This window comes from Helicoverpa zea, chromosome 25, assembly GCF_022581195.2.
Source record: "Helicoverpa zea isolate HzStark_Cry1AcR chromosome 25, ilHelZeax1.1, whole genome shotgun sequence".
Taxonomy (NCBI): Eukaryota; Metazoa; Arthropoda; class Insecta; order Lepidoptera; family Noctuidae; genus Helicoverpa; species Helicoverpa zea.
In genome coordinates, this window is record NC_061476.1 from 6,010,813 (window position 1) to 6,290,649 (window position 279,837).

Consider the following 279,837-nt stretch of genomic DNA (forward strand, 5'->3'; position numbering starts at 1 on the left):
GGCTACCCTTTTTCCATAGTTTCTAAAGTCCGTTATTCTAATCCATATTTCGAACGTCTTTCATATTCGAACAGTTTCTAAATTCAAAAGAACTAAATCCCTGTTCGGAGCGTCGCGTTCTAAATATAAAAAAGTTCTTTTTTGTCAAATATGGAAGGGTTAAGTTTAAAAACGTTCTATTTTCGATTTGTTAAAAAGTCCACATTGTATGGAATACGTCAAAACTTCATACACCGTGACTGTAGTATATGTAATACTTTCAGATAAAGATTTGTTATTCCAATAAGAATAGTAACATTCTTAAGGCATACGTTACGAGTGTCTATTTTACTTAGTTTATCGAGGGTCTATTTTACTTAGTTAAATCTTAACTAGAGTATCAAGAATTCAAACTTAGTTTAGTACGTTCTTATCGACATGTATGTATGTGTCTGGTGCTCCAAAATTCTATCTCTCTATTTCCAATACCCTGTTACACTTTGACATTTACCTGCTCTGGATAAATAACTCTTTACTCCAACTAGACGAATAAGAGCAGGATTTAAAGGATACCATTCAGTTGATCAAGGTGAATGGTATCCTTTAAATCCTGCTCTTATTCAAAAACTACTAGGTAACTTTCTCCACCATGATATCCTTCACAACATTTATATTGACAAAGTCAAAATTATTTCAATTTTAACACAATAACTACGCTGTCCGTACGTACTTCCATCTGCTGCTGCAGACCCCGTCATCACTTTTCTATTTACTTTTATTTAATTCCTATTCACTCAATTACTATTACGTAAAACTTTTGATTACATAAATGGTTCTGATATCCTGTTTCTTACGGTCATAGACTTATTTATTTACTTTATGACACTCTTTCAAAGTACTATTTTACATTTACATATTTAAATACACTACATTATATCTGCCATCCTTAAATATACTACACCAACAATATTCCTTTTTCAAATGATACGAAAGACACAGGAAGCATGAGTTTTTTGTCACTTCCACATCTCGTCTGAACCGATTCATTAGTTCCGTCCCTTTCTGGTTTAAAAGCTTTTTGATTGTGCGACAAAGACGGGGATACCGGCGTGTTTCTCAGGTGTGTTGACAATAACCATGAAGAACAAAATGACAAGCGGAGATGTTATAACGAGAAATCTAAGAATGTGGCGCGCCAAAAAGTCACGCCAAAGTTCAAAGTTTAAGTCAAATGTTTTTATTATTTCAAATGGGGCTTTGCAGGCTCTTGTGAAACGTCACACTAGTTGCACAGTACCAAAAAATTGGTCTCATGGAGAAGAGCCGGCAAGTAACTCCATGAGTTCAAGGGACGAGGAACGCAACTGTTTCCGCAATTACACGCCTTCTTTGGCCATTTTTTTTGTACCAAAAATGGTTATCTCAAAGAACCAAAAACCTCGTTAGTTCACTCGTAACTAATAGTTTTGATCATGCAACTTACGTATTTGACCTAGAACAAGGCGTGACCTACGTGCCTTATAGCACCTCCGCTCTTTCCTACCTCCGTGACAATAACAGATGTTCAGTATATGGCGGGGCGAGCATATTACACAATTATGATTCTATTTAATTATTTTTTCTCGCGCCGTTTGTTAAGATTTGGTCGTGGGCGATGTTACTCAGCCTAGTAGAAGAACAATCGTTGCTTTTTCGAAATGTCATGACGCCCGTTCCGTTACTCGCCGAAATAGTATTTGAATTGTTAATTTTTATTTGTAGGTGGTTTTTATTAATTTTGTATTAAGTTCTTAGTTAAATGGCTCGTGTAACTGTGTCATTGCACTTTAGGTGCTACCGAAATTGCGACATGAATGAGAAATATTGTTTTAACACGGTACATATTTTTATGTTGCGTTTGAAACGCTTTTTAACCGACTTCCACAAAAGAAGTTTCTCAGTTTTACGTGTAGGTATGTAATGTATGCCCTACACATGTACGTTTGCGTGCGATTATCTCGCGTTTGGCTGAACCCATTTGATGCGGTTTTCATCGTGGTATTTGTTAGACTTAGGAGAAGGTCAACTCAAAACCTAAGCTAAGCTAAGTCCCACTTTACCTACCTTATTATTGAAGTCAGTTTCATTTGTTCCTAAAAAAAAAGTTTTTCGCATACCAAAACACACTGCATAGTGTTGTACCTTCAACTTAGTAAGCCCTCTCAGTAGACCAATGACTGTATGATGAAATAGTGATGTCCTAGGAATGACTAATACCTACCTAGTTGCCTAGATACATAATTCACACGTTAGACGTCAAGTCTAACGAGTGACATTTTTTTCTAAGTAAGGTCTGCACAAGTAGCTTGTAGCCAATATATTATAAGATATTATTTTTAAAGTGTAACCAGTTTTTTTATTGTCATGTAATTGTTGATACCTAAAGCTTATGGTTCGCATTTAATGAACTTTTTAAAAGCTGTCTTTTCATTTTATACTTAGAGTATTTTTTTAATATGTTTTTTTTTAATATGTAAAAAAAGAGAGATATTTATGGACTCTTTCAGAAAGAGAATACTTATTTATAAAATCACTATAAAAATCTTGATTTTTTTTAATTATTGCAACAGCAACTTTAATTCAACAGTGCTTAAAAGTTTCATTTAGTTTAGGGGTCATTTTTAATAAACAAACAATATAAGATTAAAGTCCCCTACGAACCAAGTTTCTTTTCTTTCCCAAATTAAACTGAACACCACAAAATATCCCAGCAAGTTATAAAACCGCAGCTTGCTATAAACCATAAAACTCAAAAATAAAAATCAGACCACGCTCCGAATTTTAAAACTTTAACAAAAGACCCCGAAACACAATATCTCATTATATCAAAAAAAATATAAAATCAATGGGAAAATACCAGATTTGACCCAAAAAAATGCACCCTCCATCAAAGGGTTAACGAGCGAGACAGCGAACATTTGTACGTAGAAAGAAAGGGATAGAGATACTTTTTAACCCTTTAACTGCACCTGGATAGTTTTTATACAGCGTGTTTTTGTGTTGAAATTTAAAAAAGTGCAAAATTTCCTTTTGTTGGGGGTCAATATTGATTTTTGGGGTTCAAATAAACTGTGCTTATAATAGTTCGTTATCTGGTACGGTTAAATTGAGGCCATTACTTTCTCATCTCTATAGTAAAGTTCATGACATTTGACATTATCTATCGAGGGTAGTAACATCTAAAAAAATCTAGTGACAATCGCTAATAACTAACATCGTTTTTTTTCAGTCGAATATATCATAGTGTCAGTTTTTTTTGTAAGCAATTGCTTCTATGTATAAACTTTTTTAGTTACTAGCTTAGTTCACCATTGACTTACCTGTGTGTAGGTAATTAAAGTTAATTAGGTAACGTTAACAAGAAAGGTGTAGCGTAGGTACTGTAACGTAGTTAGAAACTTTTTCGTTTGTAAGGTTTTATTCGTGAGATATTTTTGATACTGACCGGGCAATCATTTCAAATGTATTCGATTGGTTCCATAGAATAAGTTTTTTATATTGAAGTGTGTGACTTCACCTCTCGAGCCCAAGCAATAAACGTCGTGATATCGAATCAGTTTTTCATTTTGAGCAAGATAATTATTCCCGGCACGACAGTACCTATCTAAAAGGCAGTATAACTAAAAATAATTATTATAAGTTCTAGGAAATAGGATTAAAATAAACACCGAGATTCAATAAATGAAACTTCTCTTACCAGAAAAAAATATAGCCTGTGTTACTCAGGGATAGTATAGCTTTTCAACATTAACATTTTTTACAGTTTTTTTTTTCTTTTTTATAATGTCGGGACACCTTTTCACGCACGGTCGGTCAGCCCCATGGTAAGTTATTAATTAACTTGTGTTATGGGTGCTAATACAACTGATAAACTACATATAGCTACACATTACAGATTTATAAATACATATTGTAACACCCAGACCACGGCCAACAAGCATGCTTATCACACAAATGTCGACCAGACCGGGAATCGAACCCGGGACCTCAGGTTCGGCAGTCCGGCATGGTGACCATTGCGCCATCGAGGTCGTCAAAAGATAGATTTGATTCGTAGAAAGATTAGTTCAGTAGTTTCGGAGCCTTTTGGACAAACACACAGAGTAAGTTTCGTCTTTACTAGATGTATTACCTAAGTATGGACCATTTACCCAAACTGAGAATCAAACACCACCCTTGCCTCATATTTAAAAAAAATGCTAGACATACTTTAAGAGACTTTAAATTGAGCTTACTTACAGCATTAATATCACAGTACAAGCAGACCTAGCTTGAAAAGATAGCATCTTTGAAATTAACCAGCTTTACGTCTCAAATCTACAGATGGCAAAGATACATATTATTATGGGCTATGGCCGGTTGGACCCATGGAGGAAGGATAAATAGCGGAGATGCCATTAGGAAGGTAGGTCATGCACCTTCTTGTAGGCCAAGCGACATACGCTAGGCATGTTCAGTCACTAGAACTAACGTATAGTTATCGGCACGAATCTGGAGCTCTGACCTTCACCTGCGCAGAAGTAATTTATTGGGCCCCTTTTGTGGTATGAAGTGAGGCGCGGGGGCGGGTTAAAGCGGTGATTGGCCCGCAGTGCATCGCCGTCATAGCCGTCACTCGGGATTGGTTCTTTGCTAATAAATCACTTCTGCGCAGATGTAGGTCAGAGCTCAAGATTCGTGCCGATAACTATAACATTCGGGTTCCTTATCAAAGCGAACCCTATCAATTGGTATTGATCTATAGGTGATTTTATTTTGAAAATAATCGTCGAGTTCCATGAAAAGCGTGTAAGGGTGGATCTAGTAACGATCCTCGTCCCTCGAACACCCGCATGTTGTCGCGCTACTTTCTTAGAAGATTTTGCGTTATGACATCTCCGCTAGTCATTTTGTTCTCCGTGGTTGGAACATAAATATTGCAATAGGCAGACCCCAACAATACCTGGGTTTTATAATATGAGTAGACTGACAAGTTATAGGTTTTTTGTGTTACTTTTATGATTATAATTAATCAGTGTCTCAACTAGTTATTGGATAGTTGATATGATGTTGACAAGCGAGTTCATTTGTCACGTTATGGAAAAGTCGTGGTGCCCTAGTGGGTAAAGAACCAACCTCTCGTGTATGAGGGCGTCGGTTCGATTCCAGGTCAGGCAAGTACAAATGCAACTTTTCTAAGTTTGTATGAGCTTTTTAAGTATATCTTGGACACCAATGGCTGATAAAAAGGTGAAGGAAAACATCTTGAGGAAACCTGGGCTATATAGTCTGAAATCACCAACCCGCATTGAGCAAGCGTGGTGATTAATGCTCAATCCTTCTCCGTGTGAGAGGAGGCCTGAGCCCAGCAGTGAGACGATAAAAAGGCTGTTACAGTAACAGTATGACGACAAAACGGCTGAATAGAAATGAATTCACAAATGCCTGCTTTAGACAGGGTTCTAGTGGTACATAATTAATAAAAGCTGAATTTTTATTAGCTGTTGTAGTATTTACTCAAACAAAGCCGAATTAGTTACAGAGAATTTAAACATTTTGTCATGCTGTACTTATTCCAGTCTTGTAAAAGAAAAGGCTTTCGAGAGGAGCTATTTGGGCGCCTGATGAATGCTTTTAATTAAGGTTCTTTACATATCGTAATGTCGGGGCAAAAATAAACATTCAACTGTAGTTTTTGTTCAATATTTAATCCTGGCCCACAATTATAAACTATCTCATACGCAATTAAAATCTAAAAGAATCGCGAAAGGCGAGCGAACTACAAATTCATTACCGATGTAATATTATAAAGAAACGTGCGCAAACGCAGCGCGGGTCCCACACCACTCGGCCGACGATAAAAATATAAATTAAAACGTCTCAATGCAATACGGAGCAAGACGAACGGGTAGATAGTCAGGTTAATACAAAAACGCGGGCCGTTTAAGGAGGCAAACTTATACAAAAAAAAAGTCAAAAAAGCTACACAATCAAATGAGGGATGCTCGAAAACGGGAATAAAACGAGAGACAAAAACGAATATGGCGGATTGTTTTTAATTATCGAGTATCGGCATAAATCGATGCACGTCGCCGCGGGCCCGCCGCCGAGCCGCGCCGAGTCGCGCGCGCATCCCTCGAGTCGCCCACCGCTAACTTTTGCATTGTTGCGCATAGTGGAATTTATGCTGTTCAAATTTTTGTTGTAAAAATTGGTTTCATTTGTCATTTTCTTCGGTTTTAGGTGATGGTTTAGTACTTTTTTTATTGGGAATTTGTGAAATAACCCCTGCCGCTGTGGGTGCGTGAGGGGGTGTCAGACTCTTACTGACTAAAACCCATCATCTTCCTTCTTCAGCTCTTTATGTACCAAGGCCGCAGTAACTCTTTCGAACTTTCGCCTTGGCCCTGGAGATAGATTCTCTCTCTGAATGTTAGGAAAAATATTTAGAGCCTAGTCCGCCAGAATTAACACAAACTAGTATTCCTAGCATTTAATGTTATGGATTAGCTCAAAACCTCCTCCTAAATAAAAAAAATATTTCATAATTTAAACGAAAAAACCGAAAAAAATATATTGTAACCAAGCAGGAGAATAATCTAATCCAAAAATCATTTACTAATTTATTAAACCAAAGTTGATATTCAAAGGTAACGCCATCTGTCTTCCTTAAAATAAACAACACACGCTCGCAGATGATAGATTCATTGCATAGTTACGTCTATTAATTATTCTGTAACACTGAAAGTATTTGTGCTGTCTACTAACTACAGAAATAAACTTTATTCACTACTCATCTGGAATACTATGAGATCACTACAGTTACTCTAGTTTTAAACCTCTAAGAAAAACTAGCAGCATCCTCCAAGCCCTTTTCCCAACTATGTTGGGGTCGGCTTCCAGTCTAACTGGATGAAGCTGAGTACCAGTGTTTTACAAGGAGCGACTGCCTATCTGATCTCCTCAATCCAGTTAAACTTTAGGCTGGGCAAGCCAATATCCCTAGATAAGGTTGGTTGCCAGACTTACTGGCTTCAGACTACCCGTAACAACTGCCAAAGTTCAAAAGTAAGGTCTCTAAGAAGATGATCAAAAATGCGAAATACTTCATAAGTCCAAGTTTCTTTCAAAAATTACGTTCTTTGGTAGCTGTCTTTTGTTAATTTTGACGTTCTAAAAGTGCCGTTTTACAGCAAAGTTTGAGGAAATTATTTTGTGCTTGCTAAGTTAGCCAAAAAAATTACACAAAAACGCAAGTCCACAGTTTTCCCTGTCCTGGATTCATAAAATTCATATGTATGGGTGAAGGCACCGATCGCGCGGTTGTACATACATTCTATAACTACGTGAACATTGTTGCTCGTCCGTCCGTCCGTACGCTTTGTCATTGTCCCGATTATTTTTAGACCGCTTTCGTCTTAGTTCTAATTTTGTACGCTAATAACACATTCGTTTAATTAACTATGAGCGAATTTGATGAGTTTGGTAAACTAGATTTTTTATAGGCTACTGAGGGTGTATTGTGAGATGACGTCATAGGTATAGAATAGCATGGATGACTGAGAAGCTGCACCGAACCCTAAAAAAAATAGGAAATGGGCAGGACGACAATGACGATGATTACCTAATATGATATAACCAAATATTAAAGATCATTAAGACAACTACTTAATTTCCCATATGGTGCTGGGACTGTAGGAGTCTTCAAAAGAGTAACTGCAGACTAGGTACATGAAGGCAGAAGGGATATGGTGAGCTTCAGATAGTGTACCCACAGCGGAAGGGTCTGTCACAATCTTCTGATGTTCTTCAAGCTTAGTTGGAATAGTTCAGTTATTCATAGGATTGAGACACTGCTATAGCTTTCAAATTTTTTTTTTCGCAACTTACAATGTCCATATTTCCGAAATTGGCGTTATTCACATCCTAGTTTTCATCCTGCTAAGTTTTGCATAAATTGTGGAAGCGGCTTTTAATTGAAAGGCAACGAGAACCAGTGAGTTTAGATCCTATTTCGACTGAAAAAAATCTTAGTTCTGCTACAATGTACACATCATTATCTAAAAAGTAGCTTATACATATTGATACTTTCCTTTTTTCAGAACAAAGAAAATAGCTAAATAGTCACTTTTTAGACCTTCTTACACACATCACATTCTAGACAAGGAAATCAAGATGACTATTCAAAACCTATGACCTCACAAAACGTAGGGATATAATTGGAAACCCACAATCTTCCACACAAAATTAGTGATCACCCGTGAATTGGGAGTTCCTCAAAACCTCTATACAACCAAAAATCTTTATCTTCGAAAATCCCACGGAACCATAACCTTACTTTCTCAAAAAAGTAAAAACACGACTTCTTATTTTATACCCTTTTCAAACCAAACTCAATTTAGTACAGGAATTTGTGGGTTTTTTGAAAAATGATCAATGACAGCCTCACAATGACGGAATATTGTTTTTTTTTTAATTCGGTACCTTTTTCGAAACGCCCCCTTTGTGGTAGAGACAATAGCAGAGGTCAAGGAACTTGGATTATAAAATTTTGAAAGACCCCTCGGGTATCGGTGGCTTATTGTGAACTAGTGTTGCGCCCTGGTGGTTCTTGTCTTTAATTGTTATGATTTAATAATTATAGGTTTCAATTATTGTTGTAATTGTTCATTTTGGGGTAAATGTTATAAATTAACTGATCTGGCGAACTTCGTATTGTTACTATAACTTACTAATGCAATTTAGTTCCCTTATTGCGATAGTCGTCGTTGAGTGAAACCTTTTAGTAAATGTGCTTTTTTTAAGCGTTTGAAATTGGTAATTCTGCATACCCATCATATCTTAGTGACCTTATGAAAAGTTTGATTTATAAACGAACAGACAAACCCAAAATGTTCAATGTTAATAATTAGTACGTTTGCCGCGGGATCGGTATTAGCGATTTATGATAATAGCCGTGTCGATATTCCCTTTAAAGAAATGCGATTCAAACCGATTTGCTTCAGGATGCACCATGGTCGCAAATCTAGGTACTACTCAATAGCAGTCATCATCATCATATGCCTAGCCTTTGCCCAACTATGTTGGGGTCGGCTTCCAGTCTAACCGGATGCAGCTGAGTACCTACTAGTGTCTTACAAGAAGCGACTGCCTATCTGACCTTCTCAACCCAGTTATCCGGGCAACCAATAGCTACCCCTTGCAAGTCACTCGACAAGAATTATATTCGGCCTTTTTAATGACGGGAAATCATCTAAAGTCTCCCGCTGTGGGTGCAGCGTGAGTGAGTGTCAGCCTCTTACTGACCCATCATGTTCCTTCTTAAGCCCGGGTAACTGGGTTGAGGAGGTCATAAGTGAGACTGGAAGCCGACCCTAACATAGTTGAGAAAAGGCTCGGGAGATGATGATTCCTTCTTAAGCCTTTTATGTACCAGGGCCGCGGTAACTCATTCGAACAATCCCGCAGCCCCGGCAGGACCTTGCAATGACTGATAGTGACATATAGCTATTAAAAACCAAATCATTAGGGCATATGACATCGCTAGCTATAAGATAAGGTGCGATTGCGCAATTCATGAGGATTCATTGCGATCACGGCTCGTTCGTTTCGGTTAATTTGCGCCTGAGTCGGTCTTGAATCGTTTTTTATCCGGAGGGCGTGCGCGAAATGATATAGGTTTCGGATAACACCTTAGGCTAGACCGGTACGATTAAACAGTCGACATTTTACGATTGGTATTAATTATAAATTGTATTGTTTTTGCGATTAACTTGCATGTGTTCGATAGGTAAGGAAATTAATCGGGTGCGTGGTTTGTAATATGATTGTGATTGTAACATAAATAATTTGAAGTTGTGGTTTTTGGTGTTATCTGTTTTCAGGGTTCATAATTTTGTGTTAATAATTAACATTATCGTCATTTGCCTAGCCTTTTCCCAGCTATCTTGGGGTCGGCTTCCAATCTAAACAGATGCAGCTAAGTTCCAGTGTTTAACGTAGAGCAACCCAGAACCACGGCAACCCGATACCTCTTAGTAAGACTGGTTGTCAGACTTTTTGGAATAATTAAAATGTGAGCTACCATCAGTATGAACTTAATTAACTGGAATGACCCTAACCGTAACTCAATGTTTGGAGTAATAAGTACTTCGTGCAAGCAGAAATTCTTTGCTTGGAACTAACTACAGTTACTTTTTAGCATAACAAACAAACACGTATTAGATTTGAACTTAAATAGCTTTGACTTTTAAGAAATCTGGTTTCAAACTCGTTACGGTTTTATTCTGCAATTATTTTTAGATCTAGTCTAAAAACAGACACAAAAGTCTAATTCTAGATTCCCAGAAATGATTTACAGCAATTTAAATTCCAAATATATCAATAACTTTTATCTACTGATGTTGCTATAAAAACAAACTTATTAAATGCAGTCCGTAAACTAATATCCCGTTTAATTTCTTCGGGTATTGTGCAAAATGAGCTGCAAAATTAAAGTTGTGTAAGTTAAATTGTTGCAATGAGTACAATTTTTTTTGTTGAATTTTTGTATTGAATATTGAAACTTATTGCGTTGTTGATAAGGTTCATTTGAATGGTACGAGATAAAGTGGTAAGTGGTAGATGGCTAGCAGTGAATAAGAATCTTGAAACGAATTCGATAGTGAGTTTATTGTGTAACTAGAGGTATAGCGATCGGTTGCATATTGCTACTGGTTGCTTGAATTTATCGAAAAGTAATAGTCACACACAAGGCTAGAATGTGAATAATCAATGAGAGCATCACGAAGAAATTAAAAAAAATAGACTTTAAGAAACATTATTTGCTTTTTATATGTATAATAATTGGAACTCTAAATAAAAATAGAAATACATGGTGGTTTTAGTCCCAATTTTGCATTCATTAGGTAATATTTGCTATTTATGAAGCTGAAGAGTTTGAACGCGCTAACCTCAGGAACTACTGGATTGATCTGAAAAACGATTTCAGTGTAAAATAGCCCATTTATCGAGGAAGATGATATTATAATCTACTAGTAAGTGCAAGTAGTGGCAGGCAACCTTTTTAGATAAATACTTCTGCATTCCATACATTCAATTTCACTGTTTTGTTTTACTTCATACAGCTTCTAAAGCCGGCTTAATTTATCTCTTGTTGTTTTTAATGACATTCAGCATCGTTGCTTTTAAAGCTTATTAAGTTCACATACTTATGAATGTTGTAACCTTTTCCTTATGAATCTTCATCATCATCATCTCAGCCATAGGACGTCCACTGCTGAACATAGGTCTCCCCCTTAGATCTCCACAGATACTTGTTGGAGGCGACCTGCGTCCAGCGTCTTCCGGCGACCTTTATAAGGTCGTCTGTTATGAATGTTAGACTAATTTTAAAATCAGGAAACAACCTTCCTAAAATATGGACCGAGAAGATCAAATTACGGGTGTAGTTAAGTGTTATACAAGGCATAAGCTGAGATTTTATGTTTAGCATAGATTGATTGCATAATATTTTCATTTAAATTGTCTTAAAAATCCTTACGTAATTCTGTACACCAGAATCATCTTAACCTTAAAAAAAAATCACAATTTCGAAGCAACAGTCACACAACGGTCGCTGTTCCCAGTTGTATGATCACGGCCGGGGAATCGAACCGAAGACACATGCGTTTTAAATCAGTACGAGCCGATCGCGCAAATAAACGACGCGCCGACGACGTAATAAACTATTGTAAGTGCAACCACACGGAAAACTATGGAGTGGTTAAGGACTAAAGATTTTTGAGGTCTTTTTCTTTTGTTTGTGTGAATTTGTACATTGGCATTTCAGAAATACATGTAGATTACATTGAAGTTAGAATACACGGCAGCTACTATAGCACGATGTATGTTATTTCTAAAAATCGTATTATTTCAAAACATACATAAATCGATTAAACTGTCGTGCTGAATGATAAGCACGATAACGCAATTTATTCAAAAACAAATCAAATTGTTATTTTTTTTTTCACGTTAAATGAAACAATACTCCGAAGCTATACACTAAAAACAAAAATCTCGTCAAAAATAAATTAAAAATCAAAAAATGAAAAAGCACTCGTCTCTACATATTCTTTATTCTCAGTCCGAGAATCAAATAAGATATGGAAAACCGCGGGCGTGCGCGTGCGCCGTGCCCGCCGCGACGGTTCCGTATCTAATTGATTTTTATAACCATTAAGGCTATTAGTGTCACACTATTTTGTTACTGTTTTAGTAATGACACTCGGGATCATCTATACTATGTGAAATAATAAAGAGAAAACATTTTTTTGTTTGTCTGTTTGTTTGTACCTGAAAGACTCCGAAACTACTGAACGGACGTGGAAAATTCTTTCACTGTTATAAAGCTACACTCTTCCCGAGTAACATAGGCTATATTTTATCCCGGTACAATCAGTAGTTTCTACATGTCGCAGGTGAAACCGCGGGAAAACGGCTAGTAAGTAATATAGTTCGTAGCTACCGTAACGGAGCAATGTATGGCAAAGTGTTGGTAATTAATTGAATATACGTACGTTATTGGTTTGCATGTGATGTTTGTGTGAAATAAATAAGTTGGGGTGTTATTTTCAATTTTTAATTGCTTGCTATAAGTTTGATTAGGCGGCTGGTTAAAGTTTATATGATTCTTGCGAAGGTAAAAGTATAACTACTATAAAATTGACTGGTAAATATTTTACTTTCACTTTATGTAATAGGTAGCTATGTATTTTGAATTATATTATTTTTCTATTAATGATAGCGAACTAAAATGTATCAATGAAGTAATTAATTATTTAAATTCACTAAAACTATAGTAATAAATCAAAAGCAACAAACAATATTTTTTCGCACAATTAACTCTAAGGAACCCTAAAACCAAGAAATGATTTGAACTTACAAAAATGAGTTAAAACTCACAAAGAAGATACCACGGCTCGGACTTTTTGTTGCATGGCACCGGGTTCGATTACCGGACGAAGTAAGTAATAAAATATGTCGTGGCCATTATATTAATTACCCGTGTACTGAGATCGTAAATAATATTTGTATAATATTTTTGTAAATGATACAAAGTTTTTTTGTAATTACCTACGGTTTTGGTTGAAAGATTTGAGTTTATAGATAAAATTTTAACTTAACAGACTTTCTGTCTTAACTTTGGTGTCGGTAATAGTAAATAACATTAATTACTAGAATAGAAACATTATTTTACATAGCTCTCTACATATCTACATTAGTATCTACGATAGTTAACTATAATAATTACTTGAAAATCGTATTGCAGTTAGGTAATATCTATTATTCGTAGATCACATTCAATAATTATTAAGTTAGCCATCTGTAATAGTTGCTAATTAAATTTTTACATAGGTAGGTACTTTGTCACCTACCTAAGTACCTACAATCAAACAAGTCACCTACTTTATTTATATCTAAGATCAAAAATATATAAATTTGTGTACGTAATAAAGGACCTTTTTCCTAAGGTAAAGCAGTTCCCACTAATACATTAAATAAAATGCAAATAATTAATAAATTCCAATTTGGAATAGCAATTCCATTCCTCAGATCCAATCCAGCGATCAACCGCGTAAGACATTCAGAAATGTTCAGATTTCAAGCTGCACCGGTCATTTATAATAACAGTCTAAAGCAAAAAAGCGTTCACAAAAGCATACCCTTTTCGAATTTTGTTCGAAAACGAACGATCCAGTGATAAATATTGAAATATGGTATAGAGATATGATATTCTTTGTTCACATGGAGAATATAATGATGAGCGGAGATGTCATGACGCAAAATCTCTTAAGAAAGTAGCGTGCCAAAATGCGGGTGCTGAACGTTACCAGCTTCCGCCTTCATACGCCTTCTTTGGAACCCGCCTATTTTTTCTAAGTCCAAAAATGTTCGACACATGTCTCAAGGAACCTGGACGCTTCGTTGGGTCAGTCGTAACTGAGCATTTTGGTCACGTATTTGACCTACAAGAAGGCGCACTGACCTACCTGCCTTACGCCATCTCCGTTACCTTTCCTTATTCCGTGGTTGTTCCTCATTCCTTTTTCATCGTCCATGTTGTTTTTTTTTGGTTCGTTTTTTATAATTCTTTACGTGTTCTAATGGCGTTGATCACGGTTTAATGGTGGTGTCCTGTAGCTTGGGCTACCGTTTTATCGACTATTAATTTTTACTGGCGCTCCGATAGAAAAGTTTAAGTGAACGCATCTAGTTAAGAGGAAACGTAACCAATTTTTAATTGCTGTATTTATGAATGTTTTCACGTGTTTTATAGAAATGGCTGCCTTGTACAGGTAGGTACTATATTGAATTTGAATAAAGACTATAAATTTGTAGGAGTAGCGTTGCTCTTTTTTGATGAATGCCTAAATTGTTATTGCTTTATTTAAGAAAAAACTATTTTATTAAATATTTCAGCATGGATATAATTTATTGTTTTCATTTAACTTTATGCTATCTGTTGCTATTATATTGGATTGTAGATACCTAACTCCGCAGGCTTTTTCCTATTGTTTTCCAAGTCTTAGGTATTTTATAGAACAAAGGATTATACTTGGCTATTACTATACCTATTTACTTTATTCTCTACGCCAATGAGATTGTACACCTACTTTTATAAATGGGTAATTGGGAACGCCCATCACTTTATTTATATATCTTTACCTAGAGTGCTAGAATTAGTCATAATTAATAGTGATTAACGCTCATTCCTTCTATGTATGAGAAGAGGCCTGTGCCTAACAGTGGGACAGTAAAAAGGTTCCTATTGTTATTACTCTTCTGTTGATCCTAACATTACCTACGATTCCAGTAAGTCTTTATGCCATTGAGGATTTCTGAACTGTCTTAATAATTTTTGTTGTGGTTTAATTATATGAATTCAAGTATTGATAAGTTGTGCCAACTTTGTATAATTATGTACTTAACTCTTTATTTTGTGAATTCAGACACATAGGTAATGCGTGTTCTTGAATAATAACTTAAGCCTATGAAAATTAGCTTCGTTTAATCATTGTCATTAAAAAATACGAAACCAATCATCAGAATCCCGAGAATATAAAAACAATAACAGAGAAACGAAATAAAGGATTCATATAAACTTACTGCCTCGTCACTCCCTCGATCTGATTCCAACAAAAATAAAAACTTTAACTTTTGTAACTCGTTCCCGAGCACGGAGAATAAAATTACTAGCAGAGATGTTATAACGGAAAATCTAATAAGAAAGTAGCGCACCAAAATGCGCCTTTACTTCTTCTTCTTTCTCCTGCCCTGTTCCCAATTTTATATGGGGTTGGCGCAATTTGTCTTTCGTTTCCATTTTTTCCTGTCACTCGTCATACTGAACTCACTCCTTTCCTATTCATGTCATCTTTCAGGCTATCCATCTTCATCCAAGGTCTTCCTCTTCCTCTGCATCGAGCTACATTCATACTTAGCATACACTTTGTTGCATGCGTATCATCCCCCCTCATTACATGCCCATTATTGCCCATGCCATGACACCCTTCTACTTCTCATCTTACATTCCTTCAAAATAAAGTCAATAATCAGTCTAGACCAATCTTTGCCAGATTTGATTAGTCACTGAACATGCCTACCGTACGTTTCCATGACCTACATGAAGGCGTTTGACCTACCTTCCTTATGGTATCTCCGCTATCTTTCCTTCCTCCGTGTTCCCGAGTATTTCATATTTTAATACATTTTGTTTTGAATACGTCGACTTTGTGCTACGTCACGTTTGACGGCCCGTAAGATTGGAATTACTATTTTATTTAGATGTGTGGAAGAAAAAATGGTGGATAGCTATAAAATGTTGGATAGTGAGCGCGAGGTTCTTAGTATTTTTGTAATTCATTATGGTTGAGATTTAGTGCTCATGTTGGCAAGTATTGTCAGATTACGATATAACCACGATATAAGGGTGCGTCCACATCTGGCGAATGCGCCGCGAATGCGCAGCACGCGAGCCGATCGCGAGCTGTCCGCGAGCTGCGCGCGTGCAGTCACTGCAATAGTTCGGTGCTTGTCTTTAGCGCAACTCACGCAAGGCTCGTATAGAGCGCGCGAGCGGCGCGCGATCTGCGCGCAATCAGTTCTCGCCCTTACAGTTCCGTATATTGGCTCAGTACTATCGAAGATGGCAGACGTCGCGCGCCGCCTGCGCGCCGCTCGCGTGCGGCGCTTAGGTCGCGCGCGAGCAAGCGCGGGCCAAGCAGAAGCGCCGCACGAACAACAATGCACGCGCGCAGCTCGCGGACAGCTCGCGATCGGCTCGCGTGCTGCGCATTCGCGGCGCATTCGCCAGATGTGGACGCACCCTTACCCAGTTGCACCTTTTAATTATAATAGTAACCAAAACAAAAAGGCATTTACTTGTCGCCTGTTGGTCAAATCGGCAAATTGGTGCAGCTTTCCGTAAGTTTACTGATTTCTGATTTCAGTTACCTTTCTTTGACTTGAAAAAAAAAAAGGAAGATGTAGGTACACGGTTGTGGCCATTTCGAAGTCCATAAATAAAAGAACAAAAATTATTTTTAAGTATACATATTTATTCATAAATTACGCGGTCACATGATATAAATTAAATTATGTACAATTAAATAATACAGTTAAATTTATATAAAAATAATTATAGAGATTTTGATGAGCGAGGGAGGCAGGTCACGCCGAGGTGGCGGCGGCATGGCCCACGACCCTGGCTTACAATCTATGCCAACATTTATTAAACTCAAGCTTTTTTTAAATAAGCTGCATATCTGTTAGATCAGGACGATAAATAAACAAAAAAATAACAACGGATAATAGTTGACAAATAAATAAATAACATTTAAAAGTTAACAGTGACTAGAGAGCGTACGAGGATTCGATCGTCCAGGCGTCTTCTCATAGGCATTCGACAGGGTGTAACACTTAACATAACTGTTTAATTAATAAATAATTTATTATAATTATAAAAAAAACTGCTTTACACACTTAGACTCCGAATTGTATAAAAAATCGTTACTCATACTCAATATATCGTTTCATCCAGTTTGAGAGTGTTTGATATTGCGTGGGTGTTCCACAGGGGTTTGTTTTGGGTCCGCTGTGGTTTCCCGGTCAGTCCTTAGTTTAGTGGTCGATGACGTTAAGATAGAAGGCTGCGAGGGCGTCGCCCTTGGAGCCGACGGCGCGGGCCTGGTACTGGCCGGCGTCGTCGGGGCTGCCCTTGACGATCTCCAGTCGGTACCTCGAGGTACCCTCCATCATGAACTTATATCTGGCGGAGGTTTCGTCGATGGGTTTGCCGTCCTTCAGCCACTGAAGCTGGAGTGGTGGCTGTGGAATACAATTGATATTATTAGGATAAGTAAATATTACACAAATCCTCTTCGTCAAGATATAATTATGACATTTAAGAGGATAGAGATTATTTTTGGGGTGGATAATGCATTGTATAGAAGAAGCCAAAAAGATTTGGATAAACACTTAGCACTTAAATGTAATGTATTTAAAACTGATGTTGAAGTAAATACAAAGAAAGACGCAGACATCAATCTCTATTAATTTGTAATCAGCAGTGATTGTGAATTCGTAGAAATGTACGAAATATGCATAATGTTTATTAAGGGTAATGATGATTATAAATTAAGAGTGGACACTCAATCTGATGTCATTAGTTCTGAGAATGATGCTGCTCATTTGTTCACAGTTACAATGTAAGCACGTTTTGACCTACTGTAGCTTATTAACACATTCTATACGATTGCTTACACAGTTGTAAAGGTTTTTGTAATACTAGGAAACGGAATCCTAGTTAGGTAAAACCCTTACAATTCTTAAAAAAAAAAATACGATAAAGATGACAATTTTTTCGAAATAATTACATTTTTATGGAAGATAGTGCGTATGATATAATTTGCTGTGAGTCTTTTTAAATCTACATCTATATTCTATAATAATGTAAAAAAAAAACAAGTAAAGTTTGAATTGTTCATAAAATTCATTGCTGAAGCCAAGAGTAATCTTTTGAATCCACATGACCGATTTTGAAAACTATTTGACTAATAGAGACTTATTTTTTTACAGTGCCAATGAATATAACTGATTCAATACCTACGGAAAATTCCTTTGGGCCATGGGAAACACCTACCACCTTATTATAAAACGTGGTTTTAAGAAGTACCCACTACTAATTTTGTTCGTGACAGTGGTTTAAAGGTGGTACAATATTTAAATTAGCGATTAATGAACCCAGATGAAGAAGAAGTTAAGAAGTATACCTTATCCAGCTCAGCATGGAAGACAGCAGGTTCACCGTTGACCACGGTGGCAGAGGCAGGGTAGGCGGTGTACTGAGGCACGGTGGCTGCCTCGCCCGGCACTTGCACCACGAGGCTGCACGACGAGAACGACTCGCCGGCGTCGTTGAACGCCTCGCATGTGTATACGCCTTTATATGGAAATAAATGAGGTTTGTACATACAATAATATTTGAGAAAATATAAGTATAAACAAGTGAGTCTCTTAGATAGGCACAGGTATTTGGCCTATTTTATTTTCGAATTATTTAATTCGGGCATTTATTAACGGTCGTAGAATTTATCAATTGATTATGTATTATCATCTTTGTTACAGTATATGGGAATAAGTATACAAACAAAGGAAACGTACTTTTCTCTCAAAGAAACCAGAATAAAAACACCTCTAAACGTTAAAAGCATGTAATATACTACAAACAGCGCCATCTACAGTTTATATGCTAAACTAAGTAGAAGTACAACGCCCTCTATCAATAAGTCTTTGTATCATTTAGGGCACTGCTAAGCTTGTGAGTGAAGGTAACTAATAGTTCTCGTTAATTCCGTTCAGTCTTTTGCAGTACTTACTATCTGATACAGATGGCGCTGACTTAAATTGAAAAATGATCAAGAATTCTCAAGATATTCCAGAATGGAATACACATACACAAATAATTTTGAAAGAATAATAGGTATTTTGATAAAATTATGTTACTTATTTGTTTCTGCTAATCTAATCCTCCGTAATATTATAGTAACTGCGAAAGTAACATCTGTCCTGCTTCAAAACTGAAATTAAATTTTGTTCACAGATACTTCAGAGCCTGAAAATGCACGTAGGACAGTTCATACCGGGTCATGGAAGTACTTAGTTCTTTTAGAAACTACAGGTAACAGTAAGATTTTTTTTTTATTTTAAAAGTTTTTACTTACCAGCGTCCTCAGGGAATATTTCAGCGATGTGCAGTTTGTGAATGTTGGCCTCGCTGGAGTACTGGAAGTCCTTCGAGGGCTTGATCTCCTTGTTGTTGTGCAGCCAGATCACATCGAAGCGTTCCGCGTTTGTGATTCTAGCAAAGTTAGAGGGTATTTATTTTTCATTTGTTTCTCTTTAAGTATTACCTAACTATTCACACAATATAAATTACTTACGCAAGTTTTACAGAAGCAACTTATGTATAGTCGGGGCAACAAACTTTTATTTGTTTAAATATTAAACAATAACCATATTCTAGTTGGAGGAATACAGAGGTTCTCAACTTTAACCTCTTAAAATCAAAATCATTAAAAGAAAAAACAATGTCATCACAGTATTGGGAAGGCGAAAGTTTGTGCTTATGTTTGTAACTTCTCGCGCAAAATACTTGTCTAATTTTGATGAAACTTGGCAGAAACACACACCAAAAAACCATATGGATGCGGAAAGCAGTTCCTCCAGAATCGCAATTTTGATGACAAGTTATGTTAAGGACTTATTTTTTTTATGGGGCCCCTCAAAGAACAATGTCAGACGTCCATAGTAACTTAGGCTCAATAAAAATATTTCATGTACAGTGAAAATTCTTACAGTTTTTTGTGTAGTTTAATGTCAGAAGCTTTTCTATGTTTTCCACTTTTGCATTGAACTTCTCAAAACCAAATTATTCAAACGAAAAACCTGAACTCGATAAACAAAATAATTACTTATTAACATGATATTTTTTTTTGGAAAAGTTCTAGATAACAATTAAATATTTTATAAGTTAGTATTTTATATGTAAATTGTTGTAGTAAAGATTTTTGTGTCCGTGAGAATTCAGTTTTAAAAGTTGATTGGGTGGGCCGAAACCTGACATTGTTCTTTATTAATAATATGTACGTTACCTGCAGGACAGCGTGACAGCGTCTCCGTCGGTGACGGTCTGCGACTGTGCATGGTCCACTATTCTAGGCGGCTTGTCGCCCAACTTCACGGCGGCCGCGCTAACGGCGCTTTCCATTGCTGGAAAAATAAATTGGTATTAGTTTTACAATAGAGTATCTTATAGCTGTGTATTTTCAATTCAATTCAATATTTTATTGCTCTCCATAAGTTTCAAGAAGGTGTTACATGTTATTTTGGTACATTTTTAACCCCATTTTATGTTCATAACACAGCTAACTTCTAGGCTTTGGGCTGCTTTGTAAAAGTTTCTGAAACTCTAAAAGTGATTTTGGCCCGACCGAGATATTGAAGCAATTCTGTAGTTTTGTACATCATTTTTTAAGCGGTCATGATTCCTATTTGATGTTTTCAAAGATTTTAATGTCAAAGATTCAGGACAATTTCTACAGGACAGCGCTGTTTTTTGTGAATAATCGAACGCTATAGAAGATTATAATTCGGAAGAAAGCAACATGAAAGAAGATATTGGATATTAAGAAGATATAAGTATAGGATTTACATGGGAGATAATAGGATTATATAGACGATTTACAAGATTATATAGGAGATATATAGGATTATATCGAATAAAAGTTTGTTTTAATAATAATACATACGTTTAACAGTAACTTTGCACTTGGTTTCCACCTCGCCCTGGCTGTTGATGGCCTTCAGCGAGTAGACGCCCTCGTCTTCAGGGAACACCTCGTTGATGGCCAGCGATGCTACTCCGTTCTTGTACTTGAGGTCTACAACCTGGATCATAATAATATAGGTCAGTAATTTGTCTGAATATATTTAGATAGGAATGTTTTTCCGACTTGAGGGAGTTCTCCTTGAAGTGTCGACCGACGTAGTCAGAAAGTTGCATTTTTTTTCTTAAAAGGTTTTTTTTTTTTAAAGTTATAGAACATAAACTAAAGCTTGTAGAGACTATCGTATGATAAGAAAGGCAGCATTATAAGGATAAAAAGCTTTAGAAAGAACTTTGGTAGTAAGTAATTTTTCATTTGGTAGTATTTTTTTTTTTAATATTAGATATGTTTAGTTTTCGTATAGGTATGTAAGGTAACTAATTTTGTCGTATTAGGCTAAGTACCTGTAAGGATAAAATTAGCTGTGTTTTTGATATAAATAAATAAATAAGAAATAAAGTGCTAAAGCAACCACATTTCAAGTCTGATTTTTTCAGAGGAATTTGAACCATACAACTACACAATAAGGTGCACAATACCTCAGAGGAGTGCAGCGGCTTGCCGTCCTTGTACCACTGCACGCGCGGGTCGGGGTCGCCGCGCACGGCCGCCGACAGCAGCAGCGGGGCGCCGTCCTTGGCGGCCAGTGCGTCGGGCAGCGAGCGGGCGAATGATGGTCCGCACATTGTTGAGTCTGATGCTGGTACTGAAGGAAAAGAAGAAATGGTAAAGAAAAGTTTTGTCAAACTTCGAAGTAAGCAGCCCTGACAAAAGTTAATTTCGAAATCAGCAGGTACGCAACGTAGTCTTGAGCCTGAGACAGGAGATCGGCTACTTTTATCCGAATACACAAAGTAGTTCTCTCAGGCCGCGAGTGGACAGCGGGGAACAGCAAATAGTTACGCTTATTGCATAATTGGATAAGTAAGGATCCCATAAGTGTATAAGAAAGAAGGCTTTTACATAATTACACTACAAACACAAAAAAATCTTGATACCTACAGTTATAAATCAAAAATTTATTTAGATTACAACGATCGAAAATATCGGTAAAAGTTCCATCGGACTATGAGAGTGAAGTAACTGTTAGTGCATCCTTGTCTGCGCTAGTGCTTGTGCTCTATATTATGTCCTACGCAGTTTACTGATCTCCTTACATGAGAACATCCGTGTTCAAAATTGACCTCGGACGCCATAAATTATCCAAAATATCTACCCCATACAACAAATAAGAACATACAAAATCCAATAAACTTACATATAAGCTCTTTAGTAGCACTTCTGGACCTCGACGAGGTATCAGAGTCCAGTCTCGCAAGTCCGCCATATTTCTTCTTACTGGCGTCCACAGAACTCTGAGGGGAATACTTTGGTCTGGGCGCGGATTTGGCGGGCGGGTCGATTGTCACCTAGAGAGAGGACAATTGGATTAATTATGGGATATTTTAGCGTTTCTTGGGGTTTTTTTTATATGGTGGTGTGTTGAGAGAATTTGTGGTGTGGTGTGATTGCATGCTATGTTATGTAAGTTTTGCGTTTGATGTTTTGGCTTTGTTGATAAGATTTTTTTCTTTCTTATATTTTATTCAGTGTTACTCGTCTTGTAAATTAGATTAATCGATCAATATGTAGTAGGGAACAATCTTATGTCACACTTCTCATAAAATAGGTTTTGTAAATCTTTATGTTTGAAACCAAAATCATTGCGATGTCGATGTTTTAAAAATGGAGCAAATGTGAATATGTCATGTGTTTGTGTATTGCTGAAAAACAAAACTAAAAAAACATCAAAAAACCGTTGAAACAGTGAATTCAGTGTTTTGTCGACAATTATGCGAAAATTTCACAAATCATGCTTGTATTTTTCATGAAGACAATTCAATATTCTAATCTTATGCAGATGCATTTTAGATAAATTCTTTGACATTTGTGATGAAATATTATCGAAATAATCAATGAATATTCTCGTTCATTCAGTGAAACATATGGTTTTGATACTTGAAATGTTTTATGGTCTTTTTGCAATTTTTGTTTACCTCCTCTACTTCTTGTTCACTTTTTACATTTTGTGGCCTTCGACGCTAAAAATAGTAATATAGAATGTATTAGTAGAAGCTTTTGAGATTATGTGATAGATGATGTAGCATTGAGTGAGTGCTATATTGTAAATATTATCAGTAAAAGCTGAAAATTATCTATATTTACAAATTATAAGCGTTATTGTTAACCATTCTGTTGGTTTTTAATGCCAGGTTAATACTGTATCAAAAATACATCTTTAAATACATCCTCCACATAAACTTGCTTTGGCGCATTCTTTGAAAATTACAGATTTATATTCTATCGGAACGAAAATGTCTGAGTAATTGCCAATTTTTTCTACGGCAATACCTCGACCAAATTTCTTCACCGGGACAAAAACAATCTCAGACATTGTATAGCCTTATTTACCCTTGACATTACTTTGATTGAATTCTGACTATATTACACAGCACCTATACGATATCATACAATGGTTATACAATATAATATAGTAATCTTACCTTAGTCTTAGTAATAATCGGTGGTGGCGCCGGTTTGAGAGGCTTCTCAATATAGCGGCGGTCTCCCGAGTGCAGGAAGTTGTGGATCATCTGCGCTTGCTCAGGTGACGTTACCTCGCCTGGTGGTAGAACATTGTCTTAGATATTGATCACTTGATCATGTGGTCATATTATGATGAGTAATTAATTTAAAACGGATAAACCGATTTGATTACACATGTCTAAAAACCATGCATCGCTAAAATTTCATAATTTCATGCTGCTAAAACAGCGGTCCCAGCTGCGCGTTTATAAGATTTTACAAAAATACTCGTAAAAAATATCAGTAGCAAATTCTGAACACATTACTATTTGTTCTTCCGCTGTCATATTATTAATTTACCTAAGTTTACTCTATTTTTTTCTGAACTAAGTTTTGCATTGATTTAAGCTCTTAATTGACTTATAACAGGCCTCCGAACGAACTTCCTACAGATAGGAGGTGCATAATATATTTTCATATCACCCTGTAAGTATAAAAATAAGGTAATAAAAGTATATTTTATACCACTTTATATATAAATTTGTACATACCTTCAACAATAACAACGCACGAAGTCTCATCGGTGCCGTGCACATTGGTTGCGATACAAGTGTACTTCCCACTGTCTTCCGGCCGACAATCTATGATCTCCATGGTGACCACTCCATCTGAGTGAGTCATCGCGTAGTCGTACTTTGATAACTCGCGTTTGTCTTTGTACCTGATGAGGAAAATGGTGGTTTAGATGTGGATAAATCAGAAACACACTGATACACAGCTGCATAAGGTTAGACTGGACGCTGACCTCAACATAGTTGGGAAAAAGGCTCGAAAGAGGATGATGATGTGGGACGTGGCTAAGTTATAGTTGCACACTGTAGGTCTTAAAAGCTAAGCAAACTTTTGTATGGGAGATTTTATTGTAATAACAAGTTGTTTCGGAAGGCCCATTTGGTTGTGGGTCCCGTAATTTGGCATTCCTTTACGATAGTCAGAAATCGAAAAGTTTGACAGCCAGTTTTATCAATGGTTGCCCGAATTGAGAAGTTCAGACAAAACTGGCTTTCTGAACTCCTCAATTCGGGCAATGTGAAACACTGGTACTCAGCTGCATTCAGTTAAGACTGGACAAGTCTCGATAAGATTTGAGCATTGAAACCTTACAATTTCTTGACTTTGTTGGTGCCAAAATTGACCTTGTCAGAAACTGTTGACACAAAATCTAGGTAGGTACTACGCATATCAGTGACCATTAGACAGTTGTTCCGTGTCTCGCTCGACTGCTGCAGGAGGTGTACGACACTCACCACTTGACAGTCGGCGTGGGCTTGCCGCTGAGGCAGCACAGCAGCTTGCAGGTGTCCCGCGCCTGCATGACGCGAGGCCGCAGCTGCAGGTGTACGACACTCACCACTTGACAGTCGGCGTGGGCTTGCCGCTGAGGCAGCACAGCAGCTTGCAGGTGTCCCGCGCCTGCATGACGCGAGGCCGCAGCTGCAGGTGTACGACACTCACCACTTGACAGTCGGCGTGGGCTTGCCGCTGAGGCAGCACAGCAGCTTGCAGGTGTCCCGCGCCTGCATGACGCGAGGCCGCAGCTGCAGGTGTACGACACTCACCACTTGACAGTCGGCGTGGGCTTGCCGCTGAGGCAGCACAGCAGCTTGCAGGTGTCCCGCGCCTGCATGACGCGAGGCCGCAGCTGCAGGTGTACGACACTCACCACTTGACAGTCGGCGTGGGCTTGCCGCTGAGGCAGCACAGCAGCTTGCAGGTGTCCCGCGCCTGCATGACGCGAGGCCGCAGCTGGAAGGTGAAGGCGGGCGCCGTCTCGCTCGACTCCTGCCAGAATGTGTATGGAAGGGCTTCGCGTCTGCGCGGGGCTTCGGGCAGATGCTGGCGTTGGACCTTCGGTACCGCTGGAAGAGGGAGAAGAAGTTCAAATCTGATTCGAGCAGTATACGAGAGATAAGACTAGAGGAACCTTGTGAAGTTTGCAAAATCAAATTGCCGGAAACTCTGTCAAAGAAGCTGCCACTGAACGCATAAGATCTGATGAACTACTAAAAATGTTCAAAATATTACGAAGTCACTAAACTCCAAAGTTTTCACTAATAGCGCTTTTTCTCTCTTCTTATTTCAAAATTAAATAAAACAAAGTTCACGATCAAACTTACACGTCAACAAAAATCACTTTACAAAAAAAAGCCCTCGAAAAATCAAAGCACCGTATTGCAACTAAATCGGGGCAGCCGACCCAATATTTTGAATCAATCGTTACTCCCCAGTAGTCAGGAAGCCAATGGTTAATTTAGTCGTAGCCGACTGACTAAAGGTGTTGCACTATATTTAGCTCAGAATGTACTCTGACACTATTGTCTGACAAACAATTAAATTGTAATTGCGTCGGTATGACGGTTTAATTGGCCGCGAATGTAAAATGTTTGTGAAGGATGGTAGGACGAAAATACTCGCTGATATTGGAACAGGTATTTTGTTGTACCTGGATGTTATTTTGTAATTGTTTGTCGATTTATTTTGGTATCTTGGCCTATTTATTTGCCATTTTAGAATTTGCTAGATTGACCAAGGCAGTTTTGCAAATAGAGACATATTGTCAAAGCACACACACTCTCAATTAACCTGATAAACCCCCTTATTAATAAATGTGAAGTTAATCCAAGTTTAAACCGATTATTCCTGTCTTAAATTATTTCCTGGTGAAACTTTTATCCTAATTTATTAATAAGAGGGTAAAAGAAAACAGTTACCTTTTATTTTTTTATGTCTTTTTAGTGACCTTTAGACTGTGTTAAGTCTAAAATGTAAATAGTCGTGTTTTGCATTTAGACATACCGAGACACAGAAAATATACTTGTCCCAGCTGTTACATTAAAAGGCTAGGCATTTAGTTAATGGATGCAGGTCGCTTCCAACCGGTATCTAAGGGGAAATCTAAGGGGGAGGCCTATGTTCAGCAGTGGACGTCCTATGGCTGATATGATGATGCTGATGATGATTTAGTTAAAATACTCACGTTGTACATTCAGGAAGACGACCTCTTCCCTGAAGCCGTAATGGTTCTCAGCCCTGATGATGTACTCGCCGCGGTCTTCTAACTTCGCGCGGTTTATTATGAAGTAGTAGTCGTCGCCCGCGTACCTATAGAATAGACAAGTTATTAGATTTCTTGACGTTTTTATTAACTTCCTAAGAAAAAAGTCGTCAATATAGATTTTTTGTGAAGCAATTTTTTGACGATAGATTTGCATGGGAATCTATATGTTAAGTCCCTTCGAATCGTAGCCAAAACATCTGGTATCTGATAAAAATTGTGCCTGTTTATTTTTAACACTCAGCCCCTGAAAGATAAGTACATGTTTTGCTAGATATTTTGTATTTTTTTGAGAAACAGTGTTATAAAATATACCTGCAATGTTAAAAAAAAAAAAAACAATAGAAACACAATAGAAGATAAAGTCACAGACTTTCGTTTAGTGAAGAACCAAAGCACCGTTTAATGACGAACCAAGACACGGTTTGATGACGATTTACCTCTTCATGAACTTGACAGACTGTCGCAGCTCGTGGTTGTTCCTGGACCAGGTGACTGTGGGCGTGGCGCAGGCGATGATGCGGCAGTACAGCTTCACCGACTGCCCTACGTAGCAGAACGCCGATTGTGGTTTGATGACGAACCCAAGGCTACTTGATGACGAACCCAAGGCTACTTGATGACGAACCCAAGGCTACTTGATGACGAATCCAAGGCTACTTGATGACGAACCCGTTGCTGTTTAGTGACGAACTGAACCATTTTAGTGACGAACTGAACATTTACCTCTTCATGAACTTGACGGACTGTCGCAGCTCGTGGTTGTTCCTGGACCAGGTGACTGTGGGCGTGGCGCAGGCGATGATGCGGCAGTACAGCTTCACCGACTGTCCTTCGTAGCAGAACGCCGATTGTGGTTTGATGACGAACCGAGGTGCTGCTTGGCGACGGTCTAAATGATGGAAGTAATTTACGAAATATAGTTTTGTTTCAAATATAGAAAAAATCAGATCACTTGCGGAATACTTGGGGACAAGACTTCTTAAAAAAAATATTCCTATCTTTATTTTATATACATTATATTATAAGAATAGATTGAAGGACTGATATGTTATTTTATGGGGTGTGATCACCTGTTTTTTTTTATAAATATTTAGCATCTCCCTGAATACAGGCACGGTATTAGGTGATCTGAGACCCCATTACTCGTTAATATTCGTACGTGAATAACTAAAATCATGTATACCAGAATGTACACAGATAAATGTATATCTTACCGAACTGTCCATCGTAGATCTTCCACTTCTCGATGAGAAGTTTTCGCAGAGAGCTGTACTCGCTCAGCCTGCCGATCGGCAGTTTGAATGATGACCAGTTCTGTGACAAGAAATATAAGTTTTATTTTTGTAGAGGTATCATAGTTATGTACAGTATAGTATATCAACAAGGTGGTCAGATCAGGTTCGCTCCGCTCTAGACACCCAACTACACAGCGCTCTGCATGATGCGAAGAACAGACATAGATGGCGGGACACCGTCAGAGAGAATTGAGGAATACGTAGCAAGGAGGAGGGGGGATCATAGTATATAAGTAATTGTAGGGGTATCGGTAAATAGATATGTTTTGATGCAGATAACCTTGGGGAATGTGATTTAAAAGTTGCTATATAATAAAATAAATATTTTCACATTTGGATTGCTTTTGACGTTAAAATATTTTTTTACAAAAATTGCCACAATTAGTTCAGCTATTTTTTTAAATAAGGTTCCAGGTTTTTAATACAGTCTTCTACGGAATAACAAAACACAAATTAAACAAATAGAAGGATAAGAAGGATTCCAAATCTTCGCTCAATATAGGTTTCTGCTAACCGAGAGAATATTGATGTCGTCAGAGTGTAAGATGACTTTTTTCACACATAATGTGTAGACGGATATACACGTGTGTTTGTCTGCGTGCAAATAGGTCGCCTCCTACAGGTATCTGTGGAGATCTAAGGGGGAGGCCTATGTCCAGCAGTGGACGTCCTATGGCTGAGATGATGCTGATGATGATGATGACATACCTCGTACTGGTTGCGCAGGCGGTCGCGCAGCGCCTCGTAGCGGCGCGCGTCGATGTGCGCGGTGCGCGCGGCCGCCGCGTCGCCCGCCAGCCACTTGTGCATCAGGCACTCGTGAGCCGTCATACGCTTCCTGTGTAAACATATTGCTGTATCAGTATAAGTTTCCTACTGTCTTGGTGGCTTAGTAGGTAAAGGACCAACCTCTCAAGTATGAGGGCGCGGGTTCGATCCCAGGTCAGGGAAGTACCAATGCAAGTTTGTATGTACTTTCTAAGTATATCTTAGACACCATTGGCTGTGTTTCGGATGGCACGTTAAACTGTAGGTCCCGGCTGTCATTGAACATCCTTGGCAGTCGTTACGGGTAGTCAAAGCCAGTAAGTCTGGCACCAGTCTAACCAAGGGGTATCGGGTTTCTCGGGTAACTGGGTTGAGGAGGTTAGATAAGCAGTCGCTTCTTGTAAAGCACAGGTACTCAGCTGAATCCGGTTAGACTGGAAGCCGACCCCAACATGATTGGGACAAAAGGCTCGGAGGATGAGTATAGGTTTCGACAAAGAACTGAACGGAAGAATTGGACGGATCCACCAGTATACGGTGGGGATCGGAATAACAGATGTAGCTGTCTTAGAACTCAGTCACGTTGAGTCGTAAGCGCGGAGGCGGGCGCGGTTACAAAATGTCAAACATACGGCATCATATAGAAGTGTGTTTTTGTGGGAAATCGTCAAATGACCCCTTTCTTTCCCACTGCAGGTGCAGCGAGATGGGAGTATCAGACTCTTACTGACTAAAACCCAACCATGTTCCTTCTTAAGCCCCCTTATGTGCTAGGGCCGCGGTAACTCTTTCGAACAATCCCAAGGCCCATATACAAGTGTTCACGTAGGAATCGCGCGTGCGTTACTCTTACACACAACACTAATAAAACAGATTTTGGCGGAACTTGGCAGAAATATAACTCATATAATTAATATGATCAAAGTAACATATGAGCTTCTATTTGAACCCATCTTCGTTCTTTGTGGCGCCTTTTGGGTACCAAGACTGCAGTAACTCTTTCTAACAATCCCGCAGCCCTGGATGAATTAGTTCCCTAGAGACACCAGGGCAGTCAAGACACCTTTATATACCATGGCCGCGGTAACTCTTTCGAACAATCCCGCAGCCCCGGCAGGCTTTGGCCCTGTTGGGACCACTGGAGTTTGCTGACATTCTTTGAACAGCACGTTGAACAACCCACGCCGTCGATACGAGATTGTTTTCTCCTAATGCCCATTTTCACCAACAAATACCTAAATTTAGGGATCCCCTAAGAGCATTTAGGGCACACTTAATACGAATTTCGTTTTCACCAAAGTTTAAGTGTCCCTTATAACCTTTATTTATCGGGGAAGCCCTTATTCTAAGTGACACTTAGTAATGGAAACGTTAAGAGATTGTTGGTGAAAACGGGCATAAGAGACTAAAAGACAATCGTCTCCTAATCTTACATAAATAACTTAGGTTAACAAAATCTCTACTTACTCCTTGTTCTTAACGAGCAGCCTCCTGATGAAGTCCTTGGCATCATCAGAGACGTGCTGGAAGGCTTCCTCGTCGAATTCCCAGTCGCAAGCCTTCACGTTTTTCAAGGTTTCAATGTCGTTGTTACCCGCGAACGGTGATAGGCCGGAGAGGCTGTTGGGAGAAAATATTATTTTAGATTTGCATAAAAAATATATATTTTTATTAAATAACAAAAAAAATGGCTACACTTCAACGCAATGAAATCATCAATTTGTAAATGGAAACTGACTATAATGCTATCGTAATTAAGGTCTGTTATTTCAGCTTTGACAAGTTTTTGATACAAGTTATGTTATTATTTCCACCCGTTGCGTTTTCACTCAATTTATTGCAGTAGATAAATTATGGAAAATAGAGCTTTGCCTACAACCAAATAAAAGCTTGTTTGCCTTAGACGTTGATATTATATAATTTGAACGTGTCATTAATAAATAATGCCATTATTGTAATTAATATATAAATGAGCCCCACGACACAGGGCATCATAGTGTGGGGTTCAGTGTCATTTATATAAATGGATGTACTTGTTTAGAAAAATTAAGATGTTTTATTTTTCTTTCTTTATAATAACTTCTTATTGCTTTATTAGTTCATCTCGAATGGAGGCCAAGAACAGGGGCCTATCGCCTAAAATTGCAAATATCGATATGTTAAAAAATATCTATTACTTAAATATAAATACTTACAGCACATAAGACAGCACTCCCACGGCCCACATGTCAGTGTAGAAGCCGACAGGTTCGCGTTCGACTATCTCAGGCGCCGCGAACTCGGCCGTGCCGGTCGAGATCTTGACCACTTCGTTCGGGTCTAGTTTAGTTGCTAGGCCGAAGTCGATGATCTGTTGGGGAAGATAGATGTGTAAGTTTTGAAGTAAAGAATTAACAGGTACATCATGTTTTTAGAGTGCAAAAGTTTGCAATATTAGGGCGAATAACCAAAGGTACATCGATTAATTTTGTGATTTCTGGGTAAATAGTGACCTTACTGCGCCCCTTAGGGTCCATAATTGGTGCTACAAATTTATTTTGACAAGGGTTAGACTAAGGCTGTTATATGAATTACAATATATGAAAATACTTTTCGGTGAGCATATTAGACCCTTCGATAACATCTTTTAGCTAGAAGTGAGACTGTGTGTCGAATGCGACTTTAAAAACGCATTTTTTTTTCTGTGTTATATACATGAATTTGTCAATCAATCCTTCAGATTTGAAGCTGAAAGTTTCATTAAGTAAAATTAATTTCAGAAATTCTGTTGAGAAACTAAACTATCCCCGAGTAACATAGGCTACATTATGCCCGGGTACATGAAGTAGTTCCTACGGGACACGGATGAAACCGCAGGAAATATCTAGAGGGGAATAAAAACATCTAGGATAGAATATATTTCTAGAATATTCCTTACCTTAACATCAGTACCAGTCCTAGTCTGGCACATAACGTTCTCCGGCTTCAGGTCGAGATGTATAATGTTCTGTTCGTGCATATGTCTGACTCCTTCGCAGATCTGTCGCATGTAGTGAGCGGCTTCGGCTTCTGACATGTTGTAGCCGGGTTCTGTGATGCGCTCGAATAACTCGCCGCCGGATAGGCTAGGAGAAAAAGGTATCGATTAATAATCGATTATTGTAATTCGATTTAAAGTTTGAAGAATAGTTAAGTCTTCTCATAATTTAGGTTAGGTTATGTTTTTTAGAAACCAAATATTGAAAACTAAATCCCACCAAAAACATTAAATGTAAAAAAAAGCCAATCCTCTACGCAATCCCTCCACCGTAAAAAGTTTTGAGATCGCATAGAAGCCAAGTCCTGTTCAACTTTATTTGTAATAATAAATCAATATTTTGTGACTATATCAATAGTTTCGTTCACTTTACAATAATATTGACTTGGCCATGAGCACAATAAACTACAAATATAATACAGCATATCTTGGAGAGGTGAAAGTCAAACATGAAGTTTAATATCACAGAATTAAATACTTTTAGTTTATTCAATTGTTACTAAATGACTGACAGTCAGTATCATCCAACATCAATGAACTGCACATGTACTATGGCGCATGTTTAGTCCATGGTGATCTCAAATTCCAATCAGTCCAATCGTAAAATCATGTCCATATAGAATTTATCAATTCAATGGTATTTACACATTATTTCAAGGAGCGGCTTTTAACTTGTGCTCATGGCCAAGACAATATTATTGTAATGTGAACAAAACTATTGATATAGTCACAAAATATTGATTTATTATTACAAATAAAGTTGAACAGGACTTGGCTTCTATGCGATCTCAAAACTTTTTACGGTGGAGGGATTGCGTAGAGGATTGGCTTTTTTTTACATTTAATGTTTTTGGTGGGATCTAATTTATTTTTTGTAGGTCTCTTTCTTCTCTAAGTATTTAACAAATTAAATTAACTTACATGCAACTAACTAAATATGTACACCGAAAGTAGCACGTAAACAACATTTTTTTAAAATAAACTAAAAAATTTCGAAATTGTCGAATTTTTGAATCGAATATCTTTTAGAATAAAAGAGATTTATTTCAGAGGTAGATGACGCTATCACATGATTTTTTTTTTAAGTACTACTTATACTATGCTATGTAACGAAACCATAGCGCGATTTAGACCAGGACAACGCCATCTATCGAGCGAGCATGCAGTATTTATCGCACTGCATTAATATGAAAGATTTTATCATTATTCATTTCATTTTAACCTAGCTTTTTTATTCATATGTATGTATATTTAATACATAATAACAATATACCACACTACGTAACAATAAAACAAATACATTTTGTACATAAATAAATAACAAAGTTATCAATGCAGTCAAAATTCATACACAATGTTCTTGAAAAACCGCAAATATAAATTTGTTTCCGATTTTTTGATTAAGTTTTAAGGTTTTTATAATTTTCCCTTTATATGTAGCTGATAACCTGTGTTGGTGCCAAATTTGAAGGTTCTCAGTTTGCTAGAAGTACCTTAGACTTTTGATGATCGGTCAGTGAGTCAGTGACAAAATCGTGTAACTTCGATCGCTCATAACTCGTAAACTATTTATTCAAATGTCTTGTAATTTTGAGACTGAGCTTGTTCTAATAGTTACTCTTGGTCATCGAAAACCTAAACTCCTAGCTTTGTTCACATGGAAGATACAGGGGGCTGAAATAGCCGCGAAACGCTTCGAGAAAAGATGGTACGGCCGTGCCCGCTTTGCTCGAGTCTTGGCTGGGGCACTGCCGTGCCCTCAGATTTAGAAAAGAGGTGTTGCTAAAGAGAAATAAAGAGATATAAAAATACTGTCCGACCGATTTTTGGTGCAGTTGACAGTTTAAAGTCAGTACAAACAATCGTTGCTTTAAATCTGACAGCTGTCAATTGTACATAAAACGCGAAGGGACTATAGATTTGCTGTTTTTGCAAACTTTTACAACAAATATCAACTGAATGCAATAACTTTTCATAGGTACCTAAGTATATCGAAAACAATTAAGCACTTAACTTCAATCCAATGATCTTTTCAGAAGTCATTATCAATATGTAAAACTGACCTATTTAGTATAAAAAAACCGTGACAAAAAAATACTCACAACTCGAAAATAAGGACCATCTCATCATCATCTTCAAAGGCATCATGCAAATTAATCAATTTCCTATGATGCAGTTGATTCATGATATCAATCTCCTTCTTGATCAGCTCCTTCTCCATGGCCCCTGCGACGGGTATGAACTTGGCTGCGAAGTAGTTGCCTGTGGCCCTCTCGCGGCAACGGTGGACAACTCCGAAAGCGCCTGTACCTACAACATTGGGGGATACCTCATGCCTCTGTTGGTTTGTTGGTTGGACAACTTCGTAAAGTAGCAAAAATTACTAAAAGTACCTTTTTGTGTAGTTTAGATATTTTATCTCATGAAAGTGGATGAGCCGTGCACTTCTGTCTTTGTATGAGTATGTGTAACTTCAAAGTGCTCAGCATTTCGTTATTTCAAACATCTTTTAGAGAAACGCCACATTGCTTTGGACTTGAATTGCTTTTTACGAAATTGTCTCACATATTATGGTCAGCATACTGCTCAGTAGTATAAAAAGTGTTTTTAAAAGCTTGCTCATTTTTAAGAGATAAGAAAATATGAGTGTTCTTGCCAGCTTTTAAAAACCGAATACTTAAAATTACTAATTTGAGTTCTAATTTAAAATTTAGGACTTTACGTGCGGCTGATTATTTCACTTCAAGTTTATTTCGAAAACTTGTAAGAACAGTTAATTAGGTAAGAAAATAATCAGACATACGTAAAAGTGTGTGATTTCTAAATAAATAATCTACCAATCTGTGCCAATATTATACGCCAATTTCTACTTGGTGTAATAACGCTTAAAAAATATTTTGTACTGTGTAATTTTTGTAAAATAAATAAATATTAAATTAAAATATCTTATAAAGCGAAAACCGTGCATCCGATCTACGAAAGATAATAAAAGAAAAAAAAGATAATAAACTGTATAAAAAATAAAACTTAAAAAATAAATATTGTAAAAAATTAGGGTTACTGGAAATATTACGGGTGTACTATGCCAAATCGAATAACAAATAATCGAATATCAATTGATCGACCACTATAAATCGAAATTCTAAATACTCGAACATTCATAATATCGAATGGTTATTAAATCGAACATTCAATACATCGCGCAGTCTATACATCGAGTGTTCAAAATATCGAATGTTCGTTTGATCGAGCGTTAAATGCAAAACATATTCATCCTATCGAAAAATCCTTATTTTTTATGAATACAAGAAAAACTCAAAATTTACTAATAAATCACATTTTAATCTTTAATTCTTTTCTTTTAAAGGTACATTTTAAAATTTTGTGTGAATTGAAAAGGCAAACGCGGAATTGGGAAGACCTACTTTACAAAAAAGAGGCAAAAGGGATGATAATGCGATAGAAAAAATGTTAAATAATAATAAAAACTACATTAAAATATGATTTATTCATAAATTTTGAGTTTTTCTTGTATTCATAAAAAATATAGATTTTTCGATAGGATGAATATACGATGCATTTAACGCTCGATCAAACGAACATTCGATATTTTGAACACTCGATGTATAGGCTGCGCGATGTATTGAATGTTCGATTTAATAACCATTCGATATTATGAATGTTCGAGAATTTAGAATTTCGATTTATAGTGGTCGATCAATTGATATTCGATTAGTTGTTATTCGATTTGGCATAGTACACCCAAATATTACGGCCTAGAAGACGAAATGAAATAATTTCAATTTTTTTTTCATTTTTCCAATCACCCTACAAAATTTTCATGCGATTTTTTCCTAAGGAAAAATGTCAATAAATTCTATTTTTTATAATAAAATAAGTAATGCGTGAGAGATAGAGAGATGCAGATAAAGAGATGCACTACATCGATCCATTCTCACACAGACCTCGGGCCCGCGATCTGCGAGACGGAGCGCTCACGAAGTCACCTGTGAATCATCACCACTTTGTCAAAGTCGAAGTCATATTTTTTTATTTCAAAAATAGGTTATGAAAGAACTGTCGAAACGTTCAAATAGTTGCAACCAAAGAGTTGGTCTCATGGAAAAGAACCGGCGAAAACTCCATGGATACTGTTTTCAAAGATTGTATTTTAGATAATCACCACTTTGCTTTGGGGATTAAGATATTATTATTACCATTATAACTTCCAGAAAACTTGCAAGGTTTTTAAGGTCTTGGAGAGGGCTTACAAGGTTCATTAAATTTTAAGGGGTATTTTTTACTAAAATCCATGTTTCAAAAGGGAAAAACTAAAGGAATAATTTTGTAAGAGACTCACCGCCAGTAACTTAACGCTAATAAAGAACTTTACTCTGGTGATTTAGGTTTGAATCACCACTTTACCCTGGTTATTAAGGTTAAGTTTTCAGAAAATAAGTTGTATTTCTACGGCACGGTTAGTTATTCTATGTTAATGTTTTAATACTATTCAAATTCGGTGTGACGTCACAAACAACTTCGTAAATGTTTTAGTTTTTTTATAGTTTATTTTTACTATCATGCGCAATTTTTTTTTAATCATTTATATTTTTGAATTTCAACTTTGAACTTATTTAAATAGGTAGAAACTAAAAAAAATAAAAACTTAAAGAAATGTTAGTTGGTCGTTTTTATTTTATTTTTTAATTATAGTTTTGAAAATAAAATATCTTTCTAGATCTGATGCAAAGGAAATTAATATGTAATCGTGTGTGTGTAAGTGTAATAGTCGGAAATATTAAAATAGTGTAATCTCTTAACTAATTCAGTAACCAATACATGAAGAAGTTCGCTTTATTGGGCAAACGCATGCAAAATCATTTTCCTAACAATCAGGTTACAATAAAATTTTTGAATGTATTTCTAAGGCTACTTAAAATCTACTTAAACGTAATCATAAATGGCACATTCCCATGACATTTGAAAGCCATATTTATCACCACTATCATTCAAACTACCATTTCTTTACCCATGCAAAAAAAAACTACCAAATTCTACCATAACTACTAATTCTACCAAATTCTACTGTAACTACTAATTCTACCAAATTCTACCATAACTACTAATTCTACCAATTTCTACCATAACAACAAAATTCTACCGATACCTAACCAGCTTGTTCAACTTACCAATCTCCTCAAGAATATCATACTTGTCGTATACAGAGCAAGTATTGATATCGACTGGTTGCGGCACGTATTTGCTGTAGATATCGAACACGTAGCTGTCGTAGTCTTTCACTGGACCGTGGTCTGCGTTCGTGCGGATACGTTTGCCGGTTTCGTCAACTGTAATAGAGGTGGTTTTTTGTAAGTTTTGTTTGATAATTATTTTGGAATATGATGATGAAAAAAATTGAGTATTTTGGTCTAATTCCTAAGCAAAATGTGTAAACAAAGACCTATACCTTGAAAGATTGATGATTTACTTATGATAAGAAAATTCAATTGTACCAGAATTTATAGAGTTAAAGTAGAGGCTCATAGGGTACTAATATAAAAAGATTTTGAAGATTGATAGGGGTGGAATATCGAGAGATCAATGAGTTACAACAGTCGATAAACATTCACACTTGAAGAAGTAGTATAAAGATATAGTAAGAGAGCCAAGAATGTCTAGTATGTGAACTACAAAATTCCGATCATTGTGTCGACAATTAAGACTTAATTTTCAGTATATATTTTAAACCTTTTTTTTGGCATTATCTCTTGTTTCATAACTTGCAATAATTAAAAAAAACCCTTACCAGGATACTCCTTCTTCTTGAACTCCTTCTTGATAATCGCCTTGGTCTGCACCAGCGTAGTGGGCTCGCTAGGCTCCGACCTGCCGTAGATGTTCTCAGCGTATACGCGGAACTCGTACTGCTTGCCGGGGACTAGGCCTGTGATCGCCATTGTTGTGAATCTGGTGGGAAAAGAGGTTTGTGAACTTTAATATAGTTTGTAAGGCTTGGAAATGTGGTCGTGGCTAAGCGACACTTAGAAACAACGGTCGATCGAATATTAAATCAAGCATTGCTTGGTGCGCTCGGTCTGTACCATCTTGTCATGAAGAGTTCTTCAGTGGTTCGGAAGGCAAGTTAAATTGGTCATCTGAATGAATAGCTTTAGAAGTAGGTAATGGGTATTCAGAAACTGAAGACATCTGACAACCAGTCTTACCAATAAGTATTAAGTTGGCCAGGAACTGGGTTAAGCATGTCAGATAGGCGGCAGCTTCATAAAAATCCCTGGTAATCAGCGCAACGGGAACATTGACACAAGTGTAAAACTGGAAGCCTACCCCAGTACAGTTGGGTTAAGGTTAGGCAGAAGATGATGATAACATGAATATAGATCATAGATGCCCTACCTGGTGTTGCCAACCCTTATCCAACTGGACATGGGATGTTCTCGTTTCTCCACCAGATAGTTGGTGATGTCTGAGCCTCCGTCCCACACTGGCGCCTTCCAGCTGAGTGCAAGAGAGTCCACGCCGATGTTGTCCACGGCTGGGAAGCGGGGCGGGTCCGGACGGTCTGAGAAATTGTTGGTGTTTTAATTTAATGTTGGTTTATTTACTTGAGTAGTAAATGCTTATTTATACTTTTTTATCGCATAAAAAATAAATGATCACTAAAAGAATCCAATTCAATATTATATGAAAGAACAAAGTCCACCAGTTGGGAGATTGTAAAAGAAGAAACTTTAAAGAATTATATTTTAAAGGAATTATTTTTATAACCGAATTCCCCAGCGAATATTATAACAATTTGTGAAATCTTTCCACCTATTACTGGTCTAGGGTACTGTTTTATTTGCTGTGAATTATTGCTCCTTCTAGAGAAATCTAAATCTGTGGAGATTTTGCTGTGAATTTCGCAGTAATAATAATATTACTGTTTCTTTAGATTCGATATCCTAACCTTACTCACTATTTTAAAGACTACATCTAACTCCAATATACACTTACCGCTAATCTCAACGTTGATGGTAGCGGAGTCCTGTCCCAGCTCGTTCTCAGCGGTGATCCTGTACGGGCCGGAGTCGAGCTTGCTGGCGTCGCGGATAGTTAGAATCGCGTGACGTTCTGGAATATTGCATAGAGTATGTTAATATTTGTTAGGGTATAAAATAAGTCTTAATCGAGTTATAACGAGTTATATATAAAAACCGGCTTTAGTGCTACTTAGGTTTAACTGTTGAAGGATACTCCTTGTGGCCCTTACTGGCCACATACAATAATAATCTGCCACATGTATTGGCTTGTTCGAATTACTGTCTTTGATGTCAAATGTCTGTGACATTGTGTTTGTGCTATATTTTAATATATACGTTATTATCGGCACCCTGCAACTCTGTTTCATTTTCCAATTTTAACTCAAACCAAGATTCAAGATGTCCTAAACCCATGAATAAAACCGGTGTTTTCAAGACAAAGTTTTATGATAAAATAGGTTATGTGAAGGCAAAATAATTTTCAAATGTACAGACATTTTTTTTATTGTTTTACTTAATTATGCAATAATTCAAATTAGAATTGATGGTGAACAAAATCAGTAGTTTTGGAGAGCAAAAACCAATATTGATTGTTATTGAACGGATACCCTTTTAGAAAGACATTACAGAAATTATACGCACAACATACATCTAAACCATTATAAACAACTTCATTCAGAACTTAAAAACAAAACCACATCGTACCTTTCCTCTCCACATGATAATGATGTCCAGACTCAATAGTTTCTCCCTCCCTCACCCACGTGATCTTGGGCACCGGGTGTCCAGTGAAGGGAATCTTGATGACAACGTTCTCGCCCTTGTCGAAGTATGCCGTGACCCGGAAACGAGGCGGCACGTTCAGTTTTGGTGCGGCTGTGAAAATGGGTAAATTGTGAGTATTTTTGGGGTTTAGGAATATAATTTAGAGGTTAATAGTGTGATCAAGAATAAATAATGTAAGGAAAGTATCAAGACTATGTTTAGACGAAAGTTATCAAAATATTTTTGGGGTGTACCAAAACTCTGTTTTAATTTACCATTTAACAATGGTAAATTAAATATTGGATCCCGACAGTTATTCGAACATAGAGTTTTCATTATAGATACACATATCTCATTTTATAGTCGTATCAGGTGAAAACCATAAAGTTTGACAACCGGTTTTACGGGTACAACGTTGCCCAAGTAACTAAAAATTAAGGAGATCAGATAAAGCAGTCGTTCTATGTAACACACTAATACGGTAAGACTGGTAGACGACCCGAACAGAATTACCAGAGTAGGCAGACAGTTAATCAGAAGACAATCAGTCTTATTTCACTCAGTTCACTGACTTAACAAGCTCATATTACCAGTCATCTATGTAAAAAATCTGAGACCTGTCCAAAAAAAAATACTCGTAACACTTAAAAACTCACTCATAATCAACAGTTCAGCCCTAGTACTCTTGACACCGGCCCTATTAACAGCCCGGCAGACGTACTCGTCGGCGTCTTCGCCGAACACGTCCATGACGGTGAGGAAGTGGTTGTCACCCTCGCTCCAGATGCGGTGGCGAGGTCCGTTCGTTATTTCGCGTGCTCCTGTAGAAATAACAGAATGTATTATAGTAAAATATATATGTATTATAATTAAAAATATATGTAATATATATATGTTTTTTCTGGATGAAGAAAAAGCCAGAAAAATGGCCAGGTAAGCGGGACGGTTGCTACGTGCTATTGTGGCTGTAGAATACAAAGGGGTTGTAAAACGAGCAAGATGTAATGACGATCAGTAAAAGTCTGACATTCCATTCCACTTCACATAGTGGCTCATTCAAGACATTGAAAGTCATTTGACAATTCGCATGTTTCAAAAAATATTACATTTAGAAGGAGTCATTTAAGATGAGATTGAATTTCCGTTAGTGTATAACGAAAAAATACAGATACCTTTCAATTTACAAAGTTACTTGACTTGACTATGAGAAATGGAAGTCTTTTATATTTTACTAAATTAGGAAGTTGACCATCACCACAACATAACCATATTATATATAGAATAGGTTAAATTCTACTCACCCTTATACCACGTGATGGTAGGCTTCGGCAGTCCAGTGATGGTGCACGTGAACTTGGCGTTGTGGTACTGTATACAGTTGGCGTTCTTCAGCGGCTTCACGATCTCTGGCGGGGTGGCCGCTGTGGGAGAACGGGGTGGTTACTTATTTGTATGGAAGATACGTATAAAATTTGCTTGTAGAGAACTCAAAGCATCATAAAAGTAGTAAATAGAAATATATAATGTACTTATGATCGATTTATACAGAAACATATTTTACGGCTGTAAAAGAGGCTATCTACAAGGTTAAATTATGACGCTACAATGATCTCGCATTTCTTATGTCATCTAATATTAAATAATAGTTGGTATAATACACATAATGTTTTTTTTTAAATCTAGTTATTTCATCCATATTTTTCATTTAACAAATACAATTTCATTCTTCCTTTTTTATACAATAGGGGCAAACTTCTTCACAATCGCTTTCCCAAAAATGACAACAGACCGCATTTCTAATTTCCATTTTTTTAATGTTTACTGGGTCTTTTCTTTTTTCCAAACTTTTTCCAATAGAATACATTTCTCTGGCAACCGTTTTGAATTGACGCTGTGTTTCTCTTCCTCCAATAAGCCTATAAAGAGTTATCAAGTTACTGACCTTTAGGATCGACGACCTTGACCTGCTGACTGGCAGTGCTAGGCGGCGAGACTCCGGCCTCGTTCTGTGCCGTCACCCGGAACTCGTACTGCCGGCCCTCGATGAGGTTGGAGCAGTTCCACTGGTTGGGTAGGCAGAGCGTCGGGTTTACGCGCTGCCAGGTGTTCGTGCCAACTTCGCGTTTGTCGATCCAGTAGCCTGAGGAAGGGGTTAAGTTATGAGTTTCTGTTATAGCAGTGTTGTTGATTGGTGAGGAGTGTTTCACTGTGACTTCCCAAAAAGGGGGAAGTTTTCACTTCGTCAGTTTTGTTTCATAGTAAGTATCAAGATTTCCGTGGTTACTATCACGATTTTCACACAAAGATTAAAACCAATATTCTACTTGAAAAGCTTACGATGTTCACTGATGCATTTAGCTAATATGGGTGACAAAAAATTCATATCGGATGCCAAAACTCGTGTCTCAAAAAGTCGCTTCATCATCAGTAAAAGAAGACATTAAAATATGACGACATAAATTAAAAAATCTGTGATTTTCTATTGCTCGAACAGTTCTACACATCCACATATTCTACATATCCACACAATTCTCCTTACAAAAATCTTGATACTTGATCGCTCCTTTGTAAATATACCATCTAAGTAATTTACCTTGAATCCTAGATCCGCCATCACTCTCTGGTTTGTCCCATTCCAGGTGAACGAAGTCTCCTCCGATCTCCAGGATCTTGGGAATGCCAGGAGCTGATGGTGGGTCATATGGTGCCTTAGCCTAGAAAGTAGACCAAATGATGAGTAAATTCTGTCAATTTTATAAAGAATTTTCCCTAAGAAATAATCCAGAAATAGGAAAACTTGGAAACTGTAACTTAACCGAATTAAAAAATAGGAGGTTCTAATTTCAACAGATTTTCTTTTGTACAAAGTAGATCAGAGTTATCATCATTTTTTTTTCCAAAACAGTAGTTAAGTTTCTTAGAGATAACGTCCACTGACTTTAAACCAACTGTTTTAAGAATCAACACCTTTTAAGAATCAAAAACTGCCAAAAACCTCACCTTAATCGGGTTAGCGCCTTCCAAAGCCGGTCCAACACCATTATCATTAGCCGCATGTACTCTAAAGTTATATTCCTGTCCTTCCGTCAAGCCTTGAACCGTAAACTTGGTATCCCTCACAGATGACGCAATGGTAATCCAAGCGGTTCCCGAGATGTCACAACGTTCAATGACGTAGTGAGTAACAGGTAGACCTCCGTCGTAAGTGGGAGGCTTCCAAGCCAGAGTGCAGGAGTGACGGGAGATGTCTGACGTCTCCAGAGGTCCTTGAGGAGGTCCGGGGAGACCGGTGACTGTGACTGTGAACGTGTCTGATGTTTCGCCTGATTTGTTGGTGATTTGGAGCTTGTAGATGCCTAGGGAGAAAAGAGTTTGTATTAGAACTTAACGTTTGAATGAAAGGATTTTAAATCGATTCCAGGTGGGTTCGATTCCAGGTCAGGCAAGTACCAATGCAACTTTTCTAAGTTTGTGTACACGGTAATGACCGTGTTTCGAATGGCACGTTAAACTGTAGGTCCCGAGTCCCGGCTGTCAGTGAACATCTCCGGCAGTCTTTACGGGAAGTCAGAAGCCAGTAAGTCTAACAACCATTCTACCAAGGGGTATTGGGTTGCCCGGGTTAACTGGGTTGAGGATGTTACTCAGCTGCATCTATTTAAACTGGAAGCCGACCCCAACATAGTTGGGAAATTGTTCTGAAAATGATGAGACCACTTACCCATATCATCCTTGGAGATGTCCTTGATAAAGATGAGGATGTAATCATCGAACACGGTGAACTTGAAGTGTGGGGACTCGGATAGCTTGTGTCCGTCTCTGGTGAGGACCACGTCGGCTGGCTGGTCTCCGGTGTAGAGGATCTTGATCTTCGTGTTGTCGTGTTCGGGTAAGTGTAGGTCTCCGGGCATGCGGACGATGCGTGGTGGGTCTGAGAAAAAGAGTTAATATTAGTTTCAAGTTTTTTTGGCAGTAGATTAAAGAGGCATTTCAAATGATTTAAACAATTCCATTATGGAATTACTAGCTTAAGTATATTTTTGTGCAAGACTAAAGATGGCAAAAATCAAATTTACTTAGAATTGTTTAAAAATCAATAATAATAGTGTATGAAATAGTTCAGACATGAAACCGTCTACATGTCTTATACATTTTTATCGATATTTTCTATGACACAAAATCTGGCGGAAATAGGTTTTGAGAAATTCTTTGAATGCAGACTTCATTTAATAAGGATTGAATTCTTTGTTTTTGAGTTTTTAAAAAGAATATATTAGATTCATTTACTCGCATTCATATTTCATACTGTGTAGAAAATTCTGAAGTTACGTTCAAAAAAGCTTTACAAACTGTTATCATTTATGGACTTCATTATTTGTGGGCAAAATTTATCAATTCTTTATGATGATTGATGGACGAACACTTACTTCCAATCTTCAGATGACCAGTGCAGTAAATAAAGCCGATATTATTAACGGCTTCGCAAGTGTAGTCACCCTCGTCGGCGTCGGTGGCTGCCATGATGTTTAGACGGAGTGTACCCTCGCGAGATTCTGCTATGAACCTGCGGGTGGAAGATAAAGGAACAAGGGTTCTAAAAATTGTAACAATCGTAGTGGTAAAAACAAAATTATTGGTTTAGGACAGAGTTATGTCTTCTGGTTTATGCAACAACCGACACTGATTCGTGTAGAGGTCGATAGAAAGAAGTGTAGATAGAATGTGTCAGTGTAGAAGAAGTGTAGATAGAATGTGTGAGTTTCGGTTGAAAATGAACTCCGAAAATACGTCATAAGTGTCGATCTTAGTCCTACTCGTCTAGTTTTAATTCATTTTTTTTTTTACAGACAACCAATTCTGTCAACAGTTTCAATCACTACTGTTAAGAATAAATCAATAAAATAAAATTCGTACAGTTTTATACTACTACTAAGTTTCGGCTTCACAAATTCCCGAGGAATCACACTTCCTGTTCCCAAATCCCAAATGATGAAAAGTAAGCCCAACATCTTTCACCACATCCATCACCATTCATCCTCATAGCCAAAACCAATGACGTTATTTCCTCACCTGGTGCCAAGCACAACTTCTCTGCCGTTCTTCAACCACCTGCCAGTAGGTACCGGGTTGCCGGTGGCAATACACTCCAAGGTGAAGGGTTTGCCGAGAGGAGCGCATGAAGTAGCTGGTAACTGCTTCATCCATTCCGGCTTCGTGCCTCCCAACTCCTCGCCGGTGCGAACTGGTGTGGTGCAGCTTGAGGGTTCTGATTTGCCTGTTGGTAGAAGTGGTGGGGTTTAGATTATAGTTTGTAAAATATGCCATTTACTTTGTCGTTAAAGTCTATAGTTATTAATTGTAGCTTCATCAACTTCGACCATCAGGTCCCTCCTAAGTATCAACTTAGGGAATAAGTAATGTCGTAAACATAGGTCGTAAAGAGGGACGGCATTATTTATTTTGTGGAGCCTTATACCTTTTTTAATCCACTTTTGACGCATAAACTAATAAAGTTCTTTGAAAAGTCATCCTTGTATCATATTTTCTAATGTTCCATCATTACTTTTTTAAATCGTTACCTTGAATCCTTGTGTTACAGGAGCCTTAATTAAGACCCTTAGAAGCTGCCGTTGTAGCAAAAATTATTAAGAACTTATCTTGTCCCATTGTCCTATAGGGTACAGTGACAAATATCCTACTTTCTTGTAATAATTTTACTTGGGTTCGTCGCAATACGTCAAGAAAAATCTCTAGGAATTCAGTGAAAACTTACCAGCAGAATTGACAGCGACAATACGGAACTCGTAGTCTGCCTTCTCGTTGAGGTTCATGGCGGTGAACGTGGTGTCCTGTACGTTGTAGTCGTTGCACTTCACCCAGACTGAGCTGCCGACGTCGCGACGCTCGATGATGTAGCCAGTTACGCGAGCACCTGGGTTTTAGGGAATAACGGATTAGTAGTTTTCTATAGATCTTGATGAATTTATAATATTCCGAGACTTTGTATGTCCGCCCCAATGGGAGCACATATTAGTATCTGTTTGCCAATAAATACCTCCAAATCAAGTTTAACTGATTGAATTGAAAGAAGAAAGAAAGAAATGTGTTTTTAAATTTATTTTTAACCTATAATGTCCCACTGCTGGGCAAAGGCCTCCCCATATTGTTTGTTATTAGCCCCGAATTAAATAAATGCAAAAAATCTAATTGTGTAACCCAATTCATTTACCACATCTTAACAACATACTCATTTTAAAACTACTACAGGAAAACTGAAATCCAAAAATAATACTGGCGAAAACATCGATATATATCCCATCCTTTACGACCTACAAACTACCTAGAGCATTAAATCCACCTTTACACATATTTCACGTTACATATGTAAACTAACCTCCATCATGCGCAGGCGGGTCCCAAGACAGATCCACATAGTTCCTTCCGACCCTCACCACGCGAGGAGCACGCGGCGGCGCCGGGGGGTGCGCCTTACCCCGCACCTTGTACGGCTGCGAGCTGGCCGAATACTTGCTCCAACCCGCTGCGTTCTTAGCACGGACACGGAACTCGTACTCGTGACCGGGCTCTAAGTTATAAGCCTGGAGAGGTAATTGGAGATAGTTAAAATTAGTCTGAAAGAGGAAGGTTTTTAAGTGGGGAAATTAGGAAAGTAATGGTCAAGTAAACGGTCAAGTATTTATGACGTAACAGCGCTTAAATGCTAGCGGATTTTAGCGGACATTCCTCGTGACATGTCATCGATATACATCCCATCGTTGTGAAATTGTTCCAAACGACTGTTTATCCTAACTAATATTATAAATGTGAAAGTAACTCTGTCTGTCTGTCTGTCTGTCTGTCTGTCTTTTCTTCACGCCTAAACTACTGAACCGATTTGTGTAAAATTTGGTACAGACATAGTTTGGAACTTGAGAAAGGACATAGGATAGTTTTTATTTCAAAAAATATATATAAAAATAAAAAATAAAATTTATTCCGGACATATAGCGCCATCTATTGGTCAAACCAAAAATATGCCGGAAGTCACTATTCCATGCGAACGAAGTCGCGGGCAAAAGCTCTACTATACTCCGTTTGAGTGGACACTTTAAACAAGGTTAACAATCATAATATAAAAAACTCACTTTAAAAATAAAATGTGACTAAAATTCAATAATGATTGCCACTTCATCAATGGAATTATTGTTTCAAGCAGTAGTAATAAAAATTATGTATTTGTGTAAAAAGTTCTATCAAGATTGTTTACCTTTTTTTAACTTCCTAAACCAATGGAGTATAATTCTTAGTCCTTATATCCATAGAGAACTTACCTGGTAATTACAGTCCTTAACGAGATAATCAGCGCTGTTCCAGACGCCATCTTGTACGTCTCTGTACTCGAGCTTGTAGCCTTGTATCCTGGCTCCACCGTCGGAGCGAGGTCGGTCCCAGATGACGGTGGCGGCTGAGCCGTCCCAGTCGGTGACGCGGGGTACGCCCGGCGGGTCGGGGATCGTGAATGGGAACTGTGGGAGAAATTGGAGTATATAGTTTAAGTACAGCTGAAGTTTTTTGTTCGCTTGAACTTTTGATCTGATTTGAAAAAATCTATCGGTGTTAGTGAACCCACTTTTCAAGAAAGGCTTTTTGGCTTTTTGTACGTGTATGTGAAGTACTTCCTTGATGATACAAATGAAACCTTAAAGTGTTTTGCTCTTGATAAGTTTTAAAGATACTTTTCGGCCTCATGTAATAGCTACTGTTAATAGTACCGGTTTACCTTACAGAAAGTAAAGCCGACCCCAACATAGTTTGGGAAAAAGGCTCGGAGGAGGACCTTACAGAAAGTCTACGGTAGTATGTGGTAAATAACAAAATACTATTTGATCCCAAGGTTCTTTGAAAACTCGACCGAAGCAATAAAAGTCCACATTTTACTTGCAAAATTTTCTTGCATCAATTTTTTTTACCATGAATTATTTCCATAATTATAGCTCAAAGTTAAGTTTAGACTCATTTTTTTCTAAATATTTCAATATACAAACCTTGGCAGTAATCGGGTCCTCCATGGCCAAAGGCTCGGAGACTCCGTACTGGTTTTCAGCGCGGACGCGGAACCAGTACTTGCGGTTCGGTTCCAGGCCCATGACATTGTAGTGACAGTTGCGGACAAACGATGAGATCTTTGACCATACCTGTAGAATGGGTATGAGGTTAGTAAATAAATAAAAGATCCCGACGAATTGAGAACCTCCTCCTTTTTGGGAAGTCGGTTAACAAATATAAAATAAATAGCAATATAATGAATATGCGAAAAGTTCTCAAAAATGGCTCATAAAATTGGTCAATTTTGTAATAACTAGTGAATGTGAAAGTCATTTCCGTCACTCTTTTGAATCTATTTCAGTAAGGAACAAATTTTTTTTCAAAGTTCCATAAGTTTTAGTAACTCAATATTGGCTTCTCAAAGGTGTTACACAAAAAATATTTATTGTTTTTTAGGCTGACGAATTATTGATTTTCGCGAAGAAATATGACCAATCAAATGGCAAAGGGCAAGTATTCTGCATCTTATATCTCTCCTCATCTCATATTAAGGTCCATGTAGCCTTGTGCCACTAAAATACTTACTCCACTGTTATCCATCTTCTCCACCACATAGTTGGTGATGGGCGAGCCACCATCATCTAGCGGCGGTTTCCATGACAACGTGCAAGTGTCGGGAGTAATATCCGTCACGTCCAAAGGTCCTTGTGGCGGCGTTGGTCTGTCTACTACTAACACCTGGGTGTGGAAAAAATATAATATGTATGTGTAACATTTACAAGAAAAATATATATAAACTGGGAAGTAAAGATATGGAAAATAATACAGTTTTAATATACAAAATCTGTCTTGGAACAAAAAACTTCGCCGTCCATGGTCTGCTTTATTTTATTAGATCCGAGTAAAAACTTTGGAAAACTTAAATCCCTTTCCTGTTATCAAAAATCGCAAAACCAAGGAAGACGAATTATTTAAAAACCAAAATTATGTAAGGTTGTGCAAATACATAGCTCAATCAAAATTACAAGAGGGCCTGTATCTAAATAGTGCTTTTGAAGTTTTAATTTCTTAGTTTGTACATTTATTTTAGGTTGCCCAGGTCAGATAGGCAGTCGCTCCTTGTATAACACTGGTACTCAGCTTCATCCGGATAGACTGGGAGCCGACACCAACATAGTTGGGGAAAAAGGTTCGGAGGATGATGATGATGAGTTTGTATATTTATTTTTGGTAACTTACCCTGCAAGTAGCACTGTCAGATCCTTCGCTGTTAACCAGCTGAATGGTATAGGATCCAGTGTCGGACCTCTTCGCAGGAGTGTTGTGGAATACAGTGTCGACATCTGACGTCACGAACCGGATGCGGGCGTCAGGGAACACTTCCTTGTCGTTGATTATCCATGATACCTGGGGAAGGAGGAGATATTTAATTTTATGAATAGTAATAATCAATACATAGTATAAAACAAAGTCGCTTTTTTCTGTCCCCGTGTCCTTTTGTAATCTTCAAAACTACGCAACCGATTTTCGTGTTTTTTTTTTAATATATAGAGTGACTAAAGAGGAAGGTTTATATGTATAATTACATACATTAAATAGTAGGGGAATACTGTTATCCCGTGCGAAGCCGCAGCGGGTCGCTTGTAGAATATATGATACATAAATAGAAATAAATAATAGTAAAAATCATATGCGACGAGATTTGAAAAAAAAAAAAAAGATATTTTATGAGATTGGAAATACGAAACCTAAACTAGAAAGAAGTAGTTACTTCTATTTTCACGGAAAATAAAATACATTCAAATGAAGAAACTCACCTTCGGCCTCGGGTTGCCAGTGAAAGGCACAGTAATCTTGATCTCCTCTCCAGCAATAACAGTAATATCCCTGAGGCTGAGATCACTGGTGATCTTCGGCGAGTTGGGTGGTGCACAGGCCCTGATGGCATCAGAGCTTGCAGAGTAAGGTCCCTGGCCAGCAGCGTTAACCGCAGACACACGGAACTCATACTCATGGTTCTCAATCAGACCAGTGACCTTGTAAGTTGTATCAGGAATGTGTGCGTGAGATGCCTTCGTCCATTTGTCTTCAGTAATGAGTCGCTTTTCGACGATGTAGCCAGTAATAGGTGATCCACCGTCGTGACGGGGCTTGGTCCAGGTAATGGTGATAGAAGACTCCGTAGTCTCCACAGAGCGAGGCGCTCCGGGAGCACCCGGCGGGTCGAATGGATGTCTAGCCTTAATCGGCTCTGTGGTCTGAGCTGGGTCAGATTGACCGTACTGGTTCTCAGCCATAACCCTGAATTCGTAGTCCCTTCCAACGGTCAAGTTCTTCACGCGTAAGAACGGAGTGGTAACGTAGCCAGACACCTTGGTCCAGTTGGCGGTTCTGCCTTCGCGTTTCTCGACGACGTAGTTGGTGATTTCACCGCCTCCGTTGTCCTTGGGTGGGTTCCAGTATAAGGTGAGAGCTTCACCCTCGAATTCATCAGCCCGCAGGTTCTCTGGTTTTCCAGGCCTGTCGAGTACACGTACATTGACGGTAGCAGTGTCGTATCCTGACGGGTTGCGCAGTTGCAGACGGTATTGTCCACCGTCTGACCTCTTCGCATTCTTGACGACAAGAGACGCGGACTCTGGTGTGATCTTCTGGAATATTCTAGAGTCTCCGTCGACGTCAAGCAGGTTGTCGTCGGCGAACCATTGAGCAGTGGGTTGTGGGAAGCCAGTGTATGGCACGTGAATGGAGAAGTCTTCTCCAGCACGCACAGTAATGTCCCTGACTCCTCCGAGGTCCATGCATGGTTTGTTGGGCTGTTCAGCGATGGTGATGTCGCTGGTCGGCTTGCTCGGGTCTGATCGGCCAACTTCGTTGACGGCGATAACCCTGAACTGGTATTCAGCTCCTTCCTTAAGGTTAGGTACAGTATGTATAAGGTTGGGAACAGGAACGTCGTTAACGTCCTTCCAGTCTTTGTCTCCCTTGCCTTTCTGTTGTACGATGTAGCCCTTGATCTTGGCTCCACCATCGCTCTTCGGCGGCCTCCAAGACAACGTGACGGAATCTTTGGTAACTCTGTCAGGTTTAGGTGCTTCTGGCGGGCTTGGCTTAAGACGCTGTGTCTGCGCCGTGATAGGTTCGGTCGGCTTGCTAGGTTTGCCGGGTCCGGCCTCATTAACAGCAATGACACGGAACTCATAACGGTTACCCTCTCGTAAGTCGGGCACTGTGTAGCAAGTGTTAGGTGTAGGGTAGTTGTTAACCCTGACCCAGTCACCTCCCCGTTCTCTCTTCTCAACATAGTATCCAGTGACTGGTTTGCCTCCACAGTCCTTCGGTGGCTCCCATTCGAGGGAACAACTGTTGGAGCTGTATCCAGTAATCTTGGGTGTTTCTGGTGCATCTGGTGGGTCGAACGGCGACTTGGCGAGGATAGGCTTGCTCTCCAACGGATCGGAGACGCCGTATAGGTTCTCAGCGCGTACCCTGAACACGTATTTCTTGCCTTCTGTCAAGTTCTTCACAGTGAACGAGCACTTGGGACAGAAGCCAGCGACTGTACGCCAGTCGTTGACTCCGAACTCAGCGACTTCGACAACGTAGCCAGTGATTTCACTGCCACCGTCGTCAGTAGGTGGTTGCCATGATAGGCTGACAGCATCATGAGTGACGGGCTGGCATAGCAGAGGTCCTTTAGGCACTCCTGGTTTGTCAACAACGATGACTTCAATGTCAGCAGAGTCTTTGCCATGTGCGTTAGTTGCTGTGATGGTGTATTTACCAGCATCATCGCGAACGGACTTCTCAATGCTGAGCTTAGTTTCATCAGGCTTGGTTTCTGCTGTAATCCTGTGGGAATGCAGCAGAGGAACTGATCCCTTGGTCCAGGAGATGGTGGGTGTGGGAGCACCGCTGATTGGAATGTTGATATTGATAGGTTCGCCTGCGCGGACCTTGATCTTCCTGCCGATGAGGTGGTCTAACCTCAGTTTCGGGCTTTCCTTCATAGGTTTGGCGATGAAGACGTTGGACTCGTCGGAAGGTTGTCCAGGTCCGGCGGCGTTGACTGCCGAGACTCTGTACTCGTAGGAGTGACCTTCCTGTACCCTCTCATCATTGTATTCGTTCAGTCTCACTGGTTCCTTGTTCATCTTAATCCAGCGGCCAGTAGCCTTGTCCATCCTCTCAACGTCGTAACCAATGATATTGGATCCTCCGTTGGAGATAGGTGAAGACCATCTAATGTTGATGTGGTCCTTGTCTGCAGACACGAGTTCTGGCTTGCCAGGCTTGCCGGGCACTGTGTACTGGTTCTTGGCAATGATAGCCTTGTCTGTGACCAGAGGTTCAGAGCGACCTTGCAAGTTTTCAGCGAACACTCTGAACTCGTACTTCGTGCCTTCTGACAAACGAGGTACAGTAGCATGGTTGAATTTCGGGTTGATGTAGGTAACAGCGGGTACCCATCCACCGCCGTGGGTGAGGTCACGCTTCTCAATGACGTAAGCAGTAAGTTCGCTGCCGCCATTGTCTTTGGGTGGTTTCCATGACAACGTGACGGATTGTGCCGTAATCTCTTCGTATACGAACGGCGGCTGTGGTGCTCCGGGTACATCGAGTACGATGACTTCGAAGCTGCCTTCGTCAGTGCCAGAATCGTTCTTCAGTTTCAAGGTGTACTTGCCAGCGTCTGATCGCTTGCAGTTCACAGTATGAACAATAGTATGGTGTCCAACAATAGTGACTGTTGTCCTCTCGTTGGCAACCACTGGTTTGCCGTCACAAGTCCATGTGACCTCAGGAGTAGGCTCTCCAATGAAGTCGACATCCATGTGGAAGATAAGTCCAGCCTTGATGCGGATCTCTCTTAGTGGTGTAAGGATCTTAGGAGCCACGAATCTGTCCTTGGCAGTGATGATGTCTGAGGGTTCGCTAGGCTCTGATTGTCCAGCCTGGTTCACGGCGATGACGCGGAACTCATAGTCTTGGCCTTCAGTAAGATCAGGTACGGTAGCCTTAGTCTGGCCAGGTGGTACATGGACAGCATTCACCCAGTAGGGGCTGCCCTTCTCCTTCTTCTGAATGATGTAGCCAGTGATAGGTGCTCCACCATCAGACTTGGGCTTCTCCCATTCAAGGTCGACGTGGCTCTTGCTCCAGTCAGTAGCTTTAGGCTTGCCAGGAGCGGAAGGCTCATCGAACTCATTCTTAGCCACAATAGCGCGGTCTAACTCCAAAGGTTCGGACTGACCAATAGCGTTCACAGCGCTAACTCTAAACAAGTATTCCTTCATGTGAATTAACCTGGTAACTTGGTGTGACAGGAAGGTGCTCATACCAGCATCAGACCAGGTACCACGAGACAGATCCATCTTCTCAATGACGTAGTGGAGGATCGGTGATCCACCATCGTCCAAAGGCACCTTCCATGTAAGCGAGCATGATTCCTTTGTAACGTCAGAAACGACCAAAGGTTTCTCAGGCCTCGAAGGTCTGTCGAGGACGGTGACTTGAGCTGCAGCAGAGCAGACGCCAAGGTCATTCTTCAAGGTCAGTTTGTAAACGCCTCCATCAGCGCGGACGGAGAATGGAATGTCTAGAATGACCCTGTTGTGTAGAATTTGGACGTCAATCCTGTCAGTAGGATGGACCAGCTTGCCGTTGATGTGCCATTCTACTGTTGGTTTAGGCGACGCTTCTATCGGGATCTCGTACTGGATCCTCTGGCCAGCCTTGACAGTCTTGTCTGCCAAGAGCATTTTGTCGAAGTGTGGTGCACAGAACCTGGCCTTAGCCACTTGTGGTGTGGAGGCATCGCTGGGTTCTCCATTACCAGCCTTGTTGACGGCAATGATCCTGAACTCGTACTCCTCACCTTCTTGAAGGTTAGGCACAGTGGCGGTAGTTTGGTTTCCTGGCACAGTTGCGGCGACTTCCCATGGTCCGTACTTCTTCTTAGCCTCGACGATGTAGCCGGTAATGGGTGATCCGCCATCCTTCTTCGGCGGGACCCATTCGAGGTCCATGTGGTCCTTGTCCCAGTCCTTGACGACTGGGGTGCCAGGTTTGTCTGGTGTACCGTAGGGGTCCTTAGCAGTGATTGGCTCGTGTCCAACGAGGGGCTGTGATTCACCAAGTTTGTTAACAGCGCGGACACGGAAGTTGTAGTCGTGACCTTCGATGAGGTGGTCGATCCTGATGCTGCAGGACTGGACCTCACCGGCTGGGATCCAGCGCATGTTTTCTTGGTCCATCTTTTCGACGACGTAGTGGGTAATTTCAGCACCGCCATCGTCCTTGGGCGGCCTCCAGCGAAGAGTGCAGCCAGACCTGGTAATGTCATCAGCACGGAGTGGACCTTCAGGTGGTGTGGGCACATCCATGACTGTGATCTTTACAGTAGCTGAGTCAGTACCGTTAATGTTCCTAGCCTTAAGAGTATAAGTGCCAGAATCAGCCCTCTTACCATCAATGACACGAATCTTAGTGCTGTGTGTGTCATTGATGACCTTGACTCTGTCAGAGTTCATGATAAGGTTATCACCATTGAACCATTCCTTTGTAGGTGTGGGTTCACCAGCGACTGGCACGTCAAGATCGAAGTTCTGTCCGACCTTGATCTTGATATCGAACATGAAGTTCCTATCAATTTTAGGAGGCAAGTTCTTGGGTCTTGCAAGATGTGGTGCAGTTCCATCACTGGGTTCTCCCTTTCCGGCCTTGTTGACGGCTCGGACACGGAACTCGTAGGTGTTACCTTCGATAAGGTCTGGGACCTTACCAGTAGTGACATCACCCTCGATCTGGGCACATTCTTCCCAGTCGGGGGCGAAGCGGTCCTTCTTTTCGATGACGTAGCCCGTGATGGGGGCTCCGCCGTCGGTCTGGGGTCTGGTCCATTCGAGTTCGACAAAGTCTCTGTCGAAGTCCTTGATTTTGGGTGTACCGGGTTTGCCGGCGACGTCGAACGGATTCTTGGCTTCGGTCGCGTGAGGAGTGGTGAGAGGCTCGGATTTGCCTTGTCTGTAAAGAGAAAAAGAAGTACTTTAGTATTTTTTTTAAGAAAAGTAATCTTTATTGTGTTGATTGAGTAGGTAAAAGGTGGTATGTATTATAATACACAGTACAACAATCAGCCCGTTTGGGCATACAATAATTATTACTCATTTAATATTTATTTACATTAGATAAATTACATAAAGTCTAATTTCAGGGTAATAACCAAACAATTAAAGTTGACTTCGAGTACGATTCTACGCAACATTCACATCATACCACTTTTCTGTTGGGGTCATTTAGCTCTGTTTCCATTTACATTATTTACCAAGGAAAAACGTAAAAACATTAAATACATAGAAATGGAAATTATAAAAATGCATATATTCAACTGACCTGTTAACAGCCCTGACTCTAAACTTGTACTTATGTCCTGGAGTCAATCCTTCAACAGCAAGACTGGTCTTCGGTCCGTCAGTTTCTCCAGCAGTCACCCATCTGCCCGTGGCCTCGTCCATGCGTTCCACCACGTACTTCTCAATGGGCTGTCCACCGTCATCTGAGGGCGGGTTCCAGGAGAGTTTCGCGCCGTTCGCGTGTACGTCTGATACCTGAAGAAGGAAGGGGGATTAGTGTTATATATATTTTTATTTAAATATTGTCCTATACTTAAATCATGATATAAAACGCTTTTTCTGTCTTCTCTGTTATCTTTCTTCCTAGTGAATAGGATTTGGGTATATGGTATTTGTAATATGTCTGTGTGATAATTATTTATTTCATTACTTTGAGTTAACATGACAGTGGTTTAAAAGGTACCATCTTATGTAATGAACAGCTAATCATTACATCATCCTTTAAATTGATATGATAGCTCAAAATCGGCCATATTGAACATGAAATAAGAATTCCAATGAAATAAGAGTTAATTCTCAATTCAAAGACACAAATCCCAGAGAAGAAAATTATCCGACTTTTTTATGTTAAATATTGTTTTTACTAAACCCTCATTTACACTATATTTGACACAGCTCTACAATAAAGTAACCAACTTATATAATAATAATAACAAACAAATTACCTTAAGAGGTCCTCCCGGCGGGCTCGGTACATCGAGCACAATAACTTCAACTTCAGCCACATCTTTGCCATTCGAGTTCTCAGCAGTAATAGTGTACCTTCCACTATCACCACGCTTAGCCGACTTGCAGTTAATCTTAGTATTGTAGTCAGAATGCTGCACTTTGACATCGCCGCTGGATTTAACTTCCTTCTTGGCGAGGAACCATTTCGTTTCGGGCATTGGTTCTCCAGATACCTGTGAAAAAAGGTGGAGTTAGAATTTTGTGTGGTTGGGGGGAGGGGGAGGGGGGGGTTGTGTGTCTTACCGGTGTGGCTTTCCTTGGAAGCGTGGACAGATTTTTTTTAAATTAGTGATGAATTAAGATTAAAGTTATATTCTTATCAAAACTTCTCTATTGTGATAAACTGTACAATAGTCTAGATTTTTAAACAAAGATGACGCCAAAACTAAATTTCTGCGTCGTTGAGAAGTCTGTATAATTTACATTTTCTCTCTTAAACAAATCTTTGAACTATTTCTTCTCGATTATTATGTGTGAGCATCTACTTTCAAATGTATATACAACCATTTACTTTCAAATCGCTTCCATCTTTTTTACAGCAGTAGTAGGGAATGTCAGACTTCTACTAACCAATACCCATCTTTGTTCCTTTTGGAACCTTTTAAGTACCAAGGCCAAGGTAACTATTTCGAACAGCCCCTGCAAGAACCCAACCTATTTAGTACAAAATAATGCAACTAACTGACCTTGACGTCGAATCCGAACTTCTGTCCGACCTTGATCTTGATATCGATAAGGTTGGTCCTGTCGATCTTGGGCGCCAGGTTGCGCGGCTTGGCCACTATCGGGTGAGTGCTGTCGCTGGGCTCGCCCGGGCCTGCCTTGTTCACTGCACGGACTCTGTACAAACAAATTGGAGATGTGAGAAGAAGAAGAGTGTTTCTTTGTTTTAAGTGATTTTCATAGAGATCTGGAATTAAATAGGTATCAAAAGGATCACCATTTTCGATTTTATTAACAACTGAGAGTGTTGATAGTCGTTTGGTAAGGTCTTTATATAGTCTTATAGACGTAATAATTGTTTTACCTGTAGCGGAATGCGAAAAAGGATCAAATCAAAAATAAATAAATTACATGTTTCTAAATTTATAATCGCTCTGCAAATACGATATCATCCACAAGTAGACAACTTTGCTGTATTTGACGACTTATGCAATATATCCCAAAATATCATCCGCTCTGCTACGAAATTCTTCCTCCGTTCTCCGTTCTCTTTTCTCCGTTCCACCCACAAAAGGAGAAAGCAGTAAATAAGTATTCAAGTTTGCCAAAAACGGTTATTTATAAGCATTGATATACAAAAACCGAAGATGCACAGTCTCGAATTAAAGTTACGCTCAAGTGTCCCCGAACACTAATTCTGTCTCTTTCTATAAGTACTTTATTGCAAGTTCAACTTTACGCGAATCGTTTAAAGTCGTTATTACAACGCACTGTAGTTAATGCAATAAAATTTTACGACCGAAGTGGTTGGCCAGGACAAAGAAAATGAGCGCACAATTCTGAATGTTGCGCGCTCATTTGGTGAGGACGTTTTTGAGACGTTGAGTGTGCATCTTGGGTTTTTTGTATAGCAATGTTTATCAGGTACATATTTTTGTCTATCTATGACTCTACTAACCTGAACTCATAAGTCTGTCCCTCAATAAGATCGGGCACAGTACACGTGGTCTTATCCGCGGGCACTTCCAGGGCCTTCTCCCAGTTGCCGAACTTGTCCTTCTTCTCCACGATGTAACCCTCGATGGGGGCGCCTCCGTCTTCCCTGGGTGGAGTCCACTTGAGGTCCACGTGGTCCTTGTCCCAGTCGGTGACTGAGGGTGTGCCTGGTGCACCTGGTGGTGAGAAGAGGATGATGATATTAAAGTTATGTTCTTACCCAAGTGCACTGGTTACTGATAATCTATCAGGAACTCGTCTGACTGATAAACTATTACTTTGGTTTCATAGGTGGTGGATAGCAATATGTCAAAAGTTATAAGCAGCCTTTATCTGGCAGATAGCATTAACCATCACATAACTAACTGAAACTTTGTCGATAACAATATAAGGCCAACAGTCGATTAAGGAGTCGGTTTATTAAAAGATAACTTTTTAATATTTTCGAGAAACCTAAGTACCTATTGTTGTCCAACGTCAATAGAGACAGAAGTCTCAAATAAAATGTTTTCCTTCCTAATTTCTCATTAACAGCTGTTTTCAATATTTAGATGTTTATCTTGTTCGTCGAAATAGACTATTCAATATTGAAAAAAAAAAACTCAAAATCTCTTAACTTACCAGGCTCGTCGAAGGGATTCTTGGCGACGATGGACTCCTCAGAAGTGAGGGGTTCCGACTCGCCTTCCGAGTTCACGGCCGACACGCGGAACTTGTACTCCTTGCCAGGAGTCAGCCCGGTCACGTCACATTCTGTTGAGATAGTGAAATAAGCAGTGAGTTGGTGATTTAAGAAACGATAAGTGTGAATGAAAGGAAAATATGTTTTCAGTTTATGTGACAAACAAGCATACTGGTAGTAAGCGCGATTATGATACCTGTAGAGCAGAACGGGAGTTAAATGGCTCCCTATAAATGGCCAATTAACAGTACTTTAAATCGTAAAATCTGTATATGATTTACCGCTAAGTTAATAAAAAACCTTATTTTGTTATATTGATGTGCAAGCATTGTTCAGTATAATCATAACGTGTTTTTCACATCCATACTTTTGCCTTATAAGAACTGAATGCGGCAGGGCCAAATTCCATAATAACCAAATGTACATAATTCTCTTAGATATTACAAAGGGCTTATAAGTAAGCTACGTAGTATGAACAACTTATGTAAGTATACTTACTAGGCTCATCGGAGCGGGCACAAGGCACCCAGCATCCGGTCTCAGTATCCAGCTTGTCGATCTGGTAGTACTCGATGGGGGCGCCGCCGTCGTCCTTCGGCCTCTTCCACTTGAGGGTTGCGCCTTCCTTGTGGACGTCGGAGATCTACAATATAACATTACAATATAATATGTGTGTGTTTATTACGTTTTAGCGCTCAACAAATACGCGTTTTATAATACTTTGCAGTAACATAGCTCAGCTTACACATCAGAATAATTTTTTTTTATCCAGGTGCGGTAAGTAGTTAATTTAGGAAACCCTGTTAAATGTAAAACTGGCCTGCACATAACATAGGCATATGTATGTAATGAGAACAGTATGTTTATGGATGCGAAGTTACATTGAATGTACTGTACATGATGTTATGGGAGTCAGCCTCTGTTTAGACTACAAAACAGTTTTTTTGTATCCCTACAGTATTCTAAAATTATTGGACTAATTTGAAAAAAATATTTAAATGTTGGGGTTACAATATCCCCGGGTCACATAGGCTAAATTTTATCAAGGTACAGTTAATAAATTCCCGCGGGGCGCTGGTGAAACAGCAAGAAACAATTAATAAAACAGTGTCCCCAAGTACGAGTCTACATGACTATTACTATAAAATTTACATTAAGCCCTATAACCTCACCTGCAGCGGTCCTTCAGGCTTCATCGGCTTATCAGTGACCACCACATTAATAGTGACTTGATCCTTGCCGCTGGAGTTGACAGCAGTCACAGTGTATTCTCCCGAGTCATCGCGACGAACTGGTCGGATGACCAGCTTCGTGAAGTATTCGGGGCTGTCGATCATGACCGCCTTCGATGGTCGGAGAGGCATGTTTTGGTATCTGTTGGGGAATAACATTTATTTATAAGTATGGAAAAAGGGTAGATTATGTCAATTCTTTGGAAAGGTGATGATGAAATAAAAAAAACTATTTGCAAAAGGGTACAACTAAAAGAGATTTTCTTCTTCTTAAAAAATGGATATATTATTTTTGCATTTTATAAAAGAGAGAGCAGTTTTTAGACACTCGAGTCACACATGCCATTTATAAAATTCAAAGGCACGTTACAATAAAATACTCCACAGTATATTGATCAGAAATATGTAAAGGCGAAGTACTGTCCATCATAAAACCACACTTATGATCATCTCTAACCCCGTATTTCAATAACTTATCCATCTGTTGCTTTCCATACCACAGATTAAATTTTGACATTGACCCTACAAGTAATGTCAAATCCCAATCTCAAGAACGCAAATCAACAGAAAGACAGATTATTGAAATCTTTAAGCATTTTAACTATCTCCCTTTCTTCTTACCTCCATTCAACAGCAGGAGCGGGTTCACCAGTAATCGCAGCCTCCAACTTCAGCGTAGAGCCAGCAGAAATAGTCACATCTCTGAGGTGACGCCTGTCGATCTTCGGAGCTAAGAACCTGGGTTTAGCCACGAAGTTCTTGCTGGCTTCCGAGGGTTTGCTCTGACCGGCCTTGTTGATGGCGATCACGCGGAACTGGTATTCGTTGCCTTCGATTAAGCTGGAGAAGGAAGGTTGTGGTTAGTTGAGCGTGAGAAAGGACGTAGGCTACTTTTTATACAGATGCAGAAAGTAGTTCCAACGGGACGCAGGTGGACCTGCGGGGTACGACTAGATAGTAATAATATACTTAGGAGATATTTTTAAAACAGCGCAGTATATTGTGTTAGCATACACATTTATGTTGGTGATGGAGCTATTTGAGACAAATTGTGTTGAAAATAAAATTTTACTACAGCTTCCTACTTCATGTCCCCTTATGCTATAATAAATTAAGCTAATTCGCAGCTTACACTTGTTAACTTTGTGATGAATATTTTAGCAGTTCGCTTGTTATAAGGAGGTTTCATTTTCATGATCTTTTTTCTATACTATCCTACGTGGTAGACAGATAACGGTCTGACAATGACAATGACAAAAACTGTAACTATAACTGGGTGTACTTACCCAGTGACAGTGCCGGAAGGTGTAGGCGTATGTGTTTCCACAGCCTTCTCCCATATGGGGCTGTATTTATCCTTCTTCTCAATAATGTATCCAATGATGGGAGATCCTCCGTCTGATAGAGGAGGCTCCCACTTGAGGTCCACGTGGCTGGCTGACCAGTCATCTGGTACTGGGGTACCGGGTGCGTCTGGGATTGCTGTTGGGAAGAAATGGTGTTTTGTTAGAAGTTGTAGGATTGTTCAGTGTCAATAGTTGGTTTAAATAAATGGATGAGAATCTTATTTTGACAATAGTAAGTTTTGACAACGCAATTAGAACAAACAATCTCATATAAATGATTATAATATTTTCGATGTTTTCAAGTAAATGAATACTCTATGCTTATGAGAATAAAGTTACTTATATTAAACTTCAGCGGTAATTTTAGAGCCTACAATTTTATTTTAAAACTGACAAAAGTGAACCTTAGTGATTGACAGACTCTGAGAAAGAAGCAGAAATTTTGAGTTACGATTGAAATGCAACTCACTGGTGCCCTAACACATAAGTATTTTTTTATCCTGGTTCCATTAGTAATCCTTCAAAAAACCATGGTAATTTGCTAGTACAATAAGTACGTAAGTAAGTAATATAAACTCACTGAATGGATCCTTAGCGATGATAGATCCGAATGTTTCAAGCGGCTCTGACTCGCCTTCCTTGTTCAGCGCCTTCACGCGGAACTTGTATTCGTGGCCAGGAATTAAGCCATCGACCTGAAAATATAGAAAATGTTTAAATTACCTATATCGATAATAAAAAAGGCAGAAAAATAGAGGTTTAAATATTCTAAGTGTCCATGTATGATTTGTTTCTGGAAACATAGGTGAAGTTCAAATACTTTGGTTTGTTTTATCATTAGATACTCCTCTCATAAACTCCCTTGTGTGTCTATATATTTACTTATGTTCTCCTTTATGTACTGTCTTTTCTACTTCATGTACTCTCTTGTACTTCATCATGTACTCTCTCAATTAATACTTATGTATCCTCCCTCTAAGGTACTGAATTTATAAAATTTTTGTGAACCAAACCATGTCAACCATGTCGGATGGATGAACCCAATATTCCCGCTCCTAGATTCGCCCCTGAATAGGTGGCATTAAAATCACAGGGTTATGCCGTTAGCTACTTTCAATTTAAATACCCTATAACTTAGGACCCCTTACCTCCATCTCAGGCACATTTCCATGGGTCTTGCCAACAGGCACCCAGGATCCAGTCTCCGTGTCGTACTTCTCAACCAGGTACGCTTCGATAGGTTCACCACCATCATCCTTGGGCCGCTTCCATTTGAGGGTACATCCGTCTTTGTGGATGTCTGACACTTCTAGCGGTCCCTCGGGTTTGTCGGGTTTGGCTGTAACGAGATTTTGCGGTTAAAATTATTGTTAAAAGATGAATAAAGTGATCCAAAATTTTGTGACTAATTAAATGTTTTTTTTTTTGGACATAAATTGCTTTTCAGTACGGTAACAATTTACTTGAAATCAGTAAAACATTTATGACTTACTTTCGGCACATTAAAGGAGATGGCCAAAAAAACACCCAGAGTCGACAGGAACTTCATATGTATGATTGGATTCAGTATAATTTGTGGATTTTAAAAAGTATTTCAAATCATCTAAAAACCATGGGGTTCTCTTTTTATAACGTTTTTTCGATCAAGATTTTAGTTCACAAAAAAGTTTACTTTTACTGTTTGATGTTCGTTAGAAGTTGAATGCAGACTCGTGATTGGACCGTTTTACATTGCTAAGTCATTTGTTATATTTGACAATGTCACATGGCGCGATTTTCAAAGACAATTTCTCCAAAAACATTTCATAGCCAGTTGTGAAGGTTGCATGGAACTGCGAAACCTCTCGAAGTAGGTAAGGTCGGTGCTTAATCGTATCTGGAGTGGTTAAATACAAGACCTTTTAATCACCAGGCCAACTCTGAAACTATGGGGTTGTTACTAGTGGCTTGTATAATGTTAGTTTACTTTGCTTTTTTATGTCCCTTGATGTTAATAATCTTTAAAATCAACATATATTCAACATAATCTATTTTTGCGATAATATGAAATAGCTCCTATACCCCATGGATTTCAGTCTGGATTTTTTGGCACCATCAAAGGTCTATCATAAAGAATCTATTGGTAACCATTTCATTGCTGTCGATTCTGGGTTTTTTTTCTATGAAAATTTGGCCACCTCCTTTATGGGTCACCTGTCATTTAAAAATTTTGGTAGTCGTTACGGGTAATGAGACACCAGAAAGTCACGAAGGGTTACCCGGGTAACTATGTTGAGTAGGTCAGATAGCCATATATGAAACATCGATATAAAACACTAATAGTCAGCTGCATACGATTAGTCTGGAAGCCGACCCCCACATAATTGGACAAATGATGAAAAGCTGATAAGTCGATCCCAAAATAGTGAGGGAAAGACTAGGCCGATGATGGAAAGCCAAATCTTCAAAGCTAATAATAATACTTACAAGTAACAATAATCTCCAATTCAGCGGTATCCTGTCCATACTTGTTGACGGCCTGAATCTTGTAGGTGCCCGAGTCCTTGCGGCGCGGGCTCGAATGTTGGTACTTGCTCAAGTACGGTACATTCACCACTGAGGAATAAACAAGAAAATATTATTTTATTAAGTATGTAACTGCTATAATAATAATATTTTTAAGGCGAAAGTTTTTTGTGTGTTTATTTGTTGTTTATTAAATCTCCATGTGCCCTCTTTCTTAGCCCTTTTGACTAATGTGGATAAAACTTGGCAGTAATATACCTTTAATTTCAGAATAATATGCATATGTTTCGAGGCCACTTCTTATCCGGGAACAAGTTTTTTCATCAGGATATCGGTGAAACCGCTAGTGGAATCTAGTAGGTACTATTTATGAGTGTGTATATTTGTTAATTCTTCACTTGTAACGGATGAACGGATTTTGATGAAACTTGGCAGCTATAATTATAATAAAGAATACATATTAAGTTACTTTCAAGTCAAGTGCAAGAAGTAGTTCCCTCAGGAAGCGACTTCTATCTACAATATTGTATTACTAATATACTTACATTTCAATCCATTGCCGCTGCTAACGGACTTGCCGTTGAGTGTCCAAGTGACATCAGGCGCGGGTTCGCCCGACACCTTGACGTCCAGAGAGATCGGCTCGCCTTCACGCACCTTGATGATGCGGAGGTTGCGACGGTCGATCTTAGGTGCCACTGGAAGAGAAGGTGGGGATGTTTAATTAATTCATTCATTATAAAAAAAATAAGTCTATATCTTTACAATTTTGGTTCGTAAGAAAATCTATGAGAAGTTACTATTCCATTCCTAAAAAAAATACTTGTATGTAAAAAATGTGTAAGTACATATATTTAAGTACATAACTCATAGTTGCTTCTGAAAATTATGCACCCAATGACGGTGGGTGCCATATAACAAAGTGAATCAATATCCAATCTGTAGGACGAAAATATCTGAGCTTTATGGAAATTATTGCACATTAAATTCTTGAAACTTTGAAAACGCGGCCGATGTTTGTACCCTGGCTTTGAAACTAGTGAACTGATTTGAAAAAATATTTCCCTGTTGAGAAGCTACACTATCCCCGGATGACACGGGCTAATTTTATCCTGGTTACTGAAAGAAGTTTCTTCAGAAGGCGGGTAAAATCGTGGGAAATCGGCTAGATTAAAAATAATAAACAAAGTACTCACGTCTCCTAGGCTTGCAAACAACAGACTTGCTGGCATCGGAAGGTTCACCAGGTCCGGCCTCGTTGACGGCTTTCACGCGGAACTCGTACTCCGTACCCTCGTCCAGGTTCGGAACTGTGGCCTTCTCGTTGTCGTTGGGACCGACCTGAAAACGGAATAAAATTTGTTAAAAATGTTCAATTAATCAAAGTTAAAGATGAAACTTTACCAGAACTTTTTTGAACATATCTTTATGTACCTAATAGTAATAGTTTAAGGGTGAGTAAACTATAACCAGAATGCATTGTTCAAATTGGCTATCTGACAGCTGGATATAGTTCTGGTTATCGTCATAGTTACACGGGGCAACTTACTGGTTAATGTTTCAGATTTTTATTTCAGAGAAATAGGCATATTACCAGCTGGAGTTTGGTCTATTTTATGACTTTTACGAGAAACTTATTTAACTATCTGGCAGACTATATATCTCCCACAAAGTCTACTCTACAAAAGAAATAGGCAAGAAATTCCACCATTCAAAATTTTTTATTATATTAAACTTTTATATACTTTTGTTATAATGTTGAAGGAACTTATACTGTACATATGTACTGTTAGTAAAAACAAATAGTTTTGCCCCTCACCTCGCAAGCCTTCACCCACTTAGGCGATCCGACCTCCCTCTTCTCAATAATGTATCCAGTGATGGGAGCCCCGCCATCCTTCAGCGGCTTCTCCCACTTGAGGTCCACGTGGTCCTTGTCCCAGTCCACCACCTCTGGAGTACCGGGCTTGCCGGGCTCGTCTGGAAAATAATAGTTAATTAATTTATTTGGGATACCAATTACAATATGTATAGGAAAAATCGATACATGCAACAAAGTTACAAGTTAAAATAAATAAATAAATAATGTGGTAATTGGGCAGATTTTATATTAAAGTTATTTTCAAAAATCTGCTCTTAGTAGGTATGTATTGTTTCCAGACTGTATGTGTTTTTGTGTATCTGGCTATGCGAGGCATTAAACCTAAAGTTTGGTATGGTCTTTTCACTAGATGAATTCTCTCAGATTGTAAATTAAATCACAGTCAATCAAGTTATTGCAACGACTTATCGAGAAGAAAATATTGAATACACTTTTCTAATTTCGGAAATCATTATCTGGACAGCCAAGAAAATCCCAAAAATAAACTGCTTCAAAAACACTCACCGAACGGATTCTTCGCAATAATCGAGTGTTCAGCCTCCAAAGGCTCCGAAACCCCCTCATTATTCACCGCAGACACCCTGAACTTGTACTCATGCCCCGGCACCAGGTTCTCCACCTCAGCCTTCGGGTCCTTGGTCTTGAGGGCGGGCATCCAGCGGCCTGTCTCCGTGTCTAGCTTCTCAACCAGGTAGTGGTCGATGGGTGCTCCGCCGTCGTCTAGCGGCGGGTTCCATTTGAGGGTGCAGCCTTCTTTGTGGACGTCTGAGATCTGGAAAAGGTAGAAAATTGATGAATATGGTTCGTTTATACAGTAACATGATACTTGGTTTAAAGTATACACGGGTGGTTTATAACTAGCTAGTATCATGGAAAAGGGTTGCCCAGATACAGGATTGAAGTCAGATAGGCAGTCAGTAAGTATAAAACACTGTCACTCAGCTGCATATGGGAAGACTGAAAGTCGACTGGGCAGATGGTGGTTAACATAACAACTATTTATCACGATTTTGGCGTGAAAGACAAAATTAGTTGACCAATTTAAATGACATTTGGTACACAGATATTCTAGAGCCTGAGAAAGGACATACGATACTTTTCATCTACCTGCATCAAATATTCCCTACAGGACCCGGAATGGAACCCCGATAACCATATAATTCCCTACAAAAGTTGACACATAACTTACCTTCAAAGGACCCTCAGGTTTAGCCGGCACATCCAGCACATTGATCTGGATGGTAGCCTCATCCTTGCCACTGCTGTTCTCAGCCTTCAGCACATAGGTGCCGCTGTGTTTGCGGGTGGCTATCACCATGGACAACTTGGTCCTGTAGTCTTCTACGTCCACTGTCAGGTCATCGCGAGTGGACAGGCGTTCCTTGTTGTGGAACCTGGGGAAATGGATTGGTTCATGTAGCTTATGTTTTTAAAAATGTTTAAAGTAATCCGAAGTAGAGAGAAAATATTTATATAACTTCTACACTAAGTTTATAAGACTAAAATATTTGTCATCATAAGTTTTTTTATTTCATATAGCTAGACCAATCTATCGCATTTATTTTCGCGTCGCGGTTATTATGGAGAAGAACAGCAAGAAACGCTGTAAATATTATCCTGGCTATTTAAATATCCAGTAAAGGGAACTTCCTGCTAATATTATAAATGTGAAAGTTTGTGAGAATGTGTGTTTGTTATTCTTTCACGCAAAAAACGGCTGGGCCAATTTGGTTGAAATTTTGTATGTAGATAGATGATACCCTGGTTTCTTAATAGGCTACTTTGTATCAACACACCATGCGGGTGAAGCCGCGGGCGGAACCTATTTTTCATATATTAAATCACCATAAACATTTAGGTATAAAACAAAAACTTACCAAGTCTTGGTCGGTGGCGGTTCGCCGCTGACCTTGACGTCGAGGCGGATGTTCTGTCCCGCCTTCAGCGTGATGTCGCGCATGTTCGTGCGGTCGATCTTAGGCGGCGCTGTTTAGGCAAAAATAGATAGATTAATGTGTGCTTTTGTTGACTTAGAAAAGTATAAAATGTTGCCCAATTTGGTCCTAGGCAAAACAGTAATATTAATGTGTGCTTTTGTTGGTAACTTTTGGTTAGAAAATATTTTAATTTTGCTCTATAGGAACCATTTCCATTTCTTTGATATGTAATGTAGCAGCATAACAGAGGCATTCCATAAAATTATAAACCTTATAAGTGTCTCTAGAAAATATTACCAAATAAAATTTATTTTGACTAATCACGTAATCAAGTCGGAAAGAATCCTACTTATATTATAAATGTGAAAGTTTGTGAGAATGTATGGATGTATGTTTGTTATTCAATCACACAAAAACGGCTGGACCGATTTAATTGAAAGGTATGAAGACAGGTGATACCCTGGATTAACACATAGGCTACTTTTTATCAACATACCACGCGGGCGAAGCCGCTGGCGGAAGCTAGTAGTATTTAAATTCCGATGACATCGCGGATTAAATTGAATTGAAGCCTTCGACTAAAATATGACCAGGAAAATTGGTCCTTAGAACTTTTTTAGTCATTAAGCTTGATTGTCGACTATAGTTTTTTATATGTAAATCAAATAAATCAAGCAAACTTACCGAATCTATCCTTAGCCAGCAGATTCTCGGAAGGCGCGGACGCCTTACCGGGTCCGGCCTTGTTGACCGCCTTCACACGGAACTGATAAGTTTTGCCTTCGATGAGGTCCGGTACACGGGCCTCTGTCTTGTTGCCGGGTACCTGATAGATAGAGGTTGGTTAGATAAGTGTTGAAGAATGTAGTGGAATTGACATTAATTGGACTTTCTGAAGACTATATATAAGTATTTTGATTAAAAGCATAGAAATATATGAATTAATACAAAAAAAAAACTGAAAAGATATAGTATTTGGTATTTATCTATAAAGACTAGTATTTATATATAAAGACTATCACTATCACACCTTACTTTAAAATATCATTTGAAAGAAAACCTGAGCATCTACGCAAGAATACGACCATTTTATTGCGTTTTACCTACCAGTAAACTCAACCCCAAAAATTAGAGTTATCAATATCGATGTTTTCTTAAACTTGTTTAAAGCTGTGCAAAAAAATTATAGGTCATCTATATCGACATTTTCTTTCTTTTAAATTCTAGGTTAGTGCTGTAGTCAGTCTTTTTTTCGTCCCACTGCTGGGCACTGGCCTCCTCTCACATGGAGAAGGATTAAGCAATCACCACGCTTGCTCAATACGGGTTGGTGATTTCAGACTAGGTATATAGTCCAGGTTTCCTCGAGATGTTTTCCTTCACCTTTTTATCAGCCATTGGTGTCAAAGATATACTTAGAAAGTACATCATACAAACTTAGAGAAGTTGCATTGGTACTTGCTTGAACTGGAATCGAACCCACTTCCTCATGCTCGAGAGGTTGGTTTTTTACCCACTAGATCACCACGACTTCTAGTTTAGTGCTGTGATTAAAAAAATATATTTGAAATAGTTGTACATACCTCAGCAGCCTTCACCCACTTGCCGGTATCCCTGTCCTTCTTCTCCACAATGTACGAGGTGATGGGAGCCCCGCCGTCGTGCTTGGGCGCGTCCCACTTGAGGTCGGCGTGGTCCGCGCTCCAGTCCTTGAACTCGGGCTTGCCGGGGGCGTCGGGCTCGGCTGGAAGACGGAGATAGTATTTTATAAAAGTCTGTTAATTTGTAGAGGACAGAAGAATAAACACTAATTTTATTTAAGTGAGGGGTTTGTCTATTTTCGTGAACTCGATGTTCTCAGGAACTTGTAGAATGTGTCTACATTCTATTTGAAAACATTTACAGTAGATACACATTGAGCGTTGTGTACCCTCTCTTATCATCATTTTGAATTTTTGTGGTGGATAGTTTGGTGGGGAATAGTTATAGAACTTATAACGTCATCACACAATTATTAAAAAATCTGCTCTTAAAAAATACTATTATCTATTCTTAGTTTCAATTCAAGTTCTCGAGGTGATCTTATTTCATAGCTTAAGCTAACAGGATCATTCAAACATTTTTTACAAAAATATTTTCTATAGACCTATGCCAAATACAAATAAAAAAGACCTTACAAAACTCACCATAAGGATTCTTAGCCGTAGTAGCAGTATCAGTAGTAAGAGCCTCACTTTCACCCTCAGGGTTAACAGCCTTAACCCTGAACAGGTAGTCCTTGCCCTCATTCAACCCTGTAACGTCTGCTTCCGGGGTCTTAGTGGTACAGACTGGTACCCATCGTCCGGACTCCGTGTCCATACGTTCGACCACGTAGTTCTCGATGGGTTCGCCTCCGTCGTCTTCTGGAGGCTCCCATTTCAGCTTGCAGCCGTCGGCTTTCACGTCTGATACCTGGTGGTGGAAGGTTGCAAGTTTAGTGGGGTTTAGAAGTCACCTGGATTCAATACAGGCGGAGCTTAGAATACGATTTATCTCAAAATTAAGAAGATGATTTATACATTTATAGAAGACGTTTGAGTATAGGTGGTATTACTGGCGTCATAAATGAATATAACACCATTATGCCATTCTTACATGTGTATAATTCTGGTCTTAGTATTAGACTTCCAATGTTAAGGATTCTCCAATCATAATGGCAGCAGAAGTCAAACTAAGTAAATATTTTTTTGGACCATCAATTTCCCCCATAAACTCGAAGGGTAAGAGACAAACATAAACTACAAAAAATTTACTAATACAAACCTTAAGAGGTCCTTTAGGCTTCGAAGGCCTGCTGACGACTTCAACATCAATTTCCACAGTATCAGTACCGGAGTCATTCTTCGCCGTCACCACATACTTTCCAGCATCAGCTCTCGTCATCTTCTCCATGGCGAAGGAAGTATGGTAGTCCTTATTCTCGATCTTCAGCCTTTCTTGGGGCTTCAGGGCTTCGCCCTTGAAGGTCCAAGTGATCTTAGGTTCCGGTTCACCCTTGACGTCGGCTTCCATCTTGAGAGGGGAGCCAACCTTGATCTTCTTCTTTTGTAAGTCTTTGCGGTCGATCTTTGGTGCCACTGTTGAGAAAAATATAGTTATTTTTAAGTTATAGTCTGTACTGCAAATGTGATTTTCAATTGATTTCCGAAAACTACTACGATGTAGATATTTTTATATCAGAATAGGTTGTGCTGCTCAGGAAGAAAATGGTCAAATACACATCCAAACAGCTATTGTATCAGTATTTTGACCAGTTTCTCTACATCATTGTAATGTGTGGATATTTATTTCTCCTTCACGCAAAAACTGTTGGATGAATTTAATTTGTGGATGTGGATGTTTGTTCCTCTTTCACACAAAAACTACTGAGTGGAATTTGACAAAACTTGGCAGTATCAAAACAGCATAATATAGGTTACTTTTTATCCAGGCTCAAGAAGTAATTTCCTAAGGTTACCTCTGGTAGAAGCTCATGAATAAATACTCACAGAATCTAGGCTTAGCAATAACACTCTTGCTAGGATCGGAAGGTTCTCCCGGCCCAGCCTTGTTGACCGCGATGACACGGAACTCATACTCGTGTCCCTCTTCTACGTCCGTCACGCGGCCCGTAGGCCTGTCGCCTGTTGTCTTCAGGCAGTCTGTCCAGGACCTGGAAATAGGAAGTTGGTATATGGAGTTTAAAGGAGAGTTGATTTTGGGAATTTGATAAAATGTGAAGATTCTATATTGATGATTTTACACAACTTGCAAAAAAATGGCATCTTGGAGGCGTGGCAGACCACATATAAAAAATAAGTAACATTTCAGAACTTAATTTGAAAAAACAATATGTTTTCAAATTAAAGATGAAGTGCTACTGGGTCATTGAAAAATAACTTCGAATTGTCCCATATTGTTTTTATTTATTGCGTATTCCGACAGCTCTTACCAACTTCACAAACTCATGTTCCAAGTTATTTGCCTATGGTTATACAAAGATTGTCCCATTTTTTCAAAACTAGTATCTAGCTTGTTCTCAAACCCATACCAACTTATCATTGAATTTTACTAACAAAATCAATAATGTACATACCTGCCACCCTTCTCCCTCTTCTGCACGATGTACCCAGTGATGGGAGCCCCGCCGTCGCTCTTGGGCGCGGACCACTCCAGCTCCACGAAGTCCTTGTCCCAGTTGCGCGGCTCCGGCCTGCCCGGCTTGCCAGGCTCGTCTACAAAGTGTTGTGAGGTTAATATCTTGAATGTTATATGTACCACATAGGGGTATGTGTATGGTCAGATTTAGATTGTGTTGCCAGTGTAAATAAATGTAAAGTATAAAGGAACTATAACGACCGTTAACGTTGACGGCTGTTATGCAATTATGATCTATATGACTTCAGTGTTATTGTGACATATTTACCGTCTGTGAGAATTGGTGTCCAAGCTAACTAAATACTGCTACCAGTGATATCTGGCTATGTGATCCATGTACCCAAATACCCAGGCAATACCTTACAACACGTTTAATACGTTTAATAACCTACAACCCAGATATCCAAACAAAAACATTTAACATATCTCTTGGACCCAGGAGAAACTTATTTTAGCATAGACAATTCACCCATCCACGTACGTGAGACTGTTACCTAGCCACAAACATTTCGTATGCTCCCAAAATATCTTCACAAGTATTATCATCTTAACTTAAGTTACTTACCGAAGGGATTCTTAGCAATAATAGGCTTCTCAGTCTCCAGCTCTTCAGACTCTCCCTCCTTGTTGACGGCCTTCACGCGGAACTTGTAAGGCTTGCCCTCTGAGAGGCCGGTGATGTTGGCCTTCGTGTCTTTGGCTGTTCCACATGGGATCCAAGTGCCTGGAGAGGAGAATGAGGATTGATAAAATATATTATTTAGGATAAAATTTGAAAAAAAAAATCTTGTTATAGACTCTTTACAGAAAATAATTTAGTCCATTGACAAAGTGGAAAAAAACAGGACTAAAGAAGTCGATCACGTCTATTGATTATTTCCTCAGAAAATAAATGTGATATCTCTCTCTCTGTTTAATTTTTTTGCTGCTTGACATACCTGTCGATAAACCAATAAAAAAATCCTCATATTTTATGTTTTGACTCTCTTTACATCTTTGCAAAATTACTAATCAGGGCTTTGAGACCCCCCTGATAAACTGTTCTACAGTAACTTATTAGGGTTCCAATTAAATATGTTATCTTACCAGTAAGCGGATCAAGTTTCTCAATCTCGTAGTATTCGATGGGTGAGCCGCCATCGTCTTCTGGTTTCTTCCAGGAGAGTGTGCAGCCGTTCTTGGTCACGTCAGCCACTTCCAGAGGACCTTGAGGCTTGGATGGCTTGCCTGGAGAGGAAAATAATGTTTTATTAAGTTAATTACAAGCAAATTTATTACTAAGTTATCTATGTGATATAGCTTGCTAAGTTCTTTGAATTTCATGATTGAAGCCTTTACTGCTTTTGTTTTTTACATGGCCGTTCCCTATAGGAGAATCTAATCTGACATTACTTGTATGGGGTTAATGTCAAAATTCTATTTCGAGTAAGGAAATCGACAGATAGAGATAGAATATTGTGAAGAGCCTTTAATTGTTAGCCTCAAAAGTGTGATTCATAAACTTATCAAATTAACCCTTCCCCTAAAATATCACACTTTAGCGTCAAAACACAAAAAGTTTTGAACCAAACATCAAGCACCTTTAACAAAATGTTAAAGTTATTCAATAAATATCAAATATATTTTTTCTTACTCACCAAGAATAGTAATTTCCACCTCAGCTTCATCTTCACCAACCTCATTCTTGGCTTTAATCACATATTTGCCAGACTGTGCCCTCTTACTCTTGGTCATCAAGAACTTGGTGTTATAGTCCACATTGATGATCTCCAGATTCTCTCTGTTCTGCAACTCCTCACCCTTGAAGTACCAGGTGACCTTGGCTGGGGGTTCTCCGAAGACTTTCACGTCTAGGGAGACTGGCAGACCAGCTTTGACGGTAATCGGGTTCAAGTTTGTGCGGTCGATTCTTGGTTTCACTGTTGGGGGAAAATGTAAATAAATACTTTACTCTGAAAGCTTTATTTTTTGATGTAGTGAAAGAAGGTTAAATCTTCACTGAATGTTACTTTTATTTTTACCCACGACGGAACGGAGCAGGTATATGCATTTAGTTATCTATTTATTTATACTTTTGCACAATGTATAGCGCTGGACTTAACGCCGTTCTCTGCCAGTCTACCTTATACTAGAAACCATGTCTCTACGACAGAAAATGAATTCCTTTTGAAAACAAATATTGTATATTCTGTAAATATTCCATTTTCAAATTAGAAAACTTTATTAGAGCATAAAAACGCATGTATATGATAGATTTCCATATAAAATTATAAAATTAATACATACATTCCAGTAAAATTGTATAACATTGTTTTTGTCATTTTGAAAATTTGAAACATTATTCCCACTTCCAAAGACATCCTAAAATACAATTTTAAAACATTTTCCAATATACTCACAGAATCGTGGCTTAGCAGTATGCCAGTTGGTGTTCTCCGAAGGTTCGGACTGTCCAGCCTTGTTCAGCGCTCTGATGCGGAACTGGTACTGGTTGCCTTCCTCCAGCTTAGGAACTGTACCCTGGCAGATGTTGCCTTGGATCTCAACAGCCTGGGGGTGGAAAATGAGACAATTAAATTAGGAAAATATAAAAAAGACAGTGGAAATTACAATAATTCTAAATAATAGTGCCTTAGAGAGGTGTAAAATGAACGCAAGAAAAGGGAAAATTATATCAAATATACCGACTGAGCCAGCTTTCCCGTTGGCAAAAATAGAAACTAAAGTTTGACAGAAAAGGTCAGTGATACCAGATAAGGGAAATTCAATTACTTGCAAACAATTATACAGTCGAAGTGTTTTGTCATCAAAATTAACAAATTAGATAATTTAGGAAATATTTAAGGTTCATGCTGAAAGTCAGTCCCTTGACCTTTATCTCCCGTTTTTCTTGGTTAATTTTTTAAAATGGCAACATCAGTTACATACTTTATCATTAGCTTTCAGTACATACCTTAACAAACTCTCCTCTATCTCTATCCATGACTTCAATAATATATCCAGTGATAGGAGCTCCATTATCCCTAATGGGGGGTTCCCACTTGAGTTTAGCGGACTTCTCATCCCAGTCCACAATATCCGGAAGACCAGGTGGTGCAGGAACATCGTATGGGTTCTTGGCGAGAATACCATGGTCTGTGTCGAGGGGTTCTGACTCCCCTTCCTCGTTTAAGGCTTTTACTCGGAACTGGTAAGTGTGACCCGCTTCGAGACCTGTTGGAGAATTTTTTTGTGAGGTTATTTGGACTTCTTATATATTTTTTAGGAGTTAAAGAAGCTTCAAAATTTGCTACGTGATTTTTATATGACTACATTATCATCTGGTTAGCTACCAAGTTTGATTGAATTTCAAAATCCCGAAACTCCAAACTTGCTTAAAATGTAAGATTTGTTCGATTCCCAGAAGAATTGATAATTTTAACCTAAATATATTTTATTGTTGCAAGTATGTGCACACAATATATACAAGCTTAAACTACTTAACTTTTTATATAAAAAATAATAGTATTTTTATGCACATTTTATGCTTGTCAATAAAAACGCTCAATATTTAATCTAAATATTTTTTTGGGATTTTCGAAAATATTTTTTATAGTAAAATATTTGTAGGTACCTAGCTCTACTTTACATAATTTTTTTCTATACTTCTATTCTAATAACACCTCATACTGACCAGTAACAGTAGCCTCCGTGGTATCAGGGTCAACAGTACCAGCCGGCACCCACTTCCCGGTCAGGGTGTCCATCTTCTCCACCACATAGGCACTGAGGGGCAGACCTCCCGTGTGCTTGGGCTTGTTCCACTTCAGCTTCACGTGGTCTGCGTGAACGTCGGAGACCTCTAGTGGACCTTCGGGCTTGCCGGGTTTGTCTGTGAAAGGAAAAGGTTAGATGTTACTACTGCTGATAGAAATAGTAGGAGTGATAGTTGAAGGTTTGATGTAGATTTTTTAAATAAAACGCGCGTGGATGTTCTCGTCAAACTTTTTGTCATCACCGTCGTCGTTAAAAAGGGTTTTCTATTTGTTATATTTTCATGTACTTCTCACAATTAATGTTTCTTGCATCGGGATGTTGGTTTGATTGATTATTTTAGTTATGTAGGTATAGCTATAGTGCAAGCGAAAACCGACTTTAAGGTGACGAGGCTATTCATTCCACCACTGCGCCTTGCCTCTCAAAAAAGCAAGAAGAATTGAACACATTTTTATATTTTTTTCAGGGGCAATAATAGGTTTACTTCTACATACGACTTTTTTAGAGTATATAAAACAGTATATAAAAATCAAAACAAAAAGAATACATACCCAGCACAGTAATTTCAACTGTAGCTTCATCGACACCTGAGTCGTTTTCAGCCTTCAGCGTGTAAATACCGGTGTTCTGCCAGGTCGAGTCGAAGATCTGCATCTTGGTGTTGTAGTCTTCGTTCTCGATCTTAAGCCCTGGACCTGTTTCCAGGACCTGGGTGAGGAGATAGGGTGTTATATGTCTGATGTGATTGAGGTGATGCCTTTATTTTGCTTGGTATAGGAAGGAGCAAACTTATGCTGAATTTGAAATAAACACGAAAACCAACCAACATCTTTAGACTAGTATCTGAAAATTTAGTTATTTTTTAAATATATATGTATCTAATATTTATTCAGTGTTTCAGAAGGCAGGATAACTTGGTGGTTCACGGCTGTCATTTGTATATTTTTGACATTTGTTCCAGGTAGTCAGAATTGAGAAAATCCAGCCATCAGTCTTACCAAGAAGTATTTAGTTACTCTGGTAACTAGTTTGAGGAAGTCAGATAGGCACTCACTCCGTATAAAACACAGGTACTCCGAAAACCCAACACAAATTTAGGTTCTTCTGGCGCAACCAGTGCTTATTATTAACCAACGATGATAATTAAGACATATCTTAAGACCGGTATATCTTGAGAGAGCTATCCTTACCTTCTTGGCGAAGGTCCAGGTCTTGGATGGTGGGGGTTCACCCTTGATGTCGACATCCAACTTGATGGTGGTGCCCGCGCGGACGCGGATAGCATGCATCTTGTCGCGGTTGATGTGCGGTTTCACTGTAGGAAAATAATATTATTTTAGATAAATATAAAGGTATGGGAGAATTAGACATGCTATGCCGATCGAAAATGTTCAGTTTGTAGAATAAGGGCTAAATGATGATGATGGAATAACTAGGTTTTACATTTTCATGACAGCTATACCAAGATTAAGATTTTTATCTGGGATGCTTTTAAATTGACAATGTGTCATATCCATTTCGTATATCACACTCCCCCGCGATAATATACCCGGCATGTGCGTGGAGAAATACAGTGTCTCAAAAATTTAAGCTCGACTGCCATCATCTCGCAAAGAAGTCCCATTAGCAAAGAGTAGGAAAAAAATAAGCAGCAAGTAAAGAGTCATTCTCTCTCAAAACCGAAAATCAATTCGTTTTCTTGATCGTTAAAGTTATTTTTTTAGCAGTGACCATATTACAAGTTTATAGAGACAAATAGTAGGTATATTAGTACTCACAGAACCGTGCTTTAGCCGTGTGCGGTTGCGTGGCGTCTCCCGGTTCACCGGGGCCGGCCTTGTTCACGGCCTTCACACGGAACTGGTATACGTTGCCTTCTTTCAGATCCGGTACACGGGCCTTGCATTCTGGCGTCTGAGATGAAGAATAAAAAAGGTTGATAAATACAGAAAGTCTATACAAAAACACTAATCAACTCCGAAGTACACCTTGATTTCTCCCCTGAACTTGTGTATTTACAATTAGCTCATACAAATAAACAAACATAACCCTCTTTCTAGTGTAGTTGGTTAAAAACCCTGGCCACCACAGAAGGCCCACGTTGTATTTATAACCGCTCAATATCAAAAAGAGTTATGACGTCATAAAGTGGTGTCATGCCATTTGCCGCCTCGGTAGATCTTTTCAAGTACCATCTAGTTCATCATTGAAATATGGTAAAAACTACCAGTTTACATCCTACCAACTTTTGTGTCAGACTACCTACAAATCTTACTATTCTTGAACATACAAAATGTTAACTTACATTAGTAACAAGAGCTTCAGTCCAAGATCCATATTTCTCCTTCTTCTCAATAATGTATCCTGTGATGGGAGCTCCGCCGTTGTTCTTGGGAGCTTCCCACTTGAGGTCCACGCGGTCCACATCCCAGTCCTCGATGGTCGGCACTGATGGCTTGCCGGGGATGTCTGGAAGATAGGATATATATATATATAGAACTATTTAGGATTTATATTCCTAAAAACTATCTGAGACCGATTTCACAGATAGAGCGAAGTGGAGAAAAAAAAACTTGGAACCATGTGGGATACATAGCAAGAAATAGAGAGAGATTCCTAAAAACGATTTATTCATAAGACAAGAAGTAGGTTTACTAAAATTATCACAACTTTAGTATAACTAATTCTTGTCAACACCCAAAAGTTCACCGTATTACTTTGTTCTGGGTTAAAATGAGTCCAAGGAAAAAAAAAATCTTCGTTTAACCCACTGACTACGGAAATTACAGTGAGTGAAATTCTACCTAGGTTGACCTAGCAACTAATTAACATCTTTGGGTTAACACATTCATCCATAAAAAAAAACTCACCATAAGGATTCTTCGCAATAATCGAATGATCAGTCTTCAAAGGTTCAGATTCCCCTTCATCATTGACAGCCTTGACCCTGAACTCGTACTCCTCGCCTTCCTGCAGACCCTTGATCTCCATCTCCGTGTCATCAGTCTTGCCGACAGGCACCCAGCGACCGGTAGCCTTGTTCAGTTTCTCTACTACGTAGCCTGTAACTGGCTTGCCTGAAAGTGGGAAGATTTTTTGAGATTCGAGTCATTTTTGGAGGAAAAAATATGTGAAAGAATATAGTTTTTTTGGTAAGATTTGGATACAAAGTATATTTGATATAATATATTATAAATGACGCTTGATAAAAGATTTTTTTTTTAGTTAGGACTTTATAAGATTTTTTCAGGCCTGAATAGTTGATTTGGCGCTGCTCTCGTATACCAGTATAATATAAAGTAACAAATGTGATTTATAGCATAAATGAGGCAATTTCTTACTTGCTTATGATTTGCCTAATTGATATTCCAGTATTTACAAATAATGTTATAAGCGCCTACAAATGCCGATGTCTTTTGTATTATCAGTATACTAAAAAGAGGGTAAGTAATAAAAATCACTACTATTTCTGACGAAAAAAAAAAACGTACATATTCCCTCAACTTACCACCATCATCTTCAGGCTTCTTCCAAGCCAGTTTGCATCCATTCTTCGTGACATCAGCAACCTTGAGTGGACCACCAGGTTTGCCCGGAGCCGAGAGGACAGTGATCTCCACCTCAGCTTCATCAGAGCCATGCTCGTTGGTTGCTAGGATACGGTAGGTGCCTGTCATGGCGCGAACCGCTTCCTTGATATCGAGTTTGGTGTTGTAGTCTACGTTTATTACGTTTTCTGTTACCTGTGGTTTGGAAATGGATAAATTAGTAATGAATGTAGTTTTTTTACGAGTTTTATAGAACGTGTAGGTTTTTTACATGTCTGAACTTAAAAAAATGACTGAAACTGCTAAAATCTGGTAATTTTTGAATAATTCTAGCAATACCGCTTCTTAGGGAAAGATTTGGTATCATCTAGCATTGTTAATCTAAAATGGATTTACCTCTATAGTTATCTTTTTTTTGAGGGGTCCAAATTAAGGAGTGCTTATGTCAGTTGTCACATTTCAGTCAGTTTAAAGAAATTTTCGAAACATCATAATCTATTCCAAAGTCGTTATATCTGCAATCTAGAATAATACCTGTCTGTTTACACGAAAAAAACTTCATTTTCCTTAAATGCCTGAGTCTTTTTATGAGATCCTACTTTTTCCCTAAAAACATCCATCTTCCAATACCCAACCTACCTCTTTCTCATCACCCTTCCATTTGCAGAACCACTGCACCTTCGGCGCCGGTTCACCCTTCACATTGACGTCGAAGAAAATAGGCTTGCCAGCGCGGACCGCCAAAGCCTTGAGGTTTGTACGGTCGATACGCGGCTTCACTGTGGGTTTAGGACAATATTGTTGGAGTAAATAGAGGTAAAATGTAGGTAAATAAAAGGTTATTGTAGATTTGCACATAAAAGTTAAATTGAAAATATGCAAAAGAACTTTATTGGTGTAAGTACAAAAGACTCAAACAGACGTTCGTCACGTGTTTTAGAAAATATTGTATATGTATAGAGTTTTCCTAAAAAACATGACTAAGTTCTTGATCTTATTTTTGTTTTATATTATAGTAAGACGAGAAGTTTCTAAAAATATGTTTGAATAGCTGCAAAGATATATGACGAATTCATCACATGGATAAGAAATAGGCAAACTCATGTGCCAAATAGCTTTGAATACATAAGCATTTCCCACGGAAAATGTAAGTCACTCCTTCTTCGTAGCAAAAACACATAAGAAGTGAAATTCAAAAATACAGTTTTAAAGCCTTTTTTTTAATAAATGCATTTTGATTTCAAAACAAATTGCCATTACACAGCAGTATACTTACAAGCCTTATGTCTGATAGTAGTCATCTTGGTAGGGTCAGAAGGCTCTGACGGTCCAGCCTTGTTGACTGCGACCACGCGGAACTGGTACTCGCTGCCTTCTGGCAGACCATCAACCTTGGCTGAGGTTTGGCTTCCAGGTACCTGAAGAGTAAGGGGGAATTTAGTAGGAACTTCTTGAAAAGGGATAATCTTTTTATGGGTTGGTTTTCAAAGATAAGTCATAAATAAATAAATTTAACATACCTATCGAGAGATAGCCCAAGAACTATTTCTATATTGCTGAAAATGAAAAAGCATGCCAAATGCTGGGGAAGACCAGCAATGTAATTAAAATCTGTTTAATTATTTTGTGCTTTTCGAAGAATTATATACTAAATGAAAATATTTTTTTTTTACTCTTGGAATGCAGAATTATTTTAAAAAGTTACTGCATTACGGAAAACAAAAGACTACAGAAAGAACATAGTGGAGCGGATTTATCTAGCTACTCCTAATCACTCCACATTTGACAAACTCCCACCACCCACAAAAACGGGTAAATCTCCCACTCACCTCAGCAGCATTCTCCCAGTCCCCACCCTTGGGCTTCTTCTGTATAATGTACTTGAGCACGGGGGCTCCGCCGTCGTCCTTGGGCGGGTCCCACTTGATCTCCGCGCTCTGGTTGTCGTGGTCAGCAACCTCGACGTTGCCAGGCTTGTCGGAGACGTCTGAAATGTTTGGTGTGGTTAGAAGTTGTTGGTGGAAGAGTTTAGGAGGTTCTGTATATTTGTTAGATGATGTAATAGGTTATCTATTCTAGGACCTTAAGATATAGAGTTTTTGGCCGATTCATCCCCATAAGAACAACTCCTCTGAACAGTAGATGTATATGAACTCAAAACCTTTGAATTCGACATTGAACCTTAAGGGTTTCATAACCATAGTCATTGGCTAAGTTTAATCTAGAATCCATCGTAAACTAATCACAAAAAGTCCACAAACGACGTAAAATTAATCTAACTTTTAATTTATATTTTAAGCAAACTCGAATTCCAGTGCTAAATATCAGCATCAACTAAACATTTTTTCTTCCAGAGACCTTCATACAAATTCCCAAGTTTTTTAAATCCTCAGAGCATCACCAAGCAAAAAAAATCCTTCTTAGCAGTCGGTCAATTATATTCAAAATATTATAATCAACTTACCGAAGGGATTCTTAGCAAGAATAGCGCGTTCAGCCTCCAAAGGTTCGGAGTCACCCTCATCGTTGACAGCTGTCACCCTGAACTTGTACTGGTGACCTGGCTCCAGGCCTGTCACCTCCATCTCTAGAGGCTTCTTGTCACCCGCCACTCTGTGGAAAGTTTATATGGGTTACGAAAAGTTTTAAGGGTTTTTTTTTTTGAAGGGATCGAGTTTCTTGATAAAAAGGAATATCATAGAGTTTAGATAAATCCCTATATACTCCCTATGCACTCTTAGAGCCACTGATGTTTTTTTATTTAATTTCCAATAAAATAAGCAAAGTACCTATGCTATGCATCAGATTAGTACCTACTTTAACGTTAAGCTTAAGGTTCATATATTAAGCTCCTAGAAAGTATCTGAATGAGAGATAAATTCGAAAAAGAACCTATTGCTATCTATTATAAAGTTGTTTCTTGTTCAGCACCTTACTTTAGTTACTTATGCCCAAGAATTCTTGCTTTTCAATTTTTTTAGGATTTGGCCATCTTATGGCTAGAACTAAAAACTACGTTACGTTTTCTCTTATTGTCATGTTTTTCCTGTTATGTAAGAGGTCATTATTTATATATTACAATAGGTAAGTTTTACCATACAAAATACAATCTCTACTGACCTGCCAACCCTGACCCATTTGCCAGTGGCGACATCCATCTTCTCCAGCTCGTACTCCTTGACGGGAGAGCCACCGTCGTCTTCCGGCTTCTCCCATTTGACCTTGCAGCCTTCTGCGTGGATGTCTGTCACTTCCAATGGGCCTGGGAACAGTTTCGTGTGTTAGATTTGATTTTGTAAAAGGATATTTGGCAAGTATGTATGTGATCATATTTTGGAGGTTTAATATGAGCTATATCCGTGTAATTGCTTATTTATTATTTTTTGAATAATAGTCATAGCTACTTCATTAGAATTTCGACTTATACTGGATCTCTATTCGGAAAGTACAGCCTTGGATGAAGAAATAATAATGGCGTCCACGGCCGATTTCGCCCCCCACCGGCTGTTTTCATTTAAGGAGATCAGCCAGCTGCGCAGGACATATTATAGTGCACGAGCATTTGCGCTGACACAGGTGCACTCCCTATTCCTTCACTCTCATAACCCGATTGGACGCCAACCCGACACCACCGGAAAGAGATCAGGCGCAGGACCGACATTAACGTGCTCTCCGATGCATGGGTGAATCAATCACCAACTTCCAGAACTATGGGCTGCTTTGTGAAAGTTTAAGAAAACCCACAAAGCGATTTCGGCCCGGATCCGGGAATCGAACCCGAGACCTCGAGCACAGCGGCCGCGCTTGCGACCACTAGAACAACGAGGCAGTCGAGGCAGATGAAGAAATATGATTGACCCAACCATGATATAAGTTGAAACTTGAACGATTATTTCCAAAGTTAGCTTGCATCTTCCTTGAGTCAGTATCATCAAAATAGTGATCATTTTCTGGCCCTCATCCCAATTTCCATACTACTGGCACAGTGACTTCTAACTATCCGACATTCTTTCACAAGTAAATATACAAAACAATAATAAGAAGTATGTAATTTTGGAAAACTCACCTTTAGGCGCACTAGGCTTGCTCAACACCGTCAACTCAACGGTCTCTTCATCGAAACCATTGCAGTTTTCAGCTCTCAACTTATATTTGCCAGTGTCACGACGCACGGCGTTCACAATAGTGAAGTCTGTGTGATATTCTTTGTTCTCAATCTTAATGCGTTCCGTGTTCACTAGCTTAATGTTGTCGCGCCATGACCTGGAGAAGAATATAGAAAAAAATGAAGAATGAGCAAATAATATAAAAGTGCAGAAGCCGGCAAAAAGTACTACAATCTGGACAGATTTTTTTATTTTTTCTTGAATGGATTTTCAACTTTATTTCTAAAAGTATAAGGTTCAATGTTGATTGAGAAAATTTTAAAGTAGCTTGTGCTTGCATTTGTACATACTTACTGATTGAATGGAAAAAAATACTGTAAGGTAAAAGTTATATATTTGTCTTTAAGATTTAATTTTATGATGGGATAAAGTATAAATAGAAATGATTGCTTCCTTTCTGTCCACAGTGGATAGTAAGACTCCCAGTAGAAGTGTTGAACCCCAACAAACATTTGAAATTTGAATGGTAAGAGAGAATGGACTGCTACTAGAATAGATTTGTCTCTAACAAACTTTCACTGGGTACCTAACTTTTAGATTTTTTTATGAACTTTCCAAAAAGGAACTGGTTTACACTTCGCTATTCATATCTGCTTAATCTATACAAAATAATATACTCTTGTTACTTACCAAGTCATCTCCGGTGGAGGTTCACCGATGACATCCACAGACCACTTGTGAGTGCGGCCAGCCTTGATGATGACAGACTTGAAGGTGCTGCGCTCGATGCGTGGCTTCACTGTTTATAACAAGGCATGTATGTTTTAATTGTAGGTAATTATATGGGTAGTTCATATTTTGCAGATGAAGTTCTAATTAATATAAATTAATAAAACAGAATCTATTTAATAGTAGGTAGTTTCGGCTGTCAAAATGTCTGTTTGAAATGCAAGCTGAACAAGTTTATTTTTTTTTAATTTTTGAATTTCATCAATAGAGTAATAAAAACAAAAAGATTTTAATAGAGCGACCATGAGTTTTCAATTATGCTGGTAACTGTATTTTTTTCAACTGGCTTAGAATAAAATTGTATGTTCATACTCTCTAAAATAGGTATTTCCACCTTTGAAATATTTCTGTCTTTTGAATAGGGTAACTGTGAAACTTAAGTAACACTTACAGTTCCTATGCTTGCAGAGATGGTTGTCAGTGGGCTGTGATGCCTCACCGACTCCAGCCTTGTTGTAGGCCTTCACACGGAACTGGTACACCATCTTCTCTTTAAGGCCTTCCACCTTGTACTCCGTCTTGGTGTCATTTGTTTTTACAACCTGTGGATGAATTATACATCTAGTTTGTAAGACATGACAGGATGAGAGATGTATTTTATAGTCAGTAATGTAAGCTTTAGGTAGCTATTGCTAAATAAAATATAATATATTACTTAGTGCAGGTTTAAAATGGTTGAAAATAAAACTTCTGAGACCTATGGTGTCTTCTAATTAAGGAATATATTAAAAAATGTCTAAATTTTGTACTGAAGTGCAGAATAGTCATGTTACACAAAGGACAGCTTTCAGTCAGTGGGTAGTCTTAGATAGTTATAAATATGTTTTGTGGGTAGCTAAGTTAAATAATCTTAGTTTGATTTTAGTCAAACATCTTTCTGGATATTCGTGTTTTTATCAAGTAGAACACCTAAATACTGTAAATCCCACAAGAATTTTATTCTTAAAGACAAATTAGCAAGTCCACAGTAAAATATCTTGTCTTGTATCACAAAATAACAAGCCTATTTCAAAAACTCACCTCAATCCAGTCAGGAGAGAATTTGTCCTTCATCTCCACAACATATCCAAGGATTGGTCTTCCACCGTTGTCTGACGGTGGCTCCCAGTTAAGGGTCACCGACATATTGTCGTAGTCCACAATTGTGGGCTTTCCAGGCGCCTTTGGTGGGTCTGGACGACAAAAACAATACAAAATTCAGCATTTTGAATAGGTATTCAAAATTTGAACTTCGAAAAACTTTTGTAGTAAGTAGTTAGAGATGTATTTCTCAATGTACTTGATCGTATTATATGTTTCATACAGTGTTAAATAAGAATTGTATAACCAAATTAACTAAACATTGAAGATAACAAACAGTTGTTTTTGTAAATAAACACAAAGATGTCAAAATTTGAAAAAAAAGCGGGAAGATTATGACATTTCAATGATGTAACGTTCCTATTTGCATTGAATAAAGTTTATTACATACATGTAGAGAATTTTCGTATTATAATTTTTAAAATAACTGCAAAGATTTATTTAAACTTAAAAATATAACGTTTTTATTTCAATGTAACTTACCGTAAGGATTCTTAGCGACAATGAAGCCGTCAGTCTCCAACGGCTCGGACTCGCCCTCCTTGTTGACGGCGCGTACCCTGAACTTGTACTTGTGGTTCGGAGTGAGACCCTTGACGGTGAACTCTGTAGGGTCTGGGCCGGTTTCACCACACGGCACCCAGTTGCCAGTATCCTGAATGGTGGAAAAGTAAAGGGTATATCAGTATACAATAGGCATGCTAATCATCATCCTCCGAGCCTTTTCCCAATCATGTTGGGGTCGGCTTCCAGTCTAACCGGATTCAGCTGAGTACCAGTGCTTTATAAGAAGCGACTGCCTATCTGACCTCCTCAACCCAGTTACCCGGGCAACCCGATACCCCTTGGTTAGACTGGTGTCAGACTTACTGGCTTCTGACTGCCAAGGATGTTCAATGACAGCCGGGACCTACAGTTTAACGTGCCATCCGAAACACAGTCAATGGTGTCTAAGATATACTTAGAAAGTACATATAAATTTAGAAAAGTTGCATTGGTACTTGCCTGACCTGGGATCGAACCCGCGCGCTCATACTTGAGGGGTTGGTCCTTTACCCACTAGGCCACCACGACTTAATAGGCATGCTAATGTTCCTGTTATTTTATAATCCAATAGTAATTATCCTTACCATATCCATTTTCTCGAGAGTGTATCCAGTAATGTCGGATCCCTGCCAGTCGTCTGGCTTCTGCCATTTGACAGTGGCCTTCTCGGCGCGGATGTCCACGACTTCGATTGGGCCGTTCGGGCGGTTTGGTTTGTCTGAAATACGATTGTAATTTTACATATATTCTAGGTAGATGTACTGAAGTGGTACCTACTTTATTTTGGTACGACCTTGGAAACTTTAGCCAAAGATCAAAAAGGCCATTAACTTACCCAAGACAACCACATCGCCAACACTCTCGCAGGTACCCGAAGAGTTGGTCAGCACCAGCTTGTATTTTCCACTGTCAGCCCTAGCGGTCCTCCTGACCGTCAGAACAGTGTTCCTCTCGTACTTGTCAATGGTGATGCGATCACCATCATCGGTGATCTCCTGTGATGGCAAGGGTGCATGAGTATGGTGATTAAGAAGGGATCGCGTCTGAATATTGTGCGTTTTGATGGCGTTATTGTAGTGTGGTGACAGTGAGACATTCCCTGCATTCTGGTGATGTCATGTTTTTGACGAAAAATTAAATAAGTAGTTCTGTGATAGGTTATTTACTTTAGACAGTATGGTTAGTGTGTGTAGAGTAGGTGATTTTTTTGTGTAATATTTTTCAAGTTAGTGATGCCTTTTAGGTGCTCTGCCATCTTTCGCAGTAGATGCTAGCAGATACGTTACTCTTCAATGACCACTTGGTCGTTAGAGTTGGAACTGGTCCTTGATAACCAAAAGACCAGATTCTTCCCTATGTATTAGGTGGTACATACGTACTCGAACTGCTGGCAGCTTGAAGACCACTTTACTCTAGTATTATCAGATTTAGTATGATCAGAGCTTTACCATAAGTAGGTAGGCACTCTAATGCAGTTAGTGATGTTCGATCAATGTGTTCATTTGTTTGTTTATTTGGGTAATGTCTTTGCAGTAATGCCGATGATTGTGTCTCGAATGCAAAAATGGTGATGGTGATGTTCCAAAAAATATGAAGACAAAAGTGGCTTCAGACGCAATCCCATAGAAATAAATCTAAAAAACACGGTGCGACCAGTAATAAGTGTTAGAATGTTATGTGTTGGCAGTATTCGATAAAATCGCAACACTGCCGAGTGTTACCACAGTAAAAATATAAAAAGTGTTTGTGAGTAAATTGTGAAAAGTCTGTTTTGTTGTTTTTTTCATTCAACTTATATAAGTGCATCTATATAAGTTTGGTGCTTTTGAACCAATCTAAGTCATTTTCAGTTAATACATAGTAACTTTTAGTTACAACATCGAAAGCGCAATTTTGCAAACCAATTACATTGTGTGTGTTCTACGAAAACAATGTAATGTGTTGCTTTGTGCTGTGATGTTAAATCGAAAGAAAAACTTGGAAGTAAAACGTAGCGATACAATTTAGATTTTCGTTCGATTTAACACCACAAAATACAGTTTATTGCAAGTAGGTATATTGTATAGTTGTGTTAGCACATTTGTAGAATAAAATAATAGAGAAAAGTGTATGAGCTTTTGTGTTTAGAACATATAAATGCGGTACAACATCTAGATCCAACCATCTAACCTTCTCCGTGTACGGCTTGCCACGTTTCTTTTTTGGGAGAAAAAGAACAAATTTTTGATTAAAATCGTGTTTCCACAAATTACTTGATGAAATGATGTTTTTCAAGTATCGAAAATGCGAAAATATTCGATATAAAAAACTATTAAGAAATGGCAAAAATTTCCTTAGGTACTTCTAGAATAGAAAAAATATAAAAAAATCTATCCTAGAAGAAAATATTTTTTTTGAGTTCTACGGTGTCAATATAAATATTTGCTTGGTGGACAAGACAATAGTAGAACGACGATTAGAAACAGTGGAACGACTGTTTTTTTGTAATGATATTTTTTATCCACCATCGTAATTATGAAATCTAATAAAATAAACTATATTTACCTCTTCTCCCCTCATCCATTTGACTGTCGGTTCAGGCTCACCACCGTACTTAATGTCGAAGGTGATAACCTGGCCCTTCTTGATGATCATGCTCTGAAGACCCTCGCCAACGATGTAAGGCTTGACTGGAAATTAAATAAATTCATCTGTTAGGAACTTCTTGACGCAAGGTTTTTGAGGCCACTTTTGTCATACGGACCAGCTCCTTCCAGTCAAAAACAAATCCGGGGCTATCCCTCCACTTACCGAATCTGCACTTAGCGACAATAGGCTTGGTAGCATCGCTAGGTTCACCAGGTCCAGCCTTGTTGATGGCGCGGACCCTGAATTCGTAAGTGCAGCCTTCTTTGAGGCCATCCTGAGTGGCTGCCAGGCAGTCCCCAGGAACCTCCTTGCCGGTCACCCAGTCCTTGCCGAACTTCTCCTGCAAGGGCATTATAGTATGAGCATCAAGAAATGTTCATGTTTCTGCAGAAATTGCTAAAGTTAAGTTGCTCTTGTATCTTTACCTTGTATTCGATGACGTAACCAGTGATTGGTGCACCGCCATCGTTGTCAGGCTTCTGCCATTTGAGATCAGCGTGGTCTTTGTTCCAGTCAGTAAGTTCAACGTTCTTGGGCTTCGATGGTTCATCTAAAAACAAAAGAATGAATTAACACCCAAGTTCTAAAGTATCAAAGATAGATTTCTCAAGTTCCCGTTAATAATTTAGGAATGGTCTCTTACCCCATGGGTCCTTAGCCAGTACAGGCTTGCCAAAGAGACCAGGTTCACTGGAACCAATCTTGTTGACAGCCCGAATCCTGAACTTGTAAGTTTTCTTCGGGATGAGATCTTCGACCTTGTATTTCAGCGGCTGACCGACTGCCACTTCAGCGACATTGTCCCATCCTGCTTTAAGAGACATATCCTGTCTCTCAATAACATATTTGGCGATTGGAGTGCCACCGTCGTCCTGAGGTATCTTCCAGGCGACCACACAAGATGTCTGGAATACTTCCGTGACCTGTACATCTTGAGGAGCTGATGGGACGCTCTGCATGATAATCGTGACATCCTTCGTGTCCTCGCCCTGGGCGTTGGCTAGTTTAATCGTGTATTTGCCAGAGGCTTCTCTGCTCGGCTTCTTGATCTTGAATAGAACCTTTTCTTGCTCAACCACTGCCTCGACTTCTTTGGCGGGCAGGGCTTTACCATCCTTCCATAGTTTAGCTTCGATTGGTGTTTGACGGGTGCCATCAACTGCAAAATCGGATACACATTTCTTAAAACTCTGATTTCTAAAAACAAAATACATAATGGCTAAAGAAGCTGTGTCATGACTTACTTTTATAAGGCACCTCAATGACGAATGGTCGGTCATGGGGTCCGTTGAATTCATCCGGACATTCAATGGAGGGCTTGGATTCGCCCTTCTTGACAGTCAGTTTACAAGACGAGGTCAACTTGCCGGACTCGCAGAGAATCTCACCATCGTCTTCCATCTCCAATTTGTTGAAAATGAGTTGGTGTTTACCACCGCCCAGGTTCTTGATTTCAATTCTGATAAAATTGAAGATATATACAATGTTAGCATCTTTATTTACCACACTAAATGCAAGAATAGAATTAATTTTACGAGTACATTTGACACGACTACATACTTAAAAAATAACTCACCTTTCATTAGGCACAATAGGCTGTCCATTGAAAGACCAAACGGCTTCAGCGGTCTGGTCCTGCAATTCTACTTCCAGGACAACCTTGTCCCTCTCAATTGCTTCTGTATCCTTCAACTTCTTGTTGAAGCGATTCGAGTCTGCAAGAAAAAACACAATTTTAGATATTTCAAATCCAATATTGGTTTGCTCGTCAACATACCGGCCGTCTCTATCAAGCATTATTTTTGGACTAGATACCTAGACACCGATTTTCCTGAGGAAGTTTTAGTCTATTGGTCCCAAACAATGGACTATTAGAAACAAGCCCGTTTCTTGTATTAGGTAATCATCGTTTAAGATGTGTCACTCATTATTGTATACTAATGGTCTATAGACGCTTCAAACATCATATATTGTCATGGTCATGTAAAACTTTTCCTAGAGTAAAAAAGTGGAGTACCATGGGTATGGGGACTTTTTATAATAATCTAGTTGAGGGTGATTCAAATAACTTACAATTGACAATCAATTCGCAAGCAGTCTCATCGGCGTTACTGACACACTTGAAGTTGCCAGCGTCAGTGACCTTGGCGTCCTTGATGATGACCTTGCGTTTGCGACCCTCCTTCACGATCGAGATACGCTTGTCAACCTTCAGAGGCTCGTTGTTCTTGAACCTGTTGATAATAATGAAGAATATGTTGATGATTATGATACTGACTACGAAAACAAAGAAAAAGAAGACCTCATAGCTATAATTTTATAGTCAACTAGATTATGAGCAAACATCGAAATAGGACTTAGCTATTGGATCTCTCAGTTCTAAGAAAGAAGAGGAATTCAAACAAAAACTTACCATTTGACATCTCCAGAAGCATCGTCCAGTTCACAAAGAAGCGTGATAGTATCTTTCTCAATAGCTTGTTGAGATTTAAGTACCTTTGTGAACTTGTATGGGTATTCTGAAATAAAAACGGTCACAGTGATTAATATGCACGACCAAATTTTTCAAATTAATACCTGTTATAATATTATTAGGGCTTAATCTAGCTCTGAGGCCATGAGATACTTACCCACAATTTTAACATCAGTCTCAGTCTTGTCAGGTTGCTTCTCAATCTTACACGTGTATTTGCCAGCATCTTCGAACTTACAGTTCTTGATGACTAGCCTGCAGACACCAGACAAGTCCTTGGAGATCTGGAATATGTCACCATCTTCCAATTTCTCCTCGCCCTTCCACCAGGAGACTATGGCGAGGCTGTTGGAGACGGCACATTCCAAGACGCACTCGTGCTTCGTGTATCCACTGGTGTTCTTCTTCAGTGGCTTGGTGAACGTGTAGGTAGGGTCAGGCTCATCGACTTGCAAGAACGCGGTACAAGTGATGCCGCCGATCTCAATTGTAATTTTACCGGTGTCTTCGACCTTGGGTCCCATGATGATCAGTTTGTAGGAATCTTGTTCGTTTGTCATCTTGTATTTAGACCCGGGGAATAGCTCCTGTGAATTGATGAAAGAAAATTATGTAATCAACTCAAGCGGATATTATTATAAATAGTTGGACCACATTTTCAAATAATTTTACTTACATCTTTACGGAAGAACCACTTCGGCTTCGCATTTGGTTTAGTAAAGATGGCTTCGAATGTAACCTTCTTATCCTTGCCTTCTTTCGCGAATTGATCTACGAGGGGCTTCAAGAACGACTCTTGTTTCTGAAAACAACGTCCGTGGGACATAAATATACCTGTTCCACCATGAGATGAGAAAGTGCATAACACAAAAATGTGCTCTTCATACAAAAGCATTGAGTGCTGACCATCAAGAAACCTGTCTCACTCCCCGCTGTCAACGTCTTCAGCGAACAGTAACTCAAGTGCAAAAATCAACGAAAACAATAGAACTCTTATGTAGTATCCGAGGCGTTAGAATCATCAGCCATTCTGTCATCATCGACACCCAGACAATCATGTGAACTCCATGCTATTGTACAGAAATTGGAATTTCCATAGTTCTCTTTTAAAGTATGTGCAAAAGTGGGCGTGATTTTATTTAACGTTTATCTTAATTAATATACATTTGACCGAACAAAAATGATGAATTTTCTGGAAGAGTACAATTTTTATGCAAACAATATCGAATTGTATTCATCATTTTTGAAGGGATTTTATTTAATACTGGAACATTGAAGTCACTGTGCATAGAATATTGAACCGGTGCGCTGTGCTGCTAGTAAAATATCGACGAAGATGGTGCACAGAAGAATTGCTCAAGAGGAGAATAGAAGAATAGAGTACCAAAGATGTGCTGGACTGACTAGTCGGTGACCACGACGCTGTTGATCAAATAATCTGAAAAAATCATTGAAACATTCCTGCACGAATATCTGCTAAGTTTAATGTTGAAGTATTTAATAGAACAGGTAGAAGTCGATATGAAAATTTTAAGAAGAATTTTATACGAAGATAGAGTATATTTACACCATCAACAAAAGTCGGGCCTGGAAGAAGACTGAGAATCTGGTTGGCATTTTAAGAAATGAAGAAGATTATCATTCAGCTTTAGTTTTGTGTTTAAATGCAGATATTATAGCAGACATTAATGCAAGATTTTCTAAAACAATTCAACCAGATTATGCGATCATACAGATATCCGTGGGACACATTGCTGTGCGACAAATAATTTGCATTTTGTGATATTACACTTCAAGATGCATTGTGTCTATTGACGTTGCTGTCAAACCTCGTCTCTTTTGAACGAGTGTAGCACCGGCCAATCCGGGATCAGTTCAGCCAGTGACGGTCTTCTATTATGGGATCTCTACAAAATATCCATTCATTCTTAGTGATTTGAAATTACTACGTCGCGTTAAGGAAAGGTAATCTACATAATTTATATACAAGGATTTTTTTATTTGATCAACAAATAGCAAAGGTAATGAAAATAGGTACATCTATATATATGAATGCTGATTACAATACAGCCATATGCCTTAATAATCATAATCAACATAATTCATGAAAAAATTCCAACATCTGCGTAACACCGGATGCATCAGCTGAAATTAATGAAGTAAATAATGAGGAATATAATTATTTTGATAATAATGACGTGACAGAAGCTCTTCAATCCGAAGTCAATATAGACCTGCAATTTGACATAGTGGACACCAATTCAAAAGTAACAATAGTCATCAAATTCATTCCACTTACATTGCCTGAAAGTCATGTTCAAGTTATAGAAACGTGAAGTGGTGATACAAAACCCTTTGTTAATTTAAAATTCAATTTAATGCATTTGTTTATTTAGAACGCTTTGGAATTACCGGCTTCAACTTCTGTATCTTTTTCTAATTTGAATTGTTACACTTTATATGTCTTTCTTGTTTATTGTGCCTTTGGAGTGTTACCTATATTGTTGAAGCCAATAATTTCAAAGGTCTTAATTTTAGTTTAGTTATTTTATCATTCGTGGTTTTAAATTCATTCATTATTTAGGAGTTCATTTCTGTCCATTTGAAATTCAAGTTAGGGAACATCCTTACTTTGACTAATATTATTGGAAAATTGTTTATTGTCAAAATTGCAAGTTGTGGAAGATTTCAAATGACCAGAAAATCCCTTTTTTATTTTAGCGTTTGTTTATCTTTCCTTTTTATCGAACCTTTATTTTGACAGCCTCCATCAATTCGGGCCAATCAGGTATTATTTCAGGCAGAGACATTCGTCTCCTTATTTCATAGATACCCTAGAATTTTAATAGTTTTGTTATAACAGCTGAATCCAGAATTAATTTATTCCAAGCTACATTATTAGGAAGCCATATGGAACATGGATAGGAGTAAATTACGTGAGATGGGTTTTAGGTAAGTATTTGGTTTAATGTTTAATACGAGTAATAACTGCTTTGCTTACATAATTGGATGAAGAGCGAACACTGAACCAGGGAAAAAGCTTGTTAAAGTACCAGCCAGCCATTGCTTTTGAATCATCAGCAAAATTCACCAGCTTTCATTATGTAAACAAGTCATATGTAACATTGACGTAATTTTGACATGGCGATAGGTTTTTTTTAGAAGAAGAATTACTATTAGAACCTTTTTTAAGTGCATGCAGGATTGATTGCTTTATTTTGTTACAAACATCAATTTTCGTCGATATTATGAAAACTTAAAGTTAATCGTGTGGGCCGTGATACCGCTTTTTGGTATTTTTGAGCGCCTCATTTGTATTTTGAAAATAATAAAATTCCAAAACTTTATTAATCACTTAATGAGAACTCTCCTCATAAATTAACGTCCTGTTAGTATTTCGTAATAAAAGAAGATAAACTGGAAATGTAAGATGGAATGAACAATGATACTATATTTTAAAATACTGATGACCTTGACCCAGGACCAGTTTAAGGATTGCCTTCTCTTAGCTGGGAATCTACCCATCTCGACACCTTCAGAAACGACGACTATGAAGCCATCATCTTCGAAATATCCAGTTTCTAAGCCCTAAGAATCAAATGGCATGATGCATAATGATTATAGATTATATAAAAATATTAGAACAAATTAACATACTAAACAAATCTTGGCCTGTTAACAATATTAAATAACTCAAAACAGAGTTATACAATGTTTTATATAAAGAAGCAAATATAGGAGTTCTTGATGCTACTGATGATTGAGAGATTTGGCTGATACTCGTGGTATGCATACCAGACTATGACTATGACAATAATTTAGCATCATTTGTAGCTTTAAAAATGGCTTTACCAAGGAAAATAAAATACATAATCCATCAACCAATCCAATAGCATCAAGATGCTCCAAGTTTGAATAAATTGTTAAAATCTACCAAAGGAAGCTAACTAAATCTTTACTTGTTTCGTCATTTATGCATGCTTTTTACTTCAAGAAAGCTTTGATTTTAAAGCGTAGAATATACAGTTGTGTATAATTTGTTGTATCCACAATTTTTGGCAGTTCCTTGAACTTCATTTATTTATGTATTATTAGCCCGATGGAGCCGTCTACTAGTTTAAAAATAGATTTAAATCAACTACAAGACAATATAGAAAATAGAGTGCTTATTTTAATCTTGATACATGTGTTGATACATATCTTTGATAGGTATGTCTATATTTAGACTAGTCTAAAGATCTAATTCCGATCTACGTTGTCTTGTGTCGTTTATTTTTAAATTCATATTTATGATGTTTATTTTAAGTAGTGTTTATATCACCATCTTCTACCTTAGAATTATTATTGTCGATTGGAATGTCAGCTGTACCAGTAATAGTTGTTGAGATTTTGTTATGAAGATACACCTTACCTTTTCCACTTTCTTGAGGGGTGGAATTGGCTTTTCTGTCTCTTTGAGGTCTCCCCAGTCGGGGTCCTCTTTCTTTTCCCCCCATTTGGCGTACTTCCTCTTCTTGAGCATGGCACGGAAGTCCATACCACTGGCGTCTGCGTAAACATTTTGATTAGTTACATTTTAGATGTCTTTTAAAGACTTTTTAACTATCATCCTTTGCCTATATTTTAAAACGTGATGTTCTTGCCATACACGATTTCCTAATTTTATTTTTGGAGATATTTCAAGAGACAGCTTAAGTGTTTTTTAAATAAACTTACCAGATACGTAAAGCTGCATTTCAGCCGAATCTTCACCATGGATGTTGCTGACCACAACTTTGTATTTGCCTTCATCGTTGGGCTTGACCTTCCTCATACACAGGGTGATGAGACCAGTTTCACCATCGGTGATGAACTTGAAACGGCCTCCTTCAATAATCTCACTGACACCCTTGTAGAACTTGAATGTAGGTGCTGGGCTACCCTCCACTTGTACCGTGAGGTAACCAGTTTGATCTGGTTATGGAATAGAAATAGAAAAATTACAAATGATGACTGAATTCAGTCAGTATTGATACTAAGACAGTCGGAATATAAATCTGACCTTCAACAGCAGAGTAGCTTTCTTGCACATCAACAATGACCGGTGGGCCTTCATTTCCGATAGGCTTAAGAGGCACTGAAGGTTTGTTGATGAGGTCTTCAAGATCCTGCACGGACGGCCTCCTGGCGTCGCCAGATTTTCGTCTCTATATCATCATAAACATGTGAGTCACTTTTGTCTGATAAAAGTTTTACAAGTAGGTTAATCACTTTGAAATCGACAAATAGAAGTCAAGCAAATGATTCTGGGAAATAATTTAATAACAATATATCTGTAACTACTAAAATCAAGAAAGTAATTCTATGATTGTGTGCATCATTTAATGTATGGCCCATTTGCTTGACTTTACTGAAGAAAAATTGAAAAAGTTAAAAACAAAAATACATTGATAAGTTAACTCGATGATAAACATGTAAAGGTTAAACCGTAATTTCTGTAATAACATTGAAACAGTTTAAGAGATTTATTTACGTCACCTGTTGTATCAAATAAAGATCAGATTATTTCTGAAGGAATTGATATAAATATTGATATAAGATCTCATATTCTAAATGCTGATGATAAAACAAATGACGTACATATCTGCATCAAAGGTCATCAAAACATTACCAAAACGATGTACTACCTCGATATAGATTGAAAAATTACTAGCTTGGTAACTGCTCAGTAAATGGATGATACATTAGAATGTTATGACAGTTGTATCGCATTATGAGCATTCGCCAAATGACCTGACAAAGCTCCGGACTTCCTGATGAATGTGGCACAAGTGTACTCTTACATGCTTTTACGCTTTCTTGAATAACCACTGTTACTATCAACTGTACTTTCTTTAATTTATAACATTTGCGTTCTTGTAAAAGTTAACAGTATGCTTTTGAAATAGTATTAGGTTTTCCAGACGATATCGTTTCCTCTTTAGTGCCAAAACTCATTGCATTAAATTTTGAAGTGACTAATAAGTTCATAGATATAAAAATATATTTATACTTTAAAGCAAGAACAATAGATTAACTAGACAAAAAAGATATTGCAGTAGTTGCATTGATCAAAGAATTGATCATGATTTTGAAATTACTACGAAAGACTCTAAAAGTATTCTAAATTAGTCTTTGAAAATCAATGCTAATCAGAAAGATATATTGCCTACGCAACATAGTATTAGTTTCAGCTGAAATTGACGCAAGTAGGCGTTAAATTATGAATTTCTTGGAATGCATTTGATTTAAATGAAATAATTAACAGGTGTATCGTAATAACTGATTTACGGCCACATTACGTGAGCTTCATAACTCAGAATTGTGTTAAAATAATCCACGGTGGATTATCTGAAGGGCATTGCGTGGTGTTCTGAAAGAGTGGGTAAAGTTTTTGCAAAATGTCTCTATGTCGAAACGTGAACGTCGAATTTTTAGTTTCAGATTTAAGTAATGAATCATTTACTTTAGCATTGTCAGCAGCAAGTAAAATTTTAATGACCTCTGATTCAATGGGGACATGTAATACATAGAACGGAAGCAGGTTAATACTTACCGGGTCACCCGCAGGTTTGGGTTTAGGTAAGGCAGCTGCCGGTTTTTTAGCAACCGCCGCCATGGTTAATCACGCTTAATCACTTTGATGCCACAAAACAATCGTATTTCTCGTACAATAAGTATAAAAATTAAAAGTTTATAACTGCATCGCACTTTATCACAGTCTCATATTATCTTAGTCTACACATTTTTTATAATACTTAAAACTATTTTCAAAAGAATCAAAACTTCAAAAAGTACTCTCCTCTCAGGCGGCTCATCCATATTTATCAAAAAAAGCTTACAATTAAATGCTATAAAATTATTATTACTGCTAAGTGTCACACGTCGATTTTTCTAGTTTTTGTTGTTTTTATTTTGGAGTCGTTTAGTGTTTTTTCGATTTGGGGCAGTTCGTATGTCGTTCCATGTAAAAATGGGCGCGAACGTCAAAAGACTGAAGAAGGGGTCGTGCGGACATGGTCGCCTGGCAATGGTGGGGCGCGGGGGCGGTGGGCGGCTATTTGTGCACAGCACAAATCAGCAGACCAATACAATTAATTATCAGATTAAGGTGAGCCATCCGCGCAGCATGTTCTTGAACGTGCCTACTAATAATATGCGTAAAGTTGTCGCCGCTGGAGATGTTCGCACCGAAGTTTGGCTTTGAACCTAGGAAGCTCTCAGTTTCGGTTCAATGATTAATGATCGGCATTTTTCTTTAATTGACATCTGCAATTAAGGTCAATGGATTTCCGATGGCCTACTGCGGATGAGTCGAACTTTTGCCTTGGCTATTATAGGTGTACAGTTTGCATTGTATGACGTCGGTCAATATTAAAACAATCAGTTGGGTGTCACAGCCAAAGAACAGTTGTCTCGAGGAGACAAAGTGTGTGCGCGTGTTTGTCTAGATTAATAAATAATACAAGATTGAGGGGTTGCGCAAGAAGATCGAAAGATTGATTGGCACCCTGGTATTAATGCATTCTATTCACATGATTGCCATAGTTGGCACGTTAGTCCGTGCCGAGAGCGCCTGCATTGCTGCCGAGCCGACAAATTTTAAAAACATTTGTTTGTAACTTGTTAATTTTTACTGTTTTTCCGCGTTCTTTAGTCTTCGTGAGTGTTTTTTTTGCAGTTTTCTTTCGGGTATGACTTTATAGGTAAGCTTTTTCATAACTTTTAAATATATGTTTGTATAATATAAGCATGATCCGTTTTGCTTAGCGGGACATGTTTTGATTCAGAATGTAGGTACCTATACTAAGTATGAAGAAAGAGCTTCTAGCTTGGAAATCTCTGCTTGCTCAGTTAGATACACTTGTCTATGTCGAGATTAATTTGAGGAACTAACTGCCAAACATATTGGTATCACGGCTCTTGCCAAATTTTTCTGATGCAGCACTTCTGCCCACCTTTGCGCCGCCCGTGGTCTGCCCACGCGCATTTAAGGTATTTCCTATTCGACCATTATGTCAATCAAAGATCCGTTTTATTTCTATTTGAGGACCGTCCTTGTTATTATTTATATCCGCCTTAACAATGTTTGATGTCATAACGTTTGTTTTCTTATCAACACGTTTTTCACTACCTACGACATTCTTGTCTTTATTTAGAAAGTATTTCCGTTCCGTATTGAGTCAAGTTATGTTCAAACATTGCTTTGCTTTTACTGCAAGTTTGATATTAATAGATTTTCCTGTGCCACTGTTGAATAAGTTATAATTCAATTTTTGTCCGCCCAACAGTGCCTAGATTCGTCTGACTAGCTCGACAGCTTATTTTTAAATGTTTTCAATAATGCAAATCGTCATTACATTGCCACTTATAATTTACGGTTCAATTAAGGCAATCAATCTTTTTCAATCTATTTTAGGTGTCAACAATAGTCCAACCGATCAATATATCGAGACGTATATCTTTTTAACAATATGCGACGGACATAACTCAGGCGCGCTGGCAACTTGAGGCAGTTAGGGGTGAGAACGTTTCAAGAGCAGTGGGCTCTTGGCCTGATTTCTGCACTCATATTAATACAAATATCGATCAATCATAACAGCGACAAGCGCTCCTGGCGCGGATCATATTGTGCTCACTTTGCTTCATTAAACGCACGCGCGCCATCTGCCTTCACGTTATCAACTGTAACAGGTGTGTTTTCTTTATTTATTACTAGTGTTTCTCTTTCTTTTAAAGCCTCATTTACTACTTCATTAACGTAGGCTTGACTAACGTTATTAACTTTAATTAGTTTAGCTGTCGCTTCTCAAAGTTTGTCATTGTCAACACGATTTCTTTGTTATTTATTGTCTTGTCGAAATCGTATGAAGTGTTTATAGGAACTTATTTAATTAACTTCAAGTAAAATCTAGAAAGAATATCTTCCCTTACGTATGCGGTCTTCAACTAACTTGTTTATGAGTCATCAAGTTGACAAAATTATTGCCTTATTTGCGTCATAGATACAGAAAATGTTGGCTCCAAACGAAATTCATTAGTAATTATAGAATCTTTGTTTAGCTTCCGTTGCTAAAATAATATTGTTTAGGCATGATTTGTTTAAATTATTACTTTGTGCACTTAGATACTGTGTTTTGCGATACAAATTGTTGACTCTTAAGTTTATTGACATTTTGTGGCATCTTTATAATGATTAAAAGTAACATCTATGATAGTGTTTATTGAGGTAGCAGATATAACTGTAGGATATTAGACCAGTACTTTATTAAGGCCATCATAGACATTACTTTTATTAGGTACTTATGACACATATTTTAAATGTTATTGGGTGCTGCAGCAATAAATTGAATACCTTCATGCTTTGTCACAATAACGCAATAAATAACCTTGCTCCAAGCTATTAATGTTGGCAATTATTGTTGCGTTAAATTAAATAAATTTAATAATTTGTTTGTTATTTACTTGTGCGTGCGCAAACGCGTCGTTATTGTTATTACAATATTAGTTGTTATAAACATAGTTTTATTAATCGGTACTGATAAATAAATGGAGTTAAAAGCTACATTTTATATTAACGTCAACCATTTATTGACACAGTCCGATAAATTGTTTTCGTTTTAAAGTTGGATTTTAATAGGATACATGCATACATTTAAAATGATGTCTTAAAGTTATGTTTTATTAATTAAATGTATAATAACATGTTAGAATGACAAGGTATTAGTAGCACTATTCTATTTTAATTACAAAACATATAAACGATTTCCGGATCAAAATATAACATATAGGTAATGACAAGTTTCTATGCCAAATCTGTGCATAGGGTTTTTATTTACGACGGATGAAATTATTCACTGTAAAAAATTAATCACTTTGAAAAGGTCTATGTTAGCCACGATTCTATTTTTTTCTATGATATGTAAATAATCTAAACAGATAGTTTTCCACACATTATATACCTCGTCGGAGAGTTCACCCGGCCTGGCGCGTTTCTTTTTTGGAAAAAAAGTATCAGTTTTAGTAAAACATTCCTGTTAAATTGTGCTCTTTTATATATAAAATTCTGTACAATAGATATTGAGTGCTTATAAGTTAATAGATGTGTTTTTGTCTGTGTGAGATGTAGTAGTGTCAAATGTAAAAATGTTAATGTATAGTGTGAATTTGTTTGTGAATGATTAAGTAGAAATTATTTCTTAATATAATTAGTTTTTTCCACTATTTGGGAAACAATATTTCCCAAGCATTTACAAGTTCCGCGTACATTCGTTAATATTATGCGAGTCAGTAAAGTATTGTTTTATTGCATTTGTAGCTCGTCAAAGTGGTAGTAAATCAAATGTATAGTGCATTTAGAAAATGATTAGTGGAAAACTAAAAATTGGAAACTGAAAAAGCCATACTAAAAGTAAAACTAAAAAGCTTGGTTTATGGGGGAAACAAACTTTTGATAAAGTGAGAATAAATCGTAAGTTTACTCAAGAAAATTGATTAACATATAGTTATGCCATATATAGTAAAAGATTCTGTTCGAAGATCACCTTAATACTCAGAGCTCTAGTAACTGATTCAAATATTAAAGTAGTTAGTTTGTTTCCCCCAAAAACATAAAAGTCAAACCCAGCGACGGACTGTCACATCGTAAACCCGCTGGTCGGCAAAGCGGTCACTAGATCTAATTCTATAAAGAACATCTAAAAAGAAAAAAACTAAAAAGTAAAAAAGAGCTCGGACTTTGTAAAGATTGCAACTAGGGGTCTAAAGAAACTACTGAAGACGCAGCTTTTGAAAAAGGAATGCTATGACAGAAAGGAGTGGAAGATAGTGTGTCTGAATTTTGAATGTCTTTTTTAAAACCATGGATCGCTCCGACTTTTTGTCGTGTCAAGCGATATGTGGGGATAGGGGTATGAATCGACTCTTAAACTACTTTGTGGTAAAAAACTAATTATCACATATCTTCCCTGTAAAAAACTTAAGTCTAAAATCTTAAGAGTAAGTCGTCCGTGTCATGTGTGCAACAATAGAAGAAAAAAAATTAAAGACAAAAATGCTTTGCAAAAGCGAGCAGCGTCCACCTAAAACTGACCAGATCCAATCGATCTCACCTTTTTCTCGTCTAATACTTCGCCGGGACGTAATTTCGTGACCTGTTGTTTAAAAAACATTGATAATCCCATATGTAACATTTACCCTACCTAAATCTCCGCTGCCGAACCTGGGCTACCTGCCTAACCTAACTTTAGTTCATTATTTGGTGCAGTGTCCTAGCCAGCGAGTGCAAAAGTTATTTCGTTACAAATTGCGTCACCTTCATGTTAATCGTTCATGTTAGTGTCCGTTTCATTATCGTGATGTGTAAGAAAAGCCTCCTTAGGCACACCATTCCTGTAAAAGATTTCGCCTCGCCACGACCAATCTCTGACCATTATTTCGTGTGCGTTACGTGCTGACAAGCTGTGCAGTTTATCTGTGTGTGCGTACTTCACAAAGTTGTGCAATTTAGCTCTGTGCTGTCGACGACAAAACGTTTCTTAGACAGATATAACCTGGATAATTACATTTACCAACTCATGTGATGTATCGTAAGTAAAAGTTCTCAAAGGTTCATGTGATTATCCAGTATTACGTGTGAAACAGTGTTTTAAACCGCGATGCAAATGCATTAATATAATACCGTATACAGAAATAGTTAAGAATTTGTCACGGCAATAATAACATTCATTTAGGATTCTTAGCGTTTGATCTTTTACCTTCTTCTCTTCGATCACCTCACCGGGTCTTAGTTTTCTATTCTCCTGTGGATTACGTTTTGCACGGTCTTAATATCGCTACATACACGAGTCAATATCAGTGTTTTCAAAAGTATCTGCTGTGATATTGCTAAACTCTGTTTAATCTAGAAGCAAGGAATTAAGGGTCTAAGCTCAACTCCACTGTAAACCAAGTCATTCTCTAAAATCGTCTGCTAAAGCGTTCGTGGTCAAAGCATCATCTTTCTAGACGATTATGAATATGTCTCTTTGAAGGGTCTATGCATTCGTGTTATGGGTTCGGCTTGAGAGAATAGGGTCTAAACTACGAGGGGCTAAAATTACTTTGTGGTAAGACGCCAACATCGGTGTAAATCACTCGTTGATTGCAGAATTTCATCAGATTAGTTCAAAAGTATCATGCTTCAAAATTGCAGATGTTGAAAACAAATGCAGCAAAAATGTGTGAAACAGTTCAGAACGCTAATCAAAAGTTGGCAATCTGGTTTCATTTAGAACACAATTTAATCAACTTTCAAAACTGTTTTTTAACGATACATAATCTGGAGCAGAACTTAATAAATAACCAGAATACCATTATTGTTTAGAAAGTGCAAATGCTGATTCCATGACTCAAACGCAGAGTGCTTTCAGCTGTGAAGCTTGCGATTCAAAGAGTGATTCTGATGCCAGCGCTTTACTGAACGATGTATAGTTTCTAGGACTAAGACGGCACAATTGTACATAAAAGTCTACAAAACAAATCATACCTTCACTGAAATGGAGACAATTGGTATCCAAGTACAAAATACATTACAAGATAAATCTAGAAAAATCTTAGATCTAAAAAATGATTTTGTTCTACATACCTCGTCGCTGATGATAAGGGAAGGACGTCTTCCCATTTCCTCTGGTGGAGGAATAAGGGAACCACGTCTTCCGACAGGAGCACCAGGTACAAGGGAAGGTTTCCTTGGCATTTCTGGCTTTGGAGACTTCTCACGTATGACCTCGATCTTTGGTGCTACTGGTTTCTCTTCAGGCGCTTTGATTTCAGGTACCTTTGGTATTGGCTGTTTGGAATCACATGATTTAGTTAGTACCTTTTAACAAACAGGTTTATTTGGTCTAGTACGATAAATATGGGATTGTTAAGTACCTTCTCTGGTTTTTCCTTTGTTGTTTGAGTGAACTCCGGCTTTTCGAATTTCTCGAGCTCGGGTCTCTCGTAGTCAGCGATTTCTGGTAGATCCTCAGCCTTCTTCTTGACTGAGGTAACCTTGGCCTTCTTGGCTTCTTCTTTGACTTCTTCTTCTTTAACTGCCACTTTCTGTAAGTCGAAAAATTGTTTAACATGTTGTCTTAATGATTTAAATTGATGTTGAAGTAACAATGTTAGGTACCTAGAATGGAAAAGGTAAAGTTGACTCTTAGATACAAAACTTTGATAGATTAATTTGTAATGTTTGGTGTCTGGTTTTAAAAAAACTAAAATAAAAATTTTATACTTACATCATACTTACCATTATACTGAAAACTTTTAAATTACACATTTTATACAATAAAAATTGTGGAGAGATTATAAAGCATAAGCAGAAGCAGGAAATGTTAGACTAGGAACTATTTTATAAAAACAGTCTAGTTAAAACAAGTGAATTATTAATACTCGCAAACATTGCATTATTGTTAACCTAAATACTAAACCACTAAAGTGCATATTTACATATTTACAATCAAACCGCTAGTAGATCTTGTAGGTAGAAATAGAGCTATCGACTACAAGGGAGCTACAATAAGTGCATCTACTTCTAAATAATAGATTCTAGAAGATAAAAGTGCAGTATACGATGACTAGGTGCTGTGCAAGTGTTGGTGCTCTACCAAAGTCCTGTAAGAAATAGTGCATAGTGCAAATATCCTGTGCAATAGACTGGGTGCTCAATTGTACCTCGTCAGGCGTTTGAGGTTTGCTGCTCAAAGCGGGCTGTGGTAATTCTAACGTGGCTGGTTTACTTTCATCTTTGCCTTCAGTCGTTTCAGCCTATACAGTAAATTTTATAATTGGCGACCGTACGAAGTGTGGGAATTTTGCAAGCATTTAAATGACGTATTTTGTAACAACCATCAAATTCAATTCTTGATTCTTAATATTGTTACAAAAACCCGTCATTTATTTTTGAACTCATTTGGCCAATCAGAGAATGCAAAATCCAGGTGCTCTTGTATGAATGTGTGTGCGTGTGTGTGTTTAAGCGATGAATGTATGTCGATGAGTGTGTGTCTACCTGAGGGGATTTAGCTCTGCGCCACGGGGCAGTTGGCTCTGGTGTTTCGAGTAATGTTGGTTTGTATTTATCTTCTAACTCGGGTGTTTGTTCAGCCTGATCATTGAAATAGTTTTTGTTACTACCTACACTTGTATTTTTGTCATATTTATAATTCGATTTGCGTGAGTTATAATCTCTACCTGTGGTATTTCAGGAATGACCTGCCAAGAGAATGGAACTACTGGTGGTTCGGCCTTCTTTTCGTGTTCAGGAGCCTCGACTGTCGGTACCTGATGATGTATTTCATATTTTACGGAATGCAGAACGTAAGTATTATATTACGTTTTTTATAGTGTGTGAGTATAGTGCAGTATTGTTGTGTGTGTGTGTGAATGTATGTATTTTGTGTGTTACCTCTGTGTGTGGTTTTCTCCATGGATATTGTGTTTGTGTTGGTTGTTCAAGTGGTGGTTTTATTTTAGGTTTCTCATCCTAATAAATTAATTGATATTGAAGTAACATATTCTTTGTGACAGAAAATATATAATCTAGGTTATTAAAGTAACTCTCTATTAATAGAAAAGAGTATAATTAATAGAAATATTACAGGAAAACAGATAGGATTTAAATTGGTGCCTAAGTAGGATAACAGAAAATATACAGTGTATAGTAATTTTATATTTGAAACTACCTTGGTAGCAACCTTTTCTTTCCCAATAGTAGATTCAGTAGGTTTAGTCTCTGGTTCTGTTATATTTTCCTTTGTAGGTTCTACAATTGAATCTGTACGTTTCTTCAAGAATTCGGGTGGTTCCTATTAAACGTAATTGAGACTGTATTATTTAGTTCTTATACAATTTTACTACTTTCACCACCATCACCACCTGTGGTGTGTCTGTATTTGTTGTGTGTCTGTATTTGTGTGTCTGTGTGTATGTGTAATATAGTGTAGTGAATACCTACCTCTAAACTAGACTTCTTCCTCATGAAGAATGGTGTTTGTGTAGGTTTCAATTGTTTGTCTGTTTGTGTTTTCTGTGTGTCGTCGGGTTCCTAATAATGTGAAGTAAGTAATTTAAGTATGTACCATTTTTTGAGTGTAATAAATTAATTATGAATATTTTATTGTGAGCTACCTTAGGCTTTTGCATTTCGGGTTCTGGTTCCGGCTTTTTCGCGGGTTCCTATTAAAATATTTACCATAAGTATCTTTTTCTAAACGATATGTAAAAATAGGTGCCAAAGAAATGTTATAAAGTTTATCTACCTCAGTTTTACTCTGTCTACGCCAAGGATACTCAGGTTCCTTAGGTTTGTCAGCCAATAAATTGTCTTTAGGCTTTTCAGGCTCTTTGACATCTTTTTTATCCTGATAAATGAAATTAAACAAGGGTTCTTAGCATGAAATAACATTACGTATCTCAATATGAAAATTTTATTGTAAATTAAAAAATGTATACCTCTGCAACATTATTAGTTTTACGCCAAGGATATGATGGCTCTTTAGGTTGTTCTACTGAAGGTTGTTTTGTTTCTTCCTTAGTATCAGGAGCAACCGTTTCCTGTTTAACACATTTATTATTTATACCAATAGGACTACTGAAAGAAGTAATATCAACATTAGACATAGTAAAATCATCTACCTCTTCAGCAATGCTAGGTTTACGCCACGGGTAAGTAGGTTCGGTTGGTCTATCAACGGATACCCTTCGTTTAGGTACAAATGGCTCATCATCTATGGCCATTTTCTCGTCCTGTTTACAACGATAATCAATGTCAATAAAAAGAATAATTTACTAAGTTTACAAATAATAAAACTGTTTAAGATTATTTAGAATGTTAACTACCTCGTCAACCTGGCTTGGACGCCTCCAAGGATAAGTAGGTTCAGTTGGTCTGTCTATCGAAACCTTTCTCTTAACTTCAGTTTTTTGTACTTCTACCTGATCCTGTTCAAAAATAGCATTATTAAGCTTTGAACCTATAATTATTTGAATTGCAACAAAATATTATTATTTATTACTAAAATTTTATACCTCATCTACCTCACTCGGTCGTCGCCACGGGTATGTCGGTTCAGTGGGGCGATCAATTGAGGCTTTCCTCTTTGTTTTAGTTTCAATAATCTCAGTGTCAATATTTTCTTTGTCCTGTTCAAAAGTTTTTACATTAATGGATATCCTACTTTGCTTTAATATTGAATCAATTTGAAAATTATCATTTACCTCATCAGCACTCGGTTTTCGCCAAGGTTCAGTAGGTTTATCAATAGATGTTTTTCGTTTGGTTTCAGTTTTTTCAACCGTTTCAGTTTTCTTTTTGGTTTCTTTAACCTGTTCATAATTGTGATTTAAGTTATATGTATGTAAAAATTGCCTGAACAACTTATGCTACCTACGTGTAACACCATGTTGTGTAAAATAATTTTTTGTTTGAAATATAACACCAGTATTGAAAATAAAGACTACCTCATCAGGTTTGCTGGGTCGGCGTCTGGGTTCTTTAGGTTTATCAACAGATGCCTTACGTTTAACCTCTGTCTTTTCCTCAATTTCCTCAACATCTTCGGTTTCCTAATAAACGTTATCATCATTAGCATTTATTTTTAATTGAACGTTGATTTGATGATTACTAAATGTAATATTAAAATTAATACCTCAGTATCGTTTTCACGACGTTTTGGAACTGTAGTGTCCGTTGGCTTTTTCAAGCTTTCCTTACGTTTTGGTTCAACTTTTTCAGTTGGTTCCTAATACACGCAAATAAATAAGTAATTCGGATAATTAAATGTGAGTGTGTATGTGTGTGAGTGTGTGTATATACCTGTGTGTCTGTTTTCGTAGGTCGCCACGGATATGTTTTATCTGAAGGCTTATCAGTCGTTACCGTATCTTCTACGTTCTCTTTGTCATCCTATTCATAAAAATAAATCGTTCAGTATCTTGCACTTGTATGTCGACGTTCATTCGTTGTACTTACAATATATTCTTTTCAATAAATGTTATGTACCACATAGTTATTTACTGACACACAAATAATAATAAGACAATCGTCTGTGGATTGTTCGAAGTTTGAGAATAGAATTGTATATACAAAAGAAAAGTCAGCGACATTTATATTTTCCATAGTTTCGCAATTTATATTTTTCCTATGGACATGCATGGTGTAGAACATGAAACTTACCTTAAGTTTAACTTGTTCCATTTCTGTTGCTTCTGCTGCCTTTATCGTACTCTAAAATAATAAGTTAATGGGGAATATGAATAAGCGTGAATCGGGGCTGCCATCAAAATCTAATGTTTTCTGAGTATCATTTAAGCAAATGCCTTGATGATTATTTGGTCCAAAGGCTAAGATGTTGAATTCTGTACAAAATTAAGGCTTACTCTACTTTTACTGGAAGGGTGTTCTGTAGGTAATCTAAAAAACCTCCATTCGCCTCAACTAACTACTAAAGCTTTGGGTCTTGCTCAATGCTAATATCTTCTTATACTAAAAGCATTGGAGAATCAGCCTCAAAATTTTAAATTCTATGACACTCGGGGTCTATAGTGTCTACTTCAAAATCTCTAAAAAATGTACTTTGGAAATTGCAAGATTGCAAGGGTTTTGCTTTTCTACGGTTGCAATATGAATTCTAAGAAGACTACCACTACTACTACTACTTTTGCTTCAGTTATTTCTTTATCAGATCCTTTTTTGTTTTGATCTTGAGCTGATGTTTAGAAAGATATGGTGGTCTTCATAGTATTCATATTAAAATTATTATATTAATGTAATTGCATACCTTTTGTGCCGTCTTTTTCAAAGCAGTAGCAACTTGTTGTTCTTCAGCCATTGAAGCTGTTAGTGAAGACTTTCTGCTTTCAGCAGTTTCCTTTGTAAGCTATAGAAAAGATATCTCAATGAATTGATTGATTCGTTCATCATTAGTGTTTTTATGTTAGCTTACTGTGATACTTCCTATTGTATTAATGCCCAATTCAAAGACTGTATTTTGAGTTTTGATAATTATTTTATTCTGCTTTAAGTGTCTAGCATCATTATTATGGATTTGTTTGGATATACAGTAGCTGAAGTCAGGTTATACATATATCTTACCTTAACAGCCTTGTTTTCCATGATGGAGCTCCTACGGCTCTCTGATTTCATTTCTTCCTTGACCTACAGAATAAGGAGATCTTTTAGTATCAATCGTATTTTACATTTGTGCTACTGAAGCAGAGACAGCAAAAATATATTTAGACAGTTTTTTTAAGGCACATGATGCTTTTGAAGATAAAGTAAAAGCTGAAAGTAATTCGTTAAGTAATACAAACCTCGCTTTGGAACGATGTCCTTCGGCTTTCGGTCTAAGGGAAACAAAACAACATATCATATTAGCACAGAAATTACCCTTAAAGTATTTTTAGCAAACGACACTTTATATACAGACGATACAATAACGGGACAAATGGAAACAGGGCTTTAGAACAATATTTACAATAACAAATGAGGATCGACAAATCTGGATACAAAGGGCCAATCAATGGTTTTGTTACAAATATTTTGTTCTGTAAAATATGTAACAAAAGGATTCATGTATAACAAAACATGTAGAGATAAACCACCGTGTGTGTGATTCAGTATTTTATGTATGTAACTATCGAGACAGATTTTCTTAATCATAGTCGCCAAAATTTTATTTACTTGATTTGATAGGTACTACTTATTTCAATTAAAAAAATAACAATACTGAGTTCAGAGTGACTGCTCAGTTCTAGATTTTTTTCCATTTTCAAGTTATCTGAGACGCTAAAATTAATCTAATTATTGTCGTTTTATAGTGTTTGGTTTTTGTCTGTAATGTATGCATGTGGTGGTACAAATATTCATCGACATCAACAGGGACACGCATCACATTTTCTTTTATACCTTCACTTCAAGATGCTGTTGTTGTTGGGCGATCATCGTCACCTGTTTTATTTAAATACACCTTTTAATTACCCTCTCCTTCTTATTTTACGTGATAGATATAATAGGTATGACGAATAAAAAAAAATAGTCCGTCTTTTAGATAATCTTAAAATAATGGACACGTATTTTTTCTTTTCTCTCACAGACCAATAACAATTATAACACATAATTTTGTGTTACCTTTTAGGTAGTCATACATAACGTCACGGGCTACTGTAAATCTTTGTTGCGTTATATCTTAGTAAATATTCAATATTGTCCAACATTTTTCGCCAATCTAAAATGCGGACTAATTAGAATCACTACTTTTTTTAACCCTGCCGTCATGTCTATTATTTCTCTTTACTCTGTTCTTTTTTATATTTGTTTTGTTAAGTTTATTATATTTTCTTACCTTAGCTGTTTCCTTTTCTTTCTTCTCCCGAACAGTGGGAGTTGGCGTGATTTTCTCGTACTTTTCGAGTACTGGCCTTTCGTAATCATCGACAAAGTCGAGTTCAATCTGTAATTGTTTACGGATTATGTACTAGTTTCTTGTCTTGATTTACATTGTTCATTAAAATTTCATTAATATGCCCTTGAATTTTAATGTCAAAAATTTTTTTTTTACTTACAGTCCCCAACAAAGAACATAAAATATTAAAACATGTAACAAAGAAAAAGTTGATACGTTTGCTACTTTACTGAATTAGGTGCAATCCAAAAATGATATAAAATAACATTGTCCAAAGAAATTTTATAAGCAGCAAACGTATTGATGAAAAAAAAAAAACCTGTGAAAAGAAACTACATGAAAAAGCATAATACAAGCGGCATGCGACTTGCAACCAAACCTGTGACAAACGACGCAGGACCCATAGAACTCTTCAGAGTAAAATAAATAGGGTGTAGTGAGGTGTGTGCCAACAAGACTGTGGAGTTGTGATTAGTTGTGGACGTTACAAAAGGTTCTGTGCTTGAAACTGGACAAAACAAGAAGTGTAATAGACATACATTCCATAAGAGTAAGATTGCAGATAGACAGAAAGAGAAGAAAGTGGACGTCACTAAGGATATCGTTTGAAACAGTTTTTACCCCGTCTTCGTCAATCTCTCTGTCCTCAAACACAGCTTTTTTAGGCTGTTCTGTTGTCTTCTTAACAGTTTTCTTGAGCTGGGGTTTTTCAAATCTACCACCTTTTACTATGATTGGGTCCTAGAGAATTAATCAAGTTTTAATTGATGTTCTACATTACAAGCGCAGCTTTAGGTGCTGAACTATTGTATTAGTTTGTTTGTAGAAAACCGTGAAATTGCATGCTACAGTGGACTTCCTCTTCATCGATCTCACTTTGTCGCTAAAGTACATAATAACTTAGCTTGATTAATTTTGTTGAAAAGAATGATAGTAGTTAAGTTAGAAAAGAAGAATTATGTGGCACCACATTCATTGTCCCATAGATTGCGTGACACGTAGATAGACCAAGAGTATCCATTGTATTAGACTAACTACAAAACATTAGTGTTTGTTTTTTAACTATCTCAGTATGTAGGTCTAGTACTACGACAACGGCTACAAAATCAGTTTCAGTAGCCTAACTACATTGCGGCACTTAAGCGTTATCTTCTCTACCTGATCCTCGTCTTCCTTATCCTTTTTAACGACAGCGGGCTTTTTGACTTTCAACTGTGCTGCCTCAGTACCCTCCTATGGATATTTATATTATTGCATTTTAAAATTTGGACGCATTTCGCCAATTAGATACATTTTTACAAAATCTTTGGTAAAAAACATTAAGATTAAGTAGAATAATAAGAATATTGAATGTAAAAGAACTGAGATAATTAAAAAGAGTACTAAAAGAGACTGTACCGTTAACTTTTTCTTAGCGGGTGTCTTTTGTGTGAGTTGTGCCTCTTCAGGAGCAGTTGTGCTTGTCTTAGTGCGAGGCTTGGTTAGGCTGACAGCCTCCTCAGTGTCCTCTCCCTAGCCCCCAAACACATTTGTATTACACACCACATCATTGAGTTAGTGGAAAATAAAATTGTGTTGCACGCTGATCCTATCACTATTAAGAAGACAAGACTTTAACTTTAATAATATCTTCTTTCATTTCAAAATTATTGGTCTGTTTAAGTAAAGATGCAGTGATAGAATCAGCTTATTTGATTGAAACATTTCTTACACTTGTTTCTCTAAGTCTAAGTATTAATAGAAAAATAAAAATGAGTTCTGTGGAATCGTGTTGTGTGCATATTCAATTACACTCCAAATTCGTGTATTTAATTCAACCGTGCCTTTGCTTTTTGAAAAATTTACATTGTTTTCAACTCAGGTACCTTATCTAGAATTAATATTCGTTTTAAAACAGTAGGAGCACCATTATCAGCAGATAATGGTGGAATGTTAGTGTTGATTGGCCTCAATCCGGTCTGTGAATTATTTGAAATCAAAAATGTTCAGCTGTTTCATCTTTTGATACAATTATGTATACTTTTGATATAAGAATGTAATGCACAATATATAAGGAATTTAAGCTTAAATCTTTGACGTGTTTAAATATTGTTTTGCTTAGAATTTTTGAAAACCATACCTTCTTTTCCTGATCTTTAGGTGAAGGTCTCTTAATTGTCTTTTCCTCAACAATTTCTGGTTTCTTAACACTGAGTTTAGCTTCAGCCTCGCCTTCCTAAATATCATTGAAATGAAATTGCTGTTAATATCTATTGATATCATTCTTAGAATATTGAATTTGTAATTATGTAAGTGTACGAACCGTAGGCTTAATTTCAGCAGGTGTTTTGTGTGTAAGTGAAACGTCTTCAGGTTCCTTGCCGGGTTTAGCCGGAGCCTTAGGTTTGGATAGGCTGACGCTTTCGTCAACGTCCATTGGCTAAACAAATATTTAATTTTAGTCCATTGAATCTTTCAGTGTAATTAATTTACGATTTACTTATGTGTGTGTGATTCCTACCTCTGGTTTGTCTTTGTCTTTAACAGATCGTCGTCTAGCAGTTGCTGTGGCTGAGGGTACTTCCTCCTCAGGCTTTTTCTCTTCCTAAACAATTTTATGTGATCAGTAAGAATATGTTTTTTTTTTCAGCTATAGCAAGTGAGTGTAAGCGTAGTAAGCGTTTGTCAAAGTGTACCTTTTTCTTTTTCTCAAGAGGTGTGGGCGTGATTTTCTCGTATTTCTCGAGAACTGGTCTCTCGTAATCGTCGACAAACTCCTCAACAGCAACCTTTAAATTGTTGATAATGTATCAGTATTGTGTATAAAGTGTTACTTCATTAGTACAAGTCAGAAGTACAGAAAAGAAAATAAGATAAATGGTTTTTGTTTTCAGTGTCATCTGTACTTTTGAGTAGCCTTCCAAATTGACCTAGTAAAAATTAAAAAATGACAGTTTTACCATCATTTCCACGTAGCAGCGCTGTAATTTTTCAAAAAAATATTACATTTAAAACATAGAGAAGCAAAGCTTTAGATACAGTTTTTGCCATGCATGCGATCAAAGCTACTTACTGTTACTTCAGTTTAAAAGAACTGCTGAAAATATTTCCGCGATAGAGGATTATTGCATTGTGATATCATAAGACCCTTGCATTGTTTGAAACTTAGTGTGTTGTTATGTTTTAGAATGTTCGCGTTCAAACTCGTTATCTTGAGCTACCAAACTGTTAAGTGTAAAGTGATTGTGTTAAGTGTATACCTCTTTCTCTTTAAGAGAAGGACGCTTTTTAGCTTCAGGCTCATCCTTTTTCTTAGGTTTAGCCTTAGGCTTGTCTTCTGGTTGTTTTTCCTCCTCCTATATAAAAATGCGTGATTATTTTGTTGCCCTCACTTCGCAAACAGTTTTTAAATAAAATTGTTATAAAAGTTATGTATTTACCTTGTCCTTTTGGACAGGTCGTTTGCGGAGTGTAGGCACTTCAGGTTCGGGTTCTTTTTCCTTTGGTTTGATTTTACCCTTCATCATGTCTACGTCATCCTATTAAAATATATTAGATTTTTTAATTATACGCTCAAAATCGATAAACAAAGTGTCAATTTGATAATGTTTTACCTGAGATTCGCTAGGACGCTTGTCCTTAGGCGTAGGTGTGTATTTTTCGTATTTCTCGAGTTCAGGTTTCTCATAATCATCAACAAACTCGTGATCGGCCTATAAAATATTATATTTAGAATCTGATATTTCGTATTTTTATAATAAATAAAAGAAAACCAAAATAATGTATTATTGCAACTAAATAAATTAATAATAGTTGTACCTGATCAACCCCATTTTGTTTTTTGGACTTTTCGTAAGGAGTTGGTGTGAATTTGTCGTATTTCTCGAGGTCTGGCCTTTCATAATCGTCAACGAACTCGTCTGGTTCACCCGGCTTTACAAAAACATCGTATTTATTATTTTTAAAGGTTACAAAATTTTCAACATATTGATTTTTTAAAGTGTATCTATGTAGTGCGAATTTACCTTCTTAACCGGTTTTTTGGTTTTAGCAACCTGAGGTTCCTCAAGCTTAGTTTCTTCAGCTTTTGTTGGAGCTTTACCAAGTTTAACTTTAGAAAGCTCGTCAACAGGCTCCTCTGGTTTGGGCAATCCCTTTTTGATACTAGGCCGCTTTGGTTCAGTCTTTTCTTCTTCAACCTAAGTCACCCGATTTTTATTAGAATTTACACGTGATTTTATTTTACATTGAATAAATAAATTATCCGATTTAGCTAAATTAGGTAGATAAAAATATACCTTCTTAGGTTCAACTTTAGGCTTCTTTTCTGGTGCAGGTGCAGCCACTGAGGGTTCTTCCTCACTGTCTTGTTCACTTTTAACGCTATCAGCGATAGATGCGCGTTTAGCCTAAACGTTTGAATGTTTATTAATTTTTAATTCATCAAAAACTTTTTGCCTATTAAATGTGTGTGTAAGTGTGTAGTGTAATGTGTTTACCTTAGGTGTGTGATCCTCTTTAGGTTTTTTATCAAGCGGCGTCGGTGTAATCCTTTCATATTTCTCCAATACTGGTCTCTCGTAATCGTCGACGAACTCGATAACGTCCTATATCCAAATAAATTTGAGCACATCTAGTTAACACAACACACACGACAGATAAATAAGTTATCACAATCTAAACAGCTATATTAATGAGAATAACATTATTTACCAATTTTGACTAGAATGTTGAAACCCAACCAAATTAAAGTTTGAAAAAGTCTTTACTGCAAGGCAAGATGTTGGTTTTTACTTATACCTTCAATAAGGTTGGGGTAAAGGGATGAAATTTTGATTTAGTCACATGTTTACTATTTTTTCAACTACTTATATCTTCTGTGTCTATCTTTGAAAGTTGTTATATACATTTTTCTATAATCATAAAAGCTTTTTACATAGCTCAATAAACAATGGAACACTCCACTTACCTCGTCCTTTTTAGAAACAACCTTCTTCTTGACCACCTTCTTCTTTTCCTCTGTTTTCTTCTTAATGTCTTCTTTCTTTTCCTCAACGGGTTCTTCCTTAGGCTTGACAGACCTAAGTTTTGGAATGCCTTCAATTTTCTTTTCTGGTTCAGGTTCAGGTTTCTTCTTTTCAAGTTTTTCCAGAAGAGCTTTCTTCTCTTCTTCAGATTTCGAAAGCCTCTTCTCGAATATCTTTTTGGTTTCCTCGGCTTCAAGTTCGGCCTTCTTGGTCTCTTGTACCTTAGATTCGACCTTCTTGGCCTCGACCTTAGATTCAGTTTTCTTTGCCTCAATGCTGACCTCTTCTTTCTTTTCTTCGACTTTAACTTCCTCCTTCTTTGTTGACATTTTTCTCATTGATTTCTTTTCTTCCTCCTTTTATAAATAATATACAATTTTATAAACTATGAAACTACCATTTAGTACATATTTTGAATCTTAAGTAATACAGAAATCTATCACATATTACACAGACCTAGCATTTTCATACACTCGTCAATAAGCAACTACGTATCATCTTATCTTACCTTCTTTTTCTCTTCGACATGGTTTTCCTCGATGATGGATTTCTCTTCCACTATCGACATCTCCTCCTCAGATTCCTCGATAACGGTGGTCTCTTCTTCTTCCTCCTCCTTCTTCTTTTTCTGAAATTATTTAGCAGGATAGTCAGTATAATGCCACTAGAATATCACTGAAAACCATAAATTATTATTAATAGTAACTTCGTTCACCATCAATAATTTTTTTTTATCGTTTTTCAGCTAGTTGTTTTGGTACTTAGAAATGGTATTTTTTACTTAAACTAAGTCGAATTTATAAATAGTAATCTAATCTTAGAGTCTCACTATTGTCCCTTTACCTTTTCTTCGACGATAGTCAAGTCAGCACTAGACTCGTCTTCACCGAATTCGTTCTTAATCACCACTCTGTAGTTGGCGACATATTTAGAAGAAACCTTCCTGATGATCAGCCTGGCGTTGGTGCCATCAAATGAAGTGTTGATTTCTGAGGAATCTCTGATGACAGTCGAATTCTTGTACCACGTGCATCTGCACGACTGGTCTGAGGTCTTGAGAACTGCCACGAACTCGGCTTCCTCGTTTTCTTTGCGGGCCTGAAATTATTATTGAAAGGTTTTTTGAGATCATTTTGAACTTATATTTTGACGTCATTGAACTGGCTTTCATTGAACATCCTTGGGAGTCATTACGGGTAGTCATAAGCCAGTAAGTCTGACACCAATCTAACCATTGAGGAGGTCAGACAGGGCGGTTGCTTCTTGTATAACACTGGTATACAGCTGCATTCGGTTAGACTGGAAGCCGACCCCGACATGGCTGGGAAAAAGCTCGGAAGATGATGTTGATGATTTTAAAGGGACTATCACTTAAACTTACCACACTCCTAAGATGTTTGATGATCTGTGGTTTGTCGCCCTTCTCTTCAGGTATGTCCGTGATCTCGACAATCTGTGACGTCGCCTCACCCTTCTCGTTCTTGGCGACCAGCTTGTACGAGCCTTTGTCTACTTGAGATACATTTGAGATTTCCAACTTGACTGTGAATTCACCCTGGAGTAAGAGAAACATAAGTTTATTAAGTCATTCTTGCATGGTCACATCAACTATTATATTTTCAATTTTCACTTCTCATAGAAAGAGCTAATATTATTATTTTAATATTGTAATTGTAATACTTACTTCTCTACTGGGCTCAATAAGCACAGTATGCCTAGAGCCCTCTTTAACAGCTGTACTCTCTTTGAACCATGTGCATGCAGGTGCAAATTTACTTAATACTTTACATTCAACAATAACAGTCTTCTTCTTAACTATCTTAATGATCTTTGGTTTCTCTTTGATAACTGGAATGACTGTGGACACAAAATATTAGTTAGTAAAATATCAATGTAGTTTGAATACGTTTGTGTTTGAAATGAAAATAATGCTTACTTTCAATATTGAGCGTAAGATTCGCATTGAGCTCTCCAAGTTCATTTTTAATGTTGCATTTATACAATCCGGAGTCTTCAATACCAGGATCGATAAGTTCCAATATGATTGTGTATACGTCTTCGTGGACCTCGACCCTGGTCTTTATTTTCGACGAGTCCCTGATTTCTTTACCCTCGTGGTACCACACGATCGTCGGTCTCGGGCTAGCTTTGACCTTGCATCCCATTATAACTAATTTGCCATTATCCTTTGATTGAATTGTTGGCTTTTCAACGAATGTTGGGCCTTCACCTTCTGGTTCTGGTTCAGCCTCAATATTCAAGTTGAGGTTAGCGTTGCTTTCGCCATATTCATTTTTGACGTGACAGCGGTAAGAGCCACCATCCGCTGCCGTCGGATTTGTCAAAAGCAACAATAACTCATAAACGTCTTCACCCATTTCAGATGATCTGATTTCGATTTTACTACTAGCCTTGATGACGGTCGTGCCTCGGTACCACGTGACTTCGGCCGCCGGCTTTGCTTTGCAGACACAACGCATAGTGATGAGTGTGCCGTCCTCGTTGGGAATGATTCGGGGTTTCTCCACGAAAGATGGTGGGAAACCATTTTCGTCATCCCCACCTGAGAAATGTGAATATTTTATTATAACACAGAGCACCGATCACAATTTCATGCTGCTCTAAAGCATAAAGCTTTACATGCTGTTGCTACTGTATGCGTACATAAGAAAATAAAAAAAAATGATGCCACATTATTATCCTGTTTTACCTTGGAAATTGAGAGCAATATTGGCATTGCTCTCGCCAAACAAGTTGAAGGCGTTACACCTATAGTTGCCCCCATCTTCCCGCGTGGGGCCTAAAATTTCTAACGTCAAATTAAATGTATCTTTTCCAGTGGCTTTCCTGGACATCTTCATTTTAGCACCATCCCTAATTTCTTTATCTCCGTGGAACCACGTGATGTCTGGAACTGGGTATGCTTCTAATATACATTCCATAATAAGTACCTCGCCTTCCTGTCTAATGGTTGGCTTTTTAGGGAATCTCGGTGCTTTACCGTCGGGTATTCTGTTTAAAACATAAAATATTTAAATGGTTGCCCTAACATTTACGCATACAAGATCTTATGTATTAATTTTGTGTGTATTTCCTTACTTAGGTTTATCTCCGCCTTCGAAGTTTAGGTTAATTTTTGCTACGCCTTCACCATGTTTGTTCTTCGCTACAGCCCTGTATTCTCCTCTGTCCGCATTCTCAACGCCTAAGATTTCGAGTCGCGCCATGTGGTATAATGTTTGGTCCTCTTCTAACGTTATTTTATATCTACTACTTTCTTTTATCATCTTTTTTCCATGGTACCTGAATCATTCAGTGCTAGTGTTAGAACCGTTTTTATGTTTTGAATCACATTAAATATGTGTTGTGTATCGTCTTACCATGTGACGGTTGGTTTCGGTTTGCCAACACATCGACATTCGAATGAGATTTTGGTACCATCATCCGATTGCCTGATGACTGGTCTCTCCGTAAACGTCGGTTTGATAAAGTCCTCAGGCACGGGCGCTTCGTCGCCTATTGCATCAATGCACACATTATTAGATTGTTCACCAATGTTTATTTGACGAAGATTTGCAGCTGCCTTTACACGCGTGTTATCAGATTTAAGATGTTTTCTTTTCTAGTGTATTAAGATACGCAACGCAGGCTCATTCAGAGTTAATCGAGGGATGTATAAGAAAATAGATAAATGATATAATCGAATAGAATACATAAATAAAATTTGGATTATACGTGTATAATATTTTCCATTCTACTCTCATTCTGACAAACAGTACGCATGACAGTTGCTTGAGTTATTATGTTAATTGTGCATTTGCTAAAGCGAAGAGTCTGCAACATTATACACTAACTACAAAAATATTGCGAGGGTGTATTAGTGTTAGTTAAAGCAAGTTGCAATAGTGAACATAAGAAACATGATCGTGATAAAGAGAAAGATGCAATAAGAAATAGAGATAAAATAATAATTAATAATTTAATTGTATTATTGGTGCAATAGTGTATGGTGTAGAGTGTGTTATAGGTAACAATATAATTGTTGTTAGTGTGTGTGCAGTGTATTCTGAGAGTGTGTGTTTGAAGAAACAGAATTTATAGATCGAATTAGATAATTAAGAAAACATCTTAATCTGTAATACATAATAACCAATTGCAACGACATTAACTAGTGTATTATGTAGAGTAACTGACATTCTGAAGGAATTAGTTGATGATTATAAAAGCATTGCTGCAATATCTACGTTTATACTCAGACAAATAACAACTAATACATGTAAAGGATTAGATACACACAATAAAATAGCTTTGGTTAAACAATATTAAGCATAATTTGTAGGAGTCATCGCTGCAATTTCGTTTCTGAATTTCGTCCGCTGAATTTAAGATTGTAGACTTAAAAATTTGAAGCCAATTTTTTGCCGCGAATATATGTTGTCTTAATTTAGATATTGGAAACAGTTGGAAGGCACTTACTATCGAAGTTCAAGCTGATCGTGGCATTGCTCTCGCCGAGTTCGTTCTTAGCCGTAACCCTGTATTTGCCGGCGTCTTCCACAGTTACGTTGTTGATCTCCAGTGATGCATAGTAAGACTTTGCCTCCTTGCTCACTGTGAGCTGGATAAGGAAAATAAAAAGATTAGAATTATTGCTGAAATGGTCAATGTTAACATATGACTGCTTGAAAATGAAGAAGTCAATTTATGTCCAAATAAGATTTCATAATCTTGAAAGATTTCTTACAAATATTGATTGGCAGAGAAATCACTATAATTTAAATCAAACGTATTGGTAGGTACTACGTCTAAAGCTTGATCTAAAAATTCACTAAAGTTTAAAATAATAGTGAATATTTTTTTCGAAAATCCTAGAATGTTTGTTGCATAAGCAATTTCAACTTGTGAAAGATATGTTATTAATAAATGCGTTTGATGAAAGGTCATCGCGCGACAGTAAGACAGCCGACACCTGGTATCGTCACCAGCCAACTAAAACGGGGTCAAGGCCATTTCTGAGTACTATTAAAACTAGGACATCTTTAATAGTCACTGTTATTTTTACTTTCTTTGCAATGTCATCTGCAGTATTTTGTGTTGCGTCTTCTTCATCTACAGCGACATAATTATGAATTTAATCTTTAGTTGTTACTCTATCAAACTCAGTTTTCGGTGTTACTCGATGTGATATAAGTCTAATTTTGTATATTTTATTGTTATCACCAACGTCGTAATCCTTTCAAATTAGAGCATGACTTGAATACAACTGTTATGCTATGAATATGTTGAACATATTCATTTCTCGAAATGTTGTATCATCGCTGAAATAAACTTCTATTTGTTTGCCCAAAATACAAATATTTTGGTGCATTGCTAACAACTCCGATGATGGAGAGTTCGATTTGTTTGCGCCAAATGTCAATACAGTTCAAAGTAATGGCAAGTCATACATTTTTCAATAATAAGTCTGAAGTTGCCTCGTCTCGATCGTGACTTCTACCACACGGGTTACAAAATTTGCACCACTGCCTAACATTTTCGCGAAAATGGACCATTTATATTCGTATTAAAATATGTTTTTGCTTCTTACCTTATGCCTGGCTCCAGGCTTGACTTCCACGCCACTGTGGAACCACGACACCTGGGGCAGGGGTTCAGCTTCTATGCGGCATTCGAATATTAGCCGTTTGCCATCGTCTTCTTGCCGAATGGCCGGCTTGCGCGCGAACGTGGGCGCTTTACCGTCCACTTGTCTATGATAAAAGAATTTAAAGTTAGTATATTGATAAAATTTCCATGTTTGAGGGTAGCTGAAAATTGCAGTTTCTGAACATGGATAAAACTATGAAAGGAAACATAATATTCATTGTTTTTGGGTGCTGTTGGTTCTTTGCAAAGAGACGTTAAGGTAAATATATCTGCTAAACTGTCATCGGCGTAAAAGAGTCGGATATGGTTGTTAATCGTCAGCCTGATTAATCTTTAAACATAGGACACTGTAGGTAAAATCTCTAAGATACTCACTTCTGTTTTTCCTCGTCAGCAGCTGAAAAATAAAATGACCACATTGAAATAAAATCCAAAATTATGTTTCACATAGTAGTAAAAGTTTAATTTCGCGAATGGTTTATCTAAACATTTGGGTGCATGTAATAAATTACGTAAATCGTAAATTTAGAATGCACTGCAGAAGTATCGATATCATCGGATATTTTAAGCTGATGTTTACGATTCAGAACATCAGCAGACATAAACAATGAAATAATTTCCAAATGATTTGATAAATCCTGAAATACATACAGACTAGATCTAGATTCAATCTTATCGTTTGCATCTTTATTTTAAGCTATTCTTACAGATTCAATATTGAATTTCTTTGCAGAAATAATATTTTTGGGTCGATCAGCATTATTGTTTGTTTTACTTGTACTACTTTAAGAAATGGTGTCATATAAGTTGCATCTTCATACCATACAATATCATGTTCAACGAATTGATTGTCTAAATCCTATTATTCTTATTTTGGTCTAAGTAAATAGCTATTGTCTGCATCGAAAACAGTTCTTCAACTTATTGTATTAGGATCTATTCTACATTTGCTCTCAACATCTTTTACATATTCGTTCACTTTAGTTATAGGTTTCAGTCTTCTCAAACCAGACCCAATTCTACATTCATCGACAATTTTACACTCTGCGAAAATGTATCAATTGTCGTCACAGTTATTTTGTAATACAACTTATACCATCGTAAATCAGTCCACATGTTTACAAAGTCTGAACTTTCGTCAGTACATTGTCGTCACCACAGTTTTGCTGTCAGACGTTAGTGTTGCCAATGCTACGCGCCCGCGCAAGTTTGGCTCAATACCCCGAAGCGTGGGTTACCGTTCGACGATAATTTTTCTTAGACATTTATTTTCAACTGTGACTAATAATGTTATTTGTGTAGGTATTTTTATTGGGCCAGTGTTGAGTTACGGACATATGGTGACAAGCCTTTCTATCGTTTTTGATTGTTTGGTAGACAGAAACTGAAGTTTTTTTTTCATTATGAATATGGGTACACTTATAGGTAGTGTTGAGTCCATGTGTAATTGGGAGTTTACCAAGGAAGCAATTTGCCCGTTTCTAATCGTTTAGTGTTACATGTAGTAAACCCAAATCATATCAAGACATTGTTGTGACTGTACGTACGGTTATATCGGAAACAAAATTAACTCTATTTACGTCACTTCCTTAATGAGGATTTTAAAAGGAAATAGCGATGTAAGAAATGACAAACATAGGCAGGAAATTGTTCAATGTTGTATAATTTATTGCTTATTAATGTTTCTGGTGATTAAACGCTATCCATGAATGAAGGTAATATTTTAGACTATTATTTGGATTTATCGTCACAAAGTTGAGAATTAATGGCGAAAATATAGATAAAAACTTCGTAAACTGATATGTAAGCATTTCTCTGATGAAAGTTAGCTGAAAATACAGCCTTGTGTTATTATACCATTGTGGGTAGAGCTTCAGCGAAATTATTCATAGTTGAAGAATCGGACCAGTAATAATGAATACCCGGCAGAATAGTTGAGCTTTACTTTTGAATTTTTAAGTATGGAGACGATAAAACATACTGAAATCTGTAGTAAGATACGACAACAAGTATGCCTTGTACTTTGGTCAATTCATAGTTATAACTCCTCACGTTTATCTGTTCACTATAAACTCAAAAACAATGAAACATATATTCAAGGAGTTTTCTTGCATACATAGTAACATGTTATAGACCGCCCATGTCGCTGGGAAGGTGAAAAACTGTTTAATCATCATTCATAATTTTTACTTCGACTTAAAAAATTTATACGAGTAAAGCAGTCGTGGTGGCCTAGTGGGTAAAGGACCAATCTCTCAAGTATGAGGGCGCGGGTTCGATCCCAGGTCAGGCAAGTACCAATGCAACTTTTCTAAGTCTGTATGTACTTTCTAAGTATATCTTAGACACCATTGGCTGTGTTTCGGATGGCACGTTAAACTGTAGGTCCCGGCTGTCATTGAACATCCTTGGCAGTCGTTACGGGTAGTCAGAAGCCAGTAAGTCTGACACCAGTCTAACCAAGGGGTATCGGGTTGCCCGGGTAACTGGGTTGAGGAGGTCAGATAGGCAGTCGCTTCTTGTAAAGCACTGGTACTCAGCTGAATCCGGTTAGACTGGAAGCCGACCCCAACATGATTGGGAAAAAGGCTCGGAGGAGGATGAAAACAAAGTAATACTCACGGCTGAAGTTAAGGTTGATGGAAGCGGCCACCTCGCCCATCTTATTCTTAGCCTTAACTTTGTACAGCCCCGCGTCGGTCTCGATCACGTCATCTAGTTCCAGCACCACCAGGAACTTGTTGTTGGCGATGCTTTGGATCCTGGAATAAATGTGTTTTATTAATAAACTGGAAAAAAACAAGTTCAAAGTGCCTAAACTAAACTGCAAACTAAACAGTTCCTCCGAGGCCAGGATTTTTTTTAAAGACAGTCGTGAAATTGAAAAATTTTATACGGTCTGATAACGGCCAAATACCTGATCGTTGTTATGTTCTTCCTACCATTCATTTCCATACTGATTTACAGACTGAACAAACTGACTGCAAATTGCGGTTAGGTACTCCTAATGCGAACCAAATTGAAGTTGCTAATATAAGTTTTGTTATCATTAGTGTTGCCTTTTTATAAGATCAGGTATAATTGCAAAAATATTTGATGTTTTTGTTGTCATTTTTTTCTACTGTGTGAAGGTTCCTTTTATTATCTGTACCTACCGACAGTTTATTATGGTATATGTACCAAGATATGCTAAAATATTTTTGGTGAGATCGATCATATACCATCAAACTTATGTATGGATCTTAACTATGTCCAAAAGCTGCCACTTTATTCATGTTCAGGCAAAAATATAACTGTCATATTTCCAAGCAAATTATAATAAAATGAAACATTTTAGATTAACCTAAGAATAATGTAGCCAGCAGCTTAATCCTACTACCTTCTAATATATCCTTAAAATAGCCCAAGATCTTACTGGATTACCGAAGTGGGTCACCCGAGGTATTTGTAAACACATAAAGTTATTGTAATGTTTCCTTTACCTACTACGGGATCGGATTTATTGCTGTGAGAGTAATATTCTGGTGTACCTATAATTTAGTTGGTTTAGAGTCTTTTGGGTCACATGGGCAGTCGCTATAATGTAAAACACTGGTACTCACCTGCATCCAGTTAGACTGAAAGCCGATGAGAAAAGGATAACAGATGATGAGTGTAAGTTTTTTGGGCTCAAAAGTGTAAAGTATACATGGGAATGTATGATTGTAGATAATAGTCAAAATACATAACTACACGTAACGGAGGACAACTGCTTCATGACGAGAATGAACTATTTTCATGTAAATACTTGGAAAGTTTTCAAAGTCTTCAAACCTTTTACCGATTAGCAGCAATGATAATATTTTCAGAGTCGTTAAAAACTTAAATTATGATCAGTATGTTTATGCGGTTAGCTTTGAAGTGCCGAATGATTAAACTTTGACGTATTTTTTAGTTACCTAGATAATTGTTGAGATGGATGTGTGGGGATACCAGGATTAAAAATGAGAATACCAGAGGCAGCCTAGAAATAGCGCCAGTGACAGAGAAAATGAGAGGTCTGCGTTTGTCGTGTTACAATTAAAGTGAAGAAAGAGTACAATGAATATGGATCAATCGAGAGGCAGAGGTACGAGGTCGTGGGATTATGGATCGATTGTCTGAAATTTTAAATGAATGAAAAGGGAATGGATGTTAGTGTGATTGCTGACGGAGAGGAATAGAAGTGGAAAATGTGGTGCAGAGCCTGAATTACTTGGGAATAGGGAAGGAAGAACGGAACGATCCTAAGTAAAGATACATTAAGAATGTTATGATTTACATAATACATTAAGTAATACGTTTGTTTCCATGTATGACGCTTGTTTTCAGGTATGTTACCATGCATCCGAGCACCTGGTAAATAGGCATAATCAGCTGAAAAAGTTGACTTCAAAGACAAAACTATGATAACATTGATGTACATACAGAGTTTTACGCATAAACAAATGAATAGCCAACGAAAACAATATCGGATAAAAATGTACTTTCTCAGGTTCTAGACTATCTTGTGTATGTACATTATGTACCTTTGATTCATATCGGGACAGTAGTTATGGCGAGAAAGACTGAGTTACTTAGACAGCTATGAAATTAACTACAAGTGTACCTAACAAAATAGTCACAAGACAAACAAAATACCGATACACAGTTACGAATCCGCATCATCTTCAAGAAATTGCTATTCCTCATCAAATATATTAATAGCCCACAGTTCGTTTGCTTGCCAAGTGTGTCGGCTACTTCGCCGTCACATCAAAGGCATGCTTGTGAGAAACAAACTGTAAGTATATAGACATCGAACGTTGACCCAATAGATTTTGGACATGTTACACTGGGCTTATGGACATTTGGACTTTGACAATAGTGGCTGGTACTTTTTGAAATTGGTTGCTTAAGTATGTTCAGTAACGAACGGCCTATGAATGACGGGGATGATGATGATAGATAGTTGCAAATGTAATTAATTTGATGGGTTTTTTTGTAGCCTGTAAGTCTGACACCAGTCTAACCACCGGGTATTGGGTTGCCTGGGTATCTGGGTTGAGGGGGTCAGATAGGACAGTCGCGCCTTGTAAAACACTGGTACTCAGCTACATCCGGTTAGACTGGAAGCCGACCCCAACATAGTTGGGAAAAGGCTCGGAGGATGAGTATCTATCACTGAATTATTATTTATTGTTATTTGCAAAATTATTTCCTGAACATTCTTTTTTTATTCTACATTAGATATATCTAATGTTTAATTAGGAAATTGATGGATGTTATTGTGTTCACCTTGTTAGGTAGTCATAGTATTTATATGGTAGATTAAGTAAGATCAATCATCAAGATTGTTCGAATCCTCAATTCATAAAAATCGTCCTACGTCATTCTCCATGACCTGTTTTCCTTCTTTTCAATCCTTGAAATTACTTCAGAGAGTTCACATTGCCCACAACGGATAGTATATTTATATTATTACATATTAGGTGGGATAAATTAAACAAACAAAATCATACAACCGACAAAAATAGAATGAGATATTATACACAAACTTTTCTCGGACAAATGATTCAACGTTATAGTGACGAAGATTGCAAATTATACAAATGACTAAGAGTATGAACACGTTTATGTAAGGGAGTGTCTCATACCTGTCACGTAGGTGCATTTAGTGCAATCATACGCATTCGACGGCCTATATGGATAAATATTTAATATGATCAGTGACTATTTATCTAAAGGCACCTACATTTATTACGGGATACTGGATCTTGGCAATACCCAGTAAGACTTGCAAAATTTGTTCCACAGAAAGAGACTGAGAGTTGTAGGCTCCTTTAGATTTGCTAAACATAAATACTTGATAATTTTATAAAACTCTTATTCTGGCTGCTGTTGCAGCATTTTTAACGTCTCACTGCTGGACTCAGGCCTCCTCTCACACGGAGAAGGATAAAGCATTAATCACCACGCTTGCTCAATACGGGTTGGTGATTTCAGACTAGGTATATAGTCCAGGTTTCCTCAAGATGTTTTCCTTCACCTTTTTATCAGCCATTGGTACCTAAGATATTCTTAGAATTATTACTATTCTGGCTGGTTTATCAAAAATCGAAACGATCGTGTCCGAGTTACGATGCCATGAAATGTAACCATTTCGTCACATAGGTCTTTCATAGAATTGACATCAAGCTTCTATATTCTTTCAAATACACTCATTTGTTTGGTATTTCCTGCCACAAACCTTTGGCATATATTCAGTTCGCTCAGTTCATTGAATGATTCTGATTGCTTACTTTATTAGTAAACATAATCAACTAAATGTTACAGTATTTCTATTACTATATCAATTACCTTTTCAATCAATATTTACTTACAACATTGAATGTAACCAAATTAACGTTTTAAAATCTTATGAATATTCATTGTTTTTTTTATTATAGATAGATAGATAGATGCCTATTCTTTATTAGGTACACCAATTTTACATTTTTGATCTTAAACTAGTTAAAGTAGGTGACATAATGGGCGGTCTGATCGCTAAGAGCGGTCTCTATTATCATATCTGTTTATACGAGAAAAAGTTATACTTAAAGATTTAGAATTGTCTAGAATTGTAAATAAGTTAATGGGCGTCTCTAGAATGATCTGGAATCCAAGCACTAACATTTGATATATTTGAAGAAACTTCTTACGTGATAGTAACCATGATCCCAAGGAAACATTTATTTGTATTTTATCATGAGCAAGAAAATACGAAAAACTAAGAAATACATTATCCAGTGTTCGTAATGATATACAGGCACAGAGCTGGCACATTAAGCTACTACAATCTGCCTTTCTTTAATAGATTTTAAACTTTATATTTTATAGTATTATAGTTTTCTTTTATAGTATTAGCTTCAATATTGATTGAGAAAATTTTACAGATTGAAGTAGCTTAATCGTCTGTGTATACTGTTGCTCTTAACTCTTTATTGAGTTGATGTACTGGCATCTGTATACTATAGCTAAGAACTCTTACAACGAATCGTAATCGATCACTATCGTAATCGATTTTCAACTTTATCTCTGAAGTATAAGGTTCAATATTGATTAGGGAAAACTAACAGATTGGAGTAGCTTGATCTTCTGTACAAACTGTTGCTCTTATTTCTTAGCCTAAGGTACTCACTTAAACTTGGTCCTATTATCTTCTTTGAGCAGTTCATCGCTCCTAAACCAGCATATCTCCGGTTTGGGCGATGCGACCAGCTGGCATTCGAAGACGAGTTTGTTGCCGTCATCTTCCTGCCTCAGCTGGGGCTTCTGTGTGAAGCTAGGGGCTAAATCGTCGGTGACCCCCATTGTTAGCTTGGGGACATTACGCTCGCGGTTGGACCAACACTACCGCTCTGATGATAGGCTTCGACCTGGAAAGAAGGAGGGTATTATCAGTATTGGTGTTGAAGGATCAAAAACTGATACACTTTATAAAAAAAAGTAAAACATTGTACTTGGCAACAGATGTTAGTGTAGTTATAGTTCGGCCATTCAGAGAATGCGTTCCTGACACGTCGCGATTGAACTGACGACGTAACTTTGCAATGGCGTTGCAGTTACGATAAAAATATTTTTGCTGGTTGTTTACCGTTTTAACAATTGAGGAGCATTAAAACAACATTATTATATCAATAATCAATGAATGTAGTTACGTCGTCAGTTCAATCGCGACGTGTCAGGAACGCATTCTCTGAATGGCCGAACTATAAGACAATCAGTGAAAACAAAAGATGTCGTCACAAGTTCAACTGCTGTTTAAATTACTTATGTAGATCAGACCGGCTTTCTGATCTAGCCGGGTGAGGTATTTTACCAGCCCAGTTAAAAATGTTATAACCGAATACATAACTACATTTCATAGCAGTATTGATGTCTGCTCAGTTTGGTAATTTGGTAGTAAAAGGGAAGTTCAAGAACATTATTTTCAACATTGAAATCTTCATTACATTATGGTATAATTGGGATATATCTATAGGGATTGTTGACTCTCAGCTGCTTTTACTTTCTTCAAAGCAAGAGAATAGATAATATACGTTTCTACTAAATAGTAACGAAGAATATTTCTTCTGTTTTGCGAAACATAAGACTGATTTAAAATTTAAACTATCGGCATACATATTGTTTTGCCTATTCATGTCGCTTTGTTGGTCTTCTTACCTTCACTTTCAATCGACTTGAAATCTAATCTATTTCGATGGAAAAAAGATTAATCTTTTCACGAGTAAAAAGCCGAGGTAAACAGCTCGAATGTTTTCTGGTTTGTTTTCCAACATGTCAATCATTGGGTGGAAATAAATTAGTGATCATTCCAGCATATCAGATTCTAGCACAATCAGTGTTAGTTCGTAAAAAATACAGTTGTTAACCTATTCTTTTCGAAGAATATATTTTTGCAGTTTTCAGTCTGACATTCTGAGATAGAAATCCATCCACATCTACAAACATTCAAGAGAATACCAAGAGGTAGTGTGAATGTTAGTGAGTTTTTTTTTTGTTGCTAAGTCAAAAACAGCTCTACTGATTTGGATGACACATAACATGAGGATGGTCTGTACTCTACTCCAGATTAAAGGTCATGGTCTTGGATTGAGACATATTTTAATTCTAGTAGATACTGAAATAAGTCATAAAGTTTCTTCCCTACATTTTTTGATATACAAACTGCTATGTAGAAAGAGTGTGTAAAACTAAAATACAGTACTTAGTCCTCAGTCAGTTCTACGGTTGAGATCTTTATATTACATTGTAATTCAAATAAGTATTTCAGTAATCATTATTTCATCCACAGAAATACCTGTCAAGATCAATAATATTATCAGGTCTGAAAATCATACATCAAGCATCATCAGTAACCGAAGCAATGTCGGCCACTTCAGTGCGGTCCGATTCACGAAGTGAGTCACGCGCCGAGCGGTCAGCGCCATCAACACTGGCAAGGTGAAGTGTAACTGAGTGGGTGTCCAGTGTTCAAATATTCACGAGTGTGAACGAAACGAAAGAGTGTCTCGGTCTATTTCTGTAACCGCTGAAGGCCTCTGAAGCCCGACTCGCGGCGAACGTTCCCCGAAGAAATTTTATAACTTGCAACTCTAACTTCCTCTGATTACCTAACACTCGTACAAGATTTCATTCCAAAATTTTATGATGCATTCCCATGTTTAAGTACTTAAAGTGCTCGAAATACACTTGACGTTAAGCTTTTTATTGGAGCATTAAATTCTATAGATATTTTGATTGGCGATGGAGTGCCGCAAGGGCGCATATTTGACCCACTGCTTTTAAGTTGAACATCAAAGCCCGAATTAAATTGGTAAATTAATTGAATATGAATAGTAAAATTTAAACTTGAATAAAGCATAAGTAAAAGCAACATACCAAATACAATAGGAACACCAATAATCCAATAGTGTCACGAAACACTCAAGTCAAAACACAATCACAGAAAAGTACAAAATTCGCTAAACAAGACGTTCGAGAACTTGACGAAGGTTAAAAGAAACTGGATTCGTCAGAGAAATCGGGCGGTTTTGTCGCCGGCGGCGGGACGCGTCGGGTCGTTTTCGAAATCGTAACTAAACTATGAAAATTTTGGCGGCTGGCCGAGGCGGGCGGGCGGAATTTGCGTGGGCGGATGCAGGCATCGCCATGGGTTGGATAACGGACTCGTCATATGTGACGTCGCTGGTGCAGAGGTGTTTTCCGCTGAAGATAGAAGCTGATCTAATGCCATAGCATTGTTGCAAGTGTTGGGATAGGGTTTGGGCCAGCACTAATGGGTTCTGTTGATATGGGTTAAATTCTTAGCAGCAGAGGACTATTCTTACATTATTTCAATGTAACTGTAGTTACGAATTTCCTTAGTCCTTCTTATTAATGTGTACATATTTTAACGAAAGACTGTACTTTACTATATAGTTCGTATACTTAATCTAGTAGATAAAGTTCTTGTGACCTTGAAAAATACCAGTCCATATATTATTGATTGTTTGTTTATTCTTAGAATTGTATATTTTTTATTGTAAAATATTGAAAATAAATGTTACTAAACAAAAAAAAAAAAATGTCTCTATTGTCCGTATTTCCATATTTCAAGTCTAAAGACAATTTGTCTGAATATTCCTCCAAAACATTTCACTTTGTTTTTTTTTAGAAGTACATCATCTATAACAAAAAAGTGAAGTTAATAATACACCCTTGTTCTCAACCCGTGATCTGACAAACAACTCCAATTTTATTGTCGTTCATAAATCAGTTGGAGTCGTAAATTTTTCTTCAACATTCGCGTCTGATATTCCCTTGGCAACTGGAGAAGTCAGGTGACTTATAAATCAGCAGGTGAATAGTGTCAACACTTGTGTTTTAGAGTACGTGAATGACGAGCTAAATGCATTTTGAGACAATGATAGACTGTGGATTCGGTAGTGGCCTTTCTACACATTTTATTTGTAACTGTGTTTTAGGTGGACGTTATTTTCAAGAATTTCTTGGTAAAAGTTCGATGAGACAAGGTTTAATTCAGTATGTCTAATAAAAGTAATACTTATGTGATCAACAAAGCGTATATAAACATATAACCAACGGCCAACCTTCAAGAATGAAGAGGCATAAAAAGAAGAATATTAATATAATAAATGCGAAAGCGATATCTCTTTCTGTCTGCCTGTCTGCCGTCTGTCTGTCTGTCTGTAGCTTTCAAGCCGAAACTTCTGTATCCGCAGGAGCCTAAGAAATACATAGGTTCTTTTTTACGTGTTTGCGGTAATTGGTTTTCCCGGTACGTGGGTGAAACCCGGGGTACAGCTAGTTTGGTGTAAACTTTGACACGATCAGATTTGGTCGCCAATTTTATTTAAATCATCAATGTAACTTCTTACTCGCTACCACACAACATTTTTTTTTAAACTCACAAAAGTTAAGTGACGCAGACAAAGAGCCAAACACATAAGAAACACGTTTCTTCAAAAAGCCGAAGTTTTTCATCATTTATGAAAACAATGGTATTTCTTAAAGATCAAAGGAAAGATACATTATTATTGTATCATTAATTGCTTCATTATTACCACTACAAAGCATGAATGAGTTGAGATCACAGGAAATCTATTTCAAACTGGAGGATGAACAAACAAATAATATTTTTACCCACATTTAAGATATTTTAGAGCGGGATTGAACATCCTGTTGGAATATCTTTACTAATATATTAAAGAGCTCTCAGGCTCCGAAACCACTGCACCGAATATAAACTATCGTTTACTCTAGGAAAGCTACACTTTTCCCTTTTTTGTTTGTTTGTGCCCTAAACTCCCTAATGGCTCCTAAACTACTAAACCAAATAGAAAAACTATTTCATCGTTGAGAAGCTTCATTATTTCCAATAACATGGGTTTATCCGGTTACGACCAGGAGGACGCTGAAACCGCGGGAAACGGCTAGTTTTACCTACGATTAGCACACTGCAAACTTTTAGTCCGCCAATAGTTGGTTTGGGCTCATTAATCTCTGTGAAGATCGATTAGTGGTGGATGTGGTAGTACGCGCATTACAAAAATCATGTATTTAGCCGGTGTCAGACTGACTGAAAACTTTGATTGGAATAAGATCATCTTTAAAAAAAACGGGGACATTGGGTCAACTGTCGGCCATATGTTTATGAGTATATGTATGTAAGTATGTATGTCTAAATAAGACGGTATGTCATAAGTGGGCGTTGGTCTAAGTAGGTATGCTAAGAAGAATAGATCAGCCAAAGTATGTGTATGTATTGAATTTGAGCTATGAGCTTACGAAACAGGATGCATTTACATTCCTTTCATAATAGGTACTTCATGTTAAAAATGTTTCATTCGTCAGGTAAATTCTAGCAAAGTCTGGAATTACACACATATTTTTATCAGATTTTAACGCTTGAGTAACCTGGAAATGCTCAACGTCACCTAGATCAAGCATTATTTGAACGTGTTTCCGTCGTAGCGATTGACGCAATTATGATAGAGATGGATCTTCGAGCTTTCTTTAACATTGAGTTGGTGTTTCAGTATCAGCTTTTTACACTTAAATACTGACAAAGTAAGTTTCTGTGATATAGTAACAGTTTTTGAGGTTGTAATATATCAAAATACAGTAAGTAGAAATGGTTAGCGAGCCATATACCTACACTACATCATTATATATTCTAATATTATACAGCTTAAGATTTTTTGTTTGTCTACTGGTCTAATGTGAAAACTTCTTATTTTGTTAGATACCTCATTTATCAAGTAAGATTACAGGCTACTTTTTAACTGGGTTTTGCGGAGACGTTCCCACGGGATGCGTGTGGAACTGCGGGCGGGATTTAGTACAAAATAGTCAGACATTTTCGATTCCGTAACGTTGATCGAACACATAGGTACCGATCCAAATGTTTGTGCGAATAGTGATACATAAACAAATGATCAATTACTAACTCTCGCGTGATTTGGCAAACAAGGTGCGCGCGCGCAGCCCAGTGATGCCGATAGCAAGCGTATCGATGACTCACTCTTGCGTTGAGTTAGATGGGTAAATGGTTACGTTGATACATTTTCTGATGATGATGCTGAGGCTAGAAATGTAGACGGACTAGCTTTAGAACTCGTGGTTGAAGATAGAAGTTAATGAATTATGTTTCATGGGCATTGACGAATAGAAACAGTTAATGCATATACACCTGTCGTGGTAGTAGGGTAAATAGGGGATATGAATAATAGGTACTTTATGGCATCCGTAATTTTTTCTGATTAATCCTTTGCATTTACTAGTATACCTCACAACTATGCTTTTAAAAAAATTATCAAGTTCATTGCAGAGTCTTATGAGAGTTAGTTTTATGCCAGTATCTATGAACACTCACTAGCTACTGACTGCTTTTTGACCTGAATTCCCTTCCCACGTATAAAAAGCATATTGCCTTTGATAAATGGGCTGTCTCGAATGGGATATTGTTTTCATTTCTGATATGAATGTTATGTTTAATGATTTTATCTTCTCATTTAACAGTAACTTTAACAAATTGTTTAGTCACTAACGTTTTGGACTTGGCTAGCTTTGAAAGCCAACCTTCATTTATATTACGTTTCGATTATGGATTAGAACAGATGTAAAACATAAATACTAACCATCCATTTGTCACAAGACTTGATTACTCATAATTTAATTTGTCAAACATGTGTAATGATCTTTATATACATATAGCATAGCATTCATTAATCACATGCTTTAGATGCGATTGCAACATTAATTGTATTGTTTTAAACTTCTAAAGAATTCTGCAATGATTTAAGATATTTTCTGAGTGATTAATTATATTGTGTATGTTCAATTGTTTTACTCGGTTTGATGTCCTTTGTTGTTTCTGAAGACTGATTGGCCTAAACTCATATAGCTTGATAAAAATCAGTAGTAAGGTCAGCTGTAAATGTTTTTTTTTTTTAATCAATTTCAATTTCATTTTTACATTTCTCATTAATTAAAACTTCCGGCTTATCTGGATTTTCAGTCAGTTATTAACAACATTTTTCATTGCTACCAAAAAATTAAGATGACACATAAATATTATGAAATTGTAGTCGGCAACAGCGCCACAATACGAAAAACCTAAAAATACGCGTTTTTTTTACAGAAAAACAATTCTCAGAATAATAGTGATTGTGAAGATATTTTACGTACTATTACTAATGATACAGGTTGTCATCCAATTAGCTAGATAGTGGGAGACGAATATAATTAGCTAGAAGTATGTAGGCGGACTGTTGTTTAAGTGTCTCTAACATCAACAGCTGTTTGTTCAACAATATGAGGTAAACAGCAGATGAGCCAACAGTAAATAATAAACGTGTTAAAAAGTTCTATGAACAAAGTTCATGGTAAATTAAACGTTGTTGTTTAAGTTTGTACACACACAGCTTTAACTGTAAAACAAAATTGATAAAAAAAGCTTTCACTAAACATACTCATATTTTTTGTACCAGGAAAAGAAGCCTTGATGATTTTAAAAATCCTCTGAATCTACCACTAGATAGTAGAAAGTTGAAAACGAAAAATATTGATAAACTTGATTCCTACAAAACTCAACATATTAAAGTCTAATGGTCTCTGCACACAGCGGGCGCGGCGCGGCGGGACGGGACAGCGACGCGACACTGAGCAGTTGTAATGTACTAGATATTACGGAGGCCGCCACACAGAGCCGTCCCGCTCGACGCGACGCGACGCGACGATCTAGTACATTGTATCGCGTCGCCGTCCCGTCCCGCCACGCCGCGCCCGCTGTGTGCAGAGACCTTTAGGCCTGTTCAACACTTTTACCGAACCATTACGAAGAAGACGAGAAACCTTGATGATCCATGATGAAGATTTATCTATTAAAAACCCACAAGCAATCTCATAGAAAATGCAATCCATAAACTTACCCAACGTTAACGGAAACATTATGACACGAATACCTGCCATCAAATCTAAAAGAGTACCATAGACACATCAATAGGATATTAATAGAACAGCAACAGTGGTGTCAGAAATAGACAATAACGTATCTACAATGTTACACCCACAGACGATCTGAAGGGCAAAGATTTTCAAACATCCCATCACCTGAATGAAATAGTTCGCCTAATTAGGTATGGGGTTTTTAAAGATGAAGAATGCACTTGTGACGTGGTACAATTGGTCGTATTGATCAAATTTAGCGATGTGTCCATTGATAAAGAATTTAATATAAGGAATGAGAATGTAATGTTTTGAATGAATTAGATAATGAAGCTAGTTGAAATGACCCTGTTGGGGAATTAGAACATGTCATTGATTTAGAATTTGGAACAATTAAAAGAAACAATGTTATTGATTCCAAAGACTATCACGATCAAGAGCTAGAAATTACAAATGATATTTAAGCAAAAACTGAAATTGGATCAACTGAAGAAAATTTTAATTGTCCATTCAAAATCGAAAATAAATGCACTGAAATCGAATCTGAATGAGATTGAAAATGAAACGGTTCAATCAATTAACTAACAAAATAATTCGAATGCTGTTTCAAATTAAAACGTTCTCGCAAGCGCCGAGGTTGACGCTAATTTCTCCAACGGCTTATACGTTGCACTTGTGCCAAATGTTTAGAATTTTAAAATAAACTGTGACATTGTGAGTTATTTAGCAATGCCACGGGAAGACACTGATGCTGAACGGTTTACAACCAACATAAACCATTGTTTTTGTTGTACGAATTACACGGTTAATCATCACGAAGAATATGAGGGTCACGAGGAAAAGATTATTTGGACGACTGGCTGTTCCTTGCGATTTCACCTAAGTCTCAGGAAAACTACGCCCCGCAATCAGGTAAAAAGTACAGTATTTTCTCAGGGTCTAGACTATCTGTCTACCAAACAGTTATGGCATGAAAGCGTCACAAATAGACAGAGAAGTAAGGATTGAAGAAGCTTACGATAAATCTTTAGTCAAAATATGAACGCTTATGAGCTATCCAATACATTCCATAGTAACGCACGTAAAATATTTCCAGGCTTAAGATATTTTTGTTTCTCATCTCGGTCATTAATCATTTAACATTTAGCTCAAGTTTGTTAACTGACTAGATTTGAGTGAAGATTGATATTTCCCATTCAATGACCTGAATATTTTTTTCTTACTACAGGGACATTAAGATCTTCTTCTTTATTGTATTGTCCTAAGAAAGTTAAGCCAATCTCAAGGCAGATTTCACAGCTGACTAACAAGCAAGTCAGAAGTATTCCTATTTATATACCTTAGATTATACCATAGATTTGTACATCTTTCATAAATCGCAGTCTAAGTATTGATGATTTCATAGGAAACCCTAGCTATAATGGTTTCGTGCAGGAAGCAATTTATTCGTTACAAGTAATCGCTATTATTGCTGAAAATCGACGGCTGAACGTTACGACTAACATCTGTTATTAGTAAATTCGGAAAACTCTCAGAATTCATGAGTACCTTGGTATAGTGGAATAATGCAACGATGGAAATAGGATTCTATGGCATTTGCTATTGAAATTATGGCTTTATATTTTCTACATCATTTATGTACGTAAAAACAATGCTAGTAAACGTCCGGATTGTGTACCTATGTATGGGACAGGAACATAGTATTTTTTATTCTGACATATTTTATATAGCCGAAGGTATTTGATAAAATGACCAGCAACGAATTATGTTGGGTATGTGACGATATTGTCTGGTGTCCATATAGCAAATTGAATCCTGTTAAAAGTGAAATTAGTTGTAACATTCTTGAAAGAAAAATCACCAGAACCATACATATTTGCCAAAATATATTTTCAAAAGCGACAACGTGACTCAGGTCAGGTCACATACAAACGACTCTTAGATAAGAACATTGCTAGCTATGAAGATGTAAGAAAGCTTAGTGAGAGCACAATAAATCCTAATGTTTTGATTTAGAAATAGTTGCTTGCATAATAACAATAATTTATGTTGTTTACAGATTTCGGATAAACTAATTTAAGGAGATCGGAATTTGTGTTTGAATAACAATGGTTATATAAATGAATGTAGGTAAGTGTTGTTGCAAATACTTATGTAGTAACTATTTTACAGGATGGAAGATATAGAAGATGTTAGAAATAAAATAGACATACAAGTAGTTACCTATAAGAAAGAAGAAAAACGAATTCCAGAACAAGAACAAGACCAAATCAAACACCTAATACCTACTGTATTTGAAAATTATATTCATACGCATAAAGTTAGAGTTATCATCAGGGTCCCTTAGCTTGCCGGGGTTATGGAGTTGGGTGATGGGATTGTTCAAGAGAGTTACCGTGCCCCTGGTACACAACGGGCTGCAAAGGAATCAAAAAAGTCAAAAAGAAGTCGAACTCCCTCTCCCACTGCACCCATTTTCCAAGTTTTTCGTTCTTCTTCTTTCTCCTGCCCTGTTCCCAAATTTTACTTGGGGTCGGCGCAATATGTCATTTTCTTCCATTTTCCTGTCACTCGTCATACTGACTCACTCCCTTCCTATTCATATCATCTTTCAGGCAATCCATCCATCTTTTCTTAGGTCTTCCTCTTCCTCTCCATCCATCTACATTCATACTTAGTACACACTTTGTTGCATGCGTATCATCCCTCCTCATTACATGCCCATACCACGACAATCTTCTACTTCTCATCTTTTCTGTAACTGGCGCTACTTTCAGACTTCCTCTAATGTACTCATTCCTCACTTTATCCATTCTTGTAACACCACACATCCATCTCTCCATTCTCATTTCTGCTACATGCACTCTCTTCTTATCCTTCTTTTTCAATGCCCAACACTCCGATCCATACAGGACGACAGGTCTAATGACGGATTTGTAAATTTTTAATAATTTCCAAGTTTTTGGTTCTGTACTTCAAATTAAAAGTCAACCTCATACTTGAATTCGATAACTTTCCTAATAACGCGACATCACACATCTGTGTCCCATTCATTCCTAACTGTAGTAATAGACACAAACCCATCTCCAACTTCATTCATTTAAGATTCAGCAACAAAATCACCAACCATTTCATTTTCATCTCACAATGACCCCAAGCAAACAAATTGGCGACTGCAATATATATTTATAACATTTTTCATAATTACATTTCATATTTCGTAACTCTTTGACGAGGTGTTGGCTAGTAGCCATCGAGAGAGAGACACGAGATATATTTCCGCTTGAGTGCGAAGAGGACAGGTGATAATCTTGTGTGAAAAATATTTATGCTAAGGCCCTCTGTTGCTACGAATGGTCTATGAATAGTTTAGTCGGTTCACTCGCGAGATATTTTTGTCTCACTTTTCGAAGGTTAAGACTGCTTACTAGAAACTGTTTTGCCGAGAATTTTCTGGTTAGATTAACGTTCTCGTGACTTCTATTTGATTTGTGAGTAAAGTTTAACTTTTTTTCTATGTGTTCTAGAGCTTTGTATACTCCGTCTTCTGAAGCCGAATAAACAACCACGGTCTTTTCTGTCACAATAATATTAAGTATAAAGAAAAGTTTGTCAGTGCGTATCTTTGTTACTTCTTCACAGATAAACTGTAGAACGGATTTTGATGATACTTAGTTTATATTTTGGAAAAACATATAGGCTAGGTACTCTCTATACGGGTGCGTAAAGTAATTTCATCGAAATGCGGGTGAAACCGCATGCGAAAATTAATACCTACTTACATGATTTGGCAAAACAAATTTTACAACATCTGAAACGATTAGTCTTTAGTTGGACAGATACTAGTAAATAGTAACAAAACACAGGTTTCCAGATACTTTTTACATTTCCAGCTAACGACCATCTTAAAGACTATTTCGATTATTTAAAAGCCATAAATTTTTAGTAGATACAATTCAACTGAATTTCACCATTTGACAGTACATTCGAGTTGTTTAACGGAAACATAAAAATGTTATAGCGTTATAACGCATGCACAGTGTCCGTGGAAAAGCTTTGTTTCCTGGATTCGATAGATCATCAATGGTGAAAAAACAACTATTCTGGAATCTTCTCTAGACATGTATAAAATTGAAGCGACAAATGGAAATAAAAAAAATGTAAGTAATAAAAATAAGCCCGCTTGTGTACATGATGTGTGTCATGTAAATATCTATTTAAATAAAGGCTCTTAGTTCATCTAGCTTCATTCTATTAAGTACCTACTCCTTTGAAATGTTCATAGTAAAATCTACTGACCTCTCACGACACCTTGTTCGCGGTTTTTTGTAGTGATTAAACCTAAACTGACCTCTCCGCTTACATAGGGTGAACGTACCGAAGATTCACCCCAAAAAAGGTACCGTTTACCTTAAACTGTTCTCTCTAGGTTACCACCCTTGGTTCAATAACTACATTTAGGTGATTATCATCCCACATCGTGAACTGACCTGGAAGGCGATAGCAGCAAAATAAATGCCAACCTCTTAACCGCGTGGTTGGGGGTGTTCATGTCAACGGTTTGAGGATATTCATAGGCGATGATCACCTAGTACCACGAACTGCCACACAGGCGGTGACACTGTGACAGCAAACAAATGCCAACCGCTTAACCACGCGATCGGTGGTATCCATGAGAAGGTTTGAGCAGATTCCATAGAAGCTAATACGTTCATCCTCCGAGCCTTTTTTCCAACCATGTTGGGGTCGGCTTCCATAGGTAGCTGAGTACCAGTGCAGTGAGAATAGAAGCTAATACAATTATGGGATCCATTTCACCACCTACTGCTAGAGCACGTTGTTGTGTGAATAGCCTTACATTGTATAGCGAATGTTATATAGTAATGTATTTGTACTGTAGGTCAATGAGCTATAAGCTTTGAATCCACCTTAAATATTCAATACACAATCTATTGCCAGAAATCTTGATATACTCGTAGATCAATTTGTTTTCTATACCTACTAAGATTGCATATAATGCATACGTACGTAAAGATACGGATTGGAAACTACATTGAATGCTTGATTTTGAAGAGCCTAGAAACCAAATCACTGAGTGCGCTTAATTAGCATCATCTGCCTAACCATTTCCCAACTATGTTCAGGTCGGCTTTCAGCCTTACCGAATGCAGCTGAGTACTAGTGCTTTATACGGAGCGCATCTAAGTTGTAAACTAGGTATAGGCACAGATTACTATAATAGTTACTACTTTATAGGGATTAACTTCAATGCTGTAGAATTTTCTAATGACTACTTACCGTCTTACCACAAAAACTTTTAAACGTCAGTTTATGCCTTGTCTAAAAAAATGTCAAATTATGACGTTGACATATGGTTCATTTTGCAGCCAAAATTTTATTAGACAAGTGTAAAACAGGGTTTAAAGTTTTTGTAGTAAGGCCCATAGTGTTTAAAGCAAGATCACAGAACTCGCACTATGTCATAAGAAGATGACATGTACATTGTATTGTATATCTTATTGCTATGATTAACAGAAACTGACCTCGACCAATTAAATTTAATAGGTCAAACAGTAAAACTAACAAACAGCAAAGATATAAAATCAATGAAGAGCCACAATAAAATATATATTTAATACTACAGTAAACGAAATATATTCGGCTTGTCTGATAATATGTTTAAATGGAGTATTTTATGATATGTAAGCTTGGAAGAGTGTCAGAAGTTAGACACCAACTATTCTGATGCACAAACTAACGTTCGGATTATTACTGAGAAATCATTTTCAAGGATTTAGGTTATGTCATCTGAGTCAAGGTTGTCTCCAGGCTGTTTTGGAAATTGGAATAATGTAAGAACATTATGCTTCGATTCTATAATAATACTGCATTACACACATCATTACACACAATGTCTTGTGTCTCGTATATTTTATTCAATTTCGCCACTTAGAAGTCTTTTGTTTCAAAGATTATAATATGTGGAATAGGAATTCTGTGTTTCTAGAAATTCAATAAAACTATCGATAATCGCCTTTAATCTCTTTTTATGCACTATCTTATTTGTTTTATCCTATTTTACGTAACAAAGCAATCTTTCGTCTTTTCATTAATAAATAATATCGGGATATAAATAAATAATGTCGGGACACCTTTTCACACACGGTCGGTTAGCCCCACGCTAAGTTATTAATTAACTTGTGTTATGGGTGCTAACACAACTGATAAACTACATATAGCTACATATATACATATTTATAAATACATATTGTAACACCCAGACCACGACCAACAAGCATGCTCATCACACAAATGTCGATCGAACCGGGAATCGAACCCGGGACCTCAGATTCGGCAGTCCGGCTTGGTGACCTTTGCGCCACAGAGGTATTATTAACATATTTTTGCTCCTCGAGAAAGTCATTGATTACATGAAAAAATGAACCAAACAGTTTGTTTAGTTTCTTAAGCTTATTTTTGAATCAGTTTCAAGAAAATGATATCACCAAACGAAGCATCATTGGCTGACCTTTTCGATATTTATTTATCGACAATTGGTTCGGTGAAACATTGTTTAGTTGCAGCATCACTTCGCTGAAAACAATTCTGGGTCAGACTAGCCTGAAAATTTAGAAATGTATAATTTTGGTTTACCATTCAATTCAGTATTATGTATTCATCAGGAATAGGATCACTGATAACAGAAAAATAATGTTTAAGAATTAATACATATTTCTAAAACATCAACATTTTGGACTTACCTAAAACTAAGAAGGGCCATACAAAAATTTCACCAATTGTCATAATCTTTTGCCAATTTTTAACATCAGCTTCTATCTGAGGAATAAATATGTCGTATCGATATGTCGATGATACAAAAGCATAATTTTATAAGTCAAACATATTTTTCACATATAAAAGTTATTCGCGATTCAAAAATCGCTCCTAAATCACCCCAAAAACAACAATATAGGCTCATTATCCTACTAAATCAAATACACGATCCGCAGGTAAGTCAATCAATACGCTTCTAGAAGCCAAGAAACCGACATTAATGATCTGCTGCTAGTAAACGATTAGGCTGAACAAATTATTATCTGTAAGTGACAAGAGCAATTAATGTCTACCACACAGAACAATGAGCAGGAATGTTTTGGCTCGACGATCAGAGGTAGCCCTTTGACAGGTGAGACGGGATTCTAATGATACCGGGATGATTAGGATTTGAAGGTACAGTCGTATTGGCCGATTGTATTTTCAAACGTGGTTTCTATTGATGGAAGTGACTGTGACAATCATAACTGATATTCAGGATCCGTGCGAAAGATCAATTGTTTTATTTCATTTTAATATTATATATCCGTCCTTGTTGAAAGCCCTCACAAACTTTTGATTAGCTCGTAAGCTAAGTCAGTAATGTGGCTTTTGTGCAGTTAATTTGCTATTTGCTGTGGTTTTTCAAAGAGATTGTAATTGTTTGTCAATTCCTGAAAAGTTAGAAGTTTGAAATGCTTTTTTAATTAAATATCTTCGCAGGACTGGTGTTTTAATCAAAACAACACCATAACATTGACTTTAACTGATCATTTGTGAGCACGTTAATTTTATATAGTTATTACCACACTTGAAGACGTTACGAGGAAGAATATTGGTTCATCTTAGCAAGTAATATTGAGTTTGGTTCCTCTAGTACTGGTAATATTTTGTTCGTAAAATAGCTTTGAAAATAAACATCCTCATTCGCGTACATTTTACGATTGTTTATGTTACGCATATTTTGTGGGAAGACACAAATGACCAGACTTTGATTTAACATTGACTTCATTTTTTTTTGACGACTTCAAAATTTGCCAAAATGTATTGAAATTGGAGACACTAAAAATACTGTACAAGTACCTACCTCTACAGACTAAGTAATAAATTGTCTAGGACTAACTGATTTACTATAGGGAAATAAATAATTTGCATTAAAAAGGTAAAAGTCAGATAAGAAGTTATGGAAATAGAAGACATACTGCGCCGACTACGAACGCGAATTATAAATTGGGTTATCTAAAGGATATTAGGGATATACAGAATAGTGATTATATAGTCGTAAAAAAAATCCAATATATATGATTCATGAAACAGACTACCTATGAACTGAGCACAAAATGAAGACGACTTTATAGACGACTAAAAAAAACTTCAGCTACCAAGGCTGCACGTGGTCATAAAAACTTTTACCTGCCATTGTATTAATTACCCGTATCATTCGTGTCTTGGCAAATGTAGCTAATTACGTAGTAAAAGTTCAGTTCTGACTATCCGATGGTTGGTATCAGATTGGCAAACCACCAGACGCAGCCGCTAACCGAATGAGAGTTTAGTCACACGATGTAAATTCATGTCTTGTGACATTTTACTTAGTAGGCCAAAGAGTATCTTTTTTTTTGGGAAATCCTAAAATGACCTCTCCCGCTGTGGGTGCAGCGTGAGGGAGTGTCGGTCTCTTAGTGATTAAAACCCATCATGTTTCTTCTTAAACCCTTTATGTACCAGGGTCGCAGTAATTCTTTCGAACGATTCCGCAGCCCCAGCTGGGCCAATGAGTATCTTAAGTGTGAGTTTTTATGGAGAGGCAGAGGTAGACATAAAATCAGTGAATTGGCTGAAAGAGGACATGAATAATAAGTGAGTGAATGTTAGTTTGACGGGCGATAGTGAAGGAATAGAAGCGAAAAATATAAGGTGCCTACCGCGGATAGATTTGAAAACAGGACAAGATGATGTTCTTAGCTGAGTGGTAAATTGTGGACTTAAACGTAACTCAAGAATTATTGGTTTCTGTATGTACAGACCTATTTAGGAAATACCCCGATGGCAAATACCAGATAAGGCTTGATAATAATGATTTGCTCTCACAAGCTGCAATTTGCATGTCTAAAATTAAAATTAGTGCATCATTAATGTACCAAACAATACTAATTAGTACTGTACCATTAACTCAACATAAAGGCCATGCCCCAAATAGTAGAAGTACCAGGCGATTAGTAAATGAAAGAGATGTCGGTCGTCGGCATTTAACGCGACACGGCGGAAGTCCCGACAGGTGGCGCCTCGGGACAGGTCGTCGATCCACTTGATGAAAGTATAGTTCAGTATACCTGACGTTTATTAAGATCTATGTGGAAACTGCACATAGTTGCAGTGTGACGTACATTTGAGTTTGAGTTTTCAGGAGTAAGGTGCGACTGCAATCTTAATAAATGATTTGAAGATCTTAATATAATGCCCCACTATTACTGTTCAGCATCAGCCATTTATCGAGGTACGCAACAAGGTAACTTTTTATCAGGCCGCGTGAAAGAGTTCCCACAGGATGCGGGTGACATCTCTGACGGAAGCTGGTCAAAGATGCGTTTAAGTACAAGTAAAAGTACTATTTCTTTGGTTACCGACTTAACTAAGCAAGATTTTCAAACCCTTTAACGCCATCGTCCGAAATATACTGTATAGACCACAGGCCGGGTTGGCCATAACCTATTTTTCCAGTCTCGCTATCTTTTCTGTCTACAGTATATACATAGTTTGCTTACTACTTCTATAAGAAATTGTACCTATCTACTTTTTCAACCCCTTGCAAAATATCAGATAATGACTCAGAGACACACGAAATTTAAATCATTAGTACAGACGAAAGCTCATCACGATTCAATTTAGTTCAGAATGAGTCATATCCAACAAATAGATGAAGGAATATGTTGTGTAGGCGATCAGCCAGGCAGCTGTCAATACTTCGGCTGATATCGCTAACTAACACGTTATCGAATGTGGGACTTCAGACGGCACAGCGATTCACTGAGCTATAGGTATCTAGGATATTCATGTTAGACATTTTCAGTGAACTGTAACGTCATGTCGGTTTTCTAAGAAAGGTAAGATAGTGTACAATTTATAAAGATTAGGTTAATTCCATTAAAAAGGTGGATTTTCAATTTATTGTGAAGGTAATATGTGCTCTTAGAAAAATAAGCTTCTATTTCAATGAGGTCTCATAGTTCGGCGGTTAGTCTAGTGAGAAACTCAACATGAGAAACATGAGAAAATCAACAATTGGTATCAAAGACGCGTATTATCGAAACCGACATGTTTTTTATACTATTATGATTTTTACATTTTGCATTTTATAATATACATAGCTTACACCTTTACCATTAACTAGTTTGGGTGGAAATGATCGTATAAGCCGCATCATATTTTTTTGCTATTCTGAAGTAAGCCATTTGACGCATTACGCATGCGTAGAAGTGTTTTCAACATATATTTTTCATTATTGTGAAGTAGCTAAATTCGAACAAGTTCTTTCAAATGGCTAACTTCATGATTGCAAAATTATCTGGCGCGCACTGTAATATCACATTCAAAACATTAACGCATGTCTGCAATAATATAAGAATGTAATGAATGTCAATAAGAACATCTTAAAAATATCTACTGACCTATTACCCTTGTTATTGACGTCAATGAACGAAAAAAACTTCGAAAACACGTAATAGTTTTAATAGTAGTGGAAAGCAAAATAATTATGTAAATCTCTCCAACAGTTTATGAGGTGTTCGCTATACTTTTTCTTATCAAGAATTGGAAAAAAGGCAACATTTTCTGTCTCTCAAATAAAAGTGTGCGATTTCGATACCAGGAAAGGCCAGTGTATGCCAATGTCCTTTCAATTCAATGCTAGTAAATAATATCTTATTTACGACGTATAGGTAAGTATTTCTGCAATTTATACACAACTAGTCATTTTAACGCGGCTAGCGGTTTCACGCACGCGGTAGGAACTACTGCCCGTACCGACATAAAATATGACCTATCTTACTAAAGAGTGTAGCTTTCCGACAGTAAAATATTTATTTAATCGGTTCTGTAGATTCGGTGCCTAGGGTACAAACAAACGAACACAAAGTTTCCTCTTTGTTAGTATAGATAAACAGACAAGGCGACAAGACGACAATATGTCGGCCTACATTCGGGCTCAAAGTTGCCGTACAAACGTGTCTGTCTGTCCGACTGTCAATCTGTCAGTCCTTCACCACTATTTTGTTTGTGCAAGACAACCAAAACAAAAGTGTTATGGGCTTTTATAAGATGGACAGTCGATGAGAGCAAGTTGTTGCATAGAATAGAATTTGTTGTTATTAGCAGTACTGAAGGAACTACTTTTCATCTAGATAAAGGGTATATTTTGTCCATATTGTTTTATTAGTCTCTTCAAACGCTTAATTGGTTCATACAACATAGTTACTTTTGCATTTATGATAACAGTGAGGATTTTACTGTTATGAATTAAACATTGTTTTTTTTCAATATAAAAACATAAAGTTAATATCGGTATTAAAATGTTTCGAAGGTTAGAGAGATTTGTTTTGCAAGTGACTTGTTACTGTAAAGTAAAAGATTTAGGAGGGAACATTAATATACAAATCAACGTCGAATATGCTCAAAAACCGATATTATATGGTTTTCCAAGATTTTGTCTGATAATAACTAACACTTGTTGGGTAGTTATAAGTAGTTTTTACTAATTGTCTATAGGTTTCAATAATTTTGTTTGGTAACAAGAAGCATTTCGAAAAGTGTGTTTATCTTTATATATTTTTATTTATTGTGAGTTAGTATGCATAGTTAATCTTAGTAGTCCTTGAATTTTTATCCTTTGAATATTTCGATGCTGTGTTTGAATATTACATATTATTAAGATAAGTAAAATGACACTTATTATCATCACGTAATTACATATTTTACCAATATAAAAAATATCTTGTAAACTTATACTACAAGCGTAGCACTTTTATGAATCCGCTACGAAATCTCGTAGCAAAGTCGGTTTAAAGTAGGCTTGCGATGTAATTTTTTAAAATTGTTCAGTATGTTTTCTCATATTATGTCGTACGGAGTGTAGAGTGATTTAAAAGAAAAATCTTCGAAACCAAAAAGAATATCTTTAAACAGATCCATTTGGGATCGAGGTCAGATCTGTCAAAATCTGGAACTAATGTCACAGCTTCTGAAAACATGTCAAGTGTGACGGTGACAATTAGCAACGTGACCTTAAGATGCCTGACCTCGGCATTATTAAATGGCGGCTATTTTATATATTTCACAATTGTGGTGCAATACATACTTGTGTATATTTTTTTAACATTATTTTACATGATTTTTGCCTGTATCAAAACGTTTTCACACAGAAATAAAAATTTGGTCAATGTTAATCGTTTTTATCACGATATTACCCTACAGAATCGACGTGAGCTGATATCTAATATCCATCATTAATCTTTTCGCAAATACGTAACAATTCTGTCACGTGTGTATTTATAATTTCTATTTTTAGATTGACTTTTGTCACCTGTCCAAATATAACTTAGTTTAGGTGTATGTGTTTAAAGCTGCATGCAAAGCTGTGTGGTCCTGGAAAGCAAAGAGACTCGCGAAATTTGCGAGAATTATTGGTGTTGAGGAGGCGTGCGTCGACGCAGGCGCTCGGTTCGCAGTAGCCGAAATATCTCGGCCGACGCCGGTCAAAAATAGTAGCGCGACGCGCGCGCCGGCCCGCTGCATACAAAAGTGGCGAGCCGCTCCACCAACAGCTCGCCTTATCAAATTTCCCTACCCACACCCGCCCACTCACTCTCCCAGTACCCGCATGCGTTAGTATGTTAGCACAGGCTGCGATATTAGCCGGTTACGAGTCCACTTGATCCTGTCCTGCGACACAGAAGCACTGAGCGACATCCGAAGCATGAATTAGTAACATCACTCGTCACTTACACAGTTTGTTGTCACTATTAACACTGCTCACTTAGACCGCGAGTGACGAAGCGCACACGATCGGCGCCGGCCACCACTGAACTGGTGGCACAGGCCCGACTCACGCGCCGACGTTCCCAAAATATCCAGCATTGTGTACACAACACTTATAACACCTAGGCTTTAGTATAAATCTCGGCGAACTTATAAATAGTGCGTTTCGATACGGCGAAGGTATAAAGATGCGAATGCAATGGTTGCTATTAACCTAAATGATTTGGCCTGGATTGATATCAGGTGTGCCGTTCTACGTACGCTTGTGGCTAGACAAAATGGCGGACTTTACTTTTATTTGAATTGAAGAAATAAGCAACTGGAACATGACAATATTGGCAAAGCTTGACAGCAGGATAGTAGTTTAAAATAAAGAGCTTTTGGACTCAAGTTCAAAATATTAGTAATACCATTTTGGGAAGATTACTTTAACTTTTAAAGTTGCAAGTTATCTCTTAACTTGGAACTAAATTAGCTCTTTAACTATGAACTTTTCTCAATTTCAAACTAGTAAAAAATCACAAAATTCCATCCCATTGCATCAACCAGTAGTCATTTATCGAAAACTAAATGGATCACCAAACTCCCAAGAAAGAAAGATCCTAGCCTGACCCTTTGACATACATATCTCATTAAAAGTATGAATAATAAACAAAAACACCTGCTACAAAAACACGGCCAAGAAATCATACAGATTCAAATCTTCACCTTGTAACGTAATAATATAATTCCAGAGTCCTTCAGAAACATACAATGATTTACAACAGCTCAGCTGCTAGTTTGCAATACTGGAAAATCTTTGATTTAGTGTTTTGCTTATTTATGGAAACTTTGATAGATCTCAAATATGTGACTGATAGTAGAGATGTTGTTATGACATTACATTTTTTTACTAGCAAATCCCCGCATTTTCACCAGCTTTTAGGGCACTGGAAGCTACTTTTGGAATGGGCAATTAGAATCAAACTTATTTAGGTATAATTTTTGACGTTCATAAGTGCTTGCAAAGGCCTAAGTGAAATATGTAAAAGATTTGAATTTGACTAAATTCCATACACAGATAAAAAGTTCTTCGATTAACAAACTGCCAAACACTGAAAGTGTTCAATTCGAGCCAGTAGTTCCTAAGATTTCTATTTTAGGCATGTACCTAGTGATACAATATACACCTGAAAAAGTAGATAACAAAGCCAGCACCAAAAGTAAATAACCAGCATAAAAAGGGGCGAGAAAGGGTAAACATGTTTAGTAAATATGAACTTAAAATGTATGGGACAATGGTTATATTGATTACAATTAGTTTAGAGCTCGTCTGAGCTACGTTTTAAGTGCACCGTGCACCTTACATTCTGTAGTGGGAAGTGGGGCACATCATTCCAGCTCAGTCGATCTTCACAGTTGAAAGTAAAATTATAGCAAATTAACAAATAGGACGACAATAATTTGAACTCCTTCATACCTCCGAACTCAAAATACTCCATGATAAATAGGCACATTGATGTCCAATGTACACTTGCGCTAATTATTTCACCAAGGTTACTATCACATATGTGAGGTGTGCCAAAGGTGAGCTCCAGTGTCGTCTGTACTTGCATTGTATTTGTATTTAAGATTTGATTTATATTACAGGTAACATCACCTGTTGTACTAATATACTATACTTATGATATAAATAATAGGGATGACTTAAGTTCGCTGTATGCCTCATCTGCTTAGCCTTTTTGCAACTATGTTGGGGTCAGCTTCCAGTCTAAATAAATGCTCCGGAGTACCAATATGTCACATGGAGCGACTGTCTATTTGACTTTCTCATCTTAAGGCTGGTTTTCACTCTTTCAGGCTTCTGAATACTCATAACGACTGGGTAGTACCTATCATCAACATTACGGACCGTTCGAGTCTAGCGTTGTTTAACCTAAAAGCTCCACGATCTGGCAATAATACAGCGAAATAAAACTTTAATAAAAAATATATTTATCAACAATTTTCAGCAGAAACTGATAGCTACAATATAATGTCAACGGTCCGTTAGTTTGACACGCAGAACGAAGATAACGCAGGCACGTGTTAACGAATTGCGCAATAACATCGACAGACATCGTTAAATTTAACGAAATTACCGACTAAAATATACTCGATTCTATGCTTGGTCTTCTTCAGTAAGAAACTAATATAAAGCTTGTCTTATTTTGTGGTAAATTGCGCGCTAACATTCGATGACCGAGACACTGCAAATTTTGAAATACATGAGTGACAAAATGTCTTTATAGCAAGCATGTTCTTCATGAAAATTATATGGTCCAGTACTTTGTTACAAACACGTTTTAGTACGACGAAAAAGGATGATGCTACAAAGCGGTAAAGGATAGTCAAAAAGGGTAGAAAATCTGACAACCAGTTTGACCAGGGGGTGTCGAGTTGCCCAGGGTTGAGGAGGTCATATAGGCAGTCGCTCTATGTGAAACACTGGCACTCAGCTGCATCCGATTAGATTGGAAACCGATCTTAAGACAGTTGGAAAGAGGCAGATGTTGATGAAGCTACAAAATTAACATTTCACTATATTTTGTAAAAAAATATGTTGATTTATAACGTGCGAAATGTAGCTGAATAAAAATACGTGTTGTGGCCAATATCTGCTAGGGTAACAGTTATTTTGGTGATCGTAGGTATTTTAGCGGATCATCGAGAAATTTTGGCGAGTTTAATTCTGAGATCGCTGTCCAAAGGTTAAAGAAAGTTATAAGAGAAGGATAGTTTAAGATCAGATGAAGAATAGAGGATAAGAAATTATTCATATTTAAATTACATGTCTGTCCACCTTGTTGGAATTCTTCCAATTGTTTGATAGGTTTGATTTGGTAACAGGTTGTTAGATAGCAGGTTTATCGAGGAAGGCTACTTTTCATCTAAGATACGGAGTAGTAGCTACGGGATGCGGCTGAAATCATAATACCAATGTTGAAGTTCAGTCAGTATAATATTTTAACGGTCATTATACGTAATATTTATGGTGATCTGAAATTATTCGCAGTGGCCTACGTGACAAGTAGCTTCTATAAATCATCACATACTTATTTGCGAAATTTAAAAATGCGTTTTGTTATTTTTTATTTTATTTTATTATGTTAGGGAAAAACAAACAACTGTACATTGTTTCTTATATCTAGGTTTACAATAAAATTAGGTTAACGTACAGTCAACGACGTTTCCACATATTACAGTCGGATTAGGACATGCATACAAGTATGGATGAACAAACTTTATACTAATTTATATAGTGCTAGTGTGTTAACTAATTCTTTTTTAAATACATTATGAGATAAGGCAAAAATATCTATATTTACAAAATGTTGGTTATACAACTTAACTAATCTATGTAGAGGCGCCCGCTCACCCGCATTTGTACGACAGGTAGTCGTAGCAAAGACCGGGTAAGCGCGTACCCCTCGTCTTATTACTGTTCGAGGCACGACATAACACAAATTATTTACAAGTTCAGGGCAATCAAACCTGTTATGTATCAGTCCACGGAGCATCATGGCTTGAAGTAAGAGACGCCTGGAGTGTAGCGTTAATAATTTAAACTTCTGCAGTGACTCATCATACGGCAGACGCCCCAACCGACACTTAAACTGTACAGCTTTCAGAAACTTGCGCTGAATTCTTTCCAATGCTTGGTCGTATTTTGCGTAATACGGGTCCCATATCATACACGCATACTCTACTTGTGGCCGTATCAAAAAGTTGAAAAGATGTAGATATGTGGCTGGTCGTTTGAAATTCGAAGAGGACCTCATAACAAAATTATACATTTGAAAGGCTTTGGCTACAATTTTTTCGATGTGTAAATTAAGGTGGAGTTTGCTGTCTAAAAGCACTCCCAGGTCACAAATTTGAGTTTCCTTTTGAAGTAGTTCACCACAAAGATTATAATTATAGTTGATAATTTGTTTGGTTTTGGAGAAAGGTACATGTTTACATTTTGTGATGCTTAATTCTAGCTTGTTTTCAATACAGTAGTTAGATAACCTATTAAGATCATCTTGAAGAAGGTAGCAGTCATTGATGGATGTAATTTTTTTAAATATCTTGAGGTCATCAGCATATAACAGAAAGTTACAATTCTTAAAACAGCTACAGATATCATTAATGTAAATGATGAACATTAGAGGACCCAAAATTGATCCCTGTGGAACTCCTGATGTTGCCAAGTATGTATTAGAATGGTACCCGTTTGTTACTATAGTTTGACTGCGGTTACTAATGTATGACATGAACCAGCGCAATAAGTTGCCCCTTATGCCGTTGAATGAAATTTTGCTCAAAAGTATTTTATGATCGACTCTATCAAAAGCCTTTCTGAAATCAGTATAAATAGTGTCCGTTTGGGCTCTAGCGTCTATATTTTTAAACAAGTGGGAAGTGAAAATCATCAAGTTGGTAACTGTACTTTTGCGTTTCACAAAACCATGTTGCTCCGAAATTATACAATTTTGAACGAATGGATATATCTCATGGTGAACAAGTTTTTCAAATACTTTAGCTAATGAACACAGAAGAGAAATTGGCCGATAATTTTCAATGTTTTGTCTGGGACCTCCTTTATAGACGGGGACAATATTAGCCTTTTTCCAGACAGAAGGGAACGAACCATTGCTGATACACTGATTAAAGATTTTATATAGAGGTTTGCATAATGTATTTGCTGACCATTTCAAAAAACATGGGGGTATGCCATCCGGTCCAGGTCCCTTATTTATGTCAAGCATCTGTAGTTGTTTACAAATTAACGATAGGCTGAAATGTAAGTTACAGAGAGATGTATTGTTAACATCAGACTGATCTGGGCCTGGACTCCAGTTTGGTGTTAGACTAGATGGTTCATAGACAGACTGGAAAAAGGATGAGAAGAGGTTGCATATTCTAATAGGGTCACTGGTTGTTTCATCTTTGTAGTACATTTTGGACGGAATACCGGATTTGCCTTTGCGACCAGCAATGTACGCCCAGAAGTGTTTGACATTTTTGGGAATACCATCCTCAACACTATTCATGTAGGTACGGTAACATTTGATACACTCTGATTTAAAGCGTTCTCTATATAGAGCGAATATTTCATAATCGGAAATATTTTGGTATGTTTTCCATTTCGTCCATGCTTTTTTCTTATAGTTAAAAATATGTATAAGCGACTTGGAAAACCAGACAGGGAATTTAGAATTTTTAGGTTTAGAGAGCGGGACCCGGTTCTTGATTATACCATACAAGTGATCATAGAAGACTTCAACATTTTTTTCCGGTGTTCCCTCTCCCAGTTCTAAGTCCCAATCAATTTTATCAATGTCCTTATTAATAAGAATGTAGTCAGCCTTACGGAAATTATATCTAGGCGTGCTTAGAGGACGTAAGCGAGTTAATTTTATATTAAGTGAAAGGAGAGTGTAAAATGGAGGATGGTGATTGTCCGCTTGGACCAAGTCCTGTTTAGGTTTGTACACAAAGCAGTTAGTATTAGCGATTAGAAGGTCCAAGGTTCGTCCATATGTATTCGTTAGATGATTATATTGCAGAACATCGTGAACAGTCATAAAGTTCCTTAGGCGATTACAGATTGCAGCTGTCAGCAGCAGACTGTTGGTAGCTTTTATGATAGAAGTTTCCATCACATTGTTTAAATGTAAATAAGGATAAGTTGCTCTTTTAATGAAGCAGTATTTGTCACTTTCAAATTACTTATTTTCTTCTTTACACAGTATCTTTTAGTTTTTTAAACTCATTGACTGCCACAAACCTATTTACCTTAATTAAATCACATCTGTAAACTCCCTAGTTTCCCTCACTCAGTTTAGCGCAAGAATCTAATATCATTGGACAGTTCGTCTATTAATAGACGTAAATATATCTACTTCACTTCGCTCGAATGTTTGCCGGACCATTGCCAAACTGTGATGCTCAAAGAATTAGTCATACATTCATTGTCAAGCACATTGTCAAAAACATCATTTGTGAATCTGAAAGGACAAACAAATGTGTGAAAAAATGACAAAGTGTAAATCATTCATCATCAGACTTTTTCTCTGTACCACTGTTTGGGGTACAGGGCTTTTCTCATAGAAAAGGAATGTCTATCAGCAAGCTGCTTGCTGTAGGCGGATTGCATTGGATTTCGGATTTAAGGCACAGGTGTTCTTAAGATGTTTTTATTCACTTTTGCAAAAGGACAAACGAAAATAACAAAAAATTACAAACTGTCTCCTGTTTGAACAATATTTTTTATTTTCGCTCTTTTAAAGTTTTACTTGTGTTTGGGCTTAGGTACCTATTAGTTAGCACAAGGGTTAATTTATCTTAGCAGCTGGAATTATCCTGGACTTTTCTGAATAATCTCTCGTTTATTTACAAACCTCCTTCTTTTTAGGAAGTCGGTTAACAAAAGACTACAATTAAAAATCGATTTGAAGATGCCAATTACTTCAAAAATTTTAGAGTTTGTCTCAATGTGATAGATCAATGAGTTACTTTGAAAGTTACTCAGTTTTGTTAAAATGTACACAGGAATAAATATTTATAGAACAAAAATGTTACATGGTTGCAAATAATAACTTTTTTATTACTTTTTATATTTGTACACGTTATAAAAACTCCCGTTTGATTATTATTTATTGTGTAGTTTAATTATTATGTAGTTCGTAAAAATGGAGTCTACCAGTCAGCCGTACTACATAATATAATTAATCAATCCTAATGGCTAATTTGAAAGTAACAGCATGTCAATAATGATCTTGGTCTAGCTCCAAATATTTAACGAGCATTGTTATTATTATTGCTCTTGTCATTTAGGTACGAGTTAGTAGCACTGAAGTTTACACTGCAGACATAACTTAACTAAAAAAAATATTTAGAGGCACCAATGGCCCATAGATAAATACCTTAGAACTAGCATACATATATTTACATAATACGTATAAACTTCTTTACAAAAGAAGAGAGAGAAATTAAAAAAATGTGCGGAAATCGTGCCCAAAGGCTGCATTGCAACGCTGGGTGGCAATGCGTAAGTAAGGTCATGGTGTAAATAAGTACCTATTTCTTTTAAGATTATATCGATGAGATTCTATTCCTAAGATAAAGGAGAGAAATGAAAGCGGAAAATATAACATAAGCGGAGCTCAAATTACTTGAGAGGAGTGCAAGAAGAAGACATCTAAATCCAACGGCTCACTACGGGAGATGCACTATATCCAATCGATTTTAACCACAAAGTGAGTCAAATTTACTACAATATATGACGAATCCACTACAGCATGACAAGAATCCCGCATCCCCGGGACTAATCCTCTTGAACAAGAAACTGTCACCACTACATCAATGATTTAACCAATGTCGTGCTCTCGGCCCACATACAAAGTAGGTCACATTTGTTCGTTACACGGAGTAAGGAAAGATGAGAGATACCATAATGTAGGTAGGTCAGGCGCTGTCTTCTAGGTCAAATTCTTACGGTGAACATTACTAAAACGATCTGCTACGAGTGAATTGATGAGGCGTTCGGGTTCTTTGAGTCTTTGTCAACGATTTTTCTTATAACATCAAATGGTCGCGTCCAAATAAGGCGTATAAGGGCGAAAACAGTAACATCTGCCCGTGACCATGGATACTGTAAGGAATCCGAAACGTCGGGATTAAATAATATGAGTATATCCACCATAAAATCTGTAAGAGTAATTCTAGTTAAATCCCTACTAATATTTTAAAAAGTTGTGTCTGTCTGTCTGTTACTCTTTCACCTCTAAACCACTGAACTGAGAAAGAAAGAAAATCTTGAGAAAGAACATAGGATAGTTTTTATCCCGGACTTTTGAAGAGTTCCCTTGGAAACGCGATATAACCGAACTGGACGCAGGCGAAGCCGAGGGCGGAAGCTAGTGTCTAATATTCGCGTAAGTGTCAAGAAGTAACGTTCCTCGTTTTCCGCACATCCTCATTTCGGCGCGCTAATTTCTTAGGTGATTTTCCATTATTGCACCTCCGCTCGTCATTTTGTTCTCCATGGTTCGTTATTATTACTAGAATGAGAACGCCAGGTATACATGTACTGAAGCTAAATACAAATGCTGACTCAAAGGAATTTTGTGGCTGAACGAAGTATTATTGAGCTGTAGTTCGGGGATTTAATTGGTGGAATTATGATGGTGATAAAATTAGCAACAGGAAGAATAATGTTTTTAATTGAAGCTCTTCTAAAGCCTAAGGTCACTTATATTAAGCAAAAGTAAAGAAAACACAAGTTTATAAAATGACAAAGAAACGTTGTACGAAATAAGTAAACAAGTATCCAATCTAAGGTAAATAAATTCATAGAAACACTAGAAAAACACGCTTTTATAAAAGCAAACTTAATTGTGGTCAATGTTAATTACAAGAGCTTTTTGACAAGTCCAAACACAAATATGATACAATGATCCATTTCATATGTTCCGGCTCCATCATTTGACCGATTTGGTACTACAGTACCATGTTATTGCATCAGAACTACATAAAGCTGACAATTTTCCTGACGCTACCATCATTGGTAGATGTTTAAATTAGTTACCTTAGCTTCTATTACATAGTAACGTATACGTGTGGACATAATAAAAGCGTGTTAAAAATCCAAAGATTATTCACATCAAGAAGGATTAAACTAATACGATGACTGGCTATGTCTTAATTCTGACAGAAAAAAAAACTAAACATCCTACGTCAAATAACTCTTCCTAAATGTCATGTCAAAAATACAAATTCTGTGTACAGACTTTTATAAAATAAATAAAACAAAACCCCAAAAAAATGTGAATAATCAAAGAACATGTGAAATCACACAGAAACCTTAATATGATAAGTGTCAGAGGGTTGCTTTTGGTAATGTTGAGAAGCGCCTTCATCGTCGCCTTCCTCAGCATTCCCAACCCTGTCGTCGCCTTCACCGGTCTCAAGAACTGGTCCAGGAGAGCAATATACCACAAGGTCGACCTCTGCACTCAATCCTGTTACAGCCAGATCATCCCTGGGCTCTACCTAAGCAATGCGAGAGCAGCAGCCGACAAAAATGTACTTAGACGGCTTAATATCACCCATGTGCTCACGATTGAAGCTCACCGCCTACCGAAATCAACTTTTGCGGATTCCAACATTAGCACACTCTTCATTAGGGCCTACGACACTCCTCAGACCCATCTCCTGCCCTACTTCCCGATGGCCAACGCCTTCATCGACGAAGGTCTGCAGAAAGGAAACGTGCTTGTCCACTGCCATTTCGGAGTATCCAGGTCCGCCACCCTCGTCATCGCATATATCATGGAAAAGTATAAACTGACTTTCGAACAGGCATTTGTGTACGTGAGGCAAAGACGGAGGTTCATTAACCCCAATCCAGGGTTCATTAATCAGTTGAAGGAGTACCAGAGATTGAATTACGACGTGAATGGATTCTACAGGTTCGAAGCTTATATGAATGTGAACGCTAGGAAACACAAGTATAAGATAGCGTCCCTGGCTGCTGTGGTGGTGGGGATACTCGTACCCCTCGCTGTGTTGGTGGGCTAGGGCTGCCCGCTCACGTCACACTTCTTCAAAGACAGATAATCGGGCTTTTTTGACGTTCTGAGTCGGGTGATCGGACCGATTTTTTGTAGGACGTGTCCGTTGCACTAATGATATCAGTGTGTTATATTTTCCCCTACAAAAAATCGGTCACCGATTATCGGACGTGGGCGGGCAGTCTAAACACAATAGTCGCATTTTTACAAATCAAGTGCTAGTTTTTGTAGAAAAATAAAAATACTGCTGTAATGGCTTTTTTGAGGATTTTTCTCTCCTAGTAATGGGTATTAATAATTATGAATAATCATGCGATTGCTTACAATTTTGAATTTAATAAATATGTTACATGATTATGTGATTTCTAAGTTTATGAAAATAAATAAAACGGCGATCTACTAACACGTCTTAAATCATTATACATTTTGTTTTTTTAAAACACAACCTAGATGTTACCTCAGTGAGTGAGGTCCACCAAGGCCAAAGCCTGCCGGGGCTGCGGGATTGTTCGAGAGAGTTACCGCGGCCCTGGTACATAAAGGGCTTAAGAAGGAACATGGTGGGTTTCAGTCGGTAAGAGTCTCACACTTACTCACGCTGCACCCACAGCGGGAGGTGTCATTTAAAGATTTCCCACCATAAAATCCTGTATTGTTACATATAACGGCTATATTATATCACCATCATCATCATCATCTTAGCCATAGGACGTCCACTGCTGAACATAGGCCTCCCCCTTTGATCTCCACAGATACCTGACTATATTATATCTGACTAATATATTCAATTTAGCATTCTAAGCAGTATTTTGAAAGACGAATTTACTGAAGCATCGTATCGTAACTAATCGTAAGTATCACACAATATTAAATTACGTAAATCCATTTCTCAATAAAAATCAGGACCAATCTTGTTAGCAGAAGAAAGAAAACAAGGTGAACTAGAAACATAGTGAATTGAATACTAAATTTACCGCAGAAACATGTTTCTCTTATGTAAACTTGTAATTCTTTCATCGTTATGTACAAGACCGTAGATATTTTCAGTCAACATCTGTTAATAAACATGATAACTATAAATTATGGAAATCACGCGCGGCGTCAACTCTTGCGCACGTCAGGAAATGCAGTAGTAATATCATAATTTATCAATTTGGTATTAAATCGGTAACACACACTTACAACTAGTTGTTCCCTGCGTTTTCACATCTGCACTCGTATAAAAAATTACTCTGCTATGTATATGTCCCCAGCGGGGCCCAGCAGGGCCAAGGCCTGCCGGGGCTGCGGGTTGTTCGAAAAAAATACCGCGGCCCTGGTACATAAACGGCCTATGACGGAACACGACGGTTTTTAGTCAGTAAGAGTCTGACACTCCCTCACTGCTGCTAACCCACAGCGGGAGGGGTCATTTGATGATTTTTGACGTCGGAAAAAAAAATGTATATGTACCAAACATTACTCAGTTCAATACTTTTAGATAGACAGAGTTACTTACTTTGGCATTGACATATTACTAGCCGTTTTCCTACCTACCCAACTACCTAACTACTACACGTACCGAGATAAAATATAATCCATGTTTCTCTGGGATAATCTAGCTTCCCAATAGTGAAAGAATTTTTCAAATCCGTTTCAGTTTCAGAGCCTTTTGTGGTTAACAAAGAAGCAAAACAAACCTCTTTACTATATTAGTACCTATAGATATTACTACATGTAAATTTCGGGCTTTCTCTGGAAATCCTGAGAAGAAGAAAGAAATAACGGAATTATAACTTTTAAATAGAAAACGAGCGACTCCGGCGGAAGCTAGTTTAGCAATAAATTATCCAAATCTCAATTCAAAATGGTTGAAAAATATTTGTTTTTTCGTCTCAAAGTTTTGTATCTCAAGCTTTGCGATTGCGCAAGATTTTATGAATTCTTTTTACGTAATCACCATTTTGTAATTTAGCAATGTGTGTACTATCATTTTATTTAGTTTAATACATATTATTACGTGCCAGGAGAGATCGTTCAAACATTTAATTCTTGTATTTATCACTCTTTAGAAATTGGCCTCGCTTGCAGCTCTTAACGTTATGCGTAAAATCTAAATAGAATTATTTAATTGGGTATCAGCTGCGTCCCACGGTTTTACTTATGTTGTGAGGAAATTAATTCACGAATTGGGAAATGGGAACTGAAATATCATTATATTTAAGCATTTTTGTATTTTCTGTTTTAAGTTCATAAAAATAAGTTCAGCCGTTTTATAACAAAAGCAAAAGATACAAAGATGCACGAAAGTAAATATTATTTTGTAGTTTCTTACTTAATAGTACTAGCCGTTTCCTTCGGTTTCACCCGCGTCCCGTGGAAAATACATTTTGTACCGAGATAAAATATAACCTATATTATCCGAGGTTAGTGCCGCTTTCCAACAGTGAAAGAATTTGTCTAATGGGTTTAATAGTACCTAGTTTCGGAGCCCTTAGGGTACAAAGAAATAGACAAAAAAATATATTCCTCTTTCTTATATTCGTATATTTGAATGTTCTTATGTAAAAGATTCTCGCAAATGTTTTCGCAATTCGCGTCATCTAGTTTCCGTTTTGATCGGTTGATTGTCTCAATATTTATGAAAGTGCCCGTTACTGATGTTTGTGCGAATATTTAGACTTTTCTTCGAATATTGTAATGTAGCTTATAATAAGAAATATCATCTCCAGAGCCTTTTCCCAACCATGTTAGGGTTGGCTTCCAGTCTAACTGGATGCAGCAGTTGAATACCAGTATTTTACTAGGAGCGGCTGCCTATCTGACCTCCTCTACCCAGTTACCCTGGCAATCCAATACCCCTAGCTAAGACTGGTTCTCAGGCTTACTGGCTTCTGACTACCCGTAACGACTGCCGAAGATGTTCAAATTATACCCCGTATTTACTAAAGACCACTAATGAGTACTTGCCGAAGACACCAAATTAAACTCACAACGCATTTAAAAGTAAAAATTAAAGCTAGATTAAACTAAAAGCAAGTTTATATTAACAAAGTCGTAAATGATCATGAAATATACGGCCTTAAAAGATATTTTGTTAATAAGAAAACTCGCTGAAAACGAGTACATGAGCAGTTAATCCAGACGCTGGAAAACATATGTCATTGCCAATTGTAAACAGCTTCATAGACAACTAGAACAACCCGTTTAAATATAATTTATTACTCTTACTTTAGTAGTACTTGGAACTTTGTGAGAATTTCAAAATATATTATTCTTACTTACGGAATTGTTTTGTGACTTATTTCGTTGCCCGGGTAACTGGGTTGAGGAGGTCAGATAGGCAGTCGCTCCTTGTAAAACACTGGCACTCAGCTGAAGCTAAACATAGTTGGAAAAAGCAATAAGTTACTTACGATATTTTTACGGAAACAGCTTCAACAACAACAGTCGGAAGACGACGACGATGGTGCAATGGTCACCACGCTGGATAGCCGAACCTGAGGTCCCGGGTTCAATTGCCGGTTTGGTCGACATTTGTGTGATGAGCATGCTTGTTGGTCGTGGTCAGGGTCTTATGATATGTTTATATATATATATGTAGCTATATGTAGTTATAGTATATCAGTTGTGTTAGCACCCATAACACAAGTTAATTAATAACTTAGCATGGGGCTAACTGACTGTGTGTGAAAAGGTGTCCCGATATAAGATATTATTATTTATTTATTATTCCAGCTATCAGTTTAACGCAAAATCATGTAACGCAGTGTTATTTTTGAAAATTGAATTTTTTTACATATATCAGTTTTTCATTCACTCGTAGATTTTTGTTAGCAACGCAATATAATTTGTGACGTCAATACAAGCATTTCACATTACGCCACAATACAAAAAATGGTATATTATGTGGGATGGTGTTTTTGTAAATACTCGGTTTTTATTAACTCCCCTATGTACACTCTATGAACACTATGTATTTCCTTATGTACACTCTATGAACACTATGTATTTCCTTATGTACACTCTATGAACACTATGTATTTCCTTATGTACACTCTATGAACTCTATATATTTCCTTATGTACACTCTATGAACTCTATATATTTCCTTATGTACACTCTATGAACACTATGTATTTCCTTATGTACACTCTATGAACACTATGTATTTCCTTATGTACACTCTATGAACTCTATATATTTCCTTATGTACACTCTATGAACACTATGTATTTCCTTATGTACACTCTATGAACTCTATGTATTTCCTTATGTATACTCTATGTACTCCCCTATGTATTTCTTTATGTACACTCTATTAACTCTATATATTTCCCTATGTACACTTTATTAAATGCCTTTGTATTTCCTTATGTACACTTCATGTACTCACTCAATTTTTTTTTCTTATGTGGTTTATCGAATTTGATGTAACACTGAAATTGTCAAGTGTGTGTTCATAAACCTCTGACTTTCTGGAATTGAGATTCAGAACCGGATTCAGATAGGTGATTGAACTAAAAGAAGCATAGGGACCCACGTAAAAGAACACATCGCCGATGTCAAATACCGCCGTCCAGCAGTTTGTGAACACTTGACAAAGCCCAGCATTACATCAGATTGGATCATCATTAAAATGGCTTGAAGTGTACAAAACTTCTCGAATACTTAAGGTTTTCCTGTACACATTCATCCACCCATAATAAAAATGAACGTGACTGTGAACTGATATCCTCAGCAAAAGTACGGACCTAGCAAATCGAAATTATAAAGCAAGAAACGCCCTAAAACATGATACAAAAACAATAGACATTTGCGAACACGACCGTCATTCTCAAAGTCTAGAATAGAAAAGCAAAAATAATCCGTTCTAGTTTAAATTCCACACAGTTACGTCACTAGTCGAGAGTTAAAATAGAACACATTTTATTTTGGAATACCGTTGCCAGCAGACGTATCAATAAAATGGGTTTATGTGAATGTATTGGCTAAATACATTTCGCTAGGATTTTGGAATTATCTCCATGATTATATTTGGTTGGAGGTCGTTTAGAATTTCGAGTTTCGTTGTCATATATTTTGATCATCATCATCATCATCATCTCAGCCATAGGACGTCCACTGCTGAACATAGGCCTCCCCCTTAGATCTCCACAGATACCTGTTGGAGGCGACCTGCATCCAGCGTCTTCCGGCAACCTTTATAAGGTCGTCTGTCCACCTTGTTGGTGGACGTCCTACGCTGCGCTTGCTAGTCCGTGGTCTCCACTCCAGCACTTTTCGACCCCATCAACCATCTGCTCTGCGAGCAATATGAAATTCGAAGTTCACTGTCATATATTTTGAATTTTGAAAAATCCAATCCAATATGGCTGGGATTCTATGCGTAAATTATAAGATCTATGGACAAGATGAGATGTTACTTAGATAATGTTCATTATGTACCTATTTTATATTTATCATCAGAGTACCTAATGATATGAACTTAATCATAATCACCTTTTAATGTACCCGTCGCGTCATGTCGATATTGCACTGTTGTCGCTCCATCAGATTATGAGCCGTACCCTGTGTATATGGTATGTGCTGCGCAGCTGGCTGATCTCTTTCTAGAACGGCTGCTGTGGCTGACAATCGGTCTGGACGCAATTACTACTACTACTTCATATAATGGAAAAGATAACTTTGCTAATAAAATAAAGAGGAAGCATTTATGTTTGATTGCACAATTGCACCCTAAAGGCTCCGAAACTACAAAACGAAACGAAAAAATATTTCTCTGTTGGGAAGTTACTTTGTCTCCGAGTAACACAAGCTATATTTTATCCGGGTGCGGGAAGAAGTTCCGGGGTTGCTGGTGGATCAAGGGATCAGTTATCTATACTTATAATAAATCTGTAGAGAGGTCAATTCTGTACATTGAATATATTTCCAAAATAACTATTAGGGGGTGATTAGTGATCGATACTGATGCCAAAAATGCAATCAGTAAAATTTTTGTCTGTCTGTCTGTCTGTCTGTCTGTCTGTCTGTCTGTCTGTCTGTATGTTCGTTATGGAAACAAAAACTACTGGACGGATTTTAATGAAACTTGGCACAAATATTCTTCATACTCCTGGGCAGGTTATAGGATACTTTCCATCACGCTACGATCAATAGGAGCAGAGCAGTGAAGGTAAATGTTGGGAAAACGGGAGAAGTTACTCCATTTTTTAAGCTTCCGTCGCGTGTGCAGCCTTATTGGTTACAGCTACACAGAAACCATGTACGACGGAAATATTCTTCATAAAATTATGTAAAAAATATCCCATGGCAGCATATGTCTATCTTTTATGGTTGACTCACAATGACACGTAAAACTCTCGGTAGATTAGCAGTTCGGAGCTTTCTGATTTTATTTGTCTACTATTTCGTTTATAACACTCTCACTCACACTAATTAAACATAGTTAACAGTATTATCTATTAATTAAAAAAAGAATGATTTAAATCGGTAAAGAAACACCAAAGTTATACATGAAAAACGGTAATAAGCCACCGCGCGTGAATACTGAATCACGCACGCTATAAGGATCATTTTTGTGCAACGGTCGCCGCGCTCGACGCGACTCGCGGCGCGGTGGCTGCGCGAGCTTCATACAATATTTGGCTGTTGGTGCGATTGATGCGAATAGACGTTCAGAGCGTTCAACCTTATTGCGCGACTTTTAGTTTAAATATTCGTTAAAATTACAAATTATTAATAGTTTACATTTTATTACTTAAAGAAGCAGTAAGTACGCATAGATTTAGATAATTGGAGGGGCTGGTGTTTATTATTTCTTCCTCTCTTTGCACAAAGTCCGACTCTAACGCGGACGAAGTCGCTGGCAGAAGCTAGTTATTAACTATAATTGATATTATCATAAATAAAATCACCCTAATACTTTCATAATAAGAAAATTTTATTTAATAGTTTCATTAAAATATCGTCACAGATGTACAGTTTGTTCATGAACAAACATAAAAACAAATAATTTATTAGACATACACAGTTCTCCCTACATACATCTTGTGCGTTAAATAATCATTAACAAGTACCTATTAACTAGTAATCTCAGTATAAAGTAGGAGACTCAAAGTTATTAAAACAATGATTCATGTTCATATTGCTTTAAGTAAATTAAAAATATAAACTAAATTACATTTAATTGTTACTTACTTAATTACATTAAAGATTCAACAAGAACAGCTATGTAAAAATTCTAGAAAAGGCGATTATTTTGTACAAAGTTTCTTTTTTTATAATTATTTAATTCTATTTAATAATCTCATAGATCACTCGTTGTTTGGAGATCTTTAAGGCTTGGGTATGACTTGTCATTTAACGCAAAAAAGTCGCCGTTAACAAAAAAAAACACGAAGTATGTGACTGTCTTTTTCACTGCTTATTTCTATCAAAAAACATTTAATGAAAGTTAACAGTCAATATGAACACTATTAACAGTTACTCTTAAAGCCAGAATGTACCTTAAAAATTAAAATTATAAACTAAAGGGTCATACACCAAGCCGTACAAACTATAGATCTCATTGTATAATTATTTTTAAAGATTAATAATTATTAACAATAATAATTCTAATTAATTCCTCATAAGGCACTTATAACCTTGTAAATGTATGTACAATGTAGCTTTGTACATTTGAAAGGCACTTATAATTAAAATTTACATAAACAAGTATATGTAAATGCATTGAAACATTAAATTATTGTTCTAGATTCTATTTGGAAGACTTTATAAAACAGATTATGTACAATCTTGCAAAAACGTTGTCTTTTTTAACAAATGTATTTTTAGATCTAGTGTACTTTTTTATATAAAAATGTCTTATCGTTTTCTAATACTCTAAACTTATCAACCATTTATCGAAAGTTACTTTTGAGGTATTTACGATTTTTAAACAGTTGAAAAAAAATGCGTTATGTGATTATTAACAAAATAATAGTCAATAATAGTGTTGTAATAAAAGACAGACTGTGTGTACTTTGATTAATAAGCCTAAATTAAATCTACCAGAAAATCACTTTCTCCATATTTTGATTCTGTAAAAAAACTTGCCAAAAACGAATCAGACCTTAAAATTTATTATAACATTAGTCAGTCTCTGTATGAGAAAAGTTCATTTACAACCTTTAGTTTCTTGTGCACCATTTAACAGATCTTAAATCTACTTATCTTAATAAAAGTTAATATACACTAACTGTCATTAAAAAACTTAACTAAAATAGTGTTCATGTTTCGTAAAACGACTCCATATTGACTAAAGTTCAATCTCCTAAAATGTTCCCTGGACCTAAAAAATCTAATTGGACTATTGTATCATCTGGAGGTATTGATTCTCTTCATAAAACGAAGACAGCGAGGTCTGCAGGTCATTCACAACCATGTTGTCGCCTCCCTGCAGAGGATGAGTGCTACTCGACACCATCTCCGAACTCTTCCAGTTTTCACAACTCTCAACATACTCCAATGTTCTTTGATATGTGTCTTGTCTCATGGTGTTGTTACCATTAGGATTCTTCTTCCTTCCATTTGTAGCTTCAATCTGAGATTGCGAGATATCCCACACTTGTACTTCGCTCGTAGGATTATTCTGACTTCGCAAACTATTCATACTACAGTCCGTTTGCTGTTCCCCTTTCATTTGATTCTGGTTTATCGGCACCCTCGCTCCGTTTATTGGCTTTTGACTCCCAGTGGACATGTTTAAGGAATTCTGAACCGACTTCTGCATATTGTGCTTGTTAAACTGGTTTCCTGGGTAATCCCACTGATTGTATGGCCTCTGGTGGTTGTAATATTGGTTGTTGTTTAACATCGTTTGGTTGTACTGATGGTTGTTTTTGGGAGGAGGAGGGCCCATCACATTTGCTGCATTCACAACCGAGTTGTATGGCGGTGGCTGAGGATACTGCATATTCTGGCTGTATTGAGGGTTCTGTATCGGCGAGCATTGGTTCTGCTGCTCGCAATAATTGTTCATCGTCCCTCGACTCATATTCCCACTGTTGTCTACACTCATCATTGAAGATCTCGACATTTGTAGCGGATGCATCTGATTGCTTTGGTTCGGATAACTCACGGGTTGATAGTTCATCTGGTTGTTGTAAACCATGTTCTGATTAGCCATTTGATGCATGGGCATCTGGCTCTGGTTATATTGCTGCATCATTTGGTACTGCTGCATGTTTTGACTCCTCATCACATTCTGATTTTGGACTGGGTAAGGCGGAGCTTGGTTATATGTCTGATTATGGTATTGATTCATGTTGTTTCTATTCTGTACTTTAGCGTTACAATTTCTATTGTTAATGTAATTTGGATTGACTCCCATTTGAGGACCCTGGTTCATATTGATATTCATCATTTGATTTTGGTTCTGCACCTGTGCATTCATTGACATGTTCGACATGTTTTGAACCATAGGACTAGTCATACCTGGTCCCATAGGACTTTGAAGTCCTGGATGCATCGGGCTTGGCATACCATGGCTATGTGGACTGGCAATGTTCTGACCCATTGGGCTCGCCATATTCACCATTGGACTAGCCATGTTTTGAGACATTGGGCTTCCGATATTGTTGTGCCTTGGACTCATCATCATCTGGTTGGGCATTTGAGGACTCATTAAGCTTTGCATGCTTTGTGGACTCATCGCGTTGTGTTGAGGAGACATGACGCTCATCACACTCTGAGGGCTCATAACGTTGTAGACGCTGGGAGGACTCATCACGCTGTGAGGTACGTTATGTGGACTCATCACACTTTGAGGACTCATAGCACTGTGAGGCAGACTCTGCGGACTGAGCATGCTATGCGGTAAATTCTGTGGACTTAAAACATTTTGGCTCATCACTACAGTTTTAGGACTCATTGTGTTCTGTTTCTGAGGTAAAGGATTTGGTCGCATTCTGTTCGTCTGTTCCGTTTGATTCGCCGTCATAGTCTGCAACGACTGTAAAGGATTCGTCGACACGTTGCTTGACGGCGGTTTTGTGTACTCTTTCTCACATTTCTCTGTGACAACTTCTGGGATGACTTGTTCCTGTAGCGGAGTAGCTTTATCGTCAGGCGACTTGGAGTTGAGTAAAGAACCGCTGTTGCCCGACATACTAACGTCTAAAGATCTTAAATCGACTGGAATATCACTTATGTTGAGATCACTTCCTATGGCACCTAAGTTTTTAAGTAGAGAATCGTCACTGGTGGCTACGTCACTGATTTTGTCACTGGAATTGTTCGTGTCTTGAACGTCACTATTTGCATTGTCTTTGGTAGAACTTTCCTTGTCTTTAGAGGTTTCCGGCTCAGGTTGGTTGGTGGAGTCAGTCTTAGCTGGTTTTACCGATTCCGTTGCCAATATTGATTGGTTAAGATATTGCATCATTTCATCTGGTATTACCAGCTTGTTCTCCACCATTTCTCCTTCGGCAACCTAAAATGCAGAAAAAGTACATTAGCAATAAATTCCAAATGTGTAAATTGTAATACCCCACTTATATTATAAACGCGAATGTTGTATATGCAAAAACTACCGAAAAGATTTTTATGAAACTAAACAGTGATATAGCATACCCATCAGAACCTATCTACCTCTCTTATGAAATAAAGAGGATAGCTTTCTGATTATTTAAATTCTCGTGTATATACTGAACTTTGTAGGATATAAACTAGTGGATCCTTACCTGTTCCAGATTGACCTCCTGGTTAGGGTGGTGGACCTGTGCGGTGGTGATGACCACGGTGTTGGTGGAGTTGGAGCGAGACTCCTTGTACGTCACCGTCTCCTGGTCATCTTCTGTCTTGAACGGGAATGGAGCATCGCCCTGGAGGAAGAAGAAATAAATGAGTATTATGTTATTAGTTCAATGAAATAAATAGCTGTGGAATTAAAGACTCCCATTGATAGTTCAAATAAATTTGTTTAGTTACAGAATTCGATATATATCTTCCATATAATATTGACATTAAATCTGGTAACATCTATGATATGCCTTATTATACTGCTCAAAATATTTTACTGCAAAAAGCATCTATAAAATGTCATCTAATAATCATTATGTCATCGTAATCTGCTGGACATCTTATGCTGCATCTCATCTGCTATAACTTTCAATATAGGTATAAAAATATTTTTTTCAGGATATAACTTACCACATCATCAGTCCCACAAGGGTACTGCTGGTACTGCGCCTGATCGCTCAAGTTGGACTGCTCGGAGAGTCTCCTCGCCTCTTCCTTCACCTGAACGTTGGGGTCCAGCTCCAGCGCCAACTCCTCAGCCCTGACTTCTGAACAGGTCACTCCTCGGAGAAGTACAGCCTGGAAATTAGGAGACATGGATTTAGTTAATTCGGTATGTACCAAATAGTCTAGAACCAAAGAAAGGATGTTATCTTATTCTTAAACAGGTCCGGGAAGAATTTCCTTAAGGACGCAAAAAACTGCGTGAACAGCTAGTAACCAAATATATTTGGATAATCTTTCAGTTCGTTGATGGAATTTACATGACTGAATGTGAATAGTACCACAATGATTGAAGAAGTAACTTTTCGGTTCGGTAAACCTCGTATCTTAGGAACTTATCATAATATTAATGAAGTAGAGGGACACAATACCTGATTGCCTTGTGAGGTTCTGACGGCTTGCACGGCGGCGAGCGCCGACGAGGGCGCTGGTGCATAACCCACACACGATACTTGACTAGATCTGAAACACAAAGGACAATATGAGTTTTTTTTTCGTACACAGATTTTACGTTAGGTAGGAAAAAACGTGTAGTGCAAGGGAAGTTCCAACAGAGTTCATATTAAGAGAATCCCCATTTTTGAAGTCGGGTAAAATAGTATTTTTTTTTATTTTTGCCTTATGTCTCGAACTTTGCGACGAGATAAGTGTCCATTCATCTATTCTCCCTTGTCGAGTGAACTAGCCTACCCTGACCAGCAAATATTTTGGTCAGGATACCGTAATATTCAAATATCGTCGTCAAGTCGTTTCCACTCTTTGAAATAAGAAACTATTTATCTTACCTTCTACTACTGTCAGGCGAGAGCTGATCATACACGGTGGTATGCTGTGAGACTATCCGCTGCGGCGCGGCGATGCCCGTGGTGGTCGCCACGGCACCAGACACCACTGACGCTTGACTACTCTTGCGGGATATGTCTGATGATCTGGAGGATGAAAAGAATTGGTCATATTATAATTATCAAATTATTCCAAAGATTGGAATATAATTATGCAATAAACATAATCTTCGTCTTTTTATAGCTTCTGGACTTTTATTTTGGCAGGTCCTAACTCCTCTTCAAATTCCAGGCTAAGCCAAAAAACAAGAAGTAAAGGAACTAAGAAAAGATACCACATGATTTGATGGAATCCATAGCGCTGGCGATATATTTATTCGATCTACATTACAGAAAGTATGGACTGTGGTGTCAACAGATTGAACTATTTTATTGTATCTGGTTTAATAAATGCTTACCTTGCACTATACAGACTGCTGCCTGATGAGATGCCTGAATCCCGCCTGGTGTTAGGAACTCCTGTCTTCAGCTCCACTGCTACGCTGGTGCTGCCAAGCTCTGTTCTTCCTTGGACTCCTGGTAACAGAGAAGCAAATATTTAGATATTACAGACAAGACAATAATCTACAGAGAAGAAAACTTGAGGAATTATAATATAGAAGATAATAAGATTTATTTGTTTGTTTCAACACACTATTCCAGGGTCCGATTTGATAAATTAATTCAGAGTTAGATAGCCCATTTATCAACGAGGACTATAAGTTACTTTCATCCGGCAGGAAAGTACTTCTCATCGGGTGCGGTTGAAACTGCTGGCGGTTACTACAAAATTATAAATTCTATTACTTGTATCTTAAATTACCAAAATCATTAAATTATAAAAAAAATAACTCATTTAAATTTCCCTATCAAACTTCAATTAAAGAGGTAAACATTTCAAAATTCTAAAATAGCAAGAGTGTCAGGACACAAAAGCTTTTAATTTACTAACCAGGACCAATATCAGGGTGTGGAGGCGGCATGAGCCTCGCGACGGCCATCTTGTTTCCGAAGCGCGGCGCGTGGTGGTGAGCCCGCGGCTCCCCGATGGCTACCATGGCGCGAAGCATCAGGGGTAGTTGTCCTACTTCTCCTACTACTTCTTGTTCAACCTGGGGAGAGGGTTTTTCGGAATTAGCATTCAAAGTCGCTCAAAAGTAGAAATGCTTCAACATACGAGTAAGTTGTTTATGTTAAATGCACAGAATAGTTGTGTGTGCTTTTTACCAGTTAAAAATAATAAAGGGTGTCTACACACTGCAATTAGCTGGAGCAAGTTAACATGCGCAAGTGACAAGTGACAAGAGCACGCGAGTGTGTATTTCGTTTTAGTACATGCGCGAGGCGCTGTACCCGCACGTTTGGAAAATGCATGTAACTCGCGCATGTGCCTCAATATGCCCAAGCTACTTGCACCTTGTAGATGCACCCAAAGTAACATAATACAGGTACCCAAAGTAACTAATTAAACTGCTGAGTTTATTTATAATGTAGTTGTACTGTCATTTTAAAGATGAGGATTCTGAGTTGTGATAGTTCATCCTCAAAATTATGTCATCCATATACATTTTTTAGGGTTTCGCAGTAAAATCATCGATTCTAAGATTATGAATGACAGAACTTACCTCTCCATCTAATCTGAAGTAAGGTGCCCCATTTTCATCACCGAAGCCTCCAAGAGCTGATCCTCCGAAGTCCAGCTCCCCACCACATTGCGCTGATAGCTGATGGATGAAACGAGACAACTATTTAATAATAATCAAATCCTTTTCAGGTATTCATTGGGGCTAGGATTTACGACAGGATTCCCAAACTCTTGAAAAAGTCAAATCAAAATGCATTGGAAATAATCAGAGAGACATGTGGTCTTTTTGAAACCAATAGTTTTGAAAATATAGGTAACCTTTCTTGGCGGTTGGACAAAATATCAAGAAACTTTGGTAATCAATATAGATTTGCCAAATACCTGATGAGCAGGAGTATGTAATCCATGCGGAATGGGTGACGCTGGGCTTTCGCTCTTGACAGAAGCTGATGACGTATGTCCTCGGATACCAACAGGCACTCCACCTTCTTCGGAACGAGGCGAGGAACCAGCTCCACCACCACCCGATTCTGCTGAATCGTCGCCGCGGCTGCAACCTGGAGAGTGAAGATATGAAGTTAGACTATAAATAAAAACTATGATGAAAGTAGAAGACTGTTATTGGCTTCTCTTTGATTTTGGGAAACCATAGGATATAGGATTGAACACCATACAGCTTGGTTTCGTGCTGAAAAAGCTAGACTTGAAAATAAGCAAATCTGTAGCATAGTCCTAAAAAAATCTGGGTCTTACATAGATAGTATTATAAATAGAAAACAAAGTAGGTATTTACCTTTATGTTTCTTACTGGCGTAAAATTCAGCTCCATGTACTGTCTTCACATGTTTCCTTAATGATGAGGGGTCCGTGTATCTCTTGGTGCATCCTGGTGCTTTGCAAACGTATGGTTTCTGAAAGCACAATTTTGAAATTTCAATGGTGCATGTAGAATTTTATATTTGCTGATCAATATTGGAAGGAGTGGGAAAGCTTTTTGCGGGCCCTGACGAGGAAGTCCTAATTGTGACCAAAATTCTTAAGGAGTAAAGATTTCTAGGGGACCAAATTTTGTGTGCAAATATGTTACTTACCTCATTACTATGCGTTCTGTTCTGATGTTTAGCTCGGTCACTAGCATTTGAAAATGCCTTCGCACATCCAGGGTACTCGCAGGTGTAAGGTTTCTCTCCCGTGTGACTTCGAAGATGGGTCTTCAAGTTTTCTAGCCGAGAGTAAGCTTTGCAGCAGCCTTCGAACTGTGGAGGAATATAAGAACTACAATTAAAACGAATATTTGACAAGGTTTATAATTTTTTTTATAAAATAAGGTCTGAATGACATAAAACTGGTCCTTTCATAGGCGGTTTGAAGGACCGACAATCTACCTACCTACCTACGTAGGTAGTATGGACCTGGTTTCTGAAAATTTGTAGTTTCTACAATCGAATGTTCTACTTACCGTGCACTTATGGGGTTTCTCCCCCGTATGTCTTCGCATATGCACAACCAGCATGTACTGAGCTTTGAAAGGCTTTTCATCCCTGGAGCAGCCCACCCATCGGCATACGAAAGCCTTTTTACTGGCGTGTATGTGGTCTGTGTTTATATGCTTAACTAGGTCATCTTGAGTTGGGAACTCGAGTTTGCAGTCCACCTGGAAATAATGGCAGTAGGTTAGATTTGAACTCACAGGTGTAAGTAAAATTTGCTTGAGATAGATACCAGCACAAATATCGAAATTTTGTAGGTGCAAAAATGACTTCGATTGATGACTATATTCTATCAATTTGGTAACAGTTGAACATTTGATTGATTGAGATTTATGGAAGCAGGTGATGTCGTGGAGACAGTCACAGGATACATTGTATCCAGGTCTGGATAGTTGTTCCATGAGGACCTTTCTATATTCCTCGGTTCTATATAACCCTAGGTGAATATTTAAACATGCTAATAGTGGTACATACCCAATGACAATTCGTTTCAATGAAATCTCCTGGCTCGTCCTTGGAATCCAGTCCATCATGGACCGTGCTTTCAGCGGCTGCTGACAAGGGCTTGTTACTGTGGTGGTTGTCTCTATGACCCATCAGGATCTGAGGTGATTTGCGCTGCGTCATTCCTGATGCACTGTTGACAGAAATTTTATCATCATGAATAAGACCATGGTCTTCCTGAAGGAAGGTACTCTGAAACACCTCAAGATTGTACCAATTGTATATTCGTGTTCTAAGGGATGACTAGTGTACAAGATATCAAATTAAGTTAGTCATTCTAGTAATTATTGATACATGGTAGGTACTAAGTGAACATTAATGTAAAGCATAGTAAAATTACCGATTTCACGCAATTATTACGAATTGTGCAATCTGTTAGTATAGTTTAATCGTAAATTAAACATAACTTGAAAGAAAATTAGCATCGGTGTCTGTTGGAGGCCTTCGTTCAGCAGTGGACGGCAGTTGGATGATATGATGATGATGAAGAAAATGGTCTTTCGATCCTAACCTGTCAGCCTCCATGACACTAGTGACTTCAGGCTGCTGCGGAGACTGCTGCAGATGCTGAGGTGGTGTTCCATCCAGGGTCAACCCTGGTCTCACGTCTACTGGAGCACCCATCAGGAGTTGCGTCGGTGATGATATGTGCGATCTGGGGGTAAACGTAATCTTAATACTCGTAAAAAAGATGCATGGAGTATTTCCATAACGTGCATTTAATATTTGGAAATCAGATGATTCATACGTTTTGTTAGAAGATGCAATGGATTAAAATAACAATAAGTATATCCTTTGATTTACATTGCGCATTTGAAATTCCAAGATTCCGAATAATTGTTATTTCGTGTCCAATAGGTGTATCGAAAGATTGTGTTAAAAAATAAAAGTAAATTCTCCCTGTTTAATATTTATTTAAGTGCCAATTACTAATTTCACAACTTGTTTATTGTGATTTCGTATTCTTAAGTTGTTGTAGCTATCTAAAAATAGTAGCTATGTGAATATACATAGGTATCTAAAAATGTCAGATGATCAATATAAAGAACAAATAAATTATTTTACCTTATAAATAAATAATCAAAATATTAAACAAAACTGGAACTACAGATAATATCGCCAGTTTATAATTAAAACAACTTTATTACCATACAATCCAAATAACCAAAGGAACTATAGTTAGTTATAATGTTAAGATAACCACTAGGCACATGAACTTACTATACCACAGTCGGTACCTTTAATCATTAATCAACCAAATCGGGGTTCGATAAATTCCAATACATTGACATCACTAAGCAATTTTCTAGCTTACTCATATATTCAAGAAATTCTTAGCATAGCAAAAATATTTTTCAAAGCTTTAAGGTCCAGAAAATGGTTTAACCAGTAGAGATAAGATCATCTAGGCATACCGGTATCTCAAATTCTGACGACAAGAAAGGTCAAAGTGATCATTGATGCGAATAATCGCTACTGGCATCCCAGTATCGATAGTAATATAGTTTTGAAAGTGTTTGTTAGTTTGTCCTTGTTTTGTGAAGTAATGGAGCAAAAAAATTGGCTCGCGTTTTTGCTCATATGCGGCCTGTTTAACTACCAAGTAACTTTACTTGCTCTTCACCAAACCAACTACTGAATAATGAACCATTAATAATTTATTCTCATATTTTTTTGTTTGCGATTCTACATGATCACATGTTGTTATTGTATGTATCAATATATACAAACTTTAATATCTACTATTTTTTAAAAGAGTAACCATGAAGTTTCTTGTCCGTTTTTCTCCATAGGAATTCTCCATAGCTATATACCTACTTTTGGAATGAGCTACCAGAATCAAACTTTTTTATATTTTGACGTTCATAAGAGCTTGTAAAGACCTAAATGAAATGATTAGACTTTGAAATGAATTTCATCATTTGTGAATGAATCAAGCTAACTTTACTACTCCAATCATATTAGCCACCTTACCAAATCACGCACAACTACAATTCATAATCAATCTTTTACCTAAGCTCCTTCCCTTATAATCTGTTCCTTCTCGTCTCAATCCATCCTAAGGTTGTCTGGAAGAGGTCGCTCTTAGCGATAAGACCGCCCTTTATGTAACCTACTATGTTTTTAACTAGGTTTATAAAGTAAAAAGTATATCTAAATCTACCTATCTATCTATCTTAGCTCTTACCTATGTATCCCCGCTACGAGATGAGCATGTGCCGCATGATGGGCCGCGGCTGCCGCTGCTTGCTGGTGGGCAGGGTCCATCAAGACCCCTCCCGCTAGCACTCCACTGCCCCCCACCACGCCCCCTCTCGCCAACAACTGCTGCGCAAGAGACGCGTGCGATAGCGAGAGCGCAGGGGATATTGCTCCTGAAAATATATGAAAGGGGGAATTGAAACTTGTGAACAAACCTTATGAATAAGGATGGGAAGCATTTGAAAATTCAACAAAATTCCTTAAACTGTTCATTATCTGTAATTTATAGGCATAAAGGAAGATTTTATAAGAAGAAAAAAATACCGTTCAATCGTTGAAAATGATTCATTCAAAGATTTTCTAAATAAAGCAGGTTAACTTTCAAAACGGTTTATCAGTTTTCGGAAACCCACTAAGAATTGCATTTTAATAAGGTGCAAAACCTAAAGATACAATCAAAATAAGTACCAAAACAGTGCCAATGATCTTCAAACTCACCGGCACTAAGGTGTCCATAGCTGCCCGTAGAAGCAGCTGAAGGTGCTCTCACAGCCAGGCTTGCTGGAGACGCCCTGATCACTGCTGCCAGGTCCAAAGACTCAGCAGAGTAGGGACTCCAGGATACTGCCCTTTTTCTGTTCACTGAGGCACCTATGGCACCTCCGGATAGTCTTAATCTTGTTGGTGAGGCTATTCTTGAACCTGGAGATGAGAAGGATTATATAGTGATTTTTTTTGAGGTTTTTGAAGTAGGTAAAGATATACTGAAACATTTGAACTGTACTTATTTATGTTAAAAGAAGCCATAACTTTCGAATTTGTACTAGATTCCAACAGCAGTTTCAACTCGTTTCCTGAGGGACTTCCCCGTCTCGTATAAAAAGTAGCTTAATATTGTTCTGAAGTGTAAGCTGCATTACTGCCAAGTGCATCAAAATTTAAACAGTATTAATTGCGTGAAAGACGCAATTGATACATACAAACTTTCGCATTTAGGTACTTACAATATTAATAGTATGAATAACTTGATTACCGTTTAGTGCCTACGTAGTGTTTAGCAAAAGCTTTTTATAAGTCAGTTAACTAAAAGAGGAAATTAGCTCGTAAGTTTTTAACTTAAAATAGATGATTGATAGACTAAATTATAAGTGTTCCACTATTATTAAGCTGGCTAAATTACTTCCGGACTATTAAAATGTGTAGGCAGACTAATGACGACGCGGTTGTACATTCTAATTTTATGCAAAAGCAATTTAATTTCGGTAAACATTCTAGATTATTATGCTGTCTTATAATATTAGTAGCTTTGCATGGTATAAAGGAGATATGGCGACAGTCAAGTTGATTGTTATAAACTGATTAAAATTAAAACCTACTTTATATCCAATAGCTTATTGTTCTTCAAGCCCTAGCCAAATCGGCAACAGGTATACAACACATTTAGTCCACTAAATAAGTGGAATCTTCCAAAACACGTTTTCTAGGATCCTTCTTAGATCATTAATCATTCGATGAAGTTTTCTAGACCCTTTAGACCTTGAGAAATGACACTGGAGAAGAATGTATAGAAGATAATCTGGAGAATAAAGAACACCTTACCTTCTAAACTAAGTTGGAAGTCCTGGCTAGCGAGAGTACTGCCAGCATGTAGTTCCGGGTGCAAACTCCTTGCTGCGCTTAAGTACTCTAAACCTGAAACAAGACAAACAATAGTTTTTAAAACAAAAGTAACTAATACTAATACTATTTGTAACCTGTTTTTTAAGGGAAATCATCAAGCATCATCCCGCTTTGGGTTATCAGCGTGAGGGAGTGTCAGACTCTTACCGACTAAAACCCACTATGTTCCTTCTTAAGCCCTTCAAGTATCAGGGCCCTGGTAACTCTTTCAAACAATCTCGCAGCCCAATTTGTGACCTATATGGTCGACAAAAATGAACCCTTTAGGAGGACTAATTCCTAAAACAGATCTTGGACCACATGTGTGCTAGATTTTATTTAATTTAAAACCGTTAAACCCATAAAATAAACTTTCACATTTATAATAATTAAGTGTGTGGGATGAGTCGAGACACACAAAATTGATTAAGACATTTCATAAAATATCTTAAAACCATTTTAAATCTAAATGGCATTCATCTATTGACCATACCGTCTCAAAAGACCAAATCTCAAGACGTTAAATAGAATTTAATTTAAAAAAGAAGAACGTTAAAAACGCAAAGCTATCTAATTTCAATAAACATAAAATATAACGTCTTCATAGATCGTTTTAAAGGCCACAAATTAGCCTGGCCTTAGTCACCGTGTCCGTAATAAGCAAGATTGAGTTGTCACCGTGTGGACACCATTTTGAATATAAAGTGGTCGCTTAGCACCGTATGTGATTAATGTACTACCGGATGTGTTTTACGAGCTATTTCGCGGGAACAGATTTCATACTGACTAAATTGGGAATGTCCTAATATGTCGCCGTTAATTGGGCACCCTACATAATGTGGAAGGTTGGACATGGAGCTACAGCTTTATTTGCATAGACAAGCATTCAATGTAAAACGTGGTGATAAACTACTTTTTGTGAAGGCATTCTGTACCATACGAAGTACGTACTGCAGGATTTTACGAACCACATTGCAGTACTTGAAATGAATAAAAAATAGGACGTTGCTGTATAAAATTAAAACATACCATAAATTAAAAAGTGATGATGCTTTTAGATCAATATTTTTCATAATAAAAATAGGGTGACATCATATGCTTGTTAAAATTAAGGATGGAACGATTAAGTGTTGCACTCATAAAAATATTAGTCATCCTTATTAAAATCTATCCTTCATCGAGGAGGCGGCACTTAAGTAACAAATTTCCATAATAATCACATCTCGAACGTACGAAAACAAACACGCGGCGGGTTCTGAACAAAAAAAGCACAAACGATTTGATTTGTTGATCACGCTTTGCCGGCTCCGAGGCGGGCGTTTTACCCAAAAATAATAGGTTGATGCGAAAGGCGTCAGCGGCCAACAATTTTGCGGACACACGAACGAACCCAACAAGAAAATAATACCCAAATCCCACGAATATAACGTATGTGGTCTCCTTTTGACGCGCCGCTCGACTTCCCAAATTTTTATGTCTTCATCGTATGAGAACCGGCGGAAAACGACATTCGTGTCCTTTACAACGAAAGAAAAAGAAATATCATCGATCGAATTTGAGGCCAATCGACTGAGCCACGAATTCCATTACCCGGCTATGGTCACCCTAACGACATTGTGGCAACCACGCGCAAAAACTTCATTCGAAAACTGTCTTTATGTTTTTTTGGATACAGTCGAATATCGAATGATCGCGGTGTCGAGCGAACTCTTTTTTGTATCAAAATGGAGAGGTCGATCCGAGTCCATTTGATATTGATGTATTAATTTTTATCCGAGTCGATTGGGCGTAAAATTAGTATTTCGATGTTCGGTATCTAGTGGTTTCGTGGTCACGTTTAGCGTTAATATATGAATGTCAATGGCTTTGTTGGGCGGCGTCTTTTGGCCGCGCGCGCACTGACTTTGTAACAGCGTATACTAATGAGACTCGCTGTAAATTATGAGTTTGGTTGTTATTCGAATGTGCGGCGAGATGAAGGCGTTACGACGTGAATTTGTAATGTCGGCGTAGGTATTTTTTACGGCCGCACCATTTTGAATATTCACGGGTCAATAAAATATAAAGGAAATAATATTTCTGTTTAATTATAGTTTTGTGTCAGATTGGAAAGATAGTGTGTTTAAGCATGGGAAGTTTGCTTAAACACTTTTGTTCGACAAAAAAATGTTGCCTCGACATATTAATTACAGTAACAAAAAACCATCAAACAAATTCGTTTGACACCCAATTTCCTTTTCTCCTAGGCGTTAAAATTGACGGAAAAAAACCACTCTCATTAAATCATCAATGTCATAAAACGATTAGTACGATCATTAGTTAGGACGTTGCAAAAAACACCCAGTGTTCACTAACGATGTTTTTATGCTGTATCAAAGGTGGTGCAACAGTGTGATCTCAGGTAGTCGGTGCAAAGACTTGATACCACTTCAGAGAATTTGAAAAAAAACTACTCTAAAGATATACCCGTCATTTAATTTTTGATGAAGTTCTCGTTGATTGAAAGATCTTAAATTGGTGGAAAAAAATGAATGCATTAAAGTGGATGTGAAGAGTATAGTCCAATCTATATGATTAGCGAGCGTGTGTTCGATAGGCTTTGCTGCAACGATGCATGTTTATCTTAGAGCTATGAATAATGATGTTTTGTAATAATAGCGATGGATATTATACTGCATGTCGATTCTATAAAATATCACAACTCACTTCGACATCACTCTCACTTCGACTTCGATCTAAAGGTAGAATTCCGTGGACGCGACAATAGTCAACCTTTGAAAATGTATGACACCGTTGTCGAGGCCCGTGACAGTCGCGCGCGGCCGACGAATTTCGTAAGCTGCTCGCGGCATTGTCAAAAATTTAATTCTGGTTTTACTAAAATTCTATAGATGTTATTAAGCGCTAGACCATGTTGAGAAGCGTACGGCCGCGAGCGGCTCACGAAATTCGTCGTCCGCGCGCGACTGTCGCAGCCCTCGGCAGCGGTGCCATACATTTTCATAGGTTGACTTTTGTCGCGCGCGGCTGCGACAATCGCGACCCACGGAATTCTACCTTAAAGTTTCGTGATTGACATTGTCAAACTACACTAGCGCTTCACTATCGAGCGTGTTGACAAGTTGAACTAAATCAAAGTCGAGATTTTGACAGATTTGTCAAAATCTGTCTATCTATAGGGGAGGTAGGGGAGAGATGGGCAGTTGGGAGACATGATCAAATCAGAATAAAAGGGGGGTCCTTTTATTCTGATTTCTGATCATAGTTTTGTTTTTTTTTAATTGGGTAGTTTACGTTACCGACTGGTAACGGTGTTCATCCATAGACTATCTGTCATTTCTGTGAGTTGTCAAGAACAAACACTCGTAAAAGTACTTAAATATTTTGTTGCGGTTTCGGATCGTTATAAAGAGAAAACTAATGAAAGGTATGTGTATTTTCTATTATTAATTATTGATTGTCAAAATCTCCAGTTACAATTATAGTAAGTCGATGCAATCCACACCTATTATACCTTTAGAAGAGAGTACTACAGCAATAGTTAATGGGCCCCACGTTTTTATTTTAGTCTAATATGACCGGGACCACCTACGTAGGTTGACAGGTAAGTAACTATTTTTTATTTTCTAGTTTTCAGTGCACATAAGATAAAACCGTTTAACTTAAAAGTTTTTTTACCGATTTTTTTAGTGAGGGGGCTGTGCCATTTTGTGCCGGCGGCCATATTGGATTTAATTAAAGGTGTATACAAAATTTCAGACCAATCGGTTGACAGGAAGAGGGTGAAATTTGAATTACTAAATTTGATCCAAGAATAAATAATAAAACAAACGGGGTGAGCAAGTTGAAACTGATTGTAATTTTTAGGAAAGCTCTTTCATTATATCTAGCCGAATATAAGAAATGGCAATAAAAGTTGATAATGATCTGTAAAATCTGATTTTTTATGCAATATATTGTGAAAAAGTGCCCATCCCTCCCCTACCTCCCCTAAAGTATGAAATGACATTACGAATCGAAGTGAAATGCGAGTTGTTGATCGAGTTTTATAGAATCCCAGTACTGGTCACCCAGAGTGTTTTGTGTTTTTTTTATTTATTATTATTCAAAAAAAATATTATCAAGCTTTTTTTACAACAGTTGACCCAGCTTAGTATGTTAAGGGAACAGAAAGTTAAGAGGATTAAAAAGAATATATAAAAAAAACTTTTCAGTATCAAATACGAGCATTTGAATATTTGATATGCACCTTTTATATAAAAATATATTATGGGGAAAGCCTTTTCAGCCCTTTAAAAGCAACACAATATATCTCAACATATTTTCACCTCACAGCAAGTTTCAAACACCGTGCAAACGACCACAAAAACGTCTTAATAAAGTTAAAATAAAATAAAACTCTGTAATGTGACGCATACATCGCTTTAACAACTCGAAATTATATTCTTAACAGCATAATTACAGGTTTGAAGGACTAGCTACACCATCTCTCTCACTCTTATACAAATATCCTATCTCTGTCCCTTTTTAATGGTCCATTTTGGATGCTGTTACTCAAGATGATCGCTGATGATTTATTCATAAACGTTCCTCGTTTATTTTCTTATTTTTTTTTGTAATATATTTTTCTTGGAAGTGGTTTAGAACTGTGATTTGAACCACTACTGGGTTTGAGTCGATTTTAAATTAGTTATGTGTTGTTAGTTAAGTGTCTTTGGTTTTTATTTTTCACTTGGCCGTTTAAAATTATGTTTTTTTAATTGTACTTCTAACCCTGTATTTTCTTGAACAACTTTAATTTTAATGAAACTGACTTTTCAGTAACATCTGCCTAGCCTTTTCCCAACTATGTCGAGGTCGGCTTCCAGTCTAACCAGATGCAGCTGACTACCAGTGTCTCACAAGGAGCGACTGCCTAATCAACTCAGTTACCGGGGTAACCCCATACCATCTAGGTAAGACTGATTGTCAGACTTACTGGCTTCTGACTACCCGCAACGACAACTTAACTGTAAAATAAAAAAAAATTGGTCCTCCGATACGAATTTTAATTTTCCTACAAACGTCTGTACCAATTATCACGTTTTTAGAACAGTAACGATCTTACGAGAACACACTTTTTTCACTTAACAGTGAGATAATTGAGCTCCAACTTAACAACGACACTAATTAACTTCCAGCCATAATTGGGCGTCACAATATTGACACGAAGTTATAGTCGACACTAACCATTTTAAGTAGATACCTCTTACTTCTTCAAGTATTATTACTAAACAGTCGATTGACAGTTAACCCGATGCAGCGGCGGCCCTAGCCTTTGCGAGGCTACGTGCAGCAGGTCTATGCGAGGCCCTTTGTCCTACGTGAAAAGTATGTGTTGCGAAAGTAAGCTGGTGTTTTGATTTAGCTAAACGTCATGTTTGAGGAGAATTGCTCAAGTTAAACAAATTAATAAAATTCTATTTTTACTACAGTTTATATTTAAAGAATCACAAAATAAAATGATCCAATGCTTGCGACTTTTCTTAAGACTAAAATCTTTAATTAAAGTAGAATGTAAAATTGGTGTACCTAATAAAGTATATCTATCTATCTATCTTTCTTTCAAAAGCAAAAAAGGATAATAAAAAATAACAAAATAAAAAAAGAATAACAATTATAAGAAAGACTAGCAAAAAAGGATGAAAAAAATAAAACAAGTGGAAAGTAAAGCACCTGCGAGCGTAGCGAGCGCAAAAAATTTTTGAGCTTTGGGTCACTGAAACACCTAAACTTGTATAATGAACAACAGTGCAAGGTGAAGTCGCGAGCGTGGCGAGCGCGAAAATTTTTGAGTTTTGGGACATAAAAATACTCTAATCAAGTTAGAAGGAAAGGTACTGCCAAGTGAACAGCCGCGAGCGTAGCGAGCGCGAATTTTTTTTAATTGTTTGTTTAAGGACTCTCAAATTAAACTCGGAATTAAGCACAAATAAAAAGAATCCGTGACTGGATCGAGAGCCAGTTGTTTTTGTTACTTTGGTGTTTCAAGTTTTTGTTAAATTGAGGACTCAAAAAGTAAACGCAGAACGAATTAGAAATGAAGAAAAAATGCACATTTTTTTTTCTTGGACCAGATATATATTTTTTAATTCTATTTTTTTATATTAGTGTGGGTTGTAGCGCGAGGCCCCCCCAAGCGCGAGGCCCTGTGCGATGGCACAGTTCGCACACCCCTAGGGCCGCCACTGACCCGATGGTTGGTTATTGTTATTTTTTTAAGATAATCTTGTTGATTTCTGACACTTACGCGAATATTAGACATTTCAATAAAACTACTTTCACTGATTTTATCGCGGTTATATTAATATTATTCAAACCCGACGTTTCGGATCCATGCTGTAAAAGCATGGATAGTGCATGGATGAAAGTACTTTTTTATTCAAATGATAATCTTGTTTCCAATCCAAGTTTTCAGTCAGTCTGATACCGGCTAAATATCTGATATTTGTAATGTGCGTGCTACCATTCATCTTCATACTGATTTATGAGGTGACAACCTATCGGTCGACTAAAACTTTGCAGTGTGCTCTTAGAGATGGCGGTTCAACTTAAATTGGTTGTTTATAATAGTAAGAAAGAGAAGAAATATAAGTAATTTGAAACCGTCAAGCTGTGCACATATGCTTGCACTTCCGGTTTTGTTTCTTACTTAATTACTTCTAAGGGCCGTACACTTTAATTAGTGTTTCACAGAAATAGAACTGTGTAATTGTTTTATTTTTAGATTTCAATTGAGAGTTACAGATTGGAAGTTTTTTTTTGTTAATCCTTCTTGAAAATGATTTACTGAGAATCAAATCTAAATTTTATTGTTTGACAAGATAATTAGCACAGATTAATTACAATTTAATTGAATTTAAATGATGACATCTTCATCATGTATTTTTTTATTAAAAATAAGCTGTTTTTATCACAACATAAATTAGCATGTTTAAATTCAAATAAACAATTTTATATCACTTTTTTATAACCGATAAATCAAACAGGAAAAAAAAGGTTTTTAAATCAAATACGCCGAAATTTAGAATTGAGTCGTAAATAAAATTTGTTTAAATAAAAGCTATAACTATATCCCGTTTTCATTCGGTTGTTATAATAAATCACATTTTGGGTACTAACTCGGGTTCATAAATAAGTATGCAACATGTCACTGTGGGATTTATTCGCGTTTCTTAATGAGAGAAAAGGATTTGCATAAAGTATTTTATCTCAGCTTTAGTATATTTTTTTGGTCTTTTTATCCTTTTAGTAAAAGCTGAGTATGTCTTTGCTTTGGATCTTTATAATCCAGTTATAGATTAATATAGCAATCGTATAGCAAAAATGTATTTACCTAAATAAAAGCAACACTCTACTCATATTATAACGGAAAAATAAAAGTCGTTTGTTTGTAAAGACTAAATCAATTTGACAAAATAATTCAATGTTAGGAAGGAGACGGATGAAACCCGATGAAACAGCTAGTACTTATTCCTGACTTTAATGACACAATTTAAACAAAAGTACATGGGTACTAAAAAAGGTTTTCAAAAAAAAAAACGCAAAATTTTGCAAACAAAACTAACTTCCTAAACTCAAAAACATGTGTGTGACTATCTCCAATTTCACAAAACTTGTCACCACATGGTGAAAAATTCGCGTTTGTTAACAAAAACATGTGTTAACGTGTTAATTAACTTTCTTAGAACTCAACCGAATGGATTTTGAAATACACTGCAGTGTGATTTATGTTTCCTACATATAAGAGCACCCGCAGACTTCAAACTTTTAGTCGGCCGATAGTTTGTTCGGGCTCGTAAATCAGTATGAAGATGAATGGTAGTACGCTCATTGTTAAGATCAGATCTCTGATCTCTCTCCGATCGTGTCGCATTGTCGTCCCATAGGGCTATGAGAGTGAAGGAATAGTGAGTGCACCTGTGTCTGCGCAAATGCTTGTGCACAATAATACGTCCTGCGCAGTTGGCTGATCTCCTTACATGAGAACCGCCGCCTAGGTCGATAATCGGCTAGGAGGACATTATCACAAAGACCAGGTATTTATTCGGTATCAGACCGACTGAAAACTGTTATTGGGATCAAGATTTTCTTGTAAAAAAAATTTTGGTCAACTTTCGGCCGACTTTTTAGTTTCCAGTGTGCTACTCTAAAAGCAACGTGGTGACACAGAATTAGAAGATTTTGACTATTAATATTATCTTAGACAGGTTTATTAGTTAATTAATCAATACTTTGACACGTATTGTGGTTAGATTATTTCTGATTGTAGTTTATTAATATTGATTGCAGCCTCGGGATTAGTTCGATTGGGGCAATGTGTAAGTAATTTTTAATGTTACTGTCTGACTGCTCGTAGTAATTTATTTATTTTCATTTTATGATGAGGTATAGATATTGAATCAAACATTTTTTAAACCTTATATATACTTCTGTCACGCATTTTTGAAGATCATCTAATGAGGAATTTTCCCAACTATTATGCAGCTGAGTACCAGTGTTTTACAGGGAGCGACTGCCTATCTGACCTCCTCAACCCAATTACCCGGGCATTTTAAAGATATGTGCAAGTAATTTTCTAAAAGTATTTAAAATCTTATTTTAATGAGTTAAAAATATACAACATAATAATAAACTCCGATCAAGTTCAAAGTTTAACGACCTGTATCTAATTAAAGCCATACTTATTAATAATTATTAAAATTAGCAAATGCCAGCATCACGACATGTTAATTATGACTACATTATTAATAGATATGTAAATATGTAAATATAATTGTAAAATACTAATATGTAATTTTAAAAAAAAAAATAGGTGGTTGGGTATCAGAGGGGACATATTATGTATTGTAGAACACGTGTTTAGTAGTTTTAACAAAGTGCATTCCGATTAAATTCTTCATAAATATTTTTAAAAGAAAATTACATTTTCCACAACCGATAAACTACAAAAACATTATTAATTCAAAAAATAAAATGTAGTATTATCATAACGTGGTGGCCTAGTGGGTAAAGAGCAACCTCTCGAGTATGAGGGTGTGGGTTCGATTCCAGGTCAGTCAAGTACCAATGCAACTTTTCTAAGTTTGTATGTACTTTCTAAGTATTTCTTGGACACCAATGGCTGATAAAAAGGTGAAGGAAAACATCTCGAGGAAACCTGGACTATAAAGTCTGAAATCGCCAACCCGCATTGAGCAAGCGTGGTGATTAATGCTCAATCCTTCTCCGTGTGAGAGGAGGCCTGTGCCCAGCAGTGGGACGATAAAAAGGCTGTAACAATATATCTTATAATGATCAAAGGATCAAAAACACCAAGTAGAAAGGACCAGAAATACTAACACAGCATTTCGAACTCGATTTAACTCACTCAATTATTTATCATAACCATTGATCAATCATAATGAAAACATTTTAGCAATCAGCCTAGGCAATTACTTGGACACTAGGCATTAGACCAAAGCGCCGAGTAATTACTCTTATCGAAACGTGATTAAAAACTCCATCGAGTATTTTGGTAACAATAATATAGCTGGCGTGGGTGGGGTATGTGGTCTAAGTTATAAGAGAAATAAGGCTAATGTGGAATTTCTTTTAATCCTAAGATTCTATTGAACCGTTGAGTAAAAGAAAAAATAAGAGTTTGTTAAGGCTATCAAAGTTTATTTCTGTTTGAAGTATGTTGAAAATACTATTGAATATAAATAAGCATAACAGACATACCAATCCTAAAATCATACTACATAAATATAGACCCGTTTAAAAAACAAAAAGTCTACCACATACGTTGCCAATAAAAAAATTAAAAAGCTTCCAAATTTTGGAAGAGATAAACCAAGCGCCGGTCGCCGTGAAATTAAGTAATTTACGATGACCCGATAATCTCTTATCACTTAGGGCGGCGCCTGCGCCAGCGATCGGAACTCGTTCCGAGATGTCTCAATCTCGATAGAGACTGGATCAATCGATACCGACCCACGGCTTTTTTTCATCGATCATCGATTGAACTGGTTCCCAATCGGAAAAAAATTATAGAGGACTGTCGAACGATACACCTTCGGCTCCTCGGAATAGTTCAGATGAAATTGATAGATGGAACTCATGCTTTGTCTAATAATGGTGATTTGGGAGAGAGAAAAAATGCCGTTAGAATGAATAGGTAGACGAACAAGATCATACAAGAATTCAAATTCTCTGATTACCAAGTAAATCGTAGTTTTAAGAAAACTGGTCAAGTTTTGATCGTGATTCAGAAAAGGTATTTCAGGCATAAATAAATTCGTTAAAAACAGACCTACCACGATCACACCACCTCAATATAATAAAGAAATTACCGAACGACACCTCAATCGAGAAATTTCGCCTGTTGAAAAACACGTAATCAAGACTTATGACCATAAAATTAATAACAGAGAGGTCAACGCGTTTAATAAAATTAATATTGACGCATTAATATATTCTTATAAAGTTAAAACAACTGACAATGCGCGTGTATAAATCGGTTCGTTTACATCACGGAGTCGGCAAAGATGAGCGGAGATGCCATTATGCAGGTAGGTCCCGCGCCTTCTTCTAGGTCAAATTCGTATGACGGAAACGATCTGTTACGAGTGAAGTAACGAGGCTCTAAGGTTCTTTGGGACATCTGTCAACGATTTTAGGTATTACAAAAAATGGTTGACTCCAAAGAAGGCGTATAAGAGCGAAAGACAGTAACGTTCCTCGTCTCTCGCATTTTGGCGCGCTACTTTCTTAAGCGATTTTCTGTTATGGCACCTCCGCTAGACATTTCGTTCTCCATGCTTTATATCGAAGGCTTGTAGCAAACGAATTATCGCTATTAGTGAACGCAAAGAGTTATTTATTAAAATGTTGGCGATAGGTCTACACTCAGCGGGGAAGGGTATCGTGTGGAACTGAGCTCGTCAATCATTAAACTGAGAACATGTTACAGGCAGGCGGTCCCTTGGGTACGGATAGAATTGTGGATAAGATTGAATTTGAACAAAGACTGGGTTCTGTTGATTAAGATTTTGAAATTCATGATGAAGGTAAAGCTGTTTTAGAGGAATTTGATATAAAACAAATACCTGATAAAGACATATTCATTGGATTTGAAAAGATAATGCATGCTATTTAAAAATATAATGCTGCAGATTTCATGTTTGATATAAAGTTATATTTTACTACAGCAAAAAATGTGCACCGATCTTTTTTGTAAGAACAAGTAACTTGTTTAATTATATTATTAAATAACCTTGTTTTTTTGAAGCCTGCACAGAAGGTAGTAATCAAGACCCGTCATTTAATTATGCAGTGCCTGGAGTCTGTGATTACTAATACCTAATAAAATGACTAAGTATTGTTTGTCAAAACTGAAGTAGTGTTTATAGGTAAGTGAATCAACCTCATTTTTGTCTTCATGGGTTTTTGAAATGGTTTTGTTATGAGTCTGAGGAACCCTTACACCCATGTGATAAATAGATTATGCGTTGTAATTTATATTTCTGGTACTCAACGCATCATCTGAATCAATTACGTCTTGGTTATTGTGATTTAAAACAATCCCTTGCATGTCTTAAAGTGCATCTCTGATATTCTGTTTAACTATTCAGAATTTTAAATATGCATTTTGTATGCAAGCATCGAAAACTATAAACTCCTAATGGAGTCGAAATAAATTCTCGTTTATCTGTCGATTTGAATATGCAGATTCTTGGAGATCTTTAGTGCAGTAACATTGTTGTTGACTCCTTTGGAACAAAAAAGATAAGCATCGATAAAACTGTAAACTTTATTCTAGAGGGTAAACTACTTGAACCCGTTAAAAGTATTGAACGAATTAAAGTATTGGCAAACATTAAACTTCTGGAGCACTTTGTACACTCAGCGAACCTTTAAAGCTTAGGTCTTGTCCGATATTAGTCAAAGCCGCACCCTTTAAGCACCCTTTAATACATGGAAAGCCTTGACTCATACATAAGTAATTCGAAAGTGACTTCTAAAAATCCTTCACAAAAAAACCCACTCAATTAAGGGATCCGAGATCAAAATTAAGCCTTCTTCGTTTAAAATGCATTAATCCGGTCACTTGTCATGTGCCGGCGCAGTCGTCCCATCCCACTCTAAAACCCGTTCCGGTTCGCCCATCGTTCGTTGACAAAGATTAAAGTTCGGGACACTGTGTTTGACAAAGGCAATTAAAAAAAACAAGATTGAACGTGTCAACTCAGTCCGTGGCATTCTGTAAATTGGAATCTGCCGCAAAAATTAATTGTTGAATGAAAAAAGCAATCAATCTTCCTCTAGATTGATTAAAGTTTCCAAGTTCATCGTCAACGATATGTTGTTATTAATCTGATTTAAATTACTTCCTCACTGAGACTTCTTTGCGGTATCTACAATCATCTACTTCTAAATTCCTTTTTTCTTTGACATCGACATAGTTCTGTCTCCTTTACACAATCGAAGGTCTGGATTCTTTTTCGTTTTTCATTTTCGGAGTAACATGAACTCTCAATCTCTCGTTCACAGTTTTTACGCTCAGTTAAACCAGAGTTGGACCTTAATTTATGATTATCGGACGATGAAGATACACACGTATCGATTTTAACCGCTATACTTATAGTTATAATATTTTTTTCGATAATTGTGACATTTACGATAGTACCCTTTACTGCATATTCATAATCAGGATATGTTTTTACGATATCGAAATTTTTACGAATCATACTTCCAGGAATAAGATACGCGTTCGTTTTATTATTGTCATTAATTTTTACATTGATATTTCTTATATAAGGTTCTCTGAGTGTAATATCAACCTGATGGTGATTGGCAGCTGTACCATTAGCAACTTTATTAAAATGTTTCATAAAATTCCTCACGACAAAAACACGGCACAAGTAAATGTGGTGATTAACATTTTGGACAGAAAAAACTGCTGAATAATGAAGGGTATCGGTGCGAACAACTTTATTAAAAAGGCAAACACGAGAAGCCAAGCGCTCGTCTGTCTCGTTACCCTTGACTGATCCCTATACAGATTTTATTACTGCACAATAACACCAAATCTTTTCCGTTGCGATTTCAAATATTTCATAAATACCGAGCTGGTCAACATTATCTGCACAACAAGAATGAAAAGGGTACAAATTGAGTGAAAAAGTGTCCCAATGAACCTTTAAATTGTTCTGTATATATGTCTCGGAACACGGTCTTCGTTTACATCATCATTCGTCGACTTATCTGATGATGTTACATTGTTCAACTCTGATTCTTGTGTATTTACTATCAGGTTATATTTTAGCTTGTTTACACAAGGCTTGTAGTTTCTTACAGCACCATTGTATTCAACTAAAAGTAGTGTAGCGAAACTACTTATTTCAGAAACTACAACTCTGTTACTGCATCTGTAAAGCTTTTTGTCGCCTGTATCTTGATAGATGAGGGATGCTGGTTCATCCTGAATTCTGTATCTTTGTCTTAAAGTTGATTTTTGTGTGGTTTTCTTCTGCTGAATGAGTGGTTATTTGTTTTAAGGGGGCTTTATCGCGGCACGTAGGCTCGATTTGAATAAAAATACAATTTATATGTGTCGGAGAGTTCGGTAAGGCGGTGTAGGGTTACGGAGCCGGTTGGTCGACTCTGCTCCCAATTTGCTGGTGCATTTCTGAGTAAGTTATTAAGTTTCGGCTTGTCACTTCGGTTGCGAAATTTTGCAGTCCACTGATGACGGTAGGTGCGCTGGTATTTTGTTTTAATAAGCCCAATCGAGTGCACCTAGGTCTTTTTAGCGGTTTTTGTGTTGATGATTGATGATGTTGTTATTAATAATATAATTTACCTAGACATTAATAGCATATTTCGCAACTGATTATTCTGAAACGATGTGAGGTCAGACGTTTTTGCATAAACACTTTCGTATTAATAAACAACTGATTACATCTTCGTTATTATACATAAATTGTGTCTTATCATTGTATCGAGACACTTTTAGTGACAATTAGACTGTGAGATCGACTAATTACAAGATCATCTTATTTATATTCTCATTTTTAAGCTAATTAATGTAGTGATCTCCACTCGAATATCTCATCATTATAGAGATTATTAAAATGCACGTACTAAAGATTCTTCAACTATGCTTGAACTTAGGAACGTAACAGCACATAGGATGTAAATATGACCGTTGAAATTATTCGTAGTCACGCATGAAAATAACGTCGAGTTTATGCGTTAACTTATTGGGATACCTTCATAAATATTTTCATGGCACGGACAAATTACTGGTAAGTACCAGTGTTTTACAAGGAGCGACTGCCTATCTGACCTCCTCAATCCAGTTACCCGGGCAACCCAAAACCCCTAGGTAAGACTGGTTCTCACACCTTTATGACTACCCGTAACGACTGCCAAAGATCTTCCTGACAGCCGGGACTTACAGTTTATCGTACCCTCCGTACCCAATACTAGTAGCTATTCCATTTTTTATTGATATTCACTGATTTCTCCATAATTTTTAGCTAAGTAAAACTGCTGCCATTATTCCAGCTACCTAAAACAACGGTACTAGAGGTGCAGTGAAGGTCATATGTCCAATGGGTCTGTAGGACTCTCCGTCCGGTGCAGTAGACGAAACCTGAGCCGTTTGATTTGCCGCGATTCCAGTTAACCTGTAGGATGGTTTTATGTGAGATGAAACGTGTGGTATTTATTTTTTTCTTATTTTTGGTATTTTTTTTATTTGATGGCTTAATTGATGATAAAGCAAGATGTTACGCGTCCCGAGGGAAGAAAATCCCGCACGCGGATAAAAGTAGCCTATTTCCTTACTTTTTCATACTTACAGGCTATATAGAGGTATGAGTACCTACTCAATAAAATAATTTAATAAAATAATTCGTTTTGCCGTATTTTTAACACGCTTATTCTTACCAATAGATTGATCTTACATTTTAAGAGTCCCAATTTTGCCGTAAAAGTGACAGAAAGACAAATGACAGACTAGTAAATATGTCATGTGTCTATGTATGATCTTTAAGTGCTAACTTTGAAACTAAACACTTGTATTCAACTTTAATAGGAACTGGAAACGGATACTCATGTAATTGCAAACGGCAAAGTAAAACATTCAAATTATACCGTGTATTAATTAATATGTTAATGATTTCCTTTTTTCAATGGCTCATTACTAATGAACCCACAGACCTGCAAATGTTATTAAATATTTCCGCAGATATTTAAGCAGATGTCATTTATTGCACAAAAATACAAAAACAGGGTTTTAATTAATTAAGATTGGACATGTGCGTACCAGTTAAACAAGTTAAACTATAAACATTAATTAGTGCAAACATATAAATAGGCGATTGAGACAATTCCTCAAATATTTTCGAATAAAAAAAATGCTGTTAACAATAAAGTCATTAGCAGAAAGCTATTCGATTCTCGCATAAAATTAAGGATCGAAAGATTCTCGCATTTATTAGTTCCATCATCGGTTTCTACTAAGGGCCAATTTCACTGACAATCGTTTATGTAATCTGTAGCTTAAACGACAACTCTTTTTTTCTATTAAGCTGATTTTTTTGTGATAAGCACTTCTTGTCTAAGCTTGCTTTAGGAATCAATCGATTTAGGAACAAATGTCTCAATTAAAATGTTTATTTTCGACTATTTTATGTTTTATTTTTGTCCATATATTTAATCGCGTTTTTACTCGAGTCTCGGATGAAGCCTATGTTATTTTTTTTGTAATGTACATAATTTTCAATACTTTATTTCTTTCTAAAGTTCAGTAGTTTCGGAGTCTTTAAGGATTGCAAAAGATCAACAAAAAATATTTCTTCTTTTTTTATATTCATATAGATAAACAGCTGTTTTCTTTAATCGGACGTTTAACTTACTAGTGTATATTGGCCTCTAGCTACTGATTGACGTTCCAGACGAGTTTGCAGACCGCCCGGGGTTGCTACCAATGAAAAATTAAATAAATAAATAACAACCTATTTAAAGCTTTACCAGGCTTCACTGATAGTCGCGACATCGAAGCGTTATTTATACGAATAATATTTATTATTGTCATCAATCGTTTGCCATTTTTGTGTTGGTTTCGGTTTTTATTGAGTATTTTGTGATAGGGGTGGGAATATAGAAATGGTAATTTTGTTTATTTATTTGTAAAGTATGGGAAACTTGTCGGTCCGCCTATTTACACCATAATCCTTCTACATTATGTAGTAAGTGGATACTTTGTTTCAAGTTTTTCGTCTTTGTCTATGATGTTTGCCTTTTCCACGAATTCCCGTACTCGGATAAAATATAGCTTATTTTATTAAGGAATGATGTAGCATTCCAAAAAATCTGCGCGGTTTTTGAGATTATTTGTAAAATATTTCCCCTTTATAAGAACACTGTAAATTAAAAAAAAAAACAAACATTCAAATTAAGACGCGCCTCCTTTTTGAGAAGTCGATTGAAAACGATATAATTTTTAATTGCAACAATTTTTCATAAAATTAACTACACAAAATTATCCCACCTTCCGAATAACGCCATCAAAAAAAAAATCGTAACAAAAAATGGCCGTTAATTGAGCGTTATCAAAAGATGAGTTTACTTCGTGTAAGTTGATCCAGACTGCTTAAGAAAACAGACACCGTTCGCCATTTTTTTTTGTTCGTAAACAGTTTCGGTTCGTGTCTGACACTCGGCAACGGGTTAAGTTACAACCTTGCAAGAACCGCTTGGTGACATACTGATTTGGTGATTTTTACTTGGTTTTATAGTTTGCATAGAGCTCAACAACAAATAGATTGAGTATAGTTTCCTAAAATAAAATTGATTAAGTAGTTCTGAGCCCTCAGGGTACAAACGACCAACAAACAAAATGTTTCGTCTTTATTGATTTTTTGGTAGATAAATGTATGGTAATTTGTGGATAACGTGTTGAGTAGTATATTTGTTACTATTAAGATCTATATTGTGTGCCTACTGTATAATATTCTGCTGTTTGTTATTCCTTTCAAATAAAATAAAAATAAAACAGTTGCTTTCTTAATCGGAAGTTTATCTTGCTGGCGAAAATGGCCCGTAGATACTGACTGACGTTTCAGGCGAGTTTGCAGACCGCCTGGGCTACCAATGAAAAATTCAATAAATAACAACCTATTAAAGAGTTTACTTCACTGATAAGAAAACAGACACCATTCGCGATTTTTTTTAACATAAACAGTTTCGGTTTTGGTATGACACTCCATAGCAACAGGTTAAGTTTCAGTGTCGGAACATGGGGCATTAAATACCTTGGTGACAGACTGATTTGATGATTTTAGTGTGTGAAAAACCTAAGACACATAAATCTTACAATAAATATTATTTTATTATCTACATTGATAATTTTATTATCAATGGTGTTGATCCAGATCCAGACCAGTCTAACCAAGGGGTATTGGGTTGCCCGGGTAACTGGGTTGAGGAGGTCAGATAAGCAGTCGCTCCTTGTAAAGCACTGGTACTCAGCTGCATTCGGTTAGACTGGAAGCCGATCCCAACATAGTTGGGAAAAAGGCTCGGAGGATGATGGTGTTGATAAATGTTAATGTGACGCTTTGCTATATTCCGAAATAGTTAAAACTAAGGGCACTTAATTGTTTTTTTCACGATTTTCAAAAATAAATAAATATATAAGTCAGTAATTGAGATATTTTGTGACAGAAAATGTACCAGTATTCAAACCTTAGTCTTTAGAAAACTTTCTACATTCGTATAAAATCAGCAATCGGTTAATCCAATACCCAGCACATTTTAGTACGAGGCTGACCAAATAAAGTTTTATTTTAACTTAACAAAATAAGGCTGTTCTCAACTCGTTCCACTGACCTCAAGCCTCGAACGACCGTAACAATATAAGGCGCATTGAGGAAAGCGTCAAAATAAAACGTACGTAGGAGGAATCTAAATATTATGTCCACGTCGAATTGGTAATTTGCGGTGAGGACTGAGGGCAAACTGGCGGGTATAGAACGCTTGCACTTGGCCCAAGAGGAAAATATGAGGCGGGAAAAGGTGAAACGGGAAAACTTGCCAAAACATTTGACTCAAAAGAAGATCTTAATGTAGTGAAGCAATCATGGTTAACCAAACATCATGACAAACGATTTGAAATTTCTTTTAAACTGTAATTAGTTCTCTGAATAAGAGTTTCTTAATGTGGATGGACGATCTATGATTTTACTCGAATCTTTTGGAAAAGGAAAAAAAAAAAAAAAACAAATTATACCACATCGCAGCGGGATGGTTTGAAAGGGTTACCGCAGCCCTGATACAAGAAGGGCTCCGAAACGTATATAATTAGGTTTTTAATCAGCAAAAGTCTGACACTCCCTTCCCCTACATCCACAGCGACGGGAGTTATTTGATGTTTTTCACCTATCAAAAGACATTTACTAACAACTCAACAAATCTGCCAAAAATATGGTTCTTACCACTGTATCCTCAGAAAACGCACACACTTTTAACTTGGACCCCAGAACCTGCCATATTCAACTTTAACCCATCTTCTACGGTTTGAAGCCAACCATTAGAGAAGGCATATAAAGGAGAATAATAGGCTCGCCTATTAGGCCTATTTGTTCTTTCAAATCCTATCGAAAGAGGGCGTTAACATCGATTATGTACGCCCATAAACTATCAATGGGGTAAAAGTACCCATGACATTGAATTACTGATAATTATTTTATACCAATCGGTTGGAAAAACCGTGTAATTGTAATGACATTATTTTATTATACCAATGGAATAGGTCGTTAATTTTATTTCATTTTATTTCATACATCATCATGTATCTTTTTAGTTATAATAACTGAATTAAAATCAATTATATTTAACAGAAGAGTCCCCTAACCAAATTTTTTGCTTTCTATTTTGACTTTTTCTATTTCAATAATCGTCCCCCGTATATAGTCACTCACGTTATCTAAAACGTCTTAATTGCGAGGTCGGACTAACCCTTCGTTACTCAAATGCATGCCAATTTTAACCCGTGACATACCATGGTCTGTTCTTTAATAGCCACTTTTCCATATCTGTCATCTAACCCCAGTCATTCAAAATTGGACTTTAAAAAGTTGTGTATAGAAGATATTTTTGTTTGTGTACGAATGGTAACAGTCGTGAGTCTAAAGCCTAATTAACACCTCGGGGATGAGATAAATTGTAATGATAGTGGTGTGCCGTGGCGTTGCTCGTTGGTCAATGTGAGATATGCAATGGTTCTTGCTTATTGAGATTCGAAAGTAGGGAAATTTTATTCATTCAATGGGTTTTGTTGGTGCTTTCGATGTTAGTTTTAAAAGTTGTATTTGATATTGAATTTAGAACTACTGTTATTATTTTCATACTTAATCATTTTTATTGAGTCTTAGGCAGTCTTTACGGGTATTCAGAAGCCAGTAAGCCTGACAATCAGTCTTACCAAGGGGTATTGCGTTGCCCGGGTAAGTGGGTTGAGGAGGTCAGATAGGGCAGTCGCTCCTTGTAGAACACTGGTACTCAAATGCATCTGGCTAGACTGGAAGCCAACCCCAGCATAACTGCGAAAGGCTAGGCAGATGATTTAATAGAAGTTTTAAATACCACCAAAGTTTTCGTCTCGAAGAACCAATTCCTTTTTTGGTTTAACTATCTTCAAAAAATCACTCAATAAAATGCAAATTCGAATTGCATATACATTGCAGGTTGCAAACGATGCATCTGAGACAAACCAATAGCAATGTCTGGGCATGCATATAATTTGCAATAACAGACTAGTGTTGCAAATTTATCATTACGAGTGCGGTGTAGCGTTACCTCGTTCACACGTACTAGGGTTGCCAGCCACAAAAAATTACAGTTTTTTTTTCGTTTTATGATTAGGTAAATACTTGCCCCAAAAAAGGATTAAGACAGAATGTTTCACAATTTTATACCGCATGTAGATAGTATTAAAAAAATTGTTTATTGCGCATGTTTTTTTTTTATTTTATTTGATTTTTGTCTTTAAATATACCTTCGTATTTATTCTAATAATACATATTTTGATAAAAAAACTTGTATGTACTGTTAAACTTGAATTTTGTCGGTATTTTTTGTAACGAAATTACAATGGAATCAACGTATTTTTTTTTTAATGTCACAGATAACTGGTACATAAGATAAGAAAAAAACCCCAAGTCTTGAGCCTAGCAACCCTATTCCGCACACTGCAGTTGATATCGCGTCTCAGGTTTAATTGCGACTTATCGGATTGTTTTTCATTGTCCTGCTTATGGCGGTTTATAGGTTCGATGCTTGTGCGAGCATTTTTATTGCCTCGGCCAAGAATCGAAGCTCAGACCTTAAGTTGGGAAAAGAGTGCGCATTTACTTTTTTTTTTCAGACACTGGCACAAAATAATAGAGAAAAAGTCGTAGTCAATTCTCAAATTCTGACTTTTTGGCAAACTACCAACTAATAGTTTTCTCATCAACAAACTCAGAACGGGTTTTAATTATACCGATTAGTAAGCTGGAAAATCAATTTGAATAAAAATTCCGACTATTGATCAGTCACGATCTTTGATTTCTCTGAAATTCTAATCAATAGTCATCTCTTTGAATTCATCTTTTAAAGAAACTTTGACCTAATAGGCTATTTGAAATCTAGAAAAGACACCATATTTATTTCGATGACGGTGTAAAAATATATAATCGATTACCAACCTGGTATTAAAAATATTAGCTATAATGTGCAAATACTAATTTGGCATTGAGAAAATCACGATTCAGGAAATTAGTACCAAAAAAGTTTTTCTGACCACATTACTAATATAAAAAGCTGACAATACATACCAGAATTAAAGAATCATTATTAGTAATTAAAGTGAATGATATAATATTAAAGAAATCCCGCAGATTATATGCACATATGTTCTCTAAAAATATTGGGTACACAAGATTCAATTAGTGAAAGAATGTCTGGAAACGGTCCAGGTATTCTAGATATCTCCTCTTATATGCAACACATGTATTCAATCTCTATATAAAACTATCCGCATACCTATTAGTGTTGATTAGTTTCACAATTGCTTCTTTTCTCTTCTGGGTACTTCTTCGTTAGGGTCTAAGGAAGATGTTATTCTCATAGGGACTTTTTTGTATGATAAGGGGCATATAACCATGGAATGCGATTATCGCCAAACATAGATACCAGAGAAGTCGCAAATGCGTTGTCGTTCTTTCAAAAAGTAGTACGTTCTTTACTTGAAGGTTTGAAGGTGATTGACTTACCTCTTAACGTATTAGCTCCATACAGAGGATGGTCATAAGGAACTGGTCGGTATGCTGGATGGAGGGCAGCCAGGTAGCTCAGCTCACTGGTAGCCCCGGCAGCCGCAGCCGCTGCAGCAGCCAGCCTAAAGGAACAAGAAAAAAAAACATAAGTAATTTTGCTTACTACGAGATACGAATGTATGTATTTAATTGGTGGGTTAAAAGTGGAAGGTCGTGTCAAAATTACTTGCTCTCTGCTTTTGTTTTGTAACATCCAAAAAATGCTCGTTTTTTCTCAAAGTACTAAGGTTACAGCCGTAATTGTTGTTTGAAATGTTAATATAAAATTTTCTCATATCTCCCAGCTATTAAAATCTTGACCAGATTCAAATGCCTGTCCCAAACAGACTTGTAACATCTTTTTCATGCCTTATAAGGCAAAGTACATAATGAAATTTTTTCTTCCCAAAATGTATTTTAATTACGAAACCTCGTTTGCCAATGACAATATTTGAATGCTTCCAAAAAGGTTGAACACAATGACACATTTGGAACTTTTTTCACGATCCCTATTCAAGTATTCGGAGTATCGTCGGGGACATCTCGGTGCGAAGCCAAGGCCTGACAGTGGGGTTCCGTAGCCAATAAAAAGAGGACGAGAGCTCGCAATCCACCGGCATCCGTGACGTAATATGTCTGGACATTTTTGAGCAAAAAACGATTTACAAACAGCTGGATACTGTAGCGAGTAAGTGCTAATTTTTCAAGTCGTTTATGCCGATTGAGGGCTGTATCGGTTTCTAATTTATATTTACTACGATGTAACATAAAAAATGCCATAAAAAGTTATTTAGTACGTTATAATATCTGGAAAAAAATTCAATCTGCATCATAATAATTTTAATGAAGATAAACGTTCAACGCATTTGTCGACCGCTTAATAAAATAGACATTTGCTATAAACAGCAAAACAATGGACAAATCAGATAAACAATGAGAAAACAATCCATTCCCACGTTTACAGCGAAAAACAAAACTAAAGCGACCACTAAAAGCGCAAAGCTAAACAAAAATAAGAACACAATAGCTCGCGCGCATGCGCAATGCGCCCAGTAATAAAATTATTAAACAAATCAACCTCATAATAATGCGGCCCCAGAAAATTGTCGGGTGGGCTGAGTAGGATAAAGAAATTATCCAACTTACCGGCCACGGCCGATTGCGCTCCGACCGAACCCGAACAAAGACGTAGCTTGAGAAAACGAACAAAAAAAAACTTGGCGGCTAACAAAATAAATAAAACAAGTGCAAGAACACTCGCGCGCCTGCGCCCCGTGACGTCTTCATGTACTCTGTCCCGCTCGCCCACGCGATCTGTCTGTATCTGTACACGAGTGCGACAAGGACGGAGGTACGCACAGATTGTCCTCTGAATAGGAAGAAAGTTTTGAAACTGTTGCTCGATGTGAAACAAGTTTTACAGATTTCGCGCAGACGGACTTTTTGATTTGACGTTTTATTTACAATTTTTTTTATTAAATTTTCTCTACGTTTCAGTAATAATTAGCATCGTAGTACAGTAGCTACGTAATAAAGAAAATAATGCATTTATTTGCAAATGGAAAATTATTGAGACTTTTTCAAGCAATCATTAACCATTGTTGCCGCGAAACTATGCGAATACTGCAGCATGAAAAAATCTTAATAGGCGTCGACGGTAACTTTTAATGACAGAATGAATAACTTAACGTTGTAATCAACGGGTGGACGTATTAATACCATTTTTTGTTCATTTTCAAATAATCAGTAGAATTGAAGTCTGTCAGTTGAGCATTTTAAAAGTGTAATTGGCCCTCAATGTGAGCGACTCAATCATGACCACATGAATGTTTCATGAAAACCAGTTGGCAATTACACTCGGTTCTTACGGCGATGTACTTTTTATTTAGTTTTTTCGCAGAATGGCCAATTAGTGTTTACTCCCTGCTACACAACCCTCGCGTATCTATGGTAAACTGTGGCCGTTATTTGTAAAACATGTGTTTTATGGTATTTCCTTGGGTCTGTGGTATGGGGTTCGTTAAGGAACTATGTGTAAGCATGTATCCTGGAATATAGGGTACAGCGGCCTATTGAGTTGGTAACAATCTTCTTTTTACTTACACATAAGTTCAAGTAAGAAGAAATTTATTCTTACCGAAGTGTTGACGTTCTCGAATTATGGTACTTCATCACCACCTTCAAGATTTTTAAAGATATATTTGACCTGAGCAAAACTTTGGCTTACCATTATTATTACCCCATAGGTATGTAAAAAAATATCAGAAAAAATAAAGGCAGTGACACATTGCTATAAACAATGTCATCACTCACCATCAAAGTTTATATCGCTGTCTGTTCATGGCTTTATCTTAACGCTTGGATGCGCAAGAGTCGTTAAGAAAACTCGGATATCGGCAATGAATTTAAGGTATTTTTTCTAAATTAATGGTTATATGTCAAGATGTCTTGTTTTGATTTTACAGACAACCTTTACTATACAGGTTGTTGCAAAAAACTAAGTATGAATATTTTACAAATTATATTATTTCTTCTTAGGGCTGATTTTTCAATCGCCAGATAACTTTTATCTGAAGAATATGTTTGACGATTTGACAGCTTTTGTATGGAAAATATGTCAACCCGCCATATTTATTCCTCAGATAGAAGTTAACTGAGGATTGAAAAATCAGCCCTTACAAACATAAATTATAACGGAACATTCAAAAAGGATCCAACTATCGTCCTAAACATCTAACTTACTTTTCAAAAAAAAAAAACATGAAACATAAAACTTTATACAAAAATAACGAGCCGTGTCTTTATACCAGCTTTCGTCAAGAAAATATCACTAAATCAAAAATTTCATGAGCAAATAATTCGAAAATTTTAATTCACAAATACCAAAGTGTCCAATTGACAGATTTATTAAGGTCCAGAATAAGAACTGGGTTAAATAAAAAACCTTAAGCTTCTTTCGGTGCTTTTAGAATTAAATCGACGAAGTTTCGAACAACCGTTTTATGTACAGGAAGATTTATTTGCCGCAAATAAATTGAGATTTTGTTGACTTTTTAATATTTTTTATTTTTTTAAGCTTACGGTATAAAGGTGAACGTAACGGCGAAATAATCACTTGAAGTTATGATCTTTTTTTTGTCCTTTAAAAAATAATTTAAATTTTGACAAGACGTTGTTTGTTGTTTGATTGTTGCTTATTTTTGATGACAAAAGAAAACTTTCTAACTATTGTTTAACATTTTTTATTCGTTTAATTGAAAGGCTATCAAAAGAACTACCTGAATACCACATTATACTAATAATTCACCGCTAAATAACACCATAGACACCTTTTGTATTAAATTTAAACAAGTAAAACTTTAAATGAGTCACTTCTGTATGGTGTCAAGGAAACTGTCCTTCCAAGAAGGTTTAAACTGGTCACCACAGGGGCCCGCGGTAGGAGTTTTGTTTAAGCCGTATTTTATTGTCACACTAGTCCCGCCACCTGGGTCCTTTTTGTTAATTTTGGCTATTTAAAATGCGTTGAATAAAGATATTTATCAAATCGAAAGGAAACGATTAAGTAGGTGCGGTTTTAGGGTATCAAACTGTTTTAGCTATTTTATTAAAAAGGTTACTATTGATATCTGTAAATGGTTTGGGTATGTCTATTAAGCAATATCTTAAGGTTTTTGCCTTTAAGAAGGACATTAAAAAAAAAATTGAGCACTAGCCGATTTGCCGCGGTTTCACTCCTTCCCGTGGGGACTACTGTCCATACCGGGATAAAACATAGCCTTTGTACTCATGGAGTGTGTAGCTTTCTAACAGTGATTGAATTTTACAAATTGGTTCAATGGCTTCGGAGCTTTTTGGATACAAACAAACAAAAAAAATATTTTCTCCATATTATTCGTTTATATTTCCTATTTACCAAAAAAAAAATTACAAAGTAAAATGCGTTTGTAGCCAATACGCAGTAGTAAGCGGTTGAATCGCTTGATCAGCGCAGAGCGGTCGCGCTGACATGTCAATCGCACTGCTGAATAATGCACGACTCCTGTTGCAACACGCTGTATATACATACAGACGTGGTTAATGGTGTGCTAGTGTTTATATTACGTTTATCATACGAAAATATTATATTTTCGTGATAAGTGTATTTTTTCTGTAGGTAGGTAGGTACTAATCATTTTATATGAAATAACTCTGGTTGGTTCGGTCTACTTTGCTTTCTGAATTTGAAGTAAGTCTGGTTGGTTTAGTGAAAACCCGGTCACATCAGATTTTCTTTTAACCGGTTTCCCAAAAAGGAGGAGGTTTTCAATTCGAATGTTTATATTTTTGTTACAAATTGCTTTTTCATTAAACATTTTCATTTTTCTTTTTTTTATGAGAAGTAATGATCCTACCTCTACAAATAATCCTCAAGTTAACATTATTGCACACTTGTTTCAACCATCCTTCCTAGCTCTTAATAGACAGGTTGGATACATTGTACCGTCAAACCATACAATAGTTAGTTTAGTAACATTGTTATTTCCCAACAATTGTTTTCCTATTGTTTACAACTGATAGATAGATTTAGAGATAACTTCGCTAAACTTTCTTGTTGCGACTATCTTTTGTTGTAAATGTTATTTATCTTATCTGTTATTGATTTTATTTATTTCACTTAAAACTATAGACAACATAGTTTGTCTGTTGGATAGTTTCACTAAGAGTTTAAGTTTTTGTTTCATCAGGTAATTCAATTTCCAAGCTATTATAGGCTTCTAGCTGTGTTTCTGCATTCCTGTACCCAAACAAAATATACATAGGCTCAGTGATTCGGGAATTGTCTAGCTTCGCAACAGAGAAATAAGTTTCGAAGCCTTTAGGATACTTAGAAAAAAAAAAACAAAATGTTTATTGGTTATTATTAGTACCTATAGAAGTATTAGATTAAATACTTCTACGTTTTATTTCTGCTTTCATTCTTTTGCAACGTATTATAGTTCGGCCATTCAGAGAATGCGTTCCTGACACGTCGCGATTGAACTGACGACGTAATAACATTCATTGATTATTGATATAATAATGTTGTTTTAATGCTCCTCAATTGTTAAAACGGTAAACAACCAGCAAAAATATTTTTATCGTAACTGCAACGCCATTGCAAAGTTACGTCGTCAGTTCAATCGCGACGTGTCAGGAACGCATTCTCTGAATGGCCGAACTATAACGCACCAAGTTCCATGAATCAAAGTGATCAAGAAAATCTATTTAGTAAAGAACAAAGGTAAGCTTAATATAATAGGTTACCGCACGTAATTAAACCTTATTTCTTTACTATTTTTAACGTAATTAGTTCTTAATGACTTGACTGAATAATTGGTTTTTCACAAAACTAAGAACGCTTTCACACTAGCGTATTTTCCGCGCGGCACCGCCCTGTCTATTACCTACGTTTCCTATGTTTAAAGGTAAATTAATTGTGGAAAGAATATAATCTAAGTATATCTTCAATATAATTGCAGATTGATTTAACGGTTGCCTGTTTATAAGCCCTTAATTTCAAACGTAAGTAACAGTAATTTAATCCAAATTCAACACCAAACATTCTTCATTCCAAGCAGCGGTACCAACTTCCATAGACCGCCGGACGCACAACCCACTGCCTAGATAGATAGATACCTATCATATCAATAATATCTTTATCAATCAGAACACACGACTAGCATGTTAATTTTTTCCATAGTAAGGAACGAATGGTCCCACGGTGCGTTCCCGGTCTTTGAAATCAAGCATGGCCGCCACGCACGCGCAGAATTGTAACACGTTTGGGGTTGCCATGCGACAATAAGTCACAGGATATGGTAATTTTGTTATATTAATATGATGGCAGAATTGTGTAGCTTTTGTTGAATTCTGATTGATATTATGTTAATAATTTTCATTTATGAGTTATATAGGTAATTAATGTTTCTTGATAGGTACTTAGTTGACAAATTAACATCTCAGTACATCTTCCACCAGGGATAGTCGGACAAAAAGTAGCCTATTTGTTATTTTGATGTAAGTATATGTTACGTGACTACCAACCAAAATCCTTTCAGCCATTTGCGCGAGAAGAGATAGAAGAGAAAACAATAAAAGTATTGAGTATTGAGATACCACACATAAAAGTTAGGTTATCAAACACCCTAATCACGGAATCAGTTCTATAAAAAATATTTACACAACCAACCAATTAAAAAGTGTCATTGTAATTGTTGACCCTTAACCGACTCAATTAGGAACGGCCTTCATGAGAAGTGTTAGAGTACCCTCACACTGCAAACTTTTAGTCGGCCGATAGTTTGTTTGGGCTCATAAATCAGTATGAAGATGAATGGTAGTACGCATATTACAAAGACCTTGTATTTAGCCGGTATCAGACCTACTGAAAATTTGATTGGAATCAAGATTTCCTGTTAAAAAAATGCCAACTGTCGGCAGACTTTTAGTCTACAGTCTGTCGGTACTCTAACTATAATTGAAACGTGTTTAATTGGACAAAACATTTATTGTGGTTTGTCCATCAAGGAGATCAACCCATTCAGTTCAGACTATGAATAGATCCACTTAGAGCCTAGGCATGTGGTCTTGTACTAAGAATAGCACTAAGAAGCTTCCTTATATTAGATCTCGGAGCCATGAGAAGATATTTTATGTTACTGTTACTGTTACTGTTACAGCCTTTTTATCGTCCCACTGCTGGGCACAGGCCTCCTCTCACATGGAGAAGGATTGAGCATTAATCACCACGCTTGCTCAATGCGGGTTGGTGATTTCAGACTTTATAGTCCAGGTTTCCTCAAGATGTTTTCCTTCACCTTTTTATCAGCCCATATATATATATTTTATGATATATATTTATGTTACAGATTATGAAATAGACGCCAGTCAGGAAGCAAAGTAGGCACAAGTAATAAAAGTCTAGCTCTACAAGTTAAATATTATGCTAAAACTAGAAAATGATTTCTTCTAGTTTAACAAGATTATTGTAAAACATAACCTATGGAATGATAAAGATGTTATAATGAAAAGAACCAGCTAATTATTTTGGAAGACGTAATTTTTTAGTCAATTTTTCCACAATTACCAGGGGACAAATTGTTGGCATCAAACGATAGAGGCTCATATTCAAACCAAGGGTTACAGAAGATGCAAATATTGTTGACAATCACACAGACATTAAAGATCCCGTTATCACTACAAAAAAGCAAATTCAATACAAACAATTTAATGTAATACACGGACAACTTGGCTGTGTTCAGTACAAGCAATGTGTAGTTAAACATCAGACATTTATTAACTATAAAATAAGGTTACGACGTGTTAAATTAATGTTTAAATTGCGTAATAGACAATAATATCGACGAATCATTTCCTAATATGATTCTGACTTATCATGTTCCATATATTTGAAAGCGATCGAAGTTCAGATGTCAATTGAATTTATAACGTTGTAAATCATCAACGAATATTTCCATCAAGACGTTTGTTTTGATAACAACAATGTTTGGATACTGTATTTTACTAAAATGCATAAGAAACTTCTTGAATAAGTAGTTAAATATCGACTTAATTTAATGGTCAGAGAACTTCAACTTTTGATTCAACATAATTTAATAGCAGTTACTCTGAAAGTCACAAAAAATAAGAAGGTGAAGCTTAAAATAGAAAGTTCAAAATTGTATGGAATTATAAGATAGTAAAGAAAAGGCGGACCAGACTAAGAATGAAAAATAAGAAAGCAATTGTAAGATTATTCATCAAGAACAAGATAAGTGTGGCTCTGCTTATACCCAAAAGTCCGATAGAACTTATAAACGACGAAGCTAAACTCAAAACTTTATATCGAAAATGCAACTAAATATGAATGAATCTAACATTTCATAACTCCCTCTATCTACGCACCCAATTATTGACGGTAGTAAACAGACACGAGCCCCAGAAACAATAAACCTTTGACCTGCAATAAAGCAAACCAACCAAATCAAACACTACAACCATTGCTAGCGAAGCCACGACTAGAACAACATCTTAATTTGGCATCATAAAACTTTTTACTGCTTCTATCATTACTTCTTCACCTATTGGAGTGGGTTATGATGCAGATACTGAAATTGTAGATGATAAAATTGAGAGGGCTGTTAAAACTGAATGAGAGTTGGATAAAGATTATGGCAATTGAGCTGTGGGTTGGGTACATTTTGAATGGCTTGATGATGTAGTTAAAGAGATTGCGTTACTCAAAGTTTTTGTTTTTGACAAACTTTCTCATTTGGTCTCCTTAAAGGATCTTCTAAAGATTGAATACATTTATGTAGCTTTTAGTATTAAAGAAGCCATGTTTAGATTCAGCAATGTAGATGTTGATATTTGCTGTTATTGTTTATAATTTCATATCATCATCATCAAGATTTTTAAAGGCTGCCTTAGTACTCACTTTCTTTTTCTACTTCATCATTATTTCCTTTAATGAATCTGTCCCTTTACGTCTAGAATATATGCCTGTCATACTTAGTGATGGGACCTGGCGCCATTCTGAGAAGTCTACCCATGTTTAGAATTTTTATTAGCTTTGTGTCTTTTTCCTATAGAGGTCTATGATGTTCGGGAAAAACTTGCTATTTTGTGGTCAGTTGTGGTCACATGCGGCTTTATTAGATTGGTACGTGTACGTGAAACGTTACCTGAATCGTATTCTTGGGTACCCGAATTTATTTTTGGTATATTTAAGAAGATTTTGAGGACAAAATATAAGAGGGATTGACACATTTTGCTTTGAAGAAATAAAAACAATCAAAATAAGAACCTCCTCCTTAATAGGAAGTCGGTTAAAATTAGTATGAAGCAAAGGATCAAATCGTTTTGACTTATGTCAGTAGAAACCTTGACGGGCTTTGCAGACACCACAAAATAAAACAAAACAATAAATTATACCAAACTAGGAAGTTTTACAGCGTTTAATAGGGTGCACATTGCACAATATTATTACCATATTTTATGGCATAAACGGGTCAACAAATTGAAATGTCAATAAAAATTATGTCTGGTCTGGTAACACTAAAAATAATAGTTTTATAGCCTTTTCGAGCATGTGTCGAAATTCCGCTCTGAATTAATTTACGACTACATTTTTTAATACCGTTTTACAATCTCACTCTTTATTGTTTTCTGCTTGTTTTTATTACGTTTGAAATTGTAAATTAAGTGTCAAGTATTGTTTGTTGGGTCATGTTTAAGTGGCATATGATTTATTTAAGTTTTCGTTAACATCAATGTCAGCTCTCACACTTGGTTACGTTTTCGTGTCAAAAATATCTTTATTGCTTTTATTTTAAACAAGAAAATACATACACGAATTCCTGTATAAAAACTAGCATTATTACCAAACAATGTGTAAATAAAAAAGGTGATAAACGACCGGAATGGACTTTTGGAAGCTTTTTAATCCATATGCAGCGAAAATAAACAAGATCAGCTATTGTAAACAAATGCTCGGTGCGCGGGCGCACGGTACAGAGGCAGGACACATTGACTCGCCTCTGTGTCAATTTACAGAGGCACGTTTTAAAACTATTTATTTAAAAAATTGAATTAAGTTAGATAGCATACGGGCACATAAAAATGATTATTAAACAAAAATCAAGGCTATATAAAAACATCCTGAGTAATTCTTTGAGAAAACTTATTATATATTTTCATGGTTTGTAGTCACTAAACACACTTAACCTTCCTTTTTACCTTTTAAACTACTACACTATTAATCTACATACCAAAATTCCAACACCCCCTTCACCTATGCAATTACGATCTTGCGTTGACGCGCACACGGCGCATGTTTACAAATAAATCATCATTATTTTATTGCCTCGCTCCACCATCGTCGGTCGGTGTACGCTTCCGTTGCTGGGGTCATCGCACTAAACACGTGAGTTATGAACTAGGGTAGCTTTAGACCTGTGTGGCAGCCCTGGACTTGATTTGCTTGTTAAAATTTCCTGCATTGCTTTTTCTTTGTCTAACTGTAGGTCCTGGTTGCCATTGAACATCCTTGGCAGCTCGTTACGGGTAGTCAGAAGCCAGTCAATCTGACCAGTCTAACTAAGGGGTGTTGGGTTGCCCGGATAACTGGGTTGAGGTGGTCAGATAGGCAGTCCTTGTAAAAACACTGGTACACAGCTGCATAGGTTACACTGGAAGCCGACTCCAACATAGGGAAAAGGCTCGGGAGATGATGATGAGATTTATTGGGTGTTGATCAGATTTTTAATCATTATGAACCTTTTTATTATGATAATAGGCAGATAATTGTGCTTATCTATGATACATTTGGTAACCCTAAAGCTATAATGTCCTTTCGAAAGACAGGAAGTCTCCCGGTCACTTCTGGTGCACTGTTTAGATATTGGACTTCAAAAATATTTGGTACTTCCTTCCTGATTATAAATATTTGTTCTAAACTCCGGATAAAGAAAAATAAGTTCATAGGAGCAATATTTTTGAGACCATTAGAGTACCAGCACACTACATACTGTAATTCGGCCGATAGTTTGTTTGGGCTCATAAACAGTATGAAGATGAATGGTAATACGCACATTACAAAGACCAGGTATTTAGCCGGTATCAAACTTACTGAAAACTTTGAATGGAATCAAGATTTTTTTTTGTGCGTTTGACTTTCCACATAATATGCCTACTTTATGGGTTTATTAAAACAATATTCATCTTTATTTAAAAGCAAAATCACGTAGAGAAATAAATTTAATATTTATAGTGGCTAGCTAAGGCGATAATTCTGAAGCCATTGGTCGTACAAGTGACAGGCCAAATGGTTTTAATTTGCATACAAGTTTTAGATCAAACAGCATAGTAATATTTATTTGATACAAATTACTCTGTAAATATTCAGTAAGGATTTACGCCCTGACTAATGATTCTAAGATATTGTCTTAATTAGTGCTCTTGGCAAGCAGGAGAGAAGATAACTCGGCTAGGAGATGATTTTCAAATGATTTTATGTCATATTATAAGTGGGAAAGTTTGTATTAAATGTATATGGATGAAACTTTTCAGTAACATAGCTAATATATCAAAAATAAAATATAGGCTGCTTCTTACCCAAGTACAGGTAGAGGTTCTCTCAGAAAGCGGGTGAAACAACTGACGTAAGCTAGAGAATCCGACAGTTCAAAAATGTGTGAATTTTTCTAATCGATCTATGTATAGTTCCTGAGATTTAGCACGTTCAAGCAAACAAACTCTTACTAGTATAAATAACTATGTCTTTAATAAGTATAGTAAGTTTAACACGAGAACAGTATGTCTGTGTTAATTATTTATTTAGTAATCAATACTGGTAGGGTATCAAACCTTAACCTCACTGATAGTGGCACGCCATCTTGTTAACTTGTGTATTTCGTTCAATATTTCGCTTTTCCGTGTTTATTGTTAATGGTGAAATTAAGTAAATAATGCATTATTATATACTATCTTCCGTCCGGGGTTTGACCTGTCACCAGAGAGAACTACTTCATGTACCAGGCTACGGCGTCTAAGCTATCTCTCACCAATTTTCAGAACTTTGATGAGCCGTTCTTGAGTTATAAATAGTGTAACAACATTGTTTTATGTAAATTAAATATTATAATTTAATATGTTCTTTTAACGTTTTTTTTATAATATGTTTATTACATCCGCTACTTAAATAGGGAATTGTTTATAGTTTAGTTTTATTGACTCAAATTCTTCAAAAAATTTTAGTGACCATAATTTTTCACTGTTCTTATAACATGGTTATTTTTTTTTTTTTTTTCCTAACATCTTCGAGCATCCCACAAAATTCACGTCCAATATTCCCTACTTCCACTTCTTCAATTAACTTCAAAACTACCAGAACGTTGTTGCACCAGTTAAAATGCATCAATTGTAATATCGATGCACTCACGCCCTTGTGCTGTCAATGCCTCCATTGACCTCGGTTAACAAGGGGGCTCTGTACGGTAAATTTAGATTTTATGTAGGCGCACTACTTTCTAGAGATAGTGACGTGCAGTAATGTGAATTCTTGAGGAATAAGTGTGGAGCGGTTGTGGGGTGAATTTGTTTGTAATATTGGGTTTAAGTTTGATTTAAAAACAGTCAAAAGTATGACGAATTTTAAATTGATTTGACTTATCTAACCCTGCTTTTAGTTAGTTGCTTTCGTAAGTAGCTTATGTTAAATCCCATCAAGTCGCTTAAAGTAATTTTTTATAACTTCTCAAATTAGAACTTACGGGAGTTACATATCTATTTTTTACTGAAGAAACTTACAATTATAAAGGCGGGATAATATCTACTTTCAGTTATTTTTTCACGATAAAAATTGAAAGAAAAAGCTTCAGCCCGATTCCCATCAATAAAATTATTTACATTCACATACATACACACAGCACATACATACATACATGTTATAGAACCGGGAACAACTCGTAAAAGACGTCGGTTGCTGCACTAGGGTACTTTTATTGAGATACCGACTTTACGAGCATCTGACACGCCTAAGGGTCTTGACCCTACGAGCAACAAACACGGGGTGTTTAAACCCTCAGAATCAACTAGAATCGCTTCTTGTCACACTTTATTACCTATGTCTGCTATCTTATTACTTTGACGTCGAGAAGAAAATTACTACAAAGGTGTCATAAGGGTGCTGCGGTGCTGCTGCTAATTTTTCGAAAGAGTCAGCTTCAGAAGGAACATGGTGGATTTTAGTCAGTAAGAGTCTGACACTCCCTCATGCTGTTAATCCACAGCGGGAGGGGTCATTGGATGATTTCCCACCTAAAAAAAGGGGCCATTATGGAAAATCTCCAAAGAAAGTAGCGCTAAAAATGCGGGTGTGTGGAGGACGAGGAACGTTACCGTTCACTCTTATATACGCATTTAGACCCGTTCAGTTTTTGTAATACCAAAAATCATTGACAGATGTCTCAAAGGACTTCCTTAGTTCACTCATATATGATCATGTCTAACGTAAGTGTTGACCTAGAAGAAGACGCGTGACCTACCATAATTATGGCATCTCCACTCTTTCCTTACTCGGTACACTGAGCATTGAATGTAGTTCCCTTGAATCATTTTCTGAAGTACTGGCTATATTAAGAGATGAAGTCACATGCTAAGTTAGTATTTCTGTTCGTATGTAAATGGTTATGTTTTACTGTTGTTATTCACGTGGGTTTTTGATGTTTTCATCAATGATGTGTTTTGTGATATTGGTATGTAAAGAAGGGATACTTTCACAATTGTTCACTTTTTACAGTCTAGTTATATTAAACTGATGTAGGTATAAATTAAATTAGTAAATTTTGTACTATATGTATAGGCGATAGGGTCCTAGCCGATTGTCGGCCACTTCTCACTAAGGAGATCAGCCAGCAGCGCAAGACATGCTATAGTCCACAAGCTTTGCAAATTATGTAGCTCCATCATTATACCACTAAAATCAATTTGATTTCAGTTTACAATAGATAACAAATAAGCAACATTAGCTATTAAATAAAGCATTTAATAATAAATTAAATCCAAAGCCCTTTGACAGTTATATTATAAAGTTTAATATTGTACCACTTGCAATGTCGTAATGAAATTGTAAAACGGAATTTTATGATAATGTTTTATCGAAATTCACTCCCAATTCAAGAACGGACGGTGTCGGAAATATGTTGTGAGGGTTTGGTTCAAGTTACAAGAATAGCCATAAAATAAATTATTTTATTTTTGACACACCTATAGTGTGTTATGTAGTGCGATTTAAGTATGTTCCTATGTGGTATGGTATTAACATCAAATGCAATTTTACAGGCAGCGCATTTGTTATTGTTTTTTTTTTGTTCATAACTCACGGACTACCAGCTCATTAAATAAATTGACTCTTTGTACTGACTGGTAGTTAAGATTCCTACTTTTATATGAGGTCAATAGTATTCTGATAAAACAAAGTGCAATTACATAAAAAACTTCATTCTTTAGCAGAAAAATCATCAAAACATTTCTCGCTTTCGCTCCAAAATTACAACACAAAAAGTAAGGCATAACATTTTTATTATGTTACCCAAAATAATAATAACTGTTCGTTTCCATTTTGTTTTTATTTTCGCGATAAAAAATATAGACATGACTGTCGTCGAAGCAAAGAGCCATCGTAATCAACGAATTTTATTTTTATTGACCTTTTTGACATTTGTAGCTCCCAAACGCGTTTAAATGAAATGATTTTGTAGCTCTATTTATGGATAAAGGCAAAATTTGCAGCTACCAATAATTTATTTTTGACCAATTGGTCTTCCTACGTGAAAAAATGGGAGCACCATTTTAGGTGTTGTCATTGGATTCAAGTAAGACCAGTGGATGCCATAATCAATAATGTATTGAAATACTAGCTGGTGCCCGCGACTTCGTCTGCGCAGGTTTAGTATTTCGAACAATATGTTTACAAATTGTAGCCTATGTGTTATTCTGATGTATAAGCTATATTATTGTAAAGTTTCATTAAAATCCATTCAGTAGTTTTTGCGTGAAAGAGTAACAAACATCCATACATACAAACTTTCGCATTTATAATATTAGTAGGATTTGAGTTCCGCACACTCATTTACCCATGTCAACTGTACTTCACTTACAAATTAAAGAGATAAGCGTTGTCGTATTTTTTTCAGTTCCGAAGATTAAGTACAAAACTATTAATAAACTTGCTTATAATAAGTTCCGTTAAAAAAAGAAAACTTTACAAGTGTGAAATTATTACCTATACAATTTTTTACTGTCCCACCAACCAAGTTTTGTGTTTGGTGGTTTTAAAACCACAAAACACAAAACTCGCCCCGCTTGCGCTTATGCCTCAAACCATAGCATTTCATAGTGCATTGTTATTTCAGTAAACACAATCACAGGTGCCACGTTTCCGAACGAACTCGCTTTCATATAGTATTGTATTTCACTACGCATTTGTAAATACATTTTTAGAATATTTCTCTAACGTAAATACTATATTAATTACTGTTTTTGTATACTAAACGGCTTAAGTAAGAAGGGGTAAATGCTTCTGATATTAAAAGTGGGAACAGATTTTAATTGAAATTCGAGAAAGGATTATAATATTTGGAATATTTGCTTCGGGACATGAAATCACGGGAACTGGCTAATAATATATGAATTAAAATTATTTACCACGTCTAACAATAGACACCAAATGGTTTTTCTTAAATATAGCAAAAAGAGGTATTTTCTAAACTATTTGAATGAGATTTATCCGCTCTAGCAGTCGTAAATATCAGGAAGGGACAAGTGACAAGCTTTTAAAGCTCTACTTACTGTCGCGATGACAGCTGACTTAGCTATGGCTTAAGAACTTAAAGAATAGGACGCGAGAAAGGGTTGGGACTTCTTTGATTATGTAGCTGGCAATTAATACTTTTAAACTTAAAAAGTTAATTGTAATCGAAAAAATATATTTTTCAAATTATATAGGAATAAAAAAACCGGCTAAGTGCGAGTCGAACTCGCGCACAAAGGGTTCCGTACCACCAAAAAATCTCGTTTGTTGTATGGGAGCCCCCCAAAATATTTATTTTATTCAAGTTTTCAGTTTTTGTTGTTATAGCGGCAACAGAAATACATAATTTGTGAAAATTTCAACTCTCTAACTATCACGGTTCATGAGATACAGCCTGGTTACAGACGGACGGACAGAGGAGCGAAAACAATAGGGTCCCGTTTTACCCTTTGGGTACGTAACCCTAAAAATGGACATTGATAGGAGGACAAGGGCTACATTTTATCAAGAAAACAATAGTCCCTAAACACTGAAAGTGTTCCTAAACAGTTATATATTAGTCCTACTCCCATTGTAAACCACCCCAAATTGGTATCAAACTATTTAAGGACCCACACTGTGCCTTAGGTCCTCCAAGGTGCTATTACGAAGCAAAATCGAACCCCTAACCATGCGACCGATTTACGCGCGATTGTGCAAGTTCAGAACCCGTGACGCATTAAAAACCTCAGCTTAATGAAATAACAAAACAACGTATTAAACGCAAAATGAACGTTTATTGGTTTGTGTACTGTTTCTATAGTTATTGGTCGTGTGATTTATGGTAGTTTATTTTTTTGAACTCAGTTTGTAGAAGTAAATGTTGTTAGTTTTTTCTTGTGTCTATGGTCTGGACGTACTCCTAACTAAAGGCATTTTAAGCAACAATTTTGCCGGTAATGGAATTCTCAAGACAATATTTAGACATTTCCAACCAATACCAATGCCAAATGACACTATTACAAAAAGTACCTATAATGTTTTCAACGACACTTAGCGTCAGCCAATCATAAAGTTGTTAAATCCCCAATTTACCCATCATCTTCTAACTATACCCAGTTTACCCACCCAGAATCCCTTACATTTCCATATCTGTCCCTATACACGTCTGCGCGCGCACCTTAAGATTTTAATGAGCTGAGCTGCGTCTGCGCACGATTGTGTTCGGCTACTGTACACACGCGACGTTGCATGACCCCACTCTTTTTCTTCTCCTTCGTTATTAACGTTTTTATAGCCCAGATGGCGATTATTGGAGATTTAAAAAATAAGTTTCCATTGACGCCCAATTTCGCTAAGCTTGAACTGATTTCTTATAAACTTCCAATTTTTTGGTGAGGTTATTTTTTTAAGTGACGCCACTTATAAATGCTACATCAATATATTTTGATATGAATGAATGTATAGAGACAGTCCACAACTCATTCTCCCAGTCCCCACCCACGGAACTTGCTTACATAATTAATTATTTAACCATTTTTAAACAGGATAACGCATAGTTTATTAAACAGTAATGTAATATTCATACGGTGGCACGTATTACGAAGTGTGACAAACAAAATTTGCCTACAATAAGAGTATAGTTATTAGCAGAGGGTATTTTTAGACCGAAGTGGGAGGTCACATGACTACACTAGTGATGAGTTATAAGTGATTAACCCGAATTCGTTTGGCATTTGAATAAACTGAACTTTGTTGGAGATTCTTGAATGGGAGAACAAAATGATGCTATGGGAGTTTAAAGACCTGTTGTAAAACAATAAATTAGATGGACTACAGAAGTCAACAATGTTAACACGACTATAAAAACTGTTGAGTAATGATGACATTACGTGAACACAAATGTTGATGCAAACAGAGAAAATCCCATAAAATGTAATAGGAGATTTTCACAAAACAAATATTTTAGAGACGATAGCTGACGTCATGATGAAACAAATGATTCCAATCATGAACTCAGACAGTTTAAAACAGACATTCTTTGATCCCGGAAGAACTCTAAGAAAGTTGAACAATTTTGCGAATAAACTCCGCGTATTAAACGAAGAGTAGTTACATCTGGTTTCAAAAGCTATTAAACCTTCCGGAACAGTCCTATTCCCAGGATAATTCCACTGCTAGACTATTTATACCCGGGGCGTGGTCAGGACAATAACGACAGTCAAACGGGATGTAGAGGGACAATTTATGACCGGAACTACTTTATAGTGATTGACCGATCGGAGACCATTTTGGTCAATTTGGGGACGAGACTTATACGACAAAAAAAGGTTCTGGTCCAAAATAATGGTGTTAGACGGAAGGCTTTTAGCAAGTTATTTGGGTATAGATGCTATTTTTTTCGCTTCCGTTAGATCGATTTTGAGATCCGAGATCCGCAGCATCAGTAACATGAGTCATGTTATGGACAAGTTCATTCATGTGTTTCACTTTTATGTTAGTCTCAAAGTTTGTAACAATAGACACTGACATTGACAATGGTGTCATAACATGAGTGAAGATATTTTAAAGATTCTAACAGCTATACTGTACTGGCTTTAAGACCACAAATATTCATAACGATCGTTTAAAACTCCACTTATTCGCAGGAGGGTAACAAAGGCTCCGTCTTTTATGGTCCAGCATTCGTTACAAGAACGTCGAGATAAATCTCTTTTTCATTTACTTACTTTTTGTTCAGAAACATCAGTAATTAGTTTCTTTTGTTTATTATTAATTTTAAGTCTCATAACTTCAGTAGCTCAGCGAAAAATTTATTAGTATAAATCTTTTAATGTCAATAGTAATATTGACTTTTGTTAGTTTGTACATTTAAAAACAATAGTTGTTTGTCTGTGGGAATATATTGGTCTAGGTCTCAATTTCAAGTTTACAAGCAGATATTTTATTTTGAACTTACACAGCTTCATTTTGTTTGGTATCTTTTGACTGGACTTGTGTTTAAATTGTCAGTCTTCTTTATATTCATGACATCAGTAATTTTCCATTAGTCCAAATATTAACTTTACAAAAACTGTAACAGCAGAATGTAAGTCCAGCGCAAACACTGCCTGTCCTTTTCACATACCATACTTGAGACAAGGATCAAAACAGCTGATGACAAAATGTTTGGTGACTCTAAACATATCAGATTGAGAACACCAATGTCTATGTTTACATCTCAGAAAAAAGCTATCGATGACACTAAATCTCGGAACGTTAAAATAAATATCGTATGTCAGAATAAAACTTACACTTTTTATACCTAAATGATGATATAAATGATAGAGTTATTGCACCTAATTGGCGGAGGATTTCGAGTTACAAGCAGAAACAATAGTGAACCACACACGACGCCCAATCACGACTCGATAACGCCTTTTGTCTCTACGTCAATAATAATGGTTTTTTCTTTGATGATTTGTGAAGCCAGGACGTTCACAATGAGGACGGAGTGGGATGCGGGCGGCTGAATGGCGCTTTTATTGTGGCCCTGAGCTTTTGTGGCGACACATGTGCAACCCAAGTTACCAACACAATTTCGACGCAAGTGGACGTTAACGGAATCTCCCTATTCACAGGAGACGCTATTATTCTCGAGGAGTATTATGTACTAACAACATTGTATAATACATAGCAAATAAAGATTAGATAACCCAACGATAAATAACGTCCCCGAAGTATAATTAGATACGAACTCCGAAGCAGTGAATGGCCACAAGATAAATGTAACAACAAAAAGAACAGCAGGTGGGAATGGTGGCAACAACTCCAATGATGCAAAACGACAAACTAATACGACACGCAGCGCGCACCAAGCCGGAGCTAAAAAGGTTGAATCGGAATTAATAGGCGAAGTCGCGCGATACCTATACATCAGTTCAAAGAGTTGTACTTAATGAATCAAACGACAGACGACTCGCAACACCTCCTTTGTGGCTGGACAAAATTGACTTTGACGGAGCGAACGGAGCCAAAATAACCGATCGTGTCCAACCCATTGTGCGTGCTATAATTAGAACGCTTGGAAATAAACACGTGGTGGCAATTATCGCAGCAACGGGTTAAATGAGGCACCAAGAAACGGTCGTTAATGGGTACACCCATCCGGCGACGAAATCCTTCGCCGTGGACCGTGGATAAAGGATTACTGGACTTCCGAGAAAGCGGACGTCTTTATACAACCAATTTCATACGCGATTTTACATTCACCATAACGAGTTGCACAACCGATATAAATAAGACGTAGGAAATAACGAGTTTATTGCTCGTGCATCGAGCCTTTAAATATTGAGACCGGCTTCATCGCAAAGTGTTTTCTCGTGTGAAGATTTAAGGATCGTCTTCAATACGCAGCCAACACTTGGCTTCGATTTCCAGCTATCAACTCTTATTGATACTCAAACTCTCAAGTAGAGAGCATAAAATATTGCCATTGAGGTAAAGGCCTAGTGCATTCACATACATCAGGTGATTCTGTGTTCAAGTGCTTAGTAAATTAACATTTTAAATTCTCTTGGCGCAGTGTGAGGGTAAAGCCGAGGCGTGCCTTGAGGCTGGGTACTGAGGCATTAATCATTTCAGTCGGGCGGCTCGAGCGGCCGCCGCCATACATCACGCACCCTTTGAGCACAGCGAGTAACTCATTTGTTGAAACGCACCGTCCTGCTTTTATTGAAGTCCGTCCTAACATTGTAAATGTCTCAATTCCTTTGACGACTTCCTGTTCATCACTCGCCGCTTCGGTTCAGGTGTCGATCCGACCCTTTTTTGGTGTTTACGACGCCATTTTTATATCGCCCAGTTACCGAAGATTAATGTTGTCGTCAAATCTGACCGGCTCACGGTGTCCGTTGTTTTGCAATAAATTATCATTAAGTAACACGTTGTCTCACCTGGAAGGGATTTTATGGTCGGCCGGCCGTAAACCACAGTTAATACGCCGGCTCTAATCTAATCTAAAAGTTCTCTACCTGCTCCTGATATAAATTCCCTCGCAGGACGTAAAAAAGTTAGTGAAGTGGGAATAAAGGCAATATTACTAATGGAACGGCATATGCATAAAGGTGCATAAGAAACAAATATGAATTTTATTACTGATAATGCAGTTACAGTTTTAATTGAAAATGAGTACAACAAAGTCGATGTTTTGAATTACAGTTAAGTTAAAAAGGTAACACACGCAATTATGTAATAAAAAGGGTTTCGCAGCATGTAAAATGTTTAATGAACCACTCTATTTTATGAGGTTGGCCAATAAACGTGGTTGACGTTTAGGAGCGAGCGGGTAACGTGAAGCGATCGTAATATTAAAGGACACTTGCCTCGCAAGCGAATCATAATAAAATTACATATGTAGATAGATTCGTCGATAGCAAAGCGCTCCGCCGTTCAGAGGCTAGATTATGATAAGCGAGGTACTAAACCGATGATAGAACTAAGTGTGCTTGGCAAATGACGATACTCAATACTAAATATTTGCAAAGGTAATAAAGATGAATTGACTAATGCTCCAGTTGTAAGCTGTAAGGATAAACACCAAGTCACATTAATAAAACATGGCGTTGTCTATCTTCGTAAACGAATCATCATCAATAATATCTTTATTACTGCAGTTAATTTAGTGGACTGAGTATTAATTAATGTGCATTTATTAAATTGATTTAACATTAAGATTTGATTATGCTATTTTAAGAATTTTTTGATGAAGCTGACAGTTGTTATTAATAATTACCTCAATTTTATGTCTTCAGTGTCTACTGAGGTAAGAAGTAGGTAAGAAATAGGGTTCATATAAAAAGTGATCCTGTGCTGCATCTAGTTAGACTGGAAGCTGGTTAAAAAAAAGTTGGGCAATGGCTAGGCAGATGAATAAAAACGAAAGATAAACTACTTACTGGGCATGATGATGATAATGTGTAGCGTGATGCATGGCTGAAGTAGGGGTGCCGGGCGGGGTCGAAGCATGGAATGCGGCAAACGCCGAGGGGAACTGTAGTGGTAGGAAACCACTGCCTGCACTCCCAGGACCTCCCACCGACTCCCGATCAGGCATTATTTACAGTCCTAGCACTGCGACATCATAGTCCTTCACCACTAACAGTCAACACTTCATCACTCTTTGAAAGTCCAATCACAACCACTAGATTACTTCTATCACCGTTTACAAAATCTTCTGTCAGGTCAGTTCCAACCTGATCCCGTGTATCTTCACCAACGTCATTTTGTACTTATAAATTATAATCTTGCGCATCGTTGATTACGAAATGTCGTGTTCTTTTCAACTGTTCCTCCATACAGCCAATTTCTGCTTCTGAAACAAAGAGATAATTACTGTTAATTATATTTCCGCCTTTAAATTCGGTAGCTGCATTGGAATTGCTAAATTAGAATGTTTTGTACGGTTAAACAAAAAGTGTAAATGGGATCGTGTTAAGATTGCGTGCCTGTGTGTTGTTACTTCAATTGCCTCTATTATGTCTTCATTTTACGAGCGAGCGAGACGAATTACCCGGTTTGTATTAAGTTGTTTGTAACTAATGTACGTGTTTAGACTATTTTATTGCAATATTGTATCATTGTTGGCGTTAGTTTGGCACTCATTAGCTAGTCTATGTGTTTATTGCGCTTCTGTTAATTTAGCGTCTGTTCATTCGTGGGCTGCGGAAGGCATAAAATCATTTTCATAACAGTGCTTCGGTTGTTAATTTTGGCGCCTTTATTTTAGTGTAAATCTATTTGCGCTTAAATATTTATTTCTTCTTAGTAATGTAGATTAGTCATCTATCCAGGAAATAGTCAAACAATACTTAACTTGTAAGTTCTACTTAAAAGTATTTCTGTCGCAGAAATTAAACTGAATGTAGCAGAGTTAGAAGTCCGGTCCGCAGCGGGCACTACCACCAGCTTCAGTGTAGGTGTTGGCTTACATCAGGGGTCGGCCCTCAGCCCGTATCTCTTCCTGCTTGTAATGGACGCGCTTACGGCAGATATACGGGAGGAGGCACCCTGGTGTATGCTTTTCGCCGATGACATTGTTCTGGTGGGGGAGAGTGGGCCAGAGGTCCAGAGTAGACTGGAGGCATGGCGGCTGAGACTGGAGACAGTGGGTTTAAAGGTGAGCAGGAGTAAAACCGAATACCTTCATTGTGATTTTGGCGGTATTTCGGGACCCATGACCATAACCCTAGCCGGCATGCCCCTACCAGTTTGCTCCGACTTCCGGTACCTTGGTTCACTCGTCCAAAGTGACGGTGAGGTGAACAGGGACGTTACGCATCGGATCAATACTGGATGGATGAAGTGGCGACAGGTAACTAGCGCTATTTGTGACCCGCGGATGCCCCTCAAACTGAAGGGCAAAATTTACAAATCCGTCATTAGACCTGTCGTCCTGTATGGATCGGAGTGTTGGGCATTGAAAAAGACGGACGAGAAGAGAGTGCATGTAACAGAAATGAGAATGCTGAGATGGATGTGTGGTGTTACAAGAATGGATAAAGTGAGGAATGATTACATTAGAGGAAGTCTGAAAGTAGCGCCAGTTACAGAAAAGATGAGAAGTAGAAGATTGTCGTGGTATGGACATGTAATGAGGAGGGATGATACGCATGCAACAAAGTGTGTGCTAAGTATGAATGTAGATGGATGGAGAGGAAGAGGAAGACCTAAGAAAAGATGGATGGATTGCCTGAAAGATGATATGAATAGGAAGGGAGTGAGTGTCAGTATGACGAGTGACAGGGGAAAATGGAAGAAAATGACATATTGCGCCGACCCCAAGTAATATTTGGGAACAGGGCAGGAGAAAGAAGAAGTAGCAGAGTTAGAATGATGTTTGAACTGTCCTTAAAATTAAGTGGCGTTTCAGTATTCGGCAATAAAAGAGCTGCACAAGCTTTAATGCTAAATGAGAAAAACATGTTACTCAATGAAGCTTTGCTTGTTACTTAACTAATGCCACTAGTAACCGTTGTGCCTCAACAATCCTGGCTCATTACAGACCTTACATAGTTTGATGTTAACGACGTTTATAATTTGCATGGCGAATAGCACGATTGACACGTAAACATACATTAATTCCTATCATAGAAGACTTTGCGTTCCTTTTCATTAGTTCACTAGTAATGTGGAAACTTTAATATTCTTCTACAAAGATTTTGTAATTACCCTTGCAACTACATAAATAAGGATATTAGTAAAGTTCTTATAATGTTAAAGAATATTTTTCAAACTGCATGTTTTTCTTCTCGTTTAAGATCATTTACTATCTTTTAACAGTTCTCACACCAAACGTGAATTGTTATAGTCGTGAGTGCTATTATATTCACTAACATACTAACTTGCAACTTCAACCAATTCAGTCATATTATCCACAAGTTTTACTAGAACTTCACGTTCTGTACAAAACACATTTTCTCTAACATTAGTATCCATTATTTCGTTAGTAGCATTATTTATATTTCTTAAAACTTCCACACATAGAAAATCTCCATCTACATAAATTATATTTTTATTTTATCTTTCTGTTCTCCTTTCAATATTACCCGTACCCTCTTTGAGATCGTAATCACCTATCAACGGTATCTTGAGAAATAAATTGTAGATGCATCTGACACAAGTCCGGCTGTCCTCAGATCTATCTCGACAATATTTCATGCATCGCTGTCTCGACCTACATTGTTTTTGCAATTGAAGTCTCGTTTGACATCGTCAAGAGGTTTGTGGTCTGATTTGTGAGTTTATTTGTCTGTAAATGTACCTGCTAGACTTCAAAAATTATTTTGCGGATAGTCTAGATCTAGTTTTGCTTTTATATCTAAAGCATCATCCTTGAAAAGGTCATCGTGCTAGGAGCTTTGATCGGAAACGTTTTACACCTTTTAATAACAGAAATTAGTAAGACTTTTAATTATCTTTTTGCCTTTTCAGTATCATCGTTCATGACGAGAAATGTTGTTATGTCCAAATCTGTCATCTTATCACTCCCCCAAAAAACCGGTACAGCCAAGTTTTGATATAATAATTATATTGTAAAGAAATCTTCATTACCCCTGTGTTTGCCTTTTATATAACTTTAATTAGCCTAAAAATTACATAGACATGGGAAACGGTCTTAATTGCGACTGAATCTCGACAAGTCGCGGCGACAAAAACTCGTGCGACAAATTGAGAGTCGTACGACTTACGAGTCGTCATTATCACTTACGAAGAAATTGGGTGTGGTGCATGTTATAGCGGAAAATGTGAAGGTTGTTTTTTATCGTCCTTTTTAGATTTTGATTACCCAAATTGATGTCTCAATAACTAAAGAATAAAAAAGATGGTGATACAAGCGTAAATACTCTGGCTAATTTAGTAAATCAATAAGATAATCAATCCTCTATAATAATAGACCTAAGACTAAATAAATATGTTTTGAATACAAAACAAAATTCTTATTAGTGTATTTCTTTAAAATGAATGCCTAATCGCTGCAGTTTATCACTGGAGCACTATCCCATAGGCTACCATCGGAAAAATTCCTTCCGTAATTAATGAAGATGTGATTGTTAGGGACGTGACTCGAGCATTGTCCTCAATAAGGCCACGACTTATACTCGAGTAATGAATCGATCGTAAAACCCGATATCGATATATCGATACTCATTTTCATTCAATGAGATTTACGATGTTTATGCATGCAAAATTGGCGGGCGTTTCGAGTGTCGACTTTTATCGGCCATTCAAAAATCGAATCGTGAATTTTGAATTTCGAATACGCCGGATTAATGGTGGATTTTGTTCTTATTTTGCGCTTTGTAAAGTGTCAAGTGATTTCGAAGTTTTATATCAATCGTAACTTTCGCGATAAATTAAAATTGGCAAGAGAAAGTGTTGGTCGTGACGCCTACGCAATTATTAATAACAAATCCTTGTGTTGTTTAACTTTCAAGTCCATCGTATACTTTACATATGTACATATTATTTTTTACAGTAGTACTTATAACAACAATCTACTCATTTTTGCATAATACATATTTTTTATGCTTATTCAATCTTCATTAAAAAAAGTAATTATTTATTAAAAAATAAAAAAAAAGTAACTCGATAAAATAATCGATACTTTCACAACCCTTTTCCTAAAATGAGTGCGGCAATGCGCGGACGCATGCCGCGTCTCTTAATACGGCCCTTAATTACGATTTAATTGTTTTTAGCGGCGGAATTGTTCCGAGCCCTTCTCAGAAACGTAACCGGCCTGCATCGATGGTGTTTTTAGCTGCATTTTTAACATTCTAGACTCTTAATCAAGGAAATATTTTCGACAAATTAACGTAACTACATATACTGTTTTTAATGACAAATGCTGCTTTTATCTTTGACTTCTAACATTAATATATGTAGATTACGTTTTATTTCGCATAGTTAACTTCTAGATAACACGGGTCAGTTTAAACTATTTGATCTTGTACGTTCTAGATTACTCATTGAGATTATTAGTCGGTTTATGTTTATGCTATGTTAAACTCTTAATTAGCTGTTATTATATCGCAAACCACCTATTAAGAATCTAAATAATTATAAAGCATGAAATTAATCGGAGTTGTTAGACTTGTTTATCGATGTCGATGAATTTATGAACTAGGAATAGGGCGGCACTATTAGTTACGGCTGAAGTGATAGAAAAATTGTTGAACCTAAATAGAGACATACAATACTTTTTAATTAGTAATTAAACCATATATTAACACTGCAGACTAAACAGTCGACCCGATGATTGTCATTTTTTTTTTAGAAAATCTTGTTTCAAGTCGAAGTGTTCAGTCGTTCTGACACCGCTTAAATACCTGATCATTATAATGTGCGTACTACCATTCATCTTCACACTGATTTATGACTTTTATGAGTCCAAACAAACTATCGGCCAACTAAAAGTTTGCAGTTTGTACACTAATATGAATTGTTGACAATGTTTAATTACTTTTAAGTTGATGATTCACTTTAGTTTTTGTTCGTGTTAAAGTAAAATTACGTCGATTTAATTATACAGTTGCTTTAGTAATTAGTGTAAATTTGATCGTATCTGGCAGTGAATCGTAATAATGCGTGATATCGTTTAATTAAAGAAAAAAACAAAATAACTAACTACACGGCTGTCATTGCTGGTTAATGAAGTTTTGTGAATTTTAATTATCACGTATTGCTTAAAGAATTACTTTACCAGAAATAGGCACTTCATATTACCACGGTTTCGGGAACTAAGGTTGTTTTCTGTTCTAACAAAACGGATAAAAGCTTACTTCGCACGTTTTTGTTACAGACTTAATAGTACCTTTTCCTTTAACCAATAACGTTTTTACCAAGAACGACTTTTAGTAGGTATTTTCCAGGCATGTTCTAAAGCTATAAATTATTAAATTATATTAGCATACATATTACGTAGTATAACACTGCCAACTACTTTTAATACAACAACATAGTGTACACAAACCCTTATCTATTAAAGCAATGAATCAAAAAATCTTTATAAAGAAAACAATGGATTTATTTATTCTTATGCTGTGGCTGATGTCATTAGAGTATCATGCATGATATTAGCATGATAGTCAGTATATGCATGCAATAAAATAAAAATGCATACAGTACATAATATATCAATGTTAATACTGCGTTGTTCGCAAGTATGTATTTGACATGTTTTAAAGATTCAAGGTTGGGTAGGAATTTGTATTTCTTTTTCGCTGGATTTTGTATATTTTTACGTTGGATTTTTTTTTAAGTAGGTGCGACAAAATTATTTTTAGTTAAGTGTGTTTGCTCTTCATTTAATATTGTTAACTTTCTCGTAACTTAACTTCAAAAACATTTGAAAACTTACTATAGATCAATCCAATTTCATAAATATTTTTCAGTTCTACCAATATTAAAAATGGTGTAAGTAGGTCCTAGGGTAACTACTGAAAAATAAGTAAAAAAAACCTACTTACAATACCCATCAATCAACAAGTACAAGAAAACAATCATCAACAACACACACGCACACACACACACACGTAACAAAGACCTTGATTTTCACTAAACATAAACTAATAAAACTATTAATTAATATTCAGCAACAAATAACAGAGCCAAATACGAGAGCCAAGCCACTCCAAACTCTGTGATCGCAGCCATTAGGGCCTCAGCTCACGAACTTATTGCGCCGACATAGCCTATAAGTCCTGAGACAATAGGTACACACATCATTTGATATGGCCTCAGCTCGATTGAATGTGTTTTGAACGCGAATCGTCTTATTAGAGAGCGTTTAGTCCGACTGTAACATGGAGAACTAAATGAGCAGAGATGTCATAACGCAAAACCGAAAGACATCATCTGCTTTTCTAAGTATGTTGGGGTCGGTATCCAGTGTGATGATGCAGCTGAGCACCAGTGTTTTATAAGGAGCGACTGCCAATTTGACCTCCTGGACCCAGTTACCCTGGTAACCCAATAGACCTAAGTAAGACTGGTTGTCTGACTACCCGTAACGACTCCCAAAGATGTTAAAATGACAGCCGTGACCTACAGTTTATCGTGCCATCCGAAACAAGTATCAAAATATCCTAAGTAGCACGTCAAAATGCGGGTATTCGGAGGAACATTACTAGCTCATCCCTTACATGCCTTCTATAGAACCCGCCCATTAGTTTCAAAATAAAATCACCAATCAATCAGGGCCAATCTTTCACAGATTAGTTTTAATTTGACAAGGAGTCCGAACGCCTCATCAGTCCTAGTAACTGATCACCTAGTACTTGACCTACAAGAAGGCGCCTGACCTACCTGCCCTATTACATCTCCACTATCGTTCCTTCCTCCATGGTCTGCACACTCGCGATTTGTAGAGTCGTAAAAACTGTTGATTGATTTACGTATTGTCTGGTGTGTTTGTCGCTTTGATACTTCATTATACTAAGTTTTGTTGAAGGTTTTCATACGGTATGTGAATTTGTAATCTGTATACAACTGAAGAATTTGTTTGTTTGCTCGAACGCGCTCTGGAACTACTGATCTAATTTGAAAAAATAGTTGGCCCATTTACCGAGAGAGGTTTAATATTTGAGTGAGAGAAGCTAGCTTTTAATTATGTGTATCAAATAAAGTTTCACACACATATTGACTGAAAGATACCTAACTATAACATCCTATAAAAATAAAACGAAATTCGTCGATAACAATCTAACAGCAGACCAATTAAATCTATCGAGTCTATCATAAATAGTAGCAAAATTACTTTACACCAACACAAATAGATATCTTAATTCATTTCTCTTGTAGTACAAGTTTATAGTCTAGATTCTAGATCAGCTTGTAGGTTTTATAGCTGACTCACATATTTTCTACTAGCTTCCACACGCAGCTTCGCCCGCGTAGAGTTCGGTTATATCGCGTTTCCAAGAGAATTCTTCAAAAATCCGGGATAAGAACTATCCTATGTTCTTTCTTAAGGTCAACTCTATCTCTGTACCAAATTTTATTAAAATCAGTTCTGTGGTTTAGACGTGAATGAAAGCGTAACAAACAGACAGACAGACAGAGTTACTTTCGCATTTATAATATTAGTAGGGATACTAGATCAGCTTGTAGATTTTATTGCTGACTCACATATTTTCTATTAAGGGATAAACGTGGACTGTTAATATCAGGTCATTTATTATGGCTATAAACCCCATGACATGTAACTACTGGATCATTGTAAATTATAAGGTACGATGCTTATTTTTATCGGCGTGAATTTATTTGTCTGTCTGTCTGCTTGTTGTTTTGGTGATTTTGATAGCTTAGAACGTACAGTAATTTTTGTGTCAATAGAGAAGTTTTATGAATTTGCGAGGCGTTTTAGAACATACAAATAACCAAGTATTTGTACCTATGTATTTATAGCTCTAATAACTAAACACTTTTATTCCGACTTGAAAAGTGTTAATAAACGATTATACTATTTCACGATTGAGTGATGTATGTATCCGAGTCATTTGAAAAATAATGAATATAGCAGTGCTTATGCCCAGTGAATGATTCATAGACTTTAAATGCCCAGTGTTATAAACTTATTAAACTACATTTGCATACTACTTTATAACTTGACCGACTTAACTTTCCTTACACATCTACCAGGAACTACCTGTCCCAAATTCAACCATTCCTCCACTCTTCAACATCATACTGCTCAAACGTCAAAATGACTAAAACGTCACAGTTACGTCAAAAGGCGCGGCAAATCCTTTTATCACTTGACTTAACATTCGCGGTATACGACGAAGGGACAGACTATAAATTATAATGAGTTTCAACGCCATGCCGATCGTATAAGGCCCTTCGGAGCGGTGTCAACTCACTCCGTACGTGCACGTCCGGCTAATAGGGATTGTTTAGCTGTTATAGAAAGGCTATGCTTTAGGAATAGATAGGTATAGATGAAGATATCGTAGGTCTAGCTTCAATTGAGACAGAGACTGCTGAAGTTGCTTCAATAAGGAATAATATAAATAAAAAATAGGTAAGAATAGATAGGAGATACTTCTGGATGAAGATATGGCTATCGATGTTTCAGCTTTAAGAGAGGTTGAGGCTGCTAGAGTTACATCAATAAGGAATATTGTAAATGAAAATATCGATTATTTAGCAGTTATAGATATGCTATACTTTAGAATTACATAGTAGATAGGTGTCGATGCTATGGTAGAAGATACCATGTTTCTAGCTTAAAGTGAGAATGAAAAAATGGATTGTAGAGTAGTTATAGATAAGCTATGTTTCATGAATAAATAGGAGATAGGCGCGGATGAAGATATGGAAGCAGGTATCGTAAGTCTTGCATTGATTGAGATAGAGTTGCATATAGTATCAGCCACAAAGAATAACATAAATGAAAAATATGCAATATAGCAATTCAGAAATTACACATCAAAATATTATGACAATTCCTGCTTCCCTTGACTGTAAGCATAAAATATTTTACATGACAGATATCTTGTCTCCCAGTGGAAAACAATGATTCCTCTTCTGCTAGTGAATAGGCACGTATGAATGTTTATAATTTATATTATTCATATACCCTGTATTGTATTGTAAATGTTATTTAAATACAAAGATTATTACTTAATTTAACAGCCTATGACTTTAATATTGGAGTTGGAAATGATCTAGGAAGCAATAGTATCCAATAAACCCAACATCTAAGATACAGTAAAATCAGTTTTTATTTTAAAACTATATAATATATTTATTATTAAAGTAAAAGAAGCTAATAATGCATGTATTGATGATGAGAGTAATTATACAGATGACAAGGATGATGAGACAGAATATAACAAACTTGATGAAATAATAACGTAATCCATCAAGAATGAAGCTAATAAAAATTCTACAAATAAGTATCGCAAATGGACTGCAAAAAACAACAAATCAGAATTAAACAAATCGTTCACAAGTTTTTCTGTGCAAGTTTTTATCGATGCATTTTTGAAGCTAAATAAGGAAATCAGTATTCCTTGTGAGTATACAAAATTTCATTCAGGAGGTATGCACTTCGATTAAATCGACCGTGACTTTTGTGACAGACGGACTAACAAAAAAGGATGATGCTATGACCGTTTAGTTATTCCTTTTGGATTATATGGCATCCTATGAGTCATATAACTGTCACTCCTTTAACATCATCATTAAATTATTGCAGAGCTTCTGAAACAACGATTCTTTTCTACGATTTTTATAATTTGTCTTCTATCATCATCATCATCACCACGTTCTCATAATTATTTTAATGTATCCTTTTAAGTTTGTCGTTATGGCCCTTCTAATTGACATTGGCTTCATAAACACGATTTTATACCTGCATATTATCAGTTTCATTCGTACTAAAGTCTATATTTAAAACTGCGTTTAGCTAATAACTATTCTAAATAGAAACATGTACATACTCTTTTTCAGCTGCTAAACATTAACGATTTCTACTGGGTTCGTTTTTTATTTTAGGTCCTTGGTCTGCAGATGTCCTAAGTTATGCTTATGCAAATTATGTAGGTTCTACTAAAGCAAGTACTTTAGGTACATGATGTAGAACCGTTGCTTGTGTCACTTTTGCATCGACATTCGCTACATTTGCACACAGCATTTCAATAAGCTCAACCATGCAACACAAATATAGTCCAACATTATTTTAGACGCGTATTTCGGTACTATGTTCATTCACAGTAAAACTTTATTTATGTTTTCTAATTTTTATTGCTCATCGCCGACGACTACTTAATGACTTGACGCCTGTCTACAACTTTAATCTGTGCGGTCCCTAAAATAGATGCAGACTTGAATTAGGAAACAATAAAGTTCAAATTAAGTATGGAGCTAGTGTAAATGTGTTTGGTAATGTTTGGTTAGCGTATTCACGCCACGGTGGAGGAAGTGAGGAATAAAACGAGCAACTCCGAATAAAGCCGGACAATAAAAATTGTAGGTGAAACTTATTTATTTACATTATAAATTTATTTTTACACATCGATTGGTAGTCATTTTCTGGATTTATAGGCGGTGGAACTAGCCGGTTTATTGCTGTCTTTACGGCCCGCTTTTTAGGAACTATAAATTTTAACTTCTTTTTTTCTAAATGAGGAACGAATTTTAATCCGTTTAAAGCAAACCTTGGAATGGTCTCGACATGTGTAGCAGGATTTTATTTGACACGTTATTTTTGTGACATCTATGGCTGATTAACAGCGTTGATGGTCTTTTGATAGCTGTGAATAAAATCGTGAGAATTTGATTTAATTTATATCTTTATGATCACTTATTTTTCTTCTTTGGGAGGAACTGTAAGTTTTTGAGATTTGAAACCTACTCATGTAGGTACAATTACATGATTTAAGTCAGGGTTTATTTTTCATTTTGTTGATAAATCGTACATCCTATAAAGTATAAGAAGAGATAACAGTTTATTTTGCAACAATCTTGTCCTTCAAAGTGAAGACAAAATTATATGAAACGGAAAGTGGTGTATTTGTGGAACAAATAAATAACTGATATAAATGTTTTAACGCGGCTATATAAACTGAGAATCAATAAAAATCAAGCACTCGGACTTGGCCGAGATCCATCATCAGCTTGTAAAAGAAAAAGCGTACTTTTGATAGATATTTTTAACATCAAAAAGTCTAATAGTTTGATGCGTAAATTTCTGCAAAATCAGAGAGAGAAGATAATAAAATAAGTAATAAAAATTATGTCACTCATGATATTGCTCAATTAAATAAAGGAAATAATCTAGATGACAAAAATAAAGATTTGCAAAAAGAAATCAAGGTAGATACTACTAATTTCGACATTATAGCTATAAAACTCTTAACACAGAAACATGCTAAAGAAAACATGAAGTTCCAACAATATCGACAAACGTAACAAATGTGATATTTCAAAATACATATTTGACTAACAATACAAGAAAATATGCCAAGAGATGTGACCGTACTTCTAATGAGTAGAAATAAAGCAAAAATGGACAGCGTGACGAATTTACCATGAGTGAAGTGACCGAATGCTGTGTTTGGAGAGAAAATCCTCAACTAAGTATTGTTTTTAAGAATTTTTGGACTTTCAAAGTCAGTATAAAGCAAAACATGGCTTTGAAGACATGCAAGATTTAGTTTTGCGGTTAATAACTTGAGGATAAATCTGTTTGGTAAATCCAATTGATACCTTGTGATTATTCTGATGTCTCCATCAAATAAAAAAGTTGATGAAGATACAAAAACATGGAACATTGCTTTATCTTATCACAAAGGAAGAATTGACATCCATGTAGAAATACCATTAAATCATCGAGATAAAATACTAATGTATGTAAGTAAATCAAATAAACACAGACTTCTCTCTAGCTAAGTAGTTCATGTAATCAAATGAATTACAGATTCATTGAATGGAGTGGTGTTGAAAAGAGAAAATTTACGACTTAGTGGAAAACTGATTATATTCAAGCGATGTCCAAAGATGTCTCCTGAATAACTTGAAGTTATACTCCTTGGACATACAGATAAGATTGTAGGATAAGATTTACTGTCCTTTCCTTTTTGTTTCGTGACTTTTGGTTCAGTAAGTCGAACAGGGTCTTGGGTAACCAGGAAACTTGGTTCATTAAAACATGGCACATAAAATAGACTTTTACTACTTGGTGAAGGATGTGTGTGTATGTCACATCAGGTCGAAGGATCTGATCAATCTAGTTTTTATACATTAACTTGATTGTTGGCGTTGAAACTTTCAAGTAATATAGCTTTCCGGGGCTGGGGGTTGTTCGAAAGAGATACCGCGGCCCTGGTACATAAAAAGCCAATGACGGAACACGACGGTTTTTAGTCAGTAAGAGTCTGACACTCCCTCACCGCTGCTAACCCACAGCGGGCCATTTGATGATTTTTGACGTCGGAAAAAAAAGTTGTTTAGCTTTTAAATGATATACTTATCAATTTTGGTTTCAAAATCTAAGCTACATACATCGAAACCAAAATTAGATATCAATGAAAACATTTCACTAACCGAAAACAGACCACGTTTAGCAAATTATCCCACTACGAACCGCACATTACAATTATTTAATTACATACAATACATGTTTAGAATTCGCAAGTGCCGAATCGATTTATGAATCGAGAACCGAAAAAGATCGATGCATTGAATCCAAAATCGGTTAGCATACCCAGACGATAGACGGTGAAGTGGTGATAAATAAAAATTTTCATTGTTTTAAGACGTCAGAAATACATGCGATGCGTAACGATGGGGATTTAGACTGCTAGCTGTTTGCAGTTCTTTATAATGATTGGGGTGTGGCTTGGTTTTCAATGATGGCTGGTTTTTGAGGTGTCACATAGTAAATTAAACTAAGAATAAAACTGTAATGCACGTCTTGTTGGAATAGTTAAATTTAACCTTGTTGTCTTTTATAACGTTTACTTTGTATTTTATCTGTACTCTGTGGTGTCTGGTTTACACATGAGATAGTTATTTTTCACAATTCATATTTTATTTAATAAATCGTTGTACTTTTATCAAATCATTGTTTAATTACTTCAAGTTTAGAGCTGTGTTTTGTGCCTTCAAATTTTTTTGTAACTAATAAATTAGCTTCCTTAAATAATCTTCGAATTTAATAAATAAGATGCTTCATGTTCCAAATTGTTTTGTGTCTAGTTTATCATTAATACGCATAACTCTTAGACCTAATTACTCTCTAATATTCTAATTAACCTTAGTAATATGAGTGGATCAACAGTTTCACGGGTCAGGAATTGAACTCCTGACTTCACTGATTATTAAGATTACCGCAAAAGGAAGTGGAATAACTACATCTTTATTTATACTTAAGCAATTAGATGTAAGTAGATATGCCATAATTGTAAATGATTGGTGACCACCCAACGAGATACTTCTGGATTTTTCTGCTCATAGTCTTTAAGAACCTTACTAGTGAATGAAGAATATGGAAGGAGAAAACATGCTGCACCGACCCCAAATAAAATTGTGATAAGGACAGGAGGATGATAAGTTTTTAAGACATAAGAATATGCAGAAAACTAGGAAACAACGGTAAAAGTTTGGTCCGCTATCATCTATATGTTACGTGCCTTGTCTTTATCTATCAATGCTACAATTCCACATATTTCTCAACAAAGATGATCTCTTTTTTATGGAAGCAGAAGTTGACCAAAATTGTTCGCCGTTAGATCTGAATAAGTGTGTGTAACTTCGTAAGGACCCAAAATTCTACATCAAAAATATTATTTCGAATTCTCACCCTCCATAGAATAAACTTCAAAACAAATCGATCTACATTTGATCACCATCACTACACACGCCTAATAGAAACCGCACAATACAAATTATAGGCGCGTGCGCAGGAAAGCTCTGCGGTTAGACTGAACTCTTTTATTTGTACATAGTTCTAAGTGAGCGTGAACATTTTGACCGCAAGGTGAAATGCTTGATAACAATAGAGACATATTTTAGATTTTTATACATTTTCTATTGCTGAAGTTTTATTAAATCTACTGCTGAAATAATTTGGGAATTTCATATTTATGATTTTACAAACAGATTTTACAGTGCAACTAGAATTAAAATTAGTAATATTTTTGACGTTTATATTTTATAAAGGCCTAAATGAAATAAATTATTTGACTTTGACTTTGAACAGCAATGAAATTTTGCTATTCGACACTGAGAAATCCTTCGATAAATAAGCCATCTAAAGCTGAAATATTTTTTCAAGTCAGTCTAGTACCTATTTATTGAGATTTGCGCGTTCAAACAAACAAACTACAATTAAAAATATATACAAATAGAAAAAACTTATTGAGACCATCTGGCAAAGAAGACATTAATCAAGAAATATATCAACAATTTAATTCAATTAAACAACGTAATAAAATAAAAATATAAGGCCAAAGCGATAAGGAAAAACAGTCAACAGTAGTCTTGAGTCGCTTGCGGCCTCCGTGTCAGAGGTCCCAGGTTCACATCTCGATCGAGTCACGCATGTCCTGAGTAACTACTGACATTGTGTATCATGATGTTGTTATTTTGTGTCAATTTCCTTTTTAACCGACTTCATAAAAAGGAAATTCGCAGTTTGACCTGTATGTGTGTATGTTTGTGCGCGATTATCTCGCGTTTCGCTGAACCGATTTTGATGCGGTTTTCAGAATAGTATTTGTCACACTTATGAGAATGTTTTGTGTATATTATTGAAATTAGTGTGACGATTATGTAAAAAGTTTTTATTTTGTCACGTATTTCATGTGCAAATAAGTTTCGGACAGTCTTAAATTAGTGGGTACATAACTATAAAAAGGTGGTTATTTCAATCCAGTGTTAGAAAAATATTAATATTATTAATGATCTGTCCAACACATCCTTTTGTACAAACCTCCTGTTTTTTTAAGCCATACACGCATATCTTACTTACGATATATCAAAAACTAGGGTTGTCACACTTGATTTAATATATTTACTTGTCTTTATATAATCGGTTCTGTGTGTAAGTTTTTTTTTTGTATCTACATGGTATGTATTTTTTATTTATCATTTATTTTTATTTCTTTAATTCTTCACCCGTGAATAAATCTACTGATCAATCCGGGAATTGAAGCCGTGACCTCATCTTAATAAAGACTTGTTGGACGGCTGGCAGGAGCTGGATGTGAGAAGCCGAAAATCGATCTCAGTGGCGTGCACTTAGAGAGGCTTATGTCCAGCAATGGACTGCGATAGGCTGATGATGAATCGACTTGGTAAACAAACTTAGCTAGGTGGCATAAAACCTCTATATAAAATGACAACCCTACCACAGACTAGACAACAAAAAATAGACAGGTCTAACCAGGCTTACAATATTATCCGACAGCTACAAATGTAACATTTAAATACAACTACCAACGTCAAATATCATACAATATTCTAATAAAATATAGACTTTAAGTTATTTTACTTACATATGTATTACAAAAAGTATGTAAATACTTAAAAAGCACAATAAATTGAGTGTCGCCGGTGGTTTTTATCTCGTTTCTTAGAAATGGTCCTAGAGATGCGTGCGCGCATACCAAACGCGGTTCTACCTGATTAAGGGGATGGACTTCTGTACGGGTACTATAGAACGGTGTACGATGATTCACCGACTACTGAATTTGTGAAGAAACCTAATCATATATATGAAATGCTAATAAAGAATTGAGTATTTAGACCCGAAAATAAACGGTAGTCACTTCGGTCTAAGACACGGAAACCATTTATGACCGCGATAGTTATTTAGGGCGGTTTTACCTGCATCCTATGGTTACTAATTTCAGTATAAAATATAGCTACAGGAATGGTATAGATTCTAAAGTGATAGAATTTTAAAATCATTTCAGTCGTTTCGGTTCCGTTAGGGTATAAACAAAACAAACAAGCAAATATGTTTCCTGTATGTAATATTTGTATATATAAGTATGTATGTACATTGTACAAGTATATATCTAACCCTTTTACATTAGAGCACTGTATTTACTCATCTTACCCATCAAAAATAATCAAGATTACTTTCTTCTAAATAAATCTTAAAATATTAGCTGAAATTCTTATAGACTTCGCCTTAACCCGACACATGCGTGGTTACGGAACGCAAGCGTGGCTCGAATCATTTGTTACTGGATTATAATAATACCAGTGTACTCACTATTACCAATAATAATAATAATTCCCATTTTTGTACTGGGAAATACCAAGTTTGAAGTGACTGTCAAATGTCCATGAATGGGGGACCGTTGCGTTACCTCGAAAAGTTTTATAAGCTGTCAGTTTTCTTTTTTTGGTGTGCCAGTATGTCCAGTCTGGAGATTATAGGGATATACCACTTGATCACAGTTCAGTTAAAAACACTGCATTTTCCTCTTTACTAGATAATATTAGATTTGACACTTTTTTAGGCATATAATTTTCGCGGCAAAATTTTTGAATTTATTACGATCAAAATATGTAGGGAGCCAGATTTAAACCATGAAAGATGGTGATATGTGGCTCTATCCATTACATTTCCCAAAAAAATAGAATACAAATTAAATGAAAGAAAACAAAATAGCTACCAGCTATTTTATAATATTGTCTTAAACTTTTGCGGAAGCCTGCTATTAAGTCATAAAATAACTCCGACATACAACAAACAGTATTCTCCCAGACAATTACAATGTGTTAACAAAAAACAACACAACTTCTAATATTGATTACTCTCAAAAGGAAATGGCTGGTACAAAAACTGGCATTACTGCATATGAACGTTAAATAAATGCTCTATTTCCGTTTCATATGGCAGTGGCCTTGTGAAGATGGTATTTTAGATTATAGTGGTCTATACTCCACATTTTATGGAAGATCTTCTTTATTTCATTATCTGCCTAGCCTTTTCCCAAACTAGGTTAGGGTCGGCTTCCAGTCTTACCCGATTGTAACTGAGTACAATTGTTTTACATGGATCGACTGCCTTTCTAATCTCCTCAACCAAGTGACATGGTCAACTCGAAACTCCTTGGTGAGACTGGTTGTCATACTTCTGGCTCCTGAATACCTGTAACGACTGCTAAATATGTTCAAATGACAGCCAGGACCCACTGGTTTAACGTGCCTTTCAAAGCACGGAGGAACTAGTCATGGCAAGATGGTCACCTATCTTGATTCGGCCGCACCAAGCTTTGCTTAACAGTTCTTATATATCAAGACGAAACATAAACAGCGGTTTCCAATAATCGTATTAATGAACTCAATCTAAATATAGTCGGACATGTATATTACAAAAGTTTGGACAAGCGCGATCGGGGCAGACATGTAAACAAACATACAGACACGTTCGATCAACATGTCGCCGTCCATTATCTGTTTTCTTGTATTCATTTGTTTTATTCGAATTTTACTCAGTTTTCAATGGCTGAAAATTCTACACCATGTTTCTTCACCGTTCATGTTTCTTGCCTGTTCTTCTCCATAGGGAGCTACTTTTGAAATGGACTACTAGAATCAACCTTATGTATATTTTCGAAATTCATAAAAATCGTGCTTGTAAAGACCTACATAAAAAAAATGTTTTGACTTTGAGAAAAGTAAACTTTGTTAGTTATGAAAAGTATCCTCTAGATCTGCTGACCCGATTTTGAAAATGATTTTGCAATTAGAAAACTACGTTTCCGATTCTATACCTTCCACATTTTTTTTTGCCTTTTACCAGGAATTGTAAGTCGAATTATTAGTGTTGTGTTACCCAACGTATCAATGTATCGATTTCCTAACAAAAGCAAAAACAGCAATGAGCAAGCATAAGTCGTACATTCAACCTTAAATAGCCGTGTTTCAGTGCTACACTTAATCCTTTATTCCCTCATTGTTTTCGTAAAACCAACGCATAATGAATTTCTCTAAACTTGTAACACGGAGGAAGGAAAGAAAGCAGAGATGCAAGAAAGGTAGGTCAGGAGCCCTCTTGTAGGTCACGGTAACGTACGGTAGCTACGCCTGATTATGGCAGAGTATGGTTACAACTTATTGTATCCATATTGTTGCAAATGAATGTTTATTTCTTTCTTTCTTTCTTTCTAGGTGTGAACAGGACTATGACCATGTTACCAGAACTAACGAGATGTTCGGGTTGCATGTCAAACCAAAACCATCCAGTCAAAGATTGGTACCTATTAATTGATTAGTGATTTTAATTTGAAAATAATAGGCGCTTTCCATAAAAGGCGTAAAAAGGCAGAGCTAGTAACGTTCGTCGTCGTCCGAACACCAGCATTCTTAAGAGATTTTGCATTATGATTTATCTGGTAGTTATTATTTCTCCATGCTTCGCCCCGATACGCAAGTATTTTTACATTGCCTACTGCCCTTACAATGTAAGACCGAGTTTAAGTCACGCACAAAATGCTTTATCGTTCTGTTTACGAAATTAAACTCGGCTTTTATACTTTTTGTGGACCTAAACAGGTTTAAGTTAACTTTCTTTTATAGTTTGAGAATGTAAACATTGATTTATAATAACTTTGGTTATGATTTACGCTGTGTTGTTATTGTGTGTAGGTTTTAATGGTTTAATTTGGTGCTAGAATTTTTATAATGGTTATAAGCTTATGGATTTCGATTTAAATGGGACCGATTTCTATCAAGTTGGGAAGTTACTGCTATATTTAGATGTATTTAATACTTTTTTGTGTGGACTGATCAGAACAGTACGTCGATTCTATAAAATTCAGACAACAACTCGCATTTCACTTCGCTATTCACTCTCACTTCGCATTCGGTTCAAAACGTTCTAAAAGTCATCTCATACTTCATCTGTCAAAATCTCGAGTTTAATTTAGTTCAAATCGGAAACACGCTCGCAAGAGTAGCGCTAGTGTAGTTTGAGAATGCCAATCACGAAACTCACGGCGGATTCAGATGCGAAGTTAAGAATGAAGTCTTACAGAATCACACCACTGAACTGAAATCTTTATTCATATTATTAAGCTGAAGAGTATGTTTATTTCTTTGAATGTGCTAATCTCAGGAATTACCAATCTGAAAACCGTTTATATTTTCATATTATACGAAATTACACTGACTTGCAAATATACCAAGAACTTTATATTTACGATACAAAATCAAATAGGTATAACAACAAAATAAATTCGAATTTATTAGCAATAAAACTAAGTATAAAGTTATCACATGACTTTTATGGGACCGCGAATATTATGATCTCTCTATTATGAGTTAAGGTTTGAGTCTGATCGGTAAAATTTAATAGTACCGGTTTACTTCTTAGAGCTTTGCCTGAATTGCACACTGAAATACAGCTTACCTATATTCTTAGTAATAATATCATAAATGCGAAAGTTCTACAATAATAATTATTTATATGTTCTAGAAAAGCTTTCTGTGTTCCACACTTTAGCGCTAGAATGACGACGTAAACCTAATTGTTTGGTACCAAAGTAGTCTACTAGAGCCTAAGTAAGGATATACATAGGCTACTTTTTATCTAGTCACGGGAAGTAATTCCCTCGGTACACGGCTGAAACCACGGGAAGTTCTACTATTTTCAAAATAAGTTATGGTTATCCTGTTGTTAAATTAATTTTTATTTGTAAAGAATCTGCAGTTATCATACATAAATCATTTTGCTTGGCCTATGTTTTATTTTGTCCCGGTTTTTATCCTGTATTGGTTTAATAAATGTTATATTAGTTTATAACAAGCAAAGAAAAAGCGAGTCCTTAACCCTTAAGGGAACATCTTTCGACGTCTATAATTTATATTATTACAAATAGACAGAAACCCTTATTTTTTTAAGTTTTTCCTATAATTTATTGACGTAGTAATGAAGCTTTAAATATATATAAAACTGGAAATATATTGCGTTATACCCACGGGGTACCAAGCAGGTGTATTGGACACAGGTACTAAGTGCCAACCATCTATTGCATATAATTAATAAAATAGCCATGCGTACAAAGTAGATTTTAATTGTAATGGAATCCACGGGGTTAACTTATAGGACTATTTACCCATCGTTATACAATGTCTATTACGTTTTATGAAAGAATTTGTACATATATATTTTTTTAATTCATTTAAAATATTAAGACTTAAAATCTGAGATTTATAAAGACCATTAAGTTGTTTTTTTTTTTTTCACTTTGGTAAATATACCTCTAATTTATTTATTTACATAAATCGTTTAGTATATGTAGTTAGTTTTTTTCGCTAAATAATTTGTCGGCCAAAACAAAACTTTTATTTATTTAAGGTACTTGTTTCATTCGCCAATTTGCTTTAACAAACTGTATTGAATAAAAAGCAGATTAAATTTAACAAACTTAACAACAACTTAGCAGGTGTCTACCCCCTAATTGTAATCGTGTCATAATAAGTGGTTCCGTTACTAACAGGACTCATCATAAATTATATTTTAAATACAAGATCCATATATTTCAAAAAATAATTATTATATCTTTAAACAATTAAGGTTAACATCTTCGCGTGACTTACGAAATAAATTACAAAAAAAAATTAAGGTCAGTCTTGTTAAATGTTAATAAAATTATTGAGAAAATTAATATTCTCGAAGAGTAACTAGTTATACGAAAAAATATTGCTAATATTGCATGTTGGGAAACCATCAAAAGTGTTAAAAATAACGAGAATATAATAAATGTTTTCGAAAAACGAGCAAAAGTTTTACTAAACTTTTATATAACAAAATATAAATTATGTCAAAAGTTATTATTTTATTATTCTGTGTGACATTTTTAATAAAGTACCAATAAATAAAATGTTATACATAAGTGCTAAGTTACTGTCTAGTGTCTATTTAATATTGAAAAACACTATGAATAAAATAAAAATAAATAGAACTACATTTCGTAAAAAAGTTAACCCTAAAATTGAAACAAGAAAACTGACACTTCTCTATTAATTAAAAATACTAAAAAGGGATCCTATAATTGAAAAGTACAATTTGTAACAGTCGCCGAAGTTCATGTTTCTACTGGTGTTAATTGTTTCAACTAATGACTTGCTTTAAGAGTGGCCGCAATCTGAAGACTAAACAGTCGGCCGACAGTTGACCCGATGATTGACATTTTTTTAGAAAATCTTGATTCTAATCAAACCATCATACCATTCATCTTCATACTGATTTATGACACAAACAAAATATCGCCCGACTAAAAGTTTGCAGTGTGCGTCAGCTCTAAAACTGCAGTAATTAAAACATCGTTACGTACAAAAAAATACAAAAAGAACAATTTTTACTTACCAGTTGAAATTGCAACCAGTTACGGACATCTGCAAACAAAAGTAATGCATTTATAATCGTTCATTCCATTTGCACAAGAGAAAAAAGTAAAAAAAAATGCAAAAAAAAATATTTTTTTTTGGTTTACTACAATGGCAAAAATATTAAATTTATTGACTCAGTCAATACATACTTCCCATATACGTTGATTAAGTGCATAAGAGTGGTATCACCAAAAATAGTCTTTTTCAATATATTTGAGTCATTTCTGATTGTTCGTACGTGCTGTTTAATTTCGTTTTTGGTAAGTAATTTATTGTTTTTACACTGACCCCTGATTGCTATATTTATCTTTCGAATTGCATCGAGAGTGTTGAGGAAATTGCGCTTTTGATATTAATATCATAATTTAGCAGTGCATTCACGTTGTTATTTTAAACTTTATAGTTCAAGTTTATCGCAGTGAAATAATAATCGTAACTACATTATTAGTTATTATATTGAACATCTTTGGCAGTCGTTACGGGTAGTCAGCAGCCAGTAAGTCTGACAACCAGTCATACCAAGGGGTATTGAGTTGCCCGGGTAACTGGGTTGAGGAGGTCAGATAGGTGATACTATTTGTAAAACACTGGTACTCAGCTGCATCCAGTTAGACAGACCGACCCCAACATAGTTGGGAAAAGGCTCGGGAGATGATGATGACATTAACAGCTACCAAAAAAAAAACCACACGAAAAATTCCAACACTAGACTACACAAAAAACTGCTGTGACCATAACTCGCGTTAAAAATTAACGAGCGTACAACGGTTACAATTAAGGGACATTTTTTTAACACAATAATAATTATTTGTCCCGAGTTTTTTTCCTTGCAGTGTGTGCACCGGTTGAGACAAAAAAGCTCTCACGCGCACTCATCAACTTGGACCTTTCGATTATTCATGCGCTACGCTGAAGATGTAGAAGGGGAACTATATAGAGCTGTTAAAACTGACCTAATCAATTTTGTAGGAGAAATAAACCGATGGTTGACTGGTAGAGAATGCTTTGTGGCATTAAGTCCGCTAATAAACCATTTTATGTTCATGAAGTATAAATAAGTAAATTTTATTGCCGCATCATGGTAGAATAGTAACATGACAACAAATAGTGTACTAACAACAATAGTGTAAATCAAAATTATGTAAGTTAAATTGAAACCTTAAACGTCAATACTATACAATGTAGTAAATTCTTATGTGAATATCAGCTTGATCATCTCCCGAGCCTTTTCTCAAACTTTGAACTCTCAAACTTGCATTGAACATTGATTTTTAATAATAAGCTATTAGCAGTAAGATGTGGTTAGGGTATAATAGAACCGGTAGGCAATATGCGTAAAATTTCTAATAGGTAATAAAAAAACTATAAAACAAAAACTTTAAATTAAAAAAAAGTCGCTAGTCTCAAAAGTACGAATAAAATGCACAAAACTGCAGCGGTATTACCCACTCTACACACATCTGCGTAATCGAGTGACGGCTGATAGAGTCGGCCGAGATAATGACATCTGCGGTAAAAACGCGGACACTCGATTATTTATCATCCACTGGCCTCTTTAATTATCCGCCGGGTTCAGTGTGAGCCTGCCTTAAAGCGAGTGTACAACGGCCTTATAAAGTCGTCGAGCCTTACGAGGGGGTGATTTTTTGACAGTTCCAATTTGTTTTTTTTTTGTGGTCAGAAATGATTATTATAACGAATGATTACTGTACTTTTTGGTAATAATGTTGATTTTTGTACGTGATACCTCGAAATGTGGAGTAATGATGAAGTAAATTGTATGTTTTGTTTTGTTTGTATTTTAAAATTGTGAAGTCTCAATCAAGACAATCGTTAGCGATATGTGCGAATTGCATTATTTTTTGCTGTTTTTGTTTGATTTAGATAGCTATTATTTTAATGGAAGAGCTAACGACATAATTATCCCACCCAAAACAAAAATGTGAAAGACTGCCAAGTTCGATAATATGGGAATGCTTTGCCTATAAAAGAAGTGAGATCTGAATAAGTACCAAGTTCCATACACATACCTCAGTTAAAAATAGTTACTTTTTATGATGTTACTTGGCAAGTTTTCATACACCTTGTTATAAACCTACTAAACGCAATGAATCAAGTATTTAATTTTCTATTAAAACTTGCCAAGTAATCATCATTAAAAAGTAACTATTTTTAACTGAGGTATGTGTATGGAACTTGGTACTTATTCAGATCTCACTTCTTTTATAGGCAAAGCATTCCCATATTATCGAACTTGGCAGTCTTTCACATTTTTGTTTTGGGTGGGATTTCATTTATTTTTGTAAGGTTGTTTATTTTATTTTTTTCTTATGATGAAGTTAGTTAAAGAAATGTCTCATTTATACTATCTTTTAGATTTTTTAATATGCACTATGTTTCTTACAAAGAAATGAACTAGATTAACTATGACTAGATTTACCAACTGACTGACATGACATGTTATCATATATTATGTTCGTGGATCAAAGTTACACATTCGTTATTTTCTAAAGTGATTCACACTTGGCCGTTTTCAGATTTTTACTTTACTTTGACTAAATACAAACCTTTGTACCATTCGAAGATATATTATATAAATATAGATAAATTTAGTTCGTTTTAGTTCCTTAGGGGTATAAATTTACACCGGGTATAAAACACCTTCATTATTTTGAAACCGACTCACACTTGGCCATTTTCAGATTTTTTCCTTTACCTTGACATAAAGACCTACCTCCATGCCAAATTTCAAGTCAATACGACCATTGGAAGTGGTCTAGGTTTTTGATGAGTGAGTCAGTCAGTGAGTGTTTAGTAAAAATAGCGATTTTCTGACGTCAATATCTCAAGACCTACAATAGGTATATTAATGAAATTTTGTATTTTAGATAAGTGAGGGGGTCTCAACAGATACTAGAAATTTGATATGCGTAAATAAAATAGATTTTGAGTTACAGGGGGGTCGAATTTGGCCCGAAATGGTTCGTGTAATATAACCCACGGCCGGTGTGTCGCCTTTTTTGCTCGAACTTGGCGGACACACTGCCGTGTGTCTAGATATTTTAAAATATATAAGACTTAACATTATCTGGCTTAAAAAAAAACCGTCTGTCCGACTAAATAAAAGAAGTATCTATGGGTTCCATAATATTGCCATATTAGTTTAATATTACTATATTCTAGAAAGTAATATGTATAATCAATAAAATAAAGCTTAGCAATTAATTGATATTTTCTAACGAGCCTCCCATTTATTGAATCTCTCAATAACATTGGTTATAATTGAAGTGTGTTTGTTAAAAAGAATGAATCTTAATCAATTTGATTTCTACTGAACGAGTGTTATTCAACAAAGTAGAAAACTATGTAAAAATATGGTATTTAGTGTTTATGTAACTTAAATAAAATAATCGCCAAACAAACGAACAATCACACAAAACGAATCAATCAACTCGATAATCGAAACTCGATACATTTTTAATCGATATCGTAAGTTACGAAAGATCAGGCTGTTCAATTAAAACGATTTTTTAATCATTCCATATATCAATTAAGCCTGATATGAAATCGATTTTGAGAAAGCGGGTTGGGTCATTGTTGGTACTATATCTTAGTGACTGTCTCTTATGCAAAAATTAAGTTTTTTACTAGAAGCATTTTAAACTTTGACACCTCATAGAACAATGAATAAGTAAATGAGATGAACTATAACGACAAAGTCAAGGGGTGCTTTAAGATATTTTTTGCTGAATATGAGGTGAGATATGAAGAAAAAAAATGTATTTTAAGACCTGTAATTGTAACCATATTTCAATCAAATAAATAAATTCTAATTCTAGATATTTAACTCATTTTTGCATTTTTGCAAAAGTTCCAGAGTCGCACCGAAGGGGCAATATCATGTCATGTTGCTCGGGAGTTTGTTCCACCACTTCTTCTTCCCAGCAGAAACACATAGGAAGTGGTGGGCGGGCGTTTTGGATACTGTCTTTTGTGACCTTCAAAAGTGCTGATTTTCTTTCTGAAGTGTCTATTTGAATAAATGACTTTTAATCTTTTATCATGGTCGCGAGTGAGCGCGATAAATCTTGCTTGGGTTAATTAGCTGCCAACACAATGCTTTATAAGTGTTTAAAGATGCATGTATGTGCGACCGAGGTGAGCGGTGGTGGGGTTAAGTTAGAGCGGGAACGTGAGCGTTAGAATAATAGATATTTTTAGTTTTAATAAATATTTTTGACAGGTGTTTGCATTGACATTTGACACATATAAGTATTTAATTTAGATCAAACTTTCTCAACAGCCTGAGTGTTGTATTTTGACTAAGCAGATTTTAACTGTCCCGGCAAAAATAAAGGATAAATTAATCAAGAATTTCCCTAGCATTAACACTGTACAAAAGAATAAAGGAAAAGTCTATTTTCATTGACTCTAATTTTAAAATTCAATCAGTTTTTTTCGGCATAATTTTTCAACACATTATTGAATTTAGATTTTCAACGCATATAAAACTATCGTTTGTAACTTGCACCACCATCCTTGGACCGCGCTAATACATCTCCCGATTAAGATCTTAGCAGGAACTTGATAGCACTCGCTTTATCCGGCGAATCTAGCGGTAATATCGCGCCTATACGACAGGGGACCTAGGCGACTAGGCACCTAGGCGACTAGGCGGCTTGTTCCTACCTGCACCACAAACTCAGTCCCAAACAATTCTTTCAAAAGAATTTCAAACCTCGAACGAAGGATCAGCATGGCGATCTAACAAGGTTGGCTGCCAGCCTCTTGGGTATGCTCCCAGTCGACGGCGATGGGGATGAATTTTTTGATACTTTTAGTTTTTTTGTTTTGTTTTTACATTCTTTCAAAATAATAAAAACCTTCCCCCTAGCCCTAAAAGATTTTAAGTACAGAGACGAAATTTTGATATTTTGCTGAAGATACACACAATTTTTTGGACCCATGTGGAAGGAATGTATGAAAGCTTTGCTAAGAGAAAACTTTGGGACTTTGGGGTAAATGGGAACAAGCCGACTAGGCGACTACGCGGCTAGGGAATAAAAAATGCTTGTAATCTAGCCCGGGCTAGAAACATGAATGTAATTATATGAGGAATTTGTGTTTGTACGGTAGCCGCTTTGTTTACATGTTAATTATTGTGATAAATAGCTTGTAGATTTTTTTATGTTTTATAGTAGGTAATATGTAATTGTATGCATAAAGTAATGTGAAGTATCGAGTTGAAATACCATGGCCTGGTTTTTGTTATTATATCTGATATTTCCAAATCTAAGGCCTATTTCTGCGTAACACAAGGTGGTCCAGAAATAACAAACTAATTAAACCACAAAATAACCACTTAATCCCAACCCTTCAAATCTAAACGCTACCATAATAGAAATTCCATTTACCACCACAAGAACATAATTAATCGTACAATTAAAATCCCCTACATCACTACTAGCTTCAATTACAAAACACTAAATCATGCCCCACCTCTATAAAACCGCAATATGCGCACGCGCACTTTATATTATAAATCTTTAGTGTTGGACATGGTAAATATGGCGGGAACCAACTAGTTGTGGCGTTGTCAACGGACTTATCCGCGCGACATATCGATACATTACGATCTGACCACACGTGACGGTACTCGATTATCGAATGAATCGATTGCATTCAGGCTGACACTACCGCGGAATTTTAAACGTCAAATTGACATTGTGGAGACGGCTTTTTTTATAGACAAGCAATAGACTGACTTAGTTTTTAACGATTGTATTGTTCGCATTTTTTGACGATTAAGAAGCTTTATTTTCCAGTTTAGAATACAAGTTACCTGTAGACTATTTAGTATTGATAAGCAATTTGCGAAAACACTTCAAGGAATTGTATAGTATTTTTTTTATGATTGATGAAGTGATATGTTACATCCATTACCTACTTTCATTTACAGAATATCTACTTATAATGCCATTTTCCGTAATACTAAGTCAAATCAACGCCAAATAACAGCTCACTTCAATCTTTATCTCAGAGTACCATTGTTAAGTATTTCTATCTCCGAACATTTCATAATAGTCAGGTTAACAAGAACTTTAATAATAGCAACATGATTAAAAGAAAGACTAACAATCATGCCTAATCAACCTATTGGGTTTCTAAAACCACATCTCAAGCCGTCAAACGTAATAGTGATGGGAAAGTTATTGTAAAAAATATCGATAGAATTTTTTATTCGAATAAAAGTTGTATCGGTATTGGTAAAGGTGATGGGAAATAAAAATTCTCGGGTATCGATAAAATCGTAGGGTAACCGAGTCGGCCACACGGAGCGAGATCGTGTGCTGGCGTTGCATGCCGGCGATTATTAAGTAGTATACATTTCAATTGCTCGTAGTGTGCTTACTATATTTATTGCACCTTTTCAATGGCTGAATAGAGATAAACACCACGTTGTGCTCAGATTAATGTTGTTTTTGTTCGCCAAGAATAAAAGACTGCGAACAGTCGTTAGTTACACTGTAATCTGTAATAAAAATCTGTCTTTAGTGGTTCGAGTGATCCTTTTTGTTCTCATTTTGTTTATACTTAAACATGAGGCATAATAGTTCTGTATGAATTGTTACGCGTGAATGAATGGTTGTAAATTGAATCATGATTGTGAGTCATAGTTTTAATGACTTTATGGAAGTGTTAAACAATTTTAACGTTAAATTAATTGATTAGAAATAATGAGCATTACTTTGCTACATACGTAAATAAATAACATGGCAAATTATCTAATACAAACGTCAATTATCCACAACTCGCGACCCATCTCACAGCTTCACTTAAGTGATAACAAATTATCAATTCTCCGAAACTGTAACGCGAAGGCTCCGTGCCTAATTACAAGGCGCAAAAATAAAAACTCAACCTTCAGGCTCGATACTAAAATGAAAAATTCGATGGCGATCCTTCAACGAATTTACAAGGAACCTGTCATTACATAAGACTGAATTGGGGACCTCCGCGAGTGAAACCAGTGTGGGGACATTTTCATCGATTAATTAACTCGGTTTCGGTTTTCTAATGTGATTCATTAGTAGGCAATTTGAAGTTATAATTTCATTTTTTACAGAGATGGACATTAAATGCTTATTAAAAGTTGGTTTTCAATATGATTACCCAAATATTATAGCACTTAAAATCTGCCTTTTAACTATCAAAAAAATCTAGCTCATTGAATTCTCAATACCTATATCAATGAAATTATAAGCTGCCAGTTAAGAAGCCACTGGAATTCAAGATCTTGCGATCGCCGAATCATCTCTTCAAAAATTACAACACAAAAGCTGTTTTAAAATACACGAAACTGAAGACGTAATTGCGTAATAACTCAGGAACGATCACCGAAGCGATCCCGATTGGTGTATCATTATACAGCTACTAAACCTTCGAGCTTTCCCTAAAAGTAAGGAAGCCTTGAGGTAAGGAAAGAACGAGGATTTGCAACTGAGAGCTCAATTTAAAAAATGGGATAATTATATTCCACTAGCTGTTGAGGTTTATGTGTATTCACAGGAATAATTTTGTCAAATACACGGTTTAATTTAAACAGCCAGTATTTTCTGGAATAAATTCGTTTAAGTTAGAAATACCTACAGTTACATCATTGTTTATCATCATCAATCCTCTATGTTTATCTTAAGAATTATTTTTTAGGCACAGCATTTCTTCTTCTTCTATGATACCTACAGGTACATAATCATACATTTTTAACTTCACTTTTTTCACTAGTCAGATTTTTTAAGTTCTCCTCTGCCCGTTATATTATGAAGAAGACAGGATCATGTTTCTTTGTCTGCTGTAGTATTAACAGACATGTGTAAAGAGCAACTGTTCTAAAAGACACTTGCAACTCACTCTAGCTACACAGTTACACTTCAGGTTTTTGCTCTCCGCCCCCAAGTTTCTTTCCAGAGATTCCGAATGGTATAATGAAGCCATTACCCGCAAGAACAAGCTTGGGCGAATGCAACTCGTATGGAAGAAAAAAAATGCCCAAATCGCCCCGAGCAACACTCGTGCGCCGACATGCTGTCTTGCCAGTATAGAAAAAGAATAAAAAAAAAACATTATTTAAGTTCGTTAGGACTCGTTTCGCGGTCCTGCTTTCTGATTCGGAATTTATTTTGGAATACTTAGTGCTATAGATATTATTACTCAAAGGATATATTTAATGCGTTAATCGGTCTGTGTCTGGTGGCCAGATGTAGGAACAGGTCTGGTTTAAAGATAGGAATAGCCAAGTTTAACGAGCAAACAATTTCCCTAGACTTTTACGAGTAGCAACGAAAGGTTAACAACCGTTTCATAATACCATCCTTTATCTTCAAAATATAAATAGTGATGGGACAGACCTTGAGTAAGATCTCAAAGATATCGGAATTTTAATGACGTATCTATTCAATTGGGAGTTTTATAAGAGTAAAAATATTAATTAATTACTTCCCAATAAAGAAAAGGCAACTCACTTAGTCATTAGTGTTGGCTTCTAAATTAACAAACAGAACATGACAGGGCATGTCTGGGTTATATATAATAAGTTATTTCTTAATCACCCAACATCCGTTACAAGGAATGCATAGGCCCGGGAGATGGCTATTGTTATTTTAAAAATGTATCGTAAGTACTTATAAATATAGTCTTATTTCCTTTGATAACACTTGAATGATGTTGATACGTACTTCTGGTGAGGACTACGAGACCTTTAAAGATGATATACAGAAAATAGATTAATTCATAATTGTTAAGCGTTGAAGTATGAGTTAAATTATGTTTCTCTAGTATCAAGTAATGTATACTGTATATTACTTTTGATGACTAGTATATTTATCAGCATCAATAATATTAATGTACTTCCATATAGGTAAGACGAAAACTAAACTAATAGAAAATTTATGTTCAAATGCATCACATTATTCGAACAAAAACTATGACAAAACTACCATACAATAATTACCCCTTTCACAAAAAAACGACTGCACAAAAACCCCATTATATTCGATATCAAAATTCAAAAACGAGCTACGTCATCGCCATCCCATCACATCATCACAACATGTTAATCCGTGATCATTAACCATGATAAAAGACATACCGTGATTACCCTACAATGCACTACAAAAAACACCCTAATCAATTCATGGGGACCATAAGAAAGCGACAAACTTACGCCCACAATCCGGCTTGAAGGACCAAAAGGGAATAATAAGACTTTCCGTATTAAAAAAGCGGGTATGACACTTAATTAAGTCGATTCTCTTTGGGTATAGTTAAGGCATCTGATGTAAGGCTTGAAAACTTTGAACTTGAACTTTCGACTGTATCAAACCCATTAGTTCAAGGTTACATCGCGTAAAACGCGTTAGTAATTAAAACCTTAATATTAAAAAGGTACATTAAAACACACAAAATTAGAAAATTTTGTACGGACTCATTGCGTCGAAAGTCACCTGGACTTTATATGGATGACCTATGAATATGTGCAAAACACTTTACACAAACTAAATCTTGTCATATTTACCTAGTAAATAATATTATAATACCTCGTAATCTACATAAATAATATTAATACCTAACCTTTTGATCTCCACGCTAAATAAACTTCAAGTGGAAGGAGCAAAAAAACCGTATTATATCATGCATATAGTCAACCAGTGCAGTCCACTCTTACAAGGTTTTTGAACCCGAACAGTATAAAAGGGCAAACAACTGAGAGCTATTCAAAACAATCAAAATGCATTATCCAAAAAATCTTGCGCAACACACAATAAATCGAAATCATAAAAAGAAAGACGTTTATTGAAACATATTTAACATAACAATTCCGATATCTGCCCACGCTTAAACTCAAGCCTCGTTATAGCACACTTGAATCTGTTAATTTCGTCACAGAAAACATAAAAAATACATCTTAATTGAGTTGGAATCTAACGTGGTACTCAAATTTCTATCTGACTGTATCAAAATCACATTAAGACGTTGAAAGCCGGGCGCATTAAACCAGTGCTGGGACTGGTATCTGGAGACTACTAATAACTCAATTCTTACTAAATTATACACAGCCGAGAGGTTCACATCACTATCATTACGATGCGCGCGTTACAGCGATGCGACGTTTTGGTCACGATATGAGCTTTCGATTTGTATTATTTTTCTTGAATTTGTTTCTTTATTTGTATTTTTCTTTGCCTTTTATTGATCTTATGGTGTACTGTTTCAATGTTTGGCTAATATGCTGAGGTATTAAGTAAGTCGAACAAATCTTAAAAAAAACTTTATTGAACACTGCTTAAGTATAATAGCGAGCTTAACCCAGAGTTAATTTTAGGTGTGTGTTTTATTTTCTTTCTTTCTTTCTAGTTAAGTTCTTTTATGATTCAAAATATTTTATATCCATAGCTTATTTAGTACCTATTAGAAGAATAATCCTCAATTGTAAGTAATTAACTGCGATGAAAGTGGGTTTCGTACTTTAATTGCATAGTGATTTATGGATAATTTCTATGACTAAATTATGCATAAACTAGTAATAAAATATAACCCTTCAATGTAATGTTATGCTAAAAGCTACGGGTTTAGCATTAAATCATGAAACCCATTTCAAATGATGACTAAGACTAGTAGTTAGTTACAGGTTTGAAATGGAGAATTTAAATTAAATTTCCTATTAAACGTGAGAAATTTTCAGCTATTTGAAATAGCTTTTCCAATATATTTAGGGATTATTGGTCTTCGGCATCATATTATCTGTCATTTTATCATTACTTATGTAACTGCGCTTATTAAACCATTTCGACAACTTCTTCCAATAAAATTTCTTAATACTGGTAATTTGATTTTGAAAGTGATTACCTCAAGATTATTTAATTTTTGATTACATACCATAGTAAGAGTAACCAGCATTAAATTACTTACCGAAAACAAGCAACTAGGAGTCACTTGAAATAACTGGCTAACAACAAAAGACCCTATTACAAAAAATATCAACAAAAACTCAAAAAATTCACCCTTTAAGTATATTCCACCTACTATTCTTAAAAAAACTTTTAGTGCCGCCCCAACGCAAGCTTAGTGACGTCATATTCTACTCTATTGCACATTGCATGTCTCTTACACGTATTCTTCACGTAATAATAACAATATATACATACATATACACTTTGGTTGGTTCGTTTTTGTTACGACCAATGTACCACGCCCAGACCATCAGTAAAATTGAGTTTTCTGGTTTTATCGATAAGTAACGGGTACTGCACTAGTTCTTTTGTGTGAAAATTAGTGCTTAGAATTCTCTTTGTTGTGATATTCTAATTTTGGTGTAGCTGTAAAATAATTCCAGATATTTCAATTATTTTTCAATTGCACAATTAGAATATTATTAGAAATGCATGTTATTATTTTTACGTGCACAAGATAGTTCAACCAACTTCAGCATTAGAAAAATTCACAACAAATATTCTTTATCACCTTCAAGATAATATTATTTTAAACTAATCTTTCCACTTCTTACAAAGGTAGGTATATGTAGGAACTTAGATACCTCAATTCCTATTCATCGATATCGCAACAACACTATTCGAAGACGCTGCGCCCGCGCCGATCGGACACATGCGGCGACTTTATCACAAACCTCAGACATAACAAGTAACAACGCACACAGACACACAACTATATTCATACAAGACTTGTTTATAAGGAACTTCGTGTATGTTCGACATAAACTATTGATGATACGGTCTTTATCGACTTTTAGTATAATTTATTTAGCTTTGTCAACACTATGATTGGTTTGTTAGTGCGTGTGTGTAGAATTATATGTCTTAAGTTATTGCCCGTGTTTTCACTCGTCTTCTAGAGAACAATTTTACATCTTTCCCACTAAAAAGGCTTCGTATAAATGGAGTATGTGAAGTGATTCAGTAAATTATGAAATACCGCCATTTCATTTCAAAAGCATAGCAAAGAGTAAAGATATTCAAAAAGAACCATGACTTTTCCTTTTTTCGTAACCATAGAGAATTATTCCCATAACATGCCATAAAGAAGTATCATAGGCGCATGATCGCGGACGGGACACAAATGTTGACACACGCATGCGCGTGACGGGTCGTCGCAGCTTACTGCCATCGTCAATATTGACCCTACTGTATGCGCGCGCGCATCCAGGGCTGTGTAAGGGAACAATTTGAATATTTTTAGAATGTATTATTTTTAGTTACAAAATTGGAATATTGTTTTTTTTTTTTTATTTCTTTTTTTTGGATTTTAGTGGTTAAGTGTTGTGCTGTCTATAGTACGATTATCGATATTTTTTATTATAGTATTGGGAATGCTTCTAAAAGGTAATTTTCAAAAAAAAAATCTTAAAAACAAAACAAAATATTACAGTTCTCAGTACTTACATTTTTAAATATAACAAAATAGTAAAAATGTTTTGTGACAACCCTACGTCAACCTGTATAACTGCCTGGAAGCTTTTGTAGAGCAAACTTTACGATGATGGGAATATCATAAATTCACATTACATTGCTACCTTGGAATCCAAATTATTTCTCTCGTTATTTGAACAACTTTCAATGGATTAATACATAGTGAAAGAGTTCAGTATACTCGGTTAAGATCAGTCTTATGTTGACATTAATTTAGTGGGAGCCCTATTTGCATAGGTGCGCAGGAGTTTAACTTGAAACAACATTTGTTTTACCTTGTCATCTCTGCTGATCATCTTTCCTTAGAAAGATAGATACATGCGTTAGTTTGAATAGTAGTGAATTTATGTAATTTTGTATTTACTTACTCTATTTTTTATATCTCTTTCGTCATTTAACAGTAAAAACTTGAAACAAAGTTTGTAGTCAATTTAACTAATTATATTGTCAACACATGACAAATTGCTGATATTTGGTATTGAATCAAATTATATTCGACATTTGAAATAATAATTTTGAACACAATTTTTTACTAGTTACTGACATTAGCGAAGCACTTATGTGAATGTCTTGACAATTCAAAACCGCCATTACCAATTACTATAAAACATTGACAATTCGATAGCTACTTATAAACGATTGCCACATCACTATAGTACAAGATATACCAATATTTCAAAGATGCTTCTAAGCTAAGAGAATCTTCAACAAATCCTAAGAAAAACGATCAACCATATACGGTCAAAAACTGGTTAGAACCAATATTTACTAGAACCAGAATCCAAAATACCAATAAGCTACTGTTCGCCTCCCGGCCTCGCTCAGTCAATATTGAATATACTTAAAACCATTTTCCAAGAATCAGTTTTAGTATTACAGTGAGATATTGTAAGTAAACCCCACTATTTAGATTTAGCTGGTCCTAAACTAATATAAAGTGGTCCTTATTTCTTGGTCATTTCGTATGGAGAGGAGATCTGGGTAAAATGGATGTGTAAATGGTGTAAGTTACACTAATTGATATGTAGGTGTAACTTAGTTCAAAACTGATGCCCTTAGAAGACTCTCACTCCTCAAACTTTTAGTCGGCCGATAGTTTGTAGGGCTCATAAATCAGTATGAAGATGAATGGTAGTGCGCACATTACCAAGATCCCACCAAAAACATTAAATGTAAAAAAAAGCCAATCCTCTACGCAATTCCTCCACCGTAAAAAGTTTTGAGATCGCATAGAAGCCAAGTCCTGTTCTACTTTATTTGTAATAATAAATCAATATTTTGTGACTATATCAATAGTTTCGTTCACTTTACAATAATATTGACTTGGCCATGAGCACAATAAACTGCAAATATAATACAGCATATCTTGGAGAGGTGAAAGTCAAACATGAAGTTTAATATCACAGAATTAAATACTTTTAGTTTATTCAATTGTTACTCAATGACCGACAGTCAGTATCATCCAACATCAATGAACTGCACATGTACTATGGCGCATGTTTAGTCCATGGTGATCTCAAATTCCAATCAGTGCATAATCAGTCCAATCGTAAAATCATGTCCATATAGAATTTATCAATTCAATGGTATTTACACATTATTTCAAGGAGCGACTTTTAACTTGTGCTCATGGCCAAGACAGTATTATTGTAATGTGAACAAAACTATTGATATAGTCACAAAATATTGATTTATTATTACAAATAAAGTAGAACAGGACTTGGCTTCTATGCGATCTCAAAACTTTTTACATTTAATGTTTTTGGTGGGATCTAATTTATTTTTTGTAGGTCTCTTTCTTCTCTAAGTATATAACAAATTAAATTAACTTACATGCAACTAACTAAATATATAACAAACTAAATTAGAGATGAGTCCGATATCATGTCACATGTTAAAATCATCGATATTTTAAAATCATTTCATCATGCAATGACAACGACAAAATCATCAATGCTTTTAAATCATTACTCGAATCGAATGACAATGAATGAATTGAATGCCAACTTCGGTGATTTTCGGCCGTTTCGCTCGGCCCCGCTCGGGTGTGCTCGGTCGCAATCGCAATGCGCAGCGGCGGCCCGGCGGCGGGCGGTTCGAATCGCAACGTTGCGACACTTATGTGTGACTGTTGCGAGGCTTGCCCGATCGTATGACTGGGCGCACGGAACGGCAACAATTCTTTCACTTCGTTGTTTAAGTTTGCGCGCGAACTTGACTCGAAAGGTTGTTTTTTTGTGAATCATTGTTTTGGATTGAACTTTTGATTAGGAAAGGACGAGCATCCTTACCTAATTTTATTTTACGCGTACGAACTTACGAAGTACGTAGTGTAATTTGTTAATTGACTTATGCCGTAGTAAATATTGAAGTGTATTACAAATTTTAAAACCAAGTTAGTATTTGCAGTTTGTGCCTAAAATATTAAAAACGTATGGTAGGTACTTAACGTTCTTATTTAATGAGTGGTTACAGTTTACCTAAATACCTATTAATAAAAAATGGCATCAACTTTAAGAAAAACATCCAACGTCTGGGTACATTTTGACATTGAATCCGTTGGTGAAAAGACAGCAGTGTGTAAACTGTGCAGGGTAAAATTATCCTATAAAACTTCCTCAACAAATTTAAAAAAACATATTTTAAGAAAACATCCTACGGTTGAAATTCAAGATGAACGTAGGAACATGGGTATGCACCAAAACAGTTCAGAACAACGTTTGGAACAGGAAGCTGGCCCTTCTAATCAAGCAGGATCCCAAAATCTGACTCAACAGTCTGTTGTTGCTTCTTCTGCTAGTCACTCAGCCGAGGGTAATCCGTTGCCACAACCACACATTATCCAGCAGTCTTTAGTTCGACAACCTACAATAGCTCAATTTACACAGAGAAAAAAAATTACACCATCTGAACAGGAAAGGTTGAATAGACTACTTATGAAATTGTTCATGTTAGATTTTCAACCATTCAGTATTGTGGAAGACGAGGGCTTTGTTGCATTTGTTCATGGTCTAAATCCCATTTACCAACTACCTAGTCGTAAGTACCTTTCAAACACTTTACTGCCATCAATGTACCAGCAAGTTTTTAATGAAACAAAAACAAAAATGACTGAAGAAGCAAAAAGTGTATGCCTTACCACAGACTGCTGGACATCAAAAGCAAATGAGTCATATATGGCCATAACAGCTCATTACATCGATCAAAACTATATTTTGAAGTCGCTTCTCCTGCAGTGTGAAGTCCTCCCTGGACATCATACCGCCATAAACTTAGCAGCTCAATTAAGAAAATGTGCATCGACTTGGAACATTACAGACAAAATTACCATAGTTGTGTCTGACAACGCGAGTAACATAGTCTCCGCTATCACGACTGAGCTGAATTGGCGCCATTTTGGGTGTTATGCACACAGTTTAAATTTAATTGTCAAGAGTGGATTAAGCGTTGAAAATTTGCAACAGACAATCACCAAAGTGAAGAACATTGTATCTTTTTACAAACGTAGCCCTTTGGCCACAGAAAAGTTTGTAAAATATCAGGTCCAACAATCGGAGGCAAAAACAGCAAAAAAACTCACTCAGTCTGTGGAAACTCGATGGAACTCTGACTTTCATATGCTGCAAAGGTTTCTTGAACTTAGAGAGGCTGTAACTGCAACACTTCCACTCAGCAACTTCAAAGGTACATATCTTGAAGACAATGATTGGAAAATTATTCAAGATTTGCAGTGCGTGCTTAAACCCTTCGATGAAGTGTCTACGCGTATGAGTGGAGAAAAATATTTGACGGGTGGAGAAGTGATTCCAATCACACAGTGTCTTTTGCAAACATTAGAAACTCTAGAGTTGAGAGAGTTGCATGATGTTGTGAAATTGGTTTTAAAAAAGCTAAAAAAGGAAACTTCGGAAAGGTTTCGCAATTTGGAATTTAGCAGAACACTTGCACTATCAACTTTTTTAGATCCGAGGTTTAAAATTTTCATGTTTCCACAACATCTGGCTGAAGAAACGAAAAAAGTTGTCATCGAATTGGTAGCTGCGTCAATTGCAAAAACTAAACAATTAACTACTCCAACCCTAGCTACGACACAAAACTCGGGAAGTAATACTGAACCATCCATATGGAATTTATATAGGACAGCAATTGCGAAAATAGAGCCTAAAGGAACCCCGTTATCAAGAGCGATAGCGGAAGTTCAAAGGTACCTAGACGATGACATCCTTCTAATGGGATCGGAACACGACACTCCACTTCAGTGGTGGAAAAACCACGAACATGTTTACCCAAATTTGACGAAATTAGTTTTTACTAAGTGCTGTGTGCTGGCAACATCAGTGCCTTGTGAAAGGGTATTTTCACGAGCTGGTACCATGGTATCCGAAAGACGCACTCGCCTAGGAGTTTCAAAAGTAAAACAGCTTATGTTTTTAAACGTCAATTGTAGCCAATGAATAGGCACAACAGGCAAGAAAATGTAAATATTTGTAGATATACACATAAAAAAAAAAAAAAAAACAAAAAAAAAACAAAAAGCAAAAAAAAAAAAAAAAACAAATAGGTACCAAGAAGTAAGTACCTCAATTTAATCATTGTAAATATACCAATCTTTTAAATGCGCCAAAGAAAAGCAAAATGATATTTTATTTTTATTAGGTACCAGTATTATTTTGCTAGTCTTTGCCAGTCCTAAGCCTGGACAAAGCATGAAGGTAAGATTGGAATATTACTTGTAGGAAAGGTGCGTTGGTATTTACGCAACCAAGTTTTTACGCCTACTACTAAATAACAAATGATAAAGTCACTAAGCCTTTACACCGTTCCGCGATCATTTCATTTCATCTACTCATTCATTAAATCATTACTCATAATTGAAGTGCCGTGGCCCGTGATGTGCTCAAACAAAAATCATTGATGATTTTGTCATTGTTCCTGTCATCGATATTTTTTTGTCATTGTCACGCAGTCATTGATACAGAAAAATCATCACTCAGCCCATCGCTAAACTAAATATGTACACCTAAAGTAGCACGTAAACAATATTTTTTTTAACCTAAAAAAAATCGAAATTGTCGAATTTTTTAATCGAATAGCTTTTAGAATAAAAGAGATTTATTTCAGAGGTAGATGACGCTATCACATGAAATTATTTGATTTTTTTTTAAGTACTATTTATACTAAGCTATGTAACGAAACCATAGCGCGATTTAGACCAGGACAACGCCATCTATCGAGCGAGCATGCAGTGTTTATCGCACTGCATTAATATGAAAGATTTTATCATTATTCATTTCATTTAAACCTAGCTTTTTTATTCATATGTTGTATATTTAATACATAATAACAATATACCACTACGTAACAATAAAACAAATAGTAACATTTTGTACATAAATAAATAACAAAGTTATCAATGCAGTCAAAATTCATACACAATGTTCTTGAAAAACCGCAAATATAAATTTGTTTCCTATTTTTTTATTAAGTTTTAAGGTTTTTATAATTTTCCCTTTATATGTAGCTAATAACCTACCTTGGTGCCAAATTTGAAGGTTCTAAGTTTGCTAGAAGTACCTTAGACTTTTGATGATCGGTCAGTGAGTCAGTGACAAAATGGTGTAACTTTGATCGCTCATAACTGGTAAACTATTTATTCAAATGTCTTGTAATTTTGAGACTGAGCTTGTTCTAATACTTACTCTTGGTCATCGAAAACCTAAACTCCTAGCTTTGTTCACATGGAAGATACAGGGGACTGAAATAGCCGCGAAACGCTTCGAGAAAAGATGGTACGGCCGTGCCCGCTTTGCTCGAGTCTTGGCTGGGGCACTGCCGTGCCCTCAGATTAGCAGGTAACAGACCGACTGAAATACCGTGTTGAGGAGGTCAGATAGACAGTAGCTCCTTGTAAAACACTGGTACTCAGCTGCATCTGGTTAAACTGGTAGGCAACCACAATATAGTTAGGAAAAGGCTCGAGAGATGAGACCAACTGAAATCTTCGATTGGAGTCGAGTTTTTTTGTTTTTTGTCAACGACCGGGGCAACTGTTGGCCGACAGTTTAGTCTACAGTTTGTGGGTACTCTTACGCGTATTTTCTATTTATATACAGGAAGTCGGACTCGGTACAGGGTTGCGACTGATTGATTTTGCCTGTGGACATTTCAAAGGGAAGAGAAAGTGCCATTCACGCGTTTTAACATAGAAATAGTGCTTGTATTCTCTTTAAATTGCTACGGATTGTAATTGATTTTGCTGGAAAATTGATTGTTGAACCGAAATGTTATTGTTGACACAGTTAACACGGTTTTGTATGAACTAAGTTTTCTTCGCAGTTTCGCCTGCGTCCCGAAGGAATATCTGATAAAAAATAGGCTATATCCTTTTTCAGGCTTTATACTATCTGGGTACCAAAGATCATTTTTTGGTCGAAAAAGGTCGACAAATAGACAAAATTTCTTTTGAATCTATAACATTAGTAAAAATTATAGAAATATTTCCGATGAATAACCCAAATAAAATTCATCAGAAGTAAGTATTTTCGGAACACTGTTAAATTCAATAGTTTACTAACTTGTAGTTACTTCTAATAAAACATGAGTCATATTTCGTAATTGAATTGTACAATATTGCAATAATATAAATCAGACAAACGACCCACTAACTCCGTGTATAGAAGTAACACTGTTTTAGTATCTTCTCGATAGCCTAACTAGTGTAGTACCCTACACCTACAAGAATTGGGAAATACATACTTACAACTTGGATATAAGTAAGTATATATACAACATGTAACTTAATTAGCGCACATCCTGAAATTAGTTTGTTCAGAATCGTTTACTGAATCGATTTATATCATTTTTAATATAGGTAATTTTTTATCCCAAAAATAATTAAAACTACGGAAATTATTGTCATATTAACCCTGTACAGTCAAAACAAATTAAAATAGACCGTAACTCAAAGTAATAAGACTTCGTGTATTGTCGGCTTTTTCCGTAGTTTCGTTATGTTGTGTCGAGTCGAGCGGCGCGCGGCGCGATATTTGCGTGCGTAGTAGTATGACCAAAAAGTTCTCCAAAAATTGGTATAACTAATGTAGTAAATAACAATGCAAATACATGTTAAATTAAAAATTCAGTGTGTGTATTATGATTATAACATAATATTCTTATTAGGGTGTTTGAGGGTGTGCGTTAATTACGTTACATGTTGTATATAGTAAAAGTATAGTTCACACCATATAATATAGCATTTCTGAAGTTCACTTTTTAAAGCCTCATATTTAGTTATTTTTTGTTTGTATTCTCAAGAATATCAGTAGGTACGCAAGGAGTCAAATAAATCATGTGCTAAGAAATGCAACAGTAGTTTCTCGCAGCAGATCTATAATGAAGTAAGAAACTAAAATAAGGCATTTATTTCTTCCTGCTTAATATATGAATGCCAAGTTATAACTTATAAACACGGCTTAAGCATATTAACACAGCCTAGATACAGCAAATAAATTACACTAAAACATGAACCAGCATAATCCTTTATACACTGAACTTATTGAAAACAAATATACGTTCTGAAATAACACAAGATTTTAAGTACAACTCTCATCCACAGACCAATGAAAGACCAGACACGACAAACAAAAAAATAAAGGACGTGTGGTTCCAAAAAAAAGGGGGTCCCTTGTCAATTTCTGAGCACCTTTCTATTCAAATATTAAAAGTTATAATTTTCACAAATCCTCACATCCCATTGTTATAGTATCCATTTAAGCTGTCATCTACCTTTCATACAGTACTAAGGGACAATGGGTTAGAATTCACCATACTTCAAGTATTGCCACTTGTTCAAACAATTCTTCTATTTGGGATTAAATATTTTTAATCTGTGTCTATTTGTTCAAATACCTGTATTACTGCTAATAGTTGGCATGACAATTTCAAGTGTTTATTTCGCTTTTTATTATGTATTTTACGTTTATGCTACAGAATAAATAAAATCTTCCTTTTTGGGAAAAAAATGACAGATTATAACAAACAGGAGCGTAATTGTTTATTTTTTTACATTTCTGCAGAAGCCATGTACCTAATTTTTAAAGAGCTGATTATTTGTTCTTCTAGGAAGAATATTTTTATATTTATACATAGTTTTCTTTACCAATAAGTACCTTTAATTCCCAAACAAAACACGAATGCACTTCAGAATTCTTAGGTACCCTTTCAACAGTCGGCTATACTAAGCTTATACCACCGAAGTCCTAAATTACGAGCCGATAAAAATAGGTCCAGATAGTTTTATGTAGTCCACCTGGACCAAACGATCCCAGTTTCTCGCCTCGTTACCAATAGGCCGAAGGCTTTACCATTAATTATAGCTTTTGTGTTTATAGCTTATATATTAAATCGTAAAATACTACCCTCAGACACCATATTTATGTTAGGTTTTGATTGCGAAGGCTTAATTGCTGATAGAAATTCGATTTAGTTGCGCTGTCTAGATAGTCTTAAGTTCGGGATTGGTAGTAAAGTTAGTGATTTTAGTGCGGTACTGTTTGATTGGGTAATTTGAATTTGTCAGGCGGAGATTTTGATTAGATTGCTATTTTGTGTGCTTAGGTATTGTTGTATGAGGATTTGGAAAGCTTGAGACATTTTAATTTGGTTTGGAGTGATAGTTTTGAGGACTAAGCCTTGCTTTGCTAGTTTTGTCTTGCTAACTTTTATGAGAAATATCTGTCTTTTATTAATATTTTTCAGTATAGTTAAAATATGGAATATCAATGAAAAAACTCAAACATTGATTTCACAAAAGATATCAATTTCTTCTCAACACAACCGCACTCAATTCCATAGACACTTAGCCCTACAATATCATAGACAATTCAAACGCCATCGCTAGCTCATGTCTCATAAACAACTTCTATCTATCTCTGGTCCACTTTACCGTAAACAAACCAATCTATTGCGTTACGTCACAATAGTGTCCGGCCGGGGAATCGAACCGAACGCCCACTCGCATTCCTGTCTAAACTGGTTCTGAGTTAACTGCTTATTAGTACTTTGCGCGTTTTACTGGTTATCCTAGATATTATGGTTTTATTAGAGTAGAGTATTACTATGTGTTTATTGTTTGCCAATTTATTGGTTGTTAAACTGTTTGGTTAAGGAAGAAATCTGGTTCTCGTTTTGGGGACGGGTTTATGTCTTGCGAAGTACGGACAGTGATAGGGTATTTCTTATATATGAGACGATAAAATTGAGTTGTGCTCTATTTAAAACCTCAAGGAATATTCTTTGGTAGAAGATAATTATGATAAGGAGCAATTTGAAGCAATGAGTCAAAGAAAGAAAACAACTGTTGAAAGTAAAAACATTGAAAAGTATTTCGAATTTTTTTAAGAGTTATGACAAAATCAGATAGCTAAATATTTATTCCTATTTCATGTAAAGTGAACACCATATACTTCCAACAGGCAACTATAACACCAAAAAATCCCAACAAACAAACAACATTATCTCATTGCTTACCAGAACTTGTTTTTCGAAAACTACCAACATAATCCAAAACTCACGCGCCTAAACCAACTGAAGATAATAATGTCCAAACACAGTGAAACAATATTGGAGCGAGGTGCGCTCGCGCAGTAGCTCACACCGCCATGTTAAATGGCGAAGCAAACTGTCATTATCACCTACGAGACGAAGTAATGCGTTTGCTGGTCCTACTGGGTTTGTAAGGAGATTTGAGAGGCTTCCGTTGGGGAATAGATGAGAAACAATTGCTTTATTTCTGTAATTTTTGATCAAGTTACCTTTACCCCCTTTACTATGTGTTTCTACTGCGAAAATAAGTCTCTGTCAGTCGCAAGTCAAATTCCTAGTTCAGGCTCTGTAACCATTAACAATTGAAGTCTGGCAATTGAAGTGGTGGTATCACCTACACCTCTGTGCCCGGGAGGACGCTAAAGCGAGTATCATTCCTTGTTACAATTATATTTCAGAAGCCCTCTGCCAAATACAAGGGCTGGTGATTAATTCTGCAGCTCACTCGACAAGAAGAAGACTGGATCAATCAACAAAATCATTACTCTATAAATTGACTCCCGGTCTAAATCGAGTCACTAATGGGCGGATAATTTGCACTATTACAAGAAAACATTTCAACCAATAATATTAATTCCAGGTGTCTAGATCAGATAACCAAAATAATTATAGGTATCTATGAAAACCACTTAATCAAGTTCTAAAGATAGACTAATATAACAACACCAAATGCATTTAGACCAAAATAACCAGTTATATGAATTTCCTGTACGTCACTTGATACAAAGATGTTATCTCAAATCAGCAAGCCATCTATGATTTTGAGATTATATAATGTATGATAATTATAGTCCTAGTATACAATTATGATATTTAACTGCAACTAATAATTCAATTTCACACTAGATAAAGTTTCTAGTACAAATTGTGCTTTCAAGAAGACATAAAATTACACTATATAATTTCTCATGTACAGGCTATATAATACTGCCAAAATCCGTCCAGTAGTTTTAGCGTGAAAGAGTAACAAACACACAGACGAAAGGCGTATGTTGGCATACTTACAACTTCACAAACTTTTATGGCAGGAAAAAGACATTTTAATTACATTCTTTTGGCATAAAGGCAAAGAATTGAATTTATATTAGGTAAAAGGACTCTAGGAACATACTACAGTTCAGACTTTACCATCAGTAACAGACCATTCCAACTTAAGATTTTAAGGAATCTTCCTATTTAACATTTTTATTTATTCTCCTATTATTTCTTCAATCCTTTCTATACATTTTTTATTTCTTCTTTTATATCCTCAATCTATTCTTCTATAAAATTCCTCATTCCTTCTTTTATTATTCCTCCCCTAACAGAACAATTGTCAACCCATATCAAGTTGCCTTCATAACATGAAGCAATCAAGTTTATTCATCGTTAACAAGTGTTTGCTCCAGGATTTGTCTGTCAGTCAGTTGGGAGCTAACGCGGGCATCCTGTCTGTCCGTCTGATAAGATAATACTTATACATACAGCATTGCTTGATTGTTTAATACGTGGTTTATGTGATTTCCTGTGCTTGGGTTGAGATAATGTTAAGTCTTGGATTTGTTGGTTGAGGGATGGTGTTGGGCTGGTTAAGTGGTTCTAAAAAGTGGTGCTACATTACATCCCTAATATTAAATTAAATACCATTTATTTAAGATACATTATTCTTTATCCAGAAGATTTCAGAAAAGAGCGTCATGTAGTCCTGAGACCAAATAAACAACCAACATGTATTTTCTCTAAACTTACAACCAATGCAATCTTAGTAGAATTAAGAATACGTAAGAAAAAACATAAGTCCAAATAGTTCTTTTAAGACACGAAACACACGTAAAACTCTAATAGCAAGTCACCCAGAAGTCCAGTTTACATCACACAACGCTCTACATAAAGCCTTAAAGTATCATTTTCATTGAAACGCTCACGTTTTGCACAAAATCGTAAATAACACCTCATTTGACAGAAACGCACCTTTAACTTTTTTCTACTAAATAGACCACGTGGGTTCGCAGAATTTCCAAGTTACGACCTCTAAAATGTGCCGAAAATCATTAAAAGTACCTCAACAATGAATGTTTTGTGTTTCGGGAACGTAGTTTCACAGATATGGGAGAACAAAAAAGTGTATTTTGATGTCTAAATAGACACATCACTAGCAGGTAGAAGCAAGGTAACCGACACTGTTCTCGACCATAGTGAAAGAAATGTCATTAATTTTAACGGCCCGTCCGGCGAGCAGGATACTTTTTTTTATAATTTCGATAGCTGATTATTCGGAATTTGATCAAGATGTGAATGTGATGTGTGTTCTTCGGTTGTTTATACTTCTCTTTTTTTTTCAACGTTTATACCAATAGCTGTTATAGCAGTAACGATATCCAATTTCAATGATTCAGCTCTAGATTTGAAATTGAGAAATTGGACGGTACAAAAAGTACAGTCGGGCTAACAAACATTGAGGAAAAAAAATTTAGCGTTCACCGAATTTTATTAGTTCGAAAAATCCTCGAACATTACAATCCTAATGGTAGTCAACAAAGGGAATTTATTCTACCTGACCGTCTTCAGGGCCATTGTTCGGGAACAAATCTGGTGCGCATTCGGATCTCTCGACTTTTTTTCCGAAAGCTGCCCTTGTTAGCAAGTCCTCGGATAGATCTCTTTGTGAGGACAATGGGGTTACATATTTATAAGTGGGTAGGTAGGCGAGGAATACAGGTGTTTTGTCTAACTGCGCTCCGTATCATGTATATCTAACATGCAATAGTTATAACTTTATTACTTGATCGACACACGCCGCTTCTCCCTCATCAGATACTTGTCAAGTTTTTACTGTTGTATGGCAAGTGTATTTCAATGTCAATTTTTATATCATTGTTAATATTGGCTTATTATATTACAACAGTTATTTGAATGAACTATTCTTACGCAAAATTTGATAGAAGAAAGTTAATTTCTATCTCCTTACATCTACTATTGTACAAAAAGATACAATCACGGTATTGGATCAAAAATATTTGTTCAGTCCGCATTATCGAAGAGACTACAGCGGTCACTACCATCATTTTTTGTCCGAAACCTCACGTTCCTTCTTCGGACATCAAAATAGTGTTACGAGTTTAACAAATAACTTTTTTAACTTATAAACCAACGAACGCCAATTAGTTCTGCCCAGAAGAGATGGCTCTTTCGACGGGTTCTCTCGTATTTTTTGTGGGTTCGTTCGAAAATTTTTATTTAGTGAACGCGATGATTCGTCTCGCTTCTGTGTGTTTATTACTACGCTGACTGTACAAATATTTTGTGGCTGTATTTTCTGGTCGTGTCACGGTCTTGCGGAGCCGATTGATTGTAAATAACTGGGATGTGCGCCAAATGTAGTGATTATTCGCCATTTTTTGTGATTAGATACTGTTTGGAGTGGTCATTGTATGGTATTATCTGAGTGAAGCTTAGGCTTGTAATAATGGTTTTGATGGGTCATCAATTTTATTATGTTCTTATGATGTTTTGCTGGCTGGAAATCTGTGGAGATTGTTCTTTTGCTTTATATTATTTTACTGAGAATCTTTTTCAACTATAAATTCTTAATAGTTGAAAATCTATTTTTTTTAAGTATACAGCTCTAAAATTGAGTTCATGTCTGTTCCTTCATGTAACAAATATTAAGAGATCAAAGTAAATATTGAGCATTCAATATGAGATAAATGTTACTCAAACGATGAAAAAAAATACAGTATACAAGCTGTTGATTTGCATCCGTGCCATATTCAAGGACGTAATTATGCTAATGATTCTCGACCCAAATCAATAAAAAAATTGGTATGTAATTTTTTTTCTTTAATTTTTTTTCGGAAATCCGTAAATGTCATCTAGCCTTATTTAAACTTGTCGCGTATGTTACTGACGTTAAAACCGTGCTGCACCCTCACACAAACGCAAACACAAAGCATACGCAACGATCACTCATAAATTTCATTCATAAAATTGGATTACTTCGAAAATACCACGACATTACAATGACAAAAAAAGCAGTGCACATTAGTTATTTCCCATCTACTGTAATTCCAATCGATTATTTACGTATTGTATGTCCTCCTCCTGAACTATGGCACAAATGCAAATCAACACCTTGTATATCAACGTGTCAAATGTCACCAAAACTTCCTATTTAACTACATCAATTTAATAACAATAACTTCGTAAAATTAGCAGCTTCCATACAAAACTTTCTTTATATCTATAAAAATACCGACCCATGTTTGTTTACTATCAATAAAATCAGTAGACAAGTTTTATAAATAGAAAACTTCTCACTTACACGCTAATTAAATAATAAAATTAGGAGTTTACTGTTTGTCTGTTGACTTAAATTATTTCATGTTTATTGTTGACATGCTTGACAATTGGCCGAGTTATTTTTACAAATATTTTTCTTATCGTTTATCATTTAATTATAAGCATATACTGTTAAAAATAAAAATTGAAAATTAATACGTTAACATACTGTAGTTTTTTTTAATGTGCAAATATCGATTAATAAAGTTAAAGTAAAAATACATAGCAATTCCAATATTGTTCAGTTTAAAAATATCAGATTTTTTTCCGAGTAAAACCTAGTCCTTTGTTAACTCCAAAAATAATAAAAAAAAAAACAAAGTAATAACAAGCGGCTCCATACCTCTGCTGTATTGGAACCCGAATGTCTTCATCTAAGGCCGTGACCGCGGTTGACCCGGGTTGCCCCAACCAGTTCCCGAGATAGCCCGGGCCAAATAACTAAACGACTTAACGATATCAGCGAAATTACACCACGAGGGGTATGTTTTTTATTTTATTTCAACGTCCAGGGTATCGTGAGAGTTTATTGCACTTTGTTTGTAAAAATCGACGTTTATTGCCTACGGAGAAATGTTTGTTACCCTATGTCTTTATTAAGAACTACCCAAAGCCAATAAATTAAATAAAAACTATAACTTCAAAAAAATTCTAGAAATACAAAACAATACCATACCATAATTTAATACTCAAAACTCAAAATCATTTACTCAAACTTTTGCAGCCCGCAAAACAGCACTTTTTGAACGCCAACATTTAGAAAAGACAGCCCCCAAAACGCCCACCCTTCACCACTTCCATGTGTTTTAACTGGGAAGAAGAAATGATGCAACAAACTCCCCAGGATATAAACTGTACAACACAGAAAACTCAATAAAATACTTAATATCACAAAAGCAAAGCTAAGAATATGATAATACATAAACTTAAAGATAAGTATAATCGCAACACAAACTTAAACATGGCAGAGGTAACTCCAGGAGTCCAAATAGTTATTTAACTTTATTGTCTTTGGTATAAATAAATTCGTTCGCTGGCAGTTCAATATGATCTTTATAAGATAAGATGCAGACCAAAGGAATATGGTTCAGAGATAAAACTTTTGCAGATTTAAGAGAGTTACTAGAGGAACATATTATGGAAGAAGTTACTGAGAAGTAAGTTATGCCATTTCTTCTTCCCAGCAGAAACACATAGAAAATGGTGAAGGGTGGGAGTTTTTGGGGCTGACTCAAGTAATCTCATGTCATTCGAAAGTGCTATCTTTTAGCGTACCTACTTTGAATAAGCACTTTTTGGTTTTGAAGGTCTTGACCATGAATGTGGATGGATATAGAGAAAGAGGACGACCACAGAAAAGATGGATGGATTTTGTGAAAGACGATATGGCTGGAAAGACTATTACTTGTGAGATGACGTCTGATAGAGAAGTATGGAAGAAGAAGACATGCTGAGCCGATCATCATCATCATCATCATCAGCCTATCGCAGTCCACTGCTGGACATAGGCCTCTCCAAGTGCACGCCACTGAGATTTTCGGCTTCTCGCATCCAGCTCCTGCCAGCCGTCTTGCGCAAGTCATCACTCCACCGTGCCTGAGGACGTCCTACACTACGTTTGCCGAGGCGATGCCAAATATAAAATTGGGATAATGGCAAGATGATTTTAGTCAGCAGCTTTGAGTTTATCACGAACAGACAGAAGGATAGACATAAAACGTAAATATAAGTAAGAATTTCTTTAGTCGCTGCCATAGACTCCGTATTCAAGATAACATCTTCAAGAATAATTAATGACGTTATTAAAAAGATCTTAAACATAATTCACAGGCTTAATAAAACTTTATTAGATCTTAAATGTTTTATAAAAGTCTTAATATTATTCTCAGAAATTACTAACATCTTACACGCCGTCACTTGTAATGGGTATCTATAAATTATGAAGTGGCTTAGGCGCTTATAATATAGCTTTCTTTAAGACAATAACTCCAAAATTTTCCTCGATATTAGTATTAGCAACAACCTATTTTACAAAGTGAAAAATACCTCTGCTAGTAGCAATATCCGCTAGTCGCTCGCTTTCCAATTCTCATATTATTTCAATTCTTTGCCTATACCTAAGCATCGATTTTCTCAAGTGTATCGATTCAACTTGAATTTCATTCCATACACACTTTATTGATTTTGATTCTGCATTTGAATCTAAAATAACAAACTAAACCTATTTATTATTTGTATCTCCATATCTACTTATCATTATCGAAGATAGAAACAAGACTTTACTGTATGACAGGTAATCATCAATCCGATCTTTGGTTTCTTTGCTATATCGAATAATGTAAAAATCAATCAACATTACGACCAAACCAATTTACTTAAACACCAATCATAAAGGAAAAATCCATCGATTACAAAAAATGAAATAACTATACAAAATGATAGAAGATTCGTATAACGGATATGATTTATGGTGAACAAAAAAACCGCAAGTGGCGCCGCAGGGCATTCGTAGATGAGAAAACGTGTAGTTTCGGTAATAGCTTAATCAACGAGATCCGAGATCGATAGAGCGGAGGCATGTCGACGACCGATGCGCGAGACTCGATAGATACACCAATAATTGTTACAGACGCGCACGAAGGAATCCATAATGACTTGTAATGTTTCAGCTTATTGGATAACTATTATGGTAATATTCGTAGAGTTAGAAGCCATTTTAAATGTAATTGGAGAGATTAAAATAGTTTTAACTCAAATAGCAATCAATAATTCGTTTTATTGAGGCGTTGAAGATAATGATTTTAACAGAAAAGTCGATAGGCTTACAATTTCTGTGGATTAAGGCATTGTGAAAAGGACGTGATTGAAGTGGTAACTAAGGAAGATTACAAGAATCTAAAAAAAATGAAAAGGCTTTAGAAAGTGATCGCTAAACGATAGGACTAAGGTATTAGGGCGACTCAAAAGATCATGATTGCCAACTATAGGCCGATAGTTCAATCTGTAAAGAGTGGATATTCTCAAGAATCCAAAGCTACATGTTCCCTTTCATCAAAACGCACTTCTAAGAACCTTTATAGTAAATTAATTCGATTCGCTCATAACTCCGTAGCAATTACATCATTAACTATCTTACATTTCTCATATCGATAGCTCATCTAAAGAATCGATTGTAAGCAAACAAATCATTACTCTATCTCGCGTAGTCGTGATCAGACGCAGGTCGTCGGGGCCGTTCGGGAAGGCTCGGGAATATTCGTGCAAGTTCGCCAGTGCTCGTGAAATGTAAGCATTATGAAGTTATTAATGGTGAAATCTTACTGTTTTGCAGTATAATGTGGCTGACTGTACTGTTTTATTGAAGTTAATTGCGTTTTTGATAACAATAGAGGGGTTTTGGCTTTGAATAAAATTATTATTTGATGAGAATTGTACTTAACTTTTAGTAAATTAAGTTACATTGTATATTAATTTTATTGTGTCCGAATTTCATCGTTTATTTTTATGAGGTATCAGTTTCAGATTTTGTTGTTGTATAAAATTCATGTTTAACATTACTTTTAGTAAATACCCCTACAGGTATGTTATGATTATAAGAAAAAAATAAATATTCTTCAATATTTAAACCTACTTAATAAGCATAGCTCACATTCATTACTAGCTGTTTCAGCCGTAACCCCAGCTCTTCCCGCACCCGGATAAAAACCAAATTACATTGAAATCTGGTCATTAGCTTAGACATGAAAGCACAACAGACAGACATTTACAATATAAGTTAGGATAATACGAATAGGTGCTATACGCTTTTCAAGAGAAGCGTTGAGAATCAAATTACAGCTTCATCAACATTTATAATACGCGTAACTAGCTGGTTCAGGATTGCCTTGTGAATCACAAAGATACCTTAATCATCAGGCAAGACAACTATTCTTATTTATCCTTAATTACTTAAGATACTTAATTTAAAGCCAAAAGTAACTTTGTATAGCTATCGGCACGGATAATGAGCTCTCGGCGGACGAGTGGGGAACACTTTGCGCACTGTACGCTTAAGGGCCAATAAATCACTTCTGCGCTGGTGAAGGTCAGGGCTCATTATCTTTGCCGATGAGTATACGTCTGTCGCTCTTTCAAGCCAATGCTATGGAAAAGATTTAAGAGAAGTTTGGTATACAGTATCCTTCTCCGTGTGAGAGGAGGCCTGTGCCCAGCAATGGGACGATAAAAAGGCTGTAACGGTAACGGTTAGTATACAGTTTAGAGCCTAAGAAAGGACATCTGAGGCTATGTTTTACCCAGGCGCGGGTAATAGTAAGGTTGCAGGAATTAGCAATTTTTCTAAAGATAGAGAATAAGTCTCACAAAGATGCAGGCTTTTCGAAATTAAATGATTGAAAAGCGGCATAGATATAGCTTCCATAATTATCTACTCTCCCACTTTCTTGTGTCTGGTTATTAATTCAATATTAAAGTCCTATAAAACGTTGTTAAATATTATTAGTAGTAGTATTAGTATTAACATATGATATCCTAATATAAAAATTTTAATTTGTTGATTGCATAGAAAATGCTTTTTATAGGTAGGTATAAAGTTTAATTTTAAGTTAGTTTAGTTTTAAGTTATTTTAAGTTAGCGGTTAGAGCTTAAATGTGCGTTTGTATAAAATTATATGCGTAAATTAACTTAATTTGCAGTATTAAATACAGGAGCTGAGTAAGAAAGTTAATTAGGTATTTAATAGAATCTATTTTACTTAGAACGTCTTTTCATGTATGTTTTTAATTTAAATTCTCATAATTACAACATGAAACGAATAAAATAATAATTACTGAAGCTAAATTGTAATACTGCTCATAATTAAGTTTATGTTATTGCTGTAATTAGAGTTTTATGAACTTCTTTAGAGCTACTGTTGTAAAAATTGCAAAAATAACCAAAAAATATCCATGTTTATATTTTGGTTCGCCATTTTTGTCTATTTACTTATTTTATGTGATGTAACTTCACAGATAGGTACAGTACATAGGAATAGTATTATTATTAGCCGATAGTGATATAAATTTATGTTACTTGTGAGATGACGGCAGTTAGAAGAGTATGGAAGAAGAAAACATGCTGCCCCGACCTCAAATAAGATTGGGGTGATGCAGGTGGATGGTAATAGACCTGTCATTGTGTTAAACTTATATTTAATGGGGTGAATACAATAAATGACATTAATATAATAATATAATTTTTGACAAGTTGGTGTAGGAACAACTTTGTTACACTTGCTTATCACTTCAGGAAATACAGGTGTTACAGTTATGTTTTACAGCCGCAAACTACCCTCATTGCAGTTACAATGTTTCATATAAGCCATAAAAATTGTAACGTAAAAATAAAAGTCAGAACATAACAACAAAGTTTTGTTTTTAGTTCAACTATGTCAGGAATATGCTAATCCGTATCCGATGCAATTCTCAGAAAATGTCTGTACTTGGAATACAAAATTTCTCATATTAATAAAAAATGCAAGCACCACTTGGCGACGGTCGTCGGGTGATAAATAAAAATCCCAGCAATTCCCGGGAAAGACTAAAAACGTGACTGCACTGCAACACCGGACGACACCCCGCCGACCCGGCACTTCTTTGTTTTTAAACATACAAAAAGTCAGCCCCTTCATTCTCAAAGAGTCAGGTACAAAATACTTCTCTGCCCACATGTTCTAAACTTACACTAACAACTCGCAAAGTTTCAAAATAAACTGAATTTTATTTAAATGTCACCGGTCAAATACTAATTGAGACTTTTTAAATAACTTCTAAAAGTTTTTAAATTCGATCAGTTTTTTTTAAATTAATAAGTATAAATTATTACTTACAGTTGATATCTTAATTGTTCAGGTCATCTTGTGTCAAACTATATCGCCGGTAGCAAAAGCAATCCATTCGCATAATAATAAATACGGGCACAACACATGCTCACTTGTCAATCTTCAGTTAAATAAACAATTTTTGGTCACAACAGAATATAATAAAATCAATCACTTGCACACAAATCCTCGTACCGAATGTCAATGTTTTTAATTTAGAAAAATAAAAACGATTGTCAAAATAAATCGGGAAATAAAAAGTAACGCGGGTAGCGTCCGCCGCGGCTGCGGTACAAACCGATATAGAATATTAATAGCGGGTGGACACGGACGAAACGCGCCGACGGCGATTTCATCTCAATCTCGCCCGTCGAAACGAGACAGTAACATGACAATAAACGATTGTAAAACGTCTAGAGAGAAAGAGACAACGTATTTCTCATTATGCGCCCGTCGATCCTGACATTTCAATCGCGCCGTCTCTGTCGCACGGAAAGTTATTTCCGTACAAATTATATGCGGGTGTATTTGTGCTCTGTCCTGCTCGGGCGCGGATAGTACTAAGCAGATAATGTCTTAATCGCATTTTCTTAGCGCTATGCTGACTGATGCACTAACATAAACAATGATAATTCACGGATTTGCATCGAAGATAGAGGGTTTTATTGCGCCAATATTGACGGGTTGGTTAAATATGGTCGGTGGGAGGTCTGTGCTTAATTATGTAATTATAACCTTTGTATGCGGAAGTTGAAATGGTATCCTTTGAACAGTTTGCTGAAGATGGCATAACTGAGTATAAAGTACTTGTGTATATAGGGATTTTGTTACAATTCGGAATTAAAGTATCATATGAAATTACAGCCATGGATTAATTTAACTCAAAAAAATCACAGGAAATGCAAAATTTTAAAAATGAAACTATTATAAAATTACAATTACATAGATACTATTTCTATGATTTATTAGAAAAACTTGTGTTAATAATTACGTAAGAGAAAAACGTTTTCATTTCATAAAAGATAATAGGTATGCTTTTTAAATTCAGTTTTCCTACATGCATTTTGTATGATAAGGTAATAAATGTCGGCAATAGCAATAAAGACACTATTTATGCCGGATACTCCGAACACTAGACAGAATTTATCGTATCCAAGTAACTTTGTTCAAAGGTTAGAAAGATAAAAGCTGTGCCAACTCGCAGAAGATTAATTTTAATAAAGACAGACACTATTTAATACGTACTAAAGATCAGATGAAAGAAATACATTTTTAAACGATAGTACTATGGCAGTAGAAGATTATAGTAAAAACAAAAAACAGAAGCTGAAACTCGATCCCAAACAAAACACAAGCGGTCACACCATCTGAATTCCGACAAGAAAAATGAATTTCAGAATCATGAAATTCAATATCGAAATGTGGAAACAGACTAAATAATTATCTATTTGTCGAGTGGTGAGCAAATACTTGAAGGCAGTATGTTTACTCTGGTGACTACTTCTCAAATGTTTGCTAAGACATGACAACTTGCTGACGACTCAACCAATTCAAAGATTCTGAGAAACTATGGAAGTAAGGAAAGATGAGCGGAGATGCTATAATGCAGGTAGGTCAGGCGCCTTCTTCTAGGTGATATACGTTCGGTGGGTATGATCAAAACGATCAGTTACGAGTGAACTAACAAGGCGTTCGGGTTCTTTGAGGTCAATGATTTTTGTTATTCCAAAAAATGGTCGGGTTCAAAGAAAGCGTATAAGAGTGCAGACAGTAACGTTCCTCAAGTCCCTAACACCCGTATTTTGGCGCGCTACTTTCAAAGGAGATTTTCCGTTATGGCACCTCCGCTAGTCATATTGTTCTCCATGACTTGGAAGTATTCCCTAATCATACAGAGACTGAACTACTTATCCGAGGAGCACAAATATGATTTGATGCTGCCTCTAATGGGGTTGAAAATGTAAAGGTCAAATTAGGTGTGACGTGGAATGTGAGGATAGGAATAATGGGTAATGAGGTTTCTTTGGAAATTGTCATCAGTGAAGAAATGGGTTGGGATGGGTCAATTTGGGTAATAGAGGTATAGCTTGACGAGGAGTTGATGATTGGAGTAATGAGACTGTGAATAAGGTAATAATAGTCAGTAAACGCTATTCCAGACACGTCATCGTGACATGGGATTAGAAAATATGGTTGAAATAATATCTTTAGTTAACTAGACAGTGCTCCTGTCAAAATGCTCGAATTAAATAAAATGCGAAACAGAGCCCAATATTTAACTGTAGCCAAAGAACCCGAGAACTTAGAACAATTCCATGAAAGAAATCCCTTAAATGTACTAAACATCACATACTATCACTTACAAAAGAATGTTTCTGTCAAGTGCGTGCGTGAAATCGCGTCACTCCCAATAGGTTCCGTATGAATCATGTATTAGTTACCCGAACTGGCTCTCGGTAACCAAACTGAGTGCAATGCATGTCTTAATGCACTCACAATAAAAACACCACATATCGCATCGTAGAATGTGACAGTAACATCTTCACGAGAACGTATTAAACTTTACATTGCAATCAATACTCAAGCAAAAACTACCCCTGAATCATCACCAGCAAAGTCCATTTTTAAATAAAAAGACAATCTTTAAGGATTTCAGAATCAAACCCGTTTGGTTACGAATGAAATGGCCAGAGAAAAGGGACAGGGATACAAAAAGCAATCGCGGTAAAGCAACTAAACTCGAAAGCTCAAAGGACTTATGCTGTATTTTGTTTTGTCTGAGCGAGATAACTTGATCATCGTCGTGAGCAACCAAATGTAGGAAAAGAAAAACTTCAACATAAAAAAGGATTTTATTTCAACAGCGATAAAGATTACATTCGTAATAATTCGTCTTGTTTAAGACCTTTCGTGTCGGGCGTAATGTAAAAAGAACAATTTACAAGTTCGTCTGGCACAGAGAGAGATGGCACAAAAATCTGCTTACGTGTGAAAGGGAGAGAAAACAACCGGAGTTGGAGGCTGTGTATTTTTTCTGAGTTATTATGCCGGTTCCGATCATTTAATTAAGACATTTTGTGCATTTATAATGAAATAACAATATGAGTCAACGTTTCCACCACCTTTTAAGATGACGTTGAAGTTTGACCCAATGCTCAAGTATTTAAACGGTCAGTTTTATTTTTTATTGATGAATATGTCTGTTGAGTTGAGAATAAAAAAAGAAACGTGCTGGTTGATAAGTAGTATGATCCCAAGTATTGTAAGGAACTGGAAAGTATGAATACATAACTTCCTTATTTGCAATCGATTGAAAAACAAACGGGTTGTTGATTTAATGAGTGTCTCATTTGACATGAGAGTACGTGAACATCTTTTAAAGTAGGAGCGCTAACTAGGATTAATTTGATTCCCATTATACACAGCTTACTTCTATGAAGTCGATTTAAAACGGTATTTCCCCGAAGAGAGCCAAGACAACGTCCCTAAGTCTTATCAAATTGAAACCTAACATAAACAAGTACGCTATGAGCCTCCTTTGACCTGCATAAGAACAACAATGACATAATTTAAGCTTTCTAGAAATAGGTAATTGTAGATAACGGTTTCTCCCGTAGGTACACCTGGTTAAAATAAGCGAAATGATTGCATGTGACTACCGAGATTCATCAAAAGCCGTTCTGAAGATTTTGATTTAAAAAAAACGGACAAATTGAGGACCTCCTTCTTGTTTTGAAGTTGATTAAAAAGTGTATTGTGCTGTGAATAAGTGAAATACGAATAAATAGGTTTGCTGGAAATGCCTATAAAATACTTTGTAGTTAGGGATACAGGAAAACTCCCGTGAGAAATACTTAAAACCAGTTCAGTTATAGTTTTTAAGTCTTCTGCGAACAGAGAGTCAGATTGCTAAAACTGAGGAGTCCTGAAATATGTAGTAGGTATGATAATCTGTATGTAAGTACGTATGGTACGCATGTGCTTGAAAAAACTCATATTTTTTTCTCATACACTGGACTCGGAGCGAATCTCTTGCGGTTATAATATGATATATTGTTATTGCTCTGTCATAACGTTAAATTCTAAAAATAAAACAAGCTGTATAAATGTACGAAAGAATTCTTCGTGCAAAGAGTAGATAGGTAGTACTTACCGTACAGAGAGTTTTATTACATAAAGTGTATAAATTCGTACCTACTATATTCTGTTAAAAGAAGTAGTAGCAAATTGTTTAAGAACTTAATTATATAGGTAATATTATTTTAGTTAATTCTTCATCATCTACCTGACCTTTCCCAGCTACGTTCAGGTCGGCTCCCAGTGTCAATGGTTGTAGCTGGATACCAATGTTTTACATTAACGACTGCCTATCTATCCTCCACAACCCAGTTACCCGGACTACCGGATACTCCTTTGACAGCCTTTTTGTCAGACTTTCTGGCTTCTGACTAGTGACTTGCTACTCGCATTGACGTTCAGTGCTACCTAAGCTAAAACATCTGTTTATTCTCAAAACAAATGCACGGTGAGGTAGGTACTGCAATGTAGTTAGTTAGAAACTTTTTTATTGTAAGGTTTTATTCATTATATTTGATACTGCCCGGACAATCATTTTAAATTCGTTCTATGAAAAATAGTAGATTAGGATTTTTATATTGAAGTCTGTTACTTCACCTCTCGAACTCGAACAATAAACGTCGTGATATTGAATCAGTTTTTCATTTAAGCAAGCGAGTTGTCTCCCGGTCCTACAGTACCTATAGACTACAATTCACATACGGAACCTATCGACTCATGAACATGATTACAGCATGCGGTTTCCATAGCATTGCTGAACAGAAATTTTTCGCACCGAAAATGTCTTGTCTAGAAGAAACCAGCTTAAAACAAACAAAAGAATAAAACACTGATTTACAAAATAATTTCTAACTAAGACATAATCGCACCTGCATTTCTGCTGACGTACCACTAGAGTAGCGTGGGACTGTTCACGAGTATACATGTACCACTTGTACATTACACAACGTATCAGCTTTCAGTTTCAATACTAATTTGTTTACTTGTTAGATTTTTATTTCATTTTTGCTGAGAATATGATGTGACCAGGGAATTGTTTGAGGAGAAGAGCTGTCTCGTTTTCTTGGCCTTGCTTCCTCGTAATAAAATTGTTAGAAGTTTAGTTTAGCCCAAAACTATTTAATTATGCAATACCTACATAGCACAAAAATCTGCATTGAGAACTTCCTCCATTTTGGGAACTCGGTTTAAAATAATTTGTATTTTGTTTTTTTTTATTCTCATTGGTGTCAATTTCAGCTTTCACACCAACAGATTTGCCGTTCGGATTTTTTACGCACGACAAAAAACCTGTCGCGCAGCTTAACGTGTCATCGTTTGAATCGATAACCGTCATTTGTTTGCTAGACCCCGCTATGAAAAACCGAACGGAAAAACGGCTAGTGTAAAAGTTCAATGTAATTACCGAAGACTAGGAAACTATTGTGTTGTAAAACATTTGAGAAAGTTTGGCATGAAATCAAGCTCATTTTCTACATTACATACGGAAGTGATGATTCCATTAATTGACTAAGAAAAACAAAATAATACTTATTTCCACTTGCCAATATTGCCCACAACAATAAAGCTTCCGCATTTCATCAACAACAATCATCAATCAACAACATCGTGTTAAATTGTGTACCTATAGCAAAAATATATAAATTGAATATTAAGAGTGCCCGCACGCTGCAAACTGTTAGTCGGCCGATAGCACAATAACACCAATTTTCTGAAAAGGAACCCTGTTAGATATACGTATTAATTCAAAAAGTTATACACGAAAAACTAAGCACCTGGTTGAGGGAATTAAATAAATATGTGAAGAACCGTTAGAAAGGACTATGGGATATTTATGTTAATCAATGGACTTGGACATTTTTATAAACTCCCAACTGATGTCCCAACTCTTTTGTGCCTTTTCATAAAGTAAATGATGAATAACATATTTGAATTAATGTTGTTAGGATAAGAGAACTTATAATACTTAATTTGGATTACATACTCGTACTTTGATATTCTTATACACTGTTACTTTAGTCCAAATTTTATTGCTGCCGTAACCACATATAGGTAAGGCATACCTGTGACTGGAACTAAGTAACGAACATTATTGCTCAATCTTTATATTAACTTTTCAGTTAGCCATTCAGCACACAAAAATTTACAAAGATGGATACAGCCCTGTTTATAATAAAAATATTATTCGTTATAATATTAACTCTACCTAAACGGTCAGTTTTGCACAATACGAGTAATATTGCGCAATATAATAATTGATCGTCTAAAGAGCGCCTTGATGTTCATAGATACATAGTTTTTTTTTTCAATAGGTACCTTTTATGTTACTGAACGTGGCACAAAAATGACAAATAACTTCTTAACCCGATAATGCCGTGAGTAATCGATGGGGTACCAGATATAATTAATAAAACATACTATATTGATACTCCGGTGTCGGATGCCTCCGTAGGGATCCAAATAAAGCCTATTTGAATTTATTGGTGAGATCTAAAAGTACTGGCGGTGACGGAATTGCTTCGTAGATTTTTTTGTGCTCAGTAAGTACTTACTCACATTTTCTTAGTAAGAAAATCTGTATATGATGAACATATATGTACGTAATTGTTACATCAAGACACTTGTTGTCATTGTGTATAATAAACAAATTACTTATGATTTCTTACTACATTATCACTGTGGGTTTCAGAAAGATTGTTAGAACATTGATAACAGATAAATAAGCACTAAATACACTGAAAGAATCATCAAAATCGCTTTCAACGACACGCTACCACAACGAGCAACAAAAAACCTGCAACCAGATGCGTCCAAATTAAAA

The 279,837-nt window shown here is 36.4% G+C and overlaps 3 protein-coding genes across 35 annotated transcripts; 1 reads left to right on the plus strand and 2 right to left on the minus strand.

Moving 5' to 3' along the window:
* Positions 1–16,574: 16,574 nt before the first annotated feature.
* Positions 16,575–147,560, minus strand: LOC124642823 (twitchin). Of its 31 annotated transcripts, none has more exons than XM_047181492.1 (140): positions 147,436–147,560; positions 127,310–127,547; positions 122,755–122,894; positions 120,508–120,529; positions 120,074–120,236; positions 118,963–119,104; positions 117,867–118,002; positions 117,586–117,789; positions 117,197–117,498; positions 116,423–117,049; positions 116,171–116,343; positions 115,868–116,041; positions 115,330–115,584; positions 114,995–115,114; positions 114,429–114,842; positions 113,959–114,066; positions 113,758–113,868; positions 113,485–113,658; positions 113,279–113,392; positions 113,074–113,172; positions 112,900–112,998; positions 112,720–112,815; positions 112,156–112,248; positions 111,981–112,064; positions 111,783–111,899; positions 111,600–111,695; positions 110,879–110,992; positions 110,639–110,713; positions 110,102–110,221; positions 109,421–109,528; positions 108,985–109,026; positions 108,390–108,422; positions 108,172–108,234; positions 107,858–107,956; positions 107,254–107,304; positions 102,963–103,133; positions 102,673–102,876; positions 101,159–101,200; positions 100,010–100,042; positions 95,071–95,215; positions 94,746–94,982; positions 94,441–94,577; positions 91,859–91,936; positions 90,706–90,831; positions 90,187–90,616; positions 89,970–90,075; positions 89,630–89,790; positions 89,133–89,271; positions 88,801–89,015; positions 88,200–88,715; positions 87,982–88,106; positions 87,719–87,896; positions 87,473–87,597; positions 87,098–87,124; positions 85,764–85,923; positions 85,513–85,646; positions 84,866–85,037; positions 84,323–84,474; positions 83,694–83,844; positions 83,204–83,312; positions 82,474–82,670; positions 81,528–81,669; positions 80,872–81,020; positions 80,237–80,394; positions 79,684–79,825; positions 79,047–79,186; positions 78,368–78,602; positions 77,730–77,936; positions 77,165–77,328; positions 76,638–76,773; positions 76,050–76,174; positions 75,411–75,567; positions 74,777–74,974; positions 74,057–74,316; positions 73,503–73,653; positions 72,741–73,022; positions 72,190–72,330; positions 71,669–71,827; positions 71,042–71,180; positions 70,455–70,618; positions 69,730–70,043; positions 69,111–69,378; positions 68,508–68,668; positions 67,609–67,750; positions 66,865–66,973; positions 66,177–66,381; positions 65,492–65,759; positions 64,925–65,085; positions 64,302–64,446; positions 63,651–63,803; positions 63,067–63,195; positions 61,749–61,939; positions 61,181–61,295; positions 60,541–60,736; positions 59,876–60,094; positions 59,195–59,396; positions 58,521–58,665; positions 57,962–58,093; positions 57,303–57,516; positions 56,368–56,521; positions 55,618–55,854; positions 54,933–55,147; positions 49,355–54,563; positions 48,777–48,944; positions 48,123–48,275; positions 47,537–47,686; positions 46,823–47,017; positions 45,886–46,090; positions 45,265–45,423; positions 44,562–44,766; positions 43,919–44,055; positions 43,213–43,422; positions 42,492–42,847; positions 42,085–42,205; positions 41,434–41,631; positions 40,793–40,912; positions 40,148–40,312; positions 39,432–39,602; positions 38,701–38,817; positions 38,101–38,266; positions 37,493–37,653; positions 36,876–37,034; positions 33,789–33,996; positions 31,588–31,774; positions 30,866–31,020; positions 30,138–30,290; positions 28,611–28,740; positions 27,822–27,921; positions 27,331–27,496; positions 26,527–26,651; positions 25,213–25,408; positions 24,041–24,210; positions 23,468–23,586; positions 22,183–22,333; positions 21,464–21,630; positions 20,847–20,985; positions 20,190–20,307; positions 19,260–19,396; positions 18,309–18,478; positions 16,575–17,364 (listed from the first exon to the last, which is right to left on the minus strand). In XM_047181492.1, exons 2-140 carry the CDS (start codon positions 127,480–127,482, stop codon positions 17,158–17,160), a joined length of 27,858 nt encoding a protein of 9,285 aa, XP_047037448.1. In that variant the 5' UTR covers positions 127,483–127,547; positions 147,436–147,560; the 3' UTR covers positions 16,575–17,157. The 31 variants fall into 31 exon arrangements, with proteins under 31 accessions (XP_047037448.1, XP_047037447.1, XP_047037457.1 ...); XM_047181491.1 differs by lacking the exon at positions 147,436–147,560 and adding an exon at positions 129,553–129,760; XM_047181501.1 differs by lacking the exons at positions 110,639–110,713; positions 147,436–147,560 and adding an exon at positions 129,553–129,760.
* An 8,785-nt stretch (positions 147,561–156,345) lies between these two features.
* On the plus strand, positions 156,346–157,056 carry LOC124642792 (dual specificity protein phosphatase 1B-like). Its single transcript, XM_047181447.1, has one exon. It carries the CDS (start codon positions 156,346–156,348, stop codon positions 157,054–157,056), a length of 711 nt encoding a protein of 236 aa, XP_047037403.1.
* Positions 157,057–163,953: 6,897 nt separating this feature from the next.
* Positions 163,954–273,232, minus strand: LOC124642644 (zinc finger protein GLI4). Of its 3 annotated transcripts, none has more exons than XM_047181195.1 (21): positions 272,949–273,232; positions 240,657–240,685; positions 219,217–219,632; positions 197,926–198,050; positions 176,519–176,611; positions 175,388–175,621; positions 174,906–175,092; positions 173,229–173,372; positions 172,688–172,850; positions 172,183–172,377; positions 171,815–171,979; positions 171,517–171,634; positions 171,105–171,280; positions 170,764–170,862; positions 170,091–170,250; positions 169,558–169,675; positions 169,103–169,246; positions 168,689–168,779; positions 168,225–168,392; positions 167,756–167,896; positions 163,954–167,505 (listed from the first exon to the last, which is right to left on the minus strand). In XM_047181195.1, exons 3-21 carry the CDS (start codon positions 219,372–219,374, stop codon positions 165,382–165,384), a joined length of 4,803 nt encoding a protein of 1,600 aa, XP_047037151.1. In that variant the 5' UTR covers positions 219,375–219,632; positions 240,657–240,685; positions 272,949–273,232; the 3' UTR covers positions 163,954–165,381. The 3 variants fall into 3 exon arrangements, with proteins under 3 accessions (XP_047037151.1, XP_047037153.1, XP_047037152.1); XM_047181197.1 differs by having other exon boundaries at positions 175,418–175,621; positions 272,949–273,231; XM_047181196.1 differs by lacking the exon at positions 240,657–240,685.
* Positions 273,233–279,837: the final 6,605 nt, after the last annotated feature.

Bases quoted from the DNA above. Each gene is read 5' to 3' on its own strand.
- LOC124642823 (XM_047181492.1), bottom strand. From the start codon at position 127,482: ATGGGGGTCACCGACGATTTAGCCCCTAGCTTCACACAGAAGCCCCAG. The intron at 107,957-108,171 runs GTAAGATATATG...TCTTTTCTATAG, and splicing joins TGGAAAACAAGGCTGTTAAG to CTTACAAAGGAAACTGCTGA. The intron at 74,975-75,410 runs GTATGTATTCTT...TTCCTTTCACAG, and splicing joins AGTTGAAATTACTGTGCTGG to ACAAACCCGGCAAGCCCGAA.
- LOC124642792 (XM_047181447.1), top strand. From the start codon at position 156,346: ATGATAAGTGTCAGAGGGTTGCTTTTGGTAATGTTGAGAAGCGCCTTC.
- LOC124642644 (XM_047181196.1), bottom strand. From the start codon at position 219,374: ATGCCTGATCGGGAGTCGGTGGGAGGTCCTGGGAGTGCAGGCAGTGGT. The intron at 176,612-197,925 runs GTAAGTCAATCA...GTCTTGTTTCAG, and splicing joins TGGAGCTAATACGTTAAGAG to GTTTAGAGTACTTAAGCGCA. The intron at 171,980-172,182 runs GTAAGTAGAACA...ATTCCTCCACAG, and splicing joins AGAAACCCCATAAGTGCACG to TTCGAAGGCTGCTGCAAAGC.